We start from the raw sequence: 244,145 nt of genomic DNA, 5'->3' as shown, positions 1-244,145 counted from the left end.
ACATGAACATGTGGTCACACACAGACCTGCACGCACACATGAGAGATGTGTGTGTTTGTGTGCATACATCTGCACAGGCACACACAGCTGCACACACATGTGGAGACATGCCCATGTATGCCTGCCTGTAACTGCAAGGACACACACCAGGGCACAAACATGCAGGAAATGCCCATGCATGTGTGCAGACACACAAATGCTTGGTCACATAGCTGCACACGTATGTGCAAGGTGCCCATGTGTTCATGCAGGTGCATGCATGGTCACTCACACCTGGACACACTCATGCACAGGAATGCGAACACATGTGCAAGACACTCTTGTGTGCACGCACCTGCACAGGCATGTGTGCACATGCACACACATGTGAGCTAACACACAAGCACACACACTTGCACACAGACACGTGGACATGCAGAACCACACAAATCACATTCACATGTGCAGGTTCTCATGTAAGCGTGCATGCACTGCACACTGACATTTGTACACACATATGTGCACACACATGTGTGTACACACATGCAAGCACATCCAAACACATCCATGTATACTCAAACCTGTACACATACACAGAATTCACAAAATTCACAGAATCACTAGGTTGGAAGAGACCTTCAGGATCATTGAGTCCAACCCATGCCCTAATACCACCTCAACTAAACCATGGCACCAAGTGCCACATCCAGTCTTTTTAAACACATCCAGGGATGGTGACTCCACCACCTCCCTGGGCAGGCTATTCCAGAACTTTATCACTCTTTCCATGAAAAACTTTTTCCTAATATCCAACCTCTATTTCCCTTCCTTACACTCACCCCTGTACACATGTGCACAAACATGCACATGAACAACTGAAAATGCACCCCCGTGCTCACACATGCACAACAGTATGCACACCTGCACTCACATGTGCAAGCACATACATGCACACAGACATAAACGTGAACATGCACACACATACATGTCCAGTATCACAAATGTGCACATGCTGTACACATGCATGTGAACACATGAACAGATGCACCCATGAGCAGACAGACAGACATAGACACAACATGTGTGTGCTCCTGTGTGCATGCACTCATGCACCACAGATACTTGCTCACATGTGCACATATGGGAGCTGGCCCTCTGTGTGCACACGGATGTGCACACACATACACACACACACACATTTTATTATTTCCTTTTGCCTCTTTTGCAGTTGCAAACCCACACCAAAACACCCCCCAGCTATCTCCTGCTGACGCTTCTTCTGAAATCTGATTCCCAGCTCGAAATCCCACCCTCCTTTCTAGCTTTGCCTCCACCTTCACCCCACCCTTCATGCCAGCCCTCCAACCCTTCCTCCATCCCTCTGTTTCTCCATCCTGCCATCAGTCCCTCCACCCCTCCCTCCCTCTATTCCTCCCTCCTGTTTCTCCATCACTTCATTCCTCCATCACACTATTACTCCATACTTCCATATTTCCATTCATCCCTTCATTCCTCTCTATCTCCATCCCTTCATCCCTCCATCCCATTCTCCCACTGTCCCTCCATCACTCCCTCAACCCCTCCATTCTTCTCTGCATCTTTGTCTTTATTCCCTGGTGCCAATAAAGTCCATTTGCACCCAAATCACATCCACACTTGAAGCCCTCCAGCCTTTGTCAGCCTTGCGGCACTGCCAGCATTTCCACTGGGAGCAGAACGCAAATAAAACCAGGGAAATCCACACACTCAAATGCTGAATTACAAAGAGAAAAAGCAATTCCCACTCACAGTGACTGCAGCTGCTGGGAGTGCAGTGAAAAGCAGGATTATCCCTGTGGGGATTGTTTCTCTACTATAATGCTTTGTCTTCCCTTATTGATTCTCAGGCCTTGAGGATTTTGGGCTTGGGTTTGGTTTTTTTCTTCGCTTGTCTTTGCCTGGAATGGCTTAATTTCATTCTTACCTGCAGGCAAATTGTGGAAACTCATTTTATGCATGGTATTGGAGCACTCAGTGCTGGGGATGGATGGCTCAAAGAGCCGCCTTTGGAAAGAGAATAAATAAATAAATATCAACTAGAAATGTCCTTACACAGACATTACTTTGTCTTCCAGAACTGTATCACTCCTGCTATTACATCCAGTGCAATTAAAAGTGAGGATTGCAATTAAAGATTTAGGAAGCTCCTCAGTATTTCCCAAGCTGGGACCCAAGCCATAGTGCTCTGGGGCATCAATGCACTGTGCATCACCTTTGTAAGTGTGAGGTGTGCTCCTGTACATCCACAATAACGTGCTCATCTCTGCTTAGGCTGGGCTTTGAAACAGAATCACAGAATCATTAAGGTTGGAAAAGTCCCCTAAGATCACCGAGTCCAACCGTTCCATCAGCACTGCCAAGGCCACCACTAAATATGTCTGTGAAAAACTCATTCACTCTCATGTGAAAATTACAAAAGTTTCATAAAGGACAATAGGAGACAAGGACCATAGAACAAAGGTTCTTATGGCTGGGTGCATCTTGGCACTCAGCCAAAACCACACATATCTTTGGGGATACCCCTTAAATACCTTTTCCTTTACATCAGCCTGTCGCATATTCATGGACCCTTATGCATAATAAACTTTTTCCCAAACTAATTTACATATTTTTACATGGGCCCTCCTTTGGTCCACCTTTTTAGAGCATGCATATCCCTTGGTTGTGATTTTAGTCCATTTTTAACACTATCTGCAGTTTTGGGCCTCAGTCCACACTGTCTTCAGAGGGTGAGTGCTGGTAGTTGGTGCATCTGTAGCAGGTGTCCCCATCCTATGTTCACTGGATATTATCCCATCCAAGCAGGCATCTTAACACAAGCATACTTATAACAGCTATTTCACTACTATGTCTAAGCTAATTAACAACAGAAATAAAAACTATATCTTTATAACAAAGTTACTTCAACATTACACGTATAGAATCCATTTTAATATTTGTGAAAAGCCAATATTATAATATGCATATATAACATGTTCCAAATGCCACATCTACATGGCTTTTAAATCCCTCCAGGGATAGGGACTTCAGCACTGCCCTGTGCAGTCTTTGCCACAGCTTGACAATCCCATCAATGAAAAATATCCAGTCTAAACCTCTCTTTATGCAACTTGGGACCATTTCTTCTTGTCCTGTTGCTTGTTACCTGGGAGCAGAGCCCAACCTCCACCTGGCTCCAGCCTGCCTCCAAGGAGTTATTATGAATGAAGATGAGCTTAGGACAAGTCCTGCCTTTGGCTCAGATTTCTGGCACTGCTCTGTTAGGGGCAGCCTGCACCCAGATTGCTCTTGTTCACAAGTTCTTAATAATGGCTGATTGGGTCTATTACAAAATGGATTATTTATTGAATAGACACAAAATTAACAGACATAAGACTTTGAACAGACTACTTACTACACAGGATAAAACAAAAGCAACTCCTAGTAGATAAAACACAGTGCACAATAAAAAGATACCTATATTACAGCTAGCTAAGAGATAGTATAGATTAGGATTCAATGCAACTTACCACCACATTGATGATGGAGTACACATAGAATTCTTTCACTCAGTTTTCGGGAAAGTATCCACAGAATTTGCATCTAAACTCTGGGGAGAAGTCCTACACTTTTCCAAGGTGTGTGTAGGAGGCTTCTTCCTCTGTGAAAGTCTGCGTGGCTTTTATAGTTTGTAACGTGAAGGGTCTCTCAGTCAGCAATTCCAGTTTATCTCCCCACATCTTGTTCTCGAGGCCAGTTTTTTATTGGGAATTCCACCTGACAGAGAGAAATAACTCACCAGGTTGACAAGCTGGCCTGGGTTAGCTCATCAATTCATGAGAGCAGGGAGAATGTCTGGAGCTATGCACCATCCAATGGATAGAGCAGATAAGCTCTACTGCGGTGGGGGGAAGTCCTGCCCCAGGAGCTGAAGACAGTGAGAAGGTTCCCCATTTTCTCCAGGTTGAAAGGTGAAAAGGAGCCTTTTTTCTCCAAGTTGAACCCCCCATATCCCTCAGCCACTCCTCATGTTCCAGACCCTTCTCCAGCTCCATTCCCTTCTCTACATGATCCAACTCCTCAATGTCCTTGTCAGAGTAAGGGGCCCAGAACTGGACCCAGGACTGGATGTGCCTCAGCAGGGCTCAGCAGAGTGGGATGGTCACTGCCCTGGTCCTTTTGGACACACCATTGCTGACACAGGTGAAGTGCCCTTGTTCTCCTGCCCATCTGGGCACACCTAGGATCATGTTTAGCCACTCTCAACCTGCACTCCTTGGTGGTTTTCAAGCAGCTGCAGGGGGGCTGCGGGGGCTCCACTGAATCATCATGAAACTGCTGTTGTCAGACCCCAGCTCTGTGTTTCCATGCACACTATAGGAAACAGCTTTTGCATTTGTTATAGATGAGTAATGAGATGATTGGCTCTCACAATTAAGGGATGAATATTGTGAGTATGTTTAGAGAAGCTTTATTGATGTATAGTTATGTTATTGTGGTTTGTTGTTCATATGCCCTCTGTTCTCCCCATAGTCCCCTTCCACCCTGGTATTGTTGTCATCAGACAGCCTGGGTTGTCAGGGTTGTCCGAGACATGGAGGGAAGGCATGTACCTGTGTGAGAAACAACTGCTCACTTTGAAAATTTAAACAGGTTTATTAAACCTTAACAAAAATACAACAAAGGACTGTAAAAGGAAAAAGCTGCAGCGCTGGGAACTGCCCCTAGTGGATACCACATGGCCAGTTCATCTTCAGGATGGATGCTCAGTCTTTTATACCCCTGGGGGTTGCATCAGCCAGCCCAGCCCTCCCAGAGTCTGTCACTCAGCTCTTCTTTCCCATTTATCAGTGGAGATTGCTCTCTTGTGACTTGATTGGGGGTCAGGTGTTGCCATGCTGCACCCCCTGAGCAACCCCCTGAGCTTTTCCATTCCCCACTGCCCCATGCCAGGGACACATGTGCAGCCTTCTTTGTACCTGTCCTAGACAGCCCAGGCTGTCTGATGGCAGCAATACAGGGGGGAAAGGGAACTGTGGGGAGAACAGAGGACATCTAAACCACAATAACATAACTATACATCACTAAAGCTTTTCTTAACATTCACACAATAGTTATCTTTTAATTGTGAGACCAAATTATCTCATTATCCATCTATAACATACCCAGCCCCTTGCATGGACAGTTGGGAATGGGGAAAGCTTGTTGCTGGGGGACACGGCATGACAACACCTGACCTCCAATCAAGTTTCAAGAAAGTCTCCACCAAAGGAGGACAAAGACAAAGTTGCCTGGCAGACTTTGGGGGGGGCCAGGGTTGCCTAATGCAACCCCCAGGGCCAGAAAAGGCGGAGCAGCCATTTTGTAGACGAGCACATGGCAGCTGGTCATGCGCTCCCGGCACGCTGCTATTTTTCCTGATTCAGACCTTTGCTGTATTTCGTTAAGGTTTAATAAACCTTTGAAAATTTTAAAAGTGAATGGTTGTTTCTCACACATTGAATGGACTATGGTATTACAGAAAATTAATATATGTATAGAAACAGGAACAAGGAAAACTGGAAAAGAATGACCTTATGATGGTGACCCAAGGTCTGCAAGGAAGATGTGCAATCAAAGTATTGCAATGGGATCAAGCTTTCTGACTGGTGAAGTTCAAGACTGTGTTTATTTTTAAATAGTCTCAATAATTTCATTTATCTTAAAGCTGCCATGGTGATTTCGAAGAGTGTGAACCCAGTCTTGCTCTGAGAACTGCTGCCCACAGAGGCCCTGCGCATGTTTGTGGACATTCCTGCAGAAAACCTTGCAAAGTGTGTTGGGAAGGATGAAGGTTTGACAAGAAAGTCTCACAGATATGTATGCTTGGCAGAGAGATTTTTGAATGTAGAATCTGAAGAAGGAATAGAAATGAAAGAAAGTTTGATACAGAGGAAAAGAACTGCTGAGCCAGTTTTACTGGCTAACCAAGAAGACAAAGGGTATGTTAGTTAGAAGGGGTTTTTATGACTTAGAGCAAAGGATAAAACCACCTCAAACAAAAAGATGTTTTTACCAAGCAGAAAGATAGCGCAGGCAAACAAGTCTGCCGATGTTGTAAGTAGAAAAAAGGTCTCAGAATTCTCCACTGCAAGAAAACTGAAACACAACTTCTAGCTTAAACGGTAATGTACTAACTTTTAGTGATTGGAGAATAGTAACATGAATATGGTAATTACAGTAGTTATGATAGGCTATAGATAAAAGTTAAGGTATAGATTGGTTCTACTGTATTCAGATGCTCAGCAAAGAAAAGTATCTAATGCATTGTAACCAAAACCAAAGGGTGTCCAGGCCTGCCTGCAGCTGGAGCTGACAGCTGTAGGCACAGGCTCTGTCACCCACGACCCTGGACTGCTGTAACTCTTGGATGTAAATAACTGCATTTTGAAGAGCTGCCTGGAGTCCTGCATGCCTCATTCAGGCTCTTACAATGGTGCCCACATTTTAGTTGGCAAACTCGAACTTACTGGCAGTGAGAGACCTCCCAGTGAACTCAGAATGAAGCAGCCACAAGGATCAGGCACCTGAAGGAGGGTGACCGGGGCCTGGAGAGGAGTTGCTGCTGGACAGTTCCTGGATCGGAGCCTCAGCGTGCAGCACCTGCTGCATAGCTGGACAGCAGGTGAGCACAGGAATAATGGGGCAGAATAGGTCTGTCACTCAGAAGGATGTGTATCAGCATTAAAATCTTTTATTAAATCCAGTCCAAGTAAATGACCAAAAAAATAACTTAAAAACCTTCTAGCATGCACTGTGAAAAATGCATATTTTATGATTGGCTTTTCACCAATATTAAAATAAATATTGTATGTGTTATGTTAGAAAGTTATGCCGTAGTAATTTTCTTAAGTAGTGTGTTAAATATAGTTTGAAGTTATAATGTTAAAAGAGAAACTATGCTATGTATGATACTTTTTCTAAAGAAAGGACCTGCAGCGAGATAGCAGCCACAGGACACCTAAATCTTTCAGAGAAAGAGAATTTATTGCTCCATTCTCAGAAGAAACGAACTTCTTCCCGCCTCGCTCAGCCCTAAAGACGCCATCAGGATTCAGAGGAAGAAGCTGACACTGACCAGACAGAATCCTGTGTTTGAATGGAATTTATGCATCATGTATGAGGTGTATGGATATGCAATAGGCTGTTGTTTTTAAGGGTTAATCCTCTGTTAACGGGTGTCCTTTTTCGGGCTTATTTTGCCCAGAAAAAGGTACCCGGACGTCCATAACTCTTTGTTTCTATTGTCTCATATTGTCCTAATCTCAATTGTTCAAATTTTTATTACTCTAATTATATTGCCATTTTAATAACGATTTTATTACTATTAAACTTTTAAAATTTTAAAAACAAGTGACTGGCGTTTTTCACATGCACTGAGATCAAATTCACAAATGCGATCCCAGTCTCTGGATACCAGAGACTACTGGGACTCCGTAGGGGTCAAATTATACAATGCTATTTCTCGCCGCGACAAAGCAGCAGCAGATTTAGTCCCCGCTTGCCGCACGCTTGTAGAAATCTTTTTCACCCTTTTCGCTCTGCCGTTCCACCTGAACCCTCCTCTCGGTTTCCAGCCTCGCCCAGCCTCTGCAGCCGCGGGCAGGGGGGAAGGGACAGAAGGAAACAGCAACTGCGGCTGCGGTAGCGGAGGTAAAATAACCTGGAAACTGTTCTGCCGCAGGAGATGAGGATGATCCTTTAAAATCCAAGACTAAGAAACCCCGAAAAACAACCAGATTTGTTTCAAAATGACCCCAGGGACTCCCCAGTTGCCTGGAGGAGAGCTTTCAACCCAAAAAGAAATGCCGAGCCCCGGTAATTCCCCGGCGCTGCTTCCCGGTTCTGAAGAATCCGCGCAGGGATCAGACTTCCAGCAGCCCGTCAGTCTCAGAACGGGGGATCTCACATCCCCTGAGGAAATCAAAGAGCGGTTTCACACAAGGGCAGCCCCCACGGCTCGGGCACCGCCACCCGGCGGGCGCTGCGGGCGCTCGATGCACCCGAGGCGGGCGGGAAGGACCAGGACGGGGGCTCCGCAGGGACAGCAGGACCTGCCTCTCATCGCCGAGCAAGTCGCCACTGTGAAAAATGCGTGTTTCATGACTGGCTTTTCGCAAATATTAAAATGAATATTATATGTGTTTTGTTAGAAAGTTATGCTGTATTAATTTTCTTAAGTAGTGCATTAAATATCATTTCAGGTTATAACATAAGGTTAAAATAAAAACAATGTATGTGGGATATTTTTTAAAGAAAGGAATTAGATACTCACACCAGATAGCAGCCACAGGACACCTAAATCTTTCAGAGAAAGAGAATTTATTGCTCCATTATCAGAAGAAACGAATTTCTTCCCACCTCACTCAGCCCTGAAGACACCATCAGGATTAAGAGGAAGAAGTTGACACTGACCAGACAGAATCCTTTGTTTGAGTGGAATTTATGCATCATGTATGAGGTGTATGAATATGCAACAGGCTATTGTTTTTAAGGGTTAATCCTCTGTTAACGGGTGTCCTTTTTTGGGCTTATTTTGCCCAGAAAAAGGTACCCAGACCATCCATAACTCTTTGTTTCTATTGTCTTGTATTGTCCTAATCCAAATTGTCCAAATGTTTATTACTCTAATTATATTACTATTTTTATAACCATTTTATTACTATTAAACTTTTAAAATTTTAAAAACAAGTGATTGGCATTTTTCACAGCCACCACCACCAAGAACCACTGAGGGAGCCAAAAAATCATCCCCCAGATCTCCTACTCTTGAAGCTAGCAAGGCTTTACAGAAAATTACCAATGCTCTGCAAAATGGACAAACACATCGCTATGTTCCAGATAAACCTCTTGTCCTTGCAGTTTTAGGAGAAACCCTGAGACTGTATGGCCTCATATTTCAATGGGACTCCTCTCAAAGTGATCCTTGTTGATAATTGAATGGGTTTGTCTTGCTTACAGGTCACCAAAGACAATCTTCACATCTTTAGAGATGATTTCTCAAATGACATCAAAGGGCAAGGCTTCTTTCTATAGCAGGTCACAAATCTGCAATCATCCATTTACCTATGACTAAATCCTATTTTGATTGGGCAATGCAAAAATCAAAAGATTTGCTGTATGCCTTGTTAGATTTTCCAGGTGTTTGCTCCATTCATTATCCAGCACACAAAACGATCAAAGCTATATATTATGCTACAAAGAGAAACCCCTGATCAGTGAAGAGCCTTTAGATGCAGTTACTCTCTTCACTGATGGGTCAGGACAAGCACACAAAGCAGTGATTACATGGCAAAATAAAAATACTCAATCCTGGGAACAAGATGTTCAAAAAGTCGAAGGTTCTTAGATTGTTGAATTGGCAGCAGTTATAAGAGCATTTCAGCTCTTCCCAGAACCTTTTAACCTAGTCACTGATTCAGCATATGTTGCAAACATTGTTAAGAGACTTGAAAGGTCTCTTTTAAAAGATGTTAGCAACAACAAATTGTGCCTTTGGCTCACCTGTCTTTATCAAATTTTGTTAGACAGAACTAATCCTTATTTTGTTGCTCACGTCAGAGCTCACTCTGGTCTCCCAGGATTTGTGGCAGAAGGGAATGCATGAGCTGATGCATTGGCATCAGCAGCGTGTGATGAGGGAGCTGCAGGAGACACTGAAGATGCCGCTTTGGTGCTTCCTGCAGCTACCTTGTCTAACATTGGTGAACAAGCTAAATTGAGTCATGCCTTTTTTCACCAAAATGCACAGGCACTCAGACGAGATTTTCACATTTCCCTAGAGCAAGCACAAGCCATAGTAAGGGCTTGCCCTGACTGCCAGCTAGTCCAACCCATCCCTTCTACAGGAGTCACCAACCCAAGAGGGTTGGAAGGTTTGCAGAAATGGCAAACGGATGTCATAAAGTACCCTTCTTTTGGGAAGCTTAAAAATATCCATGTCTCTATTGACACATTTTCAAATGCAGTTTTTGCTTCTGTACATACAGGAGAAACATCTATGCATGTTTGCCAGCATTTTTCACAAGCATTTTCCTCATTAGGTGTCCCTCAAGAAATTAAAACTGATAATGGCCCTTCATATGCTTCACAAGAATTGGCCTCATTTTTAAATGACTGGGGTGTTTGCCATACAGTAGTGCATCTGTGTTTCTGTTTCAGGACTTGCTGCACTGAGAGCTGTTAGTGAAATCAGTTGTCCTTAATACAACAGGGAAGTTTTGTGGGAAGAAGGATGTGGGCCTATTGGAATGAGTCCAGAGGAGGCGACTGAAATGATCACAGGGCTGAAGCCCATCTGTTCTGGAGACAGGCTGAGAGAGATGGAGGTGTTCAGACTGGACAAGAGAATCACAGAATCACAAGGTTGGAAGAGACCTTCAAGATTATTGGGTCCAACCCATGCCCTAAAACCTCAACTAAACCATGGCACTGAGTCCCACATCCAGTCTTTTTTTAAACACATCCAGGGATGGTGACTCCACCACCTCCCCAGGCAGGTCATTCCAGTACTTTATCACTCTTCCCGTAAAAAAACTTTTTCCTAATATCCAGCCTAAGTTTCCCTTGATGCAGCTTGAGACTGTGTCCTCTCATTCTGTCAGTTGTTGCCTGGCAAAAGAGACCAACACCCACCTGGCTACAGCCACCTTTCAGGAAGTTGTAGAGTGATAAGGTCACCTCTGAGTCTCCTTTTCTCCAGGCTGAACACCCCCAGCTCCCTCAGTCCCTCCTCACAGGGTTTGTGTTCCCAGCCCCTCACCAGCCTCGTTGCCTCCTCTGGACGTGCTCAAGCATCTCAAGGTCCTTCCCAAACTGAGGGGCCAGAACTGGACACAGCACTCAAGGTGTGGCCCCACCAGTGCCAAGTACAGGGGAAGGATGACCTCCCTGCTCCTGCTGGCCACACTGTTCCTGACACAGGCCAGGAGCCATTGGCCTTCTTGGCCACCAGGGCTCACGGCTGGCTCATGCTCATGTCAGCCAGTGCCCCCAGGTCCCTTTCTGCCTGGGCACTGTCCAGCCACAACGTCCCCAGCCTATAACATTGCAGGGGGTTATTGTGGCCAAAATGCAGGACTCAGCACCTGGACTTATTAAACTCCATCCCATTGAATTCTGCCCATCCATCCAACTGATCCAGGTCTCTCTGCAGAGCCCTCCTTCCTTCCAACAGATTGACACACACTCCCAGCTTCCCAGCTTAGTGTCATCTGCAAATTTGCCAATGAAAGACTCAATCCCCTCATCCATGTCATCAATAAAGATATTGAACAGAGCTGGTCCCAGCACAGAGCCCTGAGGGACACCCCTGCTGGCTGCCCCCAGCTGGATGTGGCACCGTTCACCAGCACTCTCTGGGCCCGGCCATCCAGCCAGTTCCTAACCCAGCACAGAGTGCTCCTGTCCCAGCCCTGGGCTGCCAGCTTTTCCAGGAGTGTGCTGTGGGAGACAGCATCAAAGCCTTGCTGAAGTCCAGGTACACAACATCCAGAGCCTTTCCTGCATCCACCAGCTGGGTCACCTGGCCACAAAAGGAGACCAGATTGGTCAAACATGACCTACCCCTTCTAAACCCCTGCTGGCTGGGTCTGAAACCCTGCCCATCCTGTAAGTGCTGCATGATGACACTCAGTACAAACTGTTCCATAACCTTACTGGGTACTGAGATCAGACTGACTGGCCTATAATTACCAGGATTCTCTTTCCCACCCTTTCTGCTAATGGACATCAGATTGGCCAACTTCCATTCATCTGGAACCTCCCCAGTGAGCCAGGACTGATGGTAAATGATGGAGAGTGGCTTTGCAAGCTCATCTGCCAGCTCCCTCATCACCCTGGGACGGATCCCATCTGGTCCCATAGATTTATGAACATCCAAGCAGCTCAGCAGTTCTCAGACTGCCTCCTCCTGGATAACAGGGGGACCATTAAGACTCTGGGAAGACTTTAGAGGCCCTGCCAGTCCCTAAAGAGACTCCAAGAGCTGGAGAGGGACTTTGGACAAGGGCCTGGAGGGACAGGACAAAGGGGAATGGCTTCCCACTGCCAGAGGGCAGGGTTAGAAGGGGTATCAGGGAGAAATTCTTGGCTGTGAGGGTGGGGAGGCCCTGGCACAAGTTTTCCAGAGAACCATTGACTCCCCATGCCTGGAAGTGTTCAAGACCAGGTTGGATGAGGCTTGGAGCAACTTGGTCTAGTGGAAAGTGTCCCCTCCCATGGCAGGGGACTGGAGAAATAGGATCTTTGATGTTACTTTCAGCCCAGACCATTCTGTGTTTCTGTTATTCCGAGGTATTAATGTGTTCTGGAGGGTGCAAGTCTGTACAGATCCATTGCAACAGCTCCCACTCTGGAGCTAATCCATGTCCTAGATCTGTGCCATCACACAGGTATTTGCACAGCATCTTGCACCTACCTGGGGACTGGGGATTGGTATGTGCACGAAGGGCTTTTGAGCCTCTTCTGGAGAGTCCCTCTCCTGCAGCCAGCCTGGCCTCATGCCCCATGGAAACACTCAGTCATGCATTAATCATCTTTATTTATAACAAAACCATGGACAAACAGCCTGGTGAGGTTTTGCAGAATCAGGAGACTTTGCTGCTCTGCAGATACCATGCAGATCTAACAGGTGTTAGAAGCTGCAAAACTAAAAGAAATCACTTCACGTGTCAGAGAAATACATGGTTATACATCTCTATATCTATATCTGTATCTTGAAGCATGGCTGCTCATTCTTGTCAAGGTTTGAAAAGACAGGTGTCTGCTAAGGAAGGCAGGAGCCTCTCTTGAAATGGAAAATGTAAACCCTCTCCATCCAAATTATTATTTTTTGAAATTAAGGGGCTCTCAGGCAAAGGTATGGGAACAGGAATAACAGTTCTTTATTAGGAAAAGAAAACACAATTCAGAGCCCCAAGCAGTGGTTCCTTGTCAAACATCCCCTGTGCCACGATAACCAGGATGTTTTGGAAGCTGATTAATAGGGTACCTGATAAACCTTCTTCTCCTGGCATCCTCATGTGAAGCCAGGGCACCTTTCAGTCAAACCTAAGCTAATGGAGACCATCCAGGGACATTTCTGATAGCTTCTCCTGCATTTTGTGATGGCATGAAGAGCAAGATGACTGGCAATGACCATGTGAGCAGATGTTTCTGTCTCTGCAGGATCTGATAACAAAGGTGGACTGGCTTCCTTTCTCACACCACCAGCTGACATCTCATCACATGCTGTCTGTACACATTCTCCCCCACACCCAGTACACACTTATCCACCAATTCTTTTAGGAAATCATGCTGTGGCATTGTGAGAACAGCACGGCAAAGCTCAGGGCAAGACCTTCGAGGAGTGCACCGTGGGTTTATTTAGGGAAAACACACCCTACAGTGGTAACCATCACAAAGGCAGGCACTTAACTCCCTGGTAATCACTGACAAGAGTCAGAGGAAGGGGATGGCAGCTCATCCCATTGCTCCCAGGAGATCACTGACAAGAGCTGGAATGAGGTGAGAATGAGGAATAAAATCAGGTAGGAGCCCCACATCTTCTTAGGAGCCTTTTGCATCCATTTTATAGGAATGGAGATGCCCTGGGCTAAAGGGAGGTGAGACTCCATCTCCAAAGCCAGAGCCAGACCACACTTGCAGCTCCCTCTGTGTAGAGTGTTCAGCTCCACACCACTGCCCCAGGGAGATGCAGGAAAGCTCCATTTACTCTGGCTCTTCCAGGCACTCCCTCTGCTTTGCAGGACATGTCCTGGCACCAATCCCTCCCATGCCTAACATCTATCACCAGGGGACAAGAGAATATGACAACACTGCAGGTGACAATTTAGAGGGGAGTTTTAGTGGCTTCTCACATCCTAAATTATTTTATAATCATGCACAGCTTCTTCCTGGTGGGTTCACAAGGTTCAGGCTGGGGCGTTCTTGTTTTCCTTGCCAAATGTGCTTATGATTCATGTATGTTGTGAGAGTGTTTTGAGGTCAAATGGGACAGGAGCCAAAACAAATCCATATCAGAGTGCTGCATAAAGAGAATAATTGAAATGCATAAAAAAAAAAAAGACCAATAAATCAAGTTCTCTAAAGGATATCAAATTCTTTTATGAAAATCACTGGCATAACACAGCCAGAATAAGAAGTGATTTCATCACAGGTAGATGGGGGAGAAATATTTGAAAGAATTTATATTAAAACCCCCCAAAACCAAAAAAACCCACCAGGCAGAAGTCAGCTTCTCTCACATCCATGTCCTCACTCAGAGCTGGAGAGGGACAAAGACCAAGCTTGGTGAAATGGTATCACATAGGTTTGGGGTGGTGGAAAGGATGAGAACCTCCAAAGGGAGGAACACTTATAACTGAAGGAGTGATGGGTCAGAAAGGAATGGGACTTAGAGAATCCACTGTGCAACTACCAAGATGGTACATTCAGTTTCCTTCTGATAATTTTGTGCACTGGAGGGCAAATTAGCTCTAGGAGTACATATGAATGACTGAGAGGCTTTAAGGTAAATAAAAGGGGATGATCTATGATTGGAAGAGAGGATCAGTGATCTGAAGAATGCTTATAGATCTTCTGCTGGAGCACTAAGTTCCATAGGTCTGTATGTGATGGGCCTTCAACAAGGAACTCCACAGGTCCACTTCATGGCCAGCTCCTCCTGCCAGCTGTGCAGTATCCTGGCATCCTGCACCAGCCACTGCATTGTTCCATGCATTTCTTCCTGCAGATCCTCTGTGTTAGGCTTTCCCAGCCTTGATCCTGGATCCTGGCCAGTGTCCATGTGCAAGTCACGTGGGCATGTCTTACCATGCTGACTTGCAAAGCCCAGTGACTTGCAAAGCCCACACTTCCATGACTCTGGGCTTACAGGTTCCTCCTCATACTCTGAGAGGGACATTGCTCCACTGAGTAACAATGCCACCAACAGAGGTGTTACAGAAGATGACTTATTGAGAGATTAAAGGAGCTTAATTTTCCCAAACTAAATGCAAGCCATAGGAGATTGAACAAATGACTGTATATAACTGAAAAGGGAAAAGCCAAGGGGAATGTGTTTGGAGCTTTGTCATGGCCCAAGGTGTGCAAATGCCTGAGTGGGTTAGGAAATAAGACTGATTAAGGTATCAGGATCTAAGATACAGAGCTCAGAGCTCAGTGTTTGGGCATGTCTGAATGGTTAGCGAGTTCACAGACACAACTCTGCTCTTCCCTAAAACAGGAAGGAGGAAGCTGGAGGGGATGGACACCTTCTCACTCTATATAACTTCCTGACAGGAGGGGGGAGCCAGAAAAGGGTCAGTCTTCTCACAGGGAACAAGAGACAGGATCAGAGGAAAAGGCGTTGAGTTGTGCCACAGCCTGTTTAAATTGGAAATTAGGAAAAAATTATTTCCCAAAAGGGTTGTCAAGCCCTGGAACAGGCTGCCCAGGGCTGTGGCAGGGTCCCCATTACTGGAGGGATTTAACAGACATGTGGCTGTGGCACCTGGGGACATGGGTTAGTGGTGGCCTTGGGAGTGCTGGTGGAATGGTAGGACTCTCTGACCTTAGAGATATTTTGCAACCAAATTATTTGGTGATTCAGAGATTTTAAGTCACAACTTCTATTTTATCTATACTCAGCAAGGAGATGCATCTCTTTCAGTTCCTCCTGAGCGGAAATCTGTGATTTCTCTCTTAATTAAGCAGAAGTTTTTTAAGTCCTCCATAAGTATTTATTTTTCTCTCCTTAATTAAGAAAGTAGAAAGACAAAAAGCAAATGACATAAGCACAGCAGGGTAGGACATAAATGTTTATTACCCAGCTGAGCATTGCTTAACTCCTTGGTCAGGTCTTCCATGGGCAGCATGTTCCAGGGCTTGAAAACTGTTTTAGGAAAGGAATTTTCCCTAATAACCAATCTAACCCCTTCTTGGTCCCACCATTGACCATCCAGGAAGACCAGGAGCCCTGGGCCCACAGATCTCCCCACAGAATTTTGGAAATCACTCATGGTTTCTCATCAGAAAACATCATGTCTCCAGGTGACAGTGCTGAAAGAATTAAAAACCTCTTTTGCTTTCTTGAAGCAGTCAGGCTCCTGATATTTGCAGTAGATGACAAAAGATGGGGAGAGATTTGAGTGAAATCTAAACCAGTTTTAGCTCAATTAAAGCAACCAGTGCTTTTAAGAAGAGATCCCTTGGTGTTTCACCAGAGCCCTGTTATCCTAGTGATTTGGGAAAACAGAGTCTAACAGATGCCTCCTAGCCCAGCATCCTCCTAGGCCTGACAAAGGGGAGGGATTATTTTTCAGCTAACATCTCTGATTTGCTTCTGCCAAAGGTTGTTTTTAGTTTTATTCTGTAATTCTTGGCTGCAATGACCTTGGGATTTGAAATGCCCCTTAGACATGTGAGTGAAGCCTTTGTACATGGCCAGTCCTTTCACAGTGCTCATTGGTCAGTGCAATCTGTTCACAGTATTATTCTCTATCCTGATTACAATGAGACCTTTGGTTTTCCCAGCCCTCTGATGAGATGATTTTGTTGCTTACCTGAGGGGCTTGTCAGTTCCTTGAGGATTTTTTTCCCCCCAAATTCCTAATTTTTTTCCCACATAGTCAATTACATCTCTTTGCACTTGACAAGGCAGAGGCTCAGACTGTGCACCTGCTTGGAGATACAAATACAAATCAGGAGGAGTATTTCCTTTCTCTATATAAATGTGTGCAAGGATGCACATGGAAACTCATATGCCCCATCCATCCACCATCCATCCATGTCTTGGCAGAGGCATAAGGCTCATGTAGCCTGTGCTCAGCAGTGAAACACCCTTGTGTTATCTCCCCACCTCCTTGGCTGAGACTGAAACCCATCCGCATCACATCACTTGTGAACAAAAGTGACCTGCCTGTGCTCATCCCTTCTGCTTGTTCCTTCCTGCTGTGCACAGGGTGATTTGTAGGGGAAGGGGGAAAATAAAACTGGCTTACAGGCATGAATGCCTCATTGTCTCTGCCAATATCCAAATATTGAAAAATTGGAAAGAGACAGAATCTTTTGAAAGCAGGATTGGGTCCTGAATGGAGTTTACTTCCCAGATTTGGGTGGAAGAAGCATGAAATTGTCACCATCTAACAATGTTGTGAGTCATGATGGTATAAAGTCCATGACACCTCCCTCCGCTCCCTGTATGGAATGGTGCTGAGTGCAGCCACCACTGTGAGGATGTTGCACAATCCCTTCTACTGTAACACTGGGTAGATATTGACTTTGCACTTTGCATTCACCACTTGCTTCCTTCTCTTTGCGAGACGTGCATGCAGAGGCCAAGATGAAAATTGAGTTTGCTCCGCGGTCTGTGCCGCTTCAGAGAAGGCTTCAGACAGCAGCAGTGGCTCAATGGGTCTGCAGCTTCCTGGGTCTAGGTAAGAGACATCTCTCTTTCCTTTTTCTCAGAAGCCAGAGAAGCTTTCCATAGAACTGCAGTATGGTTTGGGTTGGAAGGGACATTAAAGATCATCCAGTTACAATCCCCTACATTTTTATGCAGCACTCCGATATGGATTTGTTTTGGCTCCTGTCCCATTTGGCCTCAAAATACTTTCACAACATACATGAATCATAAGCACATTTGGCAAGGAAAACAAGAACAGCCCAGCCTGAACCTTGTGAACCCACCAGGAAGAAGCTGTGCATGATTATAAAATTAATTAGGATGTGAGAAGCCACTAAAACTCCCCTCTAAATTGTCACCTGCAGTGTTGTCATATTCTTTTGTCCCTGGTGATAGATGTTAGGCATGGGAGGGATTGGTGCCAGGACATGTCCTGCAAAGCAGAGGGAGTGCCTGGAAGAGCCAGAGTAAATGGAGCTTTCCTGCATCTCCCTGGGGCAGTGGTGTGGAGCTGAACACTCTACACAGAGGGAGCTGCAAGTGTGGTCTGGCTCTGGCTTTGGAGATGCAGTCTCACCTACCTTTAGCCCAGGGCATCTCCATTCCTATAAAATGGAGGCAAAAGGCTCCTAAGAAGATGTGGGGCTCCTATCTGATTTTATTCCTCATTCTCACCTCATTCCAGCTTTTGTCAGTGATCTCCTGGGAGCAATGGGATGAGCTGCCATCCCCTTCCTCTGACTCTTGTCAGAGATTACCAGGGAGTTAGGTGCCTGCCTTTGTGATGGCTACCACTGTAGGGTGTGTTTTCCCTAAATAAACCCACGGTGCACTCCTCGAAGGTCTTGCCCTGAGCTTTGCCGTGCTGTTCTCACAATGCCACAGCATGATTTCCTAAAAGAATTGGTGGATATGTGTGTACTGGGTGTGGGGGAGAATGTGTACAGACAGCATGTGATGAGATGTCAGCTGGTGGTGTGAGAAAAGAAGCCAGTCCACCTTTGTTATCAGATCCTGCAGAGACAGAAACATCTGCTCACATGGTCATTGCCAGTCATCTTGCTCTTCATGCCATCAGAAAATGCAGGAGAAGCTATCAGAAATGTCCCTGGATGGTCTCCATTAGCTTAGGTTTGACTGAAAGTTGCCCTGGCTTCATGTGAGGATGCCAGGAGAAGAAGGTTTATCAGGTACCCTATTAATCAGCTTCCAAAGCATCGTGATTATCGTGGCACAGGGGGTGTTTGACAAGGAACCACTGCTTGGGGCTCTGCTCAAAGTCGGTGGTGATTTTGGGGGCTACAAAATACTGGTCTTGCTCTGGTTTGTACCACCCCTGGTGCCTTTAGCATGATCATACAATGACAGAGTGGTTTGGGTTGACAGAGACCTTAAAGATCATCCTGTTGCACCTACTGCCACGGGCAAGGACACCTTCCACTGGACTGGGTTGCTCCAAGTCCCATCCAACATGGCCTTGAACAGGGCCCCAGGAATGGAGCAGCCACAACTTCTTTGAGCAATCTGTGCCAGCATTTTTGGCTTCTTCTCAGCACCTGATCAGAGCAGGGTGGCACTAAGGAAGTGTATGGCTTATGGCTAATACATGGGGATATTTACAGGTCTTACGCAGCATCTAAACCAGGGTGGGATTTTCTGCTTCTCTTGCTCTGTAGGTTTAGAGTTTTCGTGGTTTAAGCTGTTGCTCTGCTTGGTGTTAGAAATGAGAAATAGAATTATTGTGCTTGAGGAATGATACTGTAGCAGGAGTATTGGTGACTCTGCTTTTGTGGCCCTGGGAACAGACACTTCACTTTTTACAGATGCCCTTGCACATTCTAGAAGGTCATTTTTCCAAGAAAACCCAAACAGTTTGAGGAAAAGACACATCAGCAAATTGACATGCAGAAAAAGTCACTGTCTGGTGGAGGGCATCAGGTGCTGATGGAAATGGCACACATGCTATTTTGGATAGCATGCACAGGGAAATGATGATGGGAGACACAGAGGCACATTATCAGTGGAGTGGAAAAACTGCCTGGGGACATTTACAGCCCATCAGCCTGTAATATTGCAATGTTTCCTAGTTTTATGGAAATCAGAGGTAGGTTATCAATGTAAAATGTCTGGGGCCATTTACAGCCCATCAGGAGCCAAGCTGAAAGGCAACATCACAGAGCTTCCCATTGTTATGCCAGTTGTGAATCTCAGATGGGATGTGTGTAAAGCTCCTCCTTTGCTGTGGCAAGACAGCTGCTGACTAGCCCAAAACACAGCAGATCTTTGTACACAAACATCTCCAGAACTACACCTGCACAGAAAGCCCCGGCTGTGCTTCAGACTCTCACTCCGTTTCTGAGATGGACCCTTCCAAAATCTGCTACAGACCTGAGCCTGAATGGCCACCTTTGCACCAGTATCTGATGGACCAGAGGACTGGGCAATACTGGTCCAGACACCCTGCCTTTAGCTCTTTAAATGCTTATTGGTGGAGGATTGGCTCATGCTGTGTCAGGAAAATTACTCCACAAACACCAGAGGTTTATGTCCAAAAAGGAGACTGAGGAGTCCTGTAACTTCACTCGAATAAAGGGAGAGGCCATGGCACATTTCCCTGGGGTCTCTCAAATTTTTAAAGGACACAGCCTCCTTTTTATCCTAATTTCCTGGGCACATTTCCCTCTCTCTTTCCCCATTGGCTGAGGTACTTGAGAGGTACAGACTTCCTGAAATGCCTAATACTTAAGACACCCTTCTAATGTATTCTCCCCAGGCCCTTTTTTTTCCCTTGTATCAATCAGTGGAATTTCTAAGGAATTTATGATTTTTCCCATTGTTTCTTTCACCTCTCAGTATCCAATTTAATTTGTCAGCAGACCTACAGTTTATTTGTAAAGACAAATCTATCTCATTCCATTCATCAATCAGTTGAATCTTTCCCATTGTTTCTTTTAGCTCTCTCAGTGCTAGTTTTATCTACTAGCAGACCCACAGCTTGTTTGTAAAGACAAATCCCTCATTCCTTTCAATCTCTCCTATTTTCTCAGTAATTGTCTTTACAAACTTTAGTTATAATTTACTTATTTTTCTGTTCCTGGATCTCTTTTGGTATTGCAATTATTTGCAGCGACATAATTTTCTGTCCCTTTGTAGCCATTTCTGGATCAGTAGGCATGGCTACTACCTGCATCCCTTTTATCACATGTTGAATAAGTTGCACTAAGCAAGAGATCATGCCTGGTAACAAGATTAGAGTTGCTATAGCACAGAAGAGGAAAAAAGCATTTGGTTAACCCATAGTCCACCAGGTAACCACAAAGACATGTCCCATTCACATCCCTTCCACATTTGGACCAGTACATGAGCTAACTTTCTTATTCCTTTTGTTATTTGTTTCACCACTTTTCTATTTGCAAAAAGCAGTTTGAGTAATTTAATTTTCCACACACTGTCCCTTCTTCTGCTAACAGATAATCTAATACCATCTGATGTTGAAATACTGCATTCCTCATCTGAGTGGATTTGTCAGCAAGGTGGTCAAGAGCTGTAGCTGTCTGGTTGGTTATTATTTCAAAGACAGCTTGTAACCTAATTATCCAATTTAAATTATAAATAGGTTCTCTGGCATCTGATATTAATACATTAGGATTCCAGGTGTCTGCTCCATAGTGTTGCATGATTCGCTCAGGTGGCCATTCATCTTTTCCTGACTTTTGGGTGTCCTCCAGCCAGGGATGCATCAATTGACCACTTTTCTCTAATTAGATCATCATATACCTTGATTACTAACTGATTTCCCTTTTAAAAAGTTTTGCAAGAATTGCAAATAGTTGAGAATTAGGCATTTGAGTTGCTTTTATTTCAGTTTTATCTACTAGCAGACTCACCGCTTCTTTGTAAAGACAAATCCTTCATTCCTTTCATAAGTATCACTCTTCTGAACTACACCTTATCCCAGTTTGTGCAATTCAAGAGGCCCAGGGGCCATTGTTGGTCACCAGGATGGATGAAACTGCCTTTTATTTTTGGAAGAGAAGTGCCAAACAGCCATCCTTGGTGCCATTGTGTACTTGTGTTATAAACCCTGGGGGTCTCCCTGAGCAGAAGAGATCCCACCTGTGATCAACATTCTAATGAGGAAGAGATCCCACATGTGATCAGCCTTCTGCCACCAGAGGACACCTGGCAGGAGGAGACACCAAGGCATCCTAGCAAGAGAGATGAAAGTCTGGCAAGAGCCATGCAGTCTTCGACACAGCTGGCCAGAATGGGACATTTTGGAGTGCTCCATGATTCCCTCTTTGTCCCTGCATCTGCATTTCCTTCCACAGTCCATGATTCAGTTGGGATGTGGTAGAGATGTGGTCACAGTGTTAACAGGCGCTCCAACAGCACATCCCCATTCTCAGCATGGATGCAGTTGGGGCTTATGGAGCTTCAACAATGTTTTCCAATAAAACAATTTGTACTTGAGGTTTTTCCCTTCTTGGTATTGGGAGCAAGCTGGCACTTGACTTTCCAGAGAAGGAAATAGCTTCTAGAGCCAGCAGAATGACAGCAAATGGCTGGGAGGGAGGAATCCTCTGCAGTTGTAGGAGTTACTTGCAAACACAAACACAGGCTCTACCTTCTGCAGGGAAATGCAGTTTGCTCTGAATGAGGATGAGACCCAAACCCACTCCTCATCCCATGGCTGACCTTCAAGAGCTTATTGTCTTTCCTGGGAAGAACTTGATTTGTTGTTTGGGGTTTTTTGTGTGTTTTTGTCAGTTTTTGTTTGTTTGTTTGTTGGGGGTTTTGCATGTTTTGTTTGGTTTGATTTGTTTTGGGGTTTGGTTTGTGTTTCTTTTGGTGATACAATCTGAAACCAAAAGCAGTTAGGAAATGCTCTTTAAGAGGTGCATTAGAAAGGTGATAACAAAACCTTATGAAGCAATTCCAGCTGGTTTGGTTCATTTTACAAAGTTTCTTTAAGCCTGGAGCTTTCTAACCAAAATATCCCAGTTTAACAACTGCATAAGCTATATGCTAAGAGATACCCTTATTTTCATCCCATCAGCTGCCAAACACCCCTTGTTGCACTGTTATAATCCTCAGGCACGGAGCTCAGACTTTCTGTGGGCAGGATTTAGCTGTCGGCTGCTCCTTTGTTTGGGAGACAGGCTTGTGCTTCTGCTGCCAGAAGAGGGCTTCTGAAACACCCATCTGGCCGCTGCACTGCCCTTTGGCCAGAGATCCCAGCAGCCCTGACTGCAGGCAGCTGTTGCCATGGCTGTGCAAATGCATCCCCTGAGAAGCCAAGCACTGTGGGAGGGACTCATTTATCCCTGCAGGATGCTGGGTGAGGGCAGCAGCTTGGCCCCAGTGCCGGCAAGGAGCTCTGCTCCAGCATCCCTTGCAACAGGCAGGCATTGTCCATACTGCCGGTTTTCTTGAGGATGCTCCTGACAAAAGCATGGAGACAAAAGGTTCTATTTATTTCAGAGGCTGATAGCTGCTGGAGGAGGAGTGCAAGTTGTAAGAATGGGTTGCAGGGCATGGAGTGGGGACCCTATTGCCTTCCCAGTACATGATCTGACTACTGACCAGTGCCTCCTTGTAATGGAGTGGAACCTGGCTACTGCAGAAAACTGAAATCAGCAGGCTGGTGCCCAAGCCTGCTGCACTGCTTCCTTCTGCCTCTCTCATTCCCACTCTCCACTGGGCATGGACACCCATCCAGACACACCATGCAGAGCTATGAGTGCAGAGCTGAACCATGGCAAACAAACCCAGTGCAGGGCCAGTAGATCTGGGCATGCTGCCTCTGCAGACCCAGCACACCACACCCAGACTTTGAACCTTGGAGTCATCAGGGTTGGCTCAAAGGGCATGTGGTGCCAGCATGATCAGCTGGTACTTTCCTGGCAGCTGAATGTAGTCCACAGCCTGCCCACATCAGCCGTGCCCAAGGGTGCACTATCTGTGTAGGTGGCCACAATCAGGGACTCCAGGCTGGCACTGAGGACCTCAGCAATGTGCATCTTGGAAGCATTCAAGGCCAGTTTGGATGGGACTTTGAACAAACTGTTTTAGTGGGAGGTGTCCCTGCCCATGGCAGGGCAGTTGGAACTGGATGGTCTTTAAGATCCCTCTAACCCAACGCATTCTGTGATTCTGCAGTGATCTTGCAAGCCCTACTGGCAAGTGCAGTATGAATCTGACTCACTTTTGGGCTGCTGTGATAAAAATCTCTTTCTGTGGGCTGCAGTTTTGCCTATTTCAGGCTGAATGAACAAATTTTGGGTTAGGAGCACTTTGATGGGACATGGTCCCTGCTTAGACTTAGCCAGAGAAGCTCTCCATGTGCTTTGAAACCCGTGGCTCCTTTGGGACCCATGGCTTACTTGGAGCCCATGACATATTTGTGCTCTCTGTGATACGGCCATTTTCTTGTCCAGAGAGGGATTTACAGCTCACAGCAAAACTCAGGATAAGAGACCCACCACTTTGTTTGTGCTTCTTTGAAGCAAAGAAGCTATGAGCTTCTTTGAAGGAATCCAGCCCAGGAAACCAATTGACCTGTGGGAAAACAAACAAACAAACAAACCATCAAATACACATGGATGTGTCTTTGCTGAGTCTCATACAGCCATGGAGATGTGAGATGCTGGGTTCTAGACCATGAAAAGTTGCTGCACCCCTGCTCAACAGGTGCACTGCAGAGTCCAGGACCATCCTATGAATGCTTCATCCAGAGCCAAACCTCACTATGGACAACTATAGAGAAACCTTCCTGAATCTGGAGTCATCAGAAATTGCAAGATGTAGAGTCTGCATATCACATTCCTTCTTGCCAGGAACCCTTTGGTTTTAGTTTTGGTTTGAAGCAGTCTCCACTTTCCAGGACAGTGTAGACAGTGCAGCAGCTAATCTCAGCCCAGAATTACCTATTTTCAGATAACAGAACTGATGCATCTTTAATGACTTGCATGATGCCCTTAACCCTGCTCTTACAGCCCTTGTCTGCCTTGAAAGAGCTCTGTGTAAGGGCTTAAGCCACTTTATAGCAATTTAGCATATGCCATTGGGCTATAGCACCCATAAATATAGTCCAGATGTCAGCAATGGAGAGAGATGGGGAAGACTGATGGGGTGATCAGAATCCAAATTTGTGGTGGGACACAAATGCTTATATACTATTTTAGGGGAGCCTAGTAATGTTTACTACAATGATTAGGTTAAAATCACATACACAAACTTATGCATATCACAACATCTCTTGCTTGCAGAGTTTATTGAGATTTTCTTTTTCTGGTAAAGCCGTTTGATTTAATCTTCTTGCAGTCTAGGTCTAATTTTCAAAGTTCCCTTTAGCTTTTGCCAAGGCATCCTGTTATCAAGTCTCTTAGGTTAACCAGGTCCAAAGTCCATTATCTGTCTTGTGTCTCCCAACATCCCAACATCTCCCCCTTTCCTTTCAACCAAAACCACTCTTTTGATTACCTTAATAATTAATCTATGCACAGATTGAAAGGTATCATGATTAATACAACTATTATCAAAATTATCACATACATACCTATCCTAAAAAGAATCTTTTAGCTTAAAAACTCCAACCCTAAAAGGCTCAGGCTTGATCTTTATAAACTAAAACATTCCTGATGGCAGCCACAAGGGCAGAGGCATTACTGGATTTAGGAAGGCTGCCAGAAGTATAATTTGCAGCCAAAGGTTTAATTCTTTTACATGGGGTGATAGAGAGAAACATTTTTAGACTGATTCCTATCTGTGCATTTAATATCAACACAAAAATCCAGTTTCACAGAACCCAAAATCTCTAATTCTTGGGGTTCCAAGAGTGTTTCAGGACGGTAAGGGATCAAATTTGATGTGATTTGATTTGCTTTCAAAATTTTTTGTGTAAATATTAGCGTTAAGTTCTGGAGGAGCTATATCCAGACCTGCAGAAGGAGGAGATGAGGATCATGTCTGTTTGCAACTTCAAGCCTGCAACTCAAACCTGCCCATTTCTTCTGAGCAGTGGGACCAGTGATGGTGGACTTAGTCTGAGGACCTGACATGACTTTTGGAACACACTAATAGAGCTCTGTGGAAAATTTCTGGCCACTGGTGGCCCACAAAGTGTTGGTGTCCAGACAGTGGTATGGAGTTGTTCCTCCTCACCAAATTACAGACCATAAATAATCAGGTGCCTGCTGAAGGCTGGAATTTGTTTGGATACAGATATAACTGTACATTTTCTGGAGCCTTCCTGTCTCTTTGGTGCCATACACAGTAACTTTCAGACTGACAGTCCATTCTCAGACAGGAATGGGCCCCTTTCCCACAGAGCACCAAAAGGTTTCAAAAGCACAAAAAAAATCCCAAATCTTGAAATTGAGTGAAGGTCACTGAGTGCAAATTTTGCTCTGGGGAAAACAAAAATTGAATTGCAAATGAATTGAGGAAGAAATTAATAATTATACAATTGTGAGATAAAGCATGGATTTGATCCAGAACTACTCCTTCACTTTGCAGAATGTACTTGAGCTTTGCACAGTATGATAAAAGGAGAATTAGGCACTGTAGTTTCATAGCAGACCTGATGACCAGGCTCCTAGGTATAGTAAAATTGTGTTTGTTTATCATGTGGACCCTGGAGCTGCAGCTCATGTTCTAAGCAGTTTTTGAGTTACAAAGTCTGTGTCTGTGGCATTTGAAAACGAAGTGTGAGCAGCAGGTTGAGGGAGGGATTCTCTCTCTCCATTCCACTTTTCTGAGACTCCAGTTGGAGCAGGTCCAGAGGAGGCCTTGGAGATGCTTCAAGGGCTGGAGCCCCTCTCTTCTGGAGTCAGGCTGGGAGAGTTGGAGGTGCTCAGCCTGGAGAAGGGAAGGCTCCCAGCAGACCTTAGAGACTCTTCCAGTGCTAAAGGGCCTCCAAGGGAGCTGGAGAGGGATTTTGGACAAGGGCCTGGAGGGATAGGACAAGGGGGAATGGCTTCCCACTGCCAGAGGGCAAGGATTAGATGGGATACTGGGAAGAAATTCTTGGCTGTGATGGTGGTGAGGCCCTGGCACAGGTTGCCCAGAGAAACTGTGACTGCCACATCCTTGGAAGTGTCCAAGGCCAGATTTGAGGGGACTTTAATGATTCCATTAAAAGTGTGGCACCAGGTGTGAGCAGTGGTTCTTTCTGACCTGCATGATGCATTACAGGGTAGACCTGCTGCTTTGCCAAGACCTGCAGTTTTTTTTCCCACTGCAAAATTCTTAGTGCCTACCCAGGTGCTTGCTGCAGTGTCTCTACTTATAGGAAAACATGCAATCCCATTTCAGCTTTAAAGGGATTTAGGATCCTGTTAGATTATTGCACTTTTTTTTCCCCATAGGAATTATTGGTACCATCATGACAGTGTTCTAAAAAAGAGCAAGGATTGGCTTTTTCATGCAAAGCTTTGTAATCAGGTTGACTTATCACAATAAAAAATGCTACAAACATGATCTACTGATTTATCTTGAAGTGAAAGCAAACAGGAGGTATATGAAGGTCTTAGATGAGAGCATCCTATTCCATGTCTCTGACAGACCTTCACTGAGAGGAGGTGGAGAGAGTAGGTATCAGGTGACTCCCAAAGGTGGAAAAGATGTCTAAGTGCCTGAGGGTGTGGATGCATCTATATCACAGCTGAAGCTGAAGCTGAGCAGGGCATCTCCATCCTCATATCTTCCAGCTCTGCGTGGAAGATCTGAAATGAAGACCCAAAGTAGAACAAAGTATACAAAACATTATGTAATCCATGAGCTGGGGAAGGCAAAGGACTTGGATGAATCTTTGGGTTGTCTTCAGCTCAGTCTTCCCCTTCAAAAGCAACACCAAGGGTTCCAGAGGGACAGATGGAGAGGACAGATGGAGAGGACACAGCTCTTCTCAGGTGCACATCTGCTTTTCCAGGTGGCAGCTTGGTGGCCATCATCACTTTCCAGTATCTGCAGACACACAGTGTTGGGCTTGCGTGGGAATTTGTGTACCAAGTGATGTTGGTTTGCACAAATGCTTTTGTTCTCTTGTTTCTATGCCAAAACACAGGGTACAAGGGAGGTGGGAGGTAGAGGTCAAACCTGGCACTAACTGGACAAAGTCCCAAGTCATGGAAGTCATAGAGAACAAAATAGAGCATTCTTATAAAATCCATTATGACACCAAATTGAAAGAACTGTAAATCCTGTGGAATCCAAGATTAGAAGTGGAGGAAAGGGTCCAAAATCAATAATAAAAAACTCACTAAAGAGTAAAATCTTATCTATGGGTATATATCATGGACACAATTAAAATGGGGAATCATTAGCTCAAGATAAAGCTGTTTGGGACTGTACAGACTGGACATAGGACCCTTTTTGCTGCCATTGCAAAATATCAGATGTCATCAGGGAGTATTAACAGGAGTTTTGGGGTAAAACAAGGCCATTATCATTGCAGAGATCAGTCTGATTTCAAGGAAAAGCAAGACAGCAAAGGGATAGAGAGCTGATCCACGAGAACACTGTGAATGGAGTGAGATTCATCAGCCTTTTGGGAAGAGAGGGACATGGTGGCCTTTGGAGAAACTGGTGGTTGCTACAAGGGAGGTGCTTGGTGTCTTTTCAGGTTCCTGGGGCAGATAGAAAAGAAACCACCTCTGCATCAGAGGTGCCTTCACACTGATAAATTCAGCAGCAAGCCCAGTGGAGGCTCCATCCCAGGACCATGCCTCTCCAAATGAACCATTCCTCCCAAAGCCCACCTAATCCAACTATCAAGTCACTGCTGGCTTTTCTTTCAGCACAGTGCTCTACTGCTGTCTTCATCGCCCTCTTCTTCACTCGTTTTTGGCTGGTCAGTGCCCTCTATGCTGCCTGGTGGTTCATAGACAGGGAGAAACCCAGCAAGGGTGGGCGGCGGATCCACGTCTTCCGGAACTGCATCGTTTGGAGGTACATGAGGGACTATTTCCCCGTCACAGTAAGTGCCACTGGTCCATTGGCTCTTCAGTGTTCCAGGGACCAGCTTTTTCCTTGGAGTCTGGGTACAGTCTGGGGCCAGCAGTCATGGCATGGGGTGCTGGGAGCTTGGTGTTGAAGGTTATAGCCTTCCCAGCTCCCAGATTACTCAAAGACACAGTAACAAATGGGGATTACCATTTTTACCAACCACATGCTTCAATCACCTGGCTTTTCCATACCTATTTAATCTTGCTGCATTCCAGCTGCTAGGGAAATCTCACATTTGTTTTCCATGTCTATATTGCAACATTCCTCCCCTTCAGGTTGCTGAGAATTTACCCAGTGGGCATAGGGCAAGTTTTAACCAAAATCCAAGAGATCCTGGGTGGTCTGCAATGTCAGTATCCCGTTCTGCTGAGGAGGGGGATGGATGGGTAAAGCTGGGGGTGCACTGGGCAGTCTCAGAGAGCTGCTGTTCTCTTGAGAGGCACTTCTGTGACATTCCCTGATTTACTTAATGCATGTGGCTGGCCTTTGCCCTTACTCTTTTATCTGGTGTCCCCTTGGCATGGTATGGATGCATGGAGCAGCAGCAAGTCCTGCCTCAGAGCCATCACAAGTTGGTACAAATCTGAGCAATGCAGGAGAAGAGCTCATGGGTTGTGCAAGGAAGAGAGCTTCAAGGACACAGCAGACAATGGAAATTTCTAAGATAATTCCTTTAGGAATACATTGCCTGTTGAGAGAACTCAGATGGGATGCACCCAGCTGGTCAGACATCACCTGGAGTCAGAAGCTGAGTGCTGCAGGCCAGGATAAAGAAGTTGGGAGCCCAAAAAACCAAAGAACACACCAGCCTAAAGGAAAAAATAAGAACCCAGCCTGAGAGTCCATCCTGCATGGAGTAGGGCCTGGGATAAGGATTAGGGGGAGCCAGAGCAAAGTGAGGACTAGAGACAACATGCCCATCAGCTTTGCTGCTCAAGCAGAAATAACCCTCTTTTCTGTTCTCATAAGATCACACCTGGAATACTGTGCACTGTTCTGGAGCCCCATAATCATAAGAAGGTTAAATGGCACTTCTGGGGCAAGTCCAGAGGAGGCCACAAAGCCAGTGAGGGGACAGGAGCACCTGCCATATGGAGACAGCTGACAAAGTTGGGGCTGTTTATCCTGGAGAATGTTGTGATGATACCACACATCACCTTCCAGTATCTGAGGAGGCCCTACAGGGAAGATGGAGAGACACTGTTCATCAGGAACTATAGTGATGAAACAAGGGGGAATGGTTACAGACTGTAAGGGGGGTAGATTTAGATGGGATATCGGGAAAAAATTCTTGGCTGTGAGGGTGGTGAGGCCATGGTACAGGTTACCCAGAGAAGTTTTGGCTTCCCCATCCCTGAAAGTGTCCAGGGCCAGGCTGGAGGGGGCTTGGAGCAACCCAGACTAGTAGAAGGTGTCCATTCCCATGGCAGGGAGTGGAATTTTAAGGTCCCTTTGATGCTGAAATCAGCCAGAAAATAAACTTTCTAATGCAATTTGAAGTGTTAGAAAGCAGGCATTCTTTATCTGTGCAGGACACATTGCAAGGATGTCTTGTTTAATCCAATGTGTGTGGTGAGGCTTTACAACATTATAATCATATATATTCATTAAAGTGTGTCTCCTACTTAATACATGAACATCACTTTTCCTAGAACTAATTTGCATGCAACTTCCTCCTACTGGAAATCATTTTATGATCCCGGAAGGTCCTCTAAAGGATCTCTGGTGGTCCTGTTCAGTGAATATTTCTATTTTAAAGGTGACCTTTCCTTGAACTTTTTCTTTGGGCATGTGCTGTTGCTTCTTGTTACCTAACTTGCAAAAAAAATCACTGTAGCCCTCTTTATCTGTTCTTCCACTGGTAAGCAACATTTATCATCCAGTGTGCATACCTTTACATCCTTTTATCTTTGTTTGTAGTTAGTCTTTAAGCTCTATTCAGCAACTTATGAGGAACTGAAAATTTCTATTCTCTATGTTATTTATCACATTGCAACCCAAACCATAAAGTAATTAAATTATTCATGTGACTGCAGTATATATTCTGTAAATTATTTATGGCTGTAAGTCATCACTTGTGAAGTGTTGGACCAACCTCTCTGCTGAAATTTAGCTGCCAGCTCAGCCCAGCAATGACCCTTCTCCTGTTCCTTTCTAAAGAACATGGAACCCCACTCCTGAATGCCTCACTGTGTTCCGTGCCTGTCCTTTCTGGCAGGAGGACCACTAACACCGGTAGAGGGAGCATGGTATGGGGTTTGGCTGCAGCTCCCTGGGTGAGGGCCCAGAGGGCTCCATGGAGCCTTCCTCCCCACTTCTGGGGAGAAAACAGAGGAAGTAACACGAAAGGACAGCAGAAAAATTTAAAAGAGATTTAATATAGAGAGCATTATAGCCAAGCAATCATGTAATACTGTTTCTCAAAAATATTTTCTCAGTCACAGAATTATGGAATCACGAAATGCTTTGGGTTGGAAGAGACCTCAATGATCATGCAATTCTAACTAACATGGGCAGGGACACCTTCCACTAGACCAGGTTGCTCCAAACCCTGATCAACTTGGTCTTGAAAACTCCCAGGCATGGGGCAGCCACAGCTTCTCTGGGCAACCTGTGCCAGGGCTTCAGCATCCTCACAGACAAGAATTTCTGCCCAATATCCCATCTAACCCTGTTCTCCATCAGTGGGAAGCCATTTCCCATTGTCCTGTTCCTCCAGGCCCTTGTCCAAAATCCCTCTCCAGCTCTCTTTGAGCCCCTTTACTATGGGGCTAAAGCCATTGGCAGGGACTCTAAGGTCTCACCCTTTCTTCCTCAGGCTGAACAACCTCACTTGCCCAAAGTCCCAGCATAAGGGACACAAGGAAGCGACATCTGGGGACACAGACTGGTTTGATATCCAGGACTCTGGACTGCATTTAGGTGTAGAGAGAGTTTGTTAAGCCCTGGAGAATTAGGCATTCTGGGAAGATTAAGTATGACTCCTAATCCTACCAGATCCCAGCAGCAAACTTAGCATGGTCAAGTGTTTGGAGACAGCAAGTGCTGCCTGCTGTCTTATTTTAGGAAACAGCTTTAAACACTGCTTTTAAGGGATCCCTGTGCATGTTTGCTGTCGTGGAAGCAAAGAGAGGTTGGGATGAGCATCTGTTTTCTGGGCAGTGTGAATTTGCAGTGTGCTGCAGTACATGGAGCCTGCCAGTGCTGAGCTGAGCCAGGCCACTGTGATGTGTATGCACAGCACACCTCCTGCTGATACCACCCCTGCACAAGTATCACTTTGGTGCTGGATTTATCCCCCTTGGAACTGACTGCAATTTAATTAATGATTTGAGAATCAGAGATAGGCAGGACCCGAATGAACTTGAGTGTTTTGAAAAGTGGGATGAGTGAGAAATCATCAGGGTCCAAGGCATTGCCCAGGGAAGTGTTTCTGCTTAATTTCCCTGCATTTTAAACATATTCTAATCTGTTTATTTATTTATTTTTAAATATACCCTCATTATAGTCCTTCAAATGGCCTGGAATTGTTTCAAAATCATGTAGATGTGGCACTTGGGACCATGGTTAAGTGGTACCTTGGACTTTGGCAGTGCTGAGGTAATGGTTGGACTTGATGGTCTCAGAGAGCTTTTATATCCTAAATGAATCTATGATTCTTCAATTCCAAGACATGACCAAGCTCAGCTGCATTATAATGCTGTGGAAAATATACCAAAAGGTCTAACTAGAGTATGTCTGACCAGATAACCTATGATGCCTGCTGTGTTGATGTTGCCTACAGAGTGATTTTGGATGCTGTGGACTGCTTTGTCAATGCTATGTTCAAAAAGCAGTCAGAAATCTGTCTGCTGCTGCCCAAACCCTGTCTCTGTTTTCATAATCCCTTCCTCATCATTTATCAGTGAGTCTTTACAATAAAGGATACACACAACTTAAGAGAAAAAACAAATTCTGTCCCCATGCCAAGTGAATGGACATCACTGCTTTTTCTCCCCAGCCCCATCCTGTCATCCCTCATACATCCAGGGTGCTTTGGTAACCTCAGATGTGGAAGGTGAAATGGGGAAAGTGTGAGCATAAGCTTGACAATATCTATTTTTACCACGGTCCTCAAACAGAAGTCACCATCTTGCTGACTGAAAATTGGGGCTGGATGCTTGCCTTAGGCAAGACATCTCACCTTTGGATCACACAACTTGGGCTATGAGTCCGTTCTAGCAAATTAAAGTCTCAGATAATTTTGAGGACTGTTGTGGTTATTTAGGTTTCTCAGTGAATTTCTTCCCTTTGTTATCAGGGAGACGCTGGAAGAGGTAGGGGGTGGCTTTTTGGGTGAATAGTTAGCAATCAAGACACACAAGGAAGTCTCCTGGCATTCCAGTGGAGTTTTTGTGGGGATGGGGAGTTTTTGGCTGGGGACGTGGGCTTTTCTGTTCAGCATTTTTCGGGAGTTGTGGCGTGATGCCGCCCACCACAAGCTGTGATCTGGGACCCGACACTTGCTACGAGTGGGTCCAACCTTCCTGCCCTCCTTCCATGAGGGCATTGAGGGACTGTGTGTCCTCGGCTCCAGGACTTTGCTACGCTGCAATTCGGCACTACGGTCAAATCTGCCTGCTTCCCCTGCTTCTGCCAGCTGCTCCTTGATAGTGCTGACACCAAACGCTGGCCCTGAGTTTGCAAAAGGAGCAATTTCCTTCCTTCCCTCCCTCCCCGCGGCGGCTCAGGGGATCATGGCTCCCTCTCTCGGCCTCTCTAGAGCGGGCACTGAACTGTTACTCCTTTTTCTACTTTTTTTTTTTTTTTTCCTGCCTGAAAGCCATGTAATTTTCAAATTACAGTAATTTGGAAAGAGGGGTGTTTTCTTCCCATTCCAGGAAGGTTCCCACCTACCTTGGCAGACATTTGTCTTTTAAATCAAGAGAGGGTCATATTTTGTTTTCTACTACTGTCATCACTCAGAGCACCCCAGTAGGGATAATCATGCCAGCTTTATTCAGGGCAGCCTGGAAAGAACATGCTGTACAGGGAAGGTCCCTGTGGTCTTTGCCACGCTGTTTTCTCCTTGATATTTCTTACCGGCCTTGGGGTTATATCTAAGTGCCAGGTGGACCTTGTTGTCTGCAGAAACCTCTGTCATTGTGCTTGTGGTCTTGCTGGTGTTACTGGTTTTTGTTAGCATAACTGAAATGAGTTACTGGAGAATTCGTTAAACCCTTGAAGCTTTGGGAAGTAATTTGGGAAGACTTCATCCCATGACTCATTCATCCTCATCATGGTGCTAATAAATGAATACTCCAATTTAACAATTAAGGAAATTTATTAAATTATCAAGAGTATAAACTTGGAAAAAGCCACAAGCAAATTGACTCTGAGCCAGGCGATCAAGGTCAGGGAGACTTAGGACTTGGCCTCTATTGCACCATGATCCCTGTGGGTCTCCAAAATGTCATTTCAAAGGGGTCTGTTTTATACAGTCTTTTGGGCTCTGGTAGGGGGCTCTTCTTTAGCATATTTTAGCATATTATCGTAGTTTTTCTTTCTTGCTACCTTGTTTCCCGGAACCGGAGGATAATTCCTGGAATCCTGTCAGGTGAAAACTTTATGGGATAAACTTCTAACAATGCCTATCAAATGCCTCCTGCTGGGATCTTGTCAGATGGAAAGAAATCCCTTGAAATATACATCCTGGTAGACAGTGTCCTCCTCATGTTTGAATCTCCATTCTTTATTTGCCAGACACTGGCTCGGTACATAAGATGCTGTGGTTTTAATTTCCTTTAGCACAAATTATTGTATAACATATATTACAATGGCACAAACGCTGACAGAGGTTATTTGTGTGTGTTGCAATTCTCGGGAATTGCAAGGCACTGTAGAGAGGACAGTTCCAGTCTATGTGAACCAATCCTTGCCAGGAATGTTTCCTTTCTTTTCACAGAAGAGTGGTACTATTTGTAACTGAGGACTTGTGCCATGGCCCATGACATCAAATACGATTTCTGACTTCCAGCAGTCTTGACTGTTCCCTTTGCTTCCTTCTGTTGGCTGGAAGAGGGATTGTCAGGGAAAAAGAAAAGCATGGCCGAACGGCCCAAAGCCCCCATGCTATCCTTTTCTGAGGAACTTCTCTGTCCCATGTGTTGGCCCTCTCTTTTCTGTTCTGGAGTGTCCTTAAGAAGGGTGTCATAGTTTGACATGGGAGGAATTTGGGGACAATCTGTTGAATCACTGAGAAGCTGGACACACCTCTGTGAAAAACATATGTTAAAGACCAAAGAAACCCAGGAACTTTCTCTTTCTTTCCTGGCTGGCAAGAAGGGGCACGCCCCGGGCCCGCCGGGCCCTGTCCCAGGCCAGGCCGGCCCTGCCTCGGGGCTGGGCCTCCTTTCCCCGTGCCGCCTGCTGGCTCCCCATCTTCCCACATCGGCTCCCGGGCAGGGAGAGACGGGTGCTCCGGGGCTGGATGGAGCCGGCCTTGCTAACATCTGGCTGCTGGCGACACACCCACCTCAGCCCGGGTCCCAGCCGATCCCGCCAGGTCCTGGGAGCAGCCCCGGGACAGTGCTGGGATTTTATCCCATAGGAGTTGTCTGTAACCATTGGGCAGGGGGAAGGAGAATCCCCCTGTTATAAATGACAAGCTCGACTAGGCCAATATTCAAGCAGCAATCAATTTATTAATTAATATGGAAAAGTATGAGCAATACAGTGCTGGTACAGTGGGGGAAGTTTCCCCTGCAACTGCACACCGATAGTTGAGGCTTACAGGTATTTATAGGGGTACTCATAAGTTTTCTCAGCAGTTTCTATTCCCAATTTTTACTCATCAGCAGTTTCTATTCCAAATTTTTACATCACAATTCTATACACTATTGTGATTTAGTTTTTCTCAGGATGTATCACAGAAAGGAGTATTCCAGATGGTGGTGGTCCGGTTTCCAAAAGAAGGAAGAAGTATCCCAGCTGGTGAGGTCCAGCTCTCCAGATGTGGGTCCACCTTTTGATTGCAAGGACTATAAATCTCATAACAGTGATGTCCAGCTTCCCTTGGTCGAAAGTATTAGTCCTTGAGTTGATGTTCATCTTCCTTTCTCAAGCTGTTTTTCACTGTTATAGTCTCAGATGGGAGGGATGAGGACATGCCTTGGTCTTGGGGCTGAAATCCTCTTGTAAGACTCTTGGGAAAAAGACTCTTTGCATGAAACTATAGGGAGATGAAGGGTTCAAACTGATATTGAGCAAAGGCCTCCATGCTAAAGCAAGAAGATGTGAAAGTAGCTGTGATCCCATGAGAAGTCTGAACAGAGAGATAAGAGTAGTCTGGTATCCTCAGGAAAAGAAGATCTCTGTTCTCAGGCATGAAGATGATTTTACAGATAGATAATGAGAACTTTTGCCTTTGAACAGCTCATCTTTAAAACAGTACCCCATAAGTCGACATGGCCCATAAACACGGCTGTGGGAAGGCTTATGGCAATGGGAAGGACTTCATGATTGCAGATTTCCCCGGGTGGCTGCTATTGGTGAGGAAATTGAGAGCCACAAGAGGACTATTTTCTTCCCTCTTGGGGAGAAGTCTCCATAACCTTAACAAGAAGGGCTTCTCTCCCTAAGTGAACTGAAGAAAGACTATTCTAGAGGTGGTAAACTGGCAGGGAATTTTAGGTTTTGTTTCTTTACATTGTCAGTAGGAAAGAAAAGGTTGTGGGGGGAGGAAAAGTGTTCTGAAAGGCTTGTTTTGATTCTTACTATATTTTTCCTTTTAGTTACTTTTAATAAAATTTTCTGTATACCCTTTTGAAGTTTTGAGCCTGCTTTGCCTTTCTCCTAATCCTGTCTCACAGCAGGAAGTGAGTGCACTGGTGATTGGCCAGCACTGAACCTGCCACACTCATCAGTACATTGATTGGGGAAATCTCAAAATTGGAGAAATCTGAAATTGGTGAACCAAAACCACTACAAGGGGGGCAATGGCTGAGACCCATTGGAAGACTGTGTCCCACCATTTGCACTGCTAATCCACTGGATAAAGTAAGCCCTACAAGAGGAAGGGAGGACTTGAGCATTTTGGAGCTTCCAGCTTTGGGAGTGAGGGTAGTGAAGTCCTATCCAAACTCAATTTAAATCCACCTGGCTGGTCAGGTTCTCCAATATTTGCTGCAAAAGCAGCTCTGACCTGACACTGTGGCACCAGGAGAAAACCAGGAGAAAACCAGGAGAAAACACTGTGGCTCAAAGATCTTGCTGTTTCCAACTGTGCCTCTCAAACTCTCACCATTGCTGAGACCTGAAACCCATCCTCCTCAGCAGCTGCTGGCAGTACTCAGATACTTGCCCTTCCTTTGGTCTCTCATCCAGACACCCTTGGGTGGGTGACCTGCTTCTTCTCAGTTTGGCACAATCTGTCCTTCTTCAGATCTGGTTTGGATTCCTGGATATCTTGTTGGGCTTCTTCTTACAGAGAAACTGGCTGCATGTTCCATCCTGCAAGAGATGATTTTGGGAGGTGTCTATGGAGAGCTGCAGACATGAGGATTTTTTTAGTACAAAGTTGAGAGGTTTATCCTACTTAAGAACATATTACTGATTATGACATCCATGGAAACAAAGTTTGGGACCAGAGAAGGATAGAAAAGCATTAGAAGAGAGAAGGATAGACCAGAGAAGGATAGAAAAGCAACTCATTTTGGGAGACATTAAATGCAGAAGCCAGGAGCTTGCTGATCAGGGCTCCTGTTTGGGATGTTAATGTGGATATGGCAGCTGGGGACATGGATTAGTGGTAGTTTTGGCAGTGCTGGGGGAGCCTTTGGACTCCATGATCTTAGAGGGCTTTTCCATCCTAAACAATTTTATTTATTAGGAAGGCCAAGATCACCCCACACCTGGGATCCAGAAGGCTTCCTGACACTTTTGAGAATGAATCATTACTGCTGTCAGCAGCCAAGGCATCAGCCAGCATCCTGACCATGCCAAAGGGAATCTCAAGGAAGTCAGCAAACCCATGGCTCAGCTTGGAGAGCACAACCCTGAGCTGCTAACAGCTGCTTCCAGACCACAGGTCATACACATTAACTTGGCATTCCTCAGACACCTCTGAGATGAGAAACTGCTCTTACTTCACCAGAAGACCCCTGGATTTTGTCATGCTCATGCACACACCAGCTTGGTTGGACTCTTAAGTACTTTGACAATTATTAAATGTTCAGTTCACTCATAAAGACTGGAATGGTGAACACCATCCAGAGGGTGTAGAAAAGACAACTCATTTGAGGCAGGATGGAGGACAGGCCCACTCCTTGGCACCTCAAACCCAGTTCCATTAGGCAGTTCGGATGGACAGCAGGAGGGGGAGGCTGTGCAGAGTCACATTATTAACCTTCCTGGAAGTTTGGGAATGGAGACTGACCTCTGCCAGGTGGAGGGGGAAGGAGTGAGACAGTGGGAACAATCCAGAAGGGAAGATGGAGTTTCTGTGTTGAAGAGTTTCCAGAGGGAAAAGGGTAGTGTAGAGTCTAGACCTACGGTATCTAGAGACTTTGACTAAGTCTCTCCTCTGCTACAGATTTCCTTCTTGGTCTTGTACAAGCTCTCTGGTTTCTCTGTGAGTTTTGGCCAAATCATCCAGATGTGAGCAGGCTCTGTGACAAAACAAGGACCTTCTTTCCTCAGGGCTACTGCAGGGGACAGCACTTGCAGAAACATTACCCTGATTCACCAAAACTCGAGGGACTCAGCTGCTACCCTCCAGCTGCCCATGGCTTAGAGCAGGGCGTCACAAATCACAGATTCAAAGACTGGGTGACATTGGAAGAGAACTCTAGAGGTCAACATGCCCAACCCACTGCTCACCCAGAGCCAGTTGACCAGGACCATGACTTACCACAGAATCACAAAATGGTTTGGGTTGGAAGAGGCCTTAAAATTGATCCTTGTTGGAACAAGGACACCTTCCACTAGACCAGGTTGCTCTAAGCCCCATCCACCCTGGTCATGAACACCTCCAGGAATGGGGAAGCCACAGCTTCTCCGGGCAACCTGTGCCAGGGCCTCACTATTCTTATAATAAAAAATTTCTTCCTCATAGGTAGTTTTAATCATCCCTCTCTTAGTTTAAAACCACTCTCCCTTGTCGTATCACTCCAAGCACTGTCCTTTGTTCTTTCCTTTCCTGTCCTCCCTCCTCTTTCATTGGGATGAGCACCGAGACAGCAGCTGGATGTTTCTTAGGGAGTGTTTTTACAGATGTGTGGTGTAAAAACATCTGCAAACACTGTGGTGGTGTAAACACTGTGTGTGGTGTAGAAACATCTGTAAACACTGTGGTGCACAGGCAAACTATCCCATAAGGCAATTTGACCGCTCAGTGGCTGCCCTCTTGCATCACCCTTCCCCTTCAGAGCCAGAAATGTAGCAGTTTCTAACACGCCTGGACATCTTGCTTCCCTGCTTATAAATTGCTTGGAGATGAAGCGTTGTTTGGAAGCTGAGGATGAATGCAGGAAACATTGATGCAAGCTGAGATTACTCAAAAAAGAGCAAATGGTGGGCACTTAGTGATTCAGCCATCTGCCTCTCTTCCTGCCTAGAGACCTCTGCACCTGGGCAGTAGTGGGACTTGGTTTGTCCATTCCCCTCATTAGAAGCAGCTTGAATGGGCTCATGTACAGTCAACAGTGCTTGCAGACAGGTGGAAAATGAGTCACGATGGAAGAAAGTAAAATATACTCTCATGATTAACCTGCAGTTCTGGCAGCTTCTAGGAAAATACATGCACCATTAACTGCACCCTGAGTGCAGATGGAATCAGGATACTTGGAGGGGTGACACTTAAATGCATAGGGCTTTGGTTGTTCTTGAGCACAAATGCCTTTGAGTTGTCTGGAAAGGCATGGTGGCTCTGTGATAACAGAATCACAGAATTGTTCAGGTTGGAAAAGTCCTCTAAGACCATTGAGTCCAACTGTTCCCCAGCACTATTGCAAATGCCACTTAATCATGTCCCCAAGTGCCACATCTACATATTTTTGAACAGTTTCAGGGATTGTGGTCCCACCACTTCCCTAGTCATCTTGTTTCAATGTCTGACCACCCTTTCAGTGATGAAATGATGTGATGACTAACCTTGGAAAGATTCATCCTTCCCTGCTGCTGTGAGTGTCCTCAGCATCCACAGAAATGGTGCAGAGATTCCAGCATTCAGTTTTGCCTGCTTCTGCCTGGGCTATGCACATGCTGGCTGGTGTTGGCATGGCAAGGTCTTCTTGGTGCCAGAGCTGGAGGGTGGGTTTGTCACACCAGCTCCTCTCCCCTGGGCAGTCCATAACAAGTGCAATGGAGATCAAATTCCAGTTGTCCCTTATCTCCCTTTAACCTCCCCTCTTGTTCTGTGGCACCCATTCTCCCTTGTAGTATATCCCAGGCTTGAATATCACTTTCAGATTGGCTGAGAATTTTAACAAGCTGCTTATCCATCCCTCAAGGGCTGGCCATGAGCTGCACTGTATCTGCAATCCATGCTGCCCATCCCTAAAATGCTGGGTATGGGAATTCTCTGTTCCCTCCTGCCAAAGCTGCAGCAGCCTTGGGCAGACATCCACTGCTCTTTGATGGACCTGGGCACCCAACACAGGCACAAACAAACATCTGGCATCCTTCAAGCTTTCCTCAGTGGCAAGGAAACCATCAGCTTCTCTGTTAGATGTCTGGGAATTAGATTTCATTTTACCATCTGTGAAAACACCTTGGAATCACCTGGCACGTGCTTCAGGACAGGATAAACCTTTGATCCCCACAAAGTTGTTGGGTGGGATACGTGCTTGTGCTGTGTAGTAGGTCTGCCAGAGTGATTATGTATTCCCTCTGTTGTTCTGGTTGTGGGATCAAGAGGTACTGTGTGGAAGAAATCACCCTTTTCTCGCTTTCCCCCCCATATTGGAAAATTTATTGGAGGACATTTAAACAAAATTGGTTCCCAATAGCACCTAGACCAGTTCAAGGCAACATAATGAACTGTGCCATTAGAAAAGTCATTTTAGGCCAATGGGTAGGAGGAGATGGAAATACGGGAAATGAAATATATCTCAGTGAAAAATGAGGGAGTTGTTCCAGTTAACCTTTTCCAATAGAAACGCATGTTGGGTGCAAGACACTCCCCTCCAGTAATACCTTATCTGCTCTTCATAGCCAGTGTTCCACCCTGCTGAGGTTACAGCACTAACTCCGACCACATTTTGGCTTCATCTCTGTGTCTAGTTGGTGAAGACAGCAGAGCTGGACCCTCGGCAGAACTACCTGGTGGGATTTCATCCCCACGGAGTCCTCGCAGCTGGAGCCTTTATCAATTTCTGCACAGAGGCATCTGGCTTTTCCACACTCTTCCCAGGCATCACCCCTCACCTGATGATGCTTTCCCTGTGGTTTCGCTTCCCGTTCTTCAGGGACTATGTGATGAGTGGAGGTAAGGAGCATGGGCCAATGGCCAGCAGTAGTATGTGTGGGTGCTTTTTTGAGGAACATAGAGAGAAAATGCATGGGGAAGGGGAGTCCGGGGTCTGTTTTCCCTCACCTGGGGCCGATTGGATCCCATTCATGGACACAGCTGTTCGAGATGGCAACCCAAAACCTCTGAAGTTAAAAATTGCCCTCCTTGCTGTTATCTCTGTTGTTCAACTCTATAAATGGTCTCTGTTCTCAGGGCATCACTGTGCAGGTGCTGTGGAACAGCAAAATGCGGAGCAAATTGTGAACAGAAATGCTGAGAGCTGCAGGCCAGGATGTTCCTGTATTTTTTCCATAAAAATTATATTCAGGCTTGAAACTATGAGGAAAAAGATGCTTTTTCTGAAGCAGGAAGCTTCCAGGGAAGCAGCATCCAGGGACAGAGGATGAAAATAGTAGCTCATGGTGCTGCAATGGAATGTGGCAGGGGGGAAGATGTAGTGAAAAGGAAAAGGAAAAGGGACAGGTGAAAATTAAACTGAGAGAGGTGAAAGGGAGTTTTGAGAGATTTTTGGACACCGGCAGGATGACCTCCATCTCTCAGCAGTGGGCTTGGCAATGGTCACTTCACCAGCTGAATCTGGGCAGAATTCAATAGGCTAAACATAGGCATCCAGTTCCATCTGATGTACCCCAGGGCATCCATTATCCTGTTTTCCTCATAAACTCTGGCTCCTGCTGCCAGAGTATTTACATGGAGAGTGAGAAATCCAAACAGTGAGATATATGAGACACTTATGACCCAGGTGAGGGAAGGTTTAGTCACTGTAATGTTGGAGTTGGGTGCATAACTAATTTTTAGGTCAATTGAATCCATTTCACAATGAGGTTTTAATGTGCAAATTATTTCAGCCCCTGAAACAAGGATGTTTTTTAATTAAAAAAATATTGTCAAAACAATGTTGCTTTCTCATTTCTGAGTTAAAGATTTCTATTTTATTCAAGTAAGCAACACCAGAAGACCAAATACCTTCATCAAATTCCACTTTCAATTAGCACCATCCACTGAAACCTGTGTGTGTTTTGACCTAAAGCAAATGTTTCTCTGACATCAGAATTATTCAGAATTGGACACAGTCTCACTTAACAACAAATTGAAACAGATTTTTTTTAGGACTCAAGTGCAGCTAGTTCCGCACTTATTTTTTTTCCTAATTTTTTCCCTCACTTCTCACTTCTGAGCCAGACAGCAGATAGTTAATTGTGTACTCACCCAGCAGAGCTGTGTGCACATCTAGCACCTTTAAAGGGAGTTGACCTGAGGTTTTCAGCTCTGAAAATAAAATTGTTAGCACCTCTCCAGAGACGGATTATGGGGGGAAAAAGGTGCAGAGCAAACCACAGACAGGTGGGTTTTACTTTTAATTTCTCTCTGCTCTCCAGGCCTCATCCCCTCTGACAAGGAGAGTGCATCCTATGTGCTGCAGAAGCCAGAGGGTGGGAACTTGCTGGCCATCATTGTTGGTGGGGCACAGGAGGCTCTGGATGCTCGTCCAGGATCCTTCACCTTGCTGCTGAAGAACAGGAAGGGATTTGTGCGCTTGGCCATCCAGAATGGGTGAGGAAGGGGGTGGGCTCCAGGCTGCTGAGGGAGGGGTGCTCGGCTCTGTGGCCGGTCAATGGGATGTTTCTGTTTTGGAGAAGAATGAAAGGGGTTTGGAATGGGCTTTGCTAATCATGACACCCTATTGGTTTTGATTCCCTGCAGCACCCCCCTGATCCCTGCCTTCTCCTTTGGGGAGAATGATGTCTTTGACCAGGTGAAGAATCCCCAGGGCTCCTGGCTGCGGAAGATTCAGCATTGTCTCCAGCAGATCATGGGCATCTCCCTTCCCCTCTTCCATGCACGAGGCATCTTCCAGTACAGCTTTGGGGTGATACCCTACCGGCGGCCCATCTACACCGTGGGTGAGTCAATCCACAGAGCTCTGACATCATGCCAGACACACTCAGGCTGGCCAAACCGGGGAAACAGAGACAGTCCCTGGGTTGTGTCATCCTCCTGCCCGGCTGGAGCCTCATGCCAGAGAGCACAAGCAGTGGTAGGCTAGAAATGTGCTGTAAAGCAGCGTTCCAAACTGTTCATGTGTCTCACTGTTTTGGCAGTCTGGTTTGATGTCATGACAGATCCCAGCCCATCTGGGCTGTGCTGTGAAAAGCCCCAGAGCAAATGTGGCCAAGCTCATTGCTCCTGGGAGATGCAGACAACCCCAACACCACAACACGGTGACAAAAAACACTGCAGTAGGGTTGAATGAAACATCTGCCAAGGCAGTTTTACAAACACAAGTAGGACCAGCAGGTCAAGGGAGAGGATTCTGCTCCTCTTCCCCACTCAGGTGAGAACCCCTGATGCCGTGCTGCCTCCAGTTCTAGGGCAAGAACATTAGAAGGATGGGGAGCTGCTGGAAACCACGGAGATGCTCCAAAGGCTTGGAACATCTGGGAGACAGGCTGGGAGAGCTGGGGATGTTCAGCCTGCAGAAGAAAAGGCTCTGAGGAGACCTTAGAGCCCCTGCCAGTGCCTAAAGGGCCTCCAAGAAAGGGGGAACTTGAAGGGCAAATTTGAAGGGAATTTGAAGGGGGATTTTGGAAAAAGGCATGGAGTAACTGGATGGCAGGGTTAAATGGATATTGAGAAGAAATTCTTGGCTGTGAGGCCCTGGCACGGGTTGCCCAGAGAAGCTGTGGCTGCCCCTCTTCTCTGGAAGTGTTCAAGGGCCGCTGGGACAGGGCTTAGAGCAACCTGGTCTAGTGGAGAGTGTCCCTATTCAAGGTAGGGGGGGGTGGAATGAGATGATCTTTATGTCCCTCCCAAACCAAACCATTCTGTGATTCTCCAAACACTCAAGCAGTTTGCAGCTTTGCTCACTGTCCTGTGCAGACACATCTGCAAATCCAAACCTATTTGCATGTGAGGAAGATCAACCAGAGACCATGTCCATGGGAGACCAAATTTCAAGAAAATCTTTGGTTTTGAATAATTTTTCCAATATCTCCATGCTTGGTCCACCAGTGTGGCTGATGCTTTGTGAATTAATTTAATTAAAAATGCTGTTTGGAATAGTTAGAGCTTACACCACTGATTAAGTTTGACAATGAGCAATTACTTCTAATTGTATTAGAACCTGTTTGGATTGTCTCAATGGTTTTATGAGCTGTGTAGTATCACATGGGCTCTTCACTAATTGGATGAAGAATGGCCTTATAACGTGTTGAAACCCTCCATCCCTTGACAAAAACAATTTGAGTAAGAGACCAGAGCAAAAGTACCTCATGGATCTTCACTCTCCCTGCTCCTGGTAGCTCTGGGAGATGGAAAGGCTCTTCTGAAAGTAGGAATCAAAATAACTGGATTTGCTGTTGAATAAAATGTGATTTTTAAAAGATAAGTACTTGGTTCCTAATAAAAATCAGATATTTCACAGAATCTTTAATCTGAGCAAAGTGGAAGCACCTTCAATGCAAGTGTATTTAAATAGTGTGGGGCTCCCCTGCTCCTCACTTTCCCCATTTGCAATGCAGATTCCCAGGGCCACGTGGAAACAACTTGGAAAACCCAACCCAAATATTATCCTGTCTTTACATTGTGTTTATCTGCAGCACACCTGAGATGTGAGAAGCAGCTCTTGTGAGTTCATTGGGATACAGCACTTCTGATTTCAAAAGGCTACACAGAGGGTCTTTGACATTAGCCAGCTTTGCAGATGGGTAAACTGAGGCAAGGACCAGTGTGATCCTGGAGACCAAGAGCTTGGTCAGGACCTGAGCCACCATCCCTCCTTGGTTGTGCTATCTCCCAGGCTCCAGGAAATACCTGGTCATAGTGACCTGTCCATCCTGGATAGGCTGACCTCAGCTGTGTGCTAGGGTGAGCAAAGTGTTCAGAGATGCCTGACACTGGCTCCTCCTAACTCCTGTACTTCTTTTCCAGTTGGGAAGCCAATTCCAGTGCAGAAGAAGCACAAACCCTCAGAGGAAGAAGTTGATCAACTCCATGAAAAATACCTAAATGAGTTGTCCGAGCTCTTTGAGAAGCACAAAGCTAAATACAATGTCCCAGAAGATAGCCACCTGGAATTTATATAGAGTGCCTTAAGCAAGGTGAAACCATGGGGATCAAGCTCCAAGTTTCCCCCTTCTCTGGAACTACTTCACAACCTCAACATAGTCACAGTTAACACACAGTCTCTATAGTGTTGGGAAAAGAGCTTGATTTTCCCAGTATTTGCATGGGTGTAGAGCCAGTTTTTTTCATTTTTTTTTCTCCATGTAGAAGACATAAAAGATATAAAAGAGAAGAAAAAAAAATCTCATCTGTGGACAGCAGAATTGAAACTCCTCGGCACAAAAATAACAATTCCAGTCTGGCATGGATGCCACTTTATACAGATATTTCCAGGCAGTTCTGAATTATTGAAATTATTTCCTTTGCATTATTTTCATTTTGAAATGGGACAATGAGCCATATTTGTGATGAAGTCATATGGTTTTTAAAATACAATTCATCTAGATCAATAAATGAACATTGGGTTTTTGGTGCTCTTCATGTTTTTAATTGCTTTGGGCTCTTTTCTCACCACCTGAAGCAGAGTTTATCAGAAAGGTCCAGCATGATGCCAAGCCCCCTCAGCAGCATGATGCCATAGCCCACTCGTGCAAAAGAAATTAAATAAATTCCATTAGAAATGTGCATTGGAACTATAGAATATTTCTAATTATTATAAAGAAACCAGGAGCCACTCTGGCAGTCACACCCACACCACCAGAGCTGGGATCGAGCCTTGGCAGCTCCACACTCCACACTCACACTGGGTTTCCTTGCTGGCTCAACCCCTGGTTTCCCACAGCACAGTCTCAGACATCTGGACCCTTCAAACAATTTAATCACAATACAAGAACAAAATGACAGCTTGGGGTGAGAGCCTCCAGAAGGAATCTCCAAGAAAGGAAGCCCTTGGCTTATGTGCCCTTATTATCTGAGTGCGTGGGAAAGTCTGGGCTCTTCTTGCTGAGTCCTTGGCTCCTGCTGTGTCTTGGAGTGTCCCTGTGCCTGTCTGTGCCACAGGTCCCTGTGCCCTTTTGTTTTGCAAAGAGTCAGCAGTGGCCTCTTGCCTCCAGCTCTTACCACCAGAGCTCCATTTATACCTGGCACTGCCCCTCAGCTGCTTGCTGCCTGCTCTGAATATGTTCTTTAATAATTAGTTTAGAAATATAAATGAGAAATAAATTTGTAATGTCTAGGGACTCATCCAAAGGGTTCACCATACCTGGGCTCTAGGAGTCCTGCTTCCAATTTGGTTAGTTTAGTCCCAGACATCCCTGCATAGGAACATGACCGGTCACCAGCTACAGTAGCAGGGTCACTGTGCATTTTGTTTTACAAATGAGACCATGTTCTAAGGAAAGAGGAGCATGACTAGGACATGGGGGAAAGGAAATGTGATTTGGGCTGGAAATATCCATTGGGGTTTGGGGGAGCCACGTTTGGCAGGTGATCAAGGCTTTAAATAGCAGCTTCTTTTTGATATCCAGAACTTCATTAAACTTTGCACTTAATGGGATTTTGCAGAGTGGAAGTTTCAGGTATGGCAGGAAACCATCTGCTCAGTTCACCCTTACAGAGCTCTGACACTTTAATCTTCTTCTTTCTCCCTCCCTTCATTTCTTTCTCTTCCTCACATCCTACTCCCCACTTGAGAGGAGCCACCAAAAATCCTGCAGATCACATGCACATCATTTTTGTTCTTGAAACTGCAAGAAGTGCATTTAACAAGAAAAACTTGTTAAAAAATTGAAAGCTCTGTCTCAACTGACAATACCAGGTCATCATTGGGGTTTATTTCCTTTTTCTGCCTCCTGTCCTGACCAAGGCTGCAAGGATTCCACCAGATTCTTAATCTGAATAACCCCCTGCAAATCCCTCCCATTCCTAGAAAACAAGCAGCAGCAAGGAAGAATTTAATGGAACCCTGCTCAACATTCTAAACACTCCTGTAATCCCACGCTTAATCCAGTCCAATAAAACAGGTCACATGCTATGATTTCTATTTTTCTTTTTCTTTTGTTCTTATTTAAGGACAAAGGTGCCCAAGCGGGAGGAAGATTTTCTGCACCAGAAACAAAAATAAATGTATCTTTCACCCTTTTCTCTTGGAGTTCATCACCATCCAAGCTTTACCCTAGCCCCAGGTTTTTTTCTCTGTCCTTTCTTCTGCCTTTCCTTTTACATGGCCTTCCACCCAGAGATGTCAGGAATGTTGCCATGACCTTATGGAAACATCCCAGTGGAGATCAGTGCCAGAGGGAAGCGATGGGGATGTCTCAGAGTCACAGCATGATGTGCTGTGGGGATGGGGGAGGTCCAGAGGTGAGGATGAGGAGCTGAAATCTCAATACAAGGGGAAAAGGAGCAAAGGTGTTGCTGTTGGGGTGGAAATCAGCATTGAGGGGAGGGAAAGGATTTGTGGAGATGTGGGGATATTTTGGGGTTGTAGGAAATGAAGAGGGGGAGATGCAAGGTCACAGACAAGGATGGCAGAAATTGGTACTGACAAGAGGGGTTTGATCTGTAGGAGAGACTTCTACCCCACTGAGTGTTCCCAGCTGTCCACAGAGGCCTCGATCCTGCCCTTTTGGGGCTGTCAAAGTGATGCCCCCTGTGCCAGAGACACACCTACTTGAGAGGTGGGCTGGCCCATCACCTTCCTGGCTTGTGATACCATTCTGAAAGACAGAAACAGCAGAAAATGGGTGGCCAGGAAATATCTCAGGGAGGCATGGGAAGGAGCTGCTTTGAAAGTTGTTGGCGTGGTCAGAGAGATCCAAAGGTGAAGAAAGACCACAGTGCTGGAGAGGAGGAGTCAGAGGAAAGTGTTGGCTGTACATAATTGGCTTCCTTCAAGGCCAGTTTTATCTCACAGACTGGAAAATACCCTTGATGCCTCAGGGACCTATATAACCCAGGAGGGAGAGGTCAGTGACTGGGCTTGTGTTAAATATAACAATAAGAACAATGATTCATAGGCATCCTTGCAGCCAGGACTATTCAGGGAGCTCAGCACAATGAGAGGTCTCATCTCAAGAAGCCAGAACTGTCTCTGAGCAAAACACTGTAAGCCAAGAAGCTTTCCTACTATTTCAGCACAAAAAGGGGTGAATATTTCACACAGAGCTGTCTGGAGGATTAAAACTCCTTTGATGCTACAAAAGGCAGGAGAAGCCTAAGGAAGGAAAAGTGCTCAGATCAACCAAACCAAACAATGTTTAGATTTGACTCTTCAGCTTGAAACTGGCTTAATTGGAGTTGCCTCCAAGGCACCTTCAACTGAGGGACCTTCAAGCTGTCACACCAAATAAGGACCACTTAAAGTAAAACAATGTATGTTTCCTTCCAGCATGTCCACTCCCTACTTACTCACCTGGTTTCGATCTGAGAAACAAGCCCAAGGAGAAGAAATATATCCAATTGCCTTTCTTGCAGAAATGTCAAATGTTACCGTTTTTGATACTTCTGTGGAAATTCTGAATTGGAAAATACAGTAAGAAATAAAAGTGTGGTGGTTCAGTATTCCCCTCCTGCCTGTCTCTTCCTCCCACCTCTTCCCTCCTGATCTCTCCTGTATTTCTGTTGTGAGAGGCTCTAATCTGGATTTGCCTTACTTAGCAGGTTCAGATCATGAGGCTCAGAAGAAAACCTCTAATGACTGATGAATACAAAATATGGACTAATTCTCCAAGAGGAGGAAAGCCAAGCAAAAAATGCTTTTTTTCCCTTCTGCAGCTCTAGTGCTGCAAAGTTGTTTTACTGCCCTGAGAATGGGATTAAAAGATTGCCTGCTGTTGCAAACAAAATTAAAAGGTTTTCTGCTGTTGTTTTCTGCTCAGGGAAAGATTTGCCTCCTTTAGTTCAATAAAGTCCCAAAACGTGGTATGCTAAACATCCCTCCCTTATGGCATATCTTTCAATAAAGGAAATAAAATTGCAAGTGCATCTGAAACCCATCACTTTGCATTAAAAAAATAAACAAAGAAAGAAACACAAAACCAAATCAAGAAATTAATTTTTTTGTTTCCTTTTCAATTTAAACATTTGGAACAATAACATTTAAAACATACAGAAAGCACAGGTCTCCTCACAAATATTGACACTTATTTTTTGGGATAATCTGTTAGTTCTGTCTGACTTCTAACCAATGAACTCTCTTCTGCATCTCCCATCATGTGAGCTCACCTCTTGACACAATCTTTCTTGGAGGAAACATCTGATACGGGATTTTGGCAAATCACTCTATTCAGATTATAAAAACCCATCAATGAAGAAATAATCTACAATGACCAACAAGGCAGGAGGGTATATATTGGATTTAAGAAATTATTTGGTATGATTTATCCATTTTTCAAGCTTGTGCTTGGTTTTACTCCTACCCATTTCCTGACCCCAGCCCCCTTGGAGATGCTACGCCATTGAATTTGGGCTGGCAGCCTACTGAGCTACCACATCTCTGGGGCATAGGGGGTTTGTGTGTTTCAGGAAACATGTGACCTTCAAAACAGAGAATCCACTTATCAGGTGGGAAAGCACCTATAAAATCAGGTAGTTGTGAGCCAGCATCTTGGGTGTCAGGATACAAAATAATTCCTGTGAGCTAAAAGGATTCATATTTCATTAGGTTGTAAGAAGCCAACAAAATACAGCCCAAACATGATTTTAATGAGCAATTCAAGACACACAGAAAATTACATACAGAAAGCACTACAGGAAGCATTTAAAATCGCTTGGGTTTATGAAATGCTTGCAGAAAACTATGAATGCACAGAATATCATGCATTCACAGAAAATTGTGCAAGCACAGAAGAGAAATAATGTAAAGGAAAAGAATTCATGCTTTATTCTTGGTAAACAAAGTTTTCTGATCCCCTAGAATTGAAAGGGAACAAGTGCTAGCAAACAGTGCTTTTATTTTCACCACTGCCAGCAAGGACAGAACTTGGCTGCTCATTGCAAACAAAAGCTTCATAAGGTTCATGGACAAGGGTGCATGTGGATGCTGAGGAACTCACCCCCACATCACAGAGTACCTTGAACTGGGAGAGCAATGTTGCATTGTCAAGAGCACGTAAACAGGCTGTGAGGTCAGGATTTTCAGAATTATTTACAAAGGGCTTAGCTTGTACCTTCTGAGGGGGAGATCCTCTAAGATGCCATTTGGCAGGATCTCCTAGGAAGGCTAAGCACCTCATTTTGCTTATCAGCAACCTCAAAATCTGGAGATGCTCACTTGATAGAATCACTGTGTCCCTCAGAGGAAGGAATGAGCTGGGTGCCAGGTTTTTCCATGCTGTGTTTTTGACATTACAAACAAATCCCACAGTGTGCCTTGCTTCCAGGAACTGCCAAGCACTTCACAAGTAAATAGGATCCATAATCCCTGGAGAGGTAGAACAGGAGCTACTTTAACCCCTCTGTTGATGCTGGGCTACTGTCAGCCCAAGAACGTCACAAGGCCAGAGAGCAAAAATAAGCACGACCTGTGGCCCAGATTCCTAGATCATCTAGTTCCATGTGATTTGTGGCTGGTCAGAGGAAGACTATAGCAAAGTTGAGACCCAGATCCCCCTGAATCATAGAATAGCTCACCACCATCATTGTAAAAAAACTTCTTCTTTATATCTAATCTGAATTGATCCTCTTTTCTATGAATACTTATAGTTAAGCATAGAGGGGAAGAAAGAATAATATAATTCTAGGAAGAAAGAGGCCAGACAAGTTGAAATTACAATTATTTTAAAGAAAGCAAAGCAGAATGGCTAAATTATTATTTAAAAATTAGAAATAAAGAAGTGATAACCAGATTTGACAGGGTTTTTAGGTACAAAAATTATTCCCTTCCTTGGAAAGTCCAAATGACACAGGAAAAGTCCTCTCCACATTAGCCCCATGGGTCAGGAGTCCCTAAGCCCCACCTCCTCTTTCAGTGGCCATCTCTGTTAGTCTCTATTTCTCTTCTTCCTTCTTAGCCTGCTACTCTATTTGGTCTCAGTTCCTTTGTAGAAACTCTTGCAATCATGTTGCATCAGACCTCCTTGTGTCTGGGATGTCCACATCCTTTGGCCAGAGACAGATGGAATGGATTTCACATCTCACTGAGAGCATGTGTGCAGCAGCACAGAGGTCAGTGCAGCCCTGGCACACCACACTGATGATAACCAGGATGTGCTGCTGGTTCTCCCTTGCCAAACTTTAGGGCTGGCCGTGGCTGGAGCAGCAGGAAAGGTTAATCTTTGTTGAAAGCTTTATTTGGGTAAGGAGGCCATCTACCACTTCACTTTCATTTGTATTGACCAGTGCAGAGCATTAGGAGTGTTAGAAGCATTAGAAGTAATGAAACCCAGTAACAAGCAAAGCCATTGGACACTGGTGTCTGTTAAGAACAAAGAAATATTCATCACATCCTAGCAGGTCATGCTAAAACTGGCCTCACGAAAGATCTTCCGAAGCCTATTAGCTAAGGCACATCCTGAGGGAAATCCTCTTAGAGCAGTGGAGGTGACAATGTAGCTGATATTACAGTTCCCAGGACTGCAGTCACAGAGAAACAGGGCTGGGAAGGGGTATTAAGAGGTCAGTGGGGGCATGCCCTTTATCTCAAGGAAGGATCAAGTCCATCCATGTCATATGTCACCAGGCAGACGTGGTGTTAATATGCTCTCAAACACTTTCTATGATAAAGATGCCACAACCTTCCCAGAGAATTTATACCTAATGCAAATTGTAATTCAAATTCTCAAGGATGTACTTTGGCTCATGGCTTTTTACTCCCATCCAGTATGTGAATGAAGATAAGGTTATTCCCCTCTCTGTCTGTCTTCATGTCATCACATGTCAGGTCTTCTCAATCCACAGTTTTTCAAGCTAAACCATGGCTAAACCACCTTTATTTAATGAGCTGGATCCACTAAAATCTCCATAGTAATAGCTGTCAGAATGGTTGCTTGAGTGTACACAGACTTGTATATTTTGATGATCATCTCAACTTCTGGAATTGGACAACACAGGGTTATGAGGACTTTCATGAGTCTGAAAGTACTCCAGCACAAAAGAGCTGATAGAAAATGACCTATGAAAGGAGGATTTCCCTTCTTCCCATTTATACCTCAAAGATGCTGATCTGATTTTGGGTGTCCTCAAAACACTGGTCCATATTTGGCCAAGAAATTTCTCATGCAGCAGATCGCTGAAAAGACCTGCAACATGGTCGAGTTGAAAATGTCCCTGCCCATGGAAGAAGGGGGAGTTGGAATAGATGATATTTCAAGGTCCCTTCCAACCCACACCATTCTCTGATTCTATAATGAACTTTTCTTATAACATTCCAGAAACACGAGATGAGATCAAGTGTCATTGAAAGGCTCTGTGGAGAATTAAGACAATCTCGGGTGATTAGGTTAGTTTTTTGTCCTTCAGCCCTTAGATGGCCCCAAGAAGTACCACTCTTATTCTGCACTTCCTGCAGCTGTGGAGTGCACAGGGTGCAGAAACAGTCTGGCTGCAGTCAGCGTGACTCCCTGCTGAATAAAGGCTTGCAAGATTGAGTCTGTCTGGTGCCTACAGCCCACATGCATGAGTGGAACAACTCTATTGGGATTTGCAGGAGTTGGGAAATAAACCTGGCACCTCTTCCTGCAGACTTTGTTAATTCTTAGTTTTTTATAGTTTTATATTTGATTGTGATGCAACCCCCCTAAATTTAACAACATGGTGCACTCAGGCAGCTCTAGTCCATCACACGTCATCTAGTCCATCACTCTACATCAATTCCTGCAGTAGGAGGGATGTAAAAATATTATAGAAATTATATGCTTTCCACATTTCAAGCTATTCTAACACAGTGGGGAGGCTCAGATTATTACTCAGATTGGCTGACCCAGGAGGAATTAAGATTCAGCCTACCTCAGGTTGTCCACAAACCCTTTCTGCCATGCAACATGCAAAGTGAAGTGGGGATGGTGTGTTAGCTGCCTTCCTGAGGGAAGGAAAGGAATTCCTATTGCAAGATCCTTTTTAATTTATAATGAGGAGGTATTTTCAACCATGCGTAGCTTCTAGAGATGTGCTTTGAAATTCAAGAGCCAGCATAGAATATCCAATCATGCATGAGTCAAAGACTCTGAGAAAAAGGTGTTTTGGCACCAGAGCCCTACCAATCAGGGTCTTTTGGGTTCTTTTAGTAGCAAGGGGTGCTGGAGGGTGTCCAGAGAAGGACAATGGAGCTGGGTAAGGAACTGGAGCACAAGGAGTGCATGGAGGACCTGGGGCGGCTCAGCCTGGAGAAAAGGAGGCTCAGGGGGAACCATCTCACTCTCTACAACTCCCTGAAAGGAGGGTGGAGCCAGGTACAGGTTGGGCTCTTCTCCCATGGGACAAGCGACAGCACAAGAGAAAACAGTTTCAAGTTGTGGAGGTTTAGGTTGGATATCAGGGAAAATGTCTTCACCAAAAGGGCGGTCAGACATTGGAACAGGTGGTGGAATCACCATTCCTGAAACTGAAAAGTGTGTGGATGTGGCACTTGGGGACATGGTTTAGTGCTGCACTTGGCAGTGCCAGGGGATTGGTTTGACTCAATAATCTTAGAGGGCTTTTCCCACCTAAAGGATTCTATGACTCTATGACTTTAGGACTATAAGTGCCTAAGAAGAAACCAGGCTGCAGAAGGAACATCAGGAGAAAATCAGGTAGATCTTGACAATTTGCTCTAAGAGTTCTATGCCTTATCTCTTTGGATCTGCATTTCCAATTTTGTAATTGAACATTTAACTTTTTTTTCTGTGCTAAAATAGCCCTCCATTTTAATTGGTGTGGTGACTGGTGAGCGCACTTGCTCTAAAATAGCAAACTAAAGCATTGCAAACAAGCCCTAAAACTTTTCTCCATCCATTTCTGTAGCCTAAGAGATGCAGCTTTTTATAAATAGAGGTACTTCAAGGCAAGAGCATTTGTGCCTTTTGTGTGTCCCAGACCACTGACAGTGATGCTGTCCTGCATTCAGAGGCGAGAGCTCTGGGACACGGTAAAAGGAAGGAAAATAATCTTTGCAAGGCATAACTAGCAAGCAAGGGTTTCACTGCAGCTGCTCTCAAAGGTGAAGGCTTCTAAATGAGCATCTGCAGGAGATCTGGGGCCTCTTTTGAATGTCCTGCTATATTTCATATCATTATTACTGATTTGTGTTGCAAGAGCTTCTTATGTGTGGTCCAAGGAGTTTGATTTGGTATCACAATCCTGTCTTGTAGCTGGAAGTTGCAGCCAGACTTAGCCAAGGAGAGAAATCTGTGAAAACACAGGGGGGGAAAAGGTTCGATCTCTGGTACAAATGGTGAAATTAGACTTCCAACATGCCTGGGGAGGAAGAGTATTCTTGGAAAGGAGACTCACTGAGACTGAGACCCTCCTGAGTCCCTTTGTTTTGCTTCCAGCTGCTCATCAACAGAAACCATTTTGTTCAAGACCTCAAAAGGCAGCTTGGACAGACTAATGTGGGGCTCTGCACCAGCCATAAAGCACAGGAAGGTGGGTGACAGTGTGTTCTCAAGCCTGTGGGCAGACCCACTCTCACACAATGGGGAAAATGGTGCAGCAGATGGCCATGTGTTTTTTCTCTTGCACCTTTCCCCAGCACAAAGCTCACAGAAGTTCTGGTCCTGCAGACCAAGGATGGGCCAGGGCAGCTCAGACTGGAAGAAGTTTTCAGCCTCAACATTTCAGGGCGGGGATCAAAGAATCATAGGATCACATAATAGTTAGGGTTGGAAGAGACTTTACATCTCATCTCATTCCATCCCCCTGATATGGGCAGGGACACCTTCCACTAGACCAGCTCCAAACCTCATCCAACCTGGCCTTGAACACTTCCAGGCATGGGGCAGCCACAGCTTCTGTGGGAAACGTTTGGTAGGGCCTCACCACTCTCACTGCCAAGAATTTCCTCCCAATATCCCGTCTAACCCTATCCTCTGGCAGCTGTGTCTTGGTTTACCAGACATGTATCTGCTAGGGAAGGCAGAAAGCCTTTCTTGAAATGGAGAATGTAAACCCCCTCCCTCCGAATTATTATAATTTTGTATAGTAGAGGAAATGTATTGTATTTGAATATTTGTATTTGAGTATCTGTATAGAGGGTTTGCCCCAGAGGTCCCGGTTGCCCTTGATGGGCTGCAGCTGTGACCAATGAAGATAACTGGGATAAAAGGGGGCGGGATAGCCAGTCAGGGAGAGCCTTTGAGGAGCCCTGACCTGAGAGAGAACAGCATGCAGAAGAAGGAGTCAGTGAAGATCTGCAGCCATGAGAATACACCAAAGAGGTATGGACTTTAGAAATCTGATAATATCATTATGGGACTCTAGAGAAATAGAACAACAACAATTTTGGAATTAAGAGGCTCTCAGGCAAAGATATGGGACAGGAACAGCAGTTCTTTACTAGTATGTGCAATAAAGCAAACAAACAAAAGCTCACAACAAACAGAACCTGAACCCAGTCCAGGCCGCGGTGCTTTCCCCTTGTGCAGTTCCGGTCACGGCCAGCAGGGGCGCTGGCGGCTCCCGGTGGGCGGGGCAGGGGCGGGGATACCCCCGGGCCTGCAGGGGGCGCTGCGGCAATGGCGGCTGGGCTCACACGGGCAGCGGCGGAGGAGAGGCTTTGATCCGCAAACCCTGGGGAAGGGCTGGAAGAGGGGATTTCATCCGCAAACCCTGGGGAAGGGCTGGAAGAGGGGATTTCATCCGCAAACCCTGGGGAAGGGCTGGAAGAGGGGATTTCATCCGCAAACCCTGGGGAAGGGCTGGAAGAGGGGATTTCATCCGCAAACCCTGGGGCAGCTGATCCTGGTGAGCCCCGCAGGACTCTGGGAAGCAGCGGGCTGGAATAGCAGGGATAAACAGGAAATCCGGGACAGTGGACAAAAATGTATCAGAAACTCCACGGCAAAGGGCTGGAGCCTGTGGGATGTCCTGGCAGGGCAGGGGGATGCGGGGCCCAGCAGCAGAAGAAAGGTTCCCCGCTGGGTTATGGTGGTGGCAGTGAATTCCTCTCCCCAAGCAGCAGGTCTGACCGTCCTCCTCCTCCGAAGCCCAGCAAATCTCAAATCTCCAGCCCTCTTACCTGCCTCTCTATTCTTGCAGTATCTCTGTTTCTGCCCCCCAGCCCAAGAGAAACTCCCAGAAAACCAAAGGAATCCCCCCTCCCCGCAGCCTCAAGCACCCAGCCATCAGTGCTTCTTAGCAACTCAATGGGAAAAAAATTCCACAAGTAACGAGGAAAGAAAAGAAAAAAACCCAACCCCCCACAAGTGGGAAGCCATTCCCTCTTGTCCTATCACTCCAAGCCCTTGGTCAAAGTCCCTCTCCAGCTCTCTTGGAGGTCCCCTTTAGTATTGGAAGAGCTCCCCTGTCCCTGTACTCTCATGCACATCCCCTCCCTCTTCTCCTTGGAGATCCACATGCTGGGGGTTGTCCATGTGCAGTCTCCACCTCCTCTCCTCCCACTGAAGCAAATCCCCAGATGTAGACATGAACTTAATAACAAACCAATGTCTGTGTGAAAAATGCTTTTGTGATTCCTGTCAATTGGCAATGGAATCAGCAAATGCTTGTATCTGTATTGAAAATAGACACAAAGAACGATTTTGAAACTTTCTGACTGAATACCCAAATAAATCATGGAAATATGAGAATTATAGTAGAGTAAAAGGGATGAGGTAGCAAGACAACTGATGCTTAGAATAAAATAAGTTGTGGTAAAGCTAAGGGATATTGCAACAAAGCATCTAAATGCTTATGTAAAATAAAAAGCTTGATGCACTTGACATAATCATGTAGCAGACACCAGTGTAAGGCCTCCTTCCAGATGACCACAAGAGGGATGGGACCACATAGAAAGATTATGAAATTGCTGATCCCAGTTTATTGATATTTGCTGATTTGGACTAACCAAGCACATTGGAAAATGCTCTGTAGACTTAAAACCAGTATATATACTTTGGTGAACTTGTAGTGGTGTGTGCCCTGAGTGGAGCAGTGACTCCCCAGCCACCAGCGCTGCTTGCTTGCTTTCTTTACAATAAAAGATAGAGAAATAAAATTTGCTTTGGCTATTGAAATTTTATATCAGTCTGTTGCCTCCAAACTACATCGCCCAGTTTGCAGTCCTAAGGAACCCTTCCTAACATCTTAAAAAGGCCACAAGCATCCTCCCATAGGAGAGATCTTTTCTTCAGTGAAGGGAAGAGACGAGCAGCTGAAAACATGGAGCAGAAATACTGAAGCTTAAGGGAGACAGTCTCCTAAGAAACAGCCCACAACCGTTTCTCATGGAGCAGATGTACCCAAAAGATGTTATGCTACAGCCTTGAGAAACCAAGTGCCTGTGAGCAGTGGGGAACTTGTTTCTCTGCCATGTAGCAAGGTGGTCTCTTCTCACCAGTGTGAGAAACAACTGCTCACTTTGAAAATTTAAAAAGGTTTATTAAACCTTAACAAAAGTACAACAAAGGAGTACATAAGGAAAAAGCTGCAGCGCTGGGAACTGCCCTTCATGGATCCCACATGGCCAGTTCATCTTCAGGATGGATGCTCAGTCTTTTATACCCCTGGGGGTTGCATCAGCCAGCCCAGCCCTCCCAGAGTCTGTCACTCAGCTCTTCTTTGCCATTTATCAGTGGAGATTGCTTTCTTGTGACTTGATTGGGGGTCAGGTGCTGCACCCCCTGAGCAACCCCCTGAGCTTTTCCATTCCCCACTGCCCCATGCCAGGGACACACGTGCAGCCTTCTTTGTACCTGTCCTAGACAGCCCAGGCTGTCTGATGGCAGCAATACAGGGGGGAAAGGGAACTGTGGGGAGAACAGAGGACATCTAAACCACAATAACATAACTATACATCACTAAACCTTTTATTAATGTTCACACAATAGTTATCTTTTAATTGCAAGAGCCAATCATCTCATTATCCATCTATAACACCAGGCTGCTTTGCAAGGCTGGGGCGCATCTTTCCTTCTTCCCTGACCTAAGTCATCCTGTGCTCTCTGCATGGCTGGAACCTGCAGGGACGATTGCAGGAATCTGGGGCAAAGGGAGGATTTCCCAGTCTCTGCTTTCCTCTGCAAAGGGTGCTGGTGCTGGAGGGGCCCCAAAGCTCTCAGGGAGGTTTTTCTGCAATTGGTAAAATCCTTGGAAGCTGGAAGGCACAGGATGTGCTAATTCCATGAGGCAATTCTTGGATATGTCCTTGCAAACTGCAAGTGATCTGTTGGCTAAATTTCTACTTTTTAAAATCCATTTTTTCTTTAGGATCTTGGGACTGATGGATCCTCCACAGGATTTATGGCCACTTCTGTCATGCCCAGGGTGGTGGAGAGACCTTGAGAGGCCTGGCTGGCTGAAAGGTCAGTGGGGGAAGGACAACCTTGGCTAATAGCTTTAAGGCCTTGCTTATTGGCCCTTGCTGTGCCCAGGGGATGGAGGGTGTATGATGCTTTTGCTAGGAATTTGTCTGGCTGAGAGCTGGGATGGAGGCAGGGAGGTGCAGAGGAGCACTTGCCTTGGCTTCACCAGAAATGCATGGTCTGTGTGTGCCTGGTCACCTTTCCAAGATTTGTGCCTCAGTTTCCCCACCAGTGCTGTCCCATGGCTGTCTGGTTGCAAACACAGAAAAAACCACAGAGGTTTGTGGATTTCTCAGGAAAGGCTTTAGGAAAATGCAATCTTCATCATGGGCAAGAGCTGAAAATGCTCATTTTTAAAGAAGTATAGCAAAATGCTTCCTAAAAGATCATGAAAGTCTCCCACCCTTCAATAATAACTTTTTTCTCTATTATATTCAACCACTTTCCAATGTCTCATTCTTCCACACCCCTCTTAGCAAAGAAAGCAAACCTATTTAAGAAAAACACTAAAATCACATTTTCTGGTCTGTGTGTGCCAATTCTTGTTTTACAAAACACCCTGCAATTGGATTAAAAGTGGGGCTGGTGAACTGTCTGTTAGTAATTCTCCACCTGGTCTCTCTCCTGTGCTGAAGTAGTGCTCATTCAGCACAGGGACCAAAGTTCTTTGGACATACAGTTAATTTTTAGGTGCTCTAATTTTAGACTGCAGCTAGGCAGCTCTACCATGAATTGCTGCCAACAGCCAAAATCTTTGCTCCCTGACTTGCATAAATCTTCCTATCTGTCTGCTGTGGAAAAATGAGGGTGAGACTTTAAAATAAAAAATAAATTAATGCCCTCTAACACAAAGCTCACTGTGAGTGTCTCTCTTGCAGTTTTGGCCTGAAGTTTGCTTCCACTTGTGAAAAAGAAGAGGTGTAAGTGCAGCTTGGTGGGGGAAGAAATGGCTACATTTCAAAGCCTCTGTAAATGTTAAATAACTTAACTACCTGAAGAAAAAAGGCAAGTGCTATGAAAATAGCTGATGCCAGCTTTGGGCTCTGAAGTGGTTGCGCCATTAACCAGTGAGTTGCAGAGGAAATGCTCTTTGCTCCAATACTACAAAATAGTGGCTGTGTATACTGAGCATGGAGGTTTGCAGACAATACCTACCCCAGACAATACCTAATAGGCATCAGAAAGGATCCAGGCATCAGAAAGGATCCAGGACCAGTATCCAACAGGAGGACAGAAGAAATGTGGCATTGCCTCCTGTGCTGGGCACTGCCGAGGCACCTCCAGTCCTGGGGGTGTTCTGAGCCCCTCACTCCAACAAAGACATCGAGGGGCTGGAGTGTGCTCAGAGAGGGGAACAGAGCTGGGAAAGGGTCTGGAGCACCAGGAGCATCTGAAGGAGCTGGGGAGGCTCAGGGGGGACCTTTTCACGCTCCCCAACTCCCTGACAGGAGGATGGAGCCAGGTAGGGGTCAGGCTCTGCTCCCAGGGAACAAGTGACAGGACGATAGAAAGCTGCTTCAATTTGCCCCAGGTGTGGTTTAGGTTGGATATAAGAGAAAATTTCTTCCCTGAGAGAGTTGTCTGGCATTAAAATAGGCTGCCCAGAGAAGAGGTGGAATCACCATCTCTGGAAGTGTTTCAAAGGCATGTGGATGTGGCACAGGGAATGGGGTTTAGTGGCAGTGCTGGTTTAACAGTGGGATATGATGATCTTAGAGGGCTTCTTCATCCCAAATGATTCTGTGATTCCATGCTCATTGGGGTTTTACCCTCTGCTTGTCCCTTTCTTGCATCAGTGGTCTGCTCATCAGTCAAATTTGCTTTTAACACAATCTGGATAAATTCAGGCTTTGCCCCACCAGCTAAATAAATGCTTGCTCTTCCTTAGTTTCTTTCCTGGGGATGTCCCAGGATGCAGAAGTCCCAGGGATGTGTTGGTAGGGGTTTTGAACAACCTGTTCTAGTGGAAAGTGTCTCTGCCCATGGCAGACGGTTGGAACTGGCTGATCTTTAAGTTCACTTCCAATCTAAACCATTCTGTGATTTCATGTGTTAATGTACTCCTAAGGTGCCCACAGCTGCAGAAATCCCTTTAGAGAACAGAGTCTGCAAAGCTCTGTCATGCAAAAATCCCCTTCCAAGCAAACTCTTTGAACAGGAATGGTGTAAAGTGCAAATTGGCTGAAAATCAAGCCATGGGCTGGGGGCTTGAACAATTTTTTGGCCATATGACATGGATACTCCATATGCAAAGGTCAGCCAGTTCAGTGATCATGGTGGTGCTAGATGTCCACAGGTACCTCAGCATGGGCTCTGCTGAGGTCTCCTGGGGAGGGAGGCTTTGCTCCCTGCTCACTCAGCTCTTTCTGGCTCTGGACATGTAGTGGACATCTTTGCACCCTGGCAAAACATAAGCCAGTGTCACTGGACCATGCCAATGACATGGCCCAGAATGACGTCATGCATCTGTAACACGTTGCCCTGTGGTGCTCCCGTTAGAAAGTGTATGATGGCTTTAAACTGAAAAAGAACAGGTTTAGGGTAGAGATTAAGAAAAAATTCCTATGAGGCCTTGGCACATGCTGTCCAGAGAGGCTGTGGCTGCCCCATCCCTGGAGGTGTTTAAAGCCAGGTTGGATGGGGCTTGGAATAACTTAGGAAGTTGCCTCTCTTCATAGCAAGGGGGCTGGGACTAGAAGATCTTTAATGTCCCTTCAATTCAAACCATTCTGTGCTTTTATGATCCTATAGTTCTATGATCAGTGGTTGTCATTTGTAAAGCAAAGAATGGCCATGCACAATTTGTTAATGGGTTCAGAGATACCCTGGTTGACACTTATTTTGCATGTCTGAAGTGTGGCTGGTTTCTGCTCATATGGCAGGTGTCACTGACATATTTTCTGAAAAATACCTTTGCTAGGATTTTTCTCCTGAGAAGCTGAGAGGCCTCAGAAACAAAATGTAAACAATAATTATCTGATTGCTTGGAATGTGGTTTGGAGGTTGCTTACCAACAGGTGCATCTTTGATTGGTCTCATGTGGGTTGTTTGTACTTAATGACCAATCCCAGGTCCAGCTGTGTTGGGATTCTGGTCAGTCACAAGATTTTATTATCACTCCTTTCCTTGCTAGCCTTCTGATGTTTCCTAATTTTAGTATATAAGTTTCTTTTAATATAATATCATAAAATAATAAGTCAGCCTTCTGAAACATTGAGTCAAGATTCTTATCTCTTTTCTCACCCTCCCTGTGGTGGTGTTTGGGGACCCTCAAACACCACCACAGGCAGGCACTTCTCTGGTGATGGAGCATTGGAAAGTACCAGTCTGGGCTCCTAGAATCATAACACCTGCCTCAGGAGCATGGACAGGCGGTGATGTGAACCTGGGGGGACAGAACACTTCCACCCACCCACAAGAACAAGGACTTGAAGGATCTTACCAGAAGCCACAGCCAGAAGCAGGAGAGACCAAGGGGAGCTTTGAAGCTCATGAATTCAAGACTAAAGAATGGGGTGAAGGACCAAGCGTGAATTCCCACAACCACCTAAATCTGCATTGTCTCTTCAGCTTAGTTCCCCAGTAAGCTTGTCCTGATGAGCCAAGTACAGGAAGTTTCTTACATACATCCAAGCCACTGGATGAAGACATGGAACATTGATTCTTTGAAAACAGAGCATTTTCTGCCTCAAAGTAGCTGCACAGGAATAAAGCTACAGAGCTGCAACCAAGTTCTGACTCAAGGTATTGCAAATCCACCCCACAACTTGCAAACGATTCCTGCAGTCTCTGAATAGAAGTGGGAAGGGAAAAATAAGAATGTTCTCAAAAGCTTTATTCAATAGGCATTGCCCTAAAAATTCAGTATATGTATTTAAAAAAGGAGTCCGAAACTATTGTGAATTGTTCTTGGCTGCAGAGAGCTGAAGGACTGGCTCCTATCTGTGTTTCTCTCTCCATAGCCCATGGTTTTCAGACTTATGTGAAGTAATAGTAGGGTATTTGAAAAGATGTTATTCTTCAAGAATAATCATGCCAGACACACAGGTTAATAACAGACAAAGTTGTGTATCTCCTGCATCAACCAAAACATCAAGAAAACATGTCCTGTATATTTCCAAAATCATTATCAAACCATCACCTGGTGTGTGGCTTCTTGTTGGGAAAAACATCCTTGTGGGAACACAGCCAAGATATTTCTAATCTATTATTTAGGACTGTTTAGTGATTTTTCAGTGAGTGGCATGGGAGAGGAAAAAAAGTTTCAGGACAAGTACACTTCTAAGAAGTGACATACTGCACTGCTCTGATCAAGTAGTGGGAGTCAAAGAATCTGAGAACGGTTTGGGTTGGAAGGTTCCTTAAAGCCCATCTTGTTTCCATCCCCTGCCAAGGGCAGGGTCACCTTCCACTAGAGCAGGTAGATCCAAGCCCCATCCTACCTGCCCTTAAACACTTCCAGGCATGGGGCAGCCACCATGCTCTGGGCAACCTGTGCCAGAGCCTCACCACCCTCAGAGACAATGCATTCTAGCCCTGCCCTCTCTCAGTTTAAAGAGATTCCCCTGATTGTGTCACTCCATGACCTTGTGAACCTAGAGGCTGTTCTGGGGCTCAGTTGCATCATGAGGTTGGGGCTTACATTTTCCTTCCTTACAAGAAACTTGGTGGCACAATTTACAACTTCAAGTCACAAAGCAGCTGCTGAGGCTGTCTATGGTGGTTGCATCTTTACTCCTGACAGTTGTAATAATCCATGAAGCACTAAAGGATATTATTATTATAATTTTATTTATTTAAATTTTAATGCATCCATCCAGGCTGGGATACCGTTGCAGCATGTGGAGCAAGAAAAGCAGCCCAGAAACCCCCCGTGTCCTGGGCCTGGGGCTGATCCCACAACATGGGCAGCAGGTGATTCTGCTCCTCTGCCCCACTCAGGTGAGAGTGCTGCCTGCAGCATCAGAAGGATGTGGAGCTGCTGGAGACCTTAGAGCCCCTGCCAGTGCCTAAACGGGCTCCAAGAGAGCTGGAGAGAGACTTTGGACAGAGCCCAGGAGGTACAGGACGAAGGGAATGGCTTCCCACTGTCACAGGGCAGGGTTAGATGGGATATTGGGAGGAAATTCTTGTCTGTGATGGTGGTGAGGCCCTGGCACAGGTTGCCCATAGAAGCTGTGGCTGCCCCATCCCTGGAAGTGCTCAAGACCAAGTTGAACGCGGCCCAGAGCAAGCTGCTGTAGAGGAAGGTGTCCCTGCCCACGGCAGGGTGTTGGAAATGGATGAGTCTTAACATCCGTGCTAATCCAAATCGTTCTGTGATTCTATAAAACAGGGCATGAAACGGCCTGTACAGGGGGCGAGCCTCTGCTTGTTCTCCCCGCTCCCTAAACCCTATCCCATGTAGAAATCTACACCGCCGGGACCAAGAGCTTCCCCTCACCCCCACGGCTGGGCTGAGAGACCCGGGAGCCCGGCCGGGTCCGCCCCTGCACCCTCCCTCGGTCTCCGCCTCCTCCTGCCGGGCTATATATGGATACACGGCCGGAGTCTGTCCGGCTCGCTGGCTGCGCCGGGGCTGCGGAGCGTGGGGGGCTCCTCCGTCCCATGGCCTTGCCCGAGCCCTGAGCGCGCCCCCCGCCATGAAGACCATCATCGCCGCCTACTCCGGCGTGCTCCGAGGTACCGGGGGACGGGCTGGAGATGAGCCTTGTGCCCGGAGGGGATGCTGCGGTGCGGAGCAGCTTTCCGGTGCTTCAGGGGCTGGGGTGGGAGCAGCACCGAAACACTCGGCCTTATGAGATTCTTCCTTTTCTTTTTTTTGGCCGTAGGAACGTTGTTCACGGGGAGTAAGGAGAGGGAAGAGCGATGTGCAATGGCGGGGAGGGAGCTGTAGCTTTCCTTGGGTGGAGGATTACAGGTCTCTGCGCAGGTTCTGTGTTTTAGCAGCTCGGGGTGCGCCCCTGGGGCTGCTGGGAGCGGCTCTAGTTGGGTCTTGCACATTTTGCCGAGGAGCAAACTACAGTGAGTTTGTACCTTTGCAAAATGTGGGCGCGGGGCACTTGCGTGTAAACGAGTCCTCCCCTCCCCCCCACCCACCCCTTCCTTTTGTCGTGGTAGGAAGAGAAGTGGACTCGCTTTATGGGATAAAGTTCATTCTCAACTTTCTATCCATAGAATTTCATTTAGCTTGGAAAAGGCCTCTTCAGCGAGTCCAACTGTTTCATAATGCTTTGTTCCCCACACCTTCATCAAGGGGAAAATGGCAACGTGTTGGTATTTTTGCTCTCTTCTAATGAGGAGGTGAAGATTCACTGTTGAGCAGGAGTTTGGTGGTAGCCAGTTCTGCCAGGTTTGCTTTAGCAGCCCTCTGTGCTGGTGAGTGACTTGTTGAGAGAAGCGGAACTGGTGTCAGCCACTGACACCCGTCGTGGACAGAGCTGCTGCAGACACCCAACACCTCCCTGCACGCCGGAACATGTTGGTTAAAGGCTGTGGAGAGAGTATAGGAAATCCCAAACCACATGCTACTTTGCCTGCTTGTGAAGGCATCTCAAAGGATCTTCTAGGAATAAATTCAGCAAGTATAAATGTTTTGCTAGATAGAGTTTTGTATGCCTTCTGCAAGGGTGCTTGTCTGGAGAAAGGTCAGGGTTTGCAAACGGGGAGCTTTGCGTGAAAATGCAGTTGAACAGCAATTTAACTTGTGATTTGTCGAGGGTCCTTGAGTGATTGCTCTGTGTTGTGAAAGGCTTGTTGCCCTCAGAAAGCAAGCTGCTAATACCTCCTGGGATGAAGAGACCTGTGAAATGTTTTATTGGTTAAACAAATCATTAGCAGAGCTGAAGGGACATGAACCTGGTGAATTAACCTCTGAAGTCTTGATTTTGCAATGGCCTGTCTGGTCCTGGGTGTAGAGCTGCTGGTGCTCATCTCAGCCAGGATATTAGATTGATCTGAAGGATCGGTTGTGAACTGACTGGGGAGAAGACCTGCATGTGTTTCCTGTGTTCAGATCTGTTTCTTAAAATAACTTCACTTGTTTCCATGACTAACAGAGGTCAAGTTATATTTTCAGTGGAGAGAGGTTATTTGAATTAGCATCATCTGAACTGTTATATTGAGAGTTAACTGCAAACTAAGTGCAGAGAATAAATAATTCAGGAAACCTATAAAATATGTAGGGTTGACCCGAGACCTCAGCAGCCACCTTGTTGGCACTGGCATGTTAATGATGGATCTAGGACACATGCATAATTCAAAATGGACTGTGGTTTAGGGACAGTGATTGGCCTCATCTCTAGATAATCCTGCTTAGTGATGGAAAGCTGTCTTAACTCTCCTCAGGTCAGTTTTCCTCGGAGGCACCTCGTGGGGATCTTGCAGTGATATTTGTGCTTTTTAGCCTAATTTAACTTATTTCTGTCTGGGGAGACAAGGGATGTTGCCTTGGTGACTGCAACATCTACCAACCCCTTGCCAGTGCTGCAGCCTGCATGGGCAGGAAAGCACAGGACTGGCTTCAAAGCCGAATCCAGGTGCCTCCCAGAGGAGCTCTGACTCCCACTGGGTATGGAGATAGTGGTGTGGGACCCTGCAGTTCAAAGCTGGCAGAGGTGATGTGGTGTGGAGGTTCATTCATGAGACCTTATGCTTGATCATGTTGGATAACTTGTCTCATTACAGAAGGTGTGCAGAACAAGCCCACTAGATTTTTTTTTTCCTATGTCCCTGAGTATTTTCTTCCAAGTATCATGCTTGTGCAAAGGGCTGACTTTGGGGCGAGCATCTGAATGGCTCATACTGTCCTTTAGTCTTTTTTTTTTTTTTCTGGCATCTAATTTTGCTCTGGTGCTTGTAAATTTGACTGAATTAAGTCTGATCCTATTTAAAAACAGGCCAAAAAAAAAAAAAGGTGCAGGCATCTGCCTCTATATCCATCCCTGTATGTATGCAGAGGAATGTTCCTTGATATCAACCCATTACTGCAAAAATCAGAGAAGACCATGAACCAATGCCTAGGGTTGGATGATGGTCTGAGACAACTGGTTGGGTAGGAGGGGTTGTGGGCTCCTCATCTTGACCTGCCCCACTTTGGCCATAGGAGGCCCAGGAGGTCTCCTCCTTGTGTTGGGTAGAGCAGCAAGGAGGTCTTGTCTCATGCTTCTCCCTTGAGGAATGATGCTAGTGTGGCTGGAACCTTGAAAGGCTGTCCTGTGCTGAAATGTCTTTTCTAATGTTACTTCATCAGTAAGAAGTTCGGGATGAAGAAGATGATTTTGCTCAGCTTTACCTTGGAGTTAGTCTTACACTGCACATGAGGTTTACCAGACCTGAGTTCTGCTCTGGGGTGGGCAGCCTGGGAGCTCCTGTTTTGGGAGAACAGGATCAGGCTGGCTGCAATGAGGTGCTGTCTCTTGACAAAGTTGCTTGGGAGGTGAAGGTCTGGGCTTGCTTATATGAAAACCCCTCTTTCAGAGCTCTCATGTGCTCTGGACACAGTGATGAGCTGTAGGAGGATGGGTCATTTTCTCTTGTCCAGACCTGTTCAGTGTTGCTAACTTAAATCTAAGCTTGTTGGCTGCTCTGGGACAGTGGGGTTTTGTGGCTGCATCCCTTTAACACACATACTGCTGTGAGTGTGGAGGCTGAGGGCTGAGTTTAGTGCTGAGAGTAAATCCAGAGCTAACATAAGTAATCATGACAGATTTGTTTCCTGGGTCTGGAGAATCCCAGCTCCTTTCTAAAAGAGAGGATAGAAATTTTTATTTGCATGTCCCTGTTCAAAAATATTGTTGCTTTCCAGTCATAAACACACCATACTGCAGATAATATAATTGAGTAGCTTCCTGGGACAGGAGCAAACTGTTCTAAACTGTGTACAGGGCAGGATAACTATACTCTGCACTAATTACTCATTATTTTCTTAAATTGTTTACTCTGTAGTGAATACTACTGTGCTTGGGGCACCCAAGTAAACCCAAGACACAAAAGAACTTGTGTTGCTCAAGGGGTTTTACAGGTGCTCCTGCAAGCTGTGTGGGCTCCTGCTCTTGCATGGGTGGCTAAGTCCGCCTGAATATTCTAGTACTGGTCTGTTTTTATTGTCTATCTTTGTTCCAGTTTTAGCTTCTCTGCAAAATACATGGCTCAAAATGTCCATTTGCAGTTTATGCTTTGATGGATCTAATACAGTTTTCTTCCAAATAAGCCGTGTGACGCTGTTTAATTATTGGCCAAGAAATAGCATGCTAATTGTCTGGAAAAGGTGGCAGATGAAGCTTGGGTTTAACAAGGTTTCAGTGTATTTTTAACTATATGTAACACTTGTACTTCTTCTCAGTTAATTTCCTTTGCTGACATTTAATTAAGCCATGTCAGTTGGGTACCCACATGTGAAGTCCTGTTTACTTCCACTCTTGGGATCTTTGATTCTACTTCCCTGCCTAGATAAATGTTGTTTGTGTAATTTATCTGAAATAAACTGTGCTAGAAGAGCACCAGATGCTGAGTAGGTAATGCAGGAATCAAATGCTTGGTCAAACCATTTGCTGATTCCAGGATCTCCTTGGTAGCAACTCCTGTGTTTGATGTTAAATGGAACTAAATGATAAAAGTATGGTGAGCCCATCACCAGTTGCAGGATAGCTGGCTGATGTCCCTGAGCTCCCTTGGAAGGCTGCGGATGACTGCCATCTCTGAGCAGCACGGAGTTCTCCTGGAGAAGTTGTCACTCTGTCCATTGTGACAAGGAATGTCCTTGAGAGCCATGCCTGGCTTAGTGCAGGGAGTATCCCACCAGCACTCCAGGGAATGGGCTGCAGTGTGAGCTGGAGACCAGCTCATCTGAGCCCAGGAAAGCTGTTGGTAAAGTATGTCTTGTGGAGATACGGTTTGCCAAGGGTGACCCCAAGAGTCATGGAATGGCTTGGGTTAGAAAGGATCTTAATGATCATCTAGTTAAGGCTCCCCAGTCAGGCTTTCCAGTTCTGGGACAGGTACCTGGAAAATGCTCCAGGGCCTGTGCAGTGTGGCCAGCTCAGGATCAGCTACTGTCGTCAGCGGCAGAAGATGGAGGTTTGGGTTTCTTCAGGATCCAGGATATTTCCTTGGGGAAAGACTGATAGGAATGTATACAAATTATAGTTATGTCTACTGGGCCCTTCTAAAGTAGGTTATAAGGATAATCTGTTCCCTGAAAGTTACAGAAAATGCCTTGGGTTTTTAATATGTGAAAGGTGCTTGGTGTGGGCCCACAGGTGAGCCATTAGGAGGAAGTATTTTCTCTAATGGACTGAACTCAAATGTCAGTGTTGGGTTCTTCTTCTGTGGCTGAGTGCCACTCCCCCTTCCCCCTCATTTCTGTTGATTTGTCAAAGCTCTTCTGGTCTGTGTCACTAGTAACTGGCCTGGTTCTCCAGAGCGTGGAGGGTCTTACCAAAAATGCCTCCTGGCTACTGAAGCTGAAAGGAGATAAGGCTTGTCTGGGGGTTGAACACACAGTGTCAGTCAGACATGATGCAGACATGATGAATGAGAAGCTCAGGACTGTCTGGAAAGGATTGTCTTGGCACTTAAGTCTGTGAGTGCCTGGTTGATGAAATGGGTTGATCTGGAGTCTGCAGGTTTGGTGCAAAGGTAGACCTGATGAACTTGCCAGTTCGACTGACCGTTCCCATGGTCCTTTCCTTTGCTACTGGGCATCTTTCATTTCTTATCTGGGAATTAAATGCTAATATTCAGGCCATGGTAGCTACTGACTTTGCTGGTGTCTTGGTCTGAAAAGACAGGTGTCTGCTAAGGAAGGCAGGAGCCCCCCCTGAAATGGGAAATGTAAATCCCCTCCCCCTGAATTGTTATAAATTTCACATTAAGGGGGGGCTCTCAGGCAAAGGTATGGGAGCAGGAATAACAGTTCTTTATTAGAGAAGAGAATAAAAAAATAAAATAAACAATGCAGTAACACAAAACACTAACAGAGTCAGAATACGACCCGACACCCTGTGGGTCAGGGTGTTGGTAGCAGTCTGATTAAATGGTGGCTGCAGTCCTGCTGCAGTGTCAGGTGTGGTTCTGTTGGAGCAGGGATCCTGTAGAAGGGTGTAGTCTTCCTCTGAAGGTCCAGTGGAAGAGGCAGCTGTTCCTCTAGGAATCCAGTGGAAACGCTGTTCCGGTATCCCAAAATCTCAGCTTATATCCAGGTAGGAATGCTTGGCTCCTCCCCCTGGGCAGAGCATCTCACAATGTGATGCTGTAATTTTATCAGTCATGCAGTGACATTCAATGGCCCATTAACAGCAGATGTCTCCCAGAGGGAGGATTGGCTTGTGGAAGAGATAAAGAAAACTGCCCAATTAACAGAAGATAACTGCTCCTTCTCTTACAGATGGCAAATAGAATACACACACTGTCTTGCAATCTAGGGCACCTGGTGTGGAGAATATTGTTCTCTTTGAAGGATACCTTTGCTTTCAGCAAATAACTGACCCAGGACACTTCTCCAAGGGCAGGGGCTTGGAGCTGTCAGGCAAACCACTGCCTTCCCTCTGTCTGCAGGGGTTGAATGTGAGTTTTATGTGGTTCAAAAAACAAGCTGACAGGTTGACTTGTGCTACTCAATACTGGTCTATTTACTGGGCTGGCAATGCCTACAATATGTTCAAACATCTAGAAAATGCTGAAGTACAAATTCTCATCTAGAGGGATAAACAGCTGTTCTCTTTGGTAAGAGGATAGGGATTTAGCTGATCCAAGGCTGGAGTGTTTGGTTTATGAAGCCAAAGACGTTTGGTAGTGTAAATGCAGGTGCTGGAAGAAAAAAATTACGTGGGGCTGGGCTTTATTGTGTCACAATCTCAAAGGCCTTTGGCTTCTTTTGGAGGACGTAGACGTAATGTCCAGTGACACTACTGTTGCTAAATGCTTTTTTTAAACTTGTGTTTGGTAATCCTCAGTCAATATCAAGATTGTCCACATGCAATTTTGTAAGGTTTTTGGGATAGCAAGTACCTGGCTGGAGCTGTGGCCCCTCAGCAAGAGTTGAGCAACCTGGTCTTGTGGAATGTATCCCTGCCCATGGCAGGGCACTGGATTGAGATGAGCTATAAAGGTCTCTTTGAATACAAATCATTCTAAACCCAAAGATTTCTTTTACCCTTAAGCAGGCAACTGGCTTTGTAAAAAATGGGGTGAAGTTTATCCCTCACTCCAAATTTGGGGATTTGCTACTAGATTTTACAGCATAGGATTTCTGAATCTCACTGCTTAGATACTCTAGTGTGGCAAACCAATGCACGGCGACAGTTTAACTCAACATATTCTCCTGTCTCACCTCAGAAGCAGGAGAACTACTTGCTGGATTCATTCTTAATACTGCACTATATTATCTTTTAAAGAACTGCCTACAGCTCTAGCTGTTGTTTCAACCTGGATTAGTGCTGTAGGTTTCAGTTCACTTGCAGTTGTACTGGTATGATCTATCCCAGCCTAAAATTTGGTCTGCTTAGAGTAATTAATGCCCAGTGCACTACTGGGATTATTCATGTAACATGGACTAAGCAGAACCAAGGGTCTGAACTGGGTGGTCTGGTTCTAAATTTAGACTGCAGCCTTTGTTGTGGCTCCCCCTTGAATGTTGCCAGGGATGAGGCATCTCTGGGTAACCTGTGCCAGTGTTTCACCACCCTCACAGAAAAAACTTCTTCCTTACCTAATCTAAATGGACCCTCATTCCTATGAAGCAGTTGCTTTACATATTTAAAGGATGCACCCGTGAGAGTATCTTTGTAGAAACTACCAAAAATCCTAGTGCCTGCTCATACCTAGAGAAACTATTTTCAATCACTTTCATTTGACTGATTGTGAACACTTGCTATGCTATTTCCACTAGCAGGTAATATCTTGTCAGCAAGAACTGAACCTATTCAGTGTAATAGCTTCTTTCATAGTCCTAATCACAGGCTGATCCTTAAATACAAAAAAAAATATGTAATTACACAAAGTGATTTGTATTTTGGTCAGTTTATTATGGTGCTTGTAAATAAGGTAATGAAGAAACGTGAAGGAAAACCCACTTGCAAGTGCTTCTTTCTGGGGGCTGTGTATACTGTCAAAAGCTGCAGTGGGTGGTTCTTCATATAGAAAGCAAGTGTTTTCAGTGTTTTACCCACTTTGGGTTTTTTCCCCGCTTGAATATCTTAAGCTTCTACAAGAGTGGCTTTCAGCTCCTTCCCTCTTATTTACTGCTTTAGGAATGCGGATAGTTTTCCTTACCCATAGAGCTGTGGATCCTCAGGGTTTTATGTTGAGGTGTTCAGCTAGCATTTGGGCTGTGCTGAGGGAGGCCAGAGCACAGAGCTTTCCTTGAACAGCACTGGGAGTTGTGCAACAGGCCTTGAGAAGGGAGAATAGCTCACACCAGAGCCAGGTGTCTGCTTGCCTGTGGTTTGAGGCAGCTGATCTTTATCTTACTGTGAGCTCATGGGGTTCCCTTTTACCAAACACCCCTCTGAGGAGCTGGCAGTGTGAGGTGAGAGTGTGTTAGGAACATGGGTTAACATCCTCTGCACTTTTATGGTCAGGTTAACAGAGGCTTGCTTGGGTGGGTACTGATGATTACTCATTAATCCCCTCCAGTATTCTGAAAAAAGCTGAATGTTGGCACGTGGCAGTCCTTCCTCTTCCAGGATGCCCAAACTCCATGGAAAATATTAGCTTTTAGCAAGGCTTGCTGTAAAAGCAAACTGCAGGTTTATCTGAATACTCTTACTAAAATAAGCTGGACTTGATGACCCTTCCTTCTATGATTCTGTTTCAAAGGAAAAATATTGTTTCCTTTGCTCAGTGTGCAAACGTAACTTTATTTCTTTTATTTGTCTTTCTTTAGGCACGGGATCGAACATTCTTTCTGCTCTGCAGGATTTGTTCTGGCTATTGAAATCCAAAGTAGAGAAACAACTCCAAATCATCTCTGTGCTGCAATGGGTTCTCACTTTCCTTATCATGGGTAACACATTTTGGCCTAAAGCAAAGGGGTTTTGGCTGTAATTCTGGAAGAATTTTAATGCAAAATGTTAACTTTTTCATAAGTGTTAATTACTAGATGTGTACTGCAGCAGTGTAGTTCCTGGGGTACATGGTTACTGTAAACCAGTTGCATTGCTATTTTCAACTATAAATGCCTTTTCCTGGCTCTAGAAAATCATAAGAGCTATGGAAGGACTGACTGATGTTTGGCTTGTGGCAGTGTCTACTGTGCAAATGAGGCTGAAACAATTGGAAATGTCTTAGTTGGCTTGCTCATGGGAATATCCACAGAGATTTCTTAGAAGCAGCTGGTAACTGATGCAAGTGCAATGCCTTCCTCTTGGCTTGGTCTCCTTCCAGGAGGTATCAGCAATGAGCAAGAGTTGTTTGTGTTAGACCAGTAAAAGAGTAATATGTTTATTACCTGTTTATCCCTGGGTACTTGGATTATGTGAAACCTCAGGCTGCTCTGCTCCGTTGGATTGTTAATGATTAAACTGGAGAATGGCTGCTCTCAGCATCTGTCTCACTCTACCTTCCCAGTTCAGTTTGTGCAGAAATGACTGTGTCAGTTTTGGGTGGGATCCTTGGCACCCTCGTGGGATGGCTGATACAGAGCTGGTGTAACCTGTGGAAGATGTGTGTAGTTGTGGGGAAAAATCCCATTGGTGTGGGCCACAGAGAAATCTTCATGCTCATCAAGTCTGAGGAAGCAGCTGCCCTACCTGGAGATACAAGAGATGCCTGGAGGCACCATTAAGGGGAAGTTGAGGTTTTCCAGAGCTCTAGAGGAAGCTGCCTCAGCCCTACATAAGGGGCTTTTGACCAAATCCAATTTATTTGAGGATTAATGACATCAGACTGAGACTAAGATTTCAGCATAGAAGAGTCAAAAGGCAGGGGGTGTAAATAGAGACCAGAACCTGCTGCAACCTTGTTTTCTTCTTTCTTGCACCTCTCCAGGTATTGCTTGCACTTTAATCCTCATGTATATACTGTGCACAGATTGCTGGGCGATTGCTGCTCTGTATTTAGCCTGGCTGGTATTTGACTGGAATACACCAAAGAAAGGTAAATATTGCAGAAGAGATACTTGTGGTTCAAGTGTCCCTGTCTCCATATTTGGACAAAGAAGCACTTCCTTGTAATGGATGACTTCTCTTCTTAGTGGGACTTGGCTGAATCACTGACCAAATGCATTATTCAGTGTAGCATTTAAATGTCAGCCCTCAGCATGAACAGTGACTGCAGGTTTCATTGGTGCTGAGGGCAATACAAAATTAACATTCACTGCTATTATGCCGTTGCTGGCTTTTATTAACATATTTATAAGGCATAGGTTCTTTTCTTACTTCCGAAAGATCTGAATATTCAAGACCTTTTTGTCCTGTCCAGCTCTTGCAAGGTTCAGATTCTGATGTGATTATCAAGGTGTGGCTCCTCTGTGGAGTCGGTGTTGCTACAGATTAAGCAGATTACTTTATTTCAGAAAAAAACTCCCAAACCTGTAGAAGCCAGCTCTGGGAACCAGCAGTGGTAACAAGCTTTGGCAACTGCTTTTATAGCCAGATGAGCACAGTTGTCCATTGCTTCAAGATGACTGAAACCATCTGAGATTTTGGCCTTTCCTAAAGGTTGAATTGGAGTGTTTCTAGTTTGAATTGTAGAGTTGTCTACCCTGTATTTGCAGTCAAGCCTTAATTTGTTTGAAGTACCTTGTGTTCCAGAATGGGCATTGATTTCAGTGAATGATGCAGGTCTCCCACTTGGAGGAATGAAAGTGTTGATTCCTCTAGTGAGAAACCAAACCCTGGAGTCCTTCAGGCTTTCTGATGGACAGCCATGTGGAAAGAGCTTTAAAGACACGATTCCTTTTTTTCAACAGGGGGAAGAAGATCCCAGTGGGTGAGAAACTGGGCTATATGGAGGTACTTCAGGGATTATTTTCCAATAAGAGTAAGTAGAAGTTTAACTCTATACCCTGGAGTTTAACTGCTTTAGTGTCTTGTACTGGCCCTAGTCTGTCTATGGCACTGAACTGTAAGCAGGACATGGCCAGTTACTATTGCCACACTGCTGCTTGTGGCAGCTGTGGTTAGAAAATCTGAAATGTATTACCAATGGTGGCAATGTGATTGCCAGAAGCTGCTGTTTCTGGTGGTTTTACCAGATTGCTGGAGGCAGTGTGCAGTCCTTGTTCATCTCTCCAGCTTCTGGAGACATTGGCACAGGTTGTCCCAGCAAGTGGTGGCTGCCTCATCCCTCAAAATGTTCAAAGCCAGGCTGGATGGGGCTTGGAGTAGCCTGGTCTAGTGCAAGGTGTCCCTGCCCATGGGAGGGAATTGGATGATCTTTAAGATTCCTTCCAATGCAGATCACTCTGTGATTCTCTTCTGTGCTGCAGCGGTCCTGTGTAGTGCCTGACCCTAACACTGTTCCCCTCTCATAAATCATAAAATCTAGCTCAGTTTCTGCCTGTTTTGCAGTAACACTTCTGCTCTGGGATGTATTGGGCCAGAATATCTGGGACCTCTGTGCACCAAAAGTCAGCACTTCACAGGGGGCAGTGAAATTTGTCCTCAAATCTTTTCCCTTTGGAGAAGTGGATTTTCCAGCAGTGGGAATTGCTTCAGTTCTCCAGCTTGTAACTTGCTCACCACATACTTGTATTTTTCCTACTGGTTCAGACATGTTGCAGAAAGAGGACAAGGCTGCCAGGCTGCTCTGGGACAGCAGAATTAGCTGGATGACTTGGAAGGGAGCAGGGGTCAAATTCGGCTAGGAGGGAACTCGATCCTCTTTGGAAGGGCACACAGCTGAAAGGACTATTATGTAAGGTTGTTGGCAAGTTTTACTCAGCTTGACTATGAGGGAGGGACCTTGATACAGCTTTTGAGCTACCTATCCCCAAGATAGTCTAGCCTCAGAAAGGAACAGAGAATCCAGTTCCAGCAGAATGCCAAAGCGGCTTAGACTGGATTCTTCCCTTGCAAAATCACTTGAACTCTCAGGGTACCTGAACGTGCTGCTGGTCAACAAGCCTTTTGTTGTACTCTGAGAAGCACAGAACCATTTAGGTTGGAAAAGACCTTAAGAGCAAGTCTGACCATTAACCTAGGACTGCCAAGTTCACCATGAAACTTGCTGTTGTTAACAGGTAATTCTTGGCAAGTCTAAGTGTACACAGAAAAATTCACTCTGCCTGCACGGGCTGGAAGTCAGCCTGGGTCTCATGACTGACAGAGAGCTGAGCAGGCTCTGCTGTTGAGGATGGGTCTCAGATGTGTTTTGTTCTAGTACCAAGTCCTTAGTGCTGCACTAAACACTGCTGCCTTGGATGTTGCTGAAATGGGCTCTGTTATGCTGAGGACTTGGTTCCAAAGGGTCACCCTTAGTGCTGGTTCTGCTGTTCCATCATTCCTTTGATGCACATTTATCCTTGTCTTCATGGAAATATGCTCTGCAGAAGCCCTGCAGGTCAGATTCACTGTGGATGTTGAAAGTTTGTCAAAGAGCTGGGTTGTTTAGGTAGGTTTAGAGATGACATGGGTAAACTAAACTTTGCAGCAGTTTTTATTTAAATACTTGCTAGCTCACATATCCATTCGTGAGAACTCCTTACGGGTGTAATTCCTTTGCTGCTAAGGGGGAGGAATTGTGCAAGGTTTATGGAGCTGACTGGTATTTCACATGCAAAGGGCAGAACAGGAGTGCTGACAGCTGGGAGATGACTCCTGCACGTGTTTTGGGGGAACAGCCAGCTGGCTGCAGGGCTGGGAAAAGCTGCTGCAGGGATCTTAGGGCAGAGAGGTGTTCGAAGTGCTTTTCTGCAGTTACAGGACTGATGCATGAACAATGAATAATGTCTGGATATTAAGAATGGTACCAAGAACCAGAATGCCTTGGGCTTGCTGAGAGCATGGCAACTCATGGGTAAAACTAGTTACCTGTTCTTTCCCAAGAGGGAGATGGGTCTACAGAGGATCACTTGTTTAAATGTTCTCTCTGCAAAAATAATTTTTACTGGATTCTGAACTGTGTAATGGCTCAGGAGGACTTGGTTTGTGTCCCAGGCTTATGGTTTGTCAGGACAGTCCTCTGCTGCATCTCCTCCTGTGCCATGTGTCTGCTGAGCACTGCAAGGACAGATCACACCAGTGACAGTCACACTGGTGGCACTTGTAATGCTGAAATTGCCTCCAGCAAAGTCTGCATATAGAGCTGTGGTAGCTGCATCCATACCTGCACAGGTACCAGCTGTGCTGGGCTATCAGCTCAGATTTAATTCATAGAATCGTGATACAGTTGGAAGGGACCTTAAAGCTTGTTTCCTCCCCTCTGCCATGGTCAGGGACATCTTCCATTAGACCAGGTTGCTTCAACCAGGGTGTGTAGCCTGGCCTTGAACACTTCCAGGGACGGGGCAGCTATAGCTTCTTTGGCAGCCTGTGCTGGGGCCTCACCACCCTCACAGACAAGAACTCCTTCCTATTTGGCTTGCTGTATTAGAGGAGCTGCATGAGAATCAAGCTCTGCTCCAATGTTTGTGCTGATTAAGCTGGTCTCACTAGAGTCGGCAGTGCCTCCCAGCCTGAAACACCAGGACTATTGTACCCCTACCTGGAGATATGAGGTCATGTTTTGTAATACCAGGTGGATTTGGAAAGCAGCCTGAATCTGTCTCAGTTACTCAGCATGAGCTGAGTTGGCCACATTCCCTGGAACTTCATGCAGCTGCTCTGACAATAAAAAGTTACTTTAGGGCACTAGAAACTTAAGTTTGTCTACTGGTTAATGGCTGGCCTTGCAAATAGTGCTTTAAGCTAAGCAGCACATGAAGTGGCTGAGGAATGTTCCAGAGAACTGAGTCCTGAACCTGAAGTGCAGGTGAAGCCCAAGCCCTTGCAGGTGTATGAATGGGGCTGGACTGAGCAGACATCATCTGCACTCACTGTCTCCATCTCATGCTTGATCCCAGCAGCCTCCTAAGCACATGCTGATCTGAGGATGTCGTGCTGGCAGTGCCATGACCTAAAGGTTTTGTTTAGGTAAAGAAGCTGTCACCTGGGCATGTGAACATCTCCACATGCAGTCAGACCCCAGGCAGTCAGGGCTTCAGATCTTTGGCTTACCTTTGTCAGACTGTGAGCGCTTCAGGTGTGTGCAGGGAGACCTGCTCACTGCAGTGGAGGAGTTGGCATCTGGCCAGAGCAGGAATTGCTGCCAAAAGTGTCTTTTGGTTTTTTTCCCCTCAATTTGTCTTGTATTCTGTGTCTTGGCTTGCTTCCTGGCAAAGCTCCTCCTTAATCATTGTACATGATTTACAGAATGGAAATAGAAGGGTTTGATTGCTCTGTCATAACCTAGTGTAGTGGAAGGCCCATAACAGGGAGTTAGAACAAGCTGAGCTTTAATGTCCCTTCCAACTGAAGCCATTCTGTGAATTTGTGACATATATAAAACTGGGAGCCTGGTGATGGGTCTTCAGGTCCTGGCTTGCACTGCTGGGAAGAGAAGATAATTTCTTCCATTGTGTTGCTGGGTGTGATATGGCTAAGTACAGTTTTTGGGTTGTTTTGCAAGCTTACATGCTCATGAGACCTGCTGCTTGGATCCTGCAGGATGAGCTCTGGTTTTCTGCTCTCTGCATGCTGCCAGTCAGTGCTGCTCAGCTCCCACCCGGACAACTGATTTTTTTCCTGCTTTCTGGCTCCTGGTGCTGAGCAGCAGTGGTTCTGCAGTCCTCTTTCCCCACTACTGAATGTGCCATTGTTGCTAAAAATAAAATTGGCAATGTGGTTCTTTAGCTGTATCTGGCACTCAAATATTAACACTCATTTTCTTTATGCTGTTGCACTGGCTTACTGCTTCTGTAGGCTGGCTTAGTTCTGTGTAAAGAAATCTGTTATTATTAGAAAGGTGCATGGACTTTGCTCCCAGAGAAACAGGTTTGGTCTCTAACAGCAGCTAGGAACAGGTGTGTTAGTGCAGTGGGGAGAAGGTTCATCTTCACTCCCAGTACTGATTGTCCAGCTGAGATGCAGCAGGGATGTGCTGACTCTGCCTCATCATGGGAGCACCGAGGCTCCAAAGAGCTGTGGGGGAATGGACAAGACCTTGGAGGCAAAAGGAAAAACCAGCTGGAGGTTCACACTGGTGATGTTCAGTGACAGCCACAGCAATTCCTTGGGGCAGCCTGATAACACTGTTTGCTTCTCAAGGGGAGGGGAGTTCCAAGAAGCAGCAGTGAGTGATCAGCCTCCTGAAGAGAGGCATGGAATCATAGGATGGTTTGGACTGGAAGGGACCTTTAAAAGCATTCTAGTTCCAAACCCCCATCTTGTGCACTTCACTATTTTCACTCTTGCTTGAGTCTAGAAATACATGATTTACACTACTTCAAAAACTCCTGCTTCTAGATTAAATTTAGGGAGAGATGAAGGTATTGGCAGGTCATACCCTCCCTCCCTGGGCTGAGTTTGTGCATTAGCAGATTCAAGACCTCTGCTTGCAGAGAAGTGCCCAACCCTGTCTGATGTCTGTTGGTCTTAGGTTCCCTGGCTTGACTTGGGTGGAAGAACACATAGAATCACCAAGGTTGGAAAAGACCTTGAAGATTGAGTCCAACTAGTCCAGTGCCTTTTGGGTAATTTTTCCCAATATGTGATCAGAACCTCCCTTGGTGCTACTTGAGGCTGTGTCCTCTTGTCCTGTCACTTCTCAGCTAGGAGAACAGGCTGAACCTCACCTGCACCCTCCATGTTTACCTTCTGTGAGCCTCTGTGCTGTGGGACAGGTGTAGAGGGCAGTGGCAGCCTGCATGGGACAAACAGGGGAAAAGCACACATGTATGAACATGAGGTGAAATCTCAGCACTGTCCCTTGCCTTTGTTTAGTTGGATCCCTGCACACCCCTTGCCCAGCTCCTGCAGTGCTGTGGGTTGTCGTGGGTATTGCCAACCCTATGGCTCCATAACGGGAGCTCTTGGAAAACAGCCACAGTGATAAGGCTGCAGCTTGGCTGGGGCTCCTGTGAGGTATCCAAGCAATGGCTCCACTGGGATTTGGATGTCCTTGCATGTGGTGGAGGGGCTGGAGCAGAACAGTGTGTCTTCCATATGCATGGCTCTGCCAAGCTCAACATGTGGATGCCTCATGCTCCAGAAGGATGAGGACAAACCTCCTTTCAGCTGTGTTTCCTATTAAAGGAGCTGTGCTTGGTGCAGGTGAGAGATGAGGCTTGGAAATCACTACCTTGCTCTGACAGGAGCTTTAAGGAAGGGGTGTCTGCTGCTTGTGCAGCCAAGCCTTGTGTCTGTATCTACCAGGCCTGTAGTCAAAAAGTCAGAATATTGTCTAGGCTGGAAAAGTTCCCCAAGATCATAAAGTCCAACCATTCTGCTAGAAGTGCCAAGGCCTCCACTAACCTGTGTGCCCAGGTGCCACATCCACAAAGCTTTTAACTCCCTCCAGGGATGTGGGGTCCACCACTGCCCTGGATAGCCTGTTAGAGAAGTCTCTTTACAGCTGAGCAAGAATTGATAGATGGAGGGGTTGCTTACCATATCACTACTTTTTTCCTGGAGATAGATGGGTTTTTGGTCTTTAGTCTGTGATCTCTGTTTCTTGTAACTGATCAAGGGAGCAGCCCTTCTATCCTGGGAAGTGAAAGCAAAGTCATCTGCTAATTGGGAAAGAATAGGCAATGGGCTCTGCAGAGCTGTTGCAACCACAAGCCTCTGTGCCTTCTTCCTGGAGTTCTACATGACCTCAGAGCTAGAGGAAATTATGAAGAGGCCCAGTCACCTTGCAGAACCTCCTGCTGCATCATGCTTGTATCACAGCCACTGTTTTAAATAGCACAGGAGCTGTAGCTTCATCTGAGGACAAGGCTGAGGACAGGGAGAAGGGAATCAAGTTTCTGGGCATGCTGCTTTAGTGTGTTGCAATGGTACTTCATCTCCCTGTAGCATGATCCAACAGAAAGAACTTGCATAAACACTCCTTGTCCAAGGCAGTGGCACATGCTGGTGTGACATCTTGGAAATCTGTGGAGTTTTTTTTCCTATGGAAACTGATGCAGAGTGGCCTTTGCAAATATAGTTTGAGGGATGGGGTGCCAAAGCATCAGCTTGTAGGTCTGAGAGCTACTGGGGTGTTGCAGTTGGCAAAAAGTGGCACTGTTGCAGCCTGAAAAAGAGGAGTTGTTTAGTTTAGATATTAGGAAGAGGTTATAGACTCTTAGGGTAGTGAGGTCCTGGCAAAGGTTGCCCACAGAAGCTGTGGCTGCTCCATCCCTGGAAGTGTTCAAGGCCAGGATGGACAAGGCTTGGAGCAACCTGGTCTAGAGAATGGTGTCTCTGCCTATGACAGGGGTTTGGACCAGGATGATCCTTAAGGTCTCTTCCAACACCAACTATTCTAACAGATGGAAAAAATGAAATTTGGTCTCTATTTTTGTAGGATGATGCAGCAGCCCTGCTGTGTTTTATCCTGTGTGCTTCCTCAGACTGCACATGTACTGGCTGGGGAAGATGCTCTGACACATGGGATGCTGCTGCTACCTATAGCATCACAAAAGCCCCCTCTGGCAGTAGTGGTACCAGGGAATGGGTTAAGACAGCTAGCTAAGACAGCTGTGGAGAGTCCATGTTGTGCAAACAGAGGAGCAAATGGTTAAGAATATTGCACCGCGTGAAAACAATGTGATCACAACTCCTAGTGCATGCCCTGCAAGAATCAGAGATGGTTTGAGGTGTCTTGTTGACCCTTTGGCATGTAGGCCAGGGCAGAACCTCTTAAAAGGAGGGATAATTTCCAGTGGTTACCACCCTTCTGCACATTTTCCCACTTGGAAGGCAGCCAACAGGCCCATTAACTGGTTGGCTTTTTTTTCAGGCATTAGCTGAACTTGCTTCTGCTGTGAGACAGTGATGTTTATGTTGTTTCTGCCTCATACTGGGATGTGAGCCACTAATGTGCTGAGAGAGGGCCTGGAAGGAGGCAGCTGTGGCTACAGGACTGAAGAACTTGATTGGTTTGGGCAAGAGGTGTGTCAGAACACTTTAGGAAGGAGCGGAGAAGCAAAAGGCCCAGGCTGCAGCAATCCATGCCCTATTCCTACCTGGCTGGCTTCTTGTGTCTGAGATCAGCCTCTTTATCTTACTCCCTCTGCTTGGGAAACTGAACTCTAAATGGCTGCTCCTACCAGAGCCTCTGAAATCCAGGAGAGGATTTACATGAGCTCTTAGGCTGTTCTCCCTGATGGGAAGAGAGACAAAACCTGGAGGATATGATTGCTTTTTTTGCTTCTCCCACTTTTATTTACTATCTGAAAATATCAGTCTTCAATTGAGCTCTTTTTTCTTTCCTAGCTGGTTAAAACCCACAATCTGCTGACCACCAGGAATTACATTTTTGGGTACCATCCACATGGCATCATGGGCTTGGGTGCCTTTTGCAACTTCAGCACAGAGGCCACGGGTGTTGGCCAGAAATTCCCTGGGATCCGACCATACCTTGCTACCCTGGCTGGGAACTTCAGGATGCCCATACTGAGGGACTACTTAATGTCTGGTGGTAAGCACAATCACACTGTGCCATTTCTGCTTTTGCTCTTTGCTCTGAGCTGTCTTCACCTCTGTCAAGTGAAAAGCTGTGTAGGAAGCTCATGTAACCACTTCCTGCCAGTAGCATCACCCAAACATTGTTTTCATATAGTTGTCAAGAGGAAGCTGTGTATAAATGTGAGAAATCCTGTCTAGTGGAAGGTGTCCCTGTCCTTGGCATAGGGTTGGAACTGGATGATCTTGAAGGTCCCTTCCAACCTAAACCATTCTGCGATTCTGTGAATATGACTAATTTGGGCTGCAGGGACTGCTGTTCCTCTGTGTTCATCCTTAACTCTAGGATACTCTTGTCCAAAACCATAGTAAAGATACCTGACAACTGTGGATGGAACCAAGTTGCCCTAGTTATTGTGTGAAGGTACAGGAGGAAGTTGCACTGACTGAAAATACTGAGTAACCACGGCCAGCTCGGCTCCTGGGCTCACTACCAGGTTACTTGTCACACACCTGTGTTTTGTGATGGTGGTGGATGCTGTCTCCACCCAATTGCACTGCTGGGTGCCTGCCAGGGGTAAAGAGTGTGAAGTATTGCATGATACCAGCTGTTCACAGACCCCCTTCCCTGGGTGTGTTCCTGTAGATGGATCCCACGGATTATGCAATGATGTAAGTGTGCCAAATTCCATTAATAGGTCTGTTTTAATGGAGGCCAGGATTTTCATGCTGGAGGGCTTGTAAGTTATGACTGGGCAGAGGAAACAGTGTTTAAAATACCAGTAAAATGTTCTTGCATGGCCTGGGCTTCCTTTTTGGAGTGAGAACACCTGTCATTTAGATAGAGGTGAGGGAGTAATGCTTAAAGTCTGTGAATTGAACAATCCAGTAACTTGTTTGCTGTTTCTGGAACCGATTCATCAATAAATGACTTTAAAACAGATATCCTAATAAGTCCCATGGCTGGGAAGACAAGAGGAGTAGCTGTACCTGACTCTGACTTGTTAGAATTGACTATTTCTGAGATTACTGTCTTAATTGAGGGAGAGAAAAAATAACTGGCTCTGGTGCAGAGAAGGTGTTTGTCCCTATCTAGAAAGGGCATATCTCAAGCTGGTTTGTTTTTATTTTCCTGTACTGATGTTAGTTGCTGTGTGAAGCCCATAATTTGGGAATTCCCAGGACAGCAGTACATGAGAAGTTTGGATCTGCTTTCCAGTCTGTCATGTCTGTAAATTTAGTTGTGTTGCTTAAGTTTCCATGCAGCCTTTTTATACTTTTTTAAACCATCTTTAATCTGTTCAGTATGACTGGCAGACAAGTCTTGTGGCCAGCCAGAGCTGCTTTCTCCTTTTTGGAAGGAATGTGGGAGTAGGCATTAGCAACATCATTGCTGGTTTGGCTATTCCTGAGCACTGTGCTTAAACCAGAGGAAAACTGTGCTTCTTTGTTTCCTAGGATTTAAGCAAGTCTACAGGTGTCATGAAGTTAACCTTCTGAAAGCCATAATTTGTCTTCACTTTCCTATACCAGAACTTAAAGGGTGCTGATACAAAGGCTTTACATCAATTGGATAGTGCTGATAATTCCCTCAGTCCTGTTTTCTGTGGACGAACCACTTCCAGGTGAAATTATAACAAATCCTAGCACTGTACCAATACATACAGTTGGTTTACAACTAGTATAAATTCTTAATTTTACAGCCTACTTAGAGGTTAAGGTACAGCAGGGACCCTACAAGGCATGAGGGCATGACCAAAAACCCTATATACTGTGTGAATGTGCTGAAGAGCAGAATTTTATCTATAGTCACTTGTCTCCACGTCTCATGGGGACTGGTGCTTTAGGGCAGAGATTGCTTACTAAAGGTGAAGGGAGGTCCTGCTCTTTCCAGTGTGGAATGGAGGGAAAGACCTTCACAGACACTTTCCTCGGAGTATGGATTTATGTAACACTCTGTCCCGTAAATTGCAAGAGCTTCTTATTATTTCGGGTCTGTCTTAAAGGTTTGTCCACTTATTCTTTTTATATTGCTAAATCTATTGCACATCTATCCCACTACCTGATTTTGCTGAGGAATTTGTCAATATCAGACTCTCATCCCTCAAAATAAAGCAACTAATTTCTTCCTTTCTAAAGGTAAAACAAATCCTACTGTAAAGTTGACATGGAGGGAGGAGGTCTGACACCAGTGCCTTTGATATCACTAGATATAGAAAATCCTTGCTGAAACCTTTTGATAAAGGAAAATTTTTGAGAGCTGATGTTTGTGGAGTTTATGAGCAAGTCTAGTGCTGCCAGGTCTGTGAACTGCTTGTTTAGTTGAGGAATAGGTTGCCTGCTAACACTGCCTGCTCTGACCAGAGGGAGGTTGGACAGCTCAACTTGCAATTGAGGCACAAACTTTGTGCTGTAAGAATGAGAAGATCCTGAAGTCCCCAGCCAATCCCGTAGCCTTGTGTCTGTGTCCTGAATGCAGGTATATGTCCTGTGAACCGTGACAGCATAGACTACATCTTGTCCAAGAATGGCAGTGGCAATGCCATCATCATCGTGGTCGGAGGGGCAGCAGAGTCCCTGAACTGCACCCCAGGGAAGAACTCCGTGACGCTGAAGAACCGGAAGGGATTTGTGAAACTGGCTCTGCGGCATGGGTAAGGGGCACCTCAGTGCTGGAGCAGGACTGCTGCCATGGGGAAGGTGCTTTTATTTGAACAACCTGGTCTAGGTGAAGATGTCCCTGTTGAATGCAAGGGTCTAGGACTAGATGGCCTTTAAAGGTCGCCTCCAGCCCAAACCATTCTGTGATTCTGTTCCCTGAAGCAGCTGATACCTTGGAGGGATTCTGTGGGTGTTTGCCCAGACCATCAGACATGAGGGTCCTTTGCCTTCTACCTCTGAGCAAGGTGCAGGGCTAGGGGGATCCCTGGGACAGCAGGAGGCTTCCACAGCAAGGAGAGGCAGTGCCAGTATGGGGTGATGACCTGTGCAGTCCCCCTGATCCCCATGTGTCTGAAAAGAGATGGCCATTAAAAATAGGAGTTGAGTATATATGGAAGCATGTCCCATACCTGACAGCACAATGTTCCACCAGCCCATTGTCAGTACAATTCTCTTGTATGCCTTCAAAGTCTATCTATTATGTCAGTACCCTGTGCTGCTGAGAGAGCTCTGAGCAATGGTACCAGCAGCTGTGCAGCCTGGCAGAACACACAGCAGCAAGTGTGGGGCTGTCATACGAGCTGCAGTCCCGGGGGTGGGGTCCTGACTCGTTCTGTCTTTCTAGAGCGGACTTGGTTCCTGTCTACTCCTTTGGGGAAAATGAAGTGTACAAGCAGGTGATCTTTGAAGAGGGTTCCTGGGGAAGATGGGTTCAGAAGAAGTTCCAGAAGCACATTGGCTTTGCTCCATGCATCTTTCATGGCCGTGGCCTCTTCTCCTCCAACACCTGGGGCTTGTTACCCTACTCCAAGCCCATCACTACTGTTGGTAAGGTTTTAGTATAAACATGCTGTGTGCCTCTCTAGGTAGCAGAATACTTGAGTCTGTGCTGTACACCTGCTGTAGTTTGGTCCTGGAGTCTTGACTATAGAATGGCTTTCCCTCCTCTATAAAAACCTTCCAGCAAAACTGAGAATGAGCTAGAAGAGTTTCAAGTTACAAGCCTTCAATCAATGTTCTGCAATTTGGCAAGAGGGCTCTTTTTTGGGGGAAAAGGCTGTAGTTATACTTTTTGGCCTTGAATACCTAAAGTCAGAAGCAGCCTGGCCCCTCATATCCAGTGTGATGCATGTCTGACGGCTGAGTATTTAAAGCCAACCCTAAAGCTTGCGTTTGAGTCTAACCCAAAGCAGCAGGGCTTTAAGGGAGGAGGGGAAAAAGGTCAGCTTTGCTTTTGTGGTGTGTATAGGGGAATATCCAAGAAGAACTGACTCTTGGCTCATGTTAATTGAGGAGGGATTTATCACTCTGCTGGAAACAGAAGGGGGACTTCCTAGCCACCCTGAACAGTAGATGCATTTGTGCAGCTAAAGCAGATCTGGTATTGCTGCAGATGTGGGGTGTGTCCTTTTGTGTGCTTCAGAGCCTGGTAAAGCTGTGGGGAATCAGGCAAACCTCTGCTGTAATGGCAAACTGTGCTATTCCAGAATGGGTGTGCTGAACCACCATAGCTGTGTCCATAGAGGACAAATACCTTAGGTTGTAGGAGCACTTAAGCTAATGTGGATTTGTCCCTTTTTTATCAGTTGGAGAGCCCATCACCATCCCCAAAATTGATAATCCATCCCAGCAGGATGTGGACTTCTACCATAGCATGTATGTGGACTCCCTGATCAAACTCTTTGACAAATACAAGAGCAGATTTGGCCTGCCAGAGACTGAGGTCTTGGAAGTCAACTGAAGGCACTGGCTCAGCAGCACCTCCTCCTCTCAGAACCAACACATCGTTTCCAGGAGTCCAAGTTGTCACTGTGTACTTGAAAGCCTGTGTGGGTGTATGTATTCTTCAAGCAAGTGTTTAAAGTATTGCTAAACCACTTTAAAAATAATAAAGGCTTTGCTTTAGAGAAATCCCATTAAAACATCTTTTTATACAAAAAAAAAAAAAAGCACAACTCCCCATTGCTGTGAGGATTTGGATAAATGATTGCCTTTGTAATCTGCTGTATAATGCTGTTGGATCACCAGCAACGAATTAGAAAAATTCCTACAGCTACTGTACCCACTAGCACAAGCAGTTTTGGGAGAGTAGGATTCATCTGGTTTTTCAGTCTAAAAAGCAGCAGGTTCATTTGAGCAGCATGGCAGTTTTACAGGTGTGTTGCACAAGAGCCCTGTTGAGACATGCTCACGTAGTCCAAGGGTATTTCTGCTTTGGAAAAGCCCTTTCTGGAAGTACAGTTGGGCTGCCAACCCCCCTGATGTGGCATCTATGCTGGATGGTGCAGAGAGTCAGGTGAAGCTTGATCCATAGTGCAGTGGATGATTTTGTGGCTGTAAATTCACCACTGTATTAAAGATGTCAGTTCAGAAGCAGGTATGTCCCAGGTGCTGCTTGCACAGAGGCTTGTAGCAGGAAATACGAGACTTCTTCATAGCCACAAAACTCCAAGGATAAGCTGTAGGAGCAGTGGTATGGTGCAGTCATGTAGCCCTGGTGTTGCAGACTTTTAGGGTAGACCTTAGGGGGAAAATGCAGTGGGGTTATTGATGCAAGTGCTTTGGATCCCAGAAGTATTTGGGGAAATCTAGGAGTTAGTCCTGGCCTGAAGGTGGCTTCTAATTACTCCATCCAGTGAATGTAAAGGAGTAGCCTTTGCACACATAGGATCTAAAGTGAGCTACTTTTAAAAGTATTTATAAAATGTTTATGTTAATGCTGCTTGTAGTGAGATTTCTTGGGAGTACAATTTGTTTATGTATAAACCCAAAACACTGCACTACTTGCATGTCTGACCTGCCTTTTCAACCGTTCAGTTGAGTGTATCTTGAGCTCTAAAATGTGCCTTTCTTCCATGCAAGAGGATGGTACTTCACATTCCTGGAATCTTGCCTCTAAAGACAAATGTTCATCTGTCATATTTGATAGATTATTGTATTACAGAGTATCAATTTTTGTACAAATTTCTAGAAATAAACTTGGGCAAAAATAGTGGGCTGCTTTGGTCCCTTCAGTGTTGCAGGTTTTGTGGCTGATATTACAGCAGTAATTTGTATGATTGTAGTTGTTCTTTTTTTCCTATGGGGAAAAAATGGTTTGTCTCTACAAAAGCAGACTCACACCAAAACCACCATCTCTGGAAGTGTGTAGTGGTAGACCTGGAAGTGTTAGGTTAAAGGGTTGGACTTGATCTTAAAAGTCTTTTCCAAGCTTAGTAATTCTGTTCTACCATCTGCATGCTCCCTGCATGGGGCAGCCAGGTTAGTTTAAGCAAATCTTTGTGGTTTAAAGTTGGGGTTTTGCTTGGGAGTGTACAAGGAGCTGAGGCAGCCTCCATCTGTGGACCTCCACTGAGCAGATACAGAAAGCACATTCCCTATTGCCCCTTACAGCAGATTTCTTTGGGTTTTGTTGCTGCCAAGAACAGAAGATGCTGGATTGCATCCCTGGTCCTCAGGTGAAGAAATCCCTCCAGCCCCTTTCAGTACTTAAAAGGGAGCTTCATAAAAAAGCGTGATGAGGGCCAAATATTAACTTCTATAAATAGGCAATAAACCTAATAGAGAAGAGATTCAGATTAGATATTGGGAAGAAATTCTTCCTAGTGAGGGTGGTGAGACCCTGGCACGGGCTGCCCAAAGAAGCTCTTGCTGCCTCATCCTTGGAAGTGTTCCAGGCCAGCATCCTGGTTTAGTGGAAGGTGTCCCTGCCCCATGGCAGGGGAGTTGGAATGAGATGAGCTTTAAGGTCACTTCCAAATCAAACCACTCTGTGATTATTCCTGTCAGAGCCCCCAGACTTCTACTACTGGAGGTGCAAAGTGCTGCAGAAATAGCTCACAGTGCTGAAAAGTTCATGTGGGCTCTTGTAGTAACAAGGGAGGTTTTAACCTGTTGTTTTTGGGCTGGGTCTGGCCTGTGAACCATGGAAGTGATCAATCAGTGCTGGCTGACTTTCACAGCCTAACAGTGCTGTTCTCCAAGGTGAAAGCCAAACTTACTCTTTGCCCTTTTCAGGTGTGGCCAATGGAATTTTAGTCTCCTGCTCAGGAAGATAAACCTGATGTGTTGCTTGCTTCCCCTTTTCCTCACCCCTAGTAGGATTGATTTGTATCTCTGTGTTCTGCTAGCTGACATGAAGGTTGTGTTTCCAGTGACTTCTCTGGAAATGAGTAACAAGAAAAGCTCTTTATAGCTACTTGTGACATGTCACTGGAATCCACCTTGGAGGATTCCATAAACTAGAGGGGGTCAGTTCTTGCAGAGCTTTTTCCAAGCAGTGTTTTTGATTATCAAGTTTTAGATCAAAGCATAGCTGCAGACTGAAAATCCCCCTAAAACAGAGGAGGGAGAGAGTTATTTCAGTCAAGGCTCCATTGCAAAAAGGGATATACTAATGAATATCCTGTGATTTTCTATGCTGCAAAGTTGGACCAGCTCTGCTGAATTCTTGGCTGTGCTAAGAGTGTAACAAGAGATTGACACTGAACATTGTTCTTCTCCTATTACCAGTCTATGAAAGAGGAATTTTTGTCTGATCTCAGCTCATACCCATGTTGTCTCATACAGTAGTGTGCACAAGGCAAAATGCATCTTGGGCTGATCTTGCAGTGTGGCAGGAGCTCAAGGGAGGTGACCCGGTCCCTTTGCTTGTGAGGCCCCACCTGCGCTGCTGCCTTCAGCTCTGGAGTCCCCACAAAGACACAGACCTGGCAAGTCCAGAGGAGACCACACAGAGGCTCTGGGGGCTGGAGCCTGTCTCTGCAGACAGACTGGGAAAGCTGAGGATGTTCAGCCTGGGAAAGAGAAGGCTTCAGGGAGATCTTAGAGCCTTGCCAGTGAATAAAGGGGCTCCCAAGAGTTGTAGAAGGACTTTGGGCGAAGGTATGGAGGACTAGGACAAGGGGCAATGGCTTCACAGTGACAGAAGGGCAGGGTTAGAAGGGTTTTTAGGAAGGTTTTTAGGAAGAAGTTCTTCACTCTGAAACAGTGGCACAGGTTGCCCACAGAAGCTGTGGCTGCCCCATGCCTGGAAGGGATCAAGGTAAGGCTGGATGGGTCTTGGAGCAACTCAGTCTAGTGGAAGGTGTCTCTCCCATGGTAGGTGTGTGGAACTGGATGATCTTTAAGGTCGTTTCCAATTCAAACCATTCTGTGCTTCTATGAGCTTAAGCACTAATAGGAGTTAAAATTATTACCTCCAACTTTGTAGTGATAAGCCTTGAACAGGCTACCCGGGGAAGTGGTAGAATCATGATCCCCAGAAGTGTTCTAAAAGTTTGTGGATGTGACTTGTGGACAGTGGGTTAGTGGTGGCAGTGCCAGGTTAATGGTTGGACTCAATGATCTTAGAGAGGACTTTTTCAGCCATGACAGTTCTGTGATTCTTTGGTTCTATGACTATGCTGTGTGCTGCTGGGACTGTGTCAGGATGGAATTGCTATGCTCTTGCTTATCTAGGTCGCTTCCCTTGGCTGAGATAGGCTGCTGTCCACTATAGAGCAGCCCTGATAAAGTTGTTCTTACAATCTCTGTTGAGAAATGAGCATCTTCGCTTTCCTGTGGACCTGCCTTGCCTTTAGCTCAGCAACTTCCCCTTCCTCTGCTATTGTTTAGCTTGGTATATGAAGTACATTTGTACTTCTCTGGTTCTTTAAGATCTCCCTGTCCTCCTAACATTCCTCATTATACCTGCAAGAATCCTGATAAATCTGTCCCTCATTACAGGCTGGAAGAGGGGACTTTCCACTTTCACCAGTTGTTCCTCATGTGTTTATACATAGTTACTGTCCTATTTTGTCCTCTTTGCCTCAAATCAGAGCTCTCCCTCTGGCAAACAGAGCAAAAGGGTACATGACTCAGTTTATGGAAAAGGCATGGCAGCTGGATGCAGGCCACCTGCAGTGATTTATCTCTTCCTTGACTGCCAGCCAGGGGCATCCTGAGCAGGTTACATGAATCTTGGGTTCAGTTTTGAGCCCTTCATGACAAAAAGGACATTGGGGGACAGAAGTATGTCCACAGAAGGGAATGCAGCTGGGGAAGGGGCTGGAGTGCCAGAAGTGGCTGAGGGAGCTGGTGGGGCTCAATGTGGAGGAAAGGAAACCTGGGGGAGAATTTGTCACTCTCTACAACTCCCTGACAGGAGAGTGAAGTGAGGTGAAGCTGGGCTCTGCTCCCAGGGGACAAGGGACAGGACAAGAGGAAATGGCCTTAAGTTGCACCAGGGACGGTTTACACAGTATATTAGGGAAAAATTCTTCACTGAATGGGCAGTCAGGCATTAGAACAGGCTGCCAAGGGCAGTGGCAGAGTCTCCATCCATGGAGGGATTTAGCAGAAGTGTAGATGTGGTATTTGGGGACACGGGTTCGTAGTGGGCTCAGTATGGAATGGTTGGACTCAATGGTCTTAGGGGGCTTTCCCAATCTTCCGATTCTGTGGGTTTGCTCAGCTGTTTTTTCCCTCTCTGTGAAGCAGGGCAGCATTATTTCCTACAGCACCAGCCATAAGGGTGGGATATCACCAGCTTGCTTTGAGGCCCTCATCAATTAGCATAGCATAAGCAGAATAATGCTGTTTGTAGTGTGTACACAGCTTTTTTTTTCTTTTTTTTTTTTTTTTTTTGATTCAATGTGGAAGCAGACCTGGGTCTAATGAAGGGAGGTTGAAAAAAACAAACAGAGAGGACGTGCTGCCCCCATAAGGTGCCTGTCAGTAACTCCATGATAATGTAAGAAACCCGCTAAGCATTTTGGGGAAACGCCAAGTAGCAATGCTAAGAAATCACTCACCCAGACTAGAACAGCCTTCCTTTGAGGAGGCAGAGACCAGAAATGGATGCATTACCCTCTAAATGAACTTCTTGTCAATTTAGCCCAAGCAGCAGTACCACAAGGAATAACAAATTATTTTTCTACAGTGCACATTCTCAAAGCTTCGTGCTGTAAAATGATCCCCTTGAAAATGGTTCTGTTTGGCAACAGCTGAGATAATTGAAGTTTTTCCATATAAAGAAAAATCCATACTATCACAAAAATAGTTATATTCTTGCCTGCTAATGCCAGGGATTCAAGGGACCACATTAGGCAGCTGAAAGGGCAGGAAAAAATGCTAATGTAGGGATTTCTCTATTTTGCTTTGTGGTTATCTTTTTTTCCTCTCAGATGGGGTTTGTGGAGTGAAGATGTTTTAACAGGTTGTAAAAGACCATAATGTAAGCCTGGTGGGAATCTGAACTCCATCCATGGTCTGATTATTTACTGGTTCCCTGATTCCTCTTAGATCTGATCCACACTTCTAGCTAATCACATTGGGAGCTTTTCCCCCCAATAGTTTTTGGCTTTGCACTGTGCTTTCTGCTGTGCTTTGATCAAGGCAGCACAGTGCAGACAAGAGCACCCTCCTGCCACATTTGACTGAGCCAATCTTAGCCTCTGTGCCAAAATGTCATACTGCCATTGTGTGAGATCTTTGGAACGGATGAGCTTGATGATCTGAGAGGTCTTTTCTAACCTGAATGATTCTGTGATTCTGTACTTTTATGCAAATAGGCTCTATAGCATCAGCAACCAGAGAACCCATCCATTCTTCTTTCTTTGTCATATCAGAAGGTCTGGATACCCCAAATTCTTTTTAAATAGATGTAAGGGTTTAATCATCAAAGAGTCAGTCAGGATATTATGACCTACAGATGAAACCTTACAAGTATCAAAGATAAGAAAGTTTTGGTGGTTTGGTATAATGGCCTTATATTGTCTGGGAGATGCTTATAGCCAATGAAAGTACAAAGTTTTGGTGCAAATACTGTCCTGGGGAGGTTAACAGCCAGTAGGCTCCAATTGAATGGGTATATTGATTTTTTCTCTTCTTATGTATATTTAGCTTTCATCAATGCTTTCATCCAGCAGAAACTTTTCATTCAAAGGGCCTTAAAGGTCTCTAAAATATTCCAAAGAAGGATTTACTTTTCCCATGGATTAAATGCAACCACTTCTGGAGTGGAAAGCACAACCATGACACATGAGATTAAGTGATAAAATCACATTACCACCTCTGCAAGATGAAAATGCAGGTGCAGTAAAGGGAGGGACTTTATTTCAAGCAGAATTCAGGAATAAATTTCCTTCAGGAACTTATGGTAATGTACCAGGAGATTTCATGACTGTACTTACATGGGAGCTTAGGAATTTTGCATCTTGTTTGGAAGACAGTTTTTGCAGTCCCAGTGCTTCTTTGTTATGTGGGGTCAGTGGTCAGAGACAGGGACAACACACACTTTCTGAGGTCCATGCAAGAACAACGAGTTTTATTGTTCAGATCCTCTTTATATAGGGGGTTTGAAACACCTTGGTCTAAACCAACTGGTCTGGTTTTAACACCACCCAGCTCTTTGACCAGTGTGATGTCTGTGGCTTAGGATGGAACATGATTGGGTGAAGTCCCTGTTTGGGTTTAAATGTATCCCCTCATTGCTCACTGAGGGACCAGTTTATGGAATTGGGCTAGGTTTCTTACTTATAGCCGAATTTAATTGCTGAGCCACAGACCAGCTGTGACACTTACTCAGTTGTGAACCACTAGCCTTTGGCCTTGATCTACCCACTGAAACCAGAAAGCATCTTCTGGTTCATTGACCTGGGCTTTTCATGTGGTCCCCAGTAGTAGCAACCACTTTGAGGTCAGGTGTGATGGACCCCATGTGCTGTTGTCCTTCATTTAATTGACTTCTCATTTAAAATATATTTCGTTTCGTAGAATTACAGAATCATTTAAGTTCTAAAACATTGAGACCATTGAGCCCAACTATTCCCCCAGCACTACCCAGCCCACCACTAATTCATGTCTCCAAGTGCCACATCCACATGCACACATTCATTAAATCCCACCATGGATGTGGGCTCTACCACTGCCCTAGACAAGTTGTTCCAGGGCTGGATGACCATTTCCATGAAAAAATTTTCCCAATATCTAACCTACACCTCCCCTCACACAACTTGAGGTAATTTCCTCTTGTCCTGTCCCTTGTTCCCTGGGAGAAGAACCTGACTCCCACCTGGCTCCACCCTCCTGTCAGGGAGTTGTAGAGAGGGAGAAGGGCCCACCTGAGCCTCCTTTTCTGCAGGCTGAGCCCCCCAGCTCCCTCAGATGCTCCTTGTCACACTTGTGCTCCAGTCCTTTCACTGCTTTCCCTATCTCATTCACAATATATATTTAAAATACATGTTTGAGTCTGAGAAGAAAGTTTTTTTCCATGCAAATAATAGCCCTTCTAAGCACCAGGAGAGTAACAGATATTCTAAGCATCATTTGCCTTCCAAAGCACAAGGAGTCCTCTTCTGTGTCCTGTGTGGAAATCATCTAATGGTTATGAGCTGACTTGAAAATGTCTTCTACTGAAAGTGGATGTCCTCTGTGCACATAAGGTGACCTAAACAGCTTGATGGTGTGTCAAAACCACAATGAAGTGTCTCTGTCTGAGGTGGGGTTTATCTATAATGGGACACTCGGGAAACTTACAGTAAATTAATTTAATCAGTTTTAGTACCTCCATTTTTATGTAGCTGATGGTGATGGTAAAGTGCAAACAATGGCCAGTTGCAAAGTAATACAGTCCCCCTTGGAGTTTATTGCATTGAATATGTATTACTATTAATTTAAAACCAAGGGCCTCTACATTAAAAGATCTGACCTTTACTGTGCTTTTCACTGTGAGCTACTGATACATTGCATAGGGGTCACCAGAACACCTTAGGCATCTGCAAGTGTCTCACATAAGTTCAAAATAACCTCTGTGAAGGGAACAAACATATTCAGCTGCAACAAGAAATACAGATCCTAAGAAATACCTTGGACACAAACAGGTGCAAAGTTCAATGCCCACAAAACCAGTCTCTTGTTTTAGTCACTATTGCTTAAGATTGATCCCTCTCAAAGCAAAGCTAAACAAACTCTTTTAACCCCACATCTATGGCTGTAAAATACATTATTTAATACCCATTCAGTGCAGAATTTGTCCTTTTTTCTGTGTAAACAGTTTACAAACTTCAAGTATTTTGCTCTGCATTTGGAATGCTTCTACCCATCAGTGAAGTATGTTGTCTCACTGGAGAGATTTTGCAATGACCTCATACCCAATAAGAAGCATATCTGACCTGATCTGTGGCAGAAGTAGGAATTATTATTAGCCACAGGTCATTTCTTCCCTTCCTAAAGGTGCTACCCTGCCAAAATTTGCAATGAAGTCTATTAAATATTATCTGTAATAACTTGCAGGTAGTATCTGTCCACTGTATGTCATTTTGAAGAACATGAGTCCATGTATCTCAACTTCAGTGCAAAAAGACTACTGATAAAGTAGTGCTTCCAGAAATGGCAATTAAATATTCCAGTGTAATTGCTGGCAATTCCTCACTGGCACTTCATACAGCTTTTTCCAGAGCCTTCTCAAAAATACACTTAATTCTGCAGGAGTCTTTACCAGATTTTGTTAAAATTGCTTTTTGAAATTTTGTTAGTAGCAATTTTGATTATCTTCTTGCTTTGCTTTCCAAAAAAAAAATGTCCAGAAGAAATGCCTTCTGGTATTCCATAATGCCAAAGTGAGGAGCTGCCAGTGTGAGTTTAGACAACACGTAAACACAAGACAGAGTCAGTAATCTGGTGATGTTTTTGATTGTTGAATTCATCTGAAGAAAACTGAAGATCACAGAACCACAGACTGGCTTAGATTGAAAGGGACCCTAAAGCTCATCTTGTTCCAGCCCTCTGCCATGTGCAAAGACATTTTCTATATACCAGGTTGCTCTAAGCCCCATCCAGGGCTTAGAACACTTCCAGGGATGGGGCAGCCACAGCTTCGCTGGGCAACCTGTGCCAGGGCCTCACCATTCACAGGGAAAAATTTATTTAAAATATCCAATTTAACCTTGCCTTCTGTCAATGTGAGGTCATTCCCCCTTGTCACAGACCCGCAGAGTCACAGAATATTCTGAGCTGGAAAGGACCCACTAGGATTATTCTGTCATTCCAGGCCCTTGTTCAAAGTCCCTCTCCAGCTCTCTTGCAGCTCCTTTAGGCACTGACAAGGGCTCTGAGGTCTCCATGGAGCCTTCTCTTCTCTAGACTGGATATCCCCAGCTCTCCCAGCCTGTCTCCAGAGCAGAGGGGCTCCAGCCCTCAGAGCATCTCTGTGGCCTCCTCTGAACTTGCTCCAGCAGCTCCATGCCCTTCTGATGTTGGGCTGGAGGCAGCTCTGCAGGTGGGGGTCTCACATAAGCAGGACAGAGGGGCAGAACCCCTTCCCCTACTGGCCTTGCTGTGGGATCAGTCCAGTACATGGGGGCTTCTGGGCTCTCAGCACACATGGTCAATCCTGCTGAACTTCTCACCTATCAATACTCTAAAATTCTTCTCCCCTGTTCATTCTTTGCCCAGCCTGTGTTTGTGCTTGGATTGCCCTGACCCATGTGCAGGGCCTTGTAGGAATACAGCTAGAAAGCCGAGCTGGGAGCACTGTCCAACTCATGACAGAAATGGATATGTTAGCCTTTGTGGGCTGCAAGCCTTGGCAACAGAAAGTAGAACCTTGAAGAAGGAATGCAGAAGTTAGCAGTGTACTTGGTAAGCAGAACTCTATGAGATAACACATACCTGCACGAGTTAGTAGGAGTCTCTGAATTAAGCAATGCTACCTAGTAACATAAATGTTATAGTTGTGCTGTTTTTACTAATTGCTAGAAAGGTATATAAGCTCAGCTTTGTGAATCAATGAACGGCTTCATGTGTGCAAACCATGGAGTCCACGTCTCTTTCATCAATTGCCGTCAGGACCTTGGACATGGTCTGGTTGAACTTCACAAGGTTCACACAGACCCACTTCTCCAGCCTGTCCAGATCTCTCTTGACACCATCCCTTCCCTCTGCACAGCAGACACAGCACTCAGGCTGGGTGGATGGGCAGGTGGATGTGGGAGCACTGTGTGCATCTCCATCTGCCCATCCTGAGTGGCGTGTCCACTGTACTTGCTGCAGCTGCAGGAGCTTCATCTTTTGTGATAACACACTGCAGGAATGATGCAGGCAGATAATGGCAACCTTTTGATTTGGTTAAAAGATTCATATGACAGTTTCCTAGGGCATCAGTAAATTACACAGGGGCCTGTGTAATGCCATATACATGGGTGAGTTGGGCAGTACTGCTCCAGCATTACTGCCTCCAGTGACTGCTCATAATTAGGGGCAAAAGAAACCACTCTCCAGCTGAAACTTGCAAATACTCTGCTTAAAACAATGCAACAATCCTAATTAATGAACGAATTGTTGTAAGCCCTATAATTCAGGAACAATCTGGGTTCTTAAATGGCTGTCACCATGTTGAATGGTCATTGTGGTGAACTATACAAGGCAAGTACTAAACTTCTCAAAACTCGTGAAAATCAGATGTAAATCTGAAACCTTATCCCTACAAACTTCTCATTTTATAATGCCCCTGGAAATGGTTCTTTTTCACGCTGACATAACAAAACCTAACAATAAATCTGAAATTTAGAATAAGGCCAAAGTTTGAGCTAGTGTGAGCTGGAAATCTGCCAGGACTTCTTTGCAGCTGTATGAGTTCCACAGCTACAAAATCAGCAATATATCCACAGGGGTTTTGGGGTAATATTTGAATTTTTCTCTGAGCAATATTTTACTTTTTAGTCCCTGAATTGTGGGTTAGAGCTCTCAGTCTACATCAAGCAGCAAATGCAATCTCCATATACACAGCAGGTGAACTGCTATGCTAACTAAATAATTTGGTTTTTCTAAACATCACTATTTTATCAGCACAGTCTGGTCCTGTGGAAAAGAAGAAAAGTAGGAAAATCCTGCTATGGTAATGACACATGGACTTAAAAATTCAGCAAATTTCATTGTGTAAATTAGTGTCCTGGTGTTCTCTGGGATAGAGTTAATTTTCTCTCTAGTAGCTGGTATGTGATTGTGTTTTGGATTTAGGATGAGAATAATGTTAATAACATACTTTTTATAGAAGGAGAAGGTGAAGAAGTGGGGGAAAATCAGTCACAGAAACACAATGTTTCGTCTGAGGATGGACTTTTTTTTTAAAGGATGTTTTGTTTTTTTATATTTTGGGCAAACAAGCAGTGGCATCTTCACAGTGCTTCCATAAATTGTTTTTAGTGATTTATCTCAGGAAAAACTATTCTTACAGCCGTGATATTCTTTGATTTTCTATCTAAGTCTAAGCTAGAATTAGTTTTGCTCTCTGGAGGAAATATATCAAGAGTCTCAAAGGCAGAAAGCATTCTCAAAATTTCTTGATATTTAGGTAATTTTGTCATTCTAAATGCATTTTTCACACCTTGAGCAAAGAAATCCCACAGATTTCATCCTAAAAATCAAGTTTCAGTCATCCAAGGTGAAGATGGAATGCTTAAAAGGAAGGAGTGTCTTGTACTGAATGAGAAATCGGGAGGTGAATCAAACTGATACAACAGGTCCAAAATGACTGTGTTTGAACTTCCTGATCTCAGCATGTCTCAGGGGTCTGGGTGCTTGAAAATAGAACACTAGCTATAGAAAATACTGAAATAGAAGGGGTTTTTTTTTAGCAGAAGGAAAAAAAGAATGGAGACATGCTTTTTCCCAGAAAATCTTCCAAAAAAAGCCCCTATTTTAAATTAATTTTCCTGATCAGAGACAGCAACATCCTCTACTCACACATGCCAGGCTCAACGATGTCCAAAACTTAAGCTTGAGGTATCTAATCTATTTGATGCCTACATGTAGAATCAAACAATTTGGGAAAAGAAGTCCATATAGATGTGTTACTATGGGATAAAACCAGGGAATCACCCAGAAGAAAAGTTCAGCATCTCCATTTCAACTAGGAAGCATTTTGGAGAAAAGCAGACCATGGTGAGCAGCTGCAAGGGAAGGAGCAGGATAGAAGATGACTTAATGCTACAAGGATGGCCATCAAACTCCAGAAAATTTGACTTTCCATTCCAGTTTTTATTTTACTTCCTCTTTTTAACAAGTTCACTTTTGAGCCAAAGTGACCAAAATAAGTGCTGACGACAACATTGTTACAACACCTCACTGCAGCATGGAATATTACAAACTAAGGAGTACTGCAGGTGAATGAAGGCTTGCTGGGCTTCCAGCAGGATGCTCTCCATGCTGTGGGAGGTGCATGGTGCTGAGGACAGGAGGACTGAAGGAGAGGAGGAGCAGAGGATGGGGTTTCCCAGCACCACACAGCACACTCAACCCTTTCAGAGCAGCATTTCCAGTGCTGTGAAATGCACTAGGGACAGGCATTCCCAGTGCCCCTGCAGGGATGGCAGGACTGGTGTTCTCAGGTGTTTTGGCTCAGTCCTGATGGTGCCTGTCAGTGCCATGGGGATGGGCATCTTGGGTACAACCACCTACACTAGGTAGGGATGGGCACAGGCACATGACTGGTGCTCCCAGAGCTGCACCCAACGTGGGGATGGTGCTGTTCCAGGTGGGCACGGTCTCCTCTGTTGAGGATGGATGTTGCCTGGGTGGGATGGGATGGGATAGAGGTAGGTGCGTTGGGCTTTGGTGTGTCTAGGCATCATGGCTGGTATGATGTAAGGCGAGTTGGCCTGATGTGGGATGGCTTGGCATGGAATGGGATGGGTCAATGTGCTGTGGGAAGGGTTTGTCTGATATGGGGCTGGTTGGCACAATGAGGGGCAGATTCATCTGTTGTTGGGCAGGTTGGGGTGTTATGAGGCAGGTTGGGGTGACATGGGGCAGGTAGATGTGCTGTGGAGAAGGCTGGTGTGATGCAAGGCAAGTGGATGTGATGTGGGGTAGGTTCATAGAATCATGGAATAAGCTGAGGTGGAAGAGACTCATCAGGATCATCAAATCCAGTTCCTGGCCCTGTGTAGGACACCACAACAATCCCACCCTGTGCCTGAAAGCATTGTCCAAATGCTTCTTGAGCTCTGTCAGATTTGATGCTGTGACTACTTTCCTGGGGAGCCTATTACAGCGCTCAACCACTCTCTGGATGAAGAACCTTTTTCTAATATCCAACTCAAACCTTTCCCAACTCAGCTTCAGGCCATTCCTTCAGCTCCTGTCACTGGTCACCAGAGTTAAGACACTGGTACATGCCCCTCTGCTTCTCCTACTGAGGACACTGAAGACCTCAATGAGGCCTGCTCTTGTTGTTCACTCTCTTCTCCAAGGCTGAACAAAAGAAGTGACCTCAGTTGCTCCTTACAAGGCTCTCCAGACCCTTCACCCTCCTTATGGCCCTCCTTTGTGTGAAAAACGCCGATCACTTGTTTTGAAAATTTTAAAAGTTTAATAGTAATAAAATGGTTATAAAAATAGTAATACAATTAGAGTAATAATAATTTGGACAATTTGAATTAGGACAATATGAGAGAATAGAGACAAAGCATTACGGATGTCCGGGTTCCTTTTTCTGGGCAGCATAAGCCTGAAAAAGGACACCCATTAACAGAGGATTAACCCTTAAAAGCAACAGCCTGTTGCATATTCATACACCTCATACATGATGCATAAATTCCATGCAAATACAGGATTCTGTCTGGTCAGTGTCAACTTCTTCCTCTGAATCCTAACAGCACCTTTGAGGCGAGAAGAAGTTAGTTTCTTCTGATAATGGGGCAATAAATTTTTTCTCTCTGAAAGATTTAGGTGTCCTGTGGCTGCTATCTCAGTGCGAGTTCTTTCTTTAAAAAAAAGTATCTCATATAGCATAGTTTCTATTTTAACATTTTGTATAACCTAAAACTATATTTAACACACTACTTAAGAGCAATAATACAGCATTACTTTCTAACACAACATATATAATATTCATTTTAATATTTGTGAAAAGCCAATCATAAAATACATGCATTTTTCACATTTGGACTCTCTGCAACAGCCTAAGGCCTCTTTTATATTGACATGACATAGATGGATGTGACACTGGGCAGGCGGGCCTCTTTTGGGGGAGGTGGATATGGTGTTGAGCAGGTCGGGGTGATGTGGAGGGGGTGCTGAGGGTGACATCACTCCCGATGCACAGCGCAGGGCCGGGCCCGGCCCGGCAACCCCTCAGGGTCGCCATGGCGACCGCCCCTCGGCCCCTCCGCCGAACTATTTTCCGTCCCCCCACGTGATGACAACAGCTCCCTCACACGTGACGGAGGGCGTGCTGCCAATCAAACTCCATCTCCTCCAATCATCGCCAGCAGTCGGGCACCGTCCCGCCTTCCGGAAGCGGGCGCTCTAATCGGCGCCGGCGCGCGTTCCGGCGGTTTGACAGGGTCGGCGCAGCGGGGCGTTGATTGGCGTCTGGCTGAGCCAGTCGCAACTCGAGAGGGCGCGCGGGGTTCCGCCCCTGCAGGGCGCGGGCCAATAGGCGCGCGGGAGGCGGAGCCCCGCCCACCCCCCGGCACTGCGGTAATATGGCTCCGTAGCGGGCGGCCGGCTTGGCGTTGCTGCCGCCATTAACCCCTGCGCGCCCGGCGGCCTCGGGGGAGCGGAGCGGGGACCCTGCGTGAGGATGACCTCGGCTGCCGGTCCCGCTGCCTTGCCGCCCGGCTCCGCCGCCCGCGCCCTGCATGTGGAGCTGCCTTCGCAGCAGGTACGGCGGGGCCTCGGGGCGGCGCTCGGAGGGGGCTGAGGAGGAGGAGGGTGTCCTGAGGTGAATCAGGGGTGTCCCCTGAAGTGTGGGGTGTTCTGAGGTGAAGAGGATGCGCTCTTCTGGGCGTGGGACGCCCTGAGGTGTACACAAGGGCGTGCTCACTGAGGTGTGGGTTGTTCTGGGGTGCAGGGAGACGTCTCCTGCACTGAGAGCAGCTCCCTGAGGCGTACAGGGGGTGCTCCCTGCGGTAAAGGGGTGGACAGGTACTCCATGAGGGGCCAGTGGGGCTTCCCCGAGGTCTGGGGGTACCTGAGATACAGTCCCCAAGCTGATGGAAGGGGAGTCCCTGAGGCCAGGGGCAGTTTGAGCACCTTTCTCCTAGGCTGGTAGGAAGGCCAGAGGAAGCATGGGGGCTGGCGTCTCTGCCTCTCTCCCGGGGGAGTCAGGTGCTGTTTCCTCTCCCAGAAAACTATTTCTGCGCCTACAAAACATCAGACTAAAGGTGAGAATTGCAGCAGGAATAACACCGTGAAAATCGGTGTTAAACTTGGGCACCTCGTGAGGCCGGAGCAGCTGGGGTGTCCCCTCCTCCTTCTCTTGGCGGGGTGGGGAGTAAGTGTGGATATAACATGAGGTGTATTCTGAAAAGTGCTGAAATGTTCTCTCCCCATTGCGTCCTTCCTTGAGCTAACTTTGTTTTTCCTGTTTGCTGATAGTTGGCTTTTGGCTTACTGGGCATTTGTCCCATGTTTTCATTTTGGAGAGCATTAATTTTAAGTGAGGAAGACTAAGTTCTGCCTGAGCATTGAGCAATCCCTATCAAACCGACTCTGTGCCCTTTCCCCTCTTGCATGTGGTCACTTTGATTGTACAGGAGCTGGAGCAGGACTGGTGAAGGCAGGAGTAATTAGCAAAATTTTGCTCTTCTTTAGAAATAGTGTAAGATGTGAATGTTGTTTTGGCTCATTGACTCAGTGCAGTCGATGTTATTACGAGTTAGACACACAATCTGTTTTACTTGAGCTGTGTGTTACCAGCTGGGACTATAAAGAGTACCTAGAGAAAAAAATCAGCAGATGTTAATGAAGTGGATCTATAACTGCTCTTTTGATAAACAGGTTTTAGAAGACATCCACTTGGGGGCAAAGGAGGGAAATGGAGGTTGGCCACCTGACCCTAATTTGTGAGCAAGTGCTTACTCTGAAATGTGGGTCTGCTCTGTGTTAGTAAACATAAACATGAACGCTGCTCTGTACGAACAGGAAACAATGGATTGTCCATGAGATCAAGTATGGCCTTCTCCTTACTGAATTTTTGGTCTTATTCTTTCTCAGGCTTGTGCAAGGACCGAGTGAGTGCTGCAGGGAGAAACCTGAGATATTAGTCATTGGATTTCATTTGTGAAAGTGAGACCAAAACACAGGCTTTTTCTTCTAGGAGCAGAAACTTTTATGGGAGTTCCTAGGAGCAGAAATTGACTCATCAATTATAGGCTGTTCCAGTTGAGTAAATGTTTAGTGAGGATGCTACTTGTATGTTAATTGTAGCAAGTGTAAGGCTGGGACAGAGACTGAGCTATTCTGCTGTGTGCTCTGCCAGCACAAGGACCATGTGCTGAGGGATCTGTGAACTGTGTTTACTTGGAATTGAATTGAGAGGCTCAGATGAACACACTGATAGCAAATCACCCTCTTTCTTTGTATTCTCTGAGCTCAAAAGTCTGTTACTGAAGTGCAAGATACCTTGAAGGGGCTTTGTTGTGGTGTGATGTGGGCTCAGCTCACTGGAGCTATTTTACTGCAGAATTATGAAACAGGTAAGTCATTCCTAGTCTGTTGTACCACCTCTGTTATGCCATAGTCTGGCTGACCCAAGCTATGTGATGCTGTGTAAGGTGAGGTAATTGTTTGCTGTGTGCCAGCACAAAATCAGCTTGGTGATTTGTTTCAGTAGGCAGCTTTCTCTAGGACACCCAAAGCACATTTTTTTGACTATGAGATGTTATAGTGACTATAAGAATTGAGAGCAGGATGGTCTGAGTCATGGCTATAAATCTCTCCAAAGACAAATTCTCAATGGTGTATTCAAAGTGAGTGCTTTTAATGATTGAAGTGACTTTTTAGGGGCAGAAGTACTGACAGTGTGATTTGGATTTAGTCTAGCTTTAATTGTTCCAGTAACATTCACATTGATTAGAAAACAATATTCCTGCTACTGACACTCTTGCAGGAGTGAAAAGTTAAGTCTGAAACCTTTTGCTACTGTGATGATACTTATGTCAAAACTGACTGACCTTTTCTGTAACTTGTTTGTGTGGCAGGATGACTGGGGCAAAGAATGCTTTTTGCTGTTGTATTCTGTACTTTAAGAAAGAAAAATAGAGGATATGGCTGTAAAGAAATGCATCTGATTAAGCATAAACTTCCCATTTGAATCCCTTAGTAATTGTGTCAGGATGTTGTTCTCTTTTGCTGTACAAGTGAGCACAACAGAACTGAAAATGTGAAATAGCTACGCTTCAGGAGCAGAGATTCTTTAGTAATATCTCTTCACAGTTGCTCGACTTAAGAAAACTGGGAGTGTCATAATAACTTAAGGATTTCTGAATGCTCAAAACAAACTGTTCAATCCTGTCATTGTAAGCAGTTCAAAGCAGTGGAGGGGCTGGGGGACCCAAACCTTTCACACTCTTCTATATCCTCAGTGGAAGGGATTGGACAGAAAAACGCAGCCTGAATGTACAGAGGCAGTCATGCCACAGTCAAATGATCTGCTGAGTGCCACTGTGCTAATTGCTGGCCAAAACAGATTTCATGTGTGGTTGTCTAGTGGCAGGAAAGCACACACTCCAGAGCCAGTGCCTGGGAGGGTGTGTGTGAGGGAGGGAGGGGGATCTGTCTGCTGAGTATGGAGGGAAGGGGTAAATTGTGCCATTGTGCACAGCCAGGAGTAGTGTCAGACCAGGTGACCCAATATTTTCTGTATTTTTCAGTTCACAAATATCTCTTGACAGATTGTGAAAGTTTCTGTGGAGAGGAGCAGCAATGAGTTTCAGCTGCAGGTGTCAGAAGTGTATTTTAGGGTAGAGCAAAACAGAGCAACCAGTTAGTGAAACTTCTCAAGGACCCTCTGTGGCCTCCATTAACACTAAGGCTGGGGTTCCTAAAGCTCCAGTTGGAGTTTTATGCACTTGTATGAGTCCAAGAGCAGTGCTCATCATACATGGCTCCTGTGGCTTCCACACCAGCATCTCTACCCTCAGGGTTTGACCGTCTATCCACCTCCTTATCCATCTAACAGTCCATTCATCAAATCCATCTCTCCAATTTGGAGAAGGATGTTGTGCGGGATCATGTCAAAGATAAATGACATCTGTAACTTTTCCCTTGTCCCCTGATGTAGCCACCCCATCACAGAAGGCCACTGGGTTGGTCAGGCAGGACTTTGCTTTGGTGAGACCATGCTGGCTGTTGAATCACCTCCCTGTCTTGCATGTGCCTTAGCACAGCTCCTCAGAGGATCTGTTCTGTGATCTTCCCAGGCACAGAGGTGAGGCTGACAGGGTGGTAGCTCCCAGGGTCCTCCTTTCTGGCCTTTTTAAAGATGGCTACTATGCTTCCTCTTTTCCAATCACCTGGCACTTCACCCGACTTCCAACATCACTTCCAATATCATGGAGAGTGGCTTGGCAACTAAATCAGCCAGTTCCCTCAAGACTCCGTGGTGCATCTTATCGGGTCCCATGGGCTTGTGCACATTCAGGTTCCTCAGGTGGTCATGAACCCAGTCTTAGAGTATGAGGATCTTTGTTTCCCCAGTCCCCATCCTGCTGTCCATCCATTCAGGACGTGCAGGAAGAGAGGTTGTCATTGAAGACGGAGGCAAAAGAGTTGTTGAGTACCTCACCCTTCTCATCAGTTGTTACCAGTTTTCCAGCATTATTTTTCAGGGGGTAACACCTTCTTTGGCTTCCTTTTTCTGGGTAGCATATGTGGAGAAGCCCTTCTTTTGCATCCCCTGCCAGGTTCACTTCCAGATTCAATTTGCGTTTCTTTCTTTAAAGATGTGCATCACTCATACACAACATTTTGAGCAACACGGCAGAAAGGGATGATTCAAAGTGTGCTGGCAAATGTGTTTGAGGGGTCTTGTGCAGGAAAAGTGAAGAAAGTTACTGTATAGGCCCAGGGCTGCACATGAATGAGACTTTAAACTAAACAATGAGAAAATAATATCTTATTAAATATTACTTTTCTATTACTCTTGTTATATATTCTCCTGAGTTATCTGGAAAAAAAAAAAGACTGATTCTTAAATATTTTACTTCCCCTTTCCTACAAATTATGGGGGTCGGGGGCAATCAGAATAATGGATGGAAAGTGTTGTATTGGAATATTGCTTTCCCTTCTCTTTGACACACACTGTCTTTAAATGCTGAGTGGGAGGGAAGTGCTGCTCCAGTGAAAGGCCACAGTGTTGGTTGTGACCGCTGATCTTACTCAGTTGTATCCATACCCAGCTGTATCAATGTTTAGTGCTTGTTAGAGGTAAATTAGGAGGAGTAGTTGTTAAAGTTACTGGAAAATTGTAATTTTAACCCAAAAACTGGCTGTTAAGCTGGGGCTGGAATTTTGCTATCTGCAGTGTACTTTCTGTAAGGGATACAGGAGTGTTTTGCAGACCAAATGATCTGTTGATAATGAAATTATCTGTTATGTCCAAAAACTGCACTAAATCCATTTTCATGCTTTATTTGGGATGTTTGTGGTGGGTTATGGAATGCTCTTAATTGAGCAACTTGGTAGCTAAAGACTGAAGTGTCGTTTATGAAGGGAAACTGACTTATTTGCTCTTGATTTATCATCCAGCAACAAGATAAGCATTAATATGCTTCAGGTTATTAATCATCATATGCTGCTTGCTTCTGCAACCCAGAGTGTCCTTTAGTGCTCTTTAAGGTCAAAATTGCCATTGTTTTGATTTTGTTGTTGTTTCTGTAAGGCCCTGTTTACTTTTTGGGTGCTTCCTTCTGAGTATCATCTTGATATTCCCCGGTTATTCCCACAGCAAATTTGGACTAATGCTCCCTTCCCCAAGGTCATGTTAAGAGGCTTAAGGGACTTCTCTCAACTGCTGCAGTGTTATTAACAAGATGGGACTTGCACCCTGATGTTCTTTTCTATTTGGTGGGTTAGTTCCCATGCTGTGTCAAAGAAGCAGCTGCAGTTGCAGTCTTTCATCTTGAGACTAAATAGTTACTTAGACAAACTCAGAGAAAAGCATCAATAAGGAAAGATGTTATTTCTAGCTACTTCTAAAAGGTTTTGGTTAAAGATGGAAAGACTGTCTAGTTTCCTGTTATTTGCATCTTATGTAAACACCTAGCAAGAAGAGCTTTATCTGGCCAGTGGGCAATATTTGTAAGGTTTTCTTAGCTATAGTTTGGAGTACTTTTTTAGGGTGTGCTGACAGTTCTTACTCTTTGGAGCTGTGGTGTTTGCCGGCTTGCTGGATCTGTCACTCTTGATGTTATAGTGACCATAACCAAATACAGCTGTTGAAACAATACCCAGAAAGAACTTTATTTGCCCAAGACCCTGCATAGGCACATGATTTGGCTTTTGAACCCTTCCTGCTAACATTGTCTTTAAGCTAATTCTGTGTATTGAGTCTTGTTTTGCCACACCTAAACAGCTATCCTGTTTGTCTCCCAAGACTGAATCTGTCTTCTGTACCTGCCAATACGTTTTAAACAAAAGCCTTTTACAGTCTTTCTGCAGAAATTAGCACCAAAGAAAAGATGCAGAAGATTAGTGAGTTGTGTGAACATCATGAGCTTACATCAGTTTTAGTCTTAGTTCTTTCATTCATTCTGGACTCTAAAGTAAGTGGTGTAGATTTTCTACATGTGATTGTGGAGTACAAAGAGAAGATTTGTTGTGCCAGGTGAACAGTTACCAGCTGTTTACATCATTTCGTGGGGGTAGAAGTTGAGTTTTGAGTTGCTCCTTAGTGTAAATGCAATTACTTAGCGAGGAAAAAGTTCAGAGGTTCAGCTAATAGGAGGGGGTGCAGGGAAGGATAGACCAGAGAACACAGCTGTCTTTCAAGAGTAATACATAGTATTAAGTTTATTCAGTTACAGTATAGTCATCTGTTTCAATTACTTTCTGGTGTGACTGTTGCTTTAGTTAGTATTAAAGGAGCAGATAATGCCATAGGCTAAGGTATTTTGCTAGATCTCACATTGACTTCAAATGTTGCATTCTCCATACTGACCTTGCAAAGGGCTGTTTTGCATTCAGATAGCTGGAAAATAATTATACTTCTGCATGGACCATGTCAAGTATTGAGGCAGTCCTTATTCTTCCTGTTTCACTTTCTCCTTGTGTGAATTAGGACAGACTTGATGTCTTTTGAACATCTTCCATTTGCTGAGTGTTCCTGGTGAAGCTCTCAGTGCAGTACAGAAGCAGGAGCAGCCATGGCATGGGGCATGGATGATTAGAAACTTGTATTGACCCTTGATGTGCTCACATGAAAGCTACATAGCTGTTTTCCTTCTTAAGGGAAACTTTCAAAAGCCTTTCAGATGCCCAGAAGTGTAAAGGAAAGGAGGCACTTTGATTTAAGGATCTGTAAACTAAAATTCACAATTGTGCATCTTGGAAAACTTTGAGCCCATGTTGATGAAATAGCTTTGATTTTTCTTGTGGTCATTTAGTCTGGGTACATCATTCTGCACAGGTTCAATGTATCTGTTTCCTTGCATAAGATCTTTGGGAATGTGAGGTATGTGATGTATGTGAGTGTGTTGCACCTTCACAGGAAAAAAAGCGTAGTTGTGTTCCTACAGTGCATCTTCGAACCAGTGTTGTCCTCAGTTCTGATTCCTAGTAGAAATTGTTTTCTTAAAGGCACTTGCAAGAAAGTGTCTTAATCTTAGAAAGGGAAAGGAGTTCCTGGATGGCTGTTGGTCACTTGACATGGGGAAATGGAGATAGGAAGGAGGTGCAGTCATAAGGAGAACTACAAGTGATTCATTGAACTAATTATGGCTGTATATGAACTAATTATGACTATGTAACTTTGAGGGCCTTGCTGTCTTCAAGTGTGTGCTGGAAGACATTAAAATAGAATTCCTTAAAATTCCTTATGGTGTGTCCCACAAAAATTGCATATTAAATGCTTCTGCTTTGCATCAGAAGTAGATCTGAAAGCCCATTTGATTCTCTTAACTCTGAACCGTGGAAAACTGTTAAATTGCAAACCTCATAAATCTTCCTAGCAAGTGTGTTAATTAGAGTACAAGCATTTTCTTGCCCTTCCTGTAGTTTTAAGTTACCATACATCTGAGTAATGCCTAAACTTCCCCAGTCCATTTCTTGGATATTAAAAGCTTTATGTTTTGCAGCAGAGGTGACCCAAACCTTCTGTGAGATATGCTCCACTTAAAAAAAAAAAAAAAAGGAAAAAGGTGTTAAATTGGAAAATGAGGCAGCTTGAAAACTTATGTAAAATTAATTATGAATTTTTGTCTATCATTTGACTTCTAAAAGATTGGATCATGTGATTGCTTCTTAGTATTCAAACTGGCATGAAGAAGTGAAAGCAAATAGTGAAAATCTGAGGAAGTTGGAAGGTGCAATATGGAGGTGTAGAGCTGTGCTGTGATAATAAATAATGCTCATGTTGACTAAATATAGATCATATTTTGGGAACCATTTTTTGTTTTAGGCCTGGAGGTTTTATGCTTTTTAAGAAAAAGACCCGGCTCAACCTGTCTGCTATGAGCCCCAAAGCACACAGAGCCCTGTGTTTTAATATGACTTAATTCTGACAAATATGCAGACATCTAAATAGCTGACATTGCAAGCTCAGGTCCATTCAGTTCAAAAACAGTGGATTTGCTGTAGTAACATTTGTGTTGCTAACTAATCTTGCCTTCTACTTTAATGCTAAAATAGTTGGAAGGATTTTGTTAAAATTCTTCTAGAGCTTCTGTGGGTCATAGAGCAAAGAAGCAAGCTATGAAATTCATGTGAAAGCCAGGTAAAAACAGAGTGTGTACCATGTCATACAGAGGTCAGAGCTGATCCTGATCTGAAAAGAATTCAGGGAATTTACTTCCTTGACAGAATTGTGAGGAAGGCACCAGTCTGAAAACAGAGATGGTGCCCAGAGATGAAGACTATCTTGGTGTGTCTTGATTAAAAGCTGTTTGAGAACTAGGGTACTCCATTAAAGGCTAAGGAAGTAGACCTAGTGCTGAAATTTTAGCCAGTGTTGAAAGTTCTTTGTTCTGGAAGTACAATAATTTTTGTTCAGGAAATACAATAATTGCTTTTCAGTTCATCAGGCTTCTGAGAGAGCCCTGAGTGATGATTAATTTTGGTGAGTTTAGGCTAAGTAATTTATGTAAACTTCTACTTTGCTTGTGCAAGATGATTTCCCAGCCTTCTTAATGCTGGTTTTACCATTGTATTTACATTTCAGGCAAAAGTAAGTTTCTGGTTACGTGGATTGTATGGAAAGTCATCAGGAATGGGATGAGTGGGGCAGCCTTTTTCAAATTCAGTCACAGATGTATAAAACTTTCTCCCTGGGCAATTGAATTTAAGCTTGATTCTGGAAAATGTATTTCTATTTATAAAATTCTTAAAAAATCTGCCTGGTGGAATTTTCGAAACTTGCTTATGGCCATGGGTGCAGTGAGCCCACTGTCACTTAGTAGCATCTGGAAGTTTCCAGCCAAACCCTCCATTCACGGAGGGGGCTGTATGGTGGCATCTTGGACGGTTCTTGCTGGAAGAAACTGAACTGCCTGCCTTGCTTAGGTTCAGATACTCCCTTGACACCTTTGCAAATTTACTTAGCATGTCAAAGGGCCTGCTGAGAGCAGAATTCATGAAAAGTGTCGCTAAAAGAGCCAGTGCTAAAGAGTAGAGACGGTGCTGCTGGGAGAAGGCAGATGTGGGACAGGGAGGAAGAAGACAGACCTCCCCATTTGCCCAGCTGTGAGCCATTAGATCATCCCAGCTGCCGACAGCATGTGATTAGAATGGGCTTTGCTGTTGCCCATATTAGCGACCTGAGCTTCACAATTGATACTTGGAGCCAGAACTAGAGTCAGTGGGATGGCTGAGTACCAGAAATAGAAAATGATGTTTGGCTGTGTTCTCATCCAGCCTGGATATACTGACATTATTATTTTTTTTTTTTCTGAGGGTCATCAGATTCTTGTAAAGGAATAATAAAGTGGTTAGGATGGAAGAGGAATCAGAACTCTCCATGCTTGCTTTTGCTACCCATTATATGACCTTGAACAAATAGTTCTGAAATTCCATGAATACTTGAGGCTGTTGTAGGTAGTCCTGTTCTCCTGCCTTGAGCAGTGCAGACCTTGTGTTAACAACAGTGCACTTCTCTCTCATTTGACTAACTCCCTTTTCTTACCTCCCTGCTGCATCACCTGTACAGTGATTTTTATTAATGATACCAGATTATTAGACAAAAAACAGTGACTAGCTTTATCTCTTCTGTTTCTCAGGCCTGGAGGAAAGCAAAGAGTGGCATCTGGATAAGCTTAAGCCATAAAGAAACTTAAGTGTTGAAGTCTGCCTCCTCTGTCCTCTTCTGTGGTGGGCACATCTGTGCAGCTGTAGGGAGCTGAATTGGAGGAATTTAGCCAGATGTTACCCTTACTTACCCAGTTAGTTACCCTTATTAACTTTTGGTTTTGGCAGCTTTACCTTGGTTTAATTTTTGATCCTCACCATAGGACTGCACAAAACACATTGTGCAGGATGGGAACAAGCTGAAGGTGGCATTCTAGGCAGAGGTAGTGAAAGGTTATGGTATCTTAGTGTTGAGGGAATTGAAGCATGAAGGGTCCAGACAGTTTCAGTCCTTTAGGTCTCAAAAGACGTGGCGGACTGTCTAGAATCATCTGATGAAAAAGCCATCTTACCAAGGCTGATGAAAATACTTGATTGTGGAGCAGTGTGATTTGTTTAGCGTGAAGCTGGTAATCGCTGAGCAGGGATGGTATTGCTGTGCTCCACAGCAGCTCTGTTAAGATGCTCTTGTAGTATTCTGGGAAGGTGCTGTTCTGCCTCTGCAGGCATGAGGGATGAAACCTGATGGTAGATTCTGCTTTTCAGATCTCTCCTACAGCTTTCCTGATCAGACTTGCTATGTATCTTTGGGATTGCTGTCTGCTTATGACCTGTGCTATCTTTAGATGCAGCAGTGTTTTTAAAATACAAGCTACTCAGGATTTTTCCTAATGGAAAATAAGCGTATCTCTTCTCCTGGTTTGTAGTCATTTATCTTCAACAGAGAAGGAAGCACTAATTTCTTTCATGTGAATCAACATGTAGTTGCTATATAGCTGTTGCTTTTAATCAAATGCAACTTAGAATGGCAATTAAAGCAAAGGATAACCAGGCCTGTAATGTAATTTCACTGCTCCATTGGCTTTCTTGGGAATTGCAAAGGTCTAGGACAATTGTAACCAAAATAACTTGTGTCACAACCCCCTGAGAATGACCTGTTAGACCTGCTGTGCTACTATGCTAAGCACTGATCCAGATATGCCCCTGTTAAGGCGGCATGTGCTGAATTGAGAGCTCTTGGAAAGGTTAAACAACCTTTTTCGTGGTATTAATTCTGCAAAAAGAATGTTTTTTACTGTAGGATATCTCATTAAGATACTTGCTATAGATGCCTCTCTGAGGTCTTCAGTCCTGTATTACTGGTAACCTGTAAACTCTTTGAGGAGATAGTGAAAATTAGCTATACTCATTGCATATCTTACTGTTTTTTTTTTTTTTTTTCATGAAAACAGGTCCTGCACTATCATCTTGCACTCATGTTGGCCTTTTTGAAGTTAAGTGAGTCATGAGGCTGCCACGATGCTTAGATTGTTTATTAGCCCTTGTATTTTGAATTTTAAGGTGGGCTTTTAGAAGGACTGTTGTAGCTGCAGAACATCTTATCCTGGGAGAATCCTCCCTCATGATGAAGATTTCTTGACACTTTTACAGAAAGAGCAAAATAGCTGAAACTTGTCACTAAAAAAAGGGACCCTTTTCAGCACTTCACCTAGAAGGAGGAGGAAGTGAAAGAATTGTGTATTATCTGCAGTTGCTGCATTCAACATAGAGGGTACTGGATTATTCTCTAAAAAGAGTTGCTTTTGCAGTTTGAAATGCTCTGGTACCTCATTGTGACCTGCCTTCCCCTTGGCTCGTGGCAGTGCCAGGCTCTGTTGCTCCAGGTACACTTCCAGCTGTGGTTTCATTCCAGCCATTCTCTGCCTTCAGCCTCTTGCTGCTGCCTTGTCCCCTCCTTGGTCTGCTCAGCTGCTTGTCCAGCCATGTGGTCCAGCCATACTGAGGAAGTGAGCTGGTGAAACTAACCCAGGAAAAGGGAGAGGTGCTTAGTTTCCATCCACACTGGTTCCCAGATATGATTCTGTGAGCAGCTGCTGCGCAAGTGCTGATTTATGGTGTAACGAACAAGAAAGGGTGATGCAGTGCTGGGAGTTGGCAGTGTTTGGCTGATGCTGGTGCTAGCTGAGCTGCAACACAGTGGGGTTTTTGTTTAGTGTATTCCAATGTCTCCAGCACAGAATGATATGAAATGCATAGGAGGTAACACCAGATATTTAAAACTTCCCTCAGAATAATATTACTTTGTCACAAAACAAAGCCCTTGATGAGGAATTTTAGAACCTATTTCAGTTGTCTTTGGGTATGTCTTTGTAGCTGATAGTCTCCTGGTTTCAGCTAATTATCTTTGATCAGGAGAGGTTAATTAACTCTGAATGTTGCTGCTGTAGAGTTCTGAGGAAATTTGAATAATTCAGTATAATATCAGGGAACATAGTGAGCGAACGGGAAGATTTATTATCAAGTTTCAAGTCTCTCTGTCATCATGACTTTGCTAAAGGGGTAGGAGGAGAGTGCTGGCTAAGCTGGAGATTCAAATAGACATTCATTACCTGGTGCACATTGAGCTCTTAACTATGTTGTGGTCTCATAGCCCCACATTTAATTACCTTCTTCCAACAGGCTTGGGATAAATGAGACTTTAACCCCCAGATGCTGAAGGTTGCAAGGAAGTCACAAATCATGGAGATAAGGATTCATGTCTTGTTCAGAGGTGCAGGTGTAGGTTAGGACACTCCACAGTTTTTGGGTTTCTTTTCCAAACCTTGTTGGCCTCATTGTGTACTGTAAATGGTAAGAAACTTGTTTGACTTTGCTTGAGAACTAATCAATGAAACATATTACTTAAAGCAGGCGCACAAATTAGTTTGCAATCCTAAAGAGACCTGGAGAAAATTGCTGTCTTAGTTAGAATACAGGGTGGACTATTCTTTGTAAGAGATGGAAGGAAAAAAAGATACCAAAAATGAAGGGAATGAGCATGGTAGTTCATTGATTTCTCTGCTACTGATTTCTATTGATGTTAATTAAAAGAGAGATGGCACATAAAATTCTTGAATCATTTTTATGGGTAACAAAATTCATGTGCAAAGCTGTTTCTTAAGGAGTGTTTCAGTTGCATATATAAACAGCCAGCGAAGCTATGCAACTCTGAGGTTAGATGTGAAAAAAATGCTAAAGGTCCATGTGGCTTCTTTTAAGTGGGGCATAATATTTCTGTTGACATTTTTGATACCACTTTCTAAGAAAATAAGACCATGTAGTCTCACAAAATGTTTTTTGTTGGTTGGGTTTTTTTGTTTTTAATTTTGTAGTTTTTGTATATACTAGAGGTACCTGGGCATCCCATCTCAGACTCTGAGTCATAAACTCTAAGTCATAAACAGACTTTGAATGGAATGACTCCATCAGTGATTTTTAGGCTGTCAAACAAAAATTGAATATTCCTCATACCTTTCCATAAAGGAAAACTAATATACTGCTGGAGTGGTGTTTAGTGATATCAAGTGTCATACTGTGATTCTAAAACAGATTACGGCCTTTCAACTCTTGTTAAAAGCCTTTTAAGACAAGCAACAAACAGAAAAATTGTCTTTTGGTTTCAAAAACTTTTAAAATATGCTTTTGGTCAATCAGCTTTTAAGGTGGATTCAGCCTTACAAATAAAGACACTTTTGGAAAAAAATGGTGTATGATGAACTCTGAGGTAAAAGTATGCACTAAGCAGTTGTTTGAGGTTTGTTGGTGTATTGTGGTGATCCACAAAGTATGTGGAGCCATTGGTCAATGTCCCCATGGTAGTGGGTGAGACACTGGTGAGTCGAGAGATTGTTTGGGAAAATAAGCCACTGAAGGATTTGGTGAGAACTTTATGTATTTGAGTTGGCAGTTCACTGGGCGCTGCATTCCTGGGAGGCTGTTTGAAGCATGGGTCTTCAAAGTTACAACAGAAACAACAGCTAAGCAATGATTTAAGTGTGAAATTAAAATTGTTTTGTTAACTAGGTAAATTTTATAAGATGTTAATAATGTAAAATATTTATCAAAGATTAAGGGTGTGATGTGCCTTGAAGCTAAGACCTTAGCCACAGCCATTAAAGCTGCTGGGCACAGAGAGGAGATTGATTTGATCTGATGATTTCCATTCAAGGTGCAGTATTGTAGTAAAACCAAGATAATGTTGGAGTTGGATAAAATCACTTAAACTAAATATTTTAGTGACATATCCTCCTGCATTCATTCCAATGGAAAAGTATTCTCTAATCACAGCAGCTGGTAACTGACAGTGAAAATCTCAAATTTCACTGTGCCCTTAATTTTCCCTGAAAATCTTGATATGTCTTACTGATGTATTTTACTTTTATTTAAGGTTGTTAGAGCAGTTTCCAGGATTACCATGAAATCAGGAAGCTTTGTTCAGCAGTTCCTTATAGCTCTGCATTAGGTGGTGATTTGTTTGAGCTATTTGTCCATTAATGCTTGTTGAAAATAGCTTTGGCTGGGAAGTGTTTCCAGTGAGATGATGTAAAACATCTGGTGATGCTGCTGCTGTGTTTGAAGCTGATAGTGTCACATTGCTTGGAACTGCTCAGAGTCAGGGTGATTTAGTCATGTGGGATAAAAATGTCATACAGGACGTGAATAAGAACAGCTTCTCTTGAATATCAGAGTTGCTGAATCCAAGCTTGCAGGTACTTGTTGCTTGTCCTGTGGCTTTGCCGAATCCTGGCTGTTTACACTTGCTGTCTGACAGAGAAAATTGAGTGTTTGGTGGGATTTTTCTTTTTACAACACTGGTTTGGGAATCATTAAAATGCTTTGAAAAAAGAGGAAGGGTTAATTATCAATCTAAGAAAATTCTTTGATTTTTTTTTCTTATTTTTAGCGCCGTCTTCGTCATCTTCGGAATATTGCTGCACGTAACATTATTAATAAGAATGGTCATCGCCTCTTGGATACGTACTTCACTCTTCACTTGTGTGATAACACCAAGATTTACAAAGGTAAACCAGGCTTGATATCAACGTTTTTGCTAGTTAATCTTTGAGTTCTTATGATATGAATTCTCTTTCTTCCTTTTTTTTTTGGTCTTGACAACTTTGTGCCATTAGTTGCATCACCTTTGCTAACACTGCAAAAGAGCTCTTTAGTTTCCTCAATTTCATGAAAGTTTTCAGTGTTAGCAGCCAAGGAGGCAAAACAGATTACAGGTTTTGTAGTCTTTTAAATCAGCCTATTTTTGTCATTGTTCTTCCCTGAGTGATGATGTAAGGAATTGGGAACTTCCAAGGGCACATAAAAGTTAAAGCTTTTGGAGCTTCATTTGCCTTTTGTGGGGAAGAGTGTCCCACTCTGTGCATACCAGTTGTTTTAAAGAGCATACATCAGCACATACTGTTATCAAAGTTTTCAAAAGATAGAGTTGTCAGCCAATGACATGAAGCATCCAGGCACCTGTTCTAGTTTAGATAACTGTGTTTGAACATTAGATCTCCTCTCTTTCTTGCTTTTCTTTCCCACTATGGTATATAGTTCATTGTGGAGAGATGTTATTAAAAATACGTTTTCATGCTCTTTTTGGTGTGATTGGAGATGAATTTTGATTTTCTCTTAATTTTTATTTTCATTGGGTGCAGTGACACATCTGGCATCTTGCCTTGCTTTTTTTACCAAGGTTGGTGTTTTAGAAGGATAAGAATACAAAACTTTATCTTGCTGCCTGGATGTTGTTGTGGTGGTCGGTTGAACCTGTCACTGATGACTTTTTCTGCAGTGTTTGGTGTTAGAGACTCTTTTACACTTCATCAAAGCTTTATCCCTGATCTCCACTGGGCTGGGGTATTGTACAAAATCTATATTCCTGCCCCTAAGCTGTCTAAAGTATTTTAAGCTCTTGCTTTGACTGGGAAAGCCAAGGTTCATGTGCCAGTAGTTGATTATTCCCATTTAAACATAGGGTTGTTGGCACCTTTGTCAGGTAACTTGGCTGTTTCCTCTCTGAGCACCTGGAACAGGTCACCATCACTCTGCAGGAAAGTGCTGTAATTAATTTATCCAAGCTCCTGTGTTCCAGGAAGAGGTTGTGTGGCAAACCACTCATTTTTGCAAATGTCATTCAAAATCTGTTAACTACCTTGCCATGTTCTTTCCTCAGAAATCAAAGCCTTGTAAAACTTGAGGTGTATAATGGGTATAAAGATGAAATACTAAATTTAAATAATGACTTGTAATAAGTAAGTGTGAAGGAGTAATTTTAGTGCATTTCTAAGTCTGTCTTGTGAATCAGGTACTAATAAACTGGACCTACTAACATTTGTCTTTCTTGATTGTTACTTATTTTGGTTTTTTCTGTTTCAAATACTAAGATTTGTATCAGTGTTTAAGCTAATCTTAAGATTTTTTTTACTTATTTTTCTTCAGAATTTTATAAGAGTGAGGTGATCAAGAATTCTCTGGTAAGTTACTTTAATGTGGAAAAACTTTGTTTTAAAAATTGTGTATTTAGTGCAGTATATTGATTTCTTTGCTGAATACCATAACTGTTTAATGTGTTTTTACACTGTTTGGTTCTGTTAGGAGCATTGTGTTCTTCTCCTCCTTTTCAGATTGTTTTCATGAGGGTTAGAATAGGGAGCTGCTGAGCAGTAGAAATGCTGATTTCTATTAACATCTTCAAGATGTGTAGGAAAACAGCAAGGAACATGTACCTGCCAGATATATACATGTATTCTTTGAAGAGCTGATAGCTGTAAGAAACTGAAGTTTTAAAAACATGTTACATTTTCTAAATTTTTCAGTTTAGATGAATGAAGGGGCCAGAACTAGACAGTTTGTTATTACAAACGAGAAAGGGTAATAATAGAATAGGAGTAGGATGTTGCAAATGTTGGCTAAGGGAGTTTGAAAACCTGCTGAAGACTTTTTAATGCCTGCATTAACAAGGTAGAACTGCTCCATTTATAGCACCCTGGGTAAATGCTTTGAAACCCTCCTGAACGAAGGAAGAGCTGTCTGCTTACTCAAGGCTGCTAACTTCTCCAGTTTCTCTCTTAAATTCTTAGGATTTTTTTATTCTGTCTATTCTAAATCAGGAAAAGGAAAAACAAAAGGGAAATTAACTACAGGATATAAGAGATGGAATAACAAAAATCTAAATAAAAGATGTCTTGAGGACATCCTATATTATAACCTATGGGTATTTGAATGACCTGGTATTCTTGTGCCTGAATAGCTATGAAATATTCCTTCTTTTTTCGAGGACTTGATTAATGCATTCTTCTGTAATCCTTACTGGGTAACTTTGCCTCTCCCTTCTTTTCAGAGGCATCCTATTTCAAATTGACTCATTCCAGTTCAGGGATGCTAGGGCTTTTCCAAGCTGCTTAAGCACTAGAAGGGAAGGCGAGTTCTTTCTTGGGGTGGTGGGTTCCTACCTTTTGTTTTGCAGGAGCTACTGTTTCTGTGTTCAGCAGAGGAGGGAGAGAAATAAATATAAGTATTAGCACTTTCCCATTTCTGCTTTTGGACACCCCCTTGGCACTAGTAATGTTGGATTGACTTGGTTTTGTTACAGCTTGGGTCAGTTCTTTAGATGTTGTTAGAGATGAGTGGAAATTCTTGTAACACATCGTCTTTGCAAATCTGAGTTCTGGTGGAATTTGCAGTTTAGCTTAATATGTGCTAGTTCTGAAAAGCTCCAGGTGCAAGTCTGATCTCGTGGAGTAAAGATGAGCTTTCAGTGACAGCATTTGAGAATTGAGCATCAGTCAAGAGGAGAAGAATGTGAACAAATATGTCAGCAAGTTCTGCAAATTTAATTATTGGGGAATATATCAGCATTTAACTTTGGGAATACATGCTATACTCTGGTTTTCAGAAGCTGAATTGTAACTGTGAAAGGAACATTACTTCCTTTTTGAAAGTTCCTGATTTGGTTAAACTGAATTAGTAATTTCTGAAGTAAATTCTTTGATGTCTTGTAGTGGAAGGAAGCAAAACTCATTCAGTTTCTGAAGTACTTTACAGCACGTACCTTTTAACAGAGGAATTCTCTCTAGCAAACCATGTAAGGCAGCAGAAGAGCTTGAAATGGCTGTTGTTCCTAATTCTTAACATTTTTAAAAATCTTTGAGGTAGGCTTTGCTGCTTTCTGAATTGTTAATTTATGGACTAGTTTCAGCTTGTTTAAACTGTATTTATCCTTCTTTGAATACTTAGAATCCAACATGGAGGAGTCTGGACTTTGGAATAATGCCTGATCATCTTGATACCTCTGTCTCTTGTTTTGTTGTGAGGATCTGGGGTGGCAAGAAGGAACACTTTCAGCTTTTGATTGAATGGAAGGTCAATTTAGATGGATTAAAGTACTTGGGCCAGCAGGTAATGTGAAAATATTTTTTCTCAACTTTTTTCTTCAGGAACAGAACATCTGGATGAATTAATATATAGAATGATGAGAAAGGAAATGAATGTGTTTAAAGATTGTACTTTAAAGTTTGATTACAGATATTCATGTTAGTTTACATCAGAGCTTTAAATCATAAAATTATATCGTGGTTGGGTTTGGAAGAAACCTTAAATATCATCCAGTTCCGCCCCCCTACCATGGGTGGGGACACCTTCCACTAGACCAGGTTGCTCTAAGCCCATCATGGCCTCCATCCAGGCATGGGGCTGTCACATCTTCTGTGGGCAGCCTGTGCCAGGACCTCACCACCCTCACAACCAAGAATTTCTTCCCAATATCCCATCTAATCCTGCCCTCTGGCAGTGAAAAGTCATTCCCCCTTGTCCAAAGTCCCTCTCCAGCTCTCTTGGAACTCCTTGAGCCACTGGCAGGGGCTATAAGGTCTCCCTGGAGCCTTCTGTTCTCCACACCAAACTCTTGAGTCTTATCTCTGTTTAGCTATCTTAATTTATTTTTGTCACCTGGAAATGAGTAATAGGAAAGATGCTCTGTCTGGTATTTCTGATTTCAAAGTAGAATGGCTGAACATGGTGACTATTGGTAAAGCTGTGAAGCAAACAGGTTTTCCATGTTAAATTCAGTTTTCTGTGAGCTTTTGCGTACTTCTAGAATTAGAGGTGATGAAAAACTGCTTTAGACTCTTGGAGCATTTGTGCTCATTTGTTGTGAAAATTTGCAGTAAGCTGGCTGTAAACTGATTTATTTTCTTCCTTCCCTACAGATCCATGCAAGAAACCCAAATGAGATTATTTTTGGTCTCAATGATGGTTATTATGGAGCTTCATTTGAACAGAAGGTAAGGGTGTATTTGTTTTGATTTTTTGGTACTAGTGACAAACTGAAATTCAACCTGTGAGATTGATTTTTCACATTTGGCTGCTCAGAACATTAAAATGCTTTGCTTTGAGAAGGAATAGTTTTTTGACATGACCGATACAAACTAATATCTTGCCTTGGTTGCATGGGTATCTGTGATGTTTTGAAAATACTTGAAGTGTAGCATTTAGGGTCCAAAACCCCTCTGGTAACTGAAAATAAGCTTTGACTGTATTCTTTGAGGCAGACATTTCTTTCAGACATAGGACATATTGAAAGTGATGTGGTTGTTAAGACTCATTTTCATGGCATATATAAAACCACAAAGTTTTGGTTATCAGTCTGAAGCCTAGAGTTTGTAGGTCTTTAATGGGAAGCTATTTATTTGCTCTTGCTGCACCTGTTTTACCCCATGGGTTTTTTCCTCAAGGATCCACTGTAGTATTTGTGCCTCTCCATCCAATTTTGTCTCTGATTATTACCTCATTGGTGATGAAGAATTTTAAACTTACCTGTTGTAAGTAGTGCTTCTTGACAGTTTTTTTTTCAATCTCAAATTGTTGGTGGTAGTACTGTGGTACAGATAGGCTGCGTAAAGGAGTCCCTGGTTGGGGAGGAAATGACTCCTTGACACACACCTGCAGTTTCTGCATTCAGTTTTCCTGAAGCAGGATGCAGTTGTTTTTCAAGATTTCAGTTCTGACAGCCTGGGCATGAATTCAAAGATGGGAACATTGTCTTCTTTTTCTGTTTGTTGTCAGGACTTGTTCCCTAGCTCATAAGGTTTAAAGGCACCTCTTGGTTTTGGTTATAGAATCATATCATAGAATCGTTTGGGTTGCAAGGGATCTTCAAGACCATCGCATTCCATCCCCCTGCCATGGGCAGGGACACCTCCCACTAGATCAGGTTGCTCCAAGCCCCATCCAACGTGGCCTTGGACACTTCCAAGAATAGGGTATGGTGATGATGGTAACTTGTGCATTTTCAGTTTTCCACCATCCTAGTTCTTTCAGACAGACATTAAGATATTTTTAATTTGGTATTTTTTTAATGGAGAGATGTCTGGATTTCAGCCTTTAGCATCCAGTGTCTTGGGTATGAAAATGAGGAGCTGAGAGAGCTGCTGGGATGGTGCCTCTGTAGCAATATGAATTGTACACAGTGTGTAGATCTCAGGATTATTTAGATGGAACCATATTTTTGGTGGGAAGGAATGTCTGCTGTGTGGCCTATGGTTAACACAGTTGTGTCAGGAGATGTTGATGTTTACTTACCTCTGAATTTCAACATCTTCTCTATGGAGACAGACTCTTGTTGGGGCAGGAAGGACTCTTTAGGCAGGGATTGTGGTACTCAGAATCCCCCTCTATCTGTTGGAAAGCTGGCTGATCACAGGTACAAGATTGGGCTGCTTTATGCACTAAAGTAAGTGCCTTTTTTCCCTACAATCCATAATCTTTCTGACAGTGCTGCTGGTGGCTTGACCTGCTTAAAATTTACTTTATCATGTAACGCAACACTTCTAAGTTTGCAACTTTTCTAGGACTGTGTGACTGTGTGTGACTTTTCTAGGATTGTGTGACTGTGCTTGATATGGAAAAGCTCAATATCTGACATTTGCAGCATAAGAAATTGCTGTTTCTCTCTTATTGTTTTGATACCTTTTGAGCAGAATGGATACTCTGGTCTCTTAAAAGAGCAACCTTACCTCAGTCTTACTTTGTAACTTCCAGAAACTTGTTCACTCAAAACTAAGATTACTTTGATCTTTTAATGTGTTACAGCACGGATAAAGGATGCATCTTTATCTCATGTTCATGTAATTCTTTTGCACATGACTGAGTGGGGTCTCAGGTCTGAAGCTGAAGAATGGCAGTGCTGTCAGTTGCACTTTTCAGTGTTTCTGTGCATAAAATTCAGACAGTTATGGATTATAAAGTTAAAGAAAACACACTATGTGCTAGAACGTAGACAAACTGATAGGTCTTTTGTACCTTTATAGGTAAGTGGTGTTATTGCTACCTTAAATTGTTTCTACCTACCATAGATAAAACATGTGTAAAGACAGATTTAAAATACATTAAATGCAAGATCATTTATTCTACTAAAAGTGCATGGTCTAACTCAAGGTGGATTTTTTTTATTTTTAAAGTAATATTCCTTCTTTTCCTCAAGGATCACTCAGGTACCCTGAAGAACAGTCTTCTCCAGGTGGATCAGAACTGTGTTCGTAACTCTTACGATGTCTTCTCTTTGCTTAGGTAAGGTTTTTGATAATATTTTGTGTAGCTATTGTAACTTCTGTAGTGTCTGTGTGGGAGGAATCTTTCCAGATACTAAAAAACCCCAACATTCTGGTATGGAATGTGCAAAGGAGATATCCAGGTTGTGCCAATATACTCATGTGGTGAGGAGCTGGGCTGTGGTGTATGTGTGTTCAGGAGTGGTTGCTGGGCTTCTGACGTGTAGATGCTCGAATGCTCTGAACTAGGACTGACTGTGGAGCTGGACATGCTTGTGAATGTCAAAATCATGGAGCTTCTTTCTTGGAAAGTTCTGTGGAAAGCCTCTACTCTGTTCTCAACAGTAATAAATTTTTTTTCAAATACATGAGAACACAGTCAAGACCCAGTTACTCCAACATAGATGTGGACTAAGAAAGGTACAGTGTATTTTTTGCTTTTGGGTGGGTAATTAAATGTCTGTGGTGATAAAAAACAGGAAGTGCTAGTATTAAGTTAAACAGGATGTCCTTTTTCAGATCCACTTTAATTTTAATAGTTAAAAAATATTAGTTATGAAACAGTATAATTGTGATCCACCAGTATCAATAAGTTGGTTTTGAGTAATCTCTATTCAAATGGCATTTTCCAAGACAGATTAATAACTTCAGTAAAGGCAGTAGATGTGCTATGAAGGAAACGCTTGAATAGGAAATGTTTAATATGCTTTCAAAAGTCTATGTAAACATTTGACTTTTAAAATCAGTTGTACACATTAAATCCATTTGACAGTGTTGACAGTAGGTGTCAGTGTTGCCTGTCTGAAGAGAGAGGAAAAGCTTAGGTTGCCTATTCAGATGTCCTTATTTCAGCTCTCTTAAAATTTCACTGTTCTCTTTCTGGATTCTGTAAAGCATATTTAAACTGAAGTCTGCTTTCTAAATGTTTGTTTTCTGTCCTTTTAGTGCGAAGCAACCAGGGGGCATATTAGGAAGTACTGATTACATTCTGGCACAGTCCACTAGAAGAGAACTTGTACTACCTAACATTAACTCTTTGTTAGACAGGAAAAGGAAAACATGTGCAGTGTACCCTGATTACTTCATTCAGGAGGGTTTTTCACATTTTGTGTACACGTCTGTGTAGTATGAGGCATGTTGCAGAAAAAAGACTCACTATGGTCATGAACTTGACCCCTGTCTAGCTCGTGTAATTGATCCATAATCCTTCTTCTGAACATGCCTGACTGTTTTTCCTCAGGCTGACAAGAAATTAAGATGTCAGCTGTGATAAGGTTCACCTTGTTGAATGACCAGTGCTGTTTTGAGCCCTGACTACTGGAGTTTCTCTCTGTTTTGGGGATGTGAGAGTCCGGGCTCAAGTCTCTCTCAGTGCCTAGGCATGCTGTTGGGTTTAATTTCTATTAAGTTTTGTCTCTGAGCTGAGACATTCTCCTATTTTGTCCCAAAAGGAACAGTGTTTTCCAAGCCTCAGAACCAGGCTTGCTGCTTATTGTATTTTAGTGGATTCTGCATACTGTATCAAGGGGTTTACATTGCATTGTTTAGTTCCAGCAGAAGTTAGAAGCTGTAGTTTGTGACTCTGCCTAGGTGTCATCTTTGTCTGATTTCATTGTAGTTAGGAAAGTTCATCAGGAGCTAAGGCAGAGTCAGTCCTCTGTGTAGTTTAGAATCCTTTCTATTCCCTCTCACATTAACTCTGCTTTTTTACAGATGTGTTTTCTATACTGCTGCTTAGCTTTGATATCAACCTGAAAAGCCTGGTGATAGTGTTTGCTTTAAAATAATCTCTAGTCACTTTTTGTTAGGTGTCCTTTTTCTCCTACCAAGCAGTTTGGTTTTGCCACCTCCTCCAGGACTCTATGCTTAAATAGCCAGCCCATGAACTCTTCCCAAAGATAGTTTGTATGAGAGTGTTCCTCTTTGAACAGAAGAGAGAGATGAGCATAATTTGAGTTATGATTCATTAGACAGGATGTGTCTAATGTCTTGGGAGGTGTTTTGGTTTGAAAAGACAAGTGTCTGCTAAGGAAGGCAGGAGCCTCCCTTGAAATAGAAAATGCAAACCTCCTCCCTCCAAATTATTATAATTTTGAAATTTAGGGGTTCTTAGGCAAAGATACGGGAGTAGAATAATGGTTATTTATTAGGAAAAAACTTAAAAATTAAAAGAAAAATATAAAATAAACAATGCAGTAACACGAAACACTGACAGAGTCAGAATATGACCTGACAGCCTGTTGGTCAGGGTGTTGGTAGCAGTCTGATTAAATGGTGGCTGCAGTGCTCCTGGAGTGTCAGGTGTGGTTCTGTTGGAGCAGTGATGCTGTAGAAGGGTGGAGTTTTCCTCTGAAGATCCAGTGGTGGTGTAGATGGGCCTGGTCTTCCTCTGGGAATCCAGTGGAAAAAGGTTGCTTGGGGTGTTCCAAGTCTCAGATTATATCCAGGTAGGAATGCTTGGCTCCTCCTCCTGAGTGGAACATCTCACAATAGGATGCTGTAATTTTATCAGTCATGCAGTGACACTCAATGGCCCATTAACAGAAGATGTCTCCCAGAGGGAGGATTGGTAGTGGAAGAGATAAAGACAAACTGTCCCACCTGGCTTTAACAACTGCCCCACGTCTAAGAGGTGGCAATAGAATACACACCCCAGCCACATCTTGCATTTGCAACCTTAGACAGGAGGAAATGAACTGCTCTCTTCCTTCTTCTGTCCATTGGCTGTAAAGAGAATACTGAGGTGTCCACACCATGAAGATTTGCATCTGGTCACATAAATCCCATGTTTTGAAGAGTTTCTCATGATAAGATATTTGTTTGTAATAAACATTCACAGGCTGCACATGTGGTTTCCTAATGTTTTCACAATAAATGTGGATATTAAGAACAGCTTGTTGTGGCTTTATTTAAACTTTTACAAAAGGAAGCAAATCCTGGTGACAGTGGGATCCCAGTCCCAGTTGTGGTGGTACTGTGCTGCCAGATGTTGGCAAAGCCACTGACAGCCAAAATGGAGAGAACTCGTTCTACCTCATCCCCTAACTCTTGGCTGCACAGTGAGAACTTCTGTGGTTGATCTGTGTTTCAAAACTGCTTTTAGGGGAAGAAGTGATGTAGTTTTTTTCCTCAGAAGTGAATAGCTAAAATTTATGAAGCTTGTGAGTTGAACTTAATGAAAAGTGCATGCTTGGCTCAAATTATCTTGATTAATAAAATTATATTGGGAATGACAGAATGTGTGAACAATTGAAATTTTTTTGTGCATTGGATTAAAGTAGTGCTTGTGTTCAGATGCTGAGTTATGTGGATTTATAAGTCAGTTAAACAGGAGGAAAAAGTTAAATGTTCAGCCAACTCCTCTTTACACAAAGAATGTTTCAGCACCTCTGCAGCTCATGACCCTTCTTGTTCTGGGACCAGGGACAATATCCTCAGGCAAACATGGTGCTGCTTGGAAGTTGTTCGTGCCATAAGAAAGTGACCAATGTTCTTCCAGCCATTTGCTTTAAAAGGGCTAACAAACAAAAATTCACCACATTAACTGGAAAGCGCAAATTCTCAGGTTTTTGTTTCTTGTCCTATTTCCTGAAAGAGATAATTTAAAGACTTTCTAAACATTATGTTGCTGGTAGTAATAGGTTATACAATAATACCTTTCACACAGCACTCAGGATGGGCCAAATTCATCTGAGGTCATGTTCTGGACATGTCTCAATAATCAAGTTCTGAGCACGTTTGCACCACTAATGGGAATAGGTTTATATTTAGTATTCTCTTGGTTTTCTAGCCTTTCTTTTCCTAAAGCTTTGAAAAATAGACATTTAAGTATGAAGTGGTGTTGGGAAGATGAGATATCACTAAAGAAAGGGCTTAAAATGCTATGTAATAAAATTTTACTTCAATGTCTAAATACAAAAATTAATATAGTGTATTCTGCAACAGCTTTTTTGTGTTGTTGTGACACAGAGCAATTGGCTTATGCCTCTAAGTATGTGAATGCCTGAAATCCTCCTGTATTCTTCCTGGAGACAAAAAGGACTCTAAGAACTAGTGAAAATCTGCCCCTTTGAAGTTTTGCTTCCAGCAGTTTTTATTACTCCATTCAGAGCTGCTGTCTCTATGGTTTAACTGTTCTTCAGCAGATGGCATGGTGTGTTTGTGGTGTCTCATCAGCCAGTTAGTGCAGATTGAAGACATTTTGCTTTAAAACAGTGTTCTTTTACAACAAAACCAACAAAAGAATCTAACATTGGCATCATATGAGTGATGGGCTGGATAAAAAGACTAGCTGCTTAATACTGTTAGTGTCTAATCTGGCAGAATTTGATTTGAATTATACTTCTGGGTATTTATCTCTCATGGGGCAAGGGTATGCTTCAAGTGACAGAGTTTGCTTCAGGGTTTGCCATTTGTAATATAACTGTTCATTTAAAGAAGAGTGCATGTCTCATGACTGAAGAGATATTATTTAAGAATACAAATGTTGGTAGTGTTTGTCTGTGATCTGAAACAGAGATATTCATAAAATCACCTTCTAGTGACCATGACTAAAACATGTTGACATGATATAAAATCAGCTTTTGTTTAGCTCTGCTTATTTTAGGGAAGATGTTTTTAAATAACTGTTTTGCTTTTGTTTAAAATCTTCCATCTTTATTAACAGTTTTATTGGACAAACAGAATTTGATCTTAGAAACTAGAAATTAAGACAAAGTATATGGTCACTGTAGGCTGCTGTGGAGCTGAAAAACTTATTAGTAGCTCCTCAGTGTAGTTTCTCTGAGACTACAGTCACTGGGATTGCATATGCCAAATCTATATGTAATAGCTTTGTGCAGCTATTTTTAACACATGGAAGTAATGCTGAAAGTGAAACTGTTTTTCATAAGCTCTGAGTAGGGAATGGTAGAGCAGCACAAGGGCTCCGTGGGCTTAGGCTGCTCAGTGCTGTGGTGTATCTCAGGTACACTGACTTGTCTTGTGTAAACCAGCCCATCTTGAGCAGTGTCAGTGTCCTGTCTGACAGGAGCTCAGCCAGACTTTGCTATTGTATGGTTGATTTAAGTAGCAGTTCCAAACTTTAGGCTTCCAGTTGTTTAGTGGAGTGAAAAGGAGGGAAGGCAGGAAGAAGACATGTTCTCATCACCAGCGGTCTTACTTCAGAGAGTTGCACAGCATCTGATAAATCCAGATGTGAGCTATGCAAAGCTGTACTGCCTTCTGAACTTCCCTGAAGTTCCTCTATTTCTATCTTCATCTCCATGAAACAAGTGAACCCAATGGAGCAAGGAAGTAGATGGGACTACATGGAAAAGAGTTGCTTTTTGCTACTCTATTCTTTGTGGCATGGTGGTAGCTGCATAGAGATAAGCACAGGCAGAAAAGATCTAGTTAAATTTTAGAAGATGCACTGATAATAAAGTCTCCTGTTTCTAGCTTTTCTCTTTGCTGTCCTTTACTCAGAGAAGGGTCCCGACTCATGTCTGACCAAAAACTCTCTAAACATTGGAGTTACGGATGTTCACATGGTGGAACAGTCACCATCTTTCTGTAGCATGTGAATGGGTCAGGAAATGTGATCACTAATAAATAACCTGATACTCTTTCAGTGCCTTGCTCTAGCTTTTTCTGAGAGTATCTTGGCAATCACATTGCAGACTTTTGGACTTCAATGTTGCTGCTGCTATCATCTTCTTCTGGTTGATGCAGAAATACACCATCTTAAGTGTGATAAAGGTTGTAGGATTCCTCTTACCTGCTCTTAAATCACCAAGTTTCTCTGATAAAACATCACTTTGCTAGTGATAAGCGTCGGGGGGGATTTTGTGATGGCCAGGTTTGATGTTTCTAAACAGGAAAGATTTGCACCTGGAAGACTTGGCACTTTGTACCCAATAGGCAGCCAAGACCAGGCAGGCATCCCCCCTTGGCTTTGGACAGGCAAATCCAGGTGGCCCAAGGCCAAGAGGAATAAATAGGAGCTGGAATCAGACCTCTAGCGTGCCTCTGTATGCTTAATTAAGCAGTGCTGAAATGGATGAACAGTTTAACAAGTGTCATCCTTCTTGGCCTGAAAACTTTGGGGGTTGGAATTGTGCTGTGGGGGCTTCCTGAGAAGTAGCGATAAAGATGAAAATCAGATCTGATTTTTTTCTGAGAGGTTCCTTAGGGATTTTGTTGGTCGCATCAGACTTTTGGACAAGTCTCTTCCCATGCATTTTACCTCTATGGTGCTGAGCTGTACGGGAACTGAGGCTATTCAGTCATTACAACAATAAACTTGCAAGCCTGCCTTTTGCCAAAATCTGTAGCAGAGAGTAGCATGGGTCATAGCAAGTTCAAACAGTCCATGAAGCATAAGAGCAGCACGTGTTTGTTAAGTCTGCTGCTGCTCTGATCTTCAGTTTTCCTAATATGCCATATGCAATAAGCTACCCCTGCAGTGGCACATTTTTAGCTTTGATATATTGCTAGCTCTTCACCAAATTTTGTTTCAAAGCACTTTTGAGAGGAATTACACAAAGCTGTGCAGGGCTTAAAAAGTAGCTTTACTCTGCCTCTTTATTTGTGACAGTGTGTAAAAGATGGTTAATAATGAAGCAATACTGAGAAGTCAGAACCCAGTCCTCCTCCTTTTTCTGGCTCTATGAAATGGATGAAAACCAGCATGTTGTAGAATTGTACAATAGTTTGGGTTCAGAGGGACCTTTAAAGATCATCCAGTTCCCCCTGCCTGCCATGGCAGACCAGGTTACTCCAAGTCCCATCCAACCTAGCCTTGAACACTTCCCGGGATGGGGCACCTACTATCAACTTGTGCCAGTGTTTCACCATCCTCATTGCAGAAAATGTCTCCTTATCTTTAATCTAAATGGCAAAGTGTCACCAAAGGAGAATCTAAGTATTTACTGATGGATACCTGAAAGTTTTTAAGAAGGAGGACTATGTGAACATCAGGACTGTTTATTTTTTTACACCTTTGTCCTGGATATGGCCATGAGAATGGTGCTGTGAGTTGCTTTCTCTCTCAGCCTGGGCGAAGATTTTGGTGAATGCAATCACGTCTCTAAAATCCTCAGAACTATCCAACCACACCAGGGAAAGTCAAGGCAAAATTTTGACTGAGAACAAATTAAACAGATTAACAATCTTGTTGTGGGTAAAATGCTCTGATAAATTTGCTCATTAAAGCAGGGCAGGACAGGAAGTACATGGATGTCCAAGAAGCTGCAGAACTCTCCTGAGAGCATTATGACCATCCCTGTTAGATGGGAGTTTTCACTACTATAGCTGCAGAATTCTGCTTCCCTTGGAAGAAGACTCAGCTTTGAATTTGGGGGTGGCTTCCAGGAGGAGAGTGCAGCAGTATGCAGCTTTGAAACATGAGTCACCTGAATGTTGGCTAGTGTTCCACCTCCTTCCTGCACTCCATAAGCCTGTGCTCTGCTGTCACAAGCACTTTATCAGTTGTGTGGCCTTGAGTGGAAGAACACAATCAAGTGGGGAGCACCTGGTCTCTTTTTGGGTGGAACCTGGAACACATTCAGTCTGATTTTGTGCAGCTTCCTTTTCAGTTGCTCAGTGAATCACAGTCTTAGGCTTGCTCACTGTCTCAGAGTGAGAGTTGAAACTTCTATGAAGATTTGTAAGGAAATGCCTGTTGAATTATTCTGGTGTTACTGTCCACCTGGCAGGAGTCATCTTGACGTGTTTATGCACTTCAGAAATTTGATTTGCATCTAATTTATCTTTTTTACTAAATACAGTGTCTTGGATATGATTGTGTGCCCTGGCAGCAAGGTTTCTGTAATCACAAACTGAGAAAGAACAAAAAGAAGCCTCCTTTGTAATTTGCCGCATTTGTTTGTTGAATTAAAAAAACTAACCCATAAATCCATCCATTTAACTGGAGTTAAATCTGTGAATTGGAATTGGAACTAGAGACATCCCACATTTGTTGCTTAATTTCTCAAAAAAATTGAGTTTCACTTTATGGCTCTCCTCTTCCATTCATGCCCTGTGAGTATTGAAGGTGATGTACATCCTAGCTTCCTTAAGTATTCCTCAAACTCGAGGCTGGAACCTGCCCATTTGATAGACGTGTTTTTTCCTTTTCTTCTCTGTTTCCAAATAGCTCAAAGCATTTGCTGTTGCAGTCCACACATCCACATGGACTTGATTATTTTAAAGCTTAATTTGAGTCTTAAGTGTGTAAGGCTTAAATGTAGACTCTCCACTGTAAACATTAGGCTTACATGTAAATGATTTACATTTGTAGGACTCAGAACTGTTTGAGTGAATGATGGAAAGTTATCTGTGCTGCATCACTTGCTTGTGTGAGTGTGAGAAACAATACTCAGTTTCAAAAACTTTAAAAGGTTTATTAAAACCTTATCAAAAATACAACAGAAGACTGAATAGAGAAGGTATTATGGCACCAGGAGCAGAGGATCTCTCCCACCATGTGCTCATCCACACAATGGAGGTTTCACCTTTTAACTCTAGCCCCACCCAAAGTTCAGTCCATGGGCTCCTCCTTTGCTGTCCAGTGGTGGAGTTCACTGCCTTAAATCTTGATTAGAGATCAGGTGCTGCCATAGTAACAAGCTGACCATCCCAAATGTCCCAAACCCAGGCCACCCCCGATAATAACACAAGGGGAGGTAAAACATAACTATAAATCTATAAAACTTCTCTTAACATATAGACATGATATTTGCCTTTTAATTGTGAGAGTCAACCATCACATTACTCATCTATCACATGAGTTTCTTACAGCATTGGCTCTTGTAGAGGTTTGCTGTCACAAATTATTAAGTCAGACTTGTATTTTATTGTTTTCTTACTCCCTACTGTCTTTTCTTGCCCTACATCTGCTTTTGATAAATTGTAGGTATAGGTGTCTTAAGAAATTGGAAAGGGAGTGTATGATTATAAATTAGGAATTTTTTCTTGTGGGAAAGCAGATGTAGCAAATGATGGTTTAAGAGGTTATGAAAAAAATCTTACAGCTGGCTGGCACCAAATAGGGATGCAGCTTGTGTTAGTCTTAGCTTACAATACACGGATTGCACTTTTAATGTATTCAACTGTTTTCTAAACTGTTCAAAGGAAGGGAGAGTGTTTTGTGTCTTCTTAATCTCTCCCATCTCAGAAAGCTGGTGCTGTAGGAATGGAGGTGGAACAGCAGCCTTGTGGATCTCCACCTTCAATCAGTCAGGATGCTCAAGAATTTAAATGTCTGCTTTGCTTTCCGGTCTCTCCCAGGCAGCAGCATGGAACTGGCCTGATGTTGGACAATTGCAGAACAGCTCTCAGGGCCCCAAGCAACAGCAGTAAATCTGTCAGTCATCATGTTCCAGTTGCTCTGCTTCTGGCTGACAATGGCTGTGAGATGCTGCAGACACTGAGTGACAACACTGTTGGCTAAACTATCCCTTTAAAAAGGCTGGAGTTTCTGCTGTAACTGGCTTGGCTTTCCCAATTGCTGGAGGAAATTTGGTAGCAGGCCAGTGGCCTCTTCAAGTCCTCAATTCGCTTTTAAAGTGCTATGGAAGTGCTATTTTTAATAAAGTACTTAAAAAAATGAAGTCTTGGGCAACGTAGGAAGAATCCCAGGTTGGCTGATGGCATGTAGGTGATGTAATTAGTTGGCTTACTGTTGACAGTCATTAAACCAAGCAGGATTGTGCTCAAAGCACAGCTTGTGCTGACTAAGCTGTAGCATTGAACCTGCATTTAGCCTAGAAATGGAAACAAGATGTGGTCAGTCAGGGTTGAAGTTTCTCTCTGTTTATTCTCTGTATGTTTTAATCCAGATTTATGGCCTCAGCTTGCTGATCTCCATTGTGCAATCATAATTACTTCCACCAAAGTCTACTTGTGCTGAAGTGATACACTTCAAATTTCCATGTTGCTATTCTTAATAGCTTAGTTTGTATTCCCCTTGTTGGATGACCAAAGATTTCCATGTTGAGGCTTTTTTTTTGGCTGAGAAAAAAAAATTCTGTTTATGGTTGCTGCTTTTGTGAGATGAAGTCCCTAAAATCTTAATCTTGTAAGATTTAACTTTGGATGTGGTCATGTTACCATTTTAAAGTTCTTAGAACAACAGTGGATGTACTGGAATTGAGTCAACCAATATCAGTAATTTTTCTGTCTTGCAGTGTAAATGGCCCTATTTGGCATCAAGGCAGCAAAGTTTAACTGTGCAAGGAATGAGTGGATGATGCTTGGCTTAAAAAGACATAAATTGCTTATTAAAACCAGATTTTATTGCTGAATCATTTTCTATAGCAGTTTTTATATGTCAGAAATTTATATTTAGATACTGATTCACCAGTTGAACAAGTATTTGACTATATGTATTGTTTTGAGAAGTCAGTCTCTGTAAATGTTTGTTCCTTGTCCTTTGAGCATGCATAGGAGAACTTAGTTACTACACAACTGGTAGGTTGTTAATGAGTGTTAATCAAATCACTGTGAGGAACTCACATGGCAAATGACCTTTCTAATAATTTCTCCATTATGTAAGTACTCTTTGAATGAGTAGAACACATTCCAGGAGGTTTTGCTGCCTAAATAGAGTGCTGTGAAAACTTGTAAGACTGTCTTGTGATCACCTAATGGACTTAATCAAGAATGTTCTTCCAGTGTTAAAATACAGAAAGAGGAAGGGGAAATGTCATTCAGTTATTACTCTTTACCAAAAAGTTTTATCTTGAGTAAGGCTTTCTTATATGTAGAAGGGAAACACTCCAGACTTTTAGAAAGAGACAAGTTGGAAAGTGTGGAAGTGGATGACATGGCAGCAGAGCTCTGAGTGATGTTCAGGATGGTCAGCAAACCTTGGCTTTGACCTCTGTAACCACATGTTCCATAGCCAGCAGCCCTGGGTGCATTCACAGAGGTGGGAGGTTTAAGAAGTAGTTCCCAGTAGGATCAGGGTTTCCAGGAGGTCTCAGTTCTACATTAGGTGTGTTTAGACTGAGCCCTTGGGTGATGCAGGACTGTTGGTCTGAGCAGTCTCAGCCCCCCCATCCCCTCAGCAGCCAGCAGAGCAGTGTTTCTTCATATGGGATGGCCCCTGAACAGCTCTGCAGCTGCTGGTGCTGTGAGCAGTTTGAGAAACTCCAGAGAAACCAAAGAAATTACTTACACTTTTGCTTTAAATTATGCTATTATGGTGTTTAGGAGAAGCAACAGTGTGAAGGAACTAAAGGCATCTGGTGACTTAAGCGTATTCATTTAGAACTGTAACATGTAAAAGTTTTAAATCACAAGACTTTGTTTATTAATATTATCAGCACTATTTGTGTCTATGTACAACTCTTCTTTTTCTTATAAATACAATAATTTCTACTTCGTGTTAATTTTAAGAAAGATGTTAATGTCTCTCTTAGACCTGTTTTTGCCATCTTTTTCCTCTGCCTGGTTTTTTTTTCAATAAATATGGCAAATAATTGCTTTTCTCTCTTCACCCTGAAGCCAGGGCTAACAATCAGTAACTCATCATCATAATCTTTTAATATTTTCAAACGTGATTCAATTAAGAAAGCTATGTTTTTGCTACAGAAGGACCCATGGCATAGTGGGAGATACTGAAGTATGTTTCATGTTCTTGGCTGGGTAGCTGTGCGTTAGCTAAAGGATACTTGCACTTTTAAAGATGGCCTGTGTTAACAATGCTTGTATGTATCTATTTTCAAGTTAATGATGATTTAACTTAAATGAGATACCTGTAATTACCTGCTCTCTCACCTGCAGCCTGGTCTATCTGTTGAATTGAAAAATTGAAGAGGAGATTTTGATACTTTATTGAATTTAAAGCCTTGGCAGTTTTCTTCATAAACTGTGCAAGTTATCACAGAATGGTTTGGGGTTGTGGGACCTTAAAGCTCATCCAGTTTCAGCACCTTGCACTAGACCAAGTTGCTCCAAGCCCTGTCCAACCTGGCCTTGAGCGCTTCCCAGGATGGGGCAGCCACAGCTTCTCTGGGCAACCTGTGCCAGGGCCTCACCACTCTCACAGAGACCAATTTCTGCCCAATGTCCCATCTAAACCTGCCTTCCTTATGCTTCCTATTTGGTGTTTTGAAATGGAAGCTGACAGTCTGAGTTTGCATTCCTGTTGCTGTTTTTGAGGTGTTTGCATGTGTGGGGAGCCTTTATCACAGCTGTAACTTTCTCCTTGCAGGCTCCACAGAGCTCAGTGTGCAATTAAACAGACTCAGGTAACTGTTCAGAAAATAGGAAGGGAGATTGAAGAAAAGCTGAGATGTACATCTACAAGGAATGAACTGGTATGTTTGATTTATTAAAACCTTATTTTATGGGCTTGCTGAAGCATCTGACTGATGTCTTGACTGTAAGCTTTTTTTTTAACACTTGAACTTGGAATCTTTCTTTACACCTGTCATTTTAAATGGGAATTCATTTGAGAGCTGTGTAATATCATCAGTTTGAGTTGTGTGAGTTACTCAGATGGATTGATAAATCAGTTATCCAATTTTTACCTTTATTTTGTACAATCATGCTACAATCAAAGCATAAACATTGCACAGTGCACAGAAGAGATCTTTCAGGAAAAACAAGCTTCTAATGATTTATATGAAACTTGGCAGGAATCTGTGGTGGATTTAGAGTGAGGTGAATCTATTGGCTGTATCTTCTTGCACCCTTATTCCCTTTGGATGAACAGAGTTCATGCAAATGCTGTCATTCAAGTGACATATTCATTTTAAACAGAAATTGTACTAGATCTTACAATGGCTTTTGACATTTGGTTTTTCCTGGTCTCCTCCCCTCCCCTCCCCAGAGAAGTCTGTTGACATGAGTTTCTGCTTTCTGCCCAGGAAAGCTGATCTTGGTTCAAAGATGAGTTGACAGAACAGGAGTGGTTTGTGGTGACTTCATTATATTGGTACTCAGTGATATGTGTTTGGTGCCTTGTAAAGGACACATTTGCAGTGTGAAGTTAATTTATTGCTCTAAAGCAGATTCTGAGTTGAGAGTACTCAGCTGAGTTCCAAAAGTGTCAAACCTGGTTCAAGGATTTGACAAAATGGGAAAAATGGGAGCTTGTTTACCCTCTGTAATTACAGGGGTTACATTGTAGATGAAGAGGTGAAGAAGTCACCTTCCATACGGGGCAATATAAAATCTCTTGTGAGTCTTTCCAACCCAGAGCTTCTTTTCCTTCTGGTATCTTGACTTCAACCATTACCCTTTCAGTTAGTCCTCCTTGCAAAGGCTTTTAATTTTTAAATATCTGAGAGCAAAACTATATCATACAGTACTAGTATGTTTTTGTTTGGAAGGAAGCTTAAAGCTTATCCAGTTCCAAACCCCTGCCATAGGCAGGCGTACCTTTCATTAGACTAGGCTGTTCCAAGCCCTGTCCAACCTGGCCTTGAGCACTTCCAGGCATGGGGCAGCCACAGTTTCTCTGGGCAACCTGTGCCAGGGCCTCCTCACCCTCACAGCCAAGAATTTCATTCCCAACATCCCATCTAACACTGCTCTCTGGCAGTGGGAAGCCATTTCCCCTTGTCCTGTAATTTCAGGCCTTTGTTCAAACTCCCTCTCCAGCTCTCTTGGACAACTGGGGCTCTAAGGTCTCCCTGGAGCCTTTTCTGTTCTCCAGACTGAACACTCTCTCAGCTTTTTCTTTGTATCCTCTTATTCTCATTGTCCTGAATCTGGGAATTGAATCTAATAGTGCAGCTTGAAAATCTCCAGCCTTTTTCCAGCTCCTGCTTTCACTTTGTATAGACTTTGTACTGCTCACCTTCCCTCTTGCTGGTGAGCCCTTTGCCAGGGAATGAACGCTCATCCTCCTGCTAGTGCTGTGCTGTCAGTTTTTATGTCCTGGTGAAGCACTGTTCCTAATTTTTTTCTCAATCTGGGCTCAAGAGAGATGCATCCCACAGGAGGATCAAGCACTGTGACACACAGCTGCATTGCTTTCCTTCCAAAGCAGTAAAATTATCAGGTGCTAGTCTTGTCCTGGTTTTTCATTCTCTCCTACCACCTTTTTATGGAACTGCTTCTGTGCAGAGAAACTTTTTTTTTTAATCTGTATTTCTTCCCATAGAAAAAGGAGAGTGAATGTTTACAGTTGAAGATCCTGGTGCTGCGTAATGAACTGGAGCGACAGAAGAAGGCCCTTGGTCAAGAAGTAGCCTTGTTGCACAAAAAGAAAAGTACTTTGCTTGACAGAGGTAAGTGTAGAAACCTTAGCCTAGTTTATGACCAGAATGAAAGTGTTGGTTTCTTTTCTGTTTTCATTGTCTGGCTGTAGTGTGCTGCTTGTGTTTTTTCTTTATGTGAAATTTGCAACCAGGTGTAATTTCTTCACTCTGTGTTATACTGAGTTTTAGACAGCAGTTTCTGGTATCTTGTCTCTAAATAACTTCTTACTGTGACACCCCTCCACAGCAATCTTAAATCTGTGTTTAATTGACATTTTTTGAGAACATCAGAAGAACTGCAGTATAGTACAGTAAAAATTGCCATCATAAAGGAACTTCATGTCATGAGGGAAGTTGCTGTACCTGTGATTTGGATTCAGTTTTAAGTATTAGAAGGCAAAAATCCCTCTTAATATTTTAATATGTAAGTGACATATGAAATACTCATCTTAGTATCATCCTTTACCAGGCAAGTCTCCTATAGTGAAATGCTGTATCATTGTCTCTTTGGAGCTCACCAAGATCAAACTATACACATACTTGATTTTGTTGCAGGATTTTTTGTTTTCAATACTTAGTTGAGTCTAAAGTAATTAGTTACTACTAAAAAGGATGGTTTTTACCATGTACTTTATTCTGGCTATGCATGTATTGTTTTTACCATCTACTTTATTCTGGCTTTGCAAGTATTGAGATCCCATAATTGGATTATTGCACTGTATGGTTGTGAGAGGAATAGGTATTAAAGGAAGATGAAATCTGATGGGTTGTGTTTGGCTGGTGAATGGTGTGTAGTGCATGAAGACAGTTACTCTCCTGTGCTGTCTGACGTTCTCTAGTTTGGGAGCATAATATGGAAAATGGGAAGGTAAGAATAAGTGGAGGATTATTGCCGATATTTTGTCAGTATCTATTTTTAAAAGTTTGGATAACTAAGAATTTTTTTTTTCCTGATTCCTCCTGTTGCTTAGAAAATGCATTTGGGACTGAATACCAGAAACTTGAAGAGCATAATGAATCTCTATATGAATCAAGAAAGGAATGCACTGCTAAGAGGTAAAAGGATCTATGTTTGTTCTGTAACTGGAAAAACAAAAGGTAAGCTTGAGAGCAAGCCATTGAAAATGGGACTTCTGGCACCAAATTCTTTCTCATGTTGCCCTAAAACTTCTGTTAAGATATCCCTGCTACAATTTGTAGATATCTAAAGTGATTACCAGTGGCAAGTCCAGAAGAGAAGAAAATTAATGCTTGGTTGTATGTGTAGACCCTGATAGGAATTTCTGCTGTGTTTTAGGGTAACACAGCTTTGTAATACCTGATTCTTGTAGTCAAAATATGTCTATAGTGTATGGTATGCATGAAAAAATTAGCTTTGTGTACTGTATTTTTTTTTGGGTGGATTTACCTAACTTTTTGGAGGATAGGAGGTGATAATTGGAAAGCTGCAGAAGGGATATGACAGCTTGACACCTTTATTTGGAGCTTTTATTTGGAGCTTTTGAAGAAAATAATAGTTTTGGAATCTCTTTCCCCAAAGAGAACAGTTTTTGAAGATAAATGCCCAGCAGACTATTCGATGCAAGCAGCTGCTGTCGGAGCTATCCTACATCTACCCTATTGATTTGGTATGTTTTCAACATCCTGACAATCTGCTCAATGTGAAATGTACTTTCTATTTATTACCTTGCAAACAAATATTATGCTTTACTTGTGACAGGATCTGCTCTTCACTCATTCTGTTTATTTCAGCTTTTTCTTACATTTGGTCTTCAGATTGCAAACTTTTCTGGGAGGGAACTTAGGCCAGCACCTCTTACACAGTGTCCTCTATGAAAATAGAATAGCTATAATTTAATGGGTGTTTTCCATTTTGTGTACAATTGCATAAAGTAACCCTGACAGTAGGCTGAGTGCACAGAAACATGTTAAAATGTTGAGATTCAAAATCTTTTATATAATGAATTAATAAAAAGTTATTCACTCTTTAAAAAAGTTGCATTTATTTTCTGAACTATGTGAGATGTGGATTAAAATACTGTGTCAGTCGCTCTAAGTTTAGTTGAATATTTAGGTTTTTAATTTTTATTTTATTGTTTGTTAGCTTTGTTGTCGTGTTTTATGCAGGTTTTGGTGTTCTGGATGTTACTGTTTAATGCTCACTTTCCACTGTTGCTGTTAAATTTACAGAACAACCAAAAGGATTACTTTGTTTGTGGAGTCAAGCTTCCTAATTCTGAAGACTTTCAAGGTAGCTGCATATTCTTAATGTAGTTGTTACAGTTAACACTGCTTCTAAACTTTGTAAAATTAAGAAAACTGGTAGCAATAGGTTGGGGTCCAAATTTTTGACCAGAAAGATATAGACTAGGAGAAAACTGACGACTTATTTGTTGGTACTTCCTAGCTAATGCAAAGGAGGTTCCTTTTGACTCTTAGTAAAGTACCTCTGTGTTCTAAGACTGCATATTGAGACACTGGAACAGGTTACCCAGAGAGGCAGCCAAGTCTCCATTCTTGGGGATGCTCAGAACCCAGCCGGACACAGTCCTGGGAAGAACCTGTTTTGAGCCAGGGGTGAAGTGCCTTCCAAACTCAGTGATTCTGGAAAATATTGGTGTCTGACCTAGAATTCCATTGGGGCTACTCTTAGTCCATAGATCTCGGTGGGGCAACAGGCATGAATCCCCATTTGGTTTGCTGTAGTTGCTGGTGAACTTGACAAATAAATACCTTGCAAAAAAAGCCTTTGAACATCTCTGGCAGTATGGAGTACTTTACAAGTGACCTTCTACTTCAACTGTCAACCCTCATCCTATTCCAGAAGCAAATATATCATATGCCTGCCTGTATAGCAGTTGTACAGGTAACTGCATGCATTCATCTAAAAATGTTGGACGTGAACTGGAAATTCTTTAAAATCTCCTTGAGGATTTCTTGCCCTCTGTACCTGTTCACTCGGTTTCTTGAGCAAAAACCTCCATCAGTTGTCTGACTCTTTAAAGCCACCCCATAGTAATTAACTTGTATACATCCAATATGTATATTGGATGCTCGAATATTGGAGAAATAATCTTTAAAACAAATTAATTTGTCAATAGGACAAAAATCAGTCTATTGCTTTGTTTCCCTGATTGCACTAAATGTGGTAATGAACTCAGTTTGCTGACTCCTGGGTAATGAGTAGTATGCCATCTTCTGGCTCATTTGCACTTTCCTGGTATTAATTCATTGCAAAAGAATTACTAATTCTTTATCCAAGTCTTTAGAAGAATTGTATTGTGAGGAAGAAGTACTAAGCATTCAATTTAGTGAAATAAGCAGTTAATTTTGAAACCCAGCTGTCTGGCATGGATCTTATCTCAGACTCAGTAGATACGATCTTTTAAAAAACTATGTGTCCAAAAAAAAATCCAGAAAACCAGTTTTGCTGCAAATTTTGAACCTTTTCTACAAAATCCATTTTGACAGGGGTATAACTTTAATACATACATCATGACAGGCTTTGATAGAGCTCTGTATGGTTGTTGAATATCATTATAAGCTTTGTTGAAGGTCCTCTGTTCTGCTGGTTTCATGGATACATCAGAAGGGACTATTGTGCTGTCTGTATCCCTTAACAAGAATTAAAATAGAGAAAAGAGAAAGGAAAAGCCTTTATGTGGCTAGAAGATGTAGTTTCAATTGCAAGATCTATGTGTATTCCTAGCAGATGAATCTTAAAGGTTGAAACTTTAGCTGTCAAATTGAAAATGGTACTTTAAAACAATGGGTTAATCTAAGTTTTTCCAGCTATTGGCAGAGAACAGAGTTCATAGCTTGGGGTCAGTGTCTCTCCAACTGATCTCACTTGTGAATAAAGTTGAGGAGGAATGCAGCTTTCTCCTGATCCCACTCACACGTGTCAGCTCCATCTAGAGAATCGCAGAAATCTTAATACTTGAGTTTTGTCTTGTGTATTTTGTTTCACTTTTCCCATCTCTTCTCCACCCTCCCCCATCCTGGCAGTGCTGCTTTGAAAGTAAAATCTGCAGGAGAACAAGCCATTACCAGTTTTCTGTGCCTCATTGCAAGAGGCAAACACAACACAGTGAAGTGCAAACAGTTGTAAAGCTCTCAAAAATGACACCAGGTCTCCTTCTGTCCTTGAGTTCTGACTTCTGAGAGCTGCAGTAATTGTTGTTCTGAGCAATATTGATGAATATTGTATTGAGCAATAAAGATGAATATTAGGATTCAATGGATCCAATTAATAATAGAATCTTTTTGTCATTGACAGCAAAAGATGATGGAAGCATTGCTGTTGCCCTGGGCTATACTGCTCACCTAATTTCCATGATCTCCTTCTTCTTACAAGTGCCACTCAGGTATCCTATCATTCACAAGGGCTCCCGGTCTACAATCAAAGACAATATAAATGACAAGCTGACGGAAAAAGAGCGAGAGTGAGTATATTGTACATACACTGATCTACTGTCTTCAACAAATCAACACCAAAAAAATCCATCTTAAACACTTCTGGGCAGTCTGAGGTGATAAGGAATTTGAAGTTACTTGTTACTGCTTTCAGTAGCTGTGGAATAGTTGTTGAGTTTCTCTTGTTGGAATTTTTGGGATACAATAGAGTAACTCAGCTTTGTTATTCTAGGTCTGTTGGCACATATATGGCTTTGATTTGTTACCCAGTAGTGCTAGAAAAAATTAGTGTTTCTTGGTGTTTCATGAGTTTTGGTTTCTATTTGGAAAACTTGCCTTTTATGTTTTGCTACTGGCTATGGGAATAAACTGCAGATAGCAAGTGAAGTTTCACTGGGGAGCTGCTGCCAGTGCCCTAATAGTGGTTGATAAATGGGAGAAAACAAATTGCTTTAACAGAGTTTTTTAATCAATTGATTAAAAAACAGTAATCTGCCACCTACTATAAATCAACTGAATATTCAATGTAGAGCTTTTCATTTGTTCTGTAATAATTGTCTTTGAACATGTAGCTACACTGTTACTGTTTTCCTTCTAGGAAACTGTCTTGCTGTCTTTAAGTTCACTCTCTGAATGTCTTCTCCTGTGTTTTGGAACTTTGTTTATTTTCCCACTGTCTTGACACCCGTGTGCTCTTACATGAAATTAGTGGCAATTACTGGTTAAGGTTCCCTTTGTAGCCTGAAACTACTGAGCTGCCAGGAATGCAACACTGACCATTGGTGGAAGGCCAACTGCTCTGTTCAGATTCTGGGCACTGGCAAAGTTTGCCCAAAGGCTTTATGGACTACCCATCCCTGGAAGTTTTCAAGGCCAGGTTGGATGGGGCTTGGAGCAACCTGGTCTAGCTGAAGGTGTCCCTGCCCTGGCAGGTGGTTGGAATGAGATGACCTTGAAGTCCCTTACAATTCAGGAATTCTGTGACCTTGTGTGTGTCTCTGGATGGGTGCAGTCAAGCTTGCAGCATCAAAAATTTCATATTCCCACAAAAGTTTGAAAAAGGAGCAAAGGAAATGACAGGGGAAATGAACTTGTGGAAAGTAGCTGACTCTCTTGACAGGAAGCTGTGAAAAAACAAATTCTTCTCTTCGGAAATATGCAGTCAAAGTACTACAACAATTTAACACTAATTCCTCATAATTGAAATAAAGATGGAAGGGTTTTATTGTGCCTAGTTGACAGAATTTGGATGCTTTAAAGTGTCTGATTTCTCTTTGAAGGTTAGTGACTTTTGGCAGGACAGGCAAGGTAATTTGCCTTAAGATTTAAACTTGTCTTCCTGTTGTGACACCATAAAACACAACTATATAATTACATCTTGCAAAGTAATTTTGATACCATTTTAATAACTTGTCCAAACACACTTCTGGGTACCTTAATAGAACATTGACCTGTTTTGCTTCAGTGTAGTTCTTGAAGCAGATGATCATACTCCTTCCTGTACATCACTTTGAGAAGGGTTGCAAACTAGAACATTTGTATCTTGAAAATAAATTCCTGAGTAGTAGAGCTCCTTGTGTGTGGGTGTGTAAAGATTAATTCCGTTTCCTATTCTCTCATACAGATTAGAAGGTTTAGTCCTTCATGCTGCAGCCTTCCAAACTCTTGTGACTTAATACTTGATTTCACAACAGATTTCTGAAAAGGAGAGATTTTAGCTAAGTAAACTAATCCCTGCTGGGCTATTTACCTGTGTTGTGCAAGATTTTTTCAGAATTGGCTCCTGCTGGAGATCTTCTCTTCCCAGCTATTGGAGAAACAATCCTACCAACTCCAAGGTTTTATGTCAAATGCCTTAAATTGCAGTTTTCTTTCTAAACTAATAGATCATGTTTCTCCCTTGCTAATTGTGTTGAGCACAGCAGTTAACATACATTATTAGATTTTTTAAATTTCAGTTACCTGTCCTTTAGCAGCTTTTCAAACTCCAGCATAAATTGTTGAGTAATTGCAGTGATGTAATCCCTGTATTTGGTCTTTACTATAACACATAGTGTCTTCCTTATTGACTGGCTTATACTTACATATTTGGCTTTTTTCTTTTTTTTTTTTTTTTTCATTGCAGGGTGTTGGAGGTTAGGATTTTTCCTTTTTTTTTTTTTTTTCCTTTCTCAGGAGTTTTTTATCCCATTTCTTGTTTTAAGAAATGGGAACGACAGATACTTAAGGGAGACAAAAGATGTGGCCAGAGCTGGAGACGGGGCACAGTTTGCCTCTGTCTCTTAGTGGGGAGATTTTCTCATGGAAAATGCAGGGATACTGAGAGAATTGGCTGGGAATTAGGGGCTGGGGTCAGCTCTCACTCTCTCTCTCTCAAGAGCAGGCTTGTGCTGCCGGCTGTAGCGCTAACTACACCAAAGGGGAAAGTGCTCAATGGCCAAGAGAAGGCTGTGGTTGTGTCTCTGTTTTTATTTTGTTGTCGCTGCCATTGTTGTTTGTTTGTCTTGTTATACATATATACACTAGTAAAGCACTGTGTTCCTTTTCCCATATCTTTGCCTGAAAGCCTTGTAATTTCAAAGTTACAGTAATTTGGAGGGAAGGGATTCGTTTTTTCCGTCCCAGTAAGGTTCCCACCTTCCTTGGCAGGCACTTGTCCTTTAAGCCAAGACAGGGTTTCTCTGACATCCTTATTAGGAGATTCTGGAAATTGTTTGTTGAGGGAAATAGCTGAGGTTTTCGCTCAAGAGCAAATTCATAAGTACAGGTGTTTGTTTTTAAAGTCATACTGTATAAAGATGTTACCACACTTTCAAGTTTCTTTACTGACTTTTCTAAGCCCTCCTGTTGAGCTGGTTAAATATTTTGAGAGCTTTCAAAATGTAAGTAACTTCTGGGAAATGCTTCATCTGCTTCTGATTGGTTTACTTGCATGATCCAGGTCACTTCTATGAGGACCTTGAGAATTTACAGTTTTTTTCTGTTACAATAACTGTTACATTGGAACTTTGAAGTAGGAGGTTGTGGTGAGAGCTTAGCTCTTGTCTGGCCATAGAATGAACTTAGAATGAAGTACAGAGTAACTACCAGTAGCATATAGTATGTGGTCAGCTTTGTAATTGTAGAGATACTAGTGTTTGTAATCTGCTTAATAATAACTGCTCCTTTCTTGTCTTCCAAAACCTGATTTTGGTACTATCAAAAAGCTCCAAGTTTTCTCCTATGATGTCTTTTATGATGTTTTGAATTACCATGTTAAGGCAAGAATCTGATTTTGACAAAATTTCTCATTAATTCACTTCTTCAGTGATCCCTTTCAGCATCTCCAGAGTGCATGCAATATGTAGGAAGAAAGAATTCTCAGAAGTTCTGGAGTCTGAAAGATTTCAAAGCAATGAGTGCACTTCGAGTCAGTTTGCAGAGGATGCCTGTAGGAGAATCGGGGGGTAGGATGGACGGAGACCTCTGAAGCCAGGTCGTGGAACTTGTGGTTTATTGCAAAGGGCCTGGGTGCAGGGCCCTGCTGGGAGCTGCCAGGCACAGCTCGGAGCAGGCCCGAGAGAAGAGAGGGGGAGAGAGGATGAGAGGGTAAGAGAGTAAGGGAGTAAAAAGGGTAAGAGAGTGAGGTTCCCATTACAATACAATAAATCTTCTTTTGTGCTGAATATTCTAATTCTCACTAACCAATCTAGTACAATATACAAATCCTATAGCATTTGCATACAGCCTATAAGAATCATTACATTACCATACTGTGTTACATTTTAAACCCTAAAAATTATTCTTTGGACCCCTTCTGCCAAGCTAGTAGGGTCTGCTCTGAGCCTTGGACCTGTCTGCAGGTAGAGGGAATTGTTTCATCAAAAGGAGATTACCTTCAGCCAGCCATACCATTGTTTTCCAGTAGTTCAGTAACTAAGGTATCTCAAAGCTTGCTTTCATTTCAGTCTTGCTTATAGTTTCTATATTCTCAAAATCTTTTGCCAGACAATCATATTTATAAGGCTTTCCTGTTCCATCTTCCTCAACAGACGCCATGTTTGGCAGGCATGTTGGCCTGCTGGAGGGGGCAGGAAAACTCTGCAGAATGATCTGGACAGGCTGCATTGATGAGACAAGGCCAGTTGTATGAGGTTCAGCAAGGCCAAGGGTTGTGTACTACCCCTGGGTCACCACAACCCCATGGAACGCTGCAGGCTTGGGGCAGAGTGGCTGGGAAGAGCCCTGGAGGTGCTGATCAGCCATGGCTGAACATAAGCCCAGGTGTGCCCAGGTAATCAGGAGGCCAATGGCACCTGGCCTGTACCAGTAATGATATGGCACAGGCCCAGGGCAGTGACTGTCCCCCTGTGCTGGGCACTGGTGAGGCACTTCCAATCCTCCTCCCTGTCTCTCTGCAAGACAGCAAGAGGAGCTGGAGCATGCCCAGAGATGGGGATGGAGTTGGGGAAGGGTCTGGAGCACCAGGAGAGAATGAAAGAGTTGTCAGAGCTCAGGCTGGAGAAGAAAAGGCTCAGGGGGACCTTTTCACTTTCTACAACTCCACAAGAGGGTGGAGCCACATGGGGGGGGGGGTGGGGTGGGGTGGTTCTGTTCCCAGGTAACAAGTGACAGGATGAGAGGAAGCAGCCTCAAATTGTGTCAGAGAAGTTTTAGGTTGGATATTAGGAAACATTTCTTCCCTGAAAATGTTGTCCAGCTCTGGTACAGTGGTGGAGTCAACATCCCTGGAGGGATTTAAAAGCCATGTGGATGTGGCACTTGAAACATGGGTTAGTGGTAGCCTTGGCAGTGCTGGGCAAGTGGTTGGATTTGGGATGTTCTTAAAGATCTAAGAACCTTAATGATTCTGTGATTCTATGGGCATGTAACTCCCAAATTAAAGCTACTTAGCAGCATGTTCCTCTCTCCAGTGATGAACAAGTTTGCTTGCAGAATAAATCACCTAAATTCCTTGGCAGTGTTCTGGTGGAACTGAAACCTAACACTTCATCACATGCTCAACAACAGAGTGAGAATGTTAAGATGAAACTATTTGTGATATGTTCTGAGACTGTGTTTCTCAATCCCTGTATTTAATGCTTCTGTTAGTCTGCTCCCAGATTTTTAATAAAGAATGACTTCCAGCTTAGGGCAAAATAAGGATTGTTGTGGCTGGAGTGAGACATACATTGTGACATTCCCTGTGTTGGTGTTGCTGCTCATGTTATAGTATTTTTGGGTATAAACAGCTTGGAAAGATATATACTCCTCTAAGAGGAAAAATAGGGTTTTTTAAGTTTAATCACCTTTCTGGTTTGCTTTATATATCTGGACAAGTGAAATGCACATTCAGATGAATTATTTATGTTGAATTTTTGAGCTATTACTCCTCCTCTGTCTCTTAAAGATTTTCAAGAGCTCTTACTTCCCTGCTAGGTAACTTGGAACTGGAAAGTATTGAAAGAAATAGTTTTACTTACATTATTTCTCTGTAACAATAGTACAGAGAAATGAAATAGTACACACAATCTGATGGATGCTACACCTTCTTCCCAACAAAATGTGTTACGGAAGGACTAGTAGGAGCAGTAGGAAGTTGCCCCCTCAATGCCATACTTCAGGTTGGGGAAAAAATGAAGGGGTAGAAGATGGCATCAAATGCCTAAAAAGGTTTTACATTTAAAAGGTAGCAAGAACATTGTCGTTTGCAAGCATAGTTGCTGGAGTTGTCTGATCTCCAAGAAGGGCTTTTTTTTGTTGTTTTTGGTCATATGTTTAAATACTGAACTTGTTGGTATTCAGTGTTATAAAAGCCAAAAAATATATAAAATTTAAAGATAAACAAACAGGACCCAGGCAGTAATGGAAGAAACCTGATCTAGTCTGGTGCATTTTTTGCAGGAATATTTGGCATTAGTTGATCTGAGATAACAGTAAACAACTGTAAAGGTTTCCTTGGTATTTTGTAATTTAGAGAAAGACTAATTTTTTTCCTTCCACTGTGTATGACAAATACAGACAGCAAAGGCCAAAGGATTCAAACAGCTACCATGCAAGTCTTGGACATGTACATTGAGGCATCTGACATCTTTGCAGTTGTTTTATGACTTTGATGTACCTCAGGTACCAAAAGATGTATGAAATGGTGTAAGGGGGAGTGAAATTAAGGATATTACCATGGGTTACTTGTCCTGTCTAAATTCCTTTTGTTGTCATTAAAGTAGAAAACATCTGTCTATTGTAATACTGGGCCCTCACAGAAACAGGATCAAAATACAGGGAAATAATAATATAACTAAAAGGGATAGGTTTGTTCCTGAAGTAATTTCCTGGAAACTGTTTTTCTGAGCTGGAGTTACATCTCAAATGTGTCTTTTTATGCAGCTCACCTTGATCATTATTGAAAACCTCAAGCATGCCAGAAAATTGCAGTTATTAGTCAGTTTTTGTCTTGATGTTTGATTTTTCTAGATGCTGATACTTTGAAGACCAGTTTGAATTCATTGCTGTAGCCCTTGTGGGAAGGGCAAATGTATAAATAAAAAAAACAGGTCACCCTCCACTGGGATGGTGTAGACTTGTTGCAACTGAAGAGTGCATAAAGCATGAATCAGAGGTGCCCTTCTTGGGTCTTCAGACTGGTTCTGGGTTCCTTAAGGATGCAAAGCATTGAGTAAGTTTATCTTAGTTGATGTGCAAGGTCTGCAGCACCTTTGCATGTGGAGAATGTTGATGTATCTTCACAGTTTGTTGACTGAACCTTGAACTCAAACCCCAGCAGACTGGATTAGTCCAGTTTGGGATGCTTTTCATTAGTTTAGGAAACGAAATTTCAGAGAAGATTAAGTAAATCAGACTGGACATATTTTGAATCTGCACATACTCAAGCAATTATTTTGGTGTATTGGTGCTGTATTTTAGATCTACTCATTTGCACTGCTCAGAAAAACTGGTATGTTGTGTGTGGTTCACACTGTGTTAAATCATGGAAAGTGAGTTACTGACAGTGGAAGTCCTGATGTAAAAAATTTATTTTCAGGATAAAATATGAATAAAGCAAACATATGGGGTTCCTTGCCAGTTCTGCTCCAAAAATGCTTCCAAATTATATTTCTCAATGTATTATCTTTAACTTCTTTGAAGTGTGGCAAGCTGGATTTGCAAGTAGGTAGAGATAAGTGTTGCTGAACTGGCCTATGGATAATTTTGGAGCATTTGCAATCCACTTGTTAAATGAGCATAATCTGTAAGTGATCCTCCTTATTGTGACCTTACTCCAGTTTGGAAGAATGGGAAAATAAGGATTTCAGCTGCAGTAGACTTAGTACAACCCCACTGAAGTTGTTATTGCTTTGTGCCTGGTAACAGATAAGTCACTTGCAAACAAAGCAGTCTGAAAAATCGGAACACAAGCATGTGAAGAATAACTTTTCACTGACGTTAAGATTTTCCAACTCAATTGACACGTCTTTAATCATATTTGGTACTTCGGCTGAGGTAATGAAATGGCAGCTTTGGGAAGAAATCTTGGCAAACTTAGATGGAGGGACCTGGTTGCTTGAGAAATCTAATAGCTATCAAAGAAAAGTTGATTCTTTGGGGCAGATTGAGTGTGTGTTAAGGGTTCAACTGTATTGCTCAAAGAATGCTTTTTGCCATGAACTTATCTTGAACTGTATTTTTACATTCTACAATTCTTGAGGATATTTAGCTAGATTCCTGGCTTATTTGATTCTTGATTAGCAAAACAATACTTCTGCCTTCATTGAGTCAGCAGATATTGCTGTGTATAGATAAAGAATTAGATCTAGGTGTTGTTTAATGAATTTAGATAATGTTAACACTGTTTCTGGGAACTAGAAGTTTTAACATGCTCCTGGCCAGTCTGAGAAAGCAGGTTTTGTTTACAGCACTATATGAGACCACTGACCCCAGACATCTTAGACCAGCTGAGAAATGTTTCTGTGAAGACATACTAGTCTTAATTTACTCCCATTGGAACACTATACTCCTGTTGAGATTTTTTTTTTTTCCAAAACATTAGTTCATTTTTTAAAATAACCAGGGACTTGACCTGTATAGAGTGTCTTCTAGTTAAAAATGATTCTTCAGTGGTAGTGAGATTTAAAGTTCTGATTGCAAGGTTGTCTGCTCTGTCCTTACAGGTAGTCCATGTGTTGTGAAATTCATCATGGCTTGCATGGTGCAAGCCTTGAATCCAAGCTGAAATATGTCACAGAAATGCCCAATTTACAAAAAGCCATCAGTGCCACTGGCTCCATAGATTCTTTGCTGTGATTTTGAGGTGTTTGAAATCATTTGCTGAAGCAATAGAATGATACCCTCTGGTACAAAGTGGTGACTGTCTTGTCAGGAGCTGCCTAACTTTCATAATTTGGGTCTTGGCTTTTATTTTCTTTCCACAGTCTGTACATACTGAAGCTATTGTGCATTCCCCAAGAGCAAGGTCAGAATGGTTACACTTAGCACAGAAAGATGCTTCTGCTTTTGATTATCATCATCTGAACAGTTCAGAAATGCATTTTGAAAATACATTTCATAAACTAAAGTTTTATTTCCTCAGTAAACTAATTCTTTACTTATTATATAAAGCTTTAATGGGAATATGCTTTTTTCCTCATGGCAGTCTGTATTTTTGTCATCAAATTTGTTTTACAAGTGTAGCTTTTTTTTGTTAAGTAGGAACTCAAAACCATATAGTAATCCAGTCTGAATTTGCTTGTGATTTGTAACACATATTTATGTCTTAATCTGTAATTACAAGCAAAATGCATGCTTGTAATCCTTTCTTCTGTCTTTTCATTTAATTTTGGATCTTCTGCAGGAGATCTGTGCAGTCTCTGCTCTGAAGCTGATAGAGTTGTGGTGCAGCTTATCTGAGAAGGAAACCGGTTTTAAAGGTGTGCAGCCAAAGCTTCTTGTGCCTTGATCTTCAGGTGGAGTGCTAAGATGTTAGGAATGCTGGATATTTTGGTGCTTGTGACTCTTGAGCAGTTTATTTGTCCTAGTATTTGATTTGAAGTGTCCTGAGAAATTGTGATTTCAAGTGAGCTGTCTGGACAGTGGTGGTCCTTCAGACTTAAAAGGCTTTCTGGGTTTAATTTCTTCTGGTTCAGAAAAGCCCCAGGGCTTTTAAATCACACAAGCTTCCTCCTCTGAATAGGACATTCCATTACAGTGAGCAAACAAGGTGTGGTTAGGTTGGAGGGAAAACACTAGTTCTTTCCTCCCCTGCCTGCCCCCCTTGCAGACCCTAAAAGGGGGTGAAGCTGACATAACTCAAACTTCAGTAAATATTTAAACCTTTTCTTCTACATTCCTCATACTTCAGACATATCAAACAAGAGCTTGTGGCTTTTTCAAGCCATTATCTTACCTGGATTGTGCTATTTAGTCCTATCCTCATATAGACTGTCCTATCCATGGTCTAAAGCTTAAAACTCATTTTTTTCTTAACTGACCCATTTTTTGTAGCATTGTGTGAGGCCCAATTGTTCCACCAGATTTGGTAGATGATTCTGCTATGACACGAGTGACTTACAGTCATATAAATGACATCAGTTCTTTATCTGTGTGGTAATGAATAACTGGGTTTCAGCTGCATTCTGCCAAGTCTGTGCTGCAGCCCCCCCTCTGCAGTCATTCTGCTTACTGTCCTTGAAAATGAGAAGTGAAAGAAAAAGCCAGGTTGAGTTCATTCTCTGATAAATTTGACACAGTTGGGCAGGAAGTATCAAAGATAGTGTAAATACAGTCATGTGAAAGTGCAGTGGTGTCAGCTTCATTTAATCTTTGGATTAAGATTCCAGTCTGCACTTAACTACTGGGTAATGTCTTGATGTCAGAATGGACAGCAGTGATGACTGGTGTTCTCGTGATTTGGAATGGTGACCAGCACTGTTTATCTTCTAAGCCAATGGCATGGACAGTGAGATGGAGTTTGCCAATGACACCAAGCTGCGTGGTGCTAGAGGGAAGGGATGGCAGAAGGGCCTGGACAGGTTGAAGAGTTGGGCCTTGTGCCAGCCTTGTGAAGTCCAACTAAGCCAAGTGCACGGTGCTGCACTGGGATTGCAGCAATCCCAAGCACAAGTTCAGGCTGGGTAGAGAATGGATTGAGAGCAGCTCTGAGGAGAGGGACAGCTTGGGAAGGTGGCTGGATGGGAAGCTGGACATACCCTGGCCATGTGTGCTGGCACCCAGAAGTGCCCGTGTGCTGGGCTGATCCCATGGAATGGGCAGCAGAGAAGGGGGAAATTCTGCCCCTCTGTCCTGCTCTGGCAGACCCCACCTGCAGAGCTGCCTCCAGCTCTGAGGTCTAACATCAGAAGGACATGGAGCTGCTGGAATGAATCCAGAGGAGGCTGCAGAGGAGCTCCAAGGGCTGGAGCCCCTCTGCTCTGGAGGCAGCCTCAAAAACAGAAGGCTCCAAGGAGACCTGAGAGCTCTTTCCAGTGCATAAAGGGGCTCTAAGAGAGCTACACAGAGGCATTTTAGGCAAGGGCCTGGAGATATGGGACAAGGGAGGATGGCTTCCCACTGCCAGATGGCAGAGTTAGATGGAATATTGGGCAGAAATTCTTCCCTGTGAGGGTGGGGAGGCCCTGGCAGAGATTGCCCAGAGAAGCAGTGGCTGCCCCATCCCAGGAAATGTGCAGGGGCAGGTAACCTGGTCTAGTGGGAGGTGTCCCTGCCCATGGTAGGAGGTTGGAACAAGATGGGTTTTCAGGTCTCTTCCAACACAAACCATTTTGTGATAATTAAGTGTTCTTAAAACATAAGTGTCCTAATTTGGCTTATAAAGCTGCAAATATTACTGGTCCTTAAAGGTCTGAATTACTTGGAAAGTTAAGGCTATGTAACATAATTCCAAACTAGATTTGGAATTTTACTTGGATTTGCCAAATGAGATGTAATATGATATTTAAATTGTGCCAGACTTCAGCCTGTGCAAGACAGTTGGATGTGATGTGTAAAAACCATTATTTTACTGACTTCTTCCCTTAAGAGCTTTCTGAAGTACAGATTAAACTTTGAGACTTTAATATAATTTGGGATATGGCAGAGGTCTGAACCGAAGAGAGAATAAAAGATCTAAAACATATGGTGTGTTTCCAAAGTAGAAGCAGGTGAGAGCAGTTAAAAATGAAGCAAATTCATAAGCTTTAAAAATAGTTTGTGTTAAAGGCAGGTGGTTATAGACAATAAAAGTGGGCCATCAGTATATTGGTACATATGTGATATTTCTGGATGCAGAATTCATAAATCACAGAACACAACAGTAAATTTATTTGGACTTGAATTCATAAGAGATGCTTGAGGTCTGAAATAAATGTATGGAATAAGGATTCTTTCAACTTTTCCTAACATTTACCATCTGCCTGAGCCAGGAATCCTGTAGTGATTTACTTGAGTGTTCATCAAGCACCAAAGTGACTATTTAAAACAGCTAAAGATGAGCTAAAGATATGAAATTAAATGAGATCTTGATGGCTGATGAGAACTTGTTGAGGGTCAGCTGGAAAAAGTAGGACAGTGAAGAGTTTTTAGTGACTAGAGTAGAACACTTAGCACAATTTATTTGAGTTGTAAGACTGGTCTAATGCTTAAAACAACCCAAGTAGTCTGATCATTGTTGCAGCTTGGAAACAGGCCTCTGATTTTCCAGAGTAATATCTGTGGGTAGCTTTAAAAGATCTCTTTTTCTGTGGTCAGTTTTCTGTTTTTTAAATACATCAGTATTAGTGAGCAGTTTTGGTTAAGACACTCTATTAGCAAATTGTTGCCTATGCTCTTACCAAAGCCAGGGGTTTTAAAAGTCAGTGAGAGAAGGGTTACAAGCCTTTCTTTTGTTAAGAAGTCAATAAGGAAAAAAACCTCACCAGAATAGATTATGGATATGAACTGCAGGCATCACGCCTCAAACTCTAAACATGAAAATGAAAAATCCTTGCACGAGGCTTTGTCTGTGCCTGAAATTTCTTGGTTTTACTTTCAGCAGCACATGAGCACAGTCTTTGTTACATCTTGAATCGTGGAAAAGACTTAAATTAACAGTGGAAAGTGACTTAAACAGCCTTCCTACCCCTAGGAAGGATGATGTTTTAAAGGAAACTGTTATGATAGCTGAGTGTACAGGGTGGGTTGAACTTGCCTTAGAGGTGATACATTAGGCTTCTTTGTGCCTGTAGCTTTATGATTACAGGATAATCTCCTTGTGTCTGGATGAACAGCAACATGGAGCAGTGGCTTGGGGCCTCATGGGGTGGGCTGCAGCGTCTGGATCAAATTCCTGCAGGGATCCCGTAGAATTACAGAGCTGACTTCTAGCAGAAATGCCTTTAGGCCCCTAGACAAGCACAACTGGCAAAAGTGTTCATCTGAAATCATGCCTGCTGCTCCTGTACTGCCACCAGACCACGAATGTGTTTAGACATACTCAGGAATCCTCCTTGAACTGAAAATTGTAATTTGTTTCGGTTTGACACTGAGATTTCTGTTCAGCTGTTTGCATGTGCATGAGTCAAATGGAGTGGAAATGCTGACAACCAGCCACCACTGGTTTTTCATATTGACTGGAAACACATATACTGGGCTTATCTTTTTTAATAGAAAGACTTTTAAACCAGAGTGGATAATTTAGTATCCTGTCTAGTCTTTGTAACCTTGATGTGATTTACTGTGATGAGATTATTATTATAGTTTGCTTTTAAGTTTCTTAGACTTACATGTGTTTCTTTTGTCTACAGAGCGTTCTACTTGATTAAATGCCATGGTAGAATAAAGTCTAATTAGACTAAGCAAAGTTACAGCTCCCCAAGAGTCCTGTTGATGGTGTAGTTGGGTACATTTAAACTTGATACCTATCAATGATATTTTTTAATGCAAATATTCAAACTAACTATTTAAAAACGTAGCATTTGTGGAGTGTTGTGAGGTCCTTGAATTCAAAACTTAATTCCATTGTAGATGGTAATGTGCTGGTTTTGTAGTTTCAGTGTGGATTACAGGTAGACTTTCAGCCCTGTTTTTTGTTTAAAAGTCTGACTTGATGTTGAACCATTAGGGTAACTGTAAACCAAGCACGTAACCTCTGCCTTACTTTTTCTTTTTCACAACTCCATTGAGCCTTGACCTGCTCACACTTGTTTCCTTACTCATTGCACATCAGCAGATCCTCCATAGGTTTAAATATTTGAATACTAGATTATTTTGATAGAAAAACAAGTTTTAAGCTGAAGAGTTCTTTATCCAGTAGCTGATGTCTGCTTAGGAAGTGTGGCAGGAATTAACAGGGAATGGATCGAAATAAAGCAGTAGATAATGACTTGCTGAAATTAAGATTGCAGGTGGAGAGGGGGGGCTTATTCTTGGGGACCCTCCAAGCAGGAGAGATGGGAGAGAAGTCAAGTGGGTGAGAATGAGAGAGGTAAGGTTAGGGCATATGAATTGTCATCTCTGTTTTAAGCTCCACTAAAATCAAGTTATTCAGAGATGATTAAAAGTGTCTTTTACCTGCTTCTATTATTTTGAGTTTATTTTATTTAATTTTTTTTCATCATCTGTAAGAAATGACAATCAAAACCCCTTCTTCTGTGGGACTGGGAATGCTTGAGTCTTGAACAACATGGTGTTGGTTCACCAGGGGAGAAACTGTTCAGTCATGGTGACACCACCATAGAAAAACACAGGTTTTATCCAAAGTGATATGCCATGGAAGGGGACATGAGCTGTGTGCCTAAAAATGTCCTGCAAGTGTTTTGTGGTTAATTGTAGATACGTATTATGATGCAGCTGGGTAACACTGATCATCTGACTTGTATCCCAGTGAGCCCTATAAAACAGAACATGACTCAAAAAACATTAGTAAAAACTTAGTGTTTGTCACAGTCCTATAGGATTAAATAAGCAAAACATGAGACTCCCAAAACAAATGTAAGCTTTTAAGATTAAGAATTTTCTTTATGTTACCTTAAACCTTCAAAGCACATATTGACCATGTGGTTCAAATCAGTCCAGAGTGCAGTTTTGGATCACTCTAATCCAGAGTTCTCCACCTTCTGAATTCACAGTGGGGCTTGTTTAATTTCAGCATCTTTGGCACAATTCTCTGAGATCCTAAAGCCACCTTTATGCATGCCTGCTGGCTGATTATTCCCTTAATCACTCCTAGTTCTTGTTGCTTTTCCCCAGTACAGGCTCCTACCTTTGCTGACATGTCTTGAAGGCAATGGGAATACCAGGTACAGAAACAGCTCCAAATGGGGTGAACCTGTACAAGTTACTAAACATGGTGGATTTTTTCTTGCGTCAGGTTAATCTTCTCTAAACCAGGATCTTTGTTACAAATCACTATTAAAACTACTATTGCTGCATTGCCTGTCTCTTTATATACAGAAACAGATCATCTTCTGTAAACTCAGGGTGTGTTAGCACTGTATTTTAAGAAGTCTACATGCTATTGAAATGTCATATTCCCTAGCTGTATGTAAATGACAACATATTTTTACAAAGGCACATGTTGACCCTCACTGAGCTGAAGCTGTTTTGTTCATAATTCCTGACTGTTCACATGGCAGACGCATGGTTTCCTAGAGTGTGTAAGTACTGCTCTTACCAGGAGGACCAGAGCTCAACTTCTGAGCTCTGTTCTGGACTGAGAACAAATTTCCAACACTTGATAACTTCTCTCAGATAATCTTTTCTGTTGATTGTAGAAAAGGTACCTATAGCTTGTGTTTTCTGATTCTTTCCACTAAACATATCACACTTGTTTAAATTTTTTATCTCAGAATAAGTGTCTGTGTTTTGCTTTAAAGGAGCTTAGTGATTTTTTTCCCCCAAATATATCAGCAAGAATGGAAAGAGGGAAAGTGCACTTTGGAGTAGAATAGGTAGGCAGATGCCATTTTGAATTTTATTATGCATTTTGTGATTATAAAAACACTAAAATAGTGTTTTTCAAAAGTATTTAGTATAACTAAATCCTTACACAGCAGACTCAGGTTTTTGCAGCATGCCAAAGGGAGGGATTGAGCTTACGGTCAATGCTTTTCTGTGGAGTGGACAGGAAGAACTTCACACAGGGAGGCAGCAGTTCAAGTTAGATTCAATTATACTCACTGAAGCACTGTATAAAATGATTGGGTTCCTTGAGTTTATTGTTTGTGATCAGGCTTAATGGGCAAGCAAGATAAAACACAAAGAGAGAGGCATGAAACCTAGTAATATTTTTCTCTTGAGTCATAAATGTGTATATGCAGAGACATCCGCTGGCAGTTCTCAAGACTTTAAGTGACTGTGTTGTGAAAGCTGACCTGAGGATGTACGTGGTTTAAAGCTTTTCAAGATTAATTAGTGGAAGTTAGAGGATAAAAATCTGAATATTGGCAAAGAAGCAAGATCAACATGATAAGCAGAAAAGCCTGATTTTCCCTTTCAAAAGAATCTGTGTGTGGGAGATGTCAGTGAGCACCATAAACCAGTTTTTACCCCCTTTATATACTGCATGGATCAAAGAGCTCTGTGTCTAAAAATAGAATGCATGGTTCCTGTTACCAGTGACTTCATGAAATGCTGCTTTCTAGGGAATCATGGTTTGTGTTGCTAATGGTGCTTTTATTGTAAAAAAATGGGTTAGTTGTAGACTGTTAATTGTAAAGTTATTCTTTAAATCTAACCCTTGCTCTGTTAGGGTAGTGTAATTGGAGATAGTGAAATGAATTCCTCTTGCTTTGGATTTTGCACTTAGAATAATGTGTTGCAGAATTTTTGTAGCATTTGGGAAAGTTTCATTTTCTTGCATGGGAAACTAGTTTGATTTATAGATCTATCAAGCAAGATTAGCTAGATATATAGTATTCACAGAGATTTTAATGTTCCTCAGCTTAAAGAGACTTAGCAAGTTTGAAAGTAGCAGAAAACCTGAAGCTGACAGTTTGATCTGCTGTGATTGTGACTTGTTAACCTTTAGCTTTCATGACACTGTATAATTCTTAAAAGTACAAATGTAATCTACTGTGGGGCTGATGGATGATAAAATTCACTTTGCCTAATCACCTCTCCAGAATGTGTGTTGTTTCTAGTAGATATTGATCTCCTGTATTTGTTATCTTATATTTGAGGGAGACCTTAGTTTCTGCCGTAGGGTGGGGCTTATGTGGATAATTCATTCAGCATCTTGATTAGGAGCTGCAGGACATGGTTCATGAAAAGGCAAAAACTTGATTCATCCTGTAGTTCCCATAAGAACTGCTGAATTGACCCTGATGACATCATGATGACCTCATAACCTCTGGTGCTGAGGAGGAGTCAAAAGACAATCCTTAGAAGCGCAGTGTACAGCTGTTAAAGCTGTTTGAGAACTGCTTCACTTAAGCAGAGGTTCTTTAAGCAGATGTACAGAACTATATTCTTTAATGCAGAAACTGTCAAAGAGTTTCCGTATTTAAGGGACTAATGTTTTAGTTCTCTTGTCTCATGCAGCAGTGCTATGCTACGTTCTTACAAGCTATTTGATATATTTGGGTATATCAAATGTAGTATCAAATTTATATTTAGAATGGTGAGCAATATTTATTACGTAGGAAAAATAAAGATCAGTAATGAAATGTTTGCAAGGGCTATAGTGATCTATGATGCTGTGACTCAAGCCTTTGGTGCATGTGTGAAGTTTGTTGAAAGGAATCACTTCTATTTTGAATGTTGTTCTGCTAAGTGAGCCTGCAAATTTCTTCTCTGTGTAAAGGGCTTTGTGCTCTGTCAATCACAGGATAATGATCAAAAAAGAACAACTTTTAAAAAATACTCTTTCTCTTTGGAAATGAGCTAACCAAGTGTGACTGAGTGAATGCAGAGGGATAACGTGGGATCTGGAATTGTGCTGTGTGCTTCTGAAATTACACTTTGATTGGTGAGAGGGATGTTGCAGCCCTGGGAGAATCATAAAGTGTCCTTTAAAAACCTCAAATACTTTAAAAAATGGAATTCCGTAGCTGAGTTTTGGCATCAGTTGTTAAATGCTGATTGACTGGAGTTGCAGGGGGTTCCTAAATACATCCTATGGAGGGGTTCCTGGGAGAAGTCAGAAAAGGAAGCTTTTTCAATTTTTACCTTCTCGGAAAAGGAATCTGGGGCTTTTTGACGTTTACATAAGCATCTGAATAATTTCACCTTAAATGCTTTCCCTCACCTCCCTTTTTTTTCCCGTCAGATTTCCTTTATATGCAAAAGGAGGGGAGAAGCTTCAATTTGAATATGGAGTTTATCTTCTCAACAAAAATATAGCACAGGTTGGTACACTTGAGATTACTTTTTATTATTATTTATATGTATTCTCTGCTCAGTATGACGTGAATGTGCATGTGCTGTCCTGTGATGCTGCTCTCTGTGGTAAAAACCTGTGAACTAAGAAAAATATCCTTGAACACATAATTTTCTCCTATCTTCAGCTTTGTGCTTGCGATTTTCTTCTGTGGTACTTAGAGAATGACTTGCCAGATAATAATGAGTCTTTTCCTTTTCAAATAGTACCTTCTATGAGTCTATAGACTTCACACTGTTTTGAAAACTGTAAATAGTCTCGTTTTTTTATTCTGTTGTACTTGAAGATCTATTCATGTAGTTCTTGCTCGTGTGTCTTTAATCTTGCTGTATTATTACTTCAATTAGTATTCTACCCTTATAAGAAAACACAATACATGTAAAATATGAAGTATTGCAAATGTGACTTTTATTTAAAAAGTTCTCTAATCAACCTTACTTCCTTGTTTTTAATGTATTAAAAAAAACCCAACACCTATTACTCTGAAAAATGGAAGAGACTTTGCATACTTGTATTTGAGGTGGCAGTAATACCTGCAGCTAACACATTTGGTATGGAATTCAGAGAATGTTCAGAAAGCTGGTCTTAAAGAGGCCTGGCTGTTTCAATTGGTATGTAGTCCTAGGACAGGGTCAGCTGCTTTTATGCTGTCCCTGGTGATGTTCTGGTGAAGAAAAACTTGTGATACAAGTACTGCTTAGTTCCAGTGCTTGACTGTCTTGGCCACTAAAGACAGCTAATTTCTGACATTGGGTCCAAACCTGTCTTGCCTTTGTTTATATATTGTAATTATCTGATCCATTTAGGTCTCTTCCATTTTGCAAACTTTTATGCATTGAAAAACCACTTTTCAACTCTTCTCTTGTCTCAGATTCTCCACCTGAATACACATTTTTCTTGAAATGCAATGCCCAAAGCTGGATACAGTGAGCAACTGTTGCTTTCAAAACATTGAGTAGGATGGGAGAAATGCTTCCCAAATCTTGTTCTTTTATTTCCAGTTCATTGGGTTCTAATAGGTTTGTACTCTTAAAAGCCTAGCAGAGTAAAACTTATGATTCTGTGCAACCAACAGCCAAAGGTATCTCCTGCACAGCAACACAACAGTCCATTCTGAATTTGTGCAGGTTGTTACGTTTGTTGCAGTTCTGGAGACAGGCACAGGACTGAACACACCGAGTTCAAGTGACAACAGCCAACGTTTATTGATGGACAGCCCCTTTTATGAGGGTTTCAAATTTCCCATGCTTGAACGCCTGAGTGGTCGAGGTCTCAGCACCACCCAGCTCACTGGCCAGCTGATGTCTGCATTCAGGATTGAATGGGATTGGCTGGGCTCCCCTGTTGGAGATTGAATCCAACATTGTCTTCCTGGGGACTTGTTTACTTCTACTCCTTAACGAACTAGGCTGGTCGAGTTGGGGTTCTGTTATGGCCAAATTTATCTGTGCAGCTTCCGACCAGCTGCAGCTGTCACAGCAGGTGATTTGTTTAATTCACATTTTATATTCTGTACCTTGAATGTATTCTTAAAGAAGAACTTTCTTGTTCTTAATCATGTTTCTGCTTTGGTGGCAAAAAAAAAAAAAAAAAAAGCTGAGAACTCAGTCTCAGCTTTATGCTGGCTGTACCTGAGCCTATGCCCTATCCAGATTACCTAATAAAAATATTGGATAGGACTGGGGTTCTGTTATTCCAGGTGGAGTCCCATTTTGCCAGCACTTCAGTTGTAGTCATGAACCATCCTTTATTACACCGAAGAGTACTTGCTCTGTATTCTCTTGTACTTCATCAATATACCATTTCTCCAGCATGCTTGTGAGCATATTATAGCAGAAAATGCCAAGAGGTTTAAATTCCAAGAGAAATATGACATTTCTGTTTCTAACCTGTTTGAAATTACATTAGTCCTACAGGTTTATTCTTGAAAAATCTGACCTTTTTATGCTTAGTTTCTACTAGTCTTGTTTGTTTTTCCACTTTTCTCTTCCATCATTTTTTTTGCCATTCCTTATCCCAAACTGAAGTAAAGCTTCTGAGTCTTTCTGTGTTGTTTGTTTTTTAAGCTTGGATTGCATTTACCATTTTCCAGACTTGCCCATGCTTAGTGTATTTTGGACAATAACCTCTGAAATTACTTAAAGGCTAAAATATCTTAAGACAAAGTTAATCGAGTCCTACTAATCTTGGAAATTGGCTTCGCCAGGCTGTTAATGTATCTTAGACTACGCCTCCTTGTTGGTGGTATTGGTAATGGCAGCCAGCTGTTCACACTTGACCTCCAGAGGGAAGATTAGTGAGAAAAAGGGATTAGTGTTTCCCTCAAATGCTTTGCTCTTCATTACTATCAAAACAATACTTTCCTTAATCTCTGCTTACTAGTTCATTCTGTAACTTGTGAGTGTGATGCTGCTTGCTTTGCCTTTCAGCCCTTCTTTGTCTTTACCTTATTCTGGAGTTTGCCATTCAGTTATGTGATGCAAGCAAGAAGCTCTGTCATTTTTTTCATTGAAATGATGAATTCTTCATTGAGGCCAGGGTGGTTGTCTTTCCTGTTTGTGTAGTGGGTTACTTGACACTTGTGCCTGTAGTATTTTTTTATAGAAACTTTCACCACTTCACTTGTTTTCCTCTTTATCTCCTTGACTTATCACCTTTAAGATGTTACCACTCTTATACCTACTGAAACCTCTCATTCTGATTTTCTTGTCCTGTTTCTGAAGGACTCTGGGTGGTTGAACACACGGTCACTCACCCATGTGAGTGCCTTCCAATTCCTTGCAGTTGGTTTCTGAAATCACTGGCATAAGTTTAAACTTATAAAAGTAAATGAAGGCTTTAAGTATGTAATGGTATAAAAAGAGTTTCCAGCTCTACTTGGGGTCATTGGTGCTGGTGCAAGCCAGTCAGTGGCCAAACTTCAAAGTGGTTCGTAGAACACTAGTGGTTCACATGTTAATGCTTGAGATTGTATGCTGTTGGATATAAAAACATAATAAAAGTAAATTGGAATTTCTGGGGGTCCTCCTACTACTTATTTAATCATGAAAGTGTTATAATGTCCACATAAACTGTTGTAGTCACCTTTGTTTTCATGTCCTTGATCAAATATTGCTGCTTTATATAGTTCTGCCAAGGGGAAATTCCACTCTGAAAGCAGAGGAGGTAGGTAATGTGCAGAAATGCATCATAAAACCTCTGCTCTGGTGCTGGCTTGACCTAAAAACCCAAGATTGTCTGAGTTCTTGTATGTTTCTTGGGATGCTGAAACTGTTGAATTTACATAGCTTTTAGCAGACCTTATGGCTGCTTTCAGAAAAGTGTCCAGATATGCTTAGTTCTTGTGAACATGTGAAAAATTAAGTTTGGACAGAGAATGAGCAGCTGCCTCTCTCTTGTCTCCAGACTATCACCCAAAGGTGTTTACCTTAATTCAGAGAACCAGTCCTCTTTGTCAGGAATAAATGTAAATCTGTTGCTTAATTCCCTCTGTGTTCTGGGAAGACTGGAGGTGCCTGGGAAGAATAGTGGTGACTTCGCTGGAGCATGAAAACAGGAGCCTGGGTCTCTATCACCTCACTTGAATCATTCATGCAAGTTTTGAACACTGTGACAAAGAGCCCAGAAAAATTCAATCAACTTAAGAGATATTTTGAAGTTATTTGTATAAGCTTCCCTGATTTCACAGATTTTTTTTTTTCCTTTTACAATTACCTAGAATTCTGGCAGCAAGAAGAAATGTGAGTGTGGCAGAAGTGAGATGGGATTGATATTAAATAAAATTACTGACATAAAAACTCTTCCAGAGATAAAGGGGTACTGTTTTGTAAAACAGCAGGATAATAACACTGGAAACCACATCTTGTACTCAGGAGAATTCAGCTGGAATTAGAAGCAGCCTAGTGCTGGCTTGGTAGAGTTTTTTTTGGAGAAACTTGCTTTGCTGTTACATTCCAAAGTTGAAACAATGTGTGTTAATTCTGAGAGTTCATAATAACTTCCATCTGTATGTGAGCACGAATTGTTTCAATACCCATATTTTCTGTTTGTAAAATTGCATCCCTCACAAAGTTCACAGAGGAGCTTTTTGAGTTGGATAACATTATCTAAGGCTGTAAATTTCCATTTAAGATTTCAGCTGTTTGACTCTCACTAGAATAGAAATGCAGGGTTTTTTTCAAAGATAAATTAGTCATGTCTAATAATACCTACAAAAAAGATTCACTATAATTGTCAAAGGTGAAGTGCAATAAGGTTGCTAAAAATGGGAGTGAATTGCACAGCTCTCCAAAGCATTAGACACTGGGAGAGCATTCAGCAAGTACTAGCCCCACAAACCCTGTAGCTCCTAAGTTAGGGATGTATGTGGAGTATCTGAGGAAGCTGAGGCTTTAGTAGGAGAAAGACGTGAACTCTCATCCTGGTATTCACAGTGGAGTAATTGAGATTACACCATGAAAACCTCTTGTTATGGTGGATGAATATTAGGAAATCCTTGGAGTTTGGTGAAGTTTTTTGTGGGTGATAAGTGAACAGAGAACAGGGTCAAAATGGCAGCTCTCAGAGTTGTCTTTGTTCTGAACAATGTGAATGGCACCCACTTCTGCTGGGGCAGAGACATGGACCTTGTGAATCTGAGCTCTCACAAGTGCTTGAGCAGTGGTCTTGCTGCTCTAGGTTTTTTCATCTCAATAATTTAATTAATTTTTTAAGCTTTGAAGTAGGGGTTATTGAGAGTGCAGTGGCTTTGAGTTTTGAGTCTCAGGTCTGTAAAAAGAAAGCATCTTTATTGCTGCTTTACTGGCCTCTTTGCTGTCTCTTTCCTTCATTCCCAGAGCCTTAATTGCTTCGGCCTGACTTCAGTGTAGGTTCTTCATTACATATGATGAGTTGATCTTAATTTACTGACCATCCTCCCTGAGGTGAGTGAGTCCCTAGTGAGCACACACATTGTTACTGTGGGAAAATAACTTGCTCAAAATTGTATACCCAGAAAGTTGAGGGTGGTGAGGCCCTGGCACAGGTTGCTCAGAGAAGCTGTGGCTGCCCGATCCCTGGAGGTGGCCACGGCCAGGTTGGATGGGCCTTGGAGCAGCCTGGTCTAGTAGAAGGTGTCGCTCCCATGGCAGGGGCTTGGAATTAGATGAGCTTGAAGGTCCCTTCCAACCCAAACAATTCTGTGATTCTATATTAAATTATTTCTGTCCTGTATTGGTCATTATGTGTAATGCATGCATTTATGATGTGTAACCATTGAGGAGAGCATGTCATTCTTGTTCATCAAAGTTCCAATTTCTTTAGGTATTCCAGAGGTTGTCTCTTGCATAATACTTGACAAGCATTATTTCTTGTCCAGTTCTCAGATTGCTTGTAGAGGACATAATTTCAATGGAGCTGTAAAGCTGGTTTCTTTAGGTACCAGTGAGAAGGGAGTTTACTGCAGCTATTTTCTTGCACGGGGCAGTGAAGTTATTTTCAGTCTAAGTCTCACATGATTTGCTATTTCAGTCAGCCACTGAAGGACATCAAATTAATTTGCCTCTTAATCTTCTGGATATCTTATTCTAAGTCTTATCTCAGCTTTACCACAAAACCAGAGGGCATCTGTATGACTGTTGTGAGACCCCTTTTATTCTTTTGATGTGACCTTGGTCACTATCTCCATCTGGCTTTATTTGACATGGCCTCAGGAGCGGTGGTGTTCTGTCCTTGTCTAAATAATTTGGCTCTTGAAAAGTAGACTTGTGAAACCAGGTGTCAAATAATTTGGACCATTTGACAACTCTTTGTTTTCCTACAGCCAACCCAAGGAGTGAATGTGTCTAGTCTAACCTCAGTTCATAGAATCATACAACAGTTTGAGTTGGAAGGGAATTTGAAGACCATCTCGTTCATGGGCAGGGACACCTTTCCTAGACCAACACCCTCCTTACACCAACCCTAAACCAGGTTGCTCCAAGCCCTGTCCAACCTGGCCTTGAACATTTCCAGGGATGGGGCAGCCACAGCTTCTCTGGGCAACCTGTGCCATGGCCTCACCACCTTCTGAGTAAGGAATTTATTTCTAGTATCTAATCTGAATCTCCCCTCTTTTAGTTTAAATCTCTTCCCCTTTTCCTATCCCTGTCTATCCATGTAAAAAGTTCATAGTTGTGTTTGTTAGCAGAGTCTCTGCATATGGTGTCAGACAGAGCATCACCTTCCAGGCATCACTTCCAAGTTTAGTGAAACCTTACACTGTATGAAATAAGGTCATTTTTTTCTTCTGTTCAGCTTGAATGCTGTGCTCAGGGTTGTTTCACAGGGAAGGCTTCTTTTCTCATCCTCATTTGTTTTGTCAGACCAATACTGTGTTATGTTAGACTGATACTCCTATTCACATCGGCATCACTTGCTCAGCCCTGGCCAAAGAATAGCTCTGCTTTCATCTGACAGTCATTAGCAACACATGAACTTTTTTGCTACTTGGTATGAAAAAAAAAAAAAATCACTCTCTTGTCAGCTCCCCCAAGGTTCTTTTTCTCATCAATAGAGTACAGATCCAGGTAAGTAACTAATGTCTGGCGCTCCTCTTGTGTGTCCATGGCCACCGTGTCCACATGGTGGCAGGTGGCATTTACATGCTTTGTGTAATCTGCTTGAGAAGCTGAGCAGCCAGTGCTGCTTTCCTGGGAGTGCTGCTTTGTGGTGAGTTGCTTATCTAATGCCAAAGTAACATTCACAGAACCACAGAAGAAAACCAAAATTCTTGCTATATCATAGGTGTAGTTCAAGTGCCTTCTTCCTAATACCTGCATGGAATTAAAGTTGAATGCTTATGTACTAGTGCCATATGTAAGAGGCTGAACTGAAACTCAGCTGTTAAACATGAAATGAGGCAAGAGGTTCAGTTTCTGGTTCTATTAGACTATCAAACATGAGAGAAAATCAGCTCTATGACACAAACTAAAAGCTTTTCCATGGGAAGTTGAACAGCAGAAATGTTAGGTCTAGAAATTTGTTTTGTCAATAAACACTAAGGAGCAGAAGTGTCTTTAAAGAATTCTGTGAGTAGTGGTGTATATGCAGTGGTTATGGCCCTTTGAGTGCAGGATACTGTGACTTGCACTCTACGTCTTTTATGAGGCCCCTAAACTAGGATCATAAAACACAGTTCAGAAAGAATGCACTGTCTGAATCCAAGGCCAGTTCAGCTATGTATGGAAAAGTGTTCTTGAAAGAGCATAGGTTGAAGCCAGAGTCTAGTCCTTGTCTTGTCAAGTGCCAGGCTTTCATTTCAAAATGTAGAGGAAGGGACTGCACCTGAAACACCACAAAGTACTTTCTCCAGCTGGGTAGAGCCAAAAGCTCTTAGGAGAGGTTTAATTCCTGAAACTTTCCTAGGGTAACACTGAGCTGATACTTAGCCAGATCATTTAGAATTGGGGAATTTATACATGTTTTGTGCAAACTCTTTGGAAAGGCTTTCTTTTTCCCTTTCCTATCACCCATGCCAAGAAAAAATGAGGCTGGATTAGCTGTAACTGAAGTCCTGGCTTTCATTCAGCTGAAAGCCTGCCTATCCCTTGTCTGTATGCAAAGACCAATATTAACTTGCTCTGTGAAGGAGCAGATCTTGGGTGTTCAACCTGTACAGATCCTGGCACCTTCAGCCTAAGCGTAGGCAGTGCTGGAGGCTCCTGCAGCTGTGGTGGGATGGCCAGTGTGATTGGGTCACTGGAGGGATGAAGCACTTTTCATGTATGGACAGGCTGGGAGAGCTTGGGTTGTTCAGACTGGAGAAGAGACGGCTTTAGGAAGACCTCAGAGCCCCTTCCAATGCCTGAAGGGGCTCCAAGAGCTGAAGAGGGACTTTGGAGAAGAGCCTGGAGTTACAGGACAAGAGAGAATGGCTTCCCACTGCCAGAGGCAGGGTTAGATGTGATACTGGGCAGAAATTCTTGGCTGTGAGAGTGATGAGGCCCTGGCACGGGCTGTCCACTGAAGCTGTGGCTGCCCCATCCCTGGAAGTGTTTTGAGGCCAGGCTGGACAGATCTTGAAGCAATCTGATCTAGTGGAAGGTATCTAGGCCCATGGTGGTGGGGTTAGGACTGGATGAGCTTAAAAGTCCTTTCTAACCCAAACTGTTCTGTGTTTCTATGAATAGGAGAGGCGGCATCACCAGCTGTGCTTAGAGTCAGTCCTCCAAAATGATTTTGTGGGACCAGCCTTGCAGGCATTTTATGTGTATTACATAGCGTTTGTACTGTGTAGCTGTCATCATCTCTGTGCATTAGCTCTTCAGACTAAAAAATTTCCCAAAAAAATGTTTTTAAAAGAGAACCAAAATTGAGTGATCAATAGGCAAATGAATTCCTGATATAATTAATCTGACATAAACACATGTTGTCTGCCAGGTTCAGCTGCTTTATAGTGTATATAAGTTCCATGTTACAAAATTGAAAGAGATAAGGAAGTGGAAAATCTGTTATCAAGCCCTGGCACAATGGATGAGTGTAGGAAAAAGCTGCAGTTGTATAGTTTTTCTTAACAAGTCGGGTGTGTGCACTGGAGGCAAAGCTGTACATTCAAATATAAAGTGTTCACATCTGTGGATTTCCAGGTCCTGCTTGGTAAGCCTGTTTCTTCCTTCAGAGCCTTCTCTCTTTCTGCCATGTGGCCCATTTCTTAGTAGGAAAGAGAAATTATGGTAAAATGCACCTAATTTCTTAAAACTTCACTTGCTTTAATGCATAAAAACTCTTCCTATCTCTTATTTGCAAGTAAGTGACAATCTGTGACTTGTGGGGTTTAGATTTTTTTTTCCCCTGAGCTTCTGTTATTTTCACGTTTCTCCCCACATTCTGTGTTATTCTGTTGTATACTTTAATATGTATGTTTTGTCCTCCTTGGTCAGGGTTGGCCTCATACTTCTGTGCATAAGATTTGGCACATCATGGCACAGAACCTATTTTGAACACTTTTGGTATGTCAGCTACTTAATCATCCATAAATGCCTTTCAGGTTTTTTATATACTGGGGTTGAAGTTTAGAGCAAGTTGCTCTCCAACAAATGGAATAACAGGCTCTGATATGTTTGGGCTCATTCACTTTTTGGTCAGTCCAGAATGTCTGGAAATCCAGAACTTTAAAGTGTTTTGTTTTTCAAGAGACTGGAAATACTGAAGGGGTTATTTCATCTCTCTTTGCTGGCCTTGTGTGTAATTCATGAAGTTAATATTGTGTAATTAGGAACAAAAAAAACAAGCTCTGCTTCAATTTAGCAAGTTGACATTTTCAGGAAGACCAGTGCTGAACTGTCCTTGGTTTATGCTCTCTGACCTCAGCTTTTAAGTTTGAAATATCATCCATCATATGGGAAACCATTTCCTGTGTTGGTGTGTCTTACTGCCAAGTGGAGTTCACTGAATGCTGTTGTTACCCTGATAGGAAGCAAGTTTTTCATAGGTTAAACTGTTCATTCTGTTCCTCAAATGAGAGGGCTTCCCATTTGATTCACAATCTAATATTTTTTTAGAAGTCAGTCTGTTTTGTTCACTGACAGTAATGTAACAGATACCTGGAAAGCAGTTCAGCTGAAATGCAAGATGTGCCTGGGAGCAGAGAATCCCCAGATTCTTCTTCCATTTAAGCTCTGTGTCATGGGCTGAATCACTTGCTCTTTGAGTAAAGCTTTCTTGAAGCAAAAATCTTTTCACCTGAAAGAGCAGGGTTCATAAACCTGGATGAATGAATGGCCAGAAGCTCAATTTCCCCTATTTTAAAACAAGGGCTTTCCCAACACAACATGAAAGAGCAAGTAGCTGAAAGATTTTACATCTAATGGAGCTCATTGTTTGCCCACTGAAATAATTCTGCGGGTTCCTTTCCTGTAACATCTTAAGGTAGAGGGTAGAGCTGGACTGGTGTCATATATGAAAATTACCTGGTTTTGGAGTGGATTTATTACAATGTGAAAGTAACAGAGAAGTGGAAGAGGAGTGTGTAGCACTATAACCCAAACCACACATTTTCTCTGATTTCCATCCAGGACAGGGTGGGAGAGTTCTCTGTACATACCATGGTATTCCCTGAGAATATTGTCCTTCTGATATTTACAGGTTCATATATAGGTAAAAAGCAAACTTCAGGTATGCAGATTACATTTGGGGAGTTAAACACACAGGCAAAATTTAATGTTTAAGATGGAGGCACAGAATTGTTACTTATCTTTCCCCTTTTGACTTTTGCATGTCTGACCTCTTGTTCTGTGCCCAGTGTAATGATTTTTAATACAAAAGCTCAGGATGAATGAAGTCATAGGAAATGAGGGTACCCATTTCCTATAAACAGTGAACATCAATTTCCAGTGAACATCAGTTAGTGATACTGAACCCTTTTGAGAAGCTCTGACCTGAATCTGTAAAGATTGTACTTTAGAGATTCAGGTCAGAAAATGTCCTCTATAGTTTCATCTCATCAAGCTATAAATGCAGCAAGACTGCAGTAAACATGGTTTTAGTTATTTGAGTGCTTCACTGGGAAGTAGGGGAAACTTTTTGGAGGCTGGTAACTGCTCTATCTTCTAAATTGCCTTTTTAAATGTTCTTTTATGAAACAGTCATGGCATATGAGGTGTACCTTTATGGGCATGGGGCCCCATATATGTTGGCTTTTGTAACAAGCCAGTAACAGCTAAGTTTTACAGGAATACTTATATGAGTGGCTGTTTCTCCCAGCCTATCTTTGACAATGGTTCCCCTTACTGGACACCAGACTGAAATCATGAAGGTTAATGTTTGAGACCTCTCTAGAGGGGTGTTGTGTTCACTCTCAAGAAGAGTTTCATGTATAGCAGTGAGAGACTTCTTGAGGAAATGCAGCTTTTTGGCTTATCTGAATGTTCAGTTCTACACAGTGTGTTCTACATGAACTCAAACACATACTCCTATTTCCTTATTTTCTTGAGGTCTATCTCCAATAAACATTATTGAAACCAAAAATCCAGTATTAAATATTGTTGAAGTTTTAAGAATAAGAAGAAAACTGCTTCATAAATGTTTGGCACAATAGTACAAGTTGCTGTGCATTTAGAATTGAGGCTGCTGCTGTCTTTGAATAAAGATCAGACTTTGTGTTTTGGTGAATGCAAGAGGAAGAAGCAGCTTAATGTAATTCCAGGACAAATCAAAGAAGGTAAAAGGGAATTAAGTCTGTTATCAGATGAGAATATAGTTTCCCTGATGATCACTTCTGAACCATTCCTGTATGTAGACTTCATGCATGAATTTCCCCTGCCTTTCAGATGGAAGTGAATTAAAATTCTTCAGGCTGAGAGGAGAGGAAAGGAGACAGGCTGTTCTTGGGGCAGGAGGAACCAGTGGTGAGAAAAAGTTTCCATCTCAATTTGATGCAGTTTGTGAGAGCTGAATCAGCCAGAGCTCTGTGAGACATTTTGCTCTAATGTAGAGATGAACTTTTCTGAGCTGTACTAGTGACTATCTTGGTCGAGGGACTGTGTAGCATCTCCAGTGTTAGTTATCACTCTTACAGGTCAGTGAGAGAGTAAGGGGCCCTCAACATCACAAGGACATGGACCTGTTAGAGCAAGTCCAGTGGAAGCCACAGAGATGTTCCAAGGGCTGGAGTCCCTTTGCTCTGGAGACAGCCAGGACAGTTGGGGGTTCAGCCTGGAGAAGAGAATGCTCCAGGGGGACCTTAAAGCCCCTTCCAGTGCCCAAAGGGGGCTCCAAGAGACCAGGAGAGGGACTGGAATGACAGGACAAGAGAGAATGGCTTCCCACTGCCAGAGGCAGGGTTAGATGGGATATTGGGCAGAAATTTTTGGCTGTGAGAGTGGTGAGGCCGTAGCACAGGTTGCCCACAGAAGCTGTGGCTGCCCCATCCCTGGAAGTGTTTGAGGCCAGGCTGGACAGGTCTCAGAGCAGTGTGATCTAGTGGAAAGTATCTAGGCCCATGGTGGCATGGTAAGGACTGGATGAGCTTAAAAGTTCTTTCCAACCCAAACCATTCTAGGATTTTGTGATAAGTGGAAATTATCTTATTGATATCAGCATTTCCCTTGTAAATGTGGGACAAATCAGGTTAGTTCAGACTAAGCATGCTTTTAAAATTACTGATTGTAATTATCCTTCAATGGTATAGCATAAAATGCACTTACCTCCTCTAACTGCTTTGGTTACTGTTTGTGTGCCTTATTTGCTCTTGCTATATCAAAATTGTGGTGGGAGTCTTTTAAGATGGTTTTAGTGAAGGCTTTAGGTATGCTGGGTTGGCTTGTGGAATTTGAAAGAGTATGCTCAATGGATTAATGAAGGACATGGGTCTTCAAGGATGTGGATGTAACTTGCTTTCTTGTTAGTTTAATACTTTGAATGAGTTGCAAAGTAAACAACTGCTTTTCAGGTGTAACTCTGGGAGATGGACACAGGCATATAAAGATATGTCATAGTATCTTTTGAAATAGCTGTTATATTTGAGCACTTCCTCTTGCTTGGGTGAGGGCTGTCACTACTGTAGCAGTCCTCTATTTGCTCCTTCTAGAAGCAAGATTGAGAAATTCAAGACTTGTTATAATCACAGTGGTTATTTTTCTTTTTTCAGCTCCCACTTCCCCAAGAATCTTAAAAAAGTTTAAAAAACCCTTTTGTTTAAGTGTGAAAAATGAAAATGATTTTTAGATGCTTAGTTTGGAGGTACATTGTCTGAACAGCTGTTGATACCACAACATTTTTCAGTAATGTTGTAGCATAAGGGTTTTTCAGTAAACCCACATAGGCATTCAGAGCTAGAACAACTAGCCAGATTCAATAAAACAAAGGCAAGAAAAAAATTTTATAATTGCTCCCAAAAGATATAAACACACACAACTGTTTATATAGCAGCAGGCCTTATTTCAGTGATCCCCCATAGTTGTTTATATAGCAACAGGCATTATAACAACACTTCCCGTTTTCTTTATTGCAGTGCTTAGTAATCTGAATCTGTGCCAGTGTTCTATCCTACTCTGACAAAGTCACCTAGGATCTTGTAAAACAATTAACTATGTCATTTTATTAAAACTTCTAAAACTTAATATTTCTGTTTGACATTCTTAATATTTCGGTGTTTGACATTCTCTGAAAACCTTGTGCAAATGCTTGGCTTGTGACCAGCTCTGCAAATTTGATTGAAACAATAGTTTTGGTTCTGTTTTTTTCTGTAGGTTTTCACATTTGTGGAACAGATGTTTTTTTGAAATTCTTGATGTTATCAAGAGAAACTCCTCATATAGCTGAAAATAATTCAAAATTGTTTTTGACTGCCTTAATATTGCAAGATCTTTGCATAGTGTAATAGTGGGTTGAGTCCACCTGTTGTGTAGGTACAGGTACTGCTACAGAATCAAGAAGCAGTTGCCTGCAGTGGGGACTAAGGGAAGTCCAAAATACAGCAGATTTTGGCATAGACTTGAATATTATGCACAATATGTACTAAAGGGGCTGCTATTTTGAGCTTTAATAACATATTCTGGCTGTTAGACAGCTTCCACATGGCTTAGAACAAGATGAATATGGCTGGGGAAACAATATGAGAAATGATGAACAGATGAGGTTAGAATTGGAGTCATTCTGCACTCTCCCCCCCCCAAAAAAAAAAAAAGATAATTGAGCCCAGGTACTCTGTGGTTTCTGGCTGGAAGTAAATGTATATGCTTGTATACCATTAGTTATGAAATAGTGCTGCAAGAATTAGGATAGGAAGTGGACAGTTGTTTTTTGCACATAAATGCAGGATATCATTGTTTTTCTTAAGAGCAGGCATAGAGTGGCAAACCTCCTCATTTTGATCTTGGGTGCAACCTGCAATTACCCAGCAATAGAAAGATAACTAAATGGTTTCTTTTAAAGCCAACTTGATTGAAAAACCTCAGTAGTCCTAGTACTTCTTATAGACTTTATAGGAAAGAACTGAACTTTTGCAGATTTGTATTTTAGTTAGTTAACAAATGATGTATCTCTACTGGTAGATTTGATGAATGAACATTTTGCTATGGAATTGTTACCTTTAGGAAGGCAGTAAACTTTTCTGTTGTCTAACATGATTTTAGGTCATGATTTTTAAGCCTAACAGTCCAGTTGATGCAATGAATCCTTAGAAGCTGTTTGGTTGGCAGTGGAGTAGAGATGCTCAGATTGGAGCTGTTCACTGCTGGTCCACTCACTCACCTTCCAGTGTAAGTTCAGACCATTGCAGAGAAGGAAATACAGGTAGAAACTGGAGCAGCTGAATATTATTTTTTCTCATCCTAGAGTGTAAAATAATTATGCCTATTTTGTTACAATTTAACTTCAGTTTGTCATGCCTCACCAACAGCTAATGCTGTGGTTTTGTTGGCATTAGTTTTTAAAGGAAATTTAGTCTTTAAACACTTTCTTAGAAAGCTAATACAGGTTTTTTAAGAATAAATCTACCTTTTGCTCTGAGAACCACTGTTTTAAATGCAGCTTATTTTAACATTTATGGTTTTCTGTGATTTGGAATATATAGGTATAATAGAAAATACCCACTGGTATGATTAGCTGGTTTTCTATAGAGAAGTTTGCCTTAAAATGTATTGTCCTATTTCTTGAGATTTCTCTGTACAGATAATTCTTCAAATTCTTCTGCCTTGAACTGTTCACAAAATATGATGCATCTTGTCTCCTATATCTTGTGTCTGTGGAGTAAGTGTTGTTAGTAACAAACATGAGAGCAGCACTTGGGAAAACAAAGCTGTGCATAGGAGCTAAATATTGGTATAGAAATCAGAATTAATATTTTATCACTGGAACATCATTAATGATTTACTTAAAGTTCTGTGGAGAATACATGGTGTTCTATGTGAACACAAGTCTGGGACACCTCTTCAATTAAAAGAGGCACATTATCTTTGGATGGCTGGGTCTGTAATATCCTGAAGAAACAATCAGATCTTTAAAATCTTGAATAAAATGCTTTTGAAAATTATTGCAGTAGAAACTTAGTGTGGAGATGGGTGACTTTTAATAGCAACAATTGAAATTTGAACAGTTTCTTATGAGAATCAAGACAGCACATGGTTACCTCTGTCTGCTCTTGTTTTCCTGCCCTCTTAATTCTTATGGGCAAAGCAGCTTCTCCCTACATTTTTCTCTTTTTAAAATTGATTTTGATGTTAAGAAGTACTTGTGTGAATCCTACTGTAACAAGTCACAGGGAATCATAGAATGGTTTGAACTGGAACAGGCCTTAAAGATCATCCAATTCCACCCTCCTGCCATGGGCAGGGAAACCCCCTCTAGATCAGGTTGCTCCAGGCCCTATCCAGCCTGGCCTTGAGGCCCCATCCTTCCAAACCTGAGGCAGCCCCAGCTTCTCTTGGCAACCTATGCCAGGGCCTTGCCATCCTCACAGCCAAGAATTTCTTCCCAGTATTCCATCTAACCCTGTCCTCTGTTAGTTTGAAGTCATTCCCCCTTGTCCTGTCATTTCAGGCCCTTGTCCTAAGTCCCTCTCCAGCTCTTGGAGCCCCTTTAGGCACTGGAAAGGGCTCTGAGGTCTCCCTAAAGCCTTCTCTACTCCAGGCTGGACACCCCCAGCTCTCCCAGCCTGTCTTCAGAGCAGAGGTGCTCCAGCAACCCTTGATGTATCTCCATGGCCTCCTCTGGATTCAGTCTTTATGACTGTTGTTCAGTGCCTTACTGTTTATTGGATGAGGTGGATTAACTAGCCCTGCCTGTGTGGTGTTGGATGTTAAAAAAATTAAACTTAAGGGAAGGTGTATAAGAAATGCTTTATGAATTGGAGAAAAAAAACAGTCCTTACTAATATTTGTTATTTTACATTGTCAGTGGTTAAGGAGAGGAGGAAGAGGAATTCTGATCTTTTAAGTAAAAGAAGTTGTTTTTCAGCTCCCTCCACCTCTTTGTTTGCATTTGTTTTATGTTGTACCTGTAGTGGCCTGCATCATGCAGCAAAGCACAGATTTCTTTGTCAGGATATGTGAGACCACTGCAGAATTAAGCGAAGCAGGAGTTAACCTTTGCTGCATTCATGGAGTGATAATTTTGAATCCAGACTAAAATCCAATTCATCAGCTGATTTTTGAATGTTGTTTTCTCTTCCTAGAAGGCAGATAAGTTTTTCAGTGATTTCTGGGTTTGTAAATACATCAGCAGCAGCTTGTATTGATGCAAACACAAGGCAGTATTGCTTTGCTTTTAATCAATTACAAAGCTAAATAGTATGCAGTTTATGAAGTGAAATAATAACTTTTTCTAGGGGTTTCATGGAACTTGCATCCTAACTTTACTTAATATGCATCTCTACTATTGGAAATACGAAAATGTCTTTTAGTAGAAGCAGTGGTTTTGCTTGTGTTTGGATACTGGGGTCTCCCATGAATTCTTCTGATCTTGGCTGTTGGACAGATCCCTTAATCCATCTTATTTTCATGCTCTGAAACCTTAAAATGTAAGAATGACTATAAAAAGGGGTATTCCATGAACTTTTCATTGTTGGGAGAGAAACAAATGTAAAGTTTTTGAGTTGGTGGGTTTTTTCTTCTTTATTTCTTTTGCTCCAGGCTAATTCTCCAGTTAACAAATTCCACTATAATCCCATCAGGAGAATGTGGTGATGGTTTTGTAATTTATATTGTATGGTTGTCTTAATCCAGGTTCTGTCATTGTAGCAGAAAATATGAACCCAAGCCCACCATATGATTTGGCTTTGTCCATATGGAAATAATAAACTGTAATAAATGGCCAGCTGTTGTACAATGCAGTACTGAGGGTGATTTTCTTCCAAAGTAATTATTCTTTCTGAAACTCAGACAAGCACAAAAATGATTCCCAATTTCAGGAGTCTTTTTCTCTGTAAAACTGATTGTTTGGGAGAAGTCAAAAATTTTTGAAACTTATGATACTTTCCTGCATCTTGCTGTCAGGAATTGTGGAAACAGGTGTGTGATTCTAAAAAAAAGAAATTTAACTTTGAGTGAGACTGTTCCATGTTTCAGCAAGTAGCTCTATCAGCACTAAATTTGTGCAGTTGCTGTGTGTGCCTGTGTTGGGAGTCCAGCAGAGACTTCTAAAGCGTGTTAATGTATGCTGAGAACTGCGTATTCAATTGGTAGTGCATCATTCCAGCAGCCTTAGAGATACTGTAATGTAGGGTGTTGGGGTCTTTTTTCATATTTTAACCACACAAGGGATCATTTCTCTGCAAAATTTCCCTGAAGTTTTGAGATTCAAACTTGAAAGACAGACTTTTTCCCTTCCATGTGCTGTTTTCTTCAGAGGTATTTTTAGTTTGGTGACTTGTTAAACATGGAGTTCATAATTCTCACCAGTGACAGTTATGTCACATGGACGACGTAAGAACACCTTGTAGGAGTCAATATTCAGGTTAAAGTATGTCAGTGTTTAAAGCCTTTCCCTTCACTAAGTAGCATCTGATTTGGGTGCTGGATTTAATTATGATACTGATAACAGGTGTTTAAATGCTGATATAAACTGTGTAAGGATCACAGATATTGATCAGTTGCGTGACAATATGTATTTTTACTCACTGATGTTTCTATAATAATTCCATTACTGATTCCAGTTTACACTGATACATGCAGACTGACAAGTACACACAAAAAATATTTGGAATTCATGAATACAGAACATTGTGACAGAATTTGGTGTCTTCCCATAATGGCTGTTTTCATTAAGCTGTGAACCTGCTCTCCTGTTGCGGATAGTAAATGGAGAAAGTGTAAGGAGGTTTAAGAGTCAGGGTGACTGATTATTCCCTGTTCTTGGGTGGGTTTCCTAATACAAGTAGTAAATAGACCATTTTCTTAAGGGGAATATATATCTTGGAACTGCTGGATAATCATCCTAAACTTTCTAAAAACCTAGTGACTTAACTGACCATGATGTTGTATTCTTTGGGATTTGGAAAGCTGTGCTAATTTTAGGATTTTTTTTCTGGTTTTTAGCTTAGATACCAGCATGGGCTGAGTACTCCAGATCTAAGGCAAACTCTTCCTAACCTGAAAAACTTCATGGAGCTTGGACTGATGGTTAGGTGGTAAGTATTTTTTGTAATGTATAAGAAAGAGGTGGGTACTACAAAAAAATTGAAGGTAAGGATTTGTCTCAAACAAGCAGCTCCTCTTCACAAGCTGAGAATGCTTGGTGAGATTATGACCTTCCCGAAATACAGACTCTCTAACTGTCCACAACATTCTACTGTTTTCTTATGCTCTTAGAAGCTCTTCCATATGATGGGCCCACAACCCTTCTCAGAAATTGATGTTGCAAGGGAATCCTGTTTGAAAAAACAATGTTCTTCACTAGAGGGAGGTGAATTAACTGTTGTCATAAGACTGTATTTAATGTTTGGTAGCAGGTGCACCTTCTGTACCAAACTGCTCAAGCAGAACAAGTCGTAGCCTGGGCAGTCCCTGACTGTGTAATTCAAGTGAGCTGCACAGGAATCTAAAAGATAAGCAACACAACCTCTCTGTAGTATAATTGCTGCTAATGAAAATAGCTGTTGCATGTACACTGTTGTTGCTAAATGAGGAGCTACATTAATAAATAACTGAAGGTTATAGTATCTTCCATGGGAATCCCGTGTACTTCTGTTCTGATTCACTCTGGAGGATTCAGACTCATCTTCTTCTTGATTGTCTGCAGAAAATCAAATCAGACAGGTTTCTGTGTTTTAAGGCTAAAGTTAGTTTAGGTTTATCTTGCAGCAGTTGTTTGAGCAGGAGGCTTAACCAGTTCTCCTTCAACAGAGGTGAACTTCACTAAATGTGAAGAACAGTTTACTACCCAGTGGATTTCAACAAGTGATGGTTTGTAATCACATGGTTTTAATTTATGCTCTCTGAATTGCATGCACTCGTGCAGTCTCTTGCTTTAAGCAGTTATTTTGTCCTGCATTTTCATCTAATCACAGAATCATAGAATGGTTTTGTTTTCCTGCCTTCTTAACTCTCATGAGCAAAGCAGTTTCATCTCCCTACATTCTCCTCTTTTTAAAATTGATTTTGATGTTGAAAAGTACTTGTGTGAATCCTACTGTAACAGGTCACAGGAATCATAGAATGGTTTGGGCTGGAAACACCTTAAAGATCATCCAGTGCCCATGCCTTGCCATGGGCAGGGACACCTCCCAGTAGATCAAGTTGCTCCAAGCTCCATCCAGCCTAGCCTTGAACATATCTAGGGATGGGGCAGCCCCAGCTTCTCTGGCAACCTGTGCCAGGGCCTTGCCATCCTCACAGAGAAGAATTTTTTCCCAATATTCCACCTAACCCTTGCCTCTGGCAGTGGAAAGCCATTCCCTCTTGTCCTGTCGTTCTAGGCTCTTGTCCAAAGTCCATCTCCAGCTCACTTGGAGCCTCTTCAGGCATTGTCAGGGGCTTTAAGTTATCTGGAGCCTTCTCTTCTCCCAGCCTGAACACCCCCACCTCCAGGTTGCTGTTTGGAGCCTTGGCTAAGGAGAACAAATATAGGAGTAGGAAAAGTTTCCTCTTTCAGCAATACTGTAAAAAGTGTTGCCTGATGGAAATTCAGTTCAGCCAAGAGAGGAAGTAAATGGGTCCTGAGAAAAGGAAGCTCAGCCCCTTGTGCAGCTTTATTCTGTAAGTAATTTCAGAAACAGCTGAAAAGATTCTCCCTGCTTATGTTTTTTCTCTAGCAAGATGCATAAAGAAAAGCCTTCTTCATTAGGAAAATACCACAGTGAGTTTTCATGTGGTATCCATCACAGTAGTGTAAAAATCCTCAGATGATGTGTGGTCCCCTCAGAAAATCTGAAAATGAAGGGCCAGACTGTGATGTCTGTAGCATTTCTCTCTGCTCATCAGTAGAGTGGGAGGGGTGCAGGTCATGGTTGTCTACTACAGTCTGGAATAAGCAGAAGTGGGTTGACACTGGAACATATGAAATAGGAATTATTTTCAGTGTGGATACCTGTTCTTCCATTTTGGCATGTGCTGTCTCTGAGGAACTGATCTGCAAACTTTAGTTATGCTTTGGAGATTTTGCCACCATACAATCCTGTTGTTGTTTTCTATAGGTGATGCACAATCATTAACAAAACAAAGCACTTTTATTTTTTTGGCTGGATAATATTTCCATATAGGAATATTAAGCATAGTTCTTCTGGAGTATCCCATTCCTTTCTCCTCATGGATGTCTATGCCTCATTTCCTTCTCATGTCCAGAAGTTGTATGAATAGTTGTTCATTTTAACTTATATTTTTTTTTAAACTAATGATCCCAATCAATGCTTCTTAGTACTTCCTAAAAATATAAATGGAAATGAGGCTTTACAGGGAGTCTGTTTTGAGGGGAAAACTGGATAGACTTTCATAATTGGACAGAATACAGATGTCCACTGTCCTGTGGATAATACCTGATTACTAACATTGAAACAAGCAGACAATCCACTAGCTGATAAAATGAATATTTGAAGGAATTTTTGTTTTTAGGTTACTGTGAGTCATGTGATACCCTCTGACACAAACTGTAGTCAGTAAAATATTTCCAGGTTATTTTTTGTTTGCAGGATAAGAGCAGGGAGACAAGAGGTTTTCTTATCCACATACTCACTTGCACTGCCTGATTTGTTTGGTTCTCTTGCTGGTCTTCAGTTTCCTTTCTGAGCACTGTAGCTGGGTTTTTCTGAATTTAAGTTCTGTCACCACCATAATCATTACCATTTTAGATTAAAAGCAAACGCAAAAAAATCCTCCATGGCTTTTGTAGAAGAGCTCACTTGTTTCATTTATTCATTAGAGCAAATCTGGCTGTAAAGTGTCTGCTTCAATCTTCTGTGAGTTCTCCTGTTTTGCCTGGAGCTGTGGTCTAGCCTTTGGCCCTTTGGAAGGTCTGCAGAGTCCAGTGTTTGTCCATCAAGGTTTAGTGGCTGGTTCCCTGAGCCTGGTGAGATTTGTGTTGTCTTGGTTTCTCAGGCATTACACTTAAATGATTAATAAATGTTTTTCACATCCCAGCTTGTGTGATTTATTGCAGCAAGCTTGCAGATCTGCAATCTCTGCTTCCACCTTCATACCTCTCCTGGTACCAATATTCTGCTGTGTTAACTTTTGTCCCCCAAATCTTTTGTTTCCTTTTGGGAATACCTCTCTCTGTTTCTACTTTTTTAGTCTTGGAGTTTCATTGGCTTCCAGAAAAGTAGCTCAGTTTTTTAGGTTAGCTTTTGTGGATGCAAAAGCCCTATGCAGATTTTGTCTTAAATACTTTTTCTTGTGAGCAGGCAGTTTATTTCAGCATTTGAGACTGAATCATAGAAAGGTTTGGATTGGAAGGGACCTTAAAGGCATGTTGTTCCACTCCCTGACCAAGGGCAGGACACCTTCCACTAGACCAGGTTGCTCCAAGCCCTGTCCAACCTGGCCTTGAACACTTCCAGGGATGGGGCAGCCACAGCTTCTCTGGGCAACCTGTGCCATCACCATCCTCACAGCCAAGAATTTCTTCCTAATCTCTGATCTCAATCTCCCCTCTTTTAGTTTAAAACCATTCCCCCTTGTTCTGTTTCTCTCTCCCTCTTTTAAAAAGTTGCTCTCCTTTCATAAGCCCCCTTCAAATCCCCACTTTCATGTAGCCAGTCCATTTTTAACATTTTTAATTAAAATAGTTTTATTTCTTTTTGTATGTTTAGATTTACCTTTCCCAAGATTAGGCTCTTTAGATTATGGTTGCATTAAATCATTAAATCAAGAGACTCTGACTCATTTTCTCTCCTATTCTTCAGCTTTTTTCTTTTTTCACACTGTAACTTATGAGGGATAGTATTTGTGATTAACAGAAAGTAAAGGACATGCTGCAAATCTGAGCAGTCCAGCAAGAAGATTTTTTCTTAGTGAATAGACAGTAGACTTATCTAATGCTGGTAAATATATGATACTCCTTTTGAATGGCTTGTCAGTAGGCTGGGAGATGCCCTTTTGAAAGCTTTTAAAGGCTTTCCTCAAAAATACTTGAGTGCCAAGGCTTAAATTTGTGTTTTGAGGCTATGTCTTGATTAATATACTGATAGAATCAAGAGGAGCCCAAAACTTCTTAGTTATAAAAACTCCAGTGGCTTGATTTATGGAGATTTCATTTTTTAAAATTTTCATTTTAGCTGCCAAAAGATGCAGTTTCATCTTAACTTCATATTGGCAGCCCTCCTATTGCTATTGTACATTATTTTACCAGTAATCTCTAAGAAGGTGAGAAACTATCACTGCTTTTTAGCACAGTTGACATGATATTGGCTCTGAACTGCTCATGGAGCCTCAAGCATTTCAGATAGCTATAAACCAACTAAACCACCTTCATTTAGTATTCTTACTGCCATGAGGTCATAGTTTACAACACAAAAAGATCAAATGATGTTTAGGGTTTTGTGGTTTTTTTAAAGCATTCTCATAGCAAAGAGCTGTAGCTGTGGATTTTGGCTTTTGGCCAGGCAATCAAAATTTAGTATTTTGTCCAGCTGTGATCCAGTAATGTTCCTCACAGGAAACATTTTGTGTGGAGGAAAAGATACATATTTGAGCCTGTAAATTGTATTTTGTCCCTCATATTGCTTTACAGTTTCTCTGAGCCACTTGCAGATAGATTGAATAATCACAGGTGACTCTGACCGAAGAAACGTTTTATCAAAACTGCAACCAGAATGTGTTCACTAAGAAAATAATTTCAGAAATGTTTGTGTCTTACTTCAGTCACTTTATCTCACCTGTTTACTGTGGGGAGTCTGTGTCTTCCACTTTAAGGCTAAGAATGCTCAAAGTGACTACTTGGAACTAGCGAAAATTAGTATTTTGGGAGAAAATAGCTACTTTGTCATTTTGCTGCCAGAAGAACTTAGAGCTGAAGTCAGACTGTTAGAATTGGCTTTTGAGATTTGGATACAGTTGAGACATTGAAATTGGTGACCTGAGGCTACTCAATGCTTTTTTTTTTATAATTTAGAAATCCTGCTTTCTGACAGGAACTGTACATTCCCATATGCGTAACCAGTTCTAGTGTCATCCACTAGACTAAAAGTCATCAGGCCCTAATGACAGTTAATCAAATCAGTTCTTATACTCCACAAGTCACAGGCCATTCTTTTTGGACAGATGTCCACACCTGTCTGGTGTCTCAGGAGACCAACCAAGGGATTGTTGCTGGAAGCTGAATCACCCCAACCTGAGCAATTCAGCTCAAGGCTGTGCCTTAGAGTAAAGGGCTGTGCTCCTGAAAGCCAAACCTTCTCACTGGGGACAATACCTCACAGTCTCTAAAGTGTGTGAGTAACTGGATGATAGTTTTCTAAGATTACTCTCTTTTTTTATATACTTTATATATTTTTATTAATTTCATGAGCTGTGAAGCTCAAAGGTCAAGGGACAATGTCTTTAAACTGATGGAGGGTGGGTTTAGTTCAGAAATTAGGAAGCAATTCTTCCCTGTGAAGGTGGGGAGCCTGTGTTCAATGCTGCATTGGATGGGGCTTGGAGCAACCTGGTCTAGTGGAAGGTGTCCCTGCCCATGGCAGGGGGATTGCAACTAGATGGTCTTGAAAGTCGGTTTCAAACCAGACCCTTCTGGGATTCTTTCTCTGGACTTTACCTTGATATGAATGCTGAGAATCCTAGTAACAGTACAGCCTCAAGGAAAACACAAATGGAATAGACACCCTCCATCAGCTGCTTGTTTTCATAGGTATTAATAGCAACCATGTATTTTTGAGCCCTGTGCCTCTGTCTAAACATTACTTTTGAACTACAACTTCAACATGACTTCCCATGCTCACCTGGAGGGAGGTGATGGCACAGGAAAAAACATTTAATCCACTGTACCCAGAGTCCTTATGGATTTGTTTTACTTGCCTGCAAGATATGACCATTTTTCTACTTAAAAGAGAGCTATTTATCTTCTTATGTCTGCCTTGTAGACACTTGTCACTCAGCCTGAGCTTGTTGCCTAGGTTGCCCCTGTGATCAAGAAAAGGCATCCAGGGAAGATGACTTTCCCAGTGATCATAACTGGCTCTCAAATAGGGGATTACCACCCTTCTCTCATTTTTCTTCTCCAGTGACTGTGGAACTCTTGAATGACTGATCTCCAAAACCCTTTATACATATTTACTTCTATCTAGATGCCTTAGATAATATTTGATAAGCAGATAAACCATACTATTGACTTCATTCCTCCATTCTCAGATTTGGGATGTTATCCTTGTATTTATTCCTGACTGAAGCTCAACCCATCCTATTCATATTTATTGGTAGCAATGGACAGAATTGTGAATTCTGTTCCCATATTTCTCCAGCAGTTTAAAACCTGGTTTTGAAGCCTTAAGTTTCATGACATGCATTTCAGTGCATGTCATGTCAACCATGGAATCTAAAAAAAAAAAAAAAAAAAAGTAACTAGAATAAACCTTCACAACACTTCTCCTATCCCCACACCTTCTTTTCTCTCCCACTGACAATGTAAAGAGACAAAACCTGGGACTTTCAGTCAGTGTGCCACCTCTTCTTCAGTTCTCTTAGGGATAGGAGTCTATCTTGCCATGCCATGGAGACTTCTCCACCAGAAACATTTCTCTTTGGCTTTAGGGTCACAGTGAATCAGCCACCCGGGAAAGGAAAATCTTTTTGCAGTGTGAAAGTCTCTCCCATGCCTTGTAGTTTTCCCACAGCTTTCATGGGCCATGCCAACTTATGGGGTACTAAGGATGAGCTGTAATAGCATAAAAGCAAAAGCTCTCTTCAGCCATCTCTAGGAAACAGAGGTTTTCTTCTTCTATTCCTGGGGCAAAGTTTCTCATCTCTCTCATTTCTTTCTGTTCAACCTACTTCAACATCTGCTTACTTCAACACAAGTGCTTCTGCTCATGGCTGTGGCTAGAATGCTACATCCCCCCAACGCATTCCAAGAGTTACAGGGAAAAAATTTAAATCTGATGTATCAGTTATATCTTAAGCATAGCCTTACAAGAGAATTTCAGCCCAAGACTAAGGGATCTCCTCAGTCTCCTCCCATCTAGGATTTGACTTCACTGACTGCAGTGTCCCATGTTGTTTTCTCTCATGTCTTCATCCTTTCCTTTTTCCTGATTCAGGAGAGAATTGGTCTTCATAGGTTCATTTGTTCTCAATCTTTATCAACTGAAACAGTTTTGTATAGAGTTCTGCAGTGCTGGAAGGTTGATCTCATCCAGGCTCTGCATTGGGGGCATCACTCACCGTGCCTCTCTGTTGGTCACGGGGTCTTCGCCGACACCATGTGAGTCATGCTAGCTGCTGGCACCATCCTGTGTCTTCTCTTCATGAGGGGCACTGTTATAAATGAATACTCCAATTTAATAATTAAGGAAATTTATTAAATTATCAAAGTATAAATTTGGAAAAAGCCACAAGCAAATTGACTCTGAGACAGGCGATCAGGGTCAGGGAGACTTAGGACTTGGCCTCTATTGCACCAAAGTCCCTGTGGGTATCCAAAATGTCATTTCAAAGGGATCTGTTTTATACAGTCTTTTGGGCTCTGGAAGGGGGCTCTTCTTTAGCATATTTTAGCATATTATCGTAGTTTTTCTTTCTTGCTACCTTGTTTCCCGGAACCGGTGGATAATTCCTGGAATCCTGTCAGGTGAAAACTTTATGGGATGAACTTCTAACAATGCCTATCAAATGCCTCCTGCTGGGATCTTGTCAGATGGAAAGAAATCCCTTGAAATATACATCCTGGTAGACAGTGTCCTCCTGGTGTTTGAATCTCCATTCTTTATCACGTAGCCTATTACTGCTTGTTGCCCAAAACTGGCTTGGTACACAAGATGCTGTGGTTTTAATTTCCTTTAGCACAAATTATTATATAACATGTATCACAGGCATCAAAAAAAAAAAAAAAAAAAAGAAAAGCTGCTGCTGCTGCTTTTGTCCTTCTCTCAGCAGCATGGTTGGCTAAAAGCAGCCAAGCAAACAAACTTCATTGCAAGGCATGCTGAGATAGCCACTGCAGCACAGTGCTGCCCCAGCCACACCGATTTCGGCCGGGCAGTCCCAGCCACGTGGCTGCTGCCAGCCTTGGGCTGTTCCCAGCACTAGTCCCAGCCACATGGTTGCTCCTGGCATTGGGATGGGCCCCGAGGGCATGGCCCAGCAGTGCTGCCAGAAAAAAGGACCAGTGGGGTTTGCAGGAAGTGGCTTGGTCCTGCTGGGAAGGGACAGGGTCTGGCAGGCTTCCTGGGAAGGGGCCTGCATCACAGCAGAGCCTGGCCTGGCCAGCTCCCAATTACCTGTTCCAAGGCCAGAAGCAATAGAGCTTTTCACGGGCTTACCTGTCCTTAAATATGTTTTCACAGAGGCCTATGCAGCTCTTCTGGTTTAACTGGGGGTCAATCTTCAAACCTAGCCAACTGTTTGGGTGTGCCAGATCCCCACAGGGAACCACCCTCGCAGCCCATGGACTCCCTCCCCACCTAAAAACCCCAAACAATCTGGTAAACCACGACACAAGATTTTCCCGTGCCAGACAAAACATTTCAGGCCTTGAGCAGGAGTTTCTTTTAAATGAAGTTTGTGAAGGATATCCTGACAGTGGTTGAATCTTAGAGTTGTATATTCAGTAGATCAATAATAGCTGGGTTTTTTACTATTTTTTTTAAATATTTGGAAGGAAAATGAACCAGCTGTTTATGTTCATGTATAGCATGCTATTTATATACAGGGTGGTGATTATAGTTGGATAAATATTGAGCTGACGAAGGAAAGTACTCATAACACACCTGAGATGACATAAAGTGGATTTATTTTATTTATTTATTTATTTATAAAATGTAATTTTATAAATTACAGAGCTTGAGACAGTGAAAGTAGCTTGTAGAACTGTACTACGGTAAGTTAGACTTGTAAATTATGCTTGATTGGTTCATGTTCCTTAAGAAATAGAGGTTGGCAATTGTCCAAAGAGTTTTGGAATGACTGGCACAGAAAAGCAGAAGATCTGGCAAGAATAGCCCTCTGCAAATAGTGAAGTTGTTGTGGTTTTTCTCCTTTGTGTAGCTGTCAGGGAAGTCTGCTGTTGGATTCTTTGCTCATAGAGAATTCAGATGTTATTACTCACTTTTGAAGAGTTTATGATGACCCAATACAAGCCATAAATACGTAAATATATGGTCAGCAGTAATATTCCATAAGTGCAGCTCAGTCCTATAAAATGGTGTTAACAGTGCAAATTAGCATAATGTGATGGTTTCTTGGGTCATTGGCTTGCCAAACCATAGAGCTGTGTAAGTGTTCCTACAGAACCTGTTTTTCACTACAGCTGTTCCCTGGGCTGTCTTCTGTGGTTCATATGGCATGTTTGGGGTTTTAGCACTTTGGGATAGAAGTTGTTGGCCAAACAGAGCCTGGAGTTGTGATAAAACAATTGCTTCAGCCTTTGGTTAAACATCTGTATTGCTCATGAGCGTGCCTGATGGGTGTGATCTGTTCTTTCCTTCTTTTACAGCGATCGACACCATACATCCAGTGCAATTCCTGTTCCAAAGAGACAGAGCTCTAGCTTCGGCAGATTGGATATTGGTTTTTCCAGTGGGCTTCCTTCTCCAGATAAAGGACTCCGAAAACGAGCCAACACAGGAAGCGAGAGACTACAGTACAAAACTCCTCCTCCTAGTTACAATTCTGCTTTAACACAGCCTGTTGCTGTCACAGCCTGTGTGGGAGAGCTGGATAAAAAACCTGGACCCATATGTTCTTCCTTGGACACCTCTATGGACTCCTCCAAAAGAAATACCAAAAAAGGCCAGGACTTGTGCAGTAGTTTAAATGGAGAAACTAAACTAAACAATACCCAAGACAGGCAGGAACCTTTCCTAGGACATTCTAGTGCAATAAATGGGGCGTTTCTGCCTGGCGAGTGCTCTGGCACCATGAACAACAAGCAGCCCTGTGAGTTTCAGCCCCCACTCAACCCCGTGCTTTGCTGCACTGTGGAGCAGGCAGAGGAGATCATGGGTATGGAAGCAACAGGGTTCAGCACAGGAGATCAGCTGGAAGACTTTACCTCCATCCCAGTGGAACATGCTGTAGCGGTTGAGTGTGATGAACAAGTCCTAGGGGAGTTTGAGGAGTTCTCTCGAAGGATCTGTGCACTGAATGAGAACATGTCCAGCTTCCGCAGACCTCGGAAAAGTTCGGACAAGTGAGCTCGCACGGAGATTTGATGGCAGACATTGAGGTGAAATCAGTGATCTGGAATAGAAATAAAATTGCACTTATTCTTTATATTAATTATGAAAATAAAAAAGCTTAAAGTTGTTCCTATGGTGTTAGACAAATGGACTTGAGCACAATAACACAGGATCATGGTGTATTCACAGCCCAGGTAACTTCATTCTGCTTTAAGTCCTTTTCTGTCTGGTATTTATAATCTGTTGAAGGTTTTGTGGGTTTTTTTTTTTTCCTAGGGCATTGGAATCCATTTATAAAGGCTTTTCTGAAAACAACTTCTAGTGCTGATCAGCCCCTTCTATGAATGTTTGTTATGTTCTTAATTATTATTTAGAGTTAAATTTATTTTAATCTTTTCAGAAGAAAGACCCTTTAATTTAATATATTTTTATGGTAAGATGTCTTTACATTCTCCCATGTACTCCTGTGTTTGCTTGAGCAATGTAGTCAGTATTAGAGAAATACTATGAATTTGCTACAATTGGACAACTTTATTTTGGCTGTGCTCTGTAGCCTTTGAAGTTCTAGTTTGCACTGAGGAGTCTTCACTTGGCGGTGTGAACTTGCCAGAGAATGAGCACCTGTGTGATTTTTTTGCATTTTCCTTGCACCTGGTTAATCAGAAATGACATTTGGGTGTTTTTCCACTCCTCTTTTCCTCCAAACTTGCTCTTCCTACCAGTGGAAACCTTGAGGAGCAAACCACCTCTAAGGTTCTGTGTAATAATCTCAGCCTGACCATTCCCCACTTAGGCTGGGCACAGATCTCATTAGTGGAGACTTCATGAACTCAGTACCAACATGGGGTTCAGCTGCTGCCCTCCGAGGTGTGCAGTGGGGACAGTGCGCCCTGAGTCACTTCAGACATCTTCCAAAAAACCCAGACTGGGAATGAAGCACTTTGGAATTAGGTGAATGTGTGGAATTGCTCCATCCTCTGTAAAAAGGAGGCACTTAATGTTATTCATCTGAATTTTTATTTTTTTAACCATCTATACTTTGAGAGAAGAAACTTCCAGTGGTTTGCTGGAGGTGCAGTTTGCTGTTGGGTTGGTTACCACTGCCACGTGTTCAGCTGCACTAATGAGAAAGCAATTTGCAGCCTGCTTTGTGATTCCTGGTATGTATTTCAGTTTGGATTTCATTGCTCTTGCTTTCTATATTGTATACCCAAGAATCTGAGCTCCGTTGTGAGCTCTGAAATATAAAAGTATATAGCAGAATAAAAATACTTCACCTTGTCTGGCTTTTTTTTCTCTCCCTGGTTTATGTTTTCTTTTGAACCCACAACCTAGTCTTTTCCTAACTTCACTGTAAGGCTAGCTGAAATTAACTTTTAAAAAATATGGATATGTATAATCTCAGCTTTCTGTTGTCAAAACAAGATGTGTTTGTGAGAACCGATATACATAATAGCACTGTTCTAGAATATGCATTTTTCCAGGTAACGCCTTAATGATTGCATTAAACTATATTCACCTTTCTTCAGTTAGCTTTTAATGGTTGTGTCCACAGTTGAGTGGTTGGATAGAGCCTCTCTGCAGCAATTTGCTGGCTTTGGTCTGTCCCAGGATGATGTGCTAGATGGGAGCACTTGGAGACCTGATTTTGAGACACTGAACATGATTTCAGGTACAAAGTTGGACACATCCATGAGTATCTTCTCCCCCAGATTAGCTTCTCTGTTCAAATCTCATGAAAGTTTCCCCAAAGGAAGTGCTGCAGAAGCTCAAAGCACTGCCATCATCTTTGGAAAGGAATGGGTAGGAAGCTCTTGCTGTCCTTTGGCCTAGCGAGGGAGAAATAAACACCTGAAAGAACAGCGCTTTGTGGTGATGAGCATAAAATATCCTGTCCTGGGCCCTGTGCCATCTTCTGATACCAGTGTAATTTCAGGTGAAATTCAGTAACTTTAGGTCAGTTTTGCACCATGTGGGATGGGATCTGGCATACTCAAGGCAGCACAGGCCTGTTTGTGCACACACTTGTGTTCCTGTATAACAGAAAAGCATTGGCTTGTGTGTGAAGGTGACTTTTCAGAGCAACCCAAAGAGTAGTTGTGAAGTCACTGCGTTTCGTAGGTGAACATGGCAATTTAGCAACACGTGAAATTAGGTTTGTACAGCATCAGTGGGACATTTTTTGCCATTAGTTGTTTATTTCTCAGGTTGCACAAACCAAATGAAGTCTAGTTCTCCTCCCCAATGTTGTGTTGCTGTTCCTGTTTAACCCTTGTAATTGGTAATGTGCTAAACACTACAGTTGATTTTTGCATCTGTTGCACAAAGCTGCTCAGATGGGCTTTCTGTGGATTATTTTTAGTTAGCCTTAAATTATCCCTGTGTTTCTCTTCCACTTCTACCACTTTCCATGTAGCAGGTGGTGTGAGGTGGGACAGCATCACAGGGCTAATGGAGCATTGACCATAGAGCCTTGTGGCTGTCAGGAAGGGGGTTGTACAGACTGCAGCTGCGTCATAGCTTTCTCCTTTTGGTGTTTATTTTTTTCACCCCCTGTAAATTACTTTGGAAATAGTGTAGTGGAAGAGAAACAAACAGGAGGTTTGAGGGTGACATAATGGATCACAGTGTACGTTCAATTTTCAAGAGCCTTTCAGTTCCTGCACAGCTGTGGCACTTAAAAGTCTACAACTGTCTTCAAATTAAGAAAGCATTTCATTGCAATCTCAATCTAATCCTTCATTTGAAATCCTTAAGATTTTTGAGCATATTAGTTTTGGAATATCAGATCCCACTATATTTTTATAGCAATCACAACAGCATTGGTTTATCCTTGCTTGAACAGGTATTTAAAATAAGCGAGACCAGAATATTGCATAATAAATGACACATTTAAACTCTGTTGGCAATTGCAGGAAAGCTCATCTGTCTTTATAAAATAAAATTGATTTGTATCTCTCAACTTGTGTGTCTTCTTCAATGGCTCCTTTGTGTTTGTTTTCTTTATGAGCCTGGTTTAAACCCCAGTGGCCTTCCCAGCCCCAAAACTCCTTGGCTTATTGTTCATCAAATCAATATTGCTTCCAATGTGAATGGTTGGGCAAGAAGATTTGCCTGAAGAACTGACCGCCTTGATGGCTCCAAATCCTGTCTCAGAAGAGCTGGTACTGCACTTCTTTTTCATGCTTCTCCCCAAAAGATGGCAGGCAGCTGGAAAAATAGCTCCAGCCTACATTGGGGCTGGGATTAAGGTGGGTTTGTACACATTAATGGGTAGTGGAAATATAGTGTTCCTTCATCAGGGAAGCACTGCTACTCGTCCAGCACCTTCTGTGATTCCAGCTAATAATGAACATCTGTCTGCCCAGAATGCCTTGAACAGGAGTTGGCTGCATGAGTCCTGGCAGGAGTCTGTCCACAACTCATGAGTCTCTGGTGGGAAGCAGTGAAATGTGAAGAGCTACAGGGACTCTACAGGCATCAATAGGAGTTTTTTTGGGTTAGTTTCTTTTCCTCCTACCCAGTCTGTCTTATCAGCAGAGAGTAAAATTCCAGGGCATCATGTGTATAGCCCAGGAGCTGAAGTGGGAAGATACAGGAGAGAAATTTTACTTTAAGCTATCTTACAATGTTGAACAGCATTGCTGAAATATAGTTGCCTGAAAGTGAAGAATAAGGAGTGGAAAGAATAAGATGGAGGTGCTGCTGGAAGAGTGGACTTAATCTAGGGAAACCTTGGATTTTTCTGTGCCTTATGCTGTCACCTTTCAAATGGCCAGAGAAGGTATGTCTGCTTGCTGTCTGGATTTTGACCTTTTTCAGGTGGAAATGTTTTAATGTGCTCTGTCTGCTCTGAAATGATGTGGCATAGCTGGTATCTCTGGGCAGCCATGAGCACCTTCAGTCTGCAGGCAAGCTGTTCTTAATGCCAGGTGAAAAAGTATTTTCCATGGGGTAAAGCATTCATGAATCAAATATTTTAATTGCTTGTTATTTTAATATCACTTTTTTTTTTGTATATGGTAAATTGCAACATTGATTTACAATTTTTCATTAAATAGTATGAAAGCTTTTTTGCCCTAAATAACTGTGAGATGTCATATCTGCTGCTGCTCAATTTAGTGTTGAATGTATTGCATTGACTGGCTCAACAGATAATCTGCAGGACTCTTCAATCTTGCTTTACTAGGTTACTTTATTAGAATCACAGAGCAGGCTTAGAAGGGACACTCAGCATCATCCAGTTCCACCCCCTGCCATGGGCAGGACACCTCCCACTAGACCAGGTTGCTCAGAGCCCCATCCATCCTGGTCTTGATAACTTCCAGGGATGGGGCAGCCCCAGCTTTCCTGGGCAACCTCTGCCAGGCCTTCACCACCTTCACAGGATTTTTTTCCCAACATTCCACCTAATAATCTCTGTCAGTGGAAAGCCATTCACTCTGGTCCTGTCATTCCAGGCCCTTGTTCAAAGATCCTCTCCAACTTTTTTGGAGCTCCTTTAGGCACTGGCAGGGGCTCTAAGGTCTTCCTGGAGCCTTCTCCAGGCTGAAGAATGCTATTTCTCTTGTTTTTTTCTCATGTTTTCCTCTTGTTTTTTTCTCACGGCAGAGCTGCTCCAGCCCTCAGAGCATATTCTGCTGACGGTGCTTGAACTGTGAGCTGAGCGTGGACTTCCATGAGTCCATCTGGCCAGCTGCCTCACGTAGTGTGTTTCTTATGTCTCTGTTAAAAAGGAGTTTGCAGATCAGGCTGTATGGTCTCGTCTCAGGTGTTAGGTGAAACCATGGATGAGAACCAACTGGCAACTCCTGGACTGACATAGCATACCTATGTTTCTATAAAACAGATGTACAAACATAGAACACTCTTGCCTGCCTCAAAATTTCATGCAAAGTGCATTTATTTTGAAATACAGCAATAAGGTAGCTCAGTCAGTTAAGCTGCATGAAAATCTGTAAACCTTGAAGGTGCAGAGTTGGTACAGGTAGAAAACCTGCCAGCCCAGCCACTGTGCTTCTGCCAGGCACGAGGGTGTGAGATTGTCCCTTGTGGACAGGGCAGGCAGAGGAACTCCTGCTCCCGGGGAGGTGTTTCTCTCTTTGTGCTTCATACAGAAGGAGGCAAAATGGTGACATCAGGATGGATAGTTGGGTTACCTATCCCTACCCAAATCTGAATCCCAGCAGTACTATCTCTGTTCTACTAATGAGTCTTTTTGGACTCCTCCTTTCAGGAAGGCACTATCTAGCCAGCCAGTTGATTGCTGCCAATACTGCCAATGCCAAGTGCATTTATTTTCATCTGAGATCTATACATGCTGCAAGTAAGGTATTTTTTGTGAAGAAAATCTCATTTTCCTTACAGGCGGCCTCCAAAGGAGGACGTGCACAGAATTCCTTATCCTTCCTGTGTGGAGCTCTGCTGCAGAAAACCATCAATCTCTTTTTTTCAGCCCTTGCTTCTGCGGTTTTTCTTTCAGGAGCCTGGTTTTTCCAGCACTAGTTGTGTTGTGTGCTCAGGCAGGACACCATCAGCTCCTGTACAAGAGAAGGACAAAAGCAATTGTATGGTGCTTTTCTGTAGTCTGGGAAGACCTTCTTTAAAACCCTCTGGGCAGGCTGAAAGTTACCTGGAATTCTCTAAAAACAGTCCCTATTTTCTGTGTGTCTGTTACATTTGTAACCACAAAAGAAATTACTTGTTTTGGAAAGAGATTGATAACTTCACATATTTTTTCAGATGGCCTTGAAAGGCAAGTGCCCTATGGATTCTGTATGGCTTCTCCACCTACTGATGTCTGTCACATCTCCCTTAGTCCTGTGTGGGTGTTGGTCTGTTCTCTCAGGGAATAAGTGATAGGACAAGAGAAAACAGGATCAAGATGTGCCACAGGAGATTTAAATTTGATATCAGGGAAACTTTTTTCCCCAAAAGTTGTTGTCCAGCACCAGCACAGGCTGCCCAGGGCAATGGTGGAGGCTCCATTCCTGGAGGGGTTTAACAGATGTGGCACTTGGGGACTTGGGTTAGCCGTGGCCTTGGCAGAACTGGGGGAACAGTTGGACTTGAGGATCATGGAGAGCTTTTCCCACCTTAATGATTCTGTGATTCTATGTCTGTTCAGAGTACTGACTTGGGCAGTTAAAAACTCTTGAAATTGCAGCATCTTCTCATTTAATTCCTTGGTGAGTTTAAGCACGTTCAACCATGTTCCTGCTGCACATTTTTACCATCTACCTGATTTTGTTCTAACATCTCACCTTTGGATTTCATATTCCTCATCTACCAGATGGACCCCTCCTTTCACAGATCACCTTTCTTGGACTTTGAACACTGATACAAGGCAAGTGCAGGTCCACAACCTGTGGCAGCACTCTTTACCTTTGCCTCCAAGTGTGCCTTTAACAGCCTTTTCCCCTGAGCTAGCAGGAAATGTTCTCATGCTGGAGTAAGTGGAGGGCCCTGGCTGGCTTGGCTCAGTGTTTTTATAGTGATAACTTTGTCAATAATGCATAGTGTGACAACAGAAAGTAGTTTGGCTACCCTATTGTCCATTGAGGAGGCTTGCTAAATTGGGGTAGGATTTGTCCTGGGTGATAATTCCAAGATGATGTCAGCTCTGCTGGGAACTTTAAGGGCCAAAGAGGGAAGCTTTAATCCTCCCTGATGTTAGCCAGATATCAGGTGCTGGAGTGTGTGGGTTCGCTCTGTGCAGAAAAGCTTCCAGCCTTAATGAAAAGTGTTGCTGCCTTGAGCAAGTTTGTCTAGCTGAGGAGTGCTGGAGTTGAACATTTTTCATGCTCTTTGGCTGAGCATCTTGAAACTTGTGCCTCAGCTGTGATTTTTAGCATAAGATAAACAAGCAAAATAGACACCAGTGATCATTCTCTACCTGCCAAAACAAATGAGTCCCAAAACTTTTCATCATTTTCATTACAAGCCTGTCCAGCCCCAGAACAGGCTGCCCAGGGCAGTAGTGGAGTTCCTGTCCCAGGAGAGATTTAAAAGCTGTGTGGATATGGCATTTGGGAACAAGGTTAGGTGGTGGGGTTTGCAGTGCTGTGGGAATGGCTGGAGTTGATCATGTTAGTGATCTTTTCTGACCGAAATGATTCTGTGAAATACCTTCTTCCCTGACAAAACCACTGTGAAATAAGTGTGAGTTTAGTTTGACCTAATGTCCCTCACTTTAATTTTGGTGCTGGTGTAGTTAGTGCAAGTAGAGCAAATTAGAGGCTCTGGAATCTGAATCACACAAGCAGTCACTGAAACAGAGGAGAGGAGGAGGAGCATGAAGTTTCCAAGGGTGATTTTTAATGGCTTGGCTAGGACAAATGCTTCTAGCCTAAGATTGCTCCCAGTGATTGGAAGCCAGAAGGAGGAGTGGACAAAGGATGGAGATGACCAGCTCCTCATGCTGCTGAGTGTTTGCAGGGAAGAAAAGAGGCTCCAAGTACCCTGCAAATGCCATTCCTGACTTTGGTAATTCACAGGGTGCATGGCCGTGGTCTGCCAGATGATTGCGTGTGTGCATGTGCAAGGCAGAGGAATTTCAATGCTCCCTCAAAGCAAATGAAGTTCTGATCTTATCCCCAGATTCACCATAAACAGGCTAGAGAATTATGGGATAGAGTAATGAATAAAGGTTTATATTTGTTTTATTAAAATTTTTTAAGACTTCAGTCCTACGATCTTTGGTTGGAGGAACCAAACTTCACCTTCCTTTTCTCCAAGTAGTTTCTCCATCCAGCTAGCTACAAAATGTTGAGACTCTCTGTGAAAAGAAAATTTAAAGGAAACTTTGGGGAATATGACATTAATTAGGGAGAATACCAAAAATAATAACATTAGCACCTACTGAATAGAAATTTCACCAAACCATTTATTTAGAGATGGTGTACATTTGGACAACACTCTCGCGCCCTTGGTTGGTCTTGATGAGGATCCTTGTGGGCCCCTTCCAGCTCAGGATATCCTATGATTTGCATTGGATTCTTCTCATCTAGCTTGACATTATTTTAAAATCTGGCATGTGGCTTGTGTGTGGGATTTCAGCTTCTTCTGAGCATCCCCTGGTAGGATACCTTTTCCCAGCCCTGTGTGATGGTGTGACCCCTCTGTGGATGTGAGCGTGATCTTCCTGCCCTGCATGCCCCATGGGTGCTGCTGGGTGGGTGCAGTGAGTAATGGGCAGCAAAAGAGAATTAGCTCTCACTTCTGAGTGCTCAGGATGGAGCATAAGAAATGAATGGAGTTCCCCAGTTTTCCAGTCCAGCCTCCCTGTTTCCACATGAATCCAGGCTGATGCAGGAGTGTGGATGAAATCCCAGGCACAAGCTGTCAGCAGGCCTTGAATATGCCTGGAAAAGATGTGTTATCCCTCTTGCCTCTGTGCACCTCTCCTCTGGCATCCCATGCTCTGGATTGATTCTTGTGCGCCTTTAGCACAAGGGCTGGGATCTTGTCCTTACTGTGTCTGGGAGGATGGGAATTGTGATTGCATCTGGCACTTTAGGCTCCCAGAGTGACACAGGTGGCTGTGATTTAGATGGGTACTAATAGGGGAATTTAGCCTCCCAGCATATCTGAACACTCCAGAACCCTTTGGGCAGCCTCTAATGAAGCCTTCCCAGCCAAGGAAATCATGTGCAAAGTAGGAAAGGTGCTGGGGAGAGGATGAGGGGGCTCATCTCCTAGACATAGAAGGTTTGTTCAGTCTTAGCTGTTATATTTGCACAGGGAAAAATATAAATGAAGGCTGTGCTGGTCTTTATCTGGCGAATTTCACTCTGGAGTTCCTGACAGGTGACCCCAGGGTCCAGCTGCATTCTCTCAGTGCTTATTTTTGACATTGTGATCCAAATTGACGTTCAGTGCTTGAATGTACAATAAGTTCATTGCAGCTAAATCCTGCAGCTCAGGGATTTCCTGCTGGTAAGTGTTGGAAAAATCAGGATTCCTAGTGGTATCGGGCTGAAAACGTTTACAGATAAAATTCAAGTTAGCAAGTTATGCCAAAATATTTTTGGAGCCAAAGTGAAACTGTATTTTTAGTCCACTGCAGTGGTGCCTTATCCTTCCTTGTCTTATCCTACCTCTTCCTGCCTGAGACTGGAGGTGGAGGCACCAGCCATGGATGGCTCCTGAAGAGTGTTTTGGTGCTGCTCTCAAGGGGAACTCATTAAATTGAAGCAGATGAATCCAGAGTCCTATGGCTAAGCACATTTCTCGACCGCGTTTTTCCAACTTTAAGTGTTTCCTCTTGTCCCTCTTTCTAATAAGCATGAGAAAAATCTGCACAGCATCTTACCCAATCACTATGTGATCGCCCTGATAAATGCCACAAACAGATAAGACCTCAAATATCCCAATTCCCTCCAGGAGTGGGACATATCTTCCATTCTTTCCATGTCTATAAGAGTGTTGCCACACATTGGGGTTACTACTTGCTCTCTTGACCTGCTGGTTCATAAGCTGTCATGATGAGGTGTGAGCTTGGCCTGGGACTGGTCTGTGCCCATCTGGCACATGGACAGGAGCTTTTCTGCTTCCACCCTCTCCCCTTGATAGAGCTGATAACTTATAAAAACAGATGCAGCTCTCTTCATGCAGTGGATCTCAGCTGGAATTTTAAGCTGGTTTCTAACAAGATGAAGGTAAAACATTCATTGCTGTGTCCCAAACAGGAAATATGAAGTGGCTCTGTGTGGGGCTGAGGGGTGGGAGAGGACCCAAGAGGTTCTCCAGCACAGGTGAGGCCAGAGTCAGAGGAACTGCTATTAAAAAAAAAAAAAAAAAAAAAAAGATGCATCTCCTGCAAAGTGCTAACAAGATCCAAAGAGAACAGTAAAGGTCTCATTTCTACTCATCCACCACCATGTGATGAGAAGAAATGCATAACCACACAGAAAATGTGCAGTTGGGATATTTTAGGAAAAAATCGGAACTGTAGGAGTAGGGAATATTAGAAAAGATGATCCAAAGAGACTGTAATCCCTGCTACTGGAGAGTGTGAGAACAAAGACATGGAATCATAGAATGGTTTGGTTTGGAAGGGACCTTAAAGCTTCTCTCATTCTACCCCCGTGCCATAGGCAGGGACACCTTCCACTAGACCAGGTTGTTTCAAGCCCTGTCCAATCTGGCTTTGAACATTTCCAGGGATGGAGCAGCCACAGCTTCTCTATTCAACCCCTGTGCCAGGGCCAGGGAATAGTTTATGACGATAGAATCAGACTAAACAAGACTGGAAGGACCAGCTTTGAAGATTGTTCTGAGGTTGCCTGAGTTTTTTTGTCAAGAGTGTTTCAAGTATCTCCAAAGCTGGAGGTTCCCTAACCCAGACCCCTGTTCCACTGTTTGACCACCTTCATGGGGAGAGGTTTCCTAATTGGATTTTCTTCTCTTCTAACTTGGCCTGTTAACTCTTTTCCTATCACTGAGCATCTCCCAAGAGAGCTTGTCCCTCTCTCATCTCTACACCATCCCAGAGCTGCAGACAGTAATAAAGTCTCTCCTTGCCTGAGCCTCTCTCTGTGTGCCCTGAGCTCCAGTTCCAACCAGCTCTCACCATTTACCTGGTACTGGGGAGCCCAAACTGGTCCCAGTGCCTTGTTTGACAGGTGTCAAATGGAGAGAAGGAATCACTTCCCTGATCCTGCTGGCTCCACTCTTGCCATCATCTTGCCATCTCCACCATCACCCACAACATGGTTTGTCTTCATTGTTCCAGGTTCTTTCCCCAAAAGCTGTTCTCCAGCCCAGCAGACTCCAGGCCGTAGACACCCTGAGAGATGTCCCATCCTGTCTCAGCAACTGAGGGTGGTCTACTCAGGCTCCTGAGCTCCTTTCCAGCTCCATGTTTTTGTTCATCCAAGTCATATGTATCCTTAATTCCCTAAGAATTAAATTTAAAAAAACTTGGGAAAAGGTTCCTGTTCCTTCTTCCCTCTGTGGTTTTTAAATTTTACACGTCTTAAACCCAAATAATTTGCTTATCACTGGAAGTGTAGCATCCTGTATGGCTCCTGTGAGAGGAACACGTGATAAAAGCAGGATTATCACTTGCAGGAGCAGCACAAGAACAAACATGGTAACACACCCTTCTGCAGCATAGGACCTGCATGGAGCATGGGCCAGGAGCTCTTAAACACCAGACATGGAAACAATTCCTTGCTGCAGGCTCCTGCCTGTGGCTCTTGGTAGCTTTTTGTTGTGACAAATGACAAACTCCTTCTGGTACAAACATGCCAGACAGTCATGGGAAGTGGTGCAAAGTCCCCCTGGCAGCCAGTAACCAGTGGTATTCCCCAGTAATCAGTGCTGGCATTAGTGAATATCTTCACTGATCACCTGGATGAAGTTTGCTCCCAGAAAGCTTGTAGGTGGCAGCAGACTGAGGTAGGGAAGTGGCCAATGGACCTGAGATCAAGGCTGCTACTCAGAAGAAGGCCCTGAGCAGGCTTGAGAAATAGGCTGACAGGCGCTTGACCAAGTTCAGCCAGGGCACATGTGAGTTCTGGATTGAACAATCACATGCAGGATGGGCATCCCAACCTTGGATCACAGCTCTGCAGGCAGGGAAGGACATGGCTCTGCCCCTGTCATCTCGTGTGAATAACTGAGCATTGCAAACTCTTTCTCCCACAGAAAGGGTTGCAGTTCATCAGGTGGAAGTTTGAAGGCTTTCCTGAATAAAATACAAAGGAATGTCCCATGAGGAACTACTGTACAGCCAAGGAGAATGGACCTTTCCCCAGCTGCTCAACACATCCTGTAGCTTTTCCCAAGAACTGCATCTTCCAACCCTTGTCTTTCCACCCAGAAGACCCACAAAATTATGGACTTAGCAAGTGGAGGAGGAAGCTCTTCACCCAACACGTTGGTCTTTGCCTTTCATCATTCCTCTTAAATGGTGAATCACAGAACTATTGAGCTTGTTTAGAGGGCTTTTAAGCCCTCTAAGATCATCAAGTCCAACTAATCCCCAACAAACGACCAAGGCCACCGTTAACCTTGGTCCCCAAGTCACACATCCAGAGATGGGGACTCTACCACTGCCCTGGGCAGCCCTTGACAGGGCTGGACAAACTTTCCAGGGAAAGAACTTTCCCAATATCCAACCTAAACCTCTCCTGGCACAACTGGAGGCTCTTTTCTCTTGTTCTGTCCCTTGTTCCCTGGGAGACGAGCCTGACCTCCACTTGGCTACACCTTCCTGTCAGGGAGCTGTGGAGAATGAGCCTCCTCTTCTTCAGTTTGAGTCCCACTGTCTCCCTCAGCCCCTCCTGGTGCTGCAGCCTCCTCCCCAGCTCTGTTTCCTTCCCGGGACATGTGCTCCAGCCCTTTGGTGTCCTTTGGTGTTGGGAGGGGCCCAGAAGTGCCCCCAGGGCTGGAGGTACCTCAGCAGTGCCTGGAACACTGCCCTGGTCCTGCTGCCACACCACTGCTGGTACAGGCCAGGTGCCCTTGGCCTCCTTGCCCACTTGGGCACACCTAGGTTCATTTCCAGCCAGGTCTTAATCAAAATTGAGGAAGAAGACAAAGCTTGGTGGACATTTGCAAGTCCTGAATTTGCATTTATGCTCTGCCACAAAGCTCCCCTGTTAAGTCTCCTGACGCAGAGGAGTCTCCAGGAGTCCTTCTCAGGGGCACCATCAGAGGTGTCAGAGCATGGAAATATTCCAGGGATGTGGGTGCTCACACTCAATCAGCTGAAGAGGGGCAGGGTGTGTTATGTCCATAAACAGAAGCATTTGAGTTGCTACCTTTGGTGGAGACCAGGAAGTTTTTCTCCAGCCTTCACTGCCCTGCTGAGATGCTGATGAGGGGTCGTCTGAAGAAGTCACGTTGCTGAAATGCCCAGATTTCCTTCCCAGGCCAGTCAAAATAAAGAGCTTGGATTCTTTTCTGCATTGGCTCCTGGTGCTGACACCTCTCTGGGGATGGTGCTGGAAGGGCCAATGTGCAAATGCCCTCTGATGACAGGCCCAGTAAACACCTTCTCAGGCTGAAGAAGTGAAAAATGACAGTAATTTCCTGCCCACACCAACCACACAGATATGTTCCCCCATGAAGTTTTATGAGTCTGCAGAGCCTGGAAATATATTAAAGGCAGAAAGGACTAATCAGTGGAGAGGGAAAAACTGATTGAGAGGAAATTAATGGTGTGGAACTCTGTGGAAATTTAGAAATGCCTCTGAAGACGCAGGCCGTGATTGTGACCTGACCCAGAGAGGTGGCAAAACTTCACTCGGTCCATGGTCACAGATTTACAGAGCCCCTTGCAGAGACTCTGACACACTCAAAGTGGGCAGGAACTGATGCAGAGTGTGGACACAAAGCAGACGGATGTCTGAGCACTGGTGTTTCCCTGCCCTTGATAGAATGAGTCTATCATAATTATCATGAGTTTTGTGGGGTCTCATGGCATCTCAAAGGCACCCCAGTCCCCAGTGCTCCAGAGAGGCTGCCCATGCCCTGCTCACTGGTGAGTCTTTCAGGGAAGGGCAGAGGAGGGGATGTCTCACCCTGTTTCAGGGCACATGCACTTACAGCCATGGAGTTTCAGGGGTCCTGGTTCCAACCCAGAGGTTGAGGCACATGCAGGGACGTGTCTAATCCTTGCCTCCTTCTTGCACCTTCCATCCTGAGCATCCAAACCTGGTGGTTTTCCAAGGGCTGGATCTCTTTCCAGCTGTTCCAGGCCTCAGGTCCCAGCTCTTCTAGTCTCAGCCACCTCCCAGATCCCTGTGCTTATGCTGCAGTACCAGGAACAGGCAGTCTTGGTTTGGTGGGGACTCGAGGCACCAGCTGCTTGCCATGGGCTAGACAGGGTGGGGTGAAGCAGTGTCCCCTGTGTAAGAGCCCCAGGAGAAAATCCCTCTGGAGGTGGCTCTGCTGCTCTTCCACTGTCAGGGATTTCATTGATGCTGAGGAGTCCAAGCAGAGGTGCAAGGGAGAACCCAAATGGGAAAAACCAGTCAAAATGGAATTAAAAAAGAGAAATACTCTAATTTTTGTATAGGTTGTGGTCAACCTATTGCCTTCAACTTGCCAAAATGCTGAAAAATATGGTAATTGCACTGAGTGTGATCACACAACTTTTGTGAAACATTGAGTGGCTGACTCTTAGAAAAAAACACCTTTCTCCTTTAATGCATCATTTGAAAATTGCAGATAGAAAAAGAATGCTTTTTGAAGGATCCAGTTTCAGCTATGGGGAGACAATAGGCATGATCTAGTTGAAGGTGTCTCTGTTCATTGCAAGGGGGCTTCACTAGGTGACCTTTAAAGGTCTCTTGCGACCCAAATCTTTGATTCTGGGGTTTTCCAAACTGAGAGCAACCTTGACTTTTTGCAATTCCACTGCAAGTTTTCTATAAGAACTCATTAATGACCTGGTTGTTAACATTATTGTGGTTTTTTTGTGAGAAATATCCTTATATCTCAACTACCTTTTTCCTCAAGGATCTTCAACTGCTTTTGAGACAAAGGTAGGTTTATTATCTCTGCTTTAGAGATGGAGAAAACAAGATGTATAAATGGGATTGGCCTGGTGTGATGGAGTTTTTTACATCTGGACTAATTGCTCCCTTTATTGTTTCTGGAGAGAAATAGACACTCCTACTCATTACTTCCTAATACAGATGATTAAAATAGGTCAGGTGAGCAGCTTCAACATATTTATGCAGTATTTGTGATGGGCATCTACATGGAGAGGACAGGGGGAGTAGAGACAGCCTCTCTAGGATAATTTTTTCTCTTTAACTACCCATGCAAGATACTTACATCTAAATAGTCACAGGCTCTTTCCTGTCCTAGTATATGATGATGGATAGATAACCTTTCTCCATAAAAATATACATAATTAAGGGTAAATTTTTCATTGTCATCTCCAGCTTGTGTTGAGCAATTTCTTTTCCTTTTTTTTTTTTCCCATGGAATATTGTTGTGGGTGAAGAGATCTGATCTATGTCTAACATAATATTCTTGGATGGTTTTTTTGAGTAATGACACTGTTATTGTACAACCTCCAGCAGGAACAATTTGCAAAGTGTTGTGAACTTCTGAAAATGACCTGACAACAGCTCTCCAACCAGAGTGGTTTTACAGGGGTCTGTTCCAGTCCCAAAGGGCTTGGAAAGAGGGAGGGGAAAAAAGGGCATCAGAGGTCTGTGCAAGCTGCCCTTCAAGTTTGTGGTGTTGGCAAAGGGGCCTTGTGTCTGCTGTGCAACACCCATGGTTGGTGCATCATTCTCTCTGGGGCATGAAAAGCTCCAGGTGCTCAGTGTTTTTTGAAATAGTCTAAACACAGAGTCACAAGGTCACCTTTAGGATTTTCTCAGAAGGTTTATCTTCACCCATGACCATCCACTCTGTGAACACAGAGCCAGCAGACTCGTGCCCAGAAGCTGCAGAGACCTTGTGGATAAGAAGAAAAACACATGACTGTAGATGCTGTTGCCTCCCTTGTGGGCACACAGTTCCTCTGGGCCACCAAGACTTTGCTTTGGTCCATTTTCTCCCAGATTGCTTGTAATAAGATACAATAATAATAAGGTCCAATCACCATGAATTTAGGTGAGACCTGAATGCAAGCTGCTGCTATAACAACTGAGGTCTTCATGAAGTAGCATGGGCTGGTCTGGTGTATCCAGGAGTTATGGTATGATTATTACTTGCTAGGATTCTTAGAAATTAATTTCTTCCTCCTTTTGGGGTGTGGGTCCCCTGAGGGGCGGAATGGAGAAGGTGAATGTTCACAACCAGGCTTCAACTGGCTGAAAAACAATTGTCTGCCAAGATTTACTCCACAGTCCCATGGCAGAAAGGGTTACTGTGGGCTAATCCTGTGCCATCCTGCCAGGAGTAACAGCAACAAGAGAAATTGGCTGTGGAGTCAGGGTCAGATGGGGTGAGACCCTCTTGTTAAGGTGCTTTGATGGTCACCAAAGGATTTAGGAGAGGCTTTGCTGTATGGGTGGAACGAGGAGACTGCAAGGGAGGGGGAGAGCAGGTTCATGGTCAGCTGGCGTGGAGGAACCTTCAGAGGTGTGGTGGGACCCGGAGTGGCAGGAGCACTGGTACCAGCACCCTGCAGATACCAGTGGTGTGAGGATGGATGGATTCTCTGTCTGTAACAAAGCAGTGGCGGGAGGCATCAGCTGGGGAGCCGTGCTGGGCGTTCTGCCAACACTGTGTGCTGCAGCTCTGGGCCTGGGGTACTCAGCCTCCTTCCTCTGGTGCCAGGGGATGCTGAGGGTCTGTCAGTGTGCAGTTAGCAGGATCTGGGCACCCTTCTCACTTCACCTGCTCTAAGTGGCCTCTCTCCTGAGTGTGACAGGGAGTGGGGGCTCAGCCAGGCTCTGTGGCCAAATGCCAGGCCCTGCTGACACACAGCAAAGCTGATACAGCCACAATGAGGGGGAAAGGCTGCCTGATTGATTACAGTGGGTTACACAGGAGGAACCAAGGACAGGGGCAAAGCAAGGCATCTGGGCTGGCAGATTAGGTGATTGGAAATCTCCCCAAATTGCCTGAATCCTCTTAACCATGTTTTAACCATAGGGGCCCCATGCTGGCATCCACCTCCCAGGAACCTCTGTCCATGATATCTCTCCATCCAGTGAGACTAAAAATTGGGCCTGCAAGGGAGACATCAAGTTTACCTGACTCCCAGAGATGTGTGACCAACACTCCCTTTCTCCCTGCTGAACAAAATTATGTGCAGCTGAGATGTCCTCACTGCATTCCCTTGAGATGAGCCCTTCTGCCTTTGTGGTACCAGGCTCCTCTGCAAGCAGTAAAGTTGACTTGAACCATTATCAAAATAATACAGAGACCCCAGAGATCTTTAACCAGGAGATCTTTAACAATTACTGCCTCTAAGACTGTTGCTACTTGACTTGAACCAGGGTTTGTCCTGCTCTCTAAGTGCTGGAGCAGACCTCAAGTCTGTTCCCACAGGGCTGTGAGTGCCATGTGACTTAATTGTCCTTGATATTTTTCTAATCATGTCAAGGGTTTCCTTCGAGATGTTATATAGCTGAGAAAGAGTTTATTATTTGCTGTCAGGGGGAAAATAACACCAAGCCATCTCTGAAGCCATCTATAACATATCTGTGTAATGTGAAGGTTAAAATAAATCAGTAAAAAAGCCATTCTCTTGAGGGCAATATACTGTAAAATATTTCATCAGAAGGCCTGGATATTATTGCACTTGCAATTAATCTTCTTGGTTATAGCACAGCTTGTTTTCTCCTGCCACATTATCTTTCTCTGTTTTCAGCAGCCACTAGATGTCAGGGGGAAATTCTTTTGGCAATGTTTTTGAGAAAATTCCTGTCTAAGTTGGAAGCTGTTGAGTTTCTTCATTCGTTTGAGGTCCAAAAAAAAATTGCCTGATATGGTTGGAAATGCCTTGGTATCTCATCTGTGCCCCAGCTTCTCCCCTTGGTTTGCAACCATGGATCACTGCATGCAGCTGAAGAGGCCTGGCTCTGGCAAAATGATAACCACAGCACTGACCATCTTTCACCCACTGCATGCAAGTCATGGATATTCTATTATTACTACTCCTGAATTTTGCCGAGGTTTAAACACTGGCTTTTGGAGCATTTGTAACCCTTCTGTTATCAGATCATCACATTGCAAGTATTCTGTGATTTGATTTTTATGACCGGAGTGAGTAATTTTTGTTTGTAAGATGAGTGGTGGGGACAAATCCTGCATAACAAATATATGCTTGCAAGGAGCCATGGCTCCAAATGGACTTTGGGAGGCAGTGCTTGGGGAAGGTGATGGGAGAAGACACTTTGTGGGTGGTTCTTGCATGCAGGGAGACCACCTTGGTGCAGATGTTACCCTCCTATCATGTGCACCATCAGCATGAACCTCCTCCCCAGGAAGGGTCAGGCTCTTTCACAGAAAGAGTCCAACAGGAAGGTGCCAGAGACCCACGCATCACTCCCTGTCTCCAAGAGTCATTGCAACACTTTTTATTTTTTCACAGAGGGGAAAGGGGGAACCAATGCAAACCGGGAGTCCCACAAAACAGAAACACTACTGAAATGTTTTCTTCTAAGTTCTCCTCCTCAGCTGTGCAATTCCTGACTCTTGAGCAAGAGCTGCCTGCTGGGAACAGCTCTGCCCCTCAAAGCAGTGACCTGCTGGAGAGGGCCAGCTCTCTTGTGCAGGGTCCTTGTTAAGGGAAGAGAATGCTGAAAGGTAAAAGGTTAATGCAGGAGGACAGAGAGAGGGTCTCTGACATTTGAAGATGACATAAATGCTCCTGCCTTTCATGTCCCCTGGCAGCCCTCCCTGCCCTTTGAATGCTTTTGCTTTTTAGCCCAGCCTGCTGCAAGTTTGATGTGGCTTTTCCCCCTGTATTGGAGAACAAGTGGTTTGGGAAATTTGGAAATTTGGTTTCTACCTGGTTCATGGTGTATTTTCATTCATAAGTTTCCTTCTAACGTGCAAGGTTTTTCCATGGGAGACTGAGAATTATAGGATCATGGAATCATTTAGGCTGGAAAAACCCTCTAAGACCATTGAGTCCAACCATTAACTCAGCATTGCCAAGCCCACCACTCACACCACATCCCAAAGTGCCACATCTACATGGCTTTTAAAACCCCTTCAGGGATGGTGACTCCACCCCTGCCCTGGACAGCCTGTGCCAGGGCTGAACAGCTTCTTTGAAAACTTCTTTGAGACAAGAAGTTTTTCTTAATTTCCAATCTAAACCGCTCCTGGTGCAACATGTGTCTTCTTTGCAGGGTATATATTTGAATCAATGCAATATGCAATAGTTTTGCTGTGATGGAGAGAGGCTGCAGCCACAGACATGGTGCTTGGAACCAGAGATGCTTTCTAAATATAAATTATAGGTGTGACCCATGTTTCTTTTGTGCCATGGTGTTGCACCTTGCCCCAGCTCAGGCAAGGCTCCTTCATCTAGCTGAAGAGGTTTCAATGTATTCCAAAACTGTAAAATGCTGAAAATTTGGCAGCAAATGAAACAAAACCATTTTTGCTCTTTTCTCTCTTCTTTTTTACTGATCTTGCTGGAATGTTCTCAGCAAGGACAAAATCTCATGTAAGTTTCTTGCAGAAAGACCTTATACCTAATATTACTGAGAACAGGATTTGGTTCCTCACCTCCAGCCTCAGCCTGTTGAACTCAGCCTTTTTCACCATCACAAGCGCTTGTAAATCCTGGTGCTTGGAGGGAGGACGTGTGTAAGGGAACAGATTCTCTGTCCACCACAGCACTGGTTTTGAAGACCAGATGAACTGTTACTCTGTTTTCCCTTGTGGTGTGAGTCTGGGTATTAGACCTATAGAGACTCCTTTTTTATGGAAGTTATACAGCAGAGCCTGTGCTATTTCATTAATTTGGGCATCTTTGGGATAGAAGAAAACTCTAGATATCTCTTAGCCTAAATGTCTAACCCAAGGACCATGCTGCCAGAAAAACCCACAGCAGAAATGAGTCCAAGCTTTTTCAGTGTTTCACTTCTGCCAACTTAGTGAGTTTCCTTTGGAGCCAACCTCAGTTTGCTTTGCTGCAACTGATGCCATGACAGTCATCACATTCCCTCCATGGGCTCCTTTCCTGTGGGCTGAGGAGATACTACTCCACCAGTCTTTCTTCTTAAGTGGTATTTTCTTCAGTCTCCTATAATTCTTGTTCTCCTGTGACCTTTTCCTCGGCTTGCCCACGTCTGGCTGCCTTTTTTCACCGTGTTGATGGTGTTTAAAAATGTTATGTCTCACAACATGCCTGAAGAAGAGACAACTGAGAGAGGATCTTACCAATTCTTACGAATATCTTAAGGACTGGTGTCAAGAGGATGGGGTCAGACTCCTCTCTCCAGTGGTGCCCTGAGACACAACATGGGGCAACAGGCTCACACTGAACTGCAGGATGTTCCACCTGAATATGAGGAAAAAATTCCTCACTGTGTGAGTGACAGGGCACTGGTACAGGCTTCCCAAAGCGGGTGTGGAGTTTGCTCTGAAGATACTCAAAACCATTAGGGACATGACCTTCTCCAGGTGAGCCTGATTTATCAGAGGGATTTGCCTAGATGATTTCCAGAGGTCCCTTCCAACCCCTACCATTTTTCACTTCTGTGATTCTGTGATATCTATAGTTGAGTTAAGATGAAAAAAGAGTGGATAAAGATGACTTGAAAAAGGCCTTCTTTTTCCTAGGACTGATCTACTTCACGTCTATCATTGTTCTTTCTGGACTAAAGTGGTAAAATTTAGTTAAAGAGACTTTTTTTCTTCTTCCCCCCCCTTCCCCCCTTCTTTTTTTGCCCAACCTCAGACAGAAGACAGTGATTGTATCTGTTAACTGGCTTACATGGCACAGTTTATTTATTCCCCAAACATGAGATGCCTTCCCAGAGAATCAAAGATTTGTTTCACTGCTTGGACTTTCTGTACTTTTCCTGAAAACCAAATGAAAACCACAGTCCAGCAGAGGTTGTGACCAAAAAAAACCACAAAAAAACAAAAACCAAACCAAACCAAACCAAAACAAAACAAAACCCCAAACCAAAAAACCACAAACAAACAAACCCAAAAACCCCAAAAGAACTGTTGTTCTGCTGCAGAATTCCTTGACCAGCTGGGATTCTCCTTCAAAAACAAATTTGACCCGGTGAGTAGCTTCAATTTCAGGGCTGTGCATATTCTCAGAGTCTGCAGTTTTCCACTTCTACTGCATGATGCAGAGCAGGAAAAATTAAAGTTTCCAATGAGCTCCAAGTCAGCAGCCTGGGCTATATCCTGTAGCTTTCAGCTGATGAGGTATTTGCAAAGGAATGACTCACCTGCAGCAAACACTGTTCAGTTTCCAAAATGCTAATTTATATAATCTTTGCTAAAGAAGCTGGGAAACAGGGGTCTCCTTCATCTGTATTGAAAGATGTTAGTGTTAGCATGTCAGCCCAGCAGCAAACAAAAAGGAAGAGCATATCTTGGTCTTAAAGGAAAAAGAGGGGAAAAGTAAGATCTGTGTAGTCAACCATACCTACAGATTTTGTTTAACACAGTTTATTTAATCCCACTTGTTAAATGCAAGCCTTAGTGCCTAGAGCATGCCTGGAGTATTTAAGATACCCAAATGACCCTGAAAATGCAACAAAATGTGTATGAAAGGCTATTGTCCTTCTTCAGTGCCATCTGGAGCTTGGGTCAGGCGCTCTTTGGGCATCACAAATGATTTAATACCTCTGCTGGGCAGCAGTGTCCTGCTCCAGGTGAACAGGCCTCCAAGTCCCACAGGCTGACTGTCCTCTGCCAGAATGGAAGCACAGGCACCACCATGCATCTGGTGACACCTTCATGAGGGCACTTCATGCTAAAGCTTCCCCATACATAACTTTCATGGCTGCCTCTGCATCTGATGTTATTTCCATTCCCTGCTCCAATGAGGGAGGTATGGATAGGTCTGAAGGACAGATGCTCTCTAATCTCAGTCCTGTCTTTTCTGCAATAGGTAGGCCTTTTCTGCCCAAATTTAGGTTTTTAATGTACTCATTGTCACCTGAGTTCAGCATCCAAGTGATTGCTACACTCCATGGGAAGGACCAGACTCACCCTGTCATCATTCATCCAAACAGAGGGAAAACCAGCGGGTCAGATGCTCTGTGCTTCAGACCAGCCTCTTCCTTGCTCTGTAGCAGAATCCAGGCACCCAGTTCAACATCAAGGGTCCCTCTGTCTGCTTGTAGGCATCTAGTGCAAGCTGAGGCTGTAGAGCATTCTCCTTGGTCTCCAGCTTCCAGCATAGGAGAGCATTTGTGTCTTGTAGGTCTGGGGTGATGCCTACTGTCTCTAAGTATTTATAAATGTACCATGCATTGATCTGACTACATTTCCATTATGATTTCTTTGCTTCTTGTCCTAATATCTTCCATTTATTTCCTGTATTGTCACTTGAATTAGCCCTGATGGAGGAACAAGAGAAAACATTGTTGGACTGCCCCTCGACTTCAGCACAGGCTAACCACAGACTCAGACCTCCATTTTCACTTTTTTCCCATCATTCCCAAGTGGCAAAGGTGAATAAATGGAAGGACTCTTGGCTGTTACCTTGGCCCCTGTCAGAGCCTCCTGGAAATAATGTAACCTCTATTTCCTTATCTGTCACATAGCAAAGATAGTGTGGCTTCACCTGGGGTTTGCAGCAAATGTTTGTACAGTGTTGGGAGATATTTGGATGAAAGGCACTACAGAGTTATTAAATAATCATATTTGCTGTGCTTTCTCAAGTGGGTCCCCTTAACAATGTAGTGTGCAAGTAGTGTGATTCTAGCACCATATTTGACATTGAACTACCACACTCCCCACATCCCTCTGGAGCTGAATGTCCTCTGTGCAACTTCATGGCACTGGAGGTAGAGCACTTAGGCATGTCTTGTGTCATCAAGAGCACTTGCCTGCTTTTCTCCTTTCCTAAGCTGGTTTTCCCTCAGGAAATCCTCACAGTCCGGTGGAATTTGATCAAGGCAGGACTAAAATAAAGTTCTGTTGAGCTGTACTTCTGGAATTGCACAAGACTCCATTTTCTGATGCTCTTGAATGCCAGCCTGTAAATTTGCAAGGGCAGAGGACAATACAGTGAGGAGACTTGGATTCTTAGCAATTTTCTTATTGAAGTGATTTCTCTTTCTGGTCTCATTTACTTTCATTACTTTGAAGTTGGCCCTTTAAAGGGAGAGAAACTTGGCGATGTAATTAATTCAATGTACTGCCAGAATCTGTGCTGAGAGAAACTATATGCTACACATACTCTTGGTGATACCTCTGAGCAATTCAAAACTACAGCCTAGAAGAAAATGTCCATTTTTTTCCCCCTTTTTTTTTCTTACCATCAGCACAGGTGGTGATGTTCAAGCCACCACTGTGGTGGTGATCACAGGGGTCCCAGGAAGAGGGAAGAGACGAGGATCTGACTCCATGTTTCAGAAGGCTTGATTTATTATTTTATGATATATATGATATTAAAACTATACTAAAAGAATAGAAGGAAGGATTTCATCAGAAGGCTAGCAAGGAAAGCAAAGAATGGAATGAATAACAAAATCCTGTGTCTGACTGGAAAGAGACACAGCTGGACTGTGATTGGCCATTAATTAAAAGCAACCACATGAGACCAGTCACAGATCCACCTGTTGCATTCCGCAGCAGCAGATAATTATTGTTTACATTTTGTTCCTGAGGCCTCTCAGCTTCTCAGGAGAAAAAATCCTAAGGAAAGGATTTTTCATAAACATGTCTGTGACACACCAGTTAGGCACTGACTGCTCTGGCCTCTGTGCTGCACCAAGTACCATTTTGAATGGTTTGCCTCCTGGCTGTGATGCACACACTCTATCTAGAGACTGCAGTGTGCAAAACATAACTGGAAACCATCTGAATATGTGTGCTCTTGAAGAATTTCTGATGCTTTTTATTCAGATATTTCTAGACAGCCTGGAAATACCAGAGGGAATTGGCTTTCCAGCAGGGTTTGAGTGGACTCAAGTCCAGACAGAAATGAGAAGAACAAAGAATGACAGGAAGCAGAGTCTGATTGTGATGGATTTCTGTCTCAAAGCTGATGGCTTGTTAAACTGATTTATTTTAAGATTGTCCATTTTTTTCTGTTTCCCCTTTAAAATCCCCTTGGGCTTTTTGTACATTTTGTCTACTACAATCTGCTATGTACATCACCTGCCCTGTAGAAATCAGCTAATAGGATAAAAATAAGGAAAAATTGTTTAGCTTGAAATAATTCCTTTCTCTGAATAATTATTTTAATGTTGAAATAGGAACATAATATTTTTGGAGACCTTCAGTTTCCTGTCAAAACTGTTTGAAAAATCAACAAGTGGAGAAATCTCTGGGAGCCAGGTAGATGACAGACCGAATGACCATGTAAATTTAAATTCTTGTGGGGAAGTTTATATAATAAATGGGAAAATGAACTCACAGGGGGTTCCTACACTCTATTTCCTGTACTGAATGGAGGAGAAATGAATTGTGGAAAACCTTAACCCAGGTTTGAATTTGGAGACTGAGGCTATTTTTCAAATAAATTCGATTTTTTACAACAGATCTTGATTAGACAAACATTGCATAGATTCTGAAGCACTTCCTTTAGTGCCAGGCATATCTAATTTGTCCATAATGTGCTCATCACTGGAAGAAATCTGAATGACTTGTCCATGTGGTGAGGGTATTATAAAACCCTAATTGTTGAGTCTTTGTTGATTAGCCTGAAGCAAAGGAGTAATGGCCCCGGGGCAGAGCAGGAGTTATCCTGGCAGCAGATAGCAGTAGTTTAACTTACACAGCAGGATTCCAGCAAGGAATCATGGAATCATAGCATAGCTCGGGTGAAGAGGGACCTTAAATCTCCTCTCATCTCCACCTCCTGCCATGGGCCGGGAGCCTTCCACTAGACCAGGTTGCCCCAAGCCCTGTCCAAGCTGACAATTGATGTTCTTCAAAGACTGGGGCAGGTGCACGAGGCTGACCATAAAAAACAAGAGTACATACATTTCATTACTGGCTTCCAGTGTCTGATAAAATGGGAAAAGGCCTGCTCTGGGGTGTGTCATCTGTTCAGGAAGCCCAGTGAGTGCTGCTGTAGGTTGTTTCCTTGCAAGGAGGATGATTATAAGCTAGGAGGAAACCTGGGAGAGTGAGAGAAGCTGTACTGCATGGTGACAGTCTTGAGACCACTGGGTTGGAAGAGTCACATTTGGGGAGACCTTAAAGGAAACACAATTTCAGCTGAATACTGAGTACTCAAAGTGCTTCAAACTTCTGGGGACAAGTCTTTAGGAAGTGGACACAGATGCCTGCAGAGATTAGACCCCTGCAGCTGGTTGTTCTCTTTCTGGGACCACAGTACTCATCTCTGGCAATAGGAAATGTGCTAAGCAAAGAGCCTTATTTAGGTGCTCACAAAGCAATGTTTGGACAGATAGGATTACCTTGCTCCTGGTTTGTGAAGTTCATACCTTGTGTGGCACATTTATCACCCCTCTCCCCTCTTGGAATAGGGGGAGAGGGAACAGTAGGAGGGAAAAGAAAGTGGAAGACAAGAGAGGGGGCTTGTGGGGCATGTCTTCCCATCCTGGGCGATTTATTTTTCTTCTGGAAAACAATGAAACTTCCAAGTTGAAATTAATGGGACAAGAACACTTTCCAGGTGCTCATAAATGCAAAAGTGCAATAAATCAAAGATGTAGTCTAAAGGAGGAGTCTTGCAGCCTAGGGAGAAAAAAACCAACAGGCAGAAGAGCTGTGTGGGATTCACATTCTCTGAACCTGAGAGCAGCAGTGAGAGAAGCAGAGAAAACAATGATCAAAACAATTCTTATCTCATTTGCTGTGCCTGTGTTGTGCCAAAGTGGAATGCAATATGGAGATTGTTTACCCAAAGTGATGGTGCTTTGTTCCCTTGGCCTATCAGGGCCAAGCACGTGTCCAGATTGTTGGGCAGGAGACAGTCACAAGATTTTGTTCAGTTGAGTTGTGTGCTCATGCAGTTTCAGTTTAGATGTAGTGTGATATAGTATAGAATAATACAGTATAATAAAGTAATTAATTAGCCTTCTGATATAATGGAGTCCTCCTCATCATTCTTTCCTTTGAGGGGTTGCCTGGAAATCTGATAGAGCTGTGTCTCCTCTGATGTGCAGGACGGTCTCCAAGGTCCTGTGATGCATTTGAGGGCATGTTTTGGCCTGCATAAGGAGCTTTCTTGGGCCAGCTGAATATGTCAGTGGAGGAACCTGGTGCAGGAGCTTGTTCTCTGGGCCTGAAGCACAATGAGAAGGATGTGGAGAGGGCCAGAGGGAGAAGAAGGACCAAGAGGGAAAGCTGGCAAAGGCAGATGACAGAACCACCTGTTATCTGTAACAGAGAGAGATCTCTGTTCTCGCTCTGTGACCTCAAAACTCCAGGTCAGCTCTCTGCTAACATCCCAGTATCCTACAAGATTACATTTACTCAGCTCTTCTTGAAGGGATACAGAGCCAGCCTTAACACAGATGATGCACCATGAGCTCTGGCTCTGACTTCCAACTTGTCCCCCTGTTGGTGATGAGGATGGAGAGTTGCACCATGCTTAGGCTTTGTACCCTTCTGCAGGGAAGCACAGCTCCATCCCAGCCCACTGATGAGCCCAAGTCAGGGCTCATGATTTCATGCCACATGAAGACACAACATCTCTGGCATCAGCAAAGCCCTTTGGAGCATGTGGAATTGTGAGCTAAGGGATGCTGTTGCCCCAAGGAAACTAACAGAGGGCATAAGTGCCCAGCTATGGGGCTCCAAAAATAAGAAGGATGTGGAATTTTGGAGCAAGTCCAGAGGAGTCCAAGGAGATCCCTCAAGAGTTGGAGCCCCTCTGCTCTGGAAGCAGGCTGGGAGAGCAGAGGGTGTTCACCTGGAGAGAAAAAGGCACTGGGGAGACCTTGGAGTGCCTTCCAGTGCCTAAAGGGGCTCTAAAGAGCTGGAGAGGGACTTTGACAAGGGGTTGGAGGGACAGGACAAAGGGGAGTGGCTTCCCACTGACAGAGGGCAGGGTTAGAAGGGATATTGGAATGAGATTCTTGTCTGGGAGTGTGTTGAGGCTGTGGCACAGGCTGTCCAGAGAAGCTGTGGCTGCCCCATCCCTGGAAGTGTTCAAGGCCAGGTAGGAGGGGGCTTGGAGCAACCTGGTCTAGTGGAAAGGAGGGTTGGACTGGATGACTTTTAAAAGGTCTGTTCAAACTGAAAGCATTCTGTGACTCTCTGCTATGTTTGAATGAGTTGCTGATGTCTTAAGGAATGGTTCATTCTCAGTTTGTGGCTGGTTTCCTCTCCCAAAGGCTTCTGGGCAGAGTGGTTTGATCTCTTGTGGTTACTGATCACCAAAGAAACTCCTGATCTGGGGCAATGCTGGCCCTTTTCATCTGCAGCATTCACACAAGAGTTCCTTCAGTGCCCAGCATCCCAACAATGCTGACCTTGTTCTGATATTTCCACTAATCATTTCTTACTTATTTATTCATTTATTTATTTATTTTAAACTAGAGAACTAGTTTCTCATGTACTACTGGGATTTTCATTAGAAGAATTTGCAGTGCCATGTGGAAAATGGGTCATTTGAACACTTGGAAAATGGAAGCATCTAGAACGTGTTTTTGTGGAAATAATTCCCCATCTTTTTTAAACATCACCTCTCACATATTATTAAATAATTAATATTATTTGTTATTATTTCTTGTTACTCTATGCTATTAATAATAATTGCTGATTGCTAACAATAACTATTATTTATTATTGTTGAGGTAACACCTGGAAACTTTGGGACTGCTCTGGCCTACATCATGCCAGAAGTTATGCAAATATACTGGAGAAATCCAGTCTCGACTTCCTTTTCTCTGTCTCTCAAGTCGTCCTGGGCTTGGGCCCAGCAAGCATGTTATCCACTCCTGATTTGCTGACAGCTGTAGAGAGCACAATGAGTCAGTTCCCGACTTGAGATGGACCACTGGTCAATTAAACCTTTACTGAAAATCTCTGGGCATAAGAGAGGAAACGTTTATGAGCTAATGTTAAGAGTGCTGGGGCTAAAGGGGAGTAAAAGCCCTCCACAATTGTAACGGGGGAAAATGAGAACCCAATCTCATTAATAAACAAAGAGCAGGATGTAATTAATAAACGCCTCTAAACCTGCCAGAATATGGAATTCCTTTCTAAATACGTCATTAGGAAGAGAAATAAAGAGAAAAATTAAACTGATAAGGTTAGGCTTGGAAACTTTGAAAGTATACAAAATGTAGTATCTGGCTGACATTTATCCTGCTTGTTAAAGGCATTTAACTAAAGAGTTAAGGAATCACTGTGGAGCATGTGGAAGTGTGGCCATAAGATATAAAAGCAAATGTTTCTAGTTTGCTTTTTTAGGGTAGACATTGTCTGCTGTGCCTGTCATGGTGCAAATATAGCAGAGGGATATGGCCCCTGGTCAGAGGGAAGCACACCAGTAAATCTGACCTGTGACACCATCCCAGGGGGAAATTTGTAACATGCAGGGAAAAAAGAAATATTTCTGGATCTTCCAGGATTTGTGGAATAAAAAGCTCTGCTACAAAACAACCATACTGACCAGATCAGTAGTGGAGAAAAATGATACACAGAAAACAAATATATTATGGTTTAACACTACTTCTAACTACTGGTAGGTCAATCACTTCACAACTTTTGCATGTCTTGGAGCTCACAGTCACTTAAGGTGCCCCTTTCATCATGAGCCCCAAAAGCTGTCCCTTTTATTGTCCTGAGGTACAACCCAGGAGGGGTGGGGAAGGACCCACCAGCCCCAGACTGAGTAGCACTCCCTCCTGAACTTCATTTGCTCGTGTGCCTTGATGAATCCAGGCCCCGACGTCTGAGAAACCTGAAATGGGCAGCAGATGCAGAACCTGGCATTAGGGAAGGCCTGATGAAAGCAAGGAGGAGCAGCTCACACTGGATGTGGCACAGATGGGGGAGTCTGAAAAGAGCTGTCTGGGGAGGAAAAGACTTGATCAAAGATGCACTCAGGATGAATGTCAGTGGGATGGGATGGCATTTGTCAAGATTAGAGGAAAAGAGGTTCCCACACAGGGATTTGGTGGTGCAGATGGGTTGGGAAGGGCATGCTGCAGAGGCAGTGTGTGTAAGGCAAGGAGCTAGAACTGAACACAAATGCCAGAAATTATCAGACTCCCCACTAGTTAACATATTTTAACCCAATTGTAATTTTTCCCTTCAAAATTAAAGGTCTTGTTCAATCATGAATCAGTGTCATAGAGATCTGCAGTAAGATTGCACCATTGTAGAAGTCTTGTCTGCAAATCTATGCATTTGCTGAAGGTCACTGCTTTGCCTTAGGTCTCACTGGGTTTTTTCCTCACTTAATTATCACTGGGAGAAGAATCAGCCCCAGAACTGTCTACTCCAGCTTTTTCCAAGTACACAACACAAGTGATACTATTTTGGCAACTTCTATGTGTTATTTTTTTAGCTGTTTTTTCTGGACTTTAATATGTGTTTCAAATCTCCACAGTGAAAAGTAAAGAGTAAATAAAGAGACAATTCAGATGGGCAATACACAGGCCCGAACAGAAGATGGAGAAGAGAAACAGTAACAGATAAACCTAAACAAATAGTCAAACTCCTAATAAATTATGTCCAATCACCAGACAACTGTGGCAGAGCAGCCAAATTAGCTGCCTGATGCTGATGGTCTAGATAAAAAACTAAAACAAATCTGGACCAAAGAGAGGCTCTCAGCAGTTTGCTTCCTAGCCAAGGCAAAAATAATATGTAATCATTTAATACCATTTCTTCAAATAAACTTCATTTTGAGATAATAATTTCCAGATGGATGAAGGTTTATAAACATCTTTGCCACATGATACATTACCACTGGGCAACAGAAAGGTCAAGAGAGGGATTTAGTCACTGGGTCTATACCAGTAAATTAAATGTGCCCAGTGCTGATCTCCTGAGGCCAAACAGCAAAGGAGGGTTCTGTCCCTCCACATTGTTGTCCCTTCTTGCTATCCAAAACTACATGGCTTCTTCCAAACTGCCTGTTTGGAGTTTGTGCTGCCTTCTGAGCTGTGCCTGGAAGGTGTGCATAGAACAGTCTGACTGTCCAGACCTGAATGGTGCCAAGAGCATCCTACACATGAAACCATCTGGAGAAGAGAGCTCTCATGTCTGGAAAGAGATCCCAGGTGCTTTTTTGATTTTCCTGTATGGACACAGGTGAAAAGAAACTTTTCAGGAAACACCAAAACTCTTTCTGCATCAACCGATATTGAAACTATTTTGGAAGCTCATCTAAAGCTTCAGGGTTGGATTATCATGGCCAGCTTTGAAAACATGGAATCCCACACAAAAGATCGAGTCACAAGTGGTCATACTCTAAGGCAGGAACCTGTTCAAGATGTCCATATATTTGGTTGGCTGGTGACTCAGCATGGTTTCTTTGGTGAAATACAAGCCTTGATCTCCTTGGAGCCAGAGCTGCTAATCAGGCTGTCAGTGTTACACATGTGTTTGATTGCTTTGTTGGGTTGGGGCCCTGCAGAATCAGCACCAGGAATGTGAGGGAAACAATGGCACTTTGCACTTAGCATGGAGAACTTTGATTGTTATTAATTATTTTTCATTTTCCTGGTTAGCATTAAGAGACAGGGCTGAAACAAATCCAGGCAGAAATCAGCCACAGTTATTAGTGTCTCAAATCTTTGTCTTGTAGGCTTGCTTCAGTCTGGTTAAAACAACAGAAAGAAAAAAAGCTGCACATGTTTCAGATGAAGGCCCCTGAGATATATGGGACTTTAAATAAATTACTTGGGTTGTATCCAGCACTAATTATTTCCCTTTAAAACATCAGATTTTTTCCCTCAGCTTACAGGGGATTGTTAGTTGTGAGTTTTTCCTCAGTTTCATCCATGCCTTCCACCACGACAATACCTCCATAGATCCCACAACTCAATGAACCACGGAGACAGTTGAATTTCATCAAGAGATTGATGGAAAATTGGCATGTGTCTAGCTCATCCTGCTTCGTTTTTCACCTGGTGGGTTGGAAGAAGAGTCCTCATCTTCTAGGATCTGACATCTTGGGCAAATTGACTGCTGTGGAGCCAAGGCCAGAGGTGCCCCAGCTCTTAAGCTTCTCTTCTCACCAACAGTCCCTGCATTCCTTGGGTGCCTACATGTTGCTGGGTTCTCTGCAGCACATTTGCCAGGCTCCTTTTAGCAGGAACTGTGGAGTCATGTAGCTCCAGAATTTCCCAGTCCTTTGGGGCTGCATGTTTCTGTGGCTCTGGAAAAGCCCCTTAATGGTGAAGGTGTTCCTGGGACTCTTCTGCACTGTGCCACATAAAAGTATGAGACCTAGCACATTTTGAAGTGCTTATTGGAAGAGCAGATAGGCTTTGGGATTGTATTTTTGACTTCATGAACAAGCATAAAAGGTAGATCTTGAAATGAAAGGTTAGTAGTGGATTACATCCCTGAGTGTTTTGATGAGATGGTGGCACCCAATGTGATTCCTCTTGATTCTGAGCCACAGAGGCTCATCAGAGGAGGGCATCACTGCAGAAACTTGCTGAAAGGTCAGAAACTCATTATAATATATGTTATTTGAGTGGAAAACAAGAAAACATACAGGAAAGGATCTAATTTTGGTTAAAGACCCTGCACAATCCAAAGGACTGCAAGGTTATTGAATGGAATTATCTTTGGGCAAGACTGAAGATCTGACTTCAGGGACTACATGTTGATGTAAATGACACAGGTGCCACTGTGGGTGTCATCTTTTCAACTTGCCACTCTCAGCTCCAAACCAGAAGTTTGGTGGGCCTGACAAAAACGAAAAGGGAGAAATTGGGACTTTACAGTCCACTGACTTATTTGCCTTTTCCATGGTAAAGGATTTCAGTCCAAAGGCATCTGGAAGTTCCTGGGTATCTGAAGGGAGACTCTGACAAAGATTTTCAATGGCTGAATCTCCTGCCAGTTTTCAAAGGCTGCATGTCTGGAGGACTTAACAAATATCTGCTGTCTGCTCCTCCTCAGCTGAAGAGATGACAGGCTGAGCCAGCTCATTTGGGGCAAGATGGGACCCATGTTCCCTATCTGAAGAGCAGAGCACCACCAATTTCCAGTCTGAATGTATGCTGAAATTCAGGATCATGCCCAAACTGTTTCTTGAAAACATTTAATCTTGACTGTAAGGACAGTTGTGGATGAGTCTCTGTTACTAGTTGCTCAATATGTTTCTCATGAGTTGATATTCCAGAAACATTAGACAACTATCTCATTAACTTTTAAACCCTGCATGGTTTTATCTCAAATCCTTTCTGAGGTATCAAATCCACAGCTGCCAAGTTGGATGCCAGGTCTTAGGCAGGTAGGAGAGCCTGTTGTGCTGCCCTTAAACTACATAACCCAACAAACAGTGTGAAGATCTTGCTCTATCATATCTGCATGCCAAAATCTCCCCAGCTTTTCTTCTTCACCCTCCATTGACATGCCAGATATTTTTGGACACCTTCCCAGTTTCATCAGGTCGGTTCTCAGTAGGCTGGAAATCTCAGTTTCCCAAATAGTCCCCTCAAAATAAAAACAAGTATCATCTGTGGTGGAGCTGAGCAGTATATGTCCTGTTATAGATTAGTTTACATTACTACTTGGAGCAGACTACGTGGTTTCATATTTTTGGAGTTTTTTAGTTCTCTTTCACATGCTATAGTTTTGTAACCCAACACAAATACTGGGACTCATTTTGAAAAGGGGCGGCTTAGAAGGGCCTCAAACCTCCTCTACTCCCTCTGGATTTTACAAGCCAAAGGTTATCAATTTTCCATCCCAAAATTTCTTCCATGACCAGGATCTCTCTTTCATGTCCTTCTCTCCAGGTAATCTCTGCTCTGTGGTCCCATCTCATGCTGACATAACAAAGGTGAGTACAGAATCACAGAATAGTTTGGGTTAGAAGGGGCCCTTAAAGATCATTCAGTTCCACCCCCTTGCCATGGGAAGGACACCTTCCCCTAGACCAGGCTGCTCCAAGCCCCATCCTACCTAGCTGTGAACACTTTCAGGGATGGGGCAGCCACAGCTTCTCTGGGCAGCCTGTGCCAGGGCCTCACCATCCTCAGGGAAGAATTGCCTCCAACATCCAATCTAACCCTGCCCTCAGTTTGAAGCCATTCCTCCTTGTCCTGTCTTTCTATGTTGTTTTCACAAGTCCCCCTCCAGCTCTTTTGGAGCTCTTTAGGCACTGGAAGGGGGCCTAAGCTCTTTCCTGAAACCTTTTTTTCTTGAGGCTAACACACCCAACTCTCCCAGTCTGTCTCCAGAGCAGAGGGGCTCCAATTCTTGAAGCATCTCCATGGCCTCCTCTGGAGTCACTTCAGCAGCTCCATGTCCATCTGATGCTGGGGGCCCCAGAACTGGAGGCCGCTCTGCAGGTGGGCTCTCACGAGAGCTGGATAGTTTGGGACAATCACCTATATTGACCTGATGATAACAAGGCCCTGAAGTGATTGCACTGTGCTGCTGCATTAAATGCCCAGGTGAACTCTTTGCTATGTGTTTTATGCTGCTCTTCTCCGTCTCTTCAGTAACACCAAACACATGAAAGCTTCACAAAATGCATAATACAACCAACCCAGTGCACCTGCTAATCAAACCAGAAGAACTGAATGCTCTTGCTGATTTGGCATGTGGGTCATGAATATTACTTTCCTGCTGCCCAGTTTGGGACAGCACCATTGAAACCAGACAAGTATCTGAAATAAGGCCAGTGGTGGCCAGTGTCCTGCAGAGCTTCTTGCTTCATGTTTTGTTTTTTTCACCAGTGAACCACTAAGAACCAGAAGTGACCTTTCCAATTGAAAAAAGGACTCAACAGTTTGTGCAAGGAAGTTTCAACACAGAAATTGGTGCTTCTCCTGCCTGCTGAGTCAAGCTTATTGCAGAACAGAGCTTGTTGTGCTGTCACAGCAGTGGTGGAAAAGGGAGGGTTAATATCTGCAGGGCTGCTGTGACCTCAGGAGAGCCTGAGAGCAGGGAATGGGTGGCTTTGTTTTGTTTTCATTGGAAATGGAGAGACTTGATTTTGTCTTGACACTCACCATGCTACCAAAGGGCTCAGAAATTTTCCAGCCAAACTTCACTGGAGACCAGGGGGAAAAAAAAGTTTGTCCAACCAAAGTGTGAGATTTGCAGCAGAATGATGGAAGCCTGGAGGGAAGGTGTGCATGGTGAAGGCAGCACAGCCAGGTCATGCTTTGAGACTGATTTTTATGGCTGTCAGCTAATCTGTCTGTGGCAAATCTAGCTCATGTTACCAGCAGTAGGATGCAAGAATGACCCACAATTGGAAGCAGATTATGGCCCATTGTTGGGAATTAGGATTTTTCCTGTTGTTTCCTTCCTTCATGGAATTTTTCCCACATGTTGCTAGGAAACAATAACTTCCAATAGTTAAGAAAACAAAAACATAGCCGGGGAGGAGGGGGTCCCAACATTCCATTGAAATGACCTTGGCCGGGGACAGGTTGCAAGTAATAACAGGAGAGAAAAGGCTATCCCAGAAGTTTGGGGCTGGGTTTCTGGTCAGTCCAGTCTCCTGGTTCAGAGGAGAAAGGAGCTGTTTGCTGTTTTCCCTGCCACCTAGCTATGTGGAGCTCAGAACCAGCACGTGTGGCGCCGAAACATCGGGATTGCCTCCCACAAGACCCTCTGCGCACAGTGCCGTAAAAAATGGAACCACGCTCCTGGTACTGATTTCAGCATTTATTATAATAAAAAGAAAAGACCTAAAGCAAGGGGGCCCAGGGGCCGAGCAGGAGTGTTCCCATCAAGGATGCTGCAGCGCTGGCGCTGGGTCTGCTTCAGCAACGATGTCCCCAATGTCCCAGGTGGAGCAGCACGGATTCAGTGGGTCAGATGCCTCTTTTTATTCTGTTTTTTGTCCCTCTGGATTGGTTTATTTTTGGATCCTTCATTTGCATGGAGGTTTAAGGTGCTTGATTGGCCCATTACAGTTCTGTCCAGGCTGGCTCATTTCACCTGGGGGATGGTGTACTTTACTGAGGTGTGTTATGGTACATTGAGTACTGTATTTCTTATAACGACCCTTTTAACCCCTTTTACAGCAACCAAACTAACAGTACATGCTTAACAGTTATCAACTATTTTACAACAGTTTCTAACCTATTTTTAACAGTGTGTTGCCATGGCCACTCCTGTGTGTTGGACTCCGAGATCCTGGTCAGATGCAGTTTTCCTGCACTGCAAGTCTGCTTAATTATTTTTTTTTTTGTTCCCCAGCCATTTGTGTGTGTCGAGGTCCAGAACCGGCATGTGTCACTATGTGATAAATTGCCCAGCAATTGCGACCAGCCCCTGACTGTGACTGCCAGTCTGGGCGCCATTGAAGGCGTGGTCTCCAGGCTCGCATTGCAGCGCCCCCTGCAGGCACGGAGGAATCATTGCACCTGCCCCGCCCACTGGTGCCTGCCAGCGCCCCTGCTGGCTGTGACTGGAACTGCACTAAAGGGGAAAGTGCTTAAAGAGCAGGAAGAGGCTGTTCACTGGTTTGGTTGGGGTTGGTTTTTTTTTGTTGTTGTTTTTGTTTTTGTTTTGTTTGTTGTTGCTGTCGTTGTTGTTTGTTTGCTTTCTTTTACACATACATCCTCGTAAAGAACTGTTATTCCTTTTCCCACATCTTTGCCTGAAAGCCCCTTGATTTCAAAGTTATAATAATTCAGAGGAAAGCGGGTCATATTCTCCATTTCAAGGGAGGCTCCTGCCTCTCTTGGCAGGCACCTGTCATTCAAAGTGAGACACACATAAACTGGATCTCCTTACAGCTTGCTGGATGCAGCAGCTTAGCAGACCCCACAGGCAAGCCCCGGCTCCCTCCAAGCAACCCAAAGCAAAATGGCCCTCTTTGTGTTGCAGTTAGCTGGTTTATGTGCTTAGACTCCTCCTATGCTCCACTTCTCAGGCATTTTTGGTTGGCATTCTTCTAGGACAACTGGGCATTTGCCCCACCATCAAGTGGGGGTGGTCACTCACAGTCTGATGGTGGAGGCTTTCTCTGCCCTGACTGGCTGCTAGGAGAAGCCTCCTTGGGGACAGGGCTGCCAGCATAGGAATCTTTCACTTCATGTATAACATATGTTGAGGTATAAATAAAAATCAGATTGGTCTCTCTCAATAGCTAGATACATTTAGTAAAAAATATTCCTATACCCTTCCCTGCCTCTTTTGCTGGTGCTTCTGCATAAGCCTTTCAGCATCCATCCATTCAAAATCCCTTCTTCCTGCCTCCTGCAATCTCAGGATTGGCAAGGATGGAAACCTTTGAATTTTGTACCCCACAGTCATGGCTGATGGAAAGGTTGCTTCTGTCCTTCAGGAGGGCATCACACATAAGTGAGAAGGACCCAAAGATGGTTCCTTCTTGTGGGAATGCTAAACCATACAGGTCTGCCATGCCTAAGCATGAGGGAACATATCAAGCATCACAGTATGGCTCAATAACACTGTGCAATGTTGAGAAGTTGAGATGTTGTATCTGATCCCTAGAATTACCTGAGGTCATTTTGGACAGGGCTTGGAGCAACCTGGTCTAGTGGAAGGTGTCCCTGCCTAGGGCAGGAGGTTGGTACTGGATGATCTTTAGGGTGCCTTTCAACCCAAACCATTTTGTGCTTCTATGATTCTGTGTCTGGAAAACAGATTGCTTTTAGGCAACCCATTGATCAGGCACTGAGCTTTGAGGTGCCCTAGGGGACAAGTTTGGAGCATGCCATTCCTCATATCAACCTCATCTGAGGTACAGGAGTGACTCACATTGTCCAGCCCCCTCCTATACCCCTAAGGGCCTTTGGCCATCGTGTGGTTGATGCTGAGCAGTGGGCTGGCCAGAAGGTCCTTGGAAGGTTCATGGTCCTAGGACTCTAGCTATTGTTTAACACTACACATTTGGTAAAGTTGATGAATTAGGAAGAGCACTTCAGTCTGGGTACACTGCTCTGTCCATGGCTCAAAGATGCATAAACATGGTGGTAAAAGAGCATGCTGTACAGGTCAGCCTGTGCTTTGCCCTCGGGACCACAGGTCACAGCCCCTGCTTCTGTCCCACCTCTGATATCACCTCTCTCTGTGACCCTGGACTGCTCTGCTCAGCTTCTTTATCTGTCAGACCGGGACAATAATGACTGGCTACCTCACAAGTGAAGTTTACAGCTTCACCCCTCACAGCTATTGTCCCAGCACATTGTTATGGGGTGGTTGGGTTCATTGAAGATCTGATGGAGTTTGTGTTTTCCCTTTGCAAGAGTAGATGGGGCATCACCCCAGCTGTCCCAGAAAATTTTCCAGTTTGCTTTCTGCTGTTGTGATGGAAGGGGACATGTCAGCCCTAGAAAATGCATGCTAAGCAAGGAAGAGGAGAATGTTGGGAAAGGACTTTTTTTCTGCAAAACTAGATTTGCTGAGTTTACAAGGTGCTTTTAATACTGCATGCTCTGGTACCATAAGACTGCAAACAAAGCTTCTATATGCCTTTCTACAGCACCATGTATCAGCCTCCACCTTTTTCCCTTCTAGTTTTTTCCATCTTTCCCCCCCCCCATTTCTCCCCCCCCCTCTTATCTCATTCATTTGCTTTGTCTCCAGGATTTATTCCCATTCTCTAGATTGTCCTAATAATTTTACTCTCTTTTTCAAAGGAAAAAGCCTCAGTCTTGTGGGCTAAAGACTTTACAACATTCTCTTATAGTCTTGGATTTAAAATGCCTCACTGGGGATGTATAATGTACTGACATGGAAAGATTAGACTTATTATTAAGCTAATAATCTAGGAATTTTTATGAACTTCAGAGGTCTGAAATCTTTTCTAACCACACGGCATGGATTGTTGAGACATTAGCAGCCACCAGCAAAAAACTACCGTGGCTGGACACACCAGCTTTGTAAACATCTGGGAGCAGGGCTGCAAAGATGAATGAGCCAAGGAGCTGGGTGGAGGGAAATGGGATGCATGCAAGAGCAGCCAGTGAGATCTACCTGCTTCCTCCCAGGTTTGTACATTGTGCATTGGCCATGTTAGAGTTCCCAAAGCACAAATTGTGGTATTAGAAAATATCTTCAGTGGAATAAGATCGCTAGGAAATGGGATGCAAATGTATACTCACCTTAGTCTCTGCTTTGACCACTGCTACATACTGAGTTAGAAGGAGATCAAAACCAACATGGCTATGCTGTATTATTATGACAGACTGGTCTGGTTGAGATGCTGCTCCACCTCTCATTTTAACACCTATTTTAATGTTGCTTACAAATATCTTTTGCCGTGTAGAAGTGTATTCAGTGTATGCATTAGGAAATAATTAGGAAATTAGGAAATAATGTGTGACAAATTTGGTGATCTATGATGGGGCTAGAGTTTGTGGATAGGTGCAGAGCAACTGACATCATCTGCCTGGATTTCTGCAAAACGTTTTACACTGTCCAACACAACAACCTTGTCTCCAAACTGGAGAGATGGATTCGATGGATGGACCATTCCATGGACAAAGAACTGGCTGGGTGGCTGCACACAGAGTTGTGATCAATGGCTCATTGTCCATGGGGAGATCAGTGACAAGTGAGGTCCCTTGTCACTGGTGCTGGGGGTGATTCTGTTCAACAGCTTTGCTGGCAACATGGACAGTGGGACCTGGGCACCCTCAGCATGTTCACTGACCACATTGAGCTGTGTGCTGCAGTCACACATGGACAGTGGGACCTGGGCACCCTCAGCATGTTCCCTGACCACACTGAGCTGTGTGCTGCAGTCACACATGGGCAGTGGGACCTGGGCACCCTCAGCATGTTCCCTGACCACACTGAGCTGTGTGCTGCAGTCACACACTGGAGGGAAGGGATGGCATCCAGGGTGACCCAGACAGGATGGAGAGGTGGGTCTGTGTGAACCCCATGAAGTTCAATAAAGCCAAGCACAAGGTTCTACACCTGGGTCATGTCAGTCCCAGGCACATCTAAAGGTGGGACAGAGAAGTGATAGAGAGCAGCCGTGCAGGGAGGCACTTGTGGGTGATGGTTGATGAAAAACTCACCATGAGCTGGTAGTGAATGCTCCCAGCCCAGAAAGCCAACAAAATCCTGGGCTGCATCCAAAGAAGCACAGCCAGCAGGTTGAGGGAGGTGATTCCCCACTCTGCTCTGCTCTTGTGAGATCTTACCTAGAGTATTGCATCCAGTTCTGCTGCCCTAACACAGAGAGGGACATGCAACTTCTGGAGCAAGTGCAGAGGTGTTGTAATAAGTCAGCTGTGACTTCATGCAGGAAGAGCCCATTCTTTATTCACACAACTCATTTTATACAGTTTTTACAGACCTCGTGTGCAACTTTATTTGGTTAATAGCTTTCTTGCCAATTAATCTACTGGTTAGTAAAAGGTATTTTACTTGTCCATCAAATCTCTCTATTCTTGAATTGTTCACATATTTTCTTCACTGATTCTCATGGGACAGATTTAATGTTTATGCAGGTGCCAGTTGTTTTTCTCCCCAAGAACAGGGGAGTGTGTTGTGTGTTAATGAACCTTTGTGTGTTGTTGTGTTAATGAACCTTTCATACCAAGATTGTTTTTGCATGGAACTTACAAAGTACTTAGCTGCACTTAGAAGAAGTGACAGGCCAGCTATTTAATTTAGCAGAGCAGGCCTGATTTTATGAGGCCTTTCTTTTATAATTTCTCTACCTCTCTTCAACACAGAGGAGATCCTAAAGTTTTTGAGGGGACCTCCCCATTGGAGACAGGCTGAGAGAACTGGGGTTGTTCAGCTTGGAGAAGAGAAGGTTGTGGGGCAACCTCATAGCACCCTCCAGAATCTGAAGGAAGCCAAGAGGTTCATCACAAACTGTGGTGATAGGACAAGGGGATATGGGTTCAAACTCTAATAGGGGAAATTTAGGTTAGATGTTAGGAAGAAATTATTTACTGTGAGGGTGGTGAGGCCCTGGCACAGGTTGCCCAGAGAAGCTGTGGCTGCCCCAGCCCACAAATTGTTCAAAACCAGGCTGGACAAGGCTTTGAGGCCTTGACCTGATCTAGTGGAAGGTGACCCTGGTCTAGTGGAAGGTGACCCTGCCCACTGCAGGTGGGTTTGGGACTAGATAGTGTTTAAGGTCCATTTTAACCCCTTAACATTCTATGATTCTATTATTAGGAAGGAGATGAGGATGGCATTCAGTAATTGGCATTCATTGCTCACTTTGCAGCCCAGTAAATGCAATCCCCCAGTTTGATGCTACTCATTACATTCTCAAAGCATGATTTCAAAGAGCCATGAAACACTTTTGCTCCTTGCTCCAGACACCTGGATAGCTGCACTGCTTAGTCTTAGGCAGTGTCATGCTTCCTTTATTAGCTGAAAGCACCATCATTGTCATCTGTGCATGGTTTTGTAAAGGTTTTTAATGTTCTTCAGGATGAAAGCTGACAGTAGAAAGAAGGACACAGAGGTATTTGAGCTGCATTTTAAAGCTGACCATCCATAATGTGATTTATATCATGGTTGGATCTGCCATCATATGAGATACTTTTGTCCACTGCAAGGCATTTGGGAGACCTCCCCTTTCATTTTTCACCTGCTTGTCAATCTTCTTATCCTTCCATTTTGTTTAAATAGAAACACTGGGTTTGATGATAATTTTCCTCAGAGACACAACACACCAGGACATTCTCCATGTAACTCAGGTGGTAGAAGTGATGTCTTGAGAGGCTACCTAGAACAGAGGCTAGACAGTGCTAAAGGAATAAAGTAGGTATTTATTAAAAGGCCTTCAAAGGATAATATATCTTGGGCAGTACAAGAGCCTGGCCAGGGCTCCACCCAAGATGGATGGCTGGTCATAAGTTTTCACACTTTTGTAAATTTTGGTCCACTTACATTTGCATATTAGTGTTAATTGTCCAATTACAGCTTCAGGTTATGAAGTCCCATCCTCCCAGATTGCTCTCCTCATTTTGCTGTTGTTTATACTTTTCGGGCCTGAGGCTGCAATGGTGTCCTTGTTTCTCGGGCTGGAAAAGGATTGTTTTGTCTGACTAAACTGTGAGGAGAACTTGCTAACACTTTATATGAAGTTCAGTTATATACTAATGCAGTACAAAATCTGAAAAAATATGAGAGCTAAAACTTGAGACATTAGGAGTACATTGGCTGCCCTGAAATCACCTGCGGAAAAACAGAGGAGGAAAAGTTCAGTATCCCCCTGTGCTGGCCTACTAACCTAACCCTTGGATGATTCTTTAGAGAGAACAGACACACAACCCATGCTGAGGATGAATTACTGGATCCTATTATAACAGGAGGCATGGAGGCATCAAAAAAAAAAAAAAAAGAGAAAATCTTCTCCAGATAATCAACATCTGCTGCCATTTCCAGGACAGCCCCCTCCTCCAGGCAAGGCCCTGCTGTGATTCATGCCACATCCCACACCATCTGAACAGTGCACAAGCACATTTCCTCCTGATGTGTGAGTTTCTGGCTGCTCAGCAAAGCAGGCACATGGGGAAGATGTAACTCATCCATGAGGAGGAGGATGACAGACAAGGGTGTTGGGGGGAAAAGTTTCTGCTGAGTCTCTGGATGGGAGGCATGGATCTCCTTTTCTGTGTCAGCCATATGTCAGGGTAATTGGAAGCAACAAGGCAGTGCTGGAAAACGCTGTCATGGATCTTAAGCCTTTGTGGGAGTCACTCCTCACAATATATGAAGTGCTTACAAGAAGCCATGACAACTGCAGTGCATGGCTGACATGCTGAGCCTTTCACCTAAGCCAGTGAGGCAGGAAAAGAAGGTGAAAAGTTTCATGCAGTCACAGGGAGAACAGAGCCAGGGTTGTTCTACAGGAGAAGAGGGCAAAGGGGGTAATAAAGTCAGTTTCTAGCTGGGGAGGCCAAAATTATTTTGTGGAATACAACATGTGCTTGCTAAGGTAGCAGCAGATGGGGTTTAGGAGCTCTATCCTGGCCCTGTGTGCCCAAGGTATTCCCTAAAATGGCATGAGGAAAACAGGCACAGTCAACACCCACTGCAGGACAGTTGTGCCTCTGTGAGGGCACAGCAGGAGCTCCTCGAGAAGCTCAGCATCCCCATGGCTCCTCTCCAGGGCTGCTGAGTGCTTGGGATGCCACTCCACATGTAACCCCACAGGCTGCCCCTCTTGCCCCTGAAACATGCCATGGGCTGAAAGTAACCTTACCAGGCATTGCTGGCATTTTCTTTTGGAGGGTTCCTCCTCTGGAAGTAAAGTCCCTTTTCCTTCTTGAAAGTTTTGTCTCAGCTGATGTGTGGCTTTTCTGTTTCTGTCATTAACCATTAATTAGTCCAGCCCCTACTGCAGCCAGCACCACACCAAGAAAACTTATTCAGACCAGACACAGTCTTCACCTTTCAAGAGAAAAGGACCTATGCAAAGTGGTTTTTTTTCTGCCAAGAAAATCCCAAGTGGAGACTGAGGAGCCCTAAACCCAGCTCAGGGAGTCATCCCTTTCCACCCAGTTACTCTCTAAGGGTAGCCACAAAGGACCAGGGCCTGGCATGGTCATGCCTGGCACCCAGGACAGCCCAACACAAATGAGATACCACGACACAGAAGCAGTGTGTGCTTCTGTTCATCTGTCTTAGGAGAATTATTCTGCTGTAATTTTTTCTGAATGCTTTTTGGTCTCACCTCACCTTTAAACCTCATTTAGAGTTTAGGGTCTGAACATTAAATTTGACATAAAATTGTTTCTGTATAAGGACAGCTGCGGCAGAGGGTGAGTTTTACACACCATCAGTTTACTGCAGGCTTTTGGGCTGGAAGTGCACTGTGTACTCCTCCCAAATAATCCCTACTGTGCCTCTCTGAGCTTTGGATGCTGGGCACAGCAGGAGAGGGGTTAGAATTAACCCAGCCCAGAGGGGGATGAAAAGGAGGATTTCTCAGTATTACATGTTCTGGCCGGGCTGTAATCCCATCCAGGAAAGTTTATGCTGTTTCCAGTTTCACTGTTTGATCACTTCTAGAGAGACCATGGATCTGGGGCCTTCACTGGTGACTTGCTGCCAGGGCTCAGCAGGGTGGGTGGACAATGATGAATTGGTCTGAGATAAGATGTCCGACTGCAAAAGGTGTTACATATCTCCCCTCACTACTGCTCCTTAAAAACCACTGCAGGAACTGCTTTTTAGCCCTTTTTGGCTTGGAACCAGTGGAAAAAAACCCAACCCCCAAAACTTCAGGGGAGGGTGTGACTGTGCCAGCATGCTGGAGCAGGACTGGGCATGCAGTGGGTGAGATGTGCTCAGGAATTGCAGCTTCACTCCTCCTGTCCAGGACTAACTCTTGGCCACTGAAAGAAAAGGGGATTTATTCCTGACTGTGTTGGAGTGATTTATGATGACAGTCTATTCCATGATCCTCTGCTTTATGCCCAAAAGTAGTTGTTGTATCTTTAAGGCCTGGGATTGGGTGTGTGTGGGAGAGGGGGAGAGGGAGCTTTGGGCTCTCTGGCAGGATTTTTCAAGGCCTCACCGCCCAGGTGTTGTGTGATGCTCTGCAGTTTGGTTTTGCTTGGCTAGCTTGGTTTTGTTGGCCCAGGCAAGAAACTTTTTCCTGTTTTTGTTTGGCCCAGGCAAGAAACTTTTCCCTTCCCTGCCCTTGGAGAAGCTGCAGGAGCAATCTTTCACCTGCCTCAAGGTGAACCAAACAGCTGCTGGTCCATGGCTGGAGGAGCAGGGCCACCCTGTTCCAGCCCCAAACCGCAGGAAGCTGAGCCAGGGAGAGAAGCACACAAAAAGGCTCCAGCCCAGCTGCTTTGTCTGCTGTGCAGAGGAGGTTGATGCCAGAGAGCCACCAGGATTTTTGCCTGCTGCTGGAACTCTTGTGGAAGCTCCACTTTCCTCAGCATGAAAGCTGGCACCATCTCACACCATCTGTTGGGAAGGGGTATTTCTCCAACATTTGCCCCATTCTCCAGACATTTTTGGGTCTTTGTTCCTCTGTATGTGTGGGGTAGGGGGTGAGTTCTGTGAGCATTCTGTTGTTAATAAACTGTTGGTTTGGGCTTTTTTTCACCTTCCTCTATTAGTATTAATCTTCTGTTGGAGGAGGAGAATTGTTGAAACCCTTTAGAGGAAAGGGTTAGAGGAAACTACTCATTGCAGAGTGTCTCATCCTAAATTTATCTCAAAACAGACACAGTGACTGCTGCTAAACACCTCCACTTTCCTAGAGGAAAAAGAGAATTTGCAGCTTTGCTCATTTGCCTTCATGCCATGGTATCCCAATACTCTGACTCAAAGGAGTCAGTCTCATGGTAGAGATGTGAGTAGAAGTCCATACCAAGGGGATTTCTGTAAATGTGCTTCTGTCTGACTAGAGTGACATTATTCTTGCTGCAATGAAGCCTGCAAGGTCAGAATGTCATGGTGCTAAGCACTAGGCATGTAGGCTGAGACCTACATGCTTGTTATCTTGACCAAGATTTTTATCTTGACAGATAGCAAGAGTAGGGAAAGGAAATATAACCATGGGAAAATGAGGCTCACAGAAACTAGACTTCTTGAACAAAAGCTTTGATTTGATTTGATTTGATTTGATTTGATTTGATTTGATTTGATTTGATTGGATTGGATTTGAGAGTCTAGGTCTTCAGTGCCACCATCCCAGTGCCTCCCTCTGGTACTCAGTGTCCTGAAATTATTTCTTTGTAATTGTGGGTTTCCCTAATCCCTTGTGTTATTACAGCTCAACATGATTTTCTCACTGCAGTGCATGGAGACATCTGTGGAGCCATGAAAATGAGCAAGGGAGAGAGACACAGATAGAAGAGTTCAAGAAGTGCTCTTCATGTGGAGAAGTGGGCTCTGTCTGAGGTTAAACAGGAGTCTGAAAGTGGTGAGAAAGTGCTATGGCCATGGAAGGCAGTGCAAAGCTTGGGTGCAGAGGAAGTAGTTAACAGTGGAAGGGCAGCAAGGAGCTGTGTGGTATTTTTGGGGTTCCCCAGACAGAGGAGGAATGAGTGAATCTGACTCCCTGTTCTTAGAAGGCTGTTATTATTTTATGATCTATATTATATAAAAAGAATACTATACTAAAGAATAGAGAAAGGATACAGACAGAAGGCTAAAAGATAATAATGAAAAACTTGTGACTGTCGCCAGAGCCCCAACACAGGTGGACGATGATTGGTCATTAAGTGAAAACAACTCACATGAAACCAGTGAAACAAGCACCTGTTGGTAAACAATGTCCAAACCACATTCCAAAGGAGCAAAACACAGGAGAAGCAAATCAGATAATTAATGTTTTCATTTTTCTCTGAGGCTTCTCAGCTTCCCAGGAGGAGAATCCTGGGCAAAGGGATTTCTCAGAAAATATGATGGTGACAGAGCTGGGAACCCCTTCCAAGCTCTGAGGTATGCCAGCTTCCATGGAGAAGCTGCAGCAGCAGCAGATTCTCTGCACATGCCTTTCTGGCAGGCAGATATTTTTATCACATGCTTGGCAACCACCAAGTGCCCAGATTTTGGCAGGAAAGATGAGTGGACAGAAAGAGGCCGAGTGACAGCAGAAGCCTGGTGAGGCTCAAGTGGCCAGGTGAGCTTTGAAGACATGAATCTCACCTCCAAGCACATGGTTATAAAAGAGTTGGCATGCATGCTCACACATAAACACACACACCATCTCCCATGGCAGATGTCCTCACAAGAGCTGCCTTGAGCTGATGGGTAACACAAGTAATAAAGGTGTTCTGCAATTAATCTCTTCCATGTACCCTTTGCTAACTTCAATGCTGCTTTGTAAAACCTCTTAAGGGTAAAGGCTGCCACTTTATTATGTGCCTGTGCCTCATCAAGCATGGTGTCAAGCATTCAGTCAAGTCTGGGACATTTATATCATGGGATTTGATCAATAATCCTATGAAAAGGTAGACATAAACTAGAAAATCCTATCCATTGATACGGTTTGTGCTCTTCAGGAGAGAAACCACCAACCAGAGCAAAATGGCAAGAAGGTCAGTGTCAGAAGAGCAATGTTTCAAGGGCTGGGGGTATTTTTAATCACCTACTCACTACTAGACTGATGCATTAATACAACTGAGAAGGAATACACCAGTTTTACTAGAATGCATTCAAAGCAAAGATAAATAGCATAAACTTGTATGCTGATACTAACCTAAATAGAAGAGTCAAAAGTGAGAAGATCTGAATCTAAGGATTTTGTGGTATCTTTCTTCTATAACTCTTCCTTATGGTTTTGTTTCTTCAAATAACTTGAGCTAATTTATGTCTAGCAAAAGACTCAAAGGTCTGCTGAGAAGCTTACAGAGGTCCTTACCAGTTAACCACTTGTTTCATGGAAATCTTGGGCACTTGAGCTCCATGTGCTTCTGAGAAGGATTGTATGGTATGGCACCTGAAACAGCAAGTGCTTAACTCAGTGTTTGTGTCTGTGCAAATAAATTCAATGTGCACAAGATTGTCCTGTGACTCAGGTCATCTGGTGTGGAAGGGCTTGCATCCACACCTTTAAATCTGAGTAGGCACCTTTCTGTGAACTGCTCATTGGGGATGGTTCTTGGCCTTTGTTAGATCTCAACCACATGTGAACACCTCTCCATGCCCAAAAAAGTTCTCCAAGACTTTTCAGAAACAGGTAAGAAATCAGTGTTGACTCCAGAAGCCCCTCATTGAATTATCTCTTCTTTCAGGACAAGAGTGACTTGTAGTTTCACCTCCATGCACAGAGTTGTAACCAAACTGAACCTTACTGGGGGAGCCTCAGGAACTGTGGATTATCTGAGTGGTGTCTTTTTGTCCCAGGTTTACATTTGGGTCTCATGACTTGTTTTCTCATGCCAGGAACATGTGAATTTCCCATTCCCAGCACTTTGTAGGAACATTGGCCTTTGTTCTCAGATTGCCCATCATCCAGTGATGAGTTGGAGTGCAGATATAACCAAGGGTAGATGGGACAGGCTTCTAAGTCCTGCTAAAGAGAGATGCAGGCTAAAGCCTACATCACCCAGGAGATGATGGTGACCTTCCCAGAGTACAACATATTCTTGTTTTCTCTTCTGGAGCCATTTTATATGCCCATTTGTGAGATGAAGTCTTTGAGGGGGCTGCCAGTACCTCTGACTCAGGGAAAACTGAGTGCAGCAACCAGTCTGCAAGGCAAATAAATTGTAGGAATGAGGTCTGCTGTGCTTCCCACTCCCTGCTGGCCTTTGAAGTAAATTAACAGTGTGGGAGCTGGAGGAAAGCCTCCTGCCTGGCAATGGGGACTGACACCAGAAAGCTACCAAACTCTTGATAGGAGAGGAATGGGGAGAAAAGGAATTACACTCTCTGTGAGACAGTACTCTGTGGCTGCTCTGACAGATGACAGCTACAGCAAGTAATTTATAGGTCGGAAATGTCTCCATCTGAGAACCCTTGCAGAGAGGAGGAGCAGGAACAGCTGCTGGCCTCAACCCAGATCATATATTACGGTCTTTGGGACCTGCTCACAAGGCTTGGCTGCTTTTTCCAGCATGAAATGTAATGAGATTCCTCAAGGTTTTGCTCACTCAGTCTGCCATTATAGAAGGAGATGTGGCTGCGGACAAACAAACTGGAATTTTGTCTAAGAAATTCAGAAGTGCTCAGGGAGACAGGACAAAGGATGAAATGATAGCTACAACATGCTCACTTGTGAGGGTCCAATTATGGCCACTTCAGGCAGTCTTGAGGGTAGAAAGAGAGCATGCTGAGAGCATCTATGCTTGCTTGATATGCCCACCAGTCATTCAGCAAACCCTCAAGTCTTTGGACCACCTCAGCTTAACCGAGTTCCCAAATGGAGCAGACTTTGAGTAGGTTTGGTAACCTACCTGGAAGATAACTCAGACTTTTGCAAGATACAAATATCTTACATGGATGAAGCTACAAAACTCATGAGGCCATTCAGGTCCTCAGTGGATGCTGCTAAGAGCCAGAGTAACAAGCATGGGTTCATGGACAGAAGTGCTAGGCAGGAAGCACCAAGGAATTGATAAAGTTGGATCTTCTGTTCATGTGGTGGTTGCAGCTGGCCATGGCAGTTCAGTTCAGAAGTTAGAATATATTTTCAAGGACCAGGAATCACAAAAACCACTGGGGCCACTAGGGGGATAGGTGTTACAGGCTGTTGCAGGCTGGCCCGGAATAAGAGAGTGAAAGAACAGAGTTTAACCATTCTGTAAGTGAGCATAAGCCCCACAGGAATGTATGGGAGCTCCTCACAATAGCTGAGGTGGATCAACAGAGTGAACATCAAATATGCAGAAAGAGGGGATCCTCCAGGGTTGCCCTCAGCAGTGTGACTATATAAAATGGACCATAAATACAAAGGGAATTGGCTCTTCTCCATATCACCAGGGAACCAGGCATGAAGTCACAGTCTTAAATGGAGCTCTGGGAGAGCTCTGTTAAGCTTGAGAGGCAATTTCTAACAGTAAATCCAGTTAAGCACTGGCATTGATTGCCTGGGAGGCTGTCATTCTGGAACAACTGTAGTCTTTAAAAACAGATAAAACGAACAACTGTCAGAAATGTCTTGGGAAAAACTGATCCTTCCTTGAGGCAAAACAAAGTCCTTGATCACCTCTCCTCATCCTTCCAGCCTTCTTTTTTATGACTCTGACTTGACTTTCCTTCTAATTGGCGCAATATTTCATGCTCAAGAAATGCACCACTCTCAGGACTGAAGAGGTGCGTTTCTTACGACACAGGTGGGCAGCAGAGGTACTCAGCAAAATCCTTCCACAGAAGTTACTTCCTCACTTACACATTCCCTGCAATATTCTTCAAAAGGAGAATATTGATACCATGGCATTGCTGCCATGATGTTTAAATAAAACCAGTTGTGTAGTGCTGTGCTATCAGCATCCCTTTATGATGACGTGAGTATGGACCAAACTGTTCCACTCCTTTCCAACTTTATGAGGTTGTTACCAGATGATAAATAACCCACACTCAACGAGCTAACACAATGCTTGTTCTCCAAAACTCCTGGCTTGTGGAAACTACACCGTGCCCATTGTGAAAGAAGGAGAACTGGAAGTTCACCAGCCTCAGTGTCCTGCCACCTCAGCCAGGTCACCTGGAACACTATAGTGGCTAACAGCTGGCCTAAAGGCCTCACAGTTATAAATAATGCTAATTATAATTTTATAACTGAAACATAATGGACTATATAACTAATTATGTAATTACCTTGATTATATAATGTGACCAGTCTGGGCTGTTGGCGAGCAGGCCTAGGCCAGTGGGGACACGGGAAGTTGTTGGCTGGTTGGCCGGGTGGCAACTGGTTCAGCCAATCAGGATTACCCATGCAGAGCTTCTGTGCTATACGGGGAGAACAGCACTCAATAAAAGTGTGCTGGATGCTGTCGCAGGAACCTCAGCATGTTCTGTCATGTGGCTGTCTCCAACATCAGCCACAGAACACTGCGGTCCACCATGTCTTGGTTTGAAAAGACAGGTGGCTGTTAAGGAAGGCAGAAGCCTCCCCTGAAATGGAAAATGTAAACCCCCTCCCCCTGAATTGTTATAATTTGGAAATTAAGGGGGCTCTCAGGCAAGACTGTGGGAGCAGGAATAACAGTTCTTTATTAGGCAAGAAAGTAAAAAATAAACAATGCAGTAAATCAAAACAACACTGACAAAGTCAGAATACAACTTGACACCCTGTTGGTCAGGGTGTTGGTAGCAGGCCAGCTGGGATTGTGGCTGCAGCGCTCCCGGAGTGTCAGGTGTGGTTCTGTTGGAGCAGGGTTCCTGTAGAAGGGTGCAGTCTTCCTCTGAAGATCCAGTGGAAGAGGCAGCTGTTCCTCTGGAAATCCAGTGGAAAGGATGTCTTGCTGTCCCAGGAATATATCTGGGTAGGAATGCTTGGCTCTTCCCCCTGGGAGGAGCATCTCACAATGGGATGCTGTAATTTTATCATTCATGCAGTGACACTCAATGGCCCATTAACAGAAGATATCTCCCAGCAGAGAGGACTGGTTTGTGGAAGAGATAAAGAAAACTGCTCAAATAACAGAAAATAACTGCCATACCTCTAGCAGATAGCAAAAAGAATACACACTGCCTTGCAATCTGGGACACACAACCACCAGGGACCACCTGAGAGACCACCAGGACAGAAGAACACATGCATAAAGGGCACGGGAAATATGTTAATGATTTTGGGGAAATGATTATCATATGTATGTTTAGTCTGGGACAATCAATGGATATGTATGAAAAACACAGTATATGAACAGAAACTTTCCTGTACTCAGCATGCACAGCTTTTGGGAGGAGCTATCCTCTTGTGAATCCAGTAGAATAAAGAATGCCTGTTTCTTAATACTACACCGGTGTTAAGGAGTTTTGGGTAACAAGATCACATCCTCCTTAACAGGAACAGTTAAGGATGTTCATAAATGCTCCTCACTTGAGCATTTAGGAACACCTTGAGCTTAAAAGACACTAAACTCACTTGTTAGCTCAAACCACCTTTGTGATTTGAAGATGAACAAAGTCAGGACAAGAGTCAATAGGAATTATAAGGTGTCCTGGATTGCCAAGCAAATTGTATTCTGTTTGCCATCTGTGTGGCAGTTGTCTTCTGTTCATTGGGCAGTTTTCGTTATCTCTTCTACAACCACTTCTCCCTCTGGGGAGATATCTGCTGATAACAGGCTATTGAATGTCACTGCATGACTGATAAGAACTACAGCATCCCACTGGGAGATGCTCTGCCCAGGGGGAGGAGCCAAGCATTCCTACCCAGATATAATCTGGAGATTCTGGAACACCAGCAGGGCTTCTCCACTGGATTTCCCAGAGGAACAGCAGCTGCCTCTTCCACTGGATCTTCAGAGGAAGAATACACCCATTTCTACAGGATCCCTGCTCCAGAAGAACCACACCTGACACTTCAGGAGGACTGCAGCCACAATTCCAATTGGACTGCTACCAACACCCTGACCAACAGGGTGTCAGGCTGTGTTCTGACTCTGTCAGTGTTGTTTTAGTGTACTGCATTGTTTATTTTATCTTTTTATTTTCTTCCCTAGTAAAGAACTGTTATTCCTGCTCCCATATTTTTGTCTGAGAGCCCCCTTAATTTAAAATTTATAACAATTCAGAGGGATGGGGTTTACATTTTTTCCATTTCAGGGGAGATTCCTGCCTTCCTTAAGCAGACACCTGTCTTTCCAAACCAAGACATAAGGTGTGTATTCCACCATCACTGTTTGTGCAAAGGGGTGGTCTTAGAAAAACAGCTGGTAACCTGAATGAGGGTTGAGGCCATGGTGTGTAAAGAACTACATCCTGGGGAAAAAAAGAGAATCTCTACCATGTCTAGATACAGGAGTCAGGGGAGTGAAGAAAGAAAGCATTATCAGCCTTACTTTACAAAGGGAGCTCCTATGCACTATGTGTTTCCTTGTTACTTGACCTCCTTTTGGAATTGCAGTGCATCTTAAGAAGAGCATGGGCAGGGATTGCAGGTGACAATAGTGACACTGAAGTTTCAGTGTAGTGGATAGTTTACAGGCTGAAGTACTCACAGGAATCTCCCTTCTTTGTTCATAGAGGCAAAAAGGCAATTCCAGAGTGTAAGTCATCTGTTTTCATACACCTACATTAGCAAACTGAAAGTAGATTGTTTTATTCCTCTACCTAAAAATGACACAGACAGTCTTGAAGTACCTATCTGTGATCATGAACCTCCACAGGTCAGCTACAAATGTAGAGACTGTATATACTATAAATGCATAAATTATTTTCCCCTGTTTTCTATTTCCCCAAACCGATAAATGCCTGAAAGTGTTTATATTGCTTATATAGCTGTATCTGGTGTCTAAAATCGGAGGGAAAAAGAGGAGTGAAGATGGAGTGTGGAAAAATTGTAACTGTCAGTCATTTTATAGGTGATGTTTTCTACAAATGGGAGATTTGTGGTTGTCTTGAAGGTCACGCACACAGGCAAGTAGAGGTGGTTCCCAGCTATCCCAAGCCCACCAAGGAAGAACCTCCCAAGGAAGAACCCCCCACCCAGTTCATTCTTTTTTTATTCCTTCCTTTCTGGATGAAACTTTCTAAGTTGGAAAGCCTGGGTGTTTTCAGGAACAGGATCAGTACTGAAGGACACTTGAGTAGAAGAGAATTCCAGACCACCCCACACCAGAGCTGTGCTCCAGCAAATTTGTTGCTGTGTCTCTGCTCCAGATCAGTACCAGATGCCATGAAAGTAGCTACAAGAAGCTCTAAAGTAGGCAATGCTGAAAAAAAGGATACATCTGAAGATAATTACCAAAACACCCTGCTATGGTTTGTATTAAAAAAAAAAAAAAGAGATTGAAGGAAGGTGAAATGGAGCCAGTATTTGTAGGATCTCTGAGTGCTCAGCCTGACATGTGGCAAAGTGAAGGAGCTAAATCACATGGAGTTTGAAGCAACTTCAAGAAGCCTCAGAATGGTCACACAAAACTTTGAGGCACCCCAATTGCTCAGCATTCTGACAAATAGTGGCCAGTGCTTTTCAATCCCCAAAATTATTATGTTTTTTAATCCCCAAGATAGTTTTCTTTGTGCTTTCTCACACATAATTCAGCAAGCGGGAAAGAGCTAGGCAGGGCCATCAGAGCATCAGCAGATCTCTGGTGGGGGAAAAAAAATTATTTTTAATCTGTTGTGCAATCTGCTTCTGTCTACTAGGTGATTTTTTCCCCTTTTGTCCTTCTCCTTTTTTTTTTTTTCTTCTTTTTATTTGAGTTGGGCCAATATGTAGGAAAACATTTAGCATGAAACATGAACATTGTCTCAGTGACAATGGGAGCTTTGAAATGGCAGCTCCCATTAGGAATTTCTCAACATTTCACAACATTTGCTGTTGCTTTTGATGCTACCTAATGAACATAGACCCTCTAAAAGAGTGTCTCTATGGGCCTGGAATCTGTTAGTATATGCCCAAGAGGGTGTACAGCATTGTGGCTCTGTCTTCACCCACTGTCTTAGTTTGGAAACAAGTTTAGGAGGAAACACTCTGAAATGAGTGTTTCCTCTAAAGAGAAGGGCTCCAGTAATCTCTTTTTGCCAATGAGAGAAATTAATACCAGTGGGCCAAAGTGGAAAAAAACCCCTGTTTATTAAGGAAAAAAAAAAAGGGTGCCTGCAAGGCAGAGGAAAAAAAAAGGAAAAAACTGAATAAATGCTAGATATTGAAATTGTGTGTTATAGATGGATAATGAGATGATTGGCTCTTGCAATTAAAAGATAACTATTGTGTGAATATTAAGAGAAGCTTTAGTGATGTATAGTTATGTTATTGTAGTTTAGATGTCCTCTGTTCTCCCCACAGTTCCCTTTTCCCCCTGTATTGCTGCCATCAGACAGCCTGGGCTGTCTAGGACAGGTACAAAGAAGGCTGCACATGTGTCCCTGGCATGGGGCAGTGGGGAATGGAAAAGCTCAGGGGGTTGCTCAGGGGGTGCAGCACGGCAACACCTGACCCCCAATCAAGTCACAAGAAAGCAATCTCCACTGATAAATGGCAAAGAAGAGCTGAGTGACAGACTCTGGGAGGGCTGGGCTGGCTGATGCAACCCCCAGGGGTATAAAAGACTGAGCATCCAACCTGAAGATGAACTGGCCATGTGGTATCCACGAGGGGCAGTTCCCAGCGCTGTGAATTTTTCCTTATGTAGTCCTTTGCTGTATTTTTGTTAAGGTTTAATAAACCTCTTTAAATTTTCAAAGTGAGCAGTTGTTTCTCACATTGTGGAACCTTTCATCCCCCTCAGTAGAAACCCAGTAACACTCTCCTCTTGGCAGCAAGGGCAGGGCGGGTGTGATTGCCCTGCAGCTGCTGTGGCAAGAGCAGACAAAGGCAGATGGGCAGGAAGGGATGGCGACGGATCTTCCCTCACGAACCCCCAGGTACAGCTCTGGTGGCTCTCTGGATTGCGAAAGGAGCTGTGGCAGGAGCCTGGAAAGCAGCAGGCTGGAATGGCAGGGTGGGCTTAGCCGGGGCAGCGAGCAAGAGGCAGCAGAAACTCTGCAGCTGTGGCTGGAAGCTCCCAGCAGGCAGGGGGTGCAGGGCCACAGTGCAGCAAAAAGGAAGAACCTGGAGCCCTGAAAGAGTGGGCAGCACAGCCTGGCTCCCGAACAGGGCAGGGAGATGTTCCCGGGATTTCTCCCCGGCGCTGGCTGGTCCTTGGGTTTGGGCTGTGCGGGGTGGGGGCAGGAAAGGAGGATGCTGTCCTGGCATGCATTGGCTCTGGGCCTCCCAACAGCAGAAAAGGCAAGCTGGCAAGCCCAGCCACAGTGCCGAAGCAAAAGAAGTAAAACTTGGAGAAAGTAGCAGTGTCCCTCATCAGAGACAACAGCTGTGTAGTCAGCTGAACACCCCGCCCGGAAAAGAAAGGGGCTGCCCATCCCCAACCCTCTCCTGAACCCCCTGCCTGGATCCCACCCATCACGGCACTCCTGGAGCCATGGAGGATGGGGGTGTGGGAAACAGCCACCCCGGAAACAAGACGAAACAAAACAGAACAAACTCCCCCTGCCTCTTCCAAAAATGATATGCAATAATAAACCATCCCCAAGACACCGACTCATGCTATGCATTAATGGTCTGATAAAATTCACTCTGTCGTGCTTTATTGCTATGATGGAATTTTAAAAAGGGGGAAAGCAATAGTAGTTTATTGTTTTAAGGGAAAGACCACTCCAGATGAGGAGACAAGACCAAATTGTGACAAATAAATTTCCCTCAAGTCACTCCCCTAAGACACAGAAGAAATGCCAAGCCTGCTGCTTCGGGGTGGCCACCATGCCTGGCAGCATGAGCTGTCTGCAGGCATCAGTACAGCTGTCTCTGCTTGCACTTCAGGCTAAATGTATCCAAAAATCATTAGCATCAATGCTATGCTTGATGTTTGGTCTTGTGTCATCTCTGAGTTGCACTTCTCTCTGACATGGACCATGGCAGGGAAGTATTTTCAAGGGCTTTGAATTGGCTAGTTTAGGACAAATCTGCTTCAAGTCCTGAATACAACACTGGATTTAGTTTGTGATATGGGAAGTGAAGTTGTAGCAGAAATAACAGATCAGGCTGAGGCTGTTAAATTCAGGCTCTCCAGGGCCCTTCTGGCATTGCTTTCAAACCCCTTGTTTCTCCAGGTTATTATTTCCATCAAAAATATGGTGAGGGACACAGGAGATCTTCCAATCCAGTTTACTGTTCTTTATGGAGCCTAAGGTACATAGCTGCAAACTGTTACTCATCTCAGAGCTGAGGGCATGAATGAGCTTTCTGTTTGGGAAAGCTTTCAAAGACGTGCTGAAGCTGTTCTAATACAGCCAGCAAAGGGAACCATCAGCACAAAACATGCCTGAAAAGAGAAATTGAAAACAGCCTTGTAAGAAAAGATGTATACATGTGGTATGACATTTATTTATTATTGTGTGCTATAGAGCCCTTGCCCAAGCTGAGTTGAAAGCTTAATGAAAATGGTGGATTTTTCTAAGCTCTACCAGGATTTAGACCCTCCAGCAAATGTATAAACAAGGAACATTTTCAAAGTCTTCTCCTACTAATGGTTATTCATAACTATTTTCGGGACCTGTTGTTTTATATGACTGGCAGCACTGAAAAGAAAAAGGATCCCAAATGTGGTCTTTCTATGCCATGGTTTGCCTAACAGATGGACATGATGCAAAGCCCATTTTCTGTTCCTGCCACAGCTGGTTTGACATCTGTGTAATGGAGCAGAAGCAATGGGGATTGATTGGGTTTGTGAGATTAAAGATACTTGCTTTTTCTTCCCATATCTCTGAGAAAGGTGGTGATGGACCAGGTCTTGCTACATGAGACAGACTGATTTCACAGTTTCCATTGGCACAAATTAGGAAAATTAGGAAAAACACGCTGAAGCCCAACTTGAGAGAGGAACAGAGGTAAGGAGACACTGAATGCCGGGACCTGGAATCCCCATCATTGTCTAGGTGAACATCTCTCAGAAAGATCTCTTAATTTCCCTGTACCTCCATCTCCTCCAATGACCCATGGAAAATCACTCCTCGTCACCCTCAGAGGAAGGCTGCAATTCCCAGGTCGTTGATAATAACTAACCAGTAGTCAGGCATGAGGAAGACTTGATCCTGTCTCAGTACAGTAGAATGACCTGGGCAAAAGCTGATGTTTTCCCATTCCCATATTTTGTTTTAGTGCAAAAACACCTGAAGACAGAAAATTTTCAAGATTAGGCCTTTCAGAGCAGCTCTAAGACACCTTGAAAGGTTGCCAAGGCTTCTCTTTTCACACTCTGTGGGCATTTCAGCTTCTGAGGCTGGAAGTCCAGCATGTTTTGAGTTGTTCAGGAGTTATTTCAAGAACTTTGTAAACATGATGAGCTTGGTTTTGAGAATGGGCTCAAAGTGTCCCTCCAAAGATGTTGCATGACATATCCTGAATACTAACCAAGATGCTGGGACTTAGTCACTCATCTTTGCAAATTCTGGGACCCACTCTGGGTGGGCAGCTGGACTGGAGCAGCAGCTGGAACATCAGAACCCCACGGGGGCGGCAAATCAAATTGTAGCACTAAATCCTAAGTGGTGGCCGAAGCAAGGGGGTCCTGGCAAATGCAAAATGTCAGGTTAAAGTGTAGCAAAAAGCCTGAAGCAGCAGCAGTAAACAGCATGGTTGGGGGAGGGGTTTGCTCCTTTGCACAGCTCATGGGTGTTATAGGTGAGTAATGATGGCTGGGTCTCACAATTAAAGAGCAAATATTATGTACATGTTGAGAGAAGTTTTGCAGATGTATGGTTATGTTTCCCCTCCCCCTTGCATTGTTATCATGGCCTTAGTACTCGGGGCATCTGGGAAGGTCGGCTTGTTCCTATGGCAACACCTGACCTCCAATCAAGGTGTAAGAAAGTGATCTCCAGCACTGGACAGCGAGGAAGGAGTCAATTAACAAGACTTTGGGAGGACCTGGAGGTATAAAGGGCGGAACATCCATTTTGCAGATGAGCACATGGTGATAGAATCCTTTGCTCCCGGCGCTGTATTTTTCCTTATTCAGTCTTTTGTTGAATTTTTGATAAAGTGTTAGTAAATCTTTTTAATTTGTTTTGGAAGTGAGTATCATTTCTCCCATGGGTGATGGCTGGTTTCTGGTTGCCTCACAGAGGGAATGGCCTGGCAGGGGAGGCCGTGCTCCCAACTCTTGGCTCCTGGCACAGCGTGCACCAGCTCTGGGCTCCCAAGCAGCAGAGGAGCAGAGAAGCCAGCTGGCAAGCCCTATTCACAGTGCCAAAGGAAGAAAAAAAAACAAGAGGGAAAAAATAAAAAGGCAAAAACCATAGGGCAGCAGGATCTCAAATCAGATGCACCATTCCCCGCGGCTTATGAGTTGATCACCCCACTGGAAGGGTTGGGAAATTGTACCTAGTTTATTCCCTGGAGCTAAACATCTGTAGCTATTGGATTGTTCGGTGTGGGGTCATAAACCCTGCAGCATGTGGAAATAGGATGCTGCTAGGAAGCATCTATCAACCCATGACCAGCTCTTTGGGTGGAGACACTCCCTAGTCAATGTTTGGAAGCAGGTTTCTTCATTTTATTTTTAAGTTTTCTCTCCTAAAAGGCCTTTTCAGAGACCTATCTGACCCCCTTACCTCCAATTCTCTTCTTTCCCCTCCTTAGCCCTATTCCTGCATTCCAAATTCAGGGACTGTACGTCATGCTTCCCTATCTTTCTTTCTCCAGGGCACACCACCACTCTCCCAAATCCTTGTTGGGCACTCTTGTTTGAAAGCCCAACACTGTAGACTGAAGAGTGAGATATATTACGGTTGCAGCTGTTCTTTTTTAAGGTCACTGTTTCCAGATAGACTAACTCAGGTCCTTTTTCCTCTACTGTTATCTTGAATCAACAAGCTTCTACCTTAGTGCCTAAATACAGTGTCTTACTCTTTGTTACTGTTAAAATTCACCTGTTTCTGTCAGCCTTCCTTCAAGGTCATCCAGCTCTTCCCTCTTC

General features: G+C 43.4%; 3 protein-coding genes across 4 annotated transcripts; all 3 read left to right on the top strand.

The window, feature by feature from the left end:
- Window positions 1–17,359: 17,359 nt before the first annotated feature.
- MOGAT2 (monoacylglycerol O-acyltransferase 2) lies at window positions 17,360–45,028 on the top strand. Its single transcript, XM_054627770.2, has 6 exons — window positions 17,360–17,453; window positions 28,225–28,403; window positions 40,694–40,898; window positions 42,323–42,497; window positions 42,648–42,847; window positions 44,874–45,028. The coding sequence occupies exons 1-6, from the start codon at window positions 17,360–17,362 to the stop codon at window positions 45,026–45,028; spliced, it is 1,008 nt and encodes a 335-aa protein (XP_054483745.1).
- Window positions 45,029–63,887: 18,859 nt separating this feature from the next.
- Window positions 63,888–87,628, top strand: DGAT2 (diacylglycerol O-acyltransferase 2). The gene is made up of 8 exons (XM_054654745.2): window positions 63,888–64,069; window positions 72,273–72,392; window positions 73,376–73,483; window positions 74,298–74,368; window positions 81,787–81,991; window positions 84,455–84,629; window positions 85,262–85,464; window positions 86,223–87,628. The coding sequence occupies exons 1-8, from the start codon at window positions 64,030–64,032 to the stop codon at window positions 86,375–86,377; spliced, it is 1,077 nt and encodes a 358-aa protein (XP_054510720.1). The 5' UTR covers window positions 63,888–64,029; the 3' UTR covers window positions 86,378–87,628.
- A 13,449-nt stretch (window positions 87,629–101,077) lies between these two features.
- Window positions 101,078–189,382, top strand: UVRAG (UV radiation resistance associated). Of its 2 annotated transcripts, XM_054654458.2 has the most exons (15): window positions 101,078–101,284; window positions 115,625–115,742; window positions 117,160–117,194; window positions 118,957–119,118; window positions 119,928–120,002; window positions 122,201–122,286; window positions 134,467–134,572; window positions 136,366–136,492; window positions 137,434–137,518; window positions 138,003–138,090; window positions 138,653–138,713; window positions 140,742–140,907; window positions 158,094–158,172; window positions 176,195–176,286; window positions 185,736–189,382. In XM_054654458.2, the coding sequence occupies exons 1-15, from the start codon at window positions 101,204–101,206 to the stop codon at window positions 186,433–186,435; spliced, it is 2,061 nt and encodes a 686-aa protein (XP_054510433.1). In that variant the 5' UTR covers window positions 101,078–101,203; the 3' UTR covers window positions 186,436–189,382. The 2 variants fall into 2 exon arrangements, with proteins under 2 accessions (XP_054510433.1, XP_054510434.2); XM_054654459.2 differs by lacking the exons at window positions 176,195–176,286; window positions 185,736–189,382 and adding an exon at window positions 159,332–161,220.
- Window positions 189,383–244,145: the final 54,763 nt, after the last annotated feature.

Source organism: Agelaius phoeniceus, chromosome 2, assembly GCF_051311805.1.
Source record: "Agelaius phoeniceus isolate bAgePho1 chromosome 2, bAgePho1.hap1, whole genome shotgun sequence".
NCBI lineage: Eukaryota > Metazoa > Chordata > Aves > Passeriformes > Icteridae > Agelaius > Agelaius phoeniceus.
This window is presented reverse-complemented; position numbering and strand designations above follow the sequence as displayed.

Excerpts from the sequence above, each read along its gene's own strand:
- MOGAT2 (XM_054627770.2), top strand. The coding sequence starts at position 17,360 with ATGAAAATTGAGTTTGCTCCGCGGTCTGTGCCGCTTCAGAGAAGGCTT. Across the intron at positions 40,899-42,322 it reads GGACTATGTGATGAGTGGAG|GCCTCATCCCCTCTGACAAG; the intron begins GTAAGGAGCATG and ends TCTGCTCTCCAG. Across the intron at positions 42,848-44,873 it reads GCGGCCCATCTACACCGTGG|TTGGGAAGCCAATTCCAGTG; the intron begins GTGAGTCAATCC and ends CTTCTTTTCCAG.
- UVRAG (XM_054654458.2), top strand. The coding sequence starts at position 101,204 with ATGACCTCGGCTGCCGGTCCCGCTGCCTTGCCGCCCGGCTCCGCCGCC. Across the intron at positions 119,119-119,927 it reads TAAAGTACTTGGGCCAGCAG|ATCCATGCAAGAAACCCAAA; the intron begins GTAATGTGAAAA and ends CCTTCCCTACAG. Across the intron at positions 136,493-137,433 it reads AAGTACTTTGCTTGACAGAG|AAAATGCATTTGGGACTGAA; the intron begins GTAAGTGTAGAA and ends CCTGTTGCTTAG.
- DGAT2 (XM_054654745.2), top strand. The coding sequence starts at position 64,030 with ATGAAGACCATCATCGCCGCCTACTCCGGCGTGCTCCGAG. Across the intron at positions 73,484-74,297 it reads CTGGAATACACCAAAGAAAG|GGGGAAGAAGATCCCAGTGG; the intron begins GTAAATATTGCA and ends TTTTTTCAACAG. Across the intron at positions 85,465-86,222 it reads CAAGCCCATCACTACTGTTG|TTGGAGAGCCCATCACCATC; the intron begins GTAAGGTTTTAG and ends CTTTTTTATCAG.